At 43.4% G+C, this 210,348-nt stretch overlaps 3 protein-coding genes and 1 long non-coding RNA gene across 5 annotated transcripts; 3 read left to right on the forward strand and 1 right to left on the reverse strand.

Annotated features, from left to right (window-relative positions):
* Window positions 1-40,979: 40,979 nt before the first annotated feature.
* On the forward strand, window positions 40,980-56,845 carry LOC112544775 (uncharacterized). Its single transcript, XR_012903282.2, has 5 exons — window positions 40,980-41,111; window positions 41,918-42,058; window positions 54,506-54,585; window positions 55,386-55,471; window positions 56,546-56,845. It is a non-coding gene; the product is annotated as an uncharacterized LOC112544775 (long non-coding RNA).
* Window positions 41,088-192,877, reverse strand: TDRD9 (tudor domain containing 9). Of its 2 annotated transcripts, XM_075926468.2 has the most exons (37): window positions 192,460-192,599; window positions 174,179-174,388; window positions 170,570-170,676; window positions 159,210-159,310; window positions 157,145-157,366; window positions 153,908-154,030; window positions 152,784-152,864; window positions 148,227-148,391; window positions 129,765-129,868; window positions 125,355-125,413; window positions 124,363-124,417; window positions 124,081-124,165; window positions 121,927-121,984; window positions 120,041-120,145; window positions 116,999-117,096; window positions 116,409-116,540; window positions 109,650-109,815; window positions 109,494-109,557; window positions 108,845-108,908; window positions 102,977-103,021; window positions 102,127-102,180; window positions 85,707-85,823; window positions 82,785-82,892; window positions 81,088-81,188; window positions 80,278-80,451; window positions 76,436-76,547; window positions 67,413-67,625; window positions 65,164-65,253; window positions 64,186-64,443; window positions 63,524-63,673; window positions 51,819-51,889; window positions 51,200-51,309; window positions 50,084-50,180; window positions 48,390-48,528; window positions 47,658-47,776; window positions 44,236-44,308; window positions 41,088-41,945 (listed from the first exon to the last, which is right to left on the reverse strand). In XM_075926468.2, the coding sequence occupies exons 2-37, from the start codon at window positions 174,364-174,366 to the stop codon at window positions 41,847-41,849; spliced, it is 4,107 nt and encodes a 1,368-aa protein (XP_075782583.2). In that variant the 5' UTR covers window positions 174,367-174,388; window positions 192,460-192,599; the 3' UTR covers window positions 41,088-41,846. The 2 variants fall into 2 exon arrangements, with proteins under 2 accessions (XP_075782583.2, XP_075782584.2); XM_075926469.2 differs by lacking the exon at window positions 174,179-174,388 and having other exon boundaries at window positions 192,460-192,877.
* RD3L (RD3 like) lies at window positions 185,151-188,126 on the forward strand. The gene is made up of 3 exons (XM_006116899.5): window positions 185,151-185,405; window positions 186,012-186,315; window positions 187,105-188,126. Exons 2-3 carry the CDS (start codon window positions 186,017-186,019, stop codon window positions 187,400-187,402), a joined length of 597 nt encoding a protein of 198 aa, XP_006116961.1. The 5' UTR covers window positions 185,151-185,405; window positions 186,012-186,016; the 3' UTR covers window positions 187,403-188,126.
* Window positions 192,878-194,811: 1,934 nt separating the features above from the next.
* On the forward strand, window positions 194,812-206,404 carry ATP5MJ (ATP synthase membrane subunit j). The gene is made up of 4 exons (XM_089778340.1): window positions 194,812-194,966; window positions 203,155-203,275; window positions 205,035-205,055; window positions 206,218-206,404. Exons 2-4 carry the CDS (start codon window positions 203,155-203,157, stop codon window positions 206,241-206,243), a joined length of 168 nt encoding a protein of 55 aa, XP_089634466.1. The 5' UTR covers window positions 194,812-194,966; the 3' UTR covers window positions 206,244-206,404.
* Window positions 206,405-210,348: the final 3,944 nt, after the last annotated feature.

Here is a 210,348-nt window from a genome sequence, read left to right on the forward strand (position 1 = left end):
AGACTAGATGATCATAATTGTCCCTTCTGACCCTAAAGTCTATGAGTCTATGAGCCGGGGTTAAGTCCGGGGGGGGGGGGGCAGAGGGGGGAGGCTGACACTACCAGACCCTGGACAAAACCCCAGTTTAGGGAGGGGGAGGGGGGGGGAGCAATTACTCCGCAGTAGGAGGCACCTGATGTCCTTGTAAATATCGGGTTGCAAAGGGTTTTTTCTTTCTCTTCCCTGGACTTTGCATGTCAGCCCCAGAGAGGTGGCAGGCTCCTGGGCTTGAGTTCTTAAAGGCACAGGCCTCCCAATTCCTAGACGTCAATGCTTAGACACAGAGGCAAGAGTGTGTCTAGACTGGCAAGTTTTTCCGGAAAATCAGCAGCTTTTCCGGAAAAACTTGCCAGCTGTCTACACTGGCCACTTGAATTTCCGGAAAAGCACTGACGATCTCATGTAAAATCATCATCAGTGTTTTTCCAGAAAAACTATGCTGCTCCCGTTTGGGCAAAAGTCTTTTTCCGAAAGACTTTTGCCCAAAAGGGCCAGTGTAGACAGCATAGTACCGTTTTCCGCAAAAAAGCCCCGATCGCGAAAATGGCGATCGGGGCTTTTTTGTGGAAAACCACGTGTAGATTGGCCACGGACGCTTTTCCGCAAAAAGTGCTTTTGCGGAAAAGCGTCCTGCCAATCTAGACGCGCTTTTCTGAAAATGCTTTTAACTGAAAATTTTTCTGTTAAAAGCATTTTCAGAAATTCATGCCAGTGTAGATGTAGCCTGAATGTATACAAGTGTGAAATATTGTACAGACAGTTCCTGCCTCAAACTCTGCCTCTCACGTGTGGAGTACTTAAGATTCTTCTCTCAGTTTCTATGTCGATATGAAGTCACTGCAGCTCCTTTCTCTTATGTACTGTGCTGAGGAGCTAAACTCCCTCCCAGAGCCCCCACATCCATACCCCCTCCTGTACAGCAATCCCCTGCCCCAGGGCAGAGCTCGCATCCCATGCCCAAACTCCACCTAGCCTACACCCCTCCTGCACCCAAACTCCATCCCAGAGCCTGCGCCCCAAACAGGTTAACCTTTTGTGGGCCCTCATGGGGGCAATGGGGAAATGGGACAGAGTCCTCAGAGCAAGGGTCTCCAACCTTTTTAAGCACAAGATCACTTTTTGAATTTAAGTGCAATCCAAGATCTACCTCATATATAAACACCCTTGCCCCACTTCCTTCCTACCCCTTCTCCAAGGCTCCGCCCCTGCTCCCTCTATCCTCCCTCTCTTGCCCATCCTCACTCACTTTCATCAGCCTGGGACAGAGGGTTGGGGGCACAGGCTTTGGTCTTGGATTAAGGGATCTGTAGTGTGAGAATGGCTCTGAGCTGCTCTTGGGGCAGGCAGGTGGACATAGGAGGGGGTCCTAGGTGCAGGCTTTGGGAGGGTGTTTGGATGCAGGGGTGCTCAGAGCTAGGATAAGGGCTTGGGTACAGGAGGGGGTTCATGACTAGGGTAGGAGTTTGGGATGTGGGCTCCATTTGGGCACTGCTGGTGGCTCCTGGGTGGTGGTGCAGTGGGGCTAAGGCAGGCTCACCCATGCTCTAGCCCTGAACCACTCCCTAAAGCAGCCAGCAAACTCCATCCCTAGTCTTGTCATGCTCCCTCTCTGCTCTATGGAGAAAGGAGAAAGAATGGGAGAGAAAGCACAGAAAGCAGGAGACTCTCAGAGGGAGGGGCAGCTCCAAGGCAAAGGGTAGGAGATGCGCCTGAGGGGCGGGCGAGCGGGCGATCCGGAAAGGGGCGTGTCCAGTGTGGGGTGTCTATAACTGGTCCCTGGCTCGCTGTGCTACCGGTAACAGTTCTTGACAAGCACGAGGGTCGGGAACTGCTACCGCGAGCTGTTGCCGCCACCGGCTGAGCACCGGTTCCATGTGGCACAGATGGAGGCAGCGTCGCTGGCGGCTAACGGGCTCTCCCTGGCCACAGCCCTCTCCTGCCCCCCGAGCCGAGTGTACAGCAAATAATATTTGCTGGACTCTCTCCAATATGTCCATATCCCTTCTGTAGTGGGTGGGCCCAGAACTGGATGCCATACTCCAGGGCTGTGTCTAGACTGGCCAGTTTTTACGGAAAATCAGCTGCTTTTGCCGAAAAACTTGCCAGCTGTCTACACTGGCCGCTTGAATTTCTGCAAAAGCACTGACTTCCTACTGTAAGAAATCAGTGCTTTTTGCAGAAATACTATGCTGCTCCCATTCGGGAAAAAGGCCCTTTCGTGCAATACTTTTGCGTAAAAGGGCCAGCTGAGAATTGTTTTGTGCAAAAGCGTGTCTAGATTGGCCACGGATGCTTTTCTGCAAAAAGTGCTTTTGCTGAAAAGCGTCCGTGCCAATCTAGACGCTGTTTTATGAAGACCCCTCCCCTGAGTGACGTGAACAATGGAATTATTAGGGAAGGTCTAATGTAAAGATATGGCAGGAAGGACCTGTTGTGGGGCAGTAGCAAGGGGTGGCCTCTTTTGCACTCATCTTGGTGTGGCAGGAGCCAGAGTGACTTGGCAGCCTGCTCCGCTCAATCTGCTGTCCGTCGCCCAGCCTACTCCATTCTGTTTCACTCAGGCGGGCCCCTTGTAGGTAATCTCCCAGACTGCCCTGGGCCCCAGGGATCCTGTCCATAGGATGAGTGAGGTGGCTGCCATGGGGCTCCCCAAAGCACAGGGCTGGGGTGGCCGCTCCGAACAATCCTATGGACAGGATATCTCCTGTGGTCACCAATACAAAATTGAGAAATGGGATACGGTTAATATTATTACATTTGAATACGTGCAGAATTAGGGTACAACATAGAATATTGTGAACATGCACAACAGAAATATTGAATACTGAGAGGAATGTTACTTCAGAAGAGAAGATGCATAAAAAGAAAACAATTGTCAAATGAAGACAAGCGAGAAGTAAACACTTCCAAAATGTACTTAAACGATCCTTTCTTCTCCCTTCAAATTATTCCATTTACAACTTACTTCAGTAGCACAGAATCAGTTGGATAAATTAAATCTGCCAAAATTAATTAAAAATGAACTAGAATGTCTATCCTGGCAAACTAAAAATTAACAGAGAAAATTCGTAAGTATGTTGGATTTTTTGACATTCAAAAGTTAACCAACAAGAAATAGACTGTTAAAATCTGGACAAATTACAACAGGGTAAAGGAAACTTCCATTATTGACCTTTCAATTTTATTCTTTATTGATCTCCTAAATATAGATTTTGTCTAAAACAATACAAAACTCTATGCAGTTTTTTCATAGGTTTCATAATATATTTCATATTGGAGAAATTGCCTTGCTATTCCATTTTCATACATTAGAGGGCAGTAAGAATTTACAGCAGGGATCAAATTGTAAGGAGATTGTCAAAGAAGCATTGCATCTTCATATTATCTCAAGAATATCCACATCAGATTCGCTTAGTTTACTTAATTGCTAGCGCTGAAAAAGATCACCACAGAATCTGAAAATTAAGCTAGGTTTTCACTTTTTTCTGCAAGAAGAATAGTACAGACTGAACTTCTGGGCTGCGTCTAGACTGGCCAGTTTTTCCGGAAAATCAGCCTGTTTTCCGGAAAAACTTGCCAGCTGTCTACACTGGCCGCTTGAATTTCCGCAAAAGCACTGACTTCCTACTGTAAGAAATCAGTGCTTTTTGCGGAAATACTATGCTGCGCCCCTTCGGGCAAAAGTCCCTTTTGCGCAAAAGGACCAGTGTAGACAGCTGAAATTTGTTTTCCGCAAAAAAGCCCCGATCGCGAAAATGGCGATCGGGGCTTTTTCGTGGAAAAGCGCATCTAGGGTACGTCTAGACTACAGGCTTTTGTCGACAGAGTTTTGTCGACAAAGCTTCTGTCGACAAAGCGTCTAGACTACATTCAGTTCTGTCGACAAAGAGCGTCTAGACTACATTCAGTTCTGTCGACAAAGCAAGTTGCTTTGTCGACAAAACCCTGTAGTCTAGACACAACCCTAAATGCAATAACACCTTCTGTCGACAGAACTCTGTCGACAAAAGGCGTTATGCCTCGTAAAAGGAGGTTTACCAGCATCGACAAAACTGCTGAGTTCTGTCCATGTTATGTCGACAGAACTCAGCGGTAGTGTAGACACAGGTATAGTTTTGTCGACAAAAGTCCACGTTTGTCGACAAAACTCTGTAGTCTAGACACACTCCTAGATTGGCCACGGACGCTTTTCCGCAAAAAATGCTTTTGCGGAAAAGCGTCCGTGCCAATCTAGATGCTCTTTTCCAAAAATGCTTTTAACGGAAAACTTTTTCCGGAAAATCATGCTAGTCTAGATGTAGCCCTGTTGTCTGGAAATCCCAATAAGGACAAATGCGAATTCTCCACTTAGAGACAAACAATTAGTTTCACACACACAAAATAGAAAGTGAATGTCTACGAAGGAGTACTGCAGAAAGGGATATAGGGGTCATAGTAGATTACGAGTTAAATGTGAATCAATGGTGTGACACTGTTTCAAAAGAAGCAAACATGATTCTGGGAAGCATTGGGAGGACCGTTGTAATAAATGAGAAGTGATTCTTCCCCCTTACTCTTTGCTGATTAGGCCTCAACTAGGGTACTGTGTCCAGTTCTGAGTGCCACATTTCAGGAAAGATGTGGAGAAAATGGAGAGGATCCACAGAAGAGCAGCAAAAATTATTAGAAGTCTAGAAAATGTGACCTATGCAGATAGACAAAAAGAATTGGGACTTTTAGGGTACGTCTAGACTACATGCCTCTGTCGCCAGAGGCATGTAGATTAGGCTACCAGGCATAGGAAAATGAAGCGGTGATTTAAATAATCGCCGCTTCATTTAAATTTACATAGCTGCCGCGCTGAGCCGATCAGCTGTTTGTCGGCTCAGCGTGGTAGTCTGGACGACATCAAAGGCATTTGTCGACCACCCAGGTATGCCTCCCCACGCCCCTGCCCCTGTTCCACCCAGGTTGGGAGATAAAAACCCTTGCATTACATTATTGGGAGGGGACCCCTAGGTACTGAACCTGGCCCTTGCTGCTATTAACTCGGCCTGGCAGAAGGGTTACAGTAGTATTTCCTATCCGCCACACAGTTTTGGCAGGCTCCATGATAGCTGGATTAATGGGCAAAGCAATCTTGGCCGATGGTGTGGTTTGGAGGATATTGGTAAGATAATGCTGTGTCTCCTGCACCTCCTCCACAGCGATATTCAAGTCAGCTGCAAACCTCTTAAAGAAATCCTGAAAGGGAGTAAAATCATCAGTTGTGGCTGGAGGCGGTGGCATGACTGCATCGTCGGGTGAGGAAGATGAATTTGTATCAGGAGATGTGTTTGAGCCTGACTCATGAGTTTGTGGATCAGTGGTTTCATGATGTTTCCTCTATGGTGACGGAGATTGAGGTGGAGGAGAGGGTGTGGACTGAATATATTTCTTTTTTGAATGTCTTTTTGTAGACATAAGCCCATGCGCTCCAGTATTTCCACTGTGCAGCATAAGCATGGGTGATGGCATCCATGTGTGTGGACCCCAAGGGGGGCATGGTCACTGGATGCATAAAGCTACAATGAGTCAAAGGCACAGATATTTCTGCACCGGGTGATAATTGGAGTGAGAAAAGAACGGTTACTTACCTGTAACTTGTTCTTTGAGATGTGTTGCTCATGTCCATTCGAAGTAGGTGTGCGCACCGCGTCTTCCGGAGCGTTTTCCCTAGCGGTACCCGTAACGCCGGCAGGGCGCCCCCAGAGTGGCGCCGCCATGGCGGGGCATAAGTACCCCTGCCGGCGCTGCCCCACCTCAATTCCTCCTTGCCGGACACTCCGACGAAGGGGAGGTAGGGTGGGAGTAACCGTTCTTTTCTTCTTCTTCGAGTGGTTGCTCATGTCCATTCAAAGTAGGTGACTACCAAGCTAACCCCACGGAGGAGGGGTCGGAGCAGTCAGACCACCAGAGTTATGAAAAAAGGTGAACAGAACAAATTTATTTGAACAAGTCAACACACAGAGGCACGCAATAACAACGACAACTCAACATATTTACATCACAGATTTGAGGACTGCAGAGCCCACACCTGTGTTCTCCCTGGCCTGCTGTGCTAGCGCATAGTGCACCATAAAAGTATGAAGGGACGACCATGTGGCTGCCCTGCAAATTTCCGTAATTGGTACTTGAGCACCAAATGCTACCGAGAACGCCTGCGCCCTGGTAGAGTGCGCTTTTACCCTGGGTGGAGTTTTAAGAGCCAGTTGATAACACTCTTTGATACATTGTGCAACCCAGTTAGACAACCTTTGCGTTGAAATAGGAGACCCTTTTACCCTGTCCCCAAAAGCAATAAACAACTGTTGGGATTTGCGAAAAGGCTTGGACCTCTCAATGTAGAACGCCAGCGCTCACTTAGCGTCCAGGGAGTGAAGCACCCGCTCCTTAGGGGAGGCGTGGGGCTTTGGGAAAAAAACGGGAGATAAATCTCCTAGGACAGGTGGAAAGGTGACACCACCTTTGGGAGGAAAGCTGGGTGATGCCGGAGCCTCACGTTGTTATGAGAAAAAACGAGGTAGGGTGGATCAATGGTCAGGTTAACGCCCTTAGTTCAGAAACTCTTCGAGCAGATGTAATGGCCACGATGAAAGCGACCTTCCACGAGAGGTGCTTCAGGGAACACATAGCCAACGGCTCGAAAGGGGGTGACATAAGCCTGTGCAGGATCACATTGAGGTCCCAGGAGGGAAGCGGGGCTCTCACTGAGGGGTACAGCTTTTCCAGACCGGTAAGAAACCTTTTAACCACCGGCTCAGAAAAAAGGGAAACTCCTGCCGTACCGACATGAAAAGCGGAGAGGGATGCCACATGGACTTTGATAGAAGAAAAGGAAAGGCCACTGGACCGAAGCTGGAAAAGATAGTCTAGGATAGTTGGGATAGGGACCGAAGATGGGTGCACTCCTCTTCGGGATGCCCAAGACGAGAAACGCCGCCACTTGGCAGCGTAAGACCGTCTGGTAGAGAGTTTCCTGCTACTGAGGAGCACCATCTGAACCTCTTGGGAACATTCCCTTTCTGGTTGGTTCAGCCATGGATAAACCAGGCCGTTAGGTGGAGAGATCTGAGATTCGGGTGAATCATGGTCCCCCCATCCCAAGGCTGAGTCAGCAGGTCCCGGACTGGAGGGAGAGCTATTGAGTCTTTGGTGAGCATGTCCACCATGATGGGGAACCAGAATTGTCTGGGCCATCTAGGGGCTATCAGAATGATCGTGGACCGAAAAGTCCGTGCCCTGGTCAAAACCCTGGAAATTAGGGGAAACGGGGGAATAGCATACAGAATGCCCTCTGGCCACATGGCAGTTAGGGCATCCCCCAGGGAAAATTTCCCCAGTCCCAGTAGGGAACAGTAGTTCTGGCACTTTGCATTGTGTTCCGAGGCAAACAGGTCTATGAGGGGATAGCCCCACCTGCGGAAAACCTGATGCAGAACCGAGTCCTTGAGCGACCACTCGTGGGCTCCAAAGGATCTGCTCAGCGTGTCTGCTAACAGATTCTTGCACTCCGGAAGGTACTCCGCCTGTGGCATATCATCGTGTTTCACACACAGGTGCCAGAGTAGCAGAGCCTCTCTGCAGAGAGGAGGTGACCGGGCTCCCCCCGCTTGTTGAGGTAAAACACCGCTGCTGTATTGTACCAACGAACCAGGATTGAGCGGTGGGAGAGTCTCGGCAGGAAGGCTTCGCAGGCTCTCCTCACCGCTCGCAATTCCCGGACTTTTATGTGAAGGGTCCATTCCGAGGGTGAACATGGGATTACCTGAGGCATTTCACACATTTATCACATCCGTTGGAGACAGGTATGGCATCGTTTAAAGACTGGTGACCCTGGCATTGCAGGATTAAATTTGGAGAAAAAAGGAGTGGTTTTTTTTTTTTAAGGTAGATGAACTTGGATAAGGTAACAGAGGGTATGTCTACACTATCCTCCTAGTTCGAACTAACGGGGTAATGTAGGCATACCGCACTTGCAAATGAAGCCCGGGATTTGAATTTCCCGGGCTTCATTTGAATAAGCGGGGAGCCACCATTTTTAAAACCCCGCTGGTTCGAACCCCGTGCAGCACGGCTACACGGGACACGAACTAGGCAGTTTGAACTAGGCTTCCTAGTTCGAACCATCATTACTCCTCGTGAAATGAGGAGTAACGGTAGTTCAAACTAGGAAGCCTAGTTCGAACTACCTAGTTCGTGCCCGGTGTAGCCGCGCTGCACGGGGTTCGAATCAGCGGGGTTTTAAAAATGGCGGCTCCCCGCTTGTGCAAATTAAGCCCGGGAAATTCAAATCCCGGGCTTCATTTGCAAGTGCGGTATGCCTACATTACCCCGCTAGTTCGAACTAGCGGGGTAGTGTAGACATACCCTGAGGAAGAAATAACTGAAAATTTAACTACTTATCTACAGTATTAGTGAAGAGTGAAGAGCCATGCCAAGCATCGTCTGAAGTCAGGGATAGTAAGAAGGAACTGCGGGGAAGGTGGCCGTGCATGCGTGGAAGTCCCAAGTGGCACTGAATTCGGTCTGCAGAACTGGGATGCACTGACATCTGCTGTGGAGCACCAACTGGGACGTCTCTGTCAAAGACCCAAATAATCAAATATTGCAGTGTTGGGATTCAATATTGAGTAGAGCAGCCTCCCCGAGTCTCTGTGGTTCTTGCCACCACAGTGAATGCAGGGGTGGCCGCACCCTGCTGCTGGCCCACATCAGGTCCTTCCTGATCTGTTCTTGCACCAGGCATTCCCTGATCATTCCTTTGCTCATGTCACTCAGCAGAGGGTTCTTCGGGCAACAGGCGGCAAAGCAGGGGCAGAATTTGGGGAAAGGTTGGGAGCACAGCAGAGGCAGAGCGGATGTGGGGCCTGTGGCAGGGAGGATGCCCTGGGCTCTCCACCAAGGGCAGTGGGGGGATTGCCTCAGCCTCCATGACTCCCTTAGGATAGCCCAGATAGTCAGCCAAATGCTCAGGAGTGCCCAATATGAACTGGAAAAAGTCGTTGCTTTCTTTCCACATGAAATGCTGCCATATGCTACCCTGCTTTCCATTTCACAACTGTTCCTAGAATAAGGAACTGACTTTGACTTCCTGAACATAACAAGCTATTTTTGACAGAGCATTCTATAGAAATGAAGCAGAAGGTTAGGGTGTGTCAGGTTCCAACTATTTCAGAAAGATATCTCAGAAGAGATGTCACTTGATGGCCAGAGAGGAAGTTTGCTTTATACACATCTTTGAATGTCACTCAAATTATGAGGCAATGACAGTGAGTGAGATGGGGTCTTGTTTGTGTCTCAGAAAAGTATATTTTAAAAAATAAATAGTTTAAAGTTCACAGCCTTTTTTTTTTTTTTTACAAATCAACAAATATTTAAATGTTTTATTATTAGGGATATTACAGTGTACTATTTTAAACGATTAACCAATAAATCCAGGTGTATCGGTTAATTCTAACGGTTACATACACCCTTTATCAGAGTCAGTGGGAGTGGGGTGGGAGGAGCAGCCAGTGCTCGTGGGAAGCCAGCTTTTAAGCCGGCTCTTCTAGATCCTCCTGCTCCCTCCCCCCACTGCCTCCCACTGAGGCAGCAGAGCTAGGTGGAGTGGGGGGCAGACAGAAACTGGTACATATGGAGAGCAGACTTTTAAGCAGGCTCGTGTTGTGTACTAGCTCCCCTGGAACTGCCTCCCCCACCACTACCTCTGATAGAGTGAAAGGCAGAAGCTCAGGGAGTAGGTGGGAGTCAATATATGCAGGAAGTCGGCTTTCAAGATGGCTCTCTCTGCATGCCAGCTCCTGCAAACCCATCTGCCTCTCTGCATTGTTGCCTATCAGAGTTGGCAAGGGGTGACAGAATAAAGTGGGACCCAGTGCTCACGGAGAGCCAGCTTTTATGCTCCCACCAGCCCTCCTCACGCTACATGTAAATGTATAACAGATAAACGTTTCACAATTTTTAACATCCCTAATTGTGATGAGGCCCTCCTCGCCTCCTGAAGTTGGCTTTTGAATAGGGAGAAAGGAGGGACTAAGTTTGATCTCGTGCCATATCTCTTGGCTGGAGAAAGCCTCGCCTGACTCAAACAGAGGTGCCCTTGCAGAGGGCTCAGCTTGAACTGATTTCCATGATATGCCGGCTGCCTCCTCACAACCTCCTACATTTCCCTGCTATGATACTGGTAACTGGGCATCTGCTGGAGATGCCAGTCCCAGAAACTGCCCACTCAAAGACATGGGGGAGGCTTCCTCTGGTTGGGGGCGAGGGGATGACAGGATCAGCCTTCATACTTCCCGCATCTCCTGCAGCAGGAGAACTCGCCCCTAGTACGGGAGTGAACTGGCCCAGTGGCACTGCTTCCTACCGGGCCGGTGTCTCCTCCCAGGTGGGACTGGCTCTCTCTTTGAGCAGGGTGGAAGGCAGAGTTTGTTAAATTTTTTTGTATTTTGGGGAAACAGTTTAACAATATTATGCACATGATGAAAGGTGTACAGCAAATAATATTTGCTGGACTCTCTCCACTATGTCCATATCCCTTCCGTAGTGGGTGGGCCCAGAACTGGATGCCATACTCCAGGGCTGTGTCTAGACTGGCCAGTTTTTACGGAAAATCAGCTGCTTTTGCCGAAAAACTTGCCAGCTGTCTACACTGGCCGCTTGAATTTCTGCAAAAGCACTGACTTCCTACTGTAAGAAATCAGTGCTTTTTGCAGAAATACTATGCTGCTCCCGTTCGGGAAAAAGGCCCTTTCGTGCAATACTTTTGCGTAAAAGGGCCAGCTGAGAATTGTTTTGTGCAAAAGCGCGTCTAGATTGGCCACGGATGCTTTTCTGCAAAAAGTGCTTTTTCTGAAAAGCGTCCGTGCCAATCTAGACGCTGTTTTCCGAAGACCCCTCCCCTGAGTGATGTGAACAATGGAATTATTAGGGAATGTCTAGTGTAAAGATATGGCAGGAAGGACCTGTTGTGGGGCAGTAGCAAGGGTTGGCCTCTTTTGCACTCATCTTGGTGTGGCAGGAGCCAGAGTGACTTGGCAGCCTGCTCCGCTCAATCTGCTGTCCGTCTCCCAGCCTTCTGCATTCGGTTTCACTCAGGCGGGCCCCTTGTAGGTAATCTCCCAGACTGCTCTGGGCCCCAGGGATCCTGTCCATAGGATGAGTGAGGTGGCTGCCATGGGGCTCCCCAAAGCACAGGGCTGGGGTGGCCGCTCCGAACAATCCCATGGACAGGATATCTCCTGTGGTCACCAATACAAAATTGAGAAATGGGATACGGTTAATATTATTACATTTGAATACGTGCAGAATTAGGGTACAACATAGAATATTGTGAACGTGCACAACAGAAATATTGAATACTGAGAGGAATGTTACTTCAGAAGAGAAGATGCATAAAAAGAAAACAATTGTCAAATGAAGACAAGCGAGAAGTAAACACTTCCAAAATGTACTTAAACGATCCTTTCTTCTCCCTTCAAATTATACCATTTACAACTTACTTCAGTAGCACAGAATCAGTTGGATAAATTAAATCTGCCAAAATTAATTAAAAATGAACTAGAATGTCTATCCTGACAAACTAAAAATTAACAGAGAAAATTCGTAAGTATGTTGGATTTTTTGACCTTCAAAAGTTAACCAACAAGAAATAGACTGTTAAAATCTGGACAAACAACAACAGGGTAAAAGAAACTTCCATTATTGACCTTTCAATTTTATTCTTTATTGATCTCCTAAATATAGATTTTGTCTAAAACAATACAAAACTCTATGCAGTTTTTTCATAGGTTTCATAATATATTTCATATTGGAGAAATTGCCCTGCTATTCCATTTTCATACATTAGAGGACAGTAAGAATTTACAGCAGGGATCAAATTGTAAGGAGATTGTCAAAGAAGCATTGCATCTTAATATTACCTCAAGAATATCCACATCAGATTCGCTTAGTTTACTTAATTGCTAGCGCTGAAAAAGATCACCACAGAATCTGAAAATTAAGCTAGGTTTTCACTTTTTTCTGCAAGAAGAATAGTACAGACTGAACTTCTGGGCTGCGTCTAGACTGGCCAGTTTTTCCGGAAAATCAGCCGCTTTTCCGGAAAAACTTGCCAGCTGTCTACACTGGCCGCTTGAATTTCCGCAAAAGCACTGACTTCCTACTGTAAGAAATCAGTGCTTTTTGCGGAAATACTATGCTGCGCCCCTTCGGGCAAAAGTCCCTTTTGCGCAAAAGGACCAGTGTAGACAGCTGAAATTTGTTTTCCGCAAAAAAGCCCCGATCGCGAAAATGGCGATCGGGGCTTTTTCGTGGAAAAGCGCATTTAGGGTACATCTAGACTACAGGCTTTTGTCGACAGAAGCTTTGTCGACAGATACTGTCGACAAAGCTTCTGTCGACAAAGAGCATCTAGACACAACCTTAGATGCAATAACACCTTCTGTCGACAGAACTCTGTCGACAAAAGGCGTTATGCCTCGTAAAAGGAGGTTTACCAGCATCGACAAAACTGCTGAGTTCTGTCGACGTTATGTCGACAGAACTCAGCGGTAGTGTAGACGCAGGTATAGTTTTGTCGACAAAAATTCACTTTGTCGACAAAAAACTCTGTAGTCTTGACACACTCCTAGATTGGCCACGGACGCTTTTCCGCAAAAAATGCTTTTGCGGAAAAGCGTCCGTGCCAATCTAGATGCTCTTTTCCAAAAATGCTTTTAACGGAAAACTTTTTCCGGAAAATCATGCTAGTCTAGATGTAGCCCTGTTGTCTGGAAATCCCAATAAGTACAAATGCGAATTCTCCACTTAGAGACAAACAATTAGTTTCACACACACAAAATGGAAAGTGAATGTCTACGAAGGAGTACTGCAGAAAGGGATATAGGGGTCATAGTAGATTACGAGTTAAATGTGAATCAATGGTGTGACACTGTTTCAAAAGAAGCAAACATGATTCTGGGAAGCATTGGGAGGACCGTTGTAATAAATGAGAAGTGATTCTTCCCCCTTACTCTTTGCTGATTAGGCCTCAACTAGGGTACGGTGTCCAGTTCTGAGTGCCACATTTCAGGAAAGATGTGGAGAAAATGGAGAGGATCCACAGAAGAGCAGCAAAAATTATTAGAAGTCTAGAAAATGCGACCTATGCAGATAGACAAAAAGAATTGGGACTTTTAGGGTACGTCTAGACTACATGCCTCTGTCGCCAGAGGCATGTAGATTAGGCTACCAGGCATAGGAAAATGAAGCGGTGATTTAAATAATCGCCGCTTCATTTAAATTTACATAGCTGCCGCGCTGAGCCGATCAGCTGTTTGTCGGCTCAGCGCGGTAGTCTGGACGACATCAAAGGCATTTGTCGACCACCCAGGTATGCCTCCCCACGCCCCTGCTCCACCCAAGTTGGGAGATAAAAACCTTGCAGGTAAACTTTTGAACCCTCGGGCGGCACTGACCAGGGACAGAGACTTTTGGAGTGTCAGACTCTGGGTGATTTTGGGCTGCTGGACTCAAGAGATTCTTGGGGTGTTAGAATTTTGGGGACTTCGGGCGATTCTGGGCTGGGGACGGACTTTGCTCATGGTTTGGTCTATGAATCCTAGCTGTGGTGTTTTCCCAATTTAATGCTGATGTCAGTTGCCTCATGTGATTAAAGATTTGCTGCTATACCAAGGCTCTGCTTGCGAGAGGGGAAGAATTGCCTCTTTGAGGTGCCCAGGCGTGTGTGAAAGATTTCCCAGGTCACTGGGTGGGGGCTCAAGCCGGTGTTGCATTACATGATTCGGAGGGGACCCCTAGGTACTGAACCCGGCCCTTGCTGCTATTAACTCGGCCTGGCAGAAGGGTTACAGTAGTATTTCCTATCCGCCACACAGTTTTGGCAGGCTCCATGATAGCTGGATTAATGGGCAAAGCAATCTTGGCCGATGGTGTGGTTTGGAGGATATTGGTAAGATAATGCTGTGTCTCCTGCACCTCCTCCATAGCGATATTCAAGTCAGCTGCAAACCTCTTAAAGAAATCCTGAAAGGGAGTAAAATCATCAGTTGTGGCTGGAGGCGGTGGCATGACTGCATCGTCGGGTGAGGAAGATGAATTTGTATCAGGAGATGTGTTTGAGCCTGACTCATGAGTTTGTGGATCAGTGGTTTCATGATGTTTCCTCTATGGTGACGGAGATTGAGGTGGAGGAGAGGGTGTGGACTGAATATATTTCTTTTTTGAATGTCTCTTTTTGTAGACATAAGCCCATGCGCTCCAGTATTTCCACTGTGCAGCATAAGCATGGGTGATGGCATCCATGTGTGTGGACCCCAAGGGGGGCATGGTCACTGGATGCATAAAGCTACAATGAGTCAAAGGCACAGATATTTCTGCACCGGGTGATAATTGGAGTGAGAAAAGAACGGTTACTTACCTGTAACTGTTGTTCTTTGAGATGTGTTGCTCATGTCCATTCGAAGTAGGTGTGCGCACCGCGTCTTCCAGAGCGTTTTCCCTAGCGGTACCCGTAACGCCGGCAGGGCGCCCCCAGAGTGGCGCCGCCATGGCGGGGCATAAGTACCCCTGCCGGCGCTGCCCCACCTCAGTTCCTCCTTGCCGGACACTCCGACGAAGGGGAGGTAGGTTAGGAGTAACCGTTCATTTCTTCTTCGAGTGGTTGCTCATGTCCATTCGAAGTAGGTGACTACCAAGCTAACCCCACGGAGGAGGGGTCGGAGCAGTCAGACCACCAGAGTTATGAAAAAAGGTGAACAGAACAAATTTATTTGAACAAGTCAACACACAGAGGCACGCAATAACGACGACAACTCAACATATTTACATCACAGATTTGAGGACTGCAGAGCCCACACCTGTGTTCTCCCTGGCCTGCTGTGCTAGCGCATAGTGCGCCATAAAAGTATGAAGGGACGACCATGTGGCTGCCCTGCACATTTTCGTAATTGGTACTTGAGCACCAAGTGCTACCGAGGACGCCTGCGCCCTGGTAGAGTGTGCTTTTACCCTGGGTGGCGTTTTACCAGCCAGTTGATAACACTCTTTGATACATTGTGCAACCCAGTTAGACAACCTTTGCGTTGAAATAGGAGACCCTTTTACCCTGTCCCCAAAAGCAATAAACAACTGTTGGGATTTGCGAAAAGGCTTGGTCCTCTCAATGTAGAACGCCAGCGCTCACTTAGCGTCCAGGGAGTGAAGCACCCGCTCCTTAGGGGAGGCGTGGGGCTTCGGGAAAAAAAACGGGAGATAAATCTCCTAGGACAGGTGGAAAGGTGACACCACCTTTGGGAGGAAAGCTGGGTGACGCCAGAGCCTCACGTTGTTATGAGAAAAAACGAGGTAGGGCGGATCAATGGTTAGGTTAACGCCCTTAGTTCAGAAACCCTTCGAGCAGACGTAATGGCCACGATGAAAGCGACCTTCCACGAGAGGTGCTTCAGGGAACACGTAGCCAACGGCTCGAAAGGGGGTGACATAAGCCTGTGCAGGATCACATTGAGATCCCAGGAGGGAAGCGGGGCTCTCACTGAGGGGTACAGCTTTTCCAGACCGGTAAGAAACCTTTTAACCACCGGCTCAGAAAAAAGGGAAACTCCTGCCGTACCGACATGAAAAGCGGAGAGGGATGCCACATGGACTTTGATAGAAGAAAAGGAAAGGCCACTGGACCGAAGCTGGAAAAGATAGTCTAGGATAGTTGGGATAGGGACCGAAGATGGGTACACTCCTCTTCGGGATGCCCAAGATGAGAAACGCCGCCACTTGGCAGCGTAAGACCGTCTGGTAGAGAGTTTCCTGCTATTGAGGAGCACCATCTGAACCTCTTGGGAACATTCCCTTTCTGGTTGGTTCAGCCATGGATAAACCAGGCCGTTAGGTGGAGAGATCTGAGATTCGGGTGAATCATGGTCCCCCCGTCCCAAGGCTGAGTCAGCAGGTCCCGGACTGGAGGGAGAGCTATTGAGTCTTTGGTGAGCATGTCCACCATGATGGGGAACCAGAATTGTCTGGGCCATCTAGGGGCTATCAGAATGATCGTGGACCGAAAAGTCCGTGCCCTGGTCAAAACCCTGGAAATTAGGGGAAACGGGGGAATAGCATACAGAATGCCCTCTGGCCACATGGCAGTTAGGGCATCCCCCAGGGAAAATTTCCCCAGTCCCAGTAGGGAACAGTAGTTCTGGCACTTTGCATTGTGTTCCGAGGCAAACAGGTCTATGAGGGGATAGCCCCACCTGCGGAAAACCTGATGCAGAACCGAGTCCTTGAGCGACCACTCGTGGGCTCCAAAGGATCTGCTCAGCGTGTCTGCTAACAGATTCTTGCACTCCGGAAGGTACTCCGCCTGTGGCATATCATCGTGTTTCACACACAGGTGCCAGAGTAGCAGAGCCTCTCTGCAGAGAGGAGGTGACCGGGCTCCCCCCTGCTTGTTGAGGTAAAACACCATTGCTGTATTGTCCAAACGAACCAGGATTGAGCGGTGGGAGAGTCTCGGCAGGAAGGCTTCGCAGGCTCTCCTCACCGCTCGCAATTCCCGGACATTTATATGAAGGGTCCATTCCGAGGGGGACCACAGACCCTGAGTCCTGTGCCGCCCCAGGTGTGCTCCCCAGCCTAGGTCGGAGGCATTGGTGACCAGCGTGAGGGAGGGGGAAGGGGCATTGAAAGGTATCCCACTGCACACCACAGTCTCCTGGGTCCACCATTGTAGGGAGGCTAGGATCTCTGGGGGCACTGTTATGACCGAATCCCAAAGACCCCGGGACTGGCTGAAGGCTGTTGCCAACCAAGCCTGCAGAGGCCTCATCCTCATTCTGGCGTGGCGCACCGTGTACGTGCACACCGCCATATGGCCCAGGAGCCTCAAGCAGACCCGAGGGGTCGTGATAGGGGACCAGGTTAACCCTGAAAATCAGCTCCACTATAGAGAGGAACCTGCTCCTGGGGAGGAACGCTCTTGCTACCCTTGCATCGAGGAGGGCCCCCACGAATTCTGTGCGCTGGGAAGGAGTTAAGAGCGACTTCTCGTCGTTTAACATAAGCCCAAGCTTTACAAAGAGGGCCTTCAGGAGTGCCATGTGAGCCTTCACCTGCTCGTACAAGCGACCTCGGATTAGCCAATCGTCGAGGTACGGGAACACGTGCACCCCTCGCTTGCGGAGAGACGCCGCAATCACAGCCATACATTTGGTGAATACCCTTGGTGCTGTAGACAAACCAAAAGGGAGAACCGTAAACTGAAAATGGTGTTGACCCACCATAAACCTGAGGAACCTCCCGTGGCTGGTTCTGATCGCCACGTGGAAGTACGCGTCCTTGAGATCGAGAGTCGCGTACCAGTCTCCTAACTGTAGCACTGGGATGACTGAGGCTAAGGTCACCATTCTGAATTTTTGTTTTATGACCGCCTTGTTCAGATTTCTGAGGTCCAAGACGGGACAGACCCCTCCCTTTGGTTTGGAGACAACAAAATATTGGGAGTAGAATCCCCTTCCCCGCAGGTGTGGGGGAACCTCCTCTATTGCTCCCTTCGCGAGGAGCACGGACACCTCCTGACACATCATGTCTCTGAGGGGGAACGGGGAAGGGAGATTTGAAGGCGGGGGACCCAAGAAGGGGATGGTATAGCCTCGATTTACTATATTTAACACCCAGGCGTCTGATGTGATTAATGCCCATGCACGGGCAAAAAGGGATAGCCTGGCCCCAAACGGGGGGCCAGGGTGGGAGACTGGTGCGTGACCCTCGGAGAGCACGTCAAAATTGTGGCTTGCCCTGATGGGAAGGGCCATGGGGATCTCCCCGCTGGTTATCCACCCTGGGGCAACGATGTCGACCCCTAGTGCCCTGGGGATGTGCAGCCGCCCCGGAACCTCCACCAGAGGCCCAGGAGTGGCGCCTCCAATAATCCCCACGGGGGACCTGGGGCTGCGTTCTCCCCTGCTGTCGATAGGGCAGCTGTCGACACTGCGGGGCAGGCGTGTGGATACCCAAGGATTTCAACGTGGACCTTGTGTCCTTCAGGGTATGGAGCCTAGAGTCAGTGTGCTCCGAGAACAGAGTGTTTCCCTGAAACGGCAAGTCCTGGATTGTATTTTGAACATCAGGGGGAATCCTTGACACCTGCAGCCAGGCTCCACGACGCATGACGACGCCAGTCGCCATAGTGCGGGCTGCTGAGTCAATGGTATCCAAGGACGCCTGGAGAGCAGTTCGTGCGATGACTTTGCCTTCAGAGGCAATGGCTGTGAACTCTTGACAGTCCTCCGCCGGGAGCCTGTCCCTGAACTTTTCAACTGCCTGCCAGGTATTGAAGGCATACCGGCTTAATATCGCCTGCTGGTTAGCGATGCGGAGTTGTAGTGCCTCTGTGGCGTAAACCTTACGGCCCATCAAATCCAGCCGTTTAGGCTCTCTTGCCTTTGGAGATGGGCCAGGCTGAGGGAGCCGTTCCTTTTGGGCCGCGGCCTGCACGACCAAGGATCCTGGGATGGGCTGCGAATACAGATGCTCATGCCCCGAGTGCGGGACGTAATAGCGCCTCTCGACCCCTTTTAAGGTAGGGATCAAGGACGCCGGCGTCTGCCACAGGGCATTAGAAAACTTGGTCACCGTTTTATTGAGCAGTAAGGCCAATCGCGTGGGCATGTTCTCGGTGAGGAGTCCACCACTGGATCCGTGTCCTCGACGACAGGTTCCACTGGGACGGCTAGATTCAAAGCCATGCGCCGGAGTAGTTCCTGGTGCATACGGGCATCCATGATAGGCAGACCGGGTGCCGGGTCTGCTAGAGCCTCGGACGGGGACGACTACAAGGACGATTCCTGAGTTAAGATAGGGCCGGATGGCACCAAGTGCGGTGCCGGTTGGGCATCCTGCATCCCCTGTGGGTTCACCTCCGGTGCAGATGCCTGTGCCACCGGGTCTGGTTGTGGTGCCCCAAGTGGAGAGGAGGGCGCCCGAGAGAGGGACACCGAAGGTTGGGAGCAGTGACCCGAAGCCTCCGACACCGAAGGAGGGGGCACCGCCCCCTGCCACTGGTGGTAGGCCCAGGGAGTCCAAAAGGGCCACTGCGGATGCGGGGGCCAGATTTGCTGAGGGCGGTCATGTCGGCGCCGAGACAGAGACCTGTGGGACGAGGATGCTCCCAAGGACCCTGACCGGACCGAGGTTGCATTGGAATCCGACAAATAATCTGACTCCAGCCAAGGCGGAGCCGAAGACAATTGTGGGGCAAACCTTACCATAGATTCTGGCTTGCCTGCGTGAGTACGGCGGGGCCGGACGGGTTGCAGCACCGGGGTGCCCAGGCCTGGTGTCGGAAGAGTCGCCGGCTGTAGTTGCGGCACCGGGATGCCCAGGCCCGGTGCCGGAAGAGTCGCCGGCTGTAGTTGCGGCACCAGGGTGCCCAGGCCCGGTGTCGGAAGAGTCGCCGGCTGTAGTTGTGGCACCGGGGTGCCCTGGCCCGGTGTCGGAAGAGTCGCCGGCTGTAGTTGTGGCACTGGGGTGCTCTGGCCTGGTGCCGGAAGAGTCGTCGTCGGCAGTTGCGGCACCGGGGTGCCCAGGTCCGGTGCCGGTTGAGTAGTTACTGGTAGTTGCAGCACCGGAGTGCCTAGGCCCGATGCCGGGAAAGACGATGCCGTCGCGCACAGTACCGGGGGACCCAGGTCCGGTACCGAAGGCGGTGCTGTAGGAGCCGCCGACTGCCATCGGGTTGAAGCCGATGCTTGTGAGGGCGCGGAGGCGGACGTCAACTCCAGGAGGCATGGTGCTGTGGAGGAGAGAGATGCCTGAGTGGACGCCACACGGCTGCAGGAATACGGCACCGGTACCGCCAGGCGAGGGGTTGGCAAAGGGTTAAGCTGCGCCAAAGTTCGAGCACAGCCCGAAGCTGACCGGGTCTGGCAAACCGGTGTCGAGAACGGTGCCATGGTAATGATCAGTACTGACCCCACATGGGGTGGTCCCGATGCATGAGTTGCCTTAGTATGCCGACCTGGGCCATGCTTGGGCAAATTTGTAAGCAGCTCAGCCTCTGGCGAGGGGCATCTCGACCCTTCCGTCTCAACTGATGACGGAGGGGAGGTCGGGAGGCTAATGAGGTCCTGCGCCGCTTCAAAAGTTTCCGGCGTGGATGGGCGGTGCGAAGGAAGGCGACCGGGACTATCGGGGTCTCCCCGCCGACTGCGGTGCACCACGGGTGATGTGTGCACCGGTGAGCCGGCACCGCCATACCTGGCCGGGGCCGACTTTTTTGCAGGGGACCTTCCCCGGGACTTCTTCATAGTAAAGTCTCCCTAGTGTAAATAACTGGGTGCCGGCGTGGACGGTACTGAGGCCATAGATACCGTGAACGGTACTGGAGCTGCTGCTGTAGCGGTTGGCATCAGTGCAGGTTTTGGTGCTGAGGGAAATATGGCCTGGGCTCTGCACCAAGGGCAGTGGGGGGATTGCCTCAGCCCCCATTACTCCCTTAGGATAGCCCAGATAGTCAGCCAAATGCTCAGGAGTGCCCAATATGAACTGGAAAAAGTCTACGTGAAATGCTGCCATATGCTACCCTGCTTTCCATTTCACAACTGTTCCTAGAATAAGGAACTGACTTTGACTTCCTGAACATAACAAGCTATTTTTGACAGAGCATTCTATAGAAATGAAGCAGAAGGTTAGGGTGTGTCAGGTTCCAACTATTTCAGAAAGATATCTCAGAAGAGATGTCACTTGATGGCCAGAAAGGAAGTTTGCTTTATACACATCTTTGAATGTCACTCAAATTATGAGGCAATGACAGTGAGTGAGATGGGGTCTTGTTTGTGTCTCAGAAAAGTATATTTTAAAAAATAAATAGTTTAAAGTTCACAGCCTTTTTTTTTTTTTTTTTTACAAATCAACAAATATTTAAATGTTTTGTTATTAGGGATATTACAGTGTACTATTTTAAACGATTAACCAATATATCCAGGTGTATCGGTTAATTCTAACGGTTACATACACTCTTTATCAGAGTCAGTGGGAGTGGGGTGGAAGGAGCAGCCAGTGCTCGTGGGAAGCCAGCTTTTAAGCCAGCTCTTCTGGATCCACTTGCTCCCTCCCCCCACTGCCTCCCACTGAGGCAGCAGAGCTAGGTGGAGTGGGGGGCAGACAGAAACTGGTACATATGGAGAGCAGACTTTTAAGCAGGCTCGTGTTGTGTACAAGCTCCCCTGGAACTGCCTCTGGAACTGCCCCACCACTATCTCTGAAAGAGTGGAAGGCAGAAGCTCAGGGAGTAGGTGGGAGTCAATATATGCAGGAAGTCGTCTTTCAAGATGGCTCTCTGTGCATGCCAGCTCCTGCAAACCCATCTGCCTCTCTGCATTGTTGCTTATCAGAGTTGGCAAGGGGTGACAGAATAAAGTGGGACCCAGTGCTCACGGGGAGCCAGCTTTTATGCTCCCACCAGCCCTCCTCACGCTACATGTAAATGTATAACAGATAAACGTTTCACAATTTTTAACATCCCTAATTGTGATGAGGCCCTCCTCGCCTCCTGAAGTTGGCTTTTGAATAGGGAGAAAGGAGGGACTAAGTTTGATCTCGTGCCATATCTCTTGGCTGGAGAAAGCCTCGCCTGACTCAAACAGAGGTGCCCTTGCAGAGGGCTCAGCTTGAACTGATTTCCATGATATGCCGGCTGCCTCCTCACAACCTCCTACATTTCCCTGCTATGATACTGGTAACTGGGCATCTGCTGGAGATGCCAGTCCCAGAAATTGCCCACTCAAAGACATGGGGGAGGCTTCCTCTGGTTGGGGGCGAGGGGATGACAGGATCAGCCTTCATACTTCCCGCATCTCCTGCAGCAGGAGAACTGGCCCCTAGTACGGGAGTGAACTGGCCCAGTGGCACTGCTTCCTACCGGGCCGGTGTCTCCTCCCAGGTGGGACTGGCTCTCTCTTTGGGCAGGGTGGAAGGCAGAGTTTGTTAAATTTTTTTGTGTTTTGGGGAAACAGTTTAACAATATTATGCACATGATGAAAGGTGTACAGCAAATAATATTTGCTGGACTCTCTCCACTATGTCCATATCCCTTCTGTACTGGGTGGGCCCAGAACTGGATGCCATACTCCAGGGCTGTGTCTAGACTGGCCAGTTTTTACGGAAAATCAGCTGCTTTTGCCGAAAAACTTCCCAGCTGTCTACACTGGCCGCTTGAATTTCTGCAAAAGCACTGACTTCCTACTGTAAGAAATCAGTGCTTTTTGCAGAAATACTATGCTGCTCCCGTTCGGGAAAAAGGCCCTTTCGTGCAATACTGAGATCCAGCAGCAGTGAGCACTACCCAGTTGCTTGCTCTGAATGCAGCATTTGAGATTACCTGCTTATGGACAGGTGGAAAGGAACTGAGGATTACAGTGGATGAGAAGCTGGATAAGAGTCAACACTGTGCCCTTGTAGCCAAGGCTAATGGCATACTGGGGTGCATTAGCAAGAGTATTTCCAGCAGATCTAGAGAAGTTATTATTCCTCTTTATTCAGCACTAGTGAGGCCACATCTGGGCTACATCTAGACTGGCATGATTTTCCGGAAATGCTTTTAACAGAAAAGTTTTCCATTAAAAGCATTTTCGGAAAAGAGCGTCTAGATTGGCACAGACGCTTTTCAGCAAAAGCACTTTTTGCAGAAAAGCATCCTTGGCCAATCTAGATGAACTTTTGTGCAAAAAAAAGCCCCGATCGCCATTTTCGCAATCAGGGCTTTTTTGCGCAAAACAAATCTCAGCTATCTACACTGGCAGGGACCACAATGACTCGGGGAGGCTGCTCCACTCAAGGCAAGTAAAAACCAAACTGGTAAAGAAATTGAGTCTCATACTGACTAAAAGCTTAGTAAACAAATTCCATGTTATTACCTGTCACTGAATCTGTACTGAGACTCTTATTGTTCGAAACAAACTTGTTCAGGGTCTTGTTAACAATATTGAATCCCAACACTGCAATATATGATCATTTGGTTCTTTGATAGATATGTCCTAGTTGGTGCTCCAGAGCCGGTATCAGTGTATCCCGGTGCTGCAGACTGGGTTCTTTACACCAATACACGGGGGAATGCGGCAGGGGAGGTGCATGGGTGCCACTCGGGACTTCCACGCATGCACGACCACCCTCCCCCACAGTTCCTTCTTAATATCCCTGGCTTAAGAAGGTGTTTGGCATTGCTATTCACTCTTCATTAATACTGTAGATAAGTAGTTAACTTTTCAGTTATTTCTTCCTCAGTTACCTTATCTAAGTTCATCTACATTAAAAAAAAACACTCCTTTTTTCCTCCAAATTTAATCCTGCAGTGCCAGAGTCACCAGGCTTTAAACGATGCCACGCCTGTCTCCAACAGATATGCTAAACGTGTGAAAAGCCTCAGGGAGTCCCATGTTCACCCGGACTGCTAGCACTGCACCAAACACAAGGTGTGAACACACAGACTGGGACCGCTGCCTGAAAATGATTATGTTAGAGAAGTTGCAACATCCCTCCTTGGATACTGGCACACAAGGTCCTGACAAGACAAGATCTGAAAATGGGGAAAAAAATTCCCAAACAAATGTGCCTCTTACCTTACAAGGGAAAGTCACCTAAGCAGCGCACAACCAAAAGTTTGGTACCGATGGCTGAGATGCCACTTTGTCTCGGCACTTATGATGCCCTAGGGACTTTTAGCACTGATCAGACTCTAAGCAGGCACAGTGTCCACAGAACTTGTATCAAGGCTACAGGCTCTTCTGTGCCTGCCTCTTGTGTCTCAGCACCCACTATGGCACCAACCAGATTGTTGAACTCTCGGCACTGACACCTATCACCACAGCACCGCAGCAATGAGCCATGCAGCCCATTAGCAGCATCCTACCACCGAACGGCACCATATCTCCCTCAGCACTGAAACCCACATTGGTGCCAACCACAATAGCAGCAGCTCCAGTACTGTTCACAGTACCTATGGCCTCAGTACCGTCCACTCCGGAACCCAGGTTTTTACACTAGGGAGACTTTACTGTGTCGTCTATGTTGAATTCTCCATTCCTCGGTACTGACAAGTCACCACCACCAGTAGAATCCAAACATGTCTCATCACCTAGACTTTTATCCAGTGATGACGATGATGAAGGGGAGTTATCGTTCTCACTCCAGTTATCACCTAGTGCAGAAATATCTGTGTCTTTGACTCATTGTAGCTTTATGCATCCAGTGACCATGCCCCCCTTAGGGTCCACACCCATGGATGCCACCACCTATGCCTTATGCTGCACAGTGGAAATACTTGAGTGCATGGGCTTAAGACTACAAAAAGAGACATTCAAAAAAGAAACATATTCAGTCCACACCCTCTCCTCCACCTCAATCTCTGTCACCATAGAGGAAACAGCATGAAACAAACGGCTGATCCTCAATCTCATGAGTCAGGCCCAAATACATCCCCCGATACAAATTCATCCTCCTCCCCCGACGATGCAGTCATGCCACTGTCTCCAACCACAACTGATGACTTTACTCCCTTTCATGATCTCTTTAAGACAGGGGTGTCCAAACTTTTTTCAAAGAGGGCCAGATTTTATGAAGTGAACATGCGTGAGGGCCGACCATTTTGCCTGACATTCTTTGAACCATTAAAATTAAATGCAAATTAACTATTTTATGCAAAATTTATTGCAAACAGCATACTTTTCATTTCGTCACATGGATGACAAATCTAAACAGGTGTTAAAACACTCTGCCTTTCATATCTGAAGGCCAGATTAAAAATAAAATCCAGGAAGCTGAACTATATGTCAGGAACATTGTAAAGTACATTACATATTATTGGTAATAAAGATTGTCTGTCAACTTTTAAGTTCAAAAAATATGAACAGGAACATAACACCAAGTATACATGTTGTGTCCAAATATATTTATAACTGATTTAGACCAACTGACATTAACTAAGATTTTACAATGTATTCATCTCAATACATATGGATTCGTTGGGGGCCATAAAAGATAGATATTGCCAAATTACCTGTGGGGCCGTATTAAACCGGAACATGGGCCGCAATTGGCCCGCGGGCCAGACTTTGGACATGCCTGCTTTAAGAGGTTTGCAGCTGATCTGAATATCACTATGGAAGAAGTGCAGGAGACACAACATGAGCTCACTAATATCCTCCAAGCCACACCATTGGCCAACATTGCTTTGCCCATTAATCCAGCTATCATGGAGCCTGACAAAAACGTGCAGTGGATAGGAAATACTACATTCCTGCAAGGGTCAGAATTCCTCTTCACCCACCCACTCCGGGTTTAACTCTTCGGCATTTCCTCATGAAATTCAGGCAACTGTGGAGGGCTTACCATCTGAAGGCGAGAAGCTTTTTTCAACTAAGATGAAGGAGGTCCTTCATTCTGTGAAGGATTCCCAGGCAATGCTCCGCTCTCTTATCATCCACACACCTGCTACCAGAAAGAGGCAGTATAGATATAACTGTACCAGAGACCAAGATACCCACCTTACACTTACCAACATCTGAGATTAGGATCATCAACTGCAACAACAATGGGGTCGTGGCAGGCAACAGCATAGATGCAATCAGAGCAGCACTACCAACCAGCCACACCAACCAAATAAGCAAATTTGAGCCAGGCATTGAGAGACTGAAAAGAATTCTACCAGATCCAGAATTGTCAATTAACAACAAACCATGTTACCCATCGTGTTCTGCTCTTTTATACCAACTGGCAGAACATAACATATGATAGATGGGTACTACAAACTATCCTATCAAGATACACCATCCATTTCCTCTCCATCCCTCCCACCCCATCCCTCTTCAGGAACCACTCTCACAAGGCCATCTTGAGACAGGAGGTCGAGCACCTCCTCCAATTGGGCGCTACAGAAGCGGTCTCACAAGAATATCATGGGAGTGGATTTTATTCACATTATTTCCTAACACAGAAAATTTTGGAACTTAGAGCCCTTAATAAATTCGTGAAGAGACAAAAATTCAAGATGGTGACACTGACTACCATTATCCCTTCTCGGGAGCCGGATGATTGTTTTCTGTGTCTCAACTTACAGGACACCTATTTCCATCTTACTATTCATCCTGCTCATAGACAATTTCTCCATTCCATCTTAAGTATTCAACACTACCAAAATACTTTCCTACCCTTTGGACTCTCCATGGCATCAAGAGTTTTTCCAAGATGCTGGTGGTGGTTACGTCCCACCTGAGGAAACAGGCACTATTATCTACCCTTATTTCGATGATTGCCTCATCGAGGCAAGAACCGAGTAGAACTCTCTTCATAGCACTCACTTCGTACAGGAATGTTTTCAATCTTTGGACTTATTAGTGAATGAGACAAAAATCAGTGCTCACACTGACAATCCATACAATTCATTGGAGCACAGCTCAATTCGAGTACTGCCATAGCCTCTCTACCACAGGCAAGTGTTTAAAGATTCACAATCTAGTTCTAAAGCTGCACTTAATGCCACATATCACTGTGTATGACTGTTTTCAGCTTCTAGGCCACACTACATTCTGCAACACTTTTGTTCCAAATGCTCATCTCTTCATGAGAGGCCTTCAGGGCTGGTTCAAGTCAGCCTACATGCCAAATGCCTACCCTCCAACTAAAACCCTGTCTATTCCTCCTACAGTGAAACATGCAATGGACAAAACCAGAGAATCTATGCCTAAGCATCCCCCTTCATGCACATCAAAGATATCACAATTCAGGGCCTACGGACATCAGCAGAACAGGTCCTGCACATCAACATCCTCGAGCTCAGAGCCGATCGGCTTGCCTGTCAACATTTCCTATCTCACATGCTCGGAAAACATGTCTGAATATGTACCAACAACATCACCTACACGTTTTATATAAACAGGCAAGTGGCCCTGCCTTATGCACAGAAACTATTAGCATGGGTAACCAGTTCCACAGGGCATCTCCATAAGCGCATGCCACCTTCCTGGTGCCTTAAGCACCACCGCCAATGCTCTAAGCAGAACCCTACTTCAGGACCACGAGAGGCAGATAGATCAGAGTCCTCACTAAGATGTTCAAACTTTGGGGATGCCCCAGATAGAGCTCTTTGCCACAAAGGCCAACAAAAAGTGTCCCTTGTATTGCTCCAGGGCTAGCTTAGGCAAGGGCCCTCATTCTCAAGTGGACCCATCACCTACTATATGCCCTTCCCTACAATTCCTCTTCTCAATAGGACAATTCTCAAAAGAAGGAGGGACAGGGTGAGGATCATCCTCTTAGCCCCTTGCTGGCCCTGGCAATCATGGTTCCCTTTCCTGAACAGAATGGCTCTGTGTCCTCCAATCACACTTCCATGCAATCCAAAGATTCTTTTCTAACCAGGGCCACAAGTTCCACACCCACAGTTTCTAACACTGCACTTGAAGGCCTGGTACATGTCAGTCCCCGTAATACATGAGGTTCAAAGGGATGCCGGAAAGGATGAGACCACAACTGGGGGTTTCAAAAAGCACAAACTGATTTTATTTTGATGGCGCCAGACAATCATCAGAACAAAAATTAAACAGATTGCCAGACAACACAAAACAATTCCCTGAGGCTTTTCTAAATCACAATAATTCCCAATAACTGCCCAGGGGTTAGGAACAGTTGAATTAACACTGGTATTGTCCATAGGGCTGATTATTTACACAACTTTATACAAGGAAACAGTAAAAAACCTAAACCACAACTATTTATAAACTAACTTAGTAACTTTTTAGCCACTGTCACTTGGCAAGCAATAAAGACAACTAAAAAATCAATTAGGATAGGGATGATGGTGGGGGGGGGGGGGGTGTTATACCAGTTCTGGAGACAGCAGGAACACAAGTACCAGTCACACGCTCATAAACTGTCTCCACTCGGGTCGACCAACTCGGAGTATGCTCAGTAAGACTCGAGAGCGGGGGGTGCAAGGCGTCTGGGTGATCAGGCCAGGCGTTCACTCAATGCGAATCCCCAGTGAGAGAGGGGCTGCCTGCCTGTTTTATTGCCTGTGAACTTATCACCCCATAGGTTGGTTTTTGCTGCAGTGGGTGGAGTAGCAGGCCTGAGCACCAGTCAGCCCACTGGCTGATCTGTTACTGCAATGGGTGGAGCGAGCAGGGGAAGATTATTAATTTACATGCCCTTATATGGAAAACACTCCATCTCACAGACAGAGCCCCCTATACCAGCCTCAGAGGTATTACAGGCTATGGCTCCCTGCAACGGGCAGCCATTTCTGATGTTCTGCCTCGGACAGTACATAGATGGCTCTCCAGGATACAGCTACAGTGCTCAATCCAGGTACAAAACATGCTTCTCCACAGTAGAGCCCCCTCAGCTCGCAAGACATATAGGGACAAATGGTCACAATTGTTCCACTGGGCTACTTCCCACAACACAGGTCTGGAGAGAGCCCCATTACCTATGATTGCACCTTAAAATCTCCCATCTCTTTATCACTTTGATTAAGGTATACTTGGCACCTATTGCAACATTCCATATGAAGACTGATGACACTATGATCTTTGCATATCCTGTGACAAAGTGATTCCTGAAAGACCTACAAGCATTATACCCAGATGTAACCATTCCACACATACCAAGGGACTTACATCTGGTACTAAACACCCTCACAAACCCCTCATTTGAACCCATGGCTACATGCTCGCTTCTTCACTTATCCTTGAAAATAGCATTCCTAGTGGTGATAACATTGGCCCGTCGGGTAGGAGAAATGGCTGCCCTAACGGCAGACCCCCTATACACCATCATCTTCAAAAATAAGGTGCCTCTGAGCATCTATCCCAAGTTCCTCCCCAAGACCCGATTGCCTTTCCTCATCAACCAGACCATCTACTTACTTGTGTTCTTCCCCAAGCCTCATGCCAATGCTTTCAAAGCACAAATGCATACCTCAACATTAGTAGGGCACTTTCCTTCTGCCTCCATAGAACAAGACTTTCACAGTGTCCCCTAAACTCTTCATTTCTATTGCAGAATGAAAGAAGGGACAGCAAGTATTGTCTCACTGGATCGCAGATTGCATACTTCAAGGTCACCATCTTGAGAGCAATGATCAAACATCATTAACATCTGATGGTTGCTCAATAGCTTATGTGAAATAAATTGGCAGTCAGTCAAGTTCATGGTGCAAGGTCACCATTACAAATGACATAACTGCTTTGAAGCATAACAATTGATGGATGAATCAAGTAGCAATTTGAAACACCAGCATCACCCTTGGGCACTCAACAACTGTAGGACACCTAGATAGATGTGGCACCAAAAAGACAACATATTAGTGCATTCATTGGTGCTCCACATCCCTTAAGAGTTTCCCCATAGAGGAAAAAATGGCACATCCATTGCCCCAGTTCCTGCCCACACTATGGGACCTACAAATACTAAGCAGAAGTAAAACAATTATTTGTATATGAATGCCCAATCAGTCAACAGTGTTGATTGTGTTGATTTCAAAGCATGTACATAGATACAAGCAGGCTTATATTAGCAAGGAAAAGACCTACTAAATATTCCCAAAATGAGAACAGAATACAAATATTTCAAGCTTGGCACAGTACAAATTATGCATTGAAATCTATTTTATGGAATATGGAGCCTCTCCATAGTTAACATCATAATATTACAGGTTTTATTTTAGCCCCAGCCATTGTAAGTATTCATTAGCAAATTTTCTTTGGTCTAAAATTTCCTTTTTTGTTTCTGATTATCACTGCTTCTGTACTTCCAGTTCCAAATGAGGGGTGCAGTTGACCAGTCTGTAACTCTAGTATTCATTATTAGACTGGGGTTGTACTGGAGTGCATCTGAAGAGTCTGCCTTTTGGTAGCTGCCTACAGTTTGGAGAGAACATAAGGGCCATTTACTCTACATCTCCAGAGCAGAGATTTTCCCCTTGCTCAAGTGGCAGGTGCCTATGTCTTAGCTAAGTACTTCTCTCCCTCCATGAATGCAGTATATGAATGCCTAATAAACATCAATGAATTTGCTCGTGTCTTGGTGGGCCTTATGGTCAATAGGGGAAGGCCTGGAGGTTGATGCTCCTGCCACTGCCTTATCCGGGGATGAGGCTGATGGGGGAACAGGATCCTCCCAAATGTTCATGGAGCCTGTCTTATGCATGCCCTCCTGGAGGCTGTCGAGCAAATTATGCACTGACAGGGCATCAGTTGTAGGTGGCACCTGCGGAATCCACATATGTCCATACAGTAGGGTGGCTAGGTGATTGTTGCCTCCAGTGGACTAGAAGTGGGTATCATACCCAGTGACTTGGGATGGTGGTCTGCCAAGGTTGCTGACCAGGAAGCCAGCAAAGGGGCACTTTGGGCTTATTGGTACACCCAGGAAGTTAAAAAGGGCCACTGAAGTGGTGGAGGCCATTGGGAATGCCTGCACATGTGGTATTCCCCCGTGTGCTTGCTCGATCTGTTCCTGGTACTTTTAGATGTGACTGATTTGGCCTCTGACATCAACAACTCTGAAGGACAGAACGAGGGTGGCACTGATAAGCCCTGGGCAGGAGGTCAGTGCCATGATGAACAGGACCCAGGCTGAGCGAAGCATGGCAAGGACCAGTGCCTGCTACCGAGGGAGTGGGAAAGCGGTTACTCACCTCCTGTGTAGTAACTGTCGTTCTTCGAGGTGGTGTCCCCGCGGGTGCTCCACTATGGGTGCCGGGCTTGCCCCGGCGCCGCAGACGGAGACTTGTCATTAGCAGTGTCCGGCCGGACCACGCATGTGCCGCAGGCTCGCGGCTTTCGAGCTCTTTCTGTCGCGCGGTCCGGCCCCTCCGCCAGTTCCTCGGAACCGCCTCGGAGTCTGTAAAAGACAAGAGCAGAGAGAGAGAGAGGACTCCGAAGCGGGGAGGAGGGCGGGTAGTGGAGCACCCGCGGGGACACCACTTCGAAGAATGACAGTTACTGCACCGGAGGTGAGTAACTTCGCTTTCTTTTTCGGGGATGTCCCCGCGGGTGCTCCACTATGGGTGACTGCGTAGCGGTAGTCATCAAAAACGGAAGGAGGGCACGGAGACCCTATTTATCCGCCGTGGAGAGCACCGCAGTCACCACTGGCCCATCTGAGTGAGAGATAGAATAATGCTTAGCGAAGGTCCCATGAGAGGACCAAGTCGCCATTCTGCAAATGTCCTTCAGATACACGCCTCTATGGAATGCTGTAGATGTGGCCATGGCTCTAGTGGAATGAGCATGTGGTTGGGACGGAAGGGGTAACCCTCTCGTTGCGTACGATTGCACTATGCATGCAGTCACGAGATTGGAAATTCTTTAGGAAGATAGATGTTGACCGTTAGACTTGTGTGCCAGGGAGACGAATAAATGGTCCGTAAGCCTGAACGATTTAGTGCGATCTATGTAGAATGCTAAGGCCCTGCGGATGTCCAAGGAATGTAGGGCCACGTCTCGTGGCGAGGCATGGGGCTTCGGTAAAAAAGTTGGCAAGATGACTGGTTCATTAATGTGGAAAATTGGAGACAATCTTGGGTAGGAACCTCGGGTGTAATCTCAAGACTACTCCATCGCTACGGAAGATTGTATATGGTGGGATGGCCATCATGGCGGAAAGCTCGCTAACCCTGCGTGCAGAGGTTATTGCGAGCAGGAAAACCATTTTCAGAGTAAGGAATTGTAAGGATACGGTCGCCAGAGGCTCGAACGGTGGCCTCATTAGGGCGTCGAATACCACGTCCAGGCTCCACACAGGAGGGACTGGGTTGCGTGGTGGGTCCATGTTGGTAAGGCCCTTGAGAAATCTTTTAGTCATAGGATGGGCGAAGATAGAAACGTCATCTATAGGTGGTGTGAATGCTGATATTGTTGCGAGGTGCACCCTGATGGAGGCTAACGCAAGACCCTTGTTTTTTAGGTGCAGTGCATAGTCCAGAACGGAGGAAAGTGTCTGCTCAGGAAGTCTGCCATCACGTTTGTGATGCCAGGTAAGTAGGATGCCAAAGGAGTCACCCCGTGGCGAATGCACCAGTTCCAAAAGCGGATAGCTTCCGTGCATAGTGAACGGGAGCGAGTGCCGCCCTGGTGATTTACGTAGTACATGGCTACGATGTTGTCTGTAAGTATCGCCACAGTGGTATTGTGAATGTAGATGAGGAAGGATTTGCATGCGTTGAAAATAGCACGAAGCTCTAGGAGGTTTATGTGTAACCTTGCTTCTTGTGGAGACCATTGGCCTTGTGCCGAGAGGGAGCCCATGTGGGCCTCCCCAGCCTTGTAGGGAGGCATCTGTTGTGATTTGGTGGAGAGGCTGCTGCGGGTGAAATGGTACACCCGAAAGCAGGTTTGTGTGCCTGGTCCACCATCAGAGTGATTGAAGAACGCCAGGTGGCGGTGTAACGGGCCTGTGGATATTGTATCTGGTGTGGTGGTATACAAGGGTCAGCCAGTGCTGAAGGGCACGCAGGCGTAGTCTGGCGTATTTCACTACACACGTTGTGGCGGCAATGTGGCCCATGAGTCTGAGATATGTGATGAGTGGGACAGTGGGGCTCATGGTGATGGTGCAAATGAGGTCCTGGATGGCTTGAAACCTCTGCGAAGGTAGGAATGCTCTGCTGGCGAGTGAGTCCAGACGGGCCCCAATGAACTCGATGTTCTGAGTGGGATGCAAGATGGACTTCTGCTCGTTGAGGAGGAGTCCGAGCGATCGAAAGACTTGCCTCGTGAGGTGAACCATGTGGGAGACCTCGTGTGCTTTGAGCAGGCAGTCGTCCAGATAAGGGAAGATGAGCACCCCTTGGCGTCGGAGAAAGGCCGTGACCACGGATAGGACCGTTGAGAACACCCTGGGGGCTGAGGATAGCCCGAAGGGAGAGGACCTTGTATTGAAAATGGTCCTCCGCCACAACGAAGCACAAAAACCTTCTGTGAGCAGAGTGAATAGGGACGTGGAAATAGGCGTCCTGGAGGTCGAGGGCGGCAAACCAGTCCTGTGGATTTAAAATAGGGATTATGGCAGCTAGTGTTGTCATTTTGAATCATTGTTTCCTGAGATATTTGTTCAGACGACGGAGGTCTAGGATAGGGCGCCAGCCTCCGGACCTTTTCTGGGTGAGGAAATAGTGAGTGTAAAAGCCCGTTCCTGAAGTCCTTCGGAACTGGCTCTATGGCACCCAGAGAGAGAAGGCGGTCGACCTCTAATCTGAGGAGGGTTTCGTGAGAGGGGTCCCTGAAGAGGGACGGGGTGGGGGGGGTGGTTGGTGGGACGGCTATGAGAGGGATAGGATAGCTGAACTGAACAATCTCGAGGACCCATTTGTCCGTGGTGATTTTTGCCCATTGATGTAGAAAGGGTCTTAGACAGTGGTGGAATAGCTGGGTTGAATGATTCACGGTGCTGCCTGTGGCTGTCTGCTCGCCCTCGACCAACACATCAAATCTGTTGCTTGCTGTTGGATGGCATGTTCGGTCTGCCGGTCGGGTTTCGGCGTCGTTGAGGCCTCTGGCGAGAATGCTCATTGTCAAAAGGCCTCTGTTGTTGGTACTGTTGTTGCCACTGGCGTCTAATGTAGGGGTAATCATATCTGCGCTGATAGGGTGAGTATCACCGTCTCTTAAAGGTGAGCGTATACATCCCAAAGTTCGCAGGGTTGTCCGAGAGTCTTTAGAGGAGTGCAGGATTGCATCTGTGGCCTCTGCAAAGAACTTGACCTTGTCGAAGGGTAAGTCCTCGACTTTTGTCTGTAGTTCCTTTGGAACTCCTGCCACTTGGAGGAAAGAGGCTCTAGGCATAACAATAGCCGTAGCGGCAGAACGAGCAGCAGTATCAGCCACGTCCATAGCCATCTGGAGGGACGTTCTCGCTGATGTGTAACCCTCTTGGATGACTGATCTCAGGATCGATCTTTTTGGGTCGGAGATATGATCCATGAAAGGAGTGAGGCGTGAAAATGTATCGAAAGTATGATTAGAGAGATGCGCCAAGTAATTGGCGATTCTGAGGAGTAGAGTCGCTGAGGTGTATACATTCCTGCCCAGAACTTCGAGCCTCCGTATGTCTTTATCAGAGCCCTGGTATTTGAGGTGAGGGGCTCTAGATGTCTGTTGAGCTGCGTCGAATACTAAAGAGTTAGCCTGTGGATGAGTAAAGAGGAATTCCATGCTCTTTGGTGGCATGAAATATTTCTTGTTGGCTCTTTTGTTGGTGGGAAGGGTTGACGCTGGAGCATGACACACCTCGTCAGCCAGTTCCAGGATGCCTTCGTCGAGAGGGATGGCGAGGCATGAACTATGTCACAGTTGGAGATTCCTAAAAAGCTTATGCTGCTTATCTTTGAGCTCTTGTAGCGGGATCTCCTGTGTAATAGCTACCCGCTTAAATAATTCTTGGAATTGACGGAGGTCATCTGGAGGGGAGCTGTCGTCGGGGTTCACTGTGTCCTCCGGAGGAGATGAAACCGGAATGGAAGACCCCGAGGTATGGTGCACGAAGGGAGTATGTTCTGGCTCTGAAGAGTGGTGAGATGGTGATGTCGCGTGATGCGGAGGAGTAAGGGGAGCCTGGGTTGGAGAGCGCCTGTGTGCAGCGTAGTCGGAGACGGATTGGGGTCGGTAAGAATACCGACTATGGGAATGTTGAAAGTCACGGTCGTCGCGATGGTAGGTGCTGTGGCGTGGCGAATGGTCATCATGGAAGCTGGAGCGACTGCCGTACCGATAATGGTACGGGGAGTAGGGCGAGCAGGAGTGGAGGTGTGATGCCCTGGATGAGGCAGGAGAGGCAGAGAGATGTCTGTGCTGGTGCCTGTGATGGGGAGATGCAGCAGCCAGAAACGGGGAGGGCAGTCTGGACGAGCTGCAAGGAGAGCGGCATGGAGATCGCAGTGCCGGCAGAGGAGAGGACGGTGCCGGGGATATGAAGCGGGAGCGGGAGCAGCTGCGGCGTGGGGAATAGAAGGCAGCAGGGCTCCGGAGTGATCGGGTTGCGGCATGCGCTGAAGCACTGGCCGCTGAATCGCTCGGCTCCTGATGCAGCTGGGCAGGAGCGATCGGCACCGCGTGGTGACTCGGGGGCGGTGCGAGGGCCAGTGCCGTGGTCGGGTCCGGGGCTGCTCTCGGCGCCAGCTCAACACTCGGCGCCGGAGGAGGAGGAAGCGGCTGTGCTGATGCCGGCTGGGGAGCCAGTGTCTTTGCAGACTCCCGTGGCCGCTTAGACTTAGAAGCCGCTGAGGCAGGGGGACATGGTTTTGGAATGCCAGTGGTCCCAGGTGTCTTTGCCTGGCTGTCCCTGCCATTAAAGGCAGCTGGCAGGGATCTTGCTGAGGACGGGGTCATTTTCCCCTGAAGTTCCGCAGTAGGGGAGGAAGCCCGGCACTTAGGAGGCTGCTGATTCAAGGCAGCTCGCAGCGGCTGCAGGGCTGTATCAAAGAGGAGCATACGAAGGCTCCTCTCCCTGTCTTTCCTGGCTCTGGAGGCTTTTGGGGGATGTGAGACTCCCCCAGGCAACGAATACATTCGGCATGGTCGCCCGAGGCATTGCCTCACAGCAGAAGCCACATTTTTTTAAAGCCGGTACCTGACATTTACTGGCAGCCCGCTAATTTTTATCTTTTGTTTTCTTGAACAGTAGGTGGTTAAGGACTGATAGCCTGGTAATGGCTCTGCCTAGGTATCTTTTGTTCTTTTTATCTTAACAGTCTGTCTTTTTTTTTTTTAAAGGTGTACGGAGCTATACTGAGAAGCTGGCAGGAGAACACCTGAGAGGCGGGAGGTAAGAGCCGTCTGTGCTTTCCTCCTGATAGTTCTCTTTGTCCTTCCTCTCTTGAAAGAAATTTTTTTTTTAATTTATGGGAAAAGAGAGGGGAGAGGAAAGAAAAGGGAAATTTTTTTACACAAAGGGAGAACTAGAAGCAGTCTAGTTCTTGTGGAGTGAGGAGCGCGGCTACAAGCGTCTGCAGCCTGAGGCGGTAAAGAGGAACTGGCGGAGGGGCCGGACCGCGTGACAGAAAGAGCGCGAAAGCCGCGAGCCTGCGGCACATGCGTGGTCCGGCTGGACACTGCTAATGACAAGTCTCCGTCTGTGGCGCCAGGGCAAGCCCAGCACCCATAGTGGAGCACCCGCGGGAACATCCCCGAAGAAGAACTATGCTTAGCCTGCAGCACCAGGAAAGTCTCTGGAGTCTGGTGCCAGAGAACAGTGTCACCTCTTAGAGCCAGACAAGGCGCGGTGCCAGCCACTTGATGCAGGGTGATTCCTGGCTTGGTGCCAAGTGAGACTGATGCTGTGGGTGCCAGTGAGCAGTGGCCAGGAAGTTGTGGACCTGGAACAGTGCCTGTCTGCAGATGGGAAGCATTGCATCACAGCGGGCTTGACTCAAGATGGCACCTATCTGGGTGGTGCGAGATGCATGGACGTGTCTGCCTGAAAGGGGCTCTGTGAACTCAATCAAATCTCTGACTGACTCAAATGTGTTGGGCGTGGAAGGCTCCACAATCTTCATCAGGTCTTGATCAGTGGGTGAGTCGCCCGGTGCTGGACTCAAGGCTACCTAGGGTCCCGGAGTCAATGGCTCACCAAGAATTGCCTCTTGACATTTGGTGGGCGAACCCTACCTGCTGGTTCTCTGGCCCATAGTAGGTCTAGCCAAACTATGTGGCAAACAACTCCATCTTCCTTCTTATGTCACTTGGGAGGGAGCCGTGCCTCTGACTTGCAGTGTGGTGTTGGAGACTTGCAGTGTTGGGGCTCCTTTACTGAGTCTTTTCCCTGCATCATTTCTTATTCCAACACCAGGGTGCTCTGCACCAACAAACTTGAGCCTGGATGTTCAGGAACCTTGGGTCTAAGTGCAACTTCCATCAGTTGTTTTAATTGAAGTCTCTCTCTTTGGGGATGTGGAGGGGGCAGGGGAGTGAGGATGCAGAAGTCAATGTTGGGGGATGAGGAGGGGCTCAGGGCAGGAGGCTGTGTAGGAAGTGTGTGCAGGGAGGGCAGAGACTTTAATTACTCATGTCTGAAATGAAATTGGAGATGCATTAAATCACAAACTCTTATGCCCTACTGAATAAATTCTACACATCAGAAGCAGTTTATTGGAGTATGTTAAGCTATGCAAATGTAATACACATTCAAAGATCAACCACAAGAGGGAAAGGTTACACACACTGAATAAGTGACATTGTTAGTTTCAACAAAACATAGTTAATATTTTAATGTTTTCCCCCACAAAATGCAAAAACTAAAGAATCTCTGTAAAAAGAAAAAAAAATTTGGAGGCAAAGGGATTTCTAGGATCCCTGATAAGTAGCTGCAGAAAATGCAAAAATATTTGTCCCAGCATTACATTTTACTGATATTATGAAGTACACGGGGCACTTGATTCCTAAACTCTGATTCTGAGGTGAAAGACATCATAAAACTAATTATTTCTACATTTTTCAAATGTGACTTTTAAAAATATTAAAGTAGATTCTGCGTCTTAACAACTCTTGATTGCCAGCAAAAAGTTGACATTATTTAGTAGTTGCTAAAAAGTGGAAGGTCAGTTTTGTGGGGCTGCATCCAAGGAAGGACGTGCTGGAGTGTCGGAGTGCAGATATCAGTTGGAGGATTTCAAGTTAACCAGAGTATACACCATTCAAAGTTTTAAAAGCAGCAGCACAACTTTAATTCAAACAGCATAAAGAATACATAATATAATAACTGGAAATATGCTGTCTCACGCTGTACAAATTACAAGAAATAAATTCTGCTATGATCCCCATTCTATACATGAAGGATCAAGCTTAATGTCACTAGGGCATGCTTTTCTTGGCAAGGTTGCACTTGCACAAAATAAATAAGCATCCAGAGTGCATAACTAAAAAAACCCCCATCTTATTATATACCCTGTTACTTTCCTGGGAATGTCAAGATTAGCACAGTCATTTATTAACAACAAGTGGTCCTGTGGAACCTTAGAGACTAACCAAAATATAAAGAATCAGGCTCTTTCATGGGCAAAACCCATTAGTAATTTATTATTTGTCTTATTCGCTCTAAATGAGTTCCCTCAATAAGCTACCCATAAAACACTATTTGGTTAAAATGCCATAATATCCTCAGGCAGGAGTCTTACAAATCATCCTTCTATGCCCTTTACACTTGCTCAATATATTTTACTGTTATTTCAATAAAATAATATTTGAGAAAGCAATCCCTATATCCCACTAGAAAGATTACTCATTAAAGCACTGTTGGTGAAAAAAATGGAATGTCGTTTAGTACTAGTGGAGAATAGGGTGCAGCTGCGTAACAGAACATCTTATAAATATGAATTAATTATTTATAATGGGGATTATTTCTGGTTTATAACTAACAGAAAATAGAGTATCTCCACCTCTTGATAGTGATAGAAATGTAGCCGTGTTAGTCTGGTGTAGCTGAAACAAAATACAGGACAATGTAGCACTTTAAAGACTAACAAGATGGTTTATTAGATGATGAACTTTCGTGGGCCAAACCCACTTCCTCAGATCAAGTAGTGGAAGAAAATAGTCAAAACCATATATACCAAAGGATACAATTAAAAAAAAGAACACACATGAAAAGGACAAATCAAATTTCAGAACAGAAGGGGGATGTGGGGGGGGGAGGTAAATGTCTGTGAGCTAATGGTATTAGAGGTTATAATTGGGGAAGCTATCTTTGTAATGGGTAAGATAACTTGGGTCTTTGTTGAGACCCACAGGTAGAGTGTTGAATTTTAGCATGAATGACAGTTCAGACGATTCCCTTTCAAGTGCAGATTTAAAAGGCTTCTGAAGCAGGATGCAGGTAATTAAGTCGGTGAAACAGTGTCCTTTCTGGTTGAAATGGCAAGAAACTGTTTTTTCTTTGTGGTCCTGTCTAGTATCTGTTTTGTGGGCATTGATTCTTTGGCAAAGTGTCTGAGATGTTTGTCCAATGTACAAAGCAGACGGACACTTTCGGCACATGATAGCATAAATTATATTTCTGGATGCGCAGGAGTATGTATTCTTGATCTTATAACTCACTTGGTTAGGTCCAATAATGGTATCAGCAGAGTGAATATGTGGACAAAGCTGGCAACGGGATTCGTTGCAAGGGAAGGTGCCAGGGTTGGTATTAGTGTGGTATGTCCTGTGGTTGTTGGTAAGAATCATCTTGAGGTTAGGTGGTTGTCTATAGGAGACATCCCCCTTCTACTGGAAGTGGGTCTGGCCCACGAAAGCTCATCATCTAATAAACCATCTTGTTAGTCTTTAAAGTGCTACATCGTCCTGTATTTTATTCCACCTCTTGATGTCTTCCAATAAAGACCAGATGCCTTTCTGGAGTGTGCTTTGGTCTGAAACTTGCTACTGGCGCCATACATGAGGCCAATGATAGGAGAGGGTCAAATCAGATGCTCTCTCACTTCTGGCTTTAAAATCTACAAATCCAGGCAGAACTGTGTGTGGCACATTGAGCAGCCTCTCATGTTTTCATGTGTAGCTTGCTTGAACTCCAGAACTAAGACTGAGTGAGGTGGGAGGGGGGGTAGAACAGAGGAGAAACAGCTCAAACATCCAAAGGGGCAAGACATTACCTTGCAGGGCAGAGGTGGATATGGCAATGACATCACAAGGCCTTTTGTAATACCTCAGGTAATTGGTCAAAAGAGATCAGGAGGTGATGACCTCACAGAGCATCCATGACAACAGACTGATAAGAGATGTTGAGGGTAGGTGTGAACTCAGAGACCCCCTGTGGCTTTGCTGCAAGGAGTCTCCTTCTTGAAGTCTCTCCTTCAGTATTGAGAGAGAATTCAGGTTCACATACATGAGAATGAGGAGGAGCCTTTTTAAAGTTTTCCCCTTTCCCATTCCTAACTGATGCCCCTGTATAGACCATGAAATCCTGAGGAGTTTGGTTCCTATGCGGCCTGATCCTCTGTGCTGGGTAAATCCAAGGCACAGTTTGGGGAACTTTTTCCCACCTGAGCCTTTGTCCCATCTTGGGACACTGGGGATCATCATTTTTTGTTTCCCTCTTCCTTCCTTCCACTGGTGAGGAGTGGCTGCTCTCCCTTATTGTGGAAGACCCTCCAAAGGGAAGAGACAGGAAGAGTGCTCTAAACCTTCAGTCTCCAGTCTCTCAGAGTCTCCATGCTGATTTGCTGAGCCTGAGGATAAGGCTCTTCCCTTCCTACTCCGTCCATTCATCTGGCAGCTCCAGAAGTTTAACTGGCTGTGGGTCACCCTCAAGATATCACCCCCAGACTGATGAATTAGTGGAGCGGTCTAAAGGGATCCTGAAGGTCTTGAGGATATTTGTGGAGGAGGATCACTAGGACCGGCACAAGTTGCTCCCTGCACTCCTCTTCGCCATGCGAGAAGTCCCACAGACCTCTACTGGATTTTCCATTTGAGCTACTCTATGTCAGCATCCCTGGCAAATCCTAGATCTCTTGAGAGAATCCTGAGAGAACTAGGAAACCTGAGTTGCGGTTCTGTCCAGTATATTTTATGAGTACAGGAATGGCTCCAAGAGCTGGGTACTATGGCATGAGAGAACCTGTTATAAGACCAGCATACTCAGGAAACCCCCTATGAAGATGGGGTGGTGAAGATGAGGATCTTTGAGCCAGGAGACTGTGTCCTGTTGCTACTATCCCCCTCAGAATCCAAGGTGCTGGCCAAATGGCAAGACTCCTTCCAGATAATCAGCCAAGTTGGGCCTGTTGATTATGAGATCTGCATGTCACAGTGGCAGAGGGACACTTACGTCTACTACATAAACCTCCCGAAGGCCTGGAAAGAATGGGAGGGCCTGAGGATTGCCCATACCCACCAGAACCTGAGTTGCGGCCACTAGCTGATAAATCTGCGGAGCCTGGGACAATGGCTGTTGGCCAAGAACTAAGCCCTAGGCAACAGGAACAAGTCCAGTAGTTAATGGCCAGTTTCCCCTCCATCTTAGCATCTCAGTCAGGGAATACTAAACTGATCCATCATTATATCACAAACCAGGTTTGTGACAAAGGAGAAAGACACCATATCTTATTTGCAACTATATGTTTTATTCATATATTTTGTGGTGGTAAAGAGTTTGTGATTTAGGGAAGAATAAAAAAGAATGAAGGAAGGAACAGGGAATTGGAGGTTCAAAAAGATTTTCCCTCAACTTATGAAAAAATATGTATTTCATTACTTATGTATTATTGCGCCAAATGTGGATAGTGCAAGTGATTATATCCAGCATTTGCAATATATACAAATTAGCAAATTTGCTATATGAGTTATTACTCTAACACTTGCAACATATAAATAAGGCATAAATAAAATTCAACATGTAACTCAAAATATTTTATTTCAAAGACAAACAACATTTATCATCAGCTGTTGTGTTCTTTAGGAAAAGAAATAAACCGAGACTATATTTATTTTCTCCCCTTTCATTTATTGAGTGCTTTTTGAAAAATTGTCTCAGACATTATTAAAGAAAAAGAGCCTCTTGATCTAAACAAATCTATTCTATGAATTGTATTTTCAGTATGTGTGTACCTTGATTCTTAATCTTTGAAAGAAAAGGTCACACTACATTTTTTCATCTCATTAAAGCACCCACTAGGACATTCCAAACTGCATCCTCTTTAAAATCAGAGGGATGTGAAGCTAATCTTTAACGATCATTCAGAAAACAGCAGTAAATTAAACTAAAAAAGGGCATTAACAGTTCTTTCTTTTAAGGATTTCTAGAAATATTTAAATATTTAAGACAACCAGTTTATGTAGCTGATAAATAAAAGTGTTCTCTCTTTCATTCTGCCTTTCAGATTGGTTGATGATATGTTTTGAATCCACCTAATAGAAAAAAAAATCAAAATTACAATGTTAGAAAGATGCAAGTTTATACGTTCTTACTTTGCAAACACAAGACATTCTCCTCCACAAGACTGTTCTTTACTTGTTTTCAGGTAACTTTTTGATTGTTCAGACTCTCATAAACTTTGCTCATGTTCTGTATGACATGCTTAAAAATTCGATAAATATTGCTATAAAAACCCCAGCTCACATTATGAATGCTTGTGTCAGAATTCTGTTTCAGGTCCACAGACTTTTCTTATCAAGTAAATAATAATGCAAGCATTTTGTCATTAACATAAAATAAAACTGTTAGATACATCTTCAGATAACGCTCAGACTTCAGATACACTTTCAGATAACATGTTGCTATATAGCTGACACAACAACTTACTTTTACAAAATATTAAAAGCAATGTAGATGAACAAAAGGTTACACTAGCTTACTCATTATCCCACATATTTATGTCCCGCTATTGTTTGTATTATAGTTAAAAAGATCCACGAGTAGCTGTTCTTTGAATTATCAGGTCAAAATGAACCCACTCATATGTATATACATACTGAGAGAGGAATTAATACTGAGAATTGCTTTCCCACTGCTGATCTGTCATATATACTATGAAATAAGTGTCAGCCATATATTTTTCAGTTCTTTAGGCAGTTTAGAAGGAAAAGGAAAATGTGTGACCATTGAAGGTAATGTAGCACTGTGAGGTTCAAGAGCATCTAAAAATATTAAATGAAGCTTTCCCTGAGTGAGAGAGATGGTGAAATAATATATTTTGACATTAAAAAATGGCTACTGACATTTGAAAAATGAGTTGGAAGCATGACTTCTGCTTATGGAAGTATAAAAGGTAGGATGACTACCTGTACTTTGTATTAGAGGATAGGTATTTTCGATTGCCCTTTACACAAAGGGATAGGTGCACCCTCTTTGCTGAGTTTCAGAGTCCGGGTTCCAGCCTGAGCCTCAACAGCTACATTACTATTTTTAACCTTGTAGCATAAGTGAGTTGGCCTGGACAGGTATTTTCTCTCCATTCATACTCCTATAGCAGTGTAGGACAACCTTACAGCACAATTAAGAGAAAATAAACACACTCCTCTCAGTGAAATGCAATGAGTATATTTTCTCTCTGTGCTTATCCCATCTTCTCAATTTCCTTCCCTTCCGAGAAGAGACCTAAATCACTTACCCATCTCAGAAAAGCACCCACTTCCCTTCATCCCCTAAGATGTATGATAACCATTGGCCTCCCTCATTCCTGCTGGTTCACTAACCACTAAGCTCATGAACTAAATGCCGTGGGAATCTGGTTGCATGTGGTGACCCATTTATGAAATTAGGAAAGATTTGGCAGGGTAGACTAACACTCACTCCAAACAAAAACCCTACATCTGAGTTGCAGGAAACCCTTTGAAGTCTCTAGACTACCACCTCCCTTTCTGACCCTAACATCACAGCAGGTTTCCTGAAAGTATAAAAAAGGAAATCCTGTTATAAAACAATAGCCAGCTATAAAATCCAACATATTCTCATGTTCTGTATGACATGCTTAAAAATTCGATAAATATTGCTATAAAAACCCCAGCTCACATTATGAATGCTTGTGTCAGAATTCTGTTTCAGGTCCACAGACTTTTCTTATCAAGTAAATAATAATGCAAGCATTTTGTCATTAACATAAAATAAAACTGTTAGATACATCTTCAGATAACGCTCAGACTTCAGATACACTTTCAGATAACATGTTGCTATATAGCTGACACAACAACTTACTTTTACAAAATATTAAAAGCAATGTAGATGAACAAAAGGTTGAGCTAACAATTCCAAAATAAGTAACATAAATACACATCTTCAATTTAGTTATACTATTTGATGGGAAGTACCAAAATGTTAATTTCTTAGGGGGGATAAAATAGTTCAGACAGTAATCAATCTTCGCTTCAAGTTTCTGAAGCATTTTGTTCCAAAATAATGAATATGAGTGTCCACAAAATTAAAAAAGCATTATAAAATCCAGACTGTGTACACAATCTGTCCATTCACCTCAAATCCCAAACTACACTATCTGTACTGTTATCCAGATCATCTCTGCTTATGAGGTTAACAGGTATCAGCAAAGAAATACATTGGGATAAAAACCATCTTATCTGTGGCCATCAACTCAACCTACTGTAAGTCTTCAGACATAAAGGAATATTGTAATAATCATTCCCATTTACTATATATATATATATATATATATATATATATAAAATTTGAAAATTATAACCTTACCTGATTCCAATCATGTGATTTCCTATACCACTTAGGAGCAATTACTTCTCGAGGTTTTGATTTGCAGATTAAGCTGAAATTTCATAAAAATATCTTTAGAATTAACTATATACCTTTGGGTTTCTTAAACACCTAATGAAATATTTGGACATGTATTACATTAATGTTGCTGGTTTAAATGTTAAAATTTTCATGTTAGTTTAATTTGCTCATTTGCTTCAGTGTGAGAAATCACAAATAAAGTCACGCACTAGCAAAACTGCTTGCTTTAAAACTGTATTGAGAGGAAAAAATATTTTAAGTTATTTATTTGACAAAGTGCTACAGTTTGCAACAGTCATGTATTCTATACATTTATGCATGCTTATTCATTTGAATATATTTTAGCTATTTTAAATTATTCCGTTTTCTGTAACAACTCAATTATTATAGATTGTTTGTCTGCCCCAGTTATTTCCTCAAGCTGTGTTAAGTACAATGATATATTTTAATTAATTCTGTCTAGATGTGTTTTTCAAATACTCATTTTACTCTTAAGTAGTGGTGACATGTTGTAAATACAGTTAATTTAAAAAAACTGTGAAGGGGAAATCCATGAAAGATTTCACCAGACTAGTTTTAGGCATGTAGTGTCTTTTCAAAAAAGCATTTTTTGGCACATTAAACAAAAAATAATAAGAAAAACTGAAATACATATAGGGCGAAATAAGACACATATTACAACATTATGCTAGCAGATAGTCTCTTCCTTCAAAATCAGTATGTGCTCAGTTTCTGATATTTGGGGCGGGGAGGGAATAAGATGTAATTTTACTCCTGAAATTTGATTTCTGGATACCATGATCCACAAATCTTGAAGAACAGGATAACTAAGCTTCTGTATCTTAATGCTATTTGTTGTATGGCAAGAGATTTATCATCAGAACAATTTTCACTGAGATGAAGGAAGTATGAGAAAAGACTCTTATCTTTTACCAAAGAACTTCAGCATTTTGTCTTGTAATTTAATATTTTTTATTCTGTTCCTTTTAACAAAGTAATGTTTATTTTGACAGATTTTTCTTTATGCAATACAAGAATATTTTAAATGAAACATTCATTAATGAACCTCAGGCATAATTAACCAGTGCTACTGAATAGCATGACTTACCCTATTAAGTTTGATTTTTTAAAAGTTTTATAAATAAATGCTGGTGAAAATCACAGACTTCATTTCATAGGGTTTTAGGTAGGCAAAAGAAGGTACAAAAAGGATGGGAATAAGGGAAAGAGATAGAATGAAGGAAGACAGCAAATGGAAGAGTGACATCTATGTGAATGGAAGTAGACAAGTCTGTAGGAGAAGTTTAGAGCTAAGAGGAGATTTGGGGATGAGCCATACATTTTAGTGCTGTTCTATTCTAAAAAGGGAGTTTAATTGTGGTTTAAAGTGTCACAGTCTCTAATTCCATCTCAAATAAGCTCTGTTTAAAAATACAATGCTTATATAAGTGCTAGCCTGGCAAACCTGATAGTAAGCTGGGCTCATCCCTCTGAGTGCCACATTCTGCCCTCTATATATCTATACAACTGGGTTTGCAGTGATAATATATTTATTTTAATGCACGGGAATAAACAAAATCGAGTTTAGTTTCTCTTAGCTATATTCAGCTTTGTAGTATTAACAGGAGTAAAATCCAGTAGCAACTTAAAAGGATTGTTAGAGAAGCTTTTGGTTTTTATAGTGAGGTACTCTGCATATTTAAAATAATACCAGTACAAAGATTAAAATTATTAGTAAAGACTAAATACTAAGATAAGATCTGTGGAGAAAGAAGGTGTCATTTAAAATATTTTTTCAGATTGAAATTACACTTTTAAAAGGAAAAGGACTGGTGAAGACTCAAGTATATTCTATTTATTGTTTATGCTAGGAAGAATAACTTTAGCACCTAAATAAGATTTTACTTGTTTTTGTCTGTAAGTACAAGACTCTTACAAAAAGCATATTGCTCATTCCCATGGGGAAAACAATGTGTTTTTGACAGGTCAGTATACTGTTGTTTCATGCCATTTACTGTGGTAAGCAGAAGCAAGTAGATTTTGTGTTTAAGACATTAATTTTCATGACTTCCGCCAGAATGAGTAAAAGCACCATGCGCTGCGCCCATGTAGGTATAACTGCATTAAAAGCACAAATTATTTCTTTGTATAAGTCCTATCCTAATATAGTATTAACTCACAAGGTGCATTTCTTAGCTAGGTACCTACCAACGCAGCAATTTGCTGCATAAATTATGTCAGTCAAATTTACTCTTGCATTGGAACATATGTCAAATTGTTGCAGGAGCACATCTTTCTAGCCTCTGGAATTTTGCCAATTGTGCTACAGGTCTCAAAATGGGAGGTTGCCCATAAAGTTTTTGCTGGTGTTCCTGCCATGAAGTATACTTGTAAAATATGCCTCAGAAATGTCACAGGTATGAAACTGTAGTTTAGCTGTCTGGCTTGAGACACAAAAGCACTGTGGGATTGGACAGTAAGGGCTGTCATGTCACGGAGACAACAGTGGCTGCATGGTTTTACCAGAAGACAGTGACAGGTGCTGGATGCTACCTATTTAGACAAATATACTTCCAGTATAAACACTGAACTCTGTGCCACAATCAACTGATTGACAGATCCACTGCACAAAACCTCACAACTGGCTACTCCACTGTCTCTCTTCAGCCTCTGGCATGTGCTGATGCCCTAAAGATTTCTTGTTACATGGCCCAGTAGAGCAAAACCCGACCTCCTTTACTCGCTCAAGATGTGGGGAGTGGATTTAAAGTTGGGGTAAATGTGTTAGTGCTCAAATACATCAACCGAGTTGAGATGTAACCACTGACAAATCATATATTTAATTTGAGCAAGCACATCAAAAAAGGGAGTCATATGAACTTCCAATATCAATTTTCTATACACTTTATGTGACAACTGCTACTATTCTCTATTGCACTTTTGCACTGGGGGACTCCACTTAAAGCTACTGTACACTTGAAGCTGCATCATGAAACTGCCCCCAATGTAGTTAATTTAGGATAGCATTTCTTTTTGCCAAAGAACCTAGCATTTCCTAGGCGTAACTATATCAATGGAGGCCTGGGCTGCTCCACCCAGATTGGGGAACCCTCACCCATGGTGGGCCCTGCAGGGATAAAGTATCCCTCTACCAGTGGCAGGTGGGGAGCTGCTCCAACCCCCATCGGTTAACCTGTTAACCATTCACATCCCTATGTTGGACTACAGCGGTTCAATCTGTAGTGGATTTAATGCTTTACAAACAATCAAAGTAAATCAAGATGGCTAGTAAAACACAGAAGCATGAAGACAAATGTGAATTCTAGTTTGCTATCATCTAAGAAAACAAACAAAATTCTTATCAAGAAAAGTAGCCTTACCCTAAAAGTTTCTCACGGGCATTCTCTTGCAGCTGTGCAATCCTCTCTTGCTCAAAATACCTTGGGCCACTTGGGCCATCACAAACCAGTTTGTTAATGGCCATTCTTAGGATGTTTATCTGTAAATGTTTCAGTGATACATGATGAGAAGCCCAAACAATATTTCCAGTTTAAATTTGGATTTTATGTAGGGATGTGTGTGCACCAACACACCTCTGTATGTCTAGAACAGTTAAGTTATCACTGATAGTTCATTTTTGTATCAACATTAGCAAGACTTTATATATAAAATATAAGAATGTCTAATATATTGTAAGCAGATTTTTAAATAGCATAGTTTTATACCAAAAATATAATTAAATTTTTAATATTACACAGAAAAACAAAGCAACCCTTTTTGCATAGGTGTTTGGTTAGCACAAAATAGTATTTGCTTAATTACTGGCTTAATGTATACAATTGTCTAAAAGGATGGTAATTTATTATTTAATATTTGACTTTGTTCAACAAAGTTTAATGAAATCACCTCAAGGTTTTTAAATTTAATTTCTGACACACAAGATCAATTCAAGGTTATAAACAGGCAATTTCACTAAAAAAATTAGACAACTTTAAAACTCTGCCAAAGGTTGCTAGACTTCAAGTAATAAAACTGTAAGAATTAAATTTCTGAAATCTGCTAGGTTCTGGACATGCACTACTACAATGAAAATATCCATGTGCACTTTTTACCTCTACTATGTCACTCACACCAAATTGCACATCAAATGCCAGCTCCATGTCATGTTCTGGAAGCAGTGAGGTTCCAAGAGTCTGATTCCACCCCAAACCACACAGAACACCAGTAAAATTCTTTCCACTTTCATCAACCCTAAACAAAATGTTAGAACAGTGAAATTAAAACAAAAGCAACCACATCTGGAACACTAAGAATCTAATTTACATCTCACATTAATATGAAAATAGATGCTCAGATTATATCTATACTGCAATCACACACCCACACCCATCATCGCTCTTTCTAAATTCAACCATCAAGTATTTTTAGTCTCTCCTCACATGGAATCTGTTCCATAACCCTAATCTATTTGGGGTTTGGCTGGGGAGCATGGCCTAGTGATCAAGGCTGCCACTCACGACTGGTAGGGAAGACGCTGGTAGCGGAGCCTGGGTCCTTCCACTCCACTGGCTCTGATGCAGGGCCCTTTGGGCTACCAGTGGTCTGACAACTGAGGCTGCTTAAGGCTGCCCTCCCTGGGCCACTTCCTATCTCCTCCGAGGTCTGCTGCAGGCAGAGCCATCCCATACATAGGATAGTTTGGGGCAGCCACCCCAGGCCCCACAGGAGGCCCTGCAGCAGCCACCTCAACAGTACTATGGGACCTAGCACAGGGCAGCAGCAGGGGTCAGGGCCTCCCGCACATGCCGTGGCAGGAGCTAAAGTGACCCCTCCTCTACTCTGCTGGCCATCTCCCAGCCTGCTCCACTCCCAACTCTGCTGCTGCCATACACCAGACCCCCTCATAATCCCCTGGACCACATAGCTCAGGGGAGGGGGCTTCAGGGAAAGGTGCAATGGGGGGTAGGAGAGATGGAGCAGGGGAGGGGCAGAGGTGGAGAAGGGCAGGGATGGAATGGAACCTGGGGGTGCCCAAGGTCCCATGCCTGTGGAAAAGGGAGGTTGCCCTGGAGGCCCTGTGCTCTAGGGATGGCCCTGGCTGGAGGAATCCAAGAAAAGAAAATAAGAAGAAATTTCCAATGTTGAGACTCTGTCTGTGGCAAAGAGGGAATTACTTCCTCCTCTGTTTCTGGGGTGGGACCTTTCCCTCAGGAAGGACTCTGTTAGGGCAGTTATTTCTGAAATGTCATCCTTCCCTCTGCTCTGCTGAAACTGTGGGCTGTAGGTCTGTTCTCTTCCTGGTCTGCCCCCAAAAGAGCTGTTTCCCTTTCTTAATTCTTTACCTAGAAGAAGCATTTGCTGAAGGTATGGCAGGGCAGGGATTGCAAGGTCTAAAACAATCCCTCAATCCCTTGTTGCCCAATCATACTGACATAGGTGAAAATAATACATTTAACTGCAACTTAGTCCCTCAACAACCCATAGCCCCTAAAATACACAAAGTTCCCTTTCATCAGCAGAACTAAGACTGGCACAGTTCCTCCTTCTCTTAAACTTACAGCAACATCTCAGGAACTTAATTAACTATTCATAAAGGCAAACTCTAGAATCCCCAAATCACACATACATCCAACATTATAACATACTACTGCTGCTAAGGGATGGAACAAACAAGGGTAGCATAGGAGAAGAATGGTAAAAAACACATCATTCCTTAAGGTGCTGAGAGTCAGTCTGTTCAAATAATCACTCTTTCAAGTTGCTAAATATAATAATTCTGCTATCATACTTAAAAATGCATGTATACCTCAGTTCTATAACGGGAGCAAATATCATACTGAGAAGTGCTGGTAGCCCAGGGATAGAAGGCATCAGAGATGTTTCTCTTAACAATATTGTAGATCCTATTATAAAAAATATAATTTATCATTAACAAAAAGCCTTAAAAGCACAGCCAACCTATAAGCAGTTAGTAGACAATTATATCAGTTGCTTAAAAAGACAGTTACCTGTTTCTATAACTAGGGTTTTTTGAGATGTGTTGCTCATGTTCATTCAATTTAGGTGTGTGTGCTTGCCACATGCACTGGTGCTGGAAGTTCTTTCCTTAGCAGTATCCACAGGGGGACTGGCTGTGGTGCCCCCTAGATTGGCACACAACATTGCACAGAATATGGGGCACCACCATCGTACCCCCATTCTCCGTTCCTTCTCGCTGGAAACTCAGACAGTGGAGGAGGAGGTCAGGACACGGAATGGACATAAGCAACACATCGCACATACCAGCAGGTATGGAAGCAGGTAACTGTTTTTTCTTCAAGTGCTTCTAATGTCCATTCAACGTAGGTGACTCCAACCAGTACCTATGGAGGGTAGGAGTTTATGGACATATAGACTGGAACACAGTTCTGCCAAACTATTATGTGGGTCATTAGTGGGCATGAGCCTCTTACAACAATCAGAAGGCTTAAAGCCTGGGGACTGGGGCATGCCCCATCCTAAGGCACAGTCCTGTATAGGACCTTTTAAGTGTCTAGCTATCCAAGAGGGAAACTAGAACTATACATGAGACAACTAGGGGGAAAGGAGTTGAAAAATGGGAAGCAAGTAACAGTGTTAGCTGAAGCAGTAGACTTTCAGCACTGTTACTATTGGTAAAAAGGAACTGGAGGGGTGGCAGCACCCTATTACTGCACTATGCGTGCACTGCTCCAGAGGGTGCCAGAGCCAGTTCCCCTATGGATATTGTAGAGGGAAAAACTTCCAGCACCAATGCATAGTTCGATCACACGCACCTAAGGACATGAGCAATCACTCAAAAGAACAATTCTTAGTTCTGTGGCTATTCATATAGACAATGCTTAGTAGTTAAAAGAAATGGAAGTGAGAAAAGTAAGAAACATAAAAATATATTTAGAATTACCAGTTGCATTTACTGATACAGAAGCAGCAACCAACATTTTCTGAAATGGATCTTCAGGAGTATTATTGAGAATTACAGAATTTATACTCTCCTTTTCTATGCAGACGCATCTAGGAAAAAAGAGAAGTTAGCTGAAATGCGTATCTGAAAATCCTTTTAAAATTATGAATCAGCCATAAGTGACTCTACTTACTGAGTCAAGTTTTTAATGAATCCAGGTTCTGAGCTTAGCATTCTAGATAAGAACATAAGAGTGGCCATACTAGGTCAGACCAACGGTCCATCTAGCCCAATATCCTGTCTGCCGACAGTGGCCAATACCAGATGCCTCAGAGGGAGGGAACACAACAGGTTATCCTCACGTGATTCCTCCCATCACCCACTTCCAGACAAGATATTAAATACAATTTCTGGGGACATTAAAGCTATAACAATAAATTTTCCCATTCTTCTCAGAACTTTTAATGATATTATCAGAGTTGCAGATGCAATAGTATTGAATCATAATGTGAATTAATAAAATAATTAAAGATGTGAAAATTTGTATTTAAATAACTCTTATCTACCAATGCAATAACCTATGGTTTGTCTACCATTCATGGTGAAAGCTTTATCATACCTGAATCTGGAAATTTGGGTCATGCTGTGACACTTCAGCTCATAAGGATTGAAGGGGCCATGAAGGATTGCCTTTGAAACAAGATAGGTCAAATTTTCAGTTTTTAGATGAAAATAAACAAACACATACATACACACATATAATTGTAATACTTTATCGGCTATATATTAACATCTAATATTTTCAAACTTGGGTGCCTAAAGTTAAGTACCTAAATTTACATCTAGGCCCCTATATAAAAAATACCTCTTTTTTTCAGGAGCTGAGCAATCATAATTTCTCAATAACTTGAATAGGACTTGGGAGTTCCACACCATGTCTAAAAATCAGGCCATTTGTATTTAAGTGTCTAGCTTCCTAATCTTATAAACACTATGCATCTGTTTACGTTTTGGCATGAAAGTAGCCCCACTGAATTTTGGCTATGCATCTTTATGAAATGCGACCAAATCAACAGTTTTGAGTTTGCCTGAGTCATCTAGTGTATCACCAGTTGCACTTAAGAGTGCAGTAGTAACTTTGCATCATCAGATCTCTGTTAGTCTACTTACTATGAAACCAAGGCAGCAATTATTTTTCCATATATATTTACATTCAAGTTATCAGAAATAAATGCACACAACCATAGTGTATGCTTTAGGATGCACCATGTGTGCAAGCTCTCTTGACCAGAAAACATAAAGCAATGTCCATGGGCCTGTTTCTACATAGAGTAGCACCTACTGCCTCCAAACACAGGCATAAAAAGGAGGTGCAGACCCAACACTCCTCAGTTCTCTCTCACTGCAAAGCAGAGTCTCCACAGCTGAAGATAGGAAGGGCAGAAGGTTGAGCACTCATTTGAAAAAAAAAAAAAAAAAGACTTCTTGAAGAACTCAAGTTACACTAAGGGAAGTAACCTTTCCTTACATAAGGACAGCCATCCTGGGTCAGACTAAAGGTCCATCTAGCCTAATATCCTGTTTTCCAACAGTGATCAGTGCCAGGTGTCCCAGAGGGAATAAACAGAACAGCTAATCAAATGATCCATCCCGTTTTGCCAGCTTCTGACACTGATGGACCAATCCTCCATGAATTTATCTAGCTCTTTTTGAGCCCTATTATAGTCTTAGACTTCACAACATCCTTTGGCAAGGAATTCCATGGGTTGATTGTGTGTTGTGTGAAGAAGTACTTCCTTTTGCTTGTTTTAAACTGGCTACCTATTAAATTCATTTGATAACCCTCCAGTTCTTGTGTTATGGGAAAGAGTAAATAACTTCTTTATTCACTTTTCCCACACCAGTCATGATTTTATAGACCTTTATCATATCCCTCCTTAGACATCTATTTCCAAGCTGAAAAGTCCCAATCTTATTAATCTCTCCTCATATGGCAACCTTTCTTTACTCCCAATAATTTTTGTTGCCTTTCTGAACTTTTTCCAATGCCACAATTTTTTATTTTTTTTTAAAGATGAGGTGATCACATCTGCATGCAGTATTCAAGATGTGGGTGTTTCCTGTATGTATATAGAGTCATTAAGATATTCTCTTTCTTATTCTCTATCCCTTTATGATTCCTAAGATTCCGTTTGTTTTCTGACTGCTGCTGCACACTGAGTGGATGTTTCCAAAGAATTGTCCACAATGATTCCAAGATCTCTTTTGAGTAGTAACACCTAATTTCATCCCTATAGAAGTAGTTGGGATTATGTTTATCCAATACTTCTCATTTACTAACATTAAAACTCATCTGCCATTTTGTTGCCCAGTCACCCAGTTTTGTGAGACCCTTTTTTTGAATCTCTTCACAGTCTGCTTTGGACTTCACTATCTTGAGCAGTTTAGTAACATCTGCAAATTTTGCTACCTCACGGTTTACCCATTTCTCAAGATTACTTATGAATGTGTTTAATAAGACTGGTCCCACTGCAGACCCCTGGGTAATGCCACTAGTTACCTCTTTCCATTCTGAAAATTTACCTTTTATTCCTACCCTTTGTTTCCTATCTTTTAACCAGTTATCAATCCCTCTCAGGACCTTTGCCATTATCCCATGACAACTTACTTTTCCTTAAGAACCTTTGGTGCAAGACCTTGTCAAAGGCTTTCTGGAAATCTAAGTACACTATATCCCTGGATTTGCCTTGTCTACATGCTTGTTGACTCCTCAAAGAATTCTAGTAGTCTGGTGAAACATTATTTCCTTTTACAGAAACCATACTGACTTTTCCCCAACAAACTATGTTCCTCTATCTGTCTGGCAATTCTGTTCTTTACTATAGTTTCAACCAATTTGACCAGTATGAAGTTAGATTTACCAGCCTGTAATTGCCAAGACCACCTCTAGAACTTTTTTTAAAAAATTGTCGTCACATGAGCTATCTTCCAGTCATTTAGTAGAGATGATGATAATTTAAAGGATAGATTACAAATCACTGTTAGTAGTTCTGTAATTTCACATCTGAATTCTGAAGGTACTCTTGGGTGAATACTATCTGGTCCTGGTGACATATTACTGTTTACCAATTTGTTCCAAAATTTCCTCTAATGAACCTCAATCTGGGATAGTGACTCAGATTTGTTACCTACAAAGAATGGCTGAATTTTGGGAAACTCCCTCATTCCCCTTAGCCATGAAGACTAATGCAAAGTATTTATTTAGTTTCTCTGCAATGACGTTATTGTCTTTGAGTGCTCCTTTAGCATTTCAAGCATCTAGTGGCTCTGTACTCCCTGCTGACGCTTCACCAAGTTACTGCTTGAGAGTCTCCTACAATGAGGAGGTAAGTCCAAGATGGTTTGGAGTCACAAGTAGTATCATCTTTGGAAGAAAGCATAAGTGACAAAGATAGAAATAGATCATATTGCAATCTTATAAATGTCTGCTTTGGGAACATCTTTTAGTAACGCTCTAGATGTGGACTAAACTCTAGTGGAACATGCCAACACTGTGAGGAGGCTGCATCTCAGCAGTATCACAGCAGGTTAAGACACAACCAGAAACCCATTTATACAGTCTTTGAATGGAAATAGGTTGACCCTTCATCCTCTCTGCAAATTATACATATAGCCTAGGACAGGTCTAGTAAGGTCCTAGTCCTGTCAAAGTAGAATATGAGGGACCTTCTGAAGTCTTGTATATGGACTGGTGTATTCCTTGGAGATATGAAGTTATGGGTAGAACACTGGGAGGCAAATCTCATTATTTATGTGGTATTCCCAAGAGATCTTTGGGAGACAGCAAGAACAAGGATGCAGTGGAACTGGAAGTATATAGGGATCAACCATAACAGCAACAAACTCGCCCATTCATCTAGCTGAAGTGAAGGCTATGAGGAATGGAGTTTTAAGGGAGAGATGGAAGAAAGAACAGTAGCCAGTGTTTCAAATGGAGGTTTCTTCAGATCATGGAGAACCAAACTGAGGGCCTGGTTCCATATGGGGAGGGGGGAAATAAGCTGCATACACCCTTGATAACTCTATTTGTATTACTACGGGCAAAAACTGATAAGCCTTTGATGGCTGTTACTGCAGTTAGACACACTCCAACTGAGTTAATTGAATGACCTTTTATTTTAATCAGAGAATCCAGAATTTTGGGAAGTGGAATGTATGAGGCTTGGGAAGAATGAGAGGAACACCAAGAGTTGAAGAGTTTCCACTTTTGAAGTTAAGTTTTGTGATTACAAAATTTCCTGCTAGATAGGAGAACCCACTGGACTGCATCTGAATAGGTTAGAGTTCCATGCTTAGGAGTCATGCTCAAAGATTCAAAGATGAGGGGCTGGGAGGGATTAGGGTCTCCAAATTCTGTGAAGGAGATCCTTTCTAATACGTAGCTGAAGAGGTGCTGCCACAGAGAAGTGAAGCTGGTTTTAATCACTACACTTGTCTTGATAAGGATGGCAGTATAGGGATCAAAGGTAGAAGTGGATACGTAATACAGTAGGATATGTGGCATTGATATTCTAAGTGATAGAAATGTAGCCGTGTTAGTCTGGAGTAGCTGAAGCAAAATGCAGGACAATGTAGCACCTCCCAGTAGTGTTGCAGATTCGAGTATGATGCAGCTTTAATTGTGAATGCCAGGCAAATCATAGATCATTGTATTAACGAATAGTAAGAGTTACTGGAATACATAGTTTCTCACCTTCAATTTTTTTTATTAATTCACCATTAGTATTACAGCTGTAACTTTGCAGAAGTTAAAAAAACCATCTCAGACATACATAATGTAATTAAAAAATCTGAGATGAGTGGGATAATTTATTGAAGCAGTGCAACACCTGCCTCCTGTGACACATGGCAGATTTGGGGATTCCCAGAAACAGACCTTTGTGCTACTCACTGAAAATGCTGGGGGGATTTTTCAGGGAAGACTAGTGGAATAGGATGGAAATGGATGGAGTATTCCATGCTGATCACCTCCACAAATCCATCTGCAAGAGGTAATTTGTGCCTAGGCAGGTAGGAAGTAGGATATCCAATCTCCAAAGGGGGGGGTTGGATGTAATAATTCAGCACAGGATTCAGTAAGGTAAGCTTCTTGAGGCCCTCAACCAAGATGTCAAAATTATTTTGTAGATGAGATGTTGCTATAGAAGGGGGGGAAGCCCCTTTTCTGAGGTCTAGATCGCCTCCTCTGAAAAGCTCAAAATCTGGGAATGTTCTACTGAGTTTTGTATTGGAAAAGCTTAGTCTGTTGTGATATTTGAGACCTACTAAACTATCTCTTGGTTTTAGCAATGTAAACTCCCAGTGACTGTCAAGTAGCTCTCAAGTCCTTCAGAGTATAGAGGAAGGACTCCATGTCAGAGATGGAAACCTTGGATCTTAAAAGAGAAGGTCTGCAAACATATTCTGCACTTCTCTTGGGAGATGACAACTGGAGTCAAGATGCTCTCCACATAACCATGACTATATCTAGGGAAGTAGAAGCCGTGACTGAAACATCTAAAGCAGCCTGGAAGGAGATTCTGGTTTTCAAATTACTGTCTGAAATGAGAGCCTGAATTTGTTCTCTGATCTGTGGCAGGTGTTCAATAAAATGAATGAACATGCCATATATATTGCAATCCATATTTTACCAACATATTTGTTGCACAAAATTGCAGAGCTGCCAAGAAATAGCTTTTCTTACCAAGGAGGTCTAAATGTTTGGACTCTATTAGAGAGCCTGTCTATTCCTTTTGATAGTCAGGGCTAGCCCAAGAGAGTTGGGGTGGGATAAGGAAAAAAACTCTCCAGTCTCTTGACCAGAATAATACTTTTTAAACTTCCTACTTACAGATGGGTTGGCAAATAGCAAGTATTTGCCAACCTCTGAGCAAATGATAATTGAGTCACATTTATTTGGAGTCCATTTTCCCCTGAGAGGTATTTTAAAATGCCCATCAAGGAATGTTTAAGACTCTTGGACCTTCTCTAGTGGGATCCGGAGAAATTCCACCACACATTTCACAGGCTCTTACACTGACCATTTCTGAGCCTTGCAAGAAGCTGGTGGGGGCACTACTATCTCATCAGGGGATGAAGAGAACTTCAAGCAAACTCACCCCGTCAGCTATCTAGGGATCATTCTTCTCCTTGGTGTCCCCAGGGGCTGAGAGGGCATTAGGTACTGAAGTGCGAATGTGTGGTACCGAAGGGCAATCCTGTGTGTGCACCCGTTGCAAGGAGCTCCTGACCCTCAGAGACCGAGTTCGGGCTTTGGAGGCCAGAGTGGCTGAACTGGAGGAGCTAAGAGAGGTAGAGAGATATGTTGAGGAGACTTTCCGGGACTCTGTAGTACTGTCCCACCTTCAGTCTGAGAGCCCCAGTGCTCTTAAAGAGGATGAAAGTCTCAAGAGAACAGAGCATTCAATGGGAACAGAGGGAAACCATCCCATAGTTGGGACCCTCCTTCCAGAGGATGTTGCGGTATCCTCTCGCACTGAGAATACCTCTGGGGAGGGGGGGGGAATGCCAGTTGTTAAGAAGAGGCAGGTGTTAGTAGTGGGTGATTCGATCGTTAGAAAAATAGATAGTTGAGTTTGTGATGATCTGGAGAACCGTATGGTCACTTGCCTGCCTGGTGCAAAGGTTGCAGATCTCTTGAGGCATCTAGATAGACTTATGTATAGTGCTGGGGAGGAGACGGTGGTCGTGGTACATGTAGGTACCAATGACGTAAGGAAGGGTAGGAGAGATGTCCTGGAGGCCAAATTTAGGTTGCTAGGAAAGAGACTGAAATCCAGGACCTCTATGGTGGCCTTCTTGGAAATGCTTTGAGTTCCACGCGCAGGGCCAGGTAGGCAGGCAGAGCTTCAGAGTCTCAATGCGTGCATGAGACGACGGTGTAGGGAAGAGGGGTTTGGATTTATTAGGAACTAGGGACACTTTTGGGAGAGGAGGAGCATATACAGGAAGGATGGGCTCCACCTAAACCAGGGTGGAACCAGACTGCTGGCACTAAACATTAAAAAGGCCATAGAGCAGTATTTAAACTAAGAGATGGGGGAAAGCTGACTGGTGTGGAGATGTACATAAATCAGATGGAGCCTTCTCTTAGAGGAGAATACACTGACAGAGATTCTCTAAGCTGTAGTCAGAAAGAGAAGAGGGAAGAGGACAAACCAAGGGCCAGAGCAGACAAACAACCGCACATAAAGGAATCCAAAGCATCAGGGAAGGACAGACAAATAAGCAGTGGCAAATTTTTAAAGTGCTTCTACACAAATGCTAGGAGTCTGACTAATAAGATGGGTGAACTAGAGTACCTCGTATTAAAGGAGGAGATTGACATAATAGGCATCACTGAAACCTGGTGGAATGAGGAAAATCTGTGGGACACAATCATACCGGGATCTAAAATATATCGAAAGGATAGAGCAGGCCAGGTGGGTGGCGGGTGGTATGTGAAAGATAATGTAGAATCAAATGAAATAAAAATATTAAATGAATCAACATGTTCAACAGAATCGCTATGGATAGTAATTCCATGCTCCAATAATAAGAAATTAGCAGTAGGGATATATTACCAACCACCTGACCAGGACAGCGATACTGACATTGAAACGCTGAAGGAGATTAGAGAGGCTACCAAAATAAAGAACTCTATAATAATGGGGGATTTTAATTATACCCATATTGACTGGATACATGTCACCTCAGGAAGAGAAGCAGAGATAAAATTTCTCAATGTCTTAAATGACTGCTTCTTGGAGCAGCTGGTACAGGAACCCACAAAGGGAGAGGCAATTCTCGATTTAGTCCTGAGTGGAGCGCAGGATCAGGTCCAGGAGAGAACCGTTACAGGTCCGCTTGGGAATAGTGACCATAATATAATAACATTCAACATTCCTGTGGTGGGAAGAACACCTCAGCAGTCCAGCACTCTGGCATTTAATTTTGAAAAGGGGAATTACACAAAAATGAGGTGGTTAGTTAAACAGAAATTAAAAGGCACAGCGACTAGAGCCAAATCCCTGCAAGCTGCATGGAAACTTTTTAAAGACACCATAATAGAGGCCCAACTTAAATGTATACCCCAAATTAAAAAACATAGCAAGAGACCTAAAAAAGAGAATCACCGTGGCTTAACCACCATGTAAAAGAAGCAGTGAGGGACAAAAAGGCATCTTTTAAGCAGCAGAAGTCCAATCCTAGTGAGATAAATAAAAAGGAACATAAACACTGTCAAACCAAGTGTAAAAATGTATTAAGAGAAGCAAAAAAAGATTTTGAGGAACAGCTAGCCAAAAACTCAAAAAGAAATAACAAAATGTTTTTTAAGTACATCAAAAGCAGGAAGCCTGCTAAAAAACCTGTGGGTCACCTAGACGATCGAGATATAAAAGGAGCAATCAAGGACGATAAAGCCATTGCAGAGAAACTAAATGATTTCTTAACTTCAGTCTTCACGGCTGAGGATGTTAGGGAGATTCCCAAATCTGCACCGTCCTTTGTGGGTGGTAAATCTGAGGATCTGTCCCGGATTGAAGTGTCATTAGAGGAGGTTTTGGAACAAATAGAAAAACTTAATGTTAACTAATATCCGGGACCGGATGGCATTCATCCAAGGGTTCTAAAAGAACACAAATGGGAGATTGCTTAACTATTATCTGTGGTTTGTAACCTATCCTTTAAATCTGCTTCTATACCTAATGACAGGAAGGTAGCCAACGTGACACCAATATTTAAAAAGGGCTCTAGAGGCAATCCTGGCAATTACGGATTGGTAAGTAACTTCAGTACCGGGAAAATTAGTCGAAACAATAGTAAAGAGTAAAATTGTGAGGCATGTAGAAGAACATAATTTGTAGGACAAAAGTCAACATGGTTTCTGTAAAGGGAAATCATATCTTACTAATCTGTTAGAGTTCTTTGAAGGGGTTAACAAACATGCGGACAAGGGGGATCCAGTAGATATAGTATACTTAGATTTTCAGAAAGCCTTTGACAAGGTCCCTCACCAAAGGCTCTTGTGTAAATTACATGACCATGGGATAAGAGAGAAGGTCCTTTCTTGGATTGAGAACTGGTTAAAAGACAGGAAACAAAGGGTAGGAATAAATGGTAAATTTTCAGATTGGAGAGGGGTAACTAGTGGTATCTCCCAAGGGTCAGTCCTGGGACCAATCCCTTTCAACTTATTCATAAATGATCTTGAGAAAGGGGTAAGCAGTGAGGTGGTAAAGTTTGCGGATGATACCAAACTGTTTAGGAAAGTCAAGACAGAAGCAGACAGTGAGGGACTCCAAAAAGATCTCACCAAACTGAGTGACTGGGCAAAAAAATGGCAAATGAAATTTAATGTGGATAAGTGTAAAGTAATGCACATCGGGAAAAATAACCCCAACTATTCATACAGTATGATGGGGGCTAATTTGGCTACAACAAATCAGGAAATAGATCTTGGAGTTATCGTGGACAGTTCTCTGAAAACTTCCACGCAGTGTGCAGCAGCGGTCAAAAAGGCAAATAGGACGCTAGGAATTATTACGAAAGGGATAGAAAATAAGATACAGACTTTCTTACTGCCCCTATGGTACGCCCACATCTTGAATACTGTGTACAGATGGGGTCTCCTCACCTCAAAAAAGATATTTTGGCCTTGGAAAGGGTTCAGAAAAGGGTAACTAAAATGATTAGGGGTTTAGAACGGGTCCCATATGAAGAGAGGTTAAAGCAACTGAGACTTTTCAGTTTAGAAAAGAGGAGACTGAGGGGGGATATGAAAGAGGTACAGGCAGTCCCCGGATTACGTACAAGATAGGGACTGTAGGTTTGTTCTTAAGTTGAATTTGTATGTAAGTCGGAACTGGTACATACTGTAGGAGAAACTCTAGCCAAACATTTCTCCAGAGCTCAGTTTTATTGTCCCACTCCTCACTTCCCTCAGTCCTTTATTCTCAAGCTGAGGTGTCTGCTGAGAAAAAGCTGCTCCGCGTCTCCCTGGTCTGCTGGGGGAGTGGGGGAGCTCTAGCTTCGCGTCTCCCTGGTCTGCTGGGGGGAAGCAGCTAGTGCGGGGTTGCCTCACCCTGTTTGTAAGTAGGGATCCGATGTAAGTCGGAGCCATGTAACCCGGGGACTGCCTGTATATAAAATCATGAGTGGTGTGGAGAGGGCCGATAAAGAAAAGTTATTTATTAGTTCCCATAATAGAAGAACTAGAGGACACCAAATGAAATTAATGGGTAGCAGGTTTAAAACTAATAAAAGAAAGTTCTTCACACAGCTCATAGTCAACCTGTGGAACTCCTTGCCAGAGGAGGCTGTGAAGGCTAGGACTATAATAGAGTTTAAAGAGAAGCTAGATAATCTCATGGAGGTTAGGTCCATAAAAGGCTAATAGCCAGGGGACAGAAATGGTGTCCCTGGCCTCTGTTTGTCATGAGGTTGGAGAGGGATGGCAGGAGACCAATCGCTTGATCATTGTCTTCGGTCCACGCTCTCTGGGGCACCTGGTGCTGGCCACTGTCAGCAGACAGGCTACTGGACTAAATGGACCTTTGGTCTGACCCAGTACGGCCGTTCTTATGTCCCCAGAGATAGTCAGAACAACTGGCTCTACGATGTTGAAAAAGCTTCAGAATACTGGCTCAGAGGGTGTGATAAGGTGCTGAAGATGAGGCCTGTGTTGGGAACTCAGAGAATCTGAAGAAAAAACATTTCCTGAGGAGCCTCATAAATTAGTCCTGCTACCGAAGGCTGGAGGTCTTATCAGGTCCAATCCATCTATGTAATACTGTGAAAGTGGCCCTGGTAGAGGACAGTAGCAGGGGAGACTCTGCTATCTCCAGTATAAACTGGTCTTCCAGAGAACGTAATCTGGAGAGAGCTGGAAGGCTCTGGTATCCATAAGACTGAATTGATGCCTACACCTGATATTTGCTTGAACAGTAACTGCAGTACTGGTGAGACTTGAAGAGGAGCATCTCTAACCTCAGCGTCCTGGAATAAGTGATATGATGGTGCTAGGGTGTGGACAGGAGATCTGGGCATCTCTTAGTACCTTGAAGTGTTGCTCAGTACTGAGGTAAACTGTTCCCTGTGTTGTCTCTCAGACTTGTCCACACACTGCTTCTTGTGCAACACCACTGTCGCTCTGCTGATATGGCACCTCAGCTGTAGCCTTTGAGGGATGTGAGGTCTCGTTATGAGTGGGATTTATGGAGTGACCTATTCCCCCCCCCTCAGGCTCTCTGGAAGGAGAAAGAGGGTTCTTTTTCTTAGAAGTCCTAGCCTCTGAAGGAACTGCTGCCAAGAGAGACGCCTGAAATGTTGAGGCTGACGCACAGCAGAGAAGCAGACTTTACTGGGACTAGTGAACACTTTAGGAGCTTCAGTGTTGCCTCTCTTTCTTTCTAGACCTGCCTTTAAATCCCATACCTACCTTACATTTTAGATGGGACAAATAAAAAATAAAGAATAAATTGTATGAGAGAAAAATGGGAAACAGAATCAATAGACTTGCAATTGCTTTGTCCGGAGCCACAGGTGGTTGAAAATGACTGAGTAGAACAGGTCTAAACTTCTTTGGGGACAGGAAGTTTTACTCTGTGCAGGTGCAGCCTGTAAACACTGCTTTGAATTCTCTAGTTGAGTGCATTGGCCCACATGCATTCTATTGTACAGCACCCCTTCAAGGCAAATACTCAAAGAAGAATTAACAGTTAATTTTGGATTTGCCAAAATCATGAACTCTGGATTCTCTTTGGTTAACACAAAAAAGCCAGGATATGCACAACAATTTAAAAGTAAATTTAAAAGCATCTGTACTGCCTGCTTCCCACAGCCTTAGTATTTGGCGCACAAACCGTACATCAATTTTGAACTCCTTTGCCATGTGTTTTTAAGAATTAAAAGCTGCTTTTAAAATAGAGAAAATGAGGGAAGCACTTATTTCCATTAAAAATACAATGTTGAGGATAGAATTGCTTTTCACGTGCTATACTCCAAGTTTAAGTTACTAATATTTAACACGGAAGTCATAAAACCTCAAAACCAGTTAATTCAGTCTTAGTAATTCTTAGAAAATATTTAATCCAGGTCTCTCATTGCTTCACAAATCTATCCTGAAGAATCCTAAAAATTTATGTCGTCTTTATTCATAGCTGAACATGAAGTTAATATTGTTTCAAGTCAGAAAATCAAATTCTATTGGAAAAATTGCCTTCTAGCTTGGGCACAGATCTAAACCACCAGCTGATAAAGAAATAAAACCATTTCTGAAATTACCTTACAATTTGGTGTACCAAATTTATTGGCCAAAAAGTGATTTAACAACATTTCAATTAGATGTTTTTCCTCCTGTTTTTGTTTTTTTGGAGTTACAGATGCAATCTTATTTTCTACTTGTGAATATAATTCTCTGAGTTCATTGCTTTGCTAAAAAAAAATCCAAAAGAGAACAAATTTGCAAAATGTTCAAACTTTTTAAAACTAAAAGAAACAGTCTATGCAAAAATATTCTAATGTATTTGAGTAGAAAAACAAGTTTCAATATAAAAACAATGATTTGTCTTAATACCTTCCACTAACTCATAAAGCACATAGCAGTATTTCCTGTGCAACACTCATCTAATTGAAGCATTACATCCTTCACTGGGGGACATCACTATGGAAGGGTCTCAGAAACAGTTCCGCCCCTTGCCTCCCATCCACTATGACTAGTTTAGTATATGCAAACTATTTCAAATACCAATTATATTAACAATACTCTTAAGTACACATGCACCTTTTACAATATAAACTCGTATTTAAGTACTAACCACAGTCAACCCAGCTTAGCTTACACAGATCAATATTTCAGCTCAATCTATGAGGCCACAGAGGAGATGAAATAAATCAGCATTAAGAAACTTAATATGGCAAAGCATTGCTTTTTATTTAATGCATACTTTTGATTCATACGATTCTTCAGCTAGCTCAGCATAGCCTTCTTCAATGAGCATGTCTCGAATGTTCACTTCTTTATTTCCAGAATAACGGTAAACATCCACATGCAAAATATTGTGCACAACTGAATACACCTTCACTATCAGTGCACAACCATTCACTAATGAAGCAAATCTTTGGCTAGCACCATAACTCCACTGTTCTCCACATACAAGAGATTTTGCAGACGGGCGCATCTTGCATATTTTGAATTCTAAAGCCTAAAACAAAATATTAAAGAATGCATGATGAGCTCCAGAAGTGACTGACACATTTTAATTTTCTTATCAAAACAATTCAGGTCACTAACAATCAAAATGATAAACCAGCTCAAGCATAACACTTCCTCCATTAGCAGAATTAAATCCATTATTTTACACAATGAGTTTCTAAGATTGCCATAAAACCACTGGTACAAATCCCATTCTACCAATTGCCATGGTATACACATCTACACCAATGGCTCAAAAACTCGGGGGCATATCCCCCCTTTTTAACATGGGCATAGTCTGGTGGGACAGGGCCAGCACTGCTTCCCAAAACTGCAAGCCTCAAATAGATGAGTGGTGGCAGTAGGAGAACTGATCCCTGCTAATAATCAATACAAACATTGTTCACACAATAACCCTTGACGATTACATGATCCCAAAAAAAAAGGCTAGGCACCACCTCTCTACAGTCATATGCAATATGATGCAGGTGCCTGAAACAAGTTGACTTAAATAGGTCTTCTCTTGATGGAACACATTTATTCTTCCAAACATACTTTATATATGACTAGCGATAAAGGCTCTCTCATACATTAGATTAGTAAAATATAGTAGCGAATCTAGGAGCATTATTATTTGGGATAGTTTTGCTGACGTTTAAAAAGCCTGAAGCTTGTTGGACTAAAATATCAATACATTCGTTAAAAAGAAGTAAGTGCTATTAATAATTACCTGAAAAGGAAGCTCTAGAAGATAGTTTGGAATTTCCTTTAAAAGATATAAAGCCACTCTTGATTTATTGCCATAATCTATAAAGAAAACCTTGGCAACAAAGAGAGGAATGAAAATATTAAATCAGTGGATATTCCAAAGCTCTAAATAAAGTGTTTAGCAGTTGTAAGGTAGCAAGCACACAGCTCTCTTATTGCAATATATAAAATTACTGTAATAGTTACAGGTCATCAGCTACAGAAATATTTCAACAGAATACACTACATAACCAACTTCAAGACAAATATTTATAATTATGGAGTCTTGAATAATGGGTTCCTGGAGGTAGAATATGTCAGAAACAAACTGATCAATTTTGTCTTGCTTATTACTCAGTCTTCTCCCTAGGTTACACATCCATCAATCTAAAAACAACTATAAACAGAGACAAGATTAGGCAAACTTCTCTGCAAGGCAACAGTTCTTGGTCCATACCAATTATAGATTAGGGGTTTTTGGATTAGATTTAAATTTGCATAACCTTACCTCAAATCACCAGTAGATAAAGTCAACTACAGGTTAGACCTCTCTGGTCCAGCACCCTCTGGTCCTGGATGTGGAATTTTGCAGGACCAGAGAAGATCATTTCTGTCATTCCGCTGCCAGTCCCACCCCCTGCCCTGTCTGCCCCACTGAGCTGCCTGGCTTCCCCAGGCAGCCCAACTGGGATAGGCACCGGGTTTCCCCCTCCCCAGCCCAGCTGAGCCATGTGTTGAGCTTCCTGGCTCCTGCCCTCCACCCTCCATCCCCGGCAGCCCAGCTGAGCTGCACAGCCAGGCTTGCCACCCCACCCCACACCTATCCATAGCCCAGCTGGGCTGCATGCAGACTTCTACCCCGCCCACACACACACACTGCACCAGGATTCCTCCCCCTGCAGCATGCTGGGACTCTTTGATCCTGGAACATCTGTAGTCCTGCCAGACCTGAGTCCTAGTTTATAGAGGTGTAACCTGTATTTGTGGTCTCTTGATTGTCAGATAGCTGTGTCTTGTAAGGGTGGTTGACAGTCAAGATTACACCCTCACCATCGAGATTAAAAAAAAAAAGTTAGTGGAACAGAGAGGTCCGTCTCAGCTATGCGATCAGCTGTTTTGTCTGTCCATTTGCTGACAGGAAGGGGAAAATGACTGCAAAGATGTGGAGAATAACTGGACAGAAAAAGATCATATTTCATCAACAGATTATGAAATTGCAAGTGGTCTCCTCATTAGTCTATTAAAATCATACTCACTTTAGGATTATCAGGTGATCCTTGCCAAGAATGGAACACCAAAGTCAAGAAAGGGTTGATAGCTTTTCATGAAATTGCCTCTGATGTTGAGGAGTACCATATCTATAATGAGAGCTCATAGCCCCAGTCATCCTATACCTGTGGCTATGCCTACATCTGAAGTAGTCAATGGGCAGATCATTGGACCAACTCCAGACTGCCAGATGCTTTTGAATTGGCCCCAAAATATTAATCATCATTACTGGTTTTTTTTTATTATTTCTCTGGAGTCTGGACCATCACTATGCCTGGACCAAGAAATCTAGACTACCCAATCTACCCTCAGACCTGATTCAAACCTCAAACAAAGCTTTAACACAACTAGGAGTGGTCAGTTGTAGCTCGATACATAGTTTCAAGGTAGTCAATGGTTAGGTGTCACTACCACCATGAAAATCAAGGTTTTGAGAAGGCAAATATTTGGGCACCAGGTATAGCACATCACAGTTCTCAGAAGCCAACTTACAAGGACTACACGCTGGCCACTGTTATACCTACAACTGAGAACACATGATTCCATCAAGTTGTGATTTTGATCACTCTGATGAACACATTTACCTTCTTGGTCATTACATACTGACTTTGATTCATCAAGCTGACTTACAATTAAATTATTTGGAGTATTCTTCCAAACTATAGATATTGTAGTTGGAGCATGTTTTCAGCTTTTCATTTGTTACTTCAACACACATTACTACATCACTCACTTTTCCCTATCAAAATTCTCCTTCAACTTTATAAAGTGACAATTTCTCTGTTGTGTTCTGACATATCATTCATTTACTCCAGGATACTTTTGCTAAGGTTTGGTTTTATACATGTGTTTTCTTTATAAAGATTTTGTAATAGTTACAAAAGTATTTCATTAAAAATACGAAGCTACAAAATTGATAATCTAATTACTTATCATTCAACATAGCATAATAAAGTACTATACCTCAGCATAATCTCCAGAAACATACAAGATCTGAGCTCTATAATATCCTTTGTTTTCGAATTCAGTAAACTGTGCCAGACAAACTAAATCAGGATACGGACGCACTGGCAGAGGCATCAAGTCCAGCTGGTTAATCTCAGCAGTAAGCCTTTTGAGAACAGCCATTTTTTTTTCATCTATTCGATAACCCCAGAAATGTCCAACTTCTACCACCTAAAAACACCAGGATATAACTTCCTACATATTTTGAATTTTAAGTCATTTTTATATTCAAAAATGTATTTCACATAATTGTTATTCTTCAATGCTTAGGATTATACAATACACAAGAAAAAATACATTAAAGTATTCCTAATCCTAAAAAGCATTTACAGTAATAGTTTTTAAACTACTGGTACACTTCTTAAATAATTAAGCATAACTTTCACATCTATATGGTAACAAATACTGTAAACAAGAGATTTACTTCATCATATGAACTTTCGGGTAAGATCTGATGCACCATGAGGGAAAGATCAGGCACACTGAAGATTTAAAAATCAACCTATTATGCCAATTTTCATCTTTTGTATTTCTATTCTTTTTAGTTATTTTCCTAAAGAAAGGTTAACTCTCATTAGTTAGGAGCCCTTAAGATGTGTTTTCTTGCAACTGAATACAGGTTTGACAAGAAATTTGGTACTTACTTTTGTTAACCAAGAGGATACACTATATCCACCCACATTTAAGTAATTATAGAGCTTTAATACATTTATTCAGGTTATTAATCCTTACATTAGAAAATTATGGATGATGTACATTTCTTATTTATTAGATGACAATTTTTGTTATCTTTTAGTTTGAAGTTAAAACCCATTTATTAAACAAAGGCATTATTTGCCAATAGTGAAACTAACTGAGTGCTTGTTTCTGGTCAAGTCCTTCAAAATTTTAGGATTAGTGAATCTCATTTCACACTTTGCTTTGATTCATATACTGGAAAAAGAAAAACAAGCTATCCTGCTTTTTTCAACTCCTAACTGGTTTCTAATCTTTGAATTTACAAATTATTGACCTGAAGTAGTAGAATAAACTAAGAAAGAAATTATTTTCTTTTAACCTACAGAAGAGGTTACTGCTGTCAACAGCTAGGTTAGTACTTCAGCATTCCTTTGTTCCAGGGCTTAGCCAGTGACTTCCAGCAGTTTAGTGGTTTGACTCTCTTTAAAACTTGAGTAGCAAAACATGTACTAATTGAATATTTAAATTACTTGAACCGATTATAGTAATGCTAGGCATTAACACAGGTTTCTCATATTTTCACATTTAAATAAATGTATTTAGTTTAACTTTTTAAAAATCTACTTTTTATTTTAAAAAGTCTTTCAGCCATAGAAGCTGGTCTCTTCAAAAAAAATCTTCAAGGGGTAGCCAACTTAGTCTGTCCAGAAAAAAACAATAAATGCAAAAGGTAGCACTTTATAGACTAACAAAACATGTAGATGGTATTATAAGCTTTCATGGGCACAGCCCACTTCTTCAGATGACCAGAGTTTTGAGTTTAGGATGTGCAGACTCAAAATAAATAGGAGAGAAGGGGGGGGGGGAAGGGAGGGAAAAAAAGAGGGGGTGGGAGACCAGGAGCAAGAGGGAATCATTAAGTATCTGAAGATTGGGTAGTTAAAACAAAGCAGATAAGAATCGAAGTCAATTGAGAGTAGCGTTCCTGAGATAGGCGTCTACACAAAGAACTGTTTGCACCTTAAACAACTATTAAGTTGATAGTGCCCCAATCATCCTTAATCATAACTGAATCCATTAGCATATGAATTGAATTTGCGGATGAACTCTAATTCCAACGTTTCTCTGTGTAACTGGCTAGTAGAACTGGTCTTTGTCTTTATCTTGTCACTGCCTTGTCCAGAATCCTCGCTAGCTTGGTGACAGCACAGTGAGCCATGAACATGTGGATTGACAACCACATTGCAGATCTACAGATATCCTGGATCAGAACACGAGCGAGGAATGTAGCAGGTGATGAATACCATTTTTGTTGAGTATGACGGGCAGCAGTGACATGCCAGGTCATAACAAGCTCTGATGCAAAAGGTGTTTCATTTTCAGATTCTGTGCTTAGATACTGAGAGGCCCTTTATCCTGTCAGCAGTCACAACAAAGAGCTGGCTTGATTTTCTGAGGAGCATGGTGCATTCTAGGTAAAAGTCTAGGGCACTGGACATGAGCCTCCTCTCCTCACTGCTGGCATCTGGCTTAGCATAAGACACCAGAAGGAAAATATCCTTGTGACTTGGAAGGATGACACCACTATTGGCAAAAAGGTCAAGTGGGGTCAGAGCTGAATCTTATAGAATGCATTTATAGAATCTTACAGCATTTATAGAATGCTGTATATGGCAGTTCTGATGTCAAGGCTTTAAGCTCTAACACTCTTTTTTTCTCTTCTGCCCTTCATGGAAGCATTTAAAAACAACCGAGAAATCTCTCTGAAGGAAGGCAGGTATGGATAGTGATAGGTCTGCTGTTGTTACCTGCACTGCCTGTGCCATGTTTGTCTTCCTCTCAGAAGATAGAAGGGATTTCATCTGCACTAAGTGCAAGCTGGTCGCCATTTTGGAAGAAAAAATTAGAGGACTTGCGGCCCAAGTATCCATCAGAGAAGATGAAGATTTTCTCAATAGAAGGCAGCACAGCAATACTTAATACTGCAGGCAAAGCAAGCTGTACAGGACAAGGAAGAAAACTGGCAGCATATAATCTTTAAAAGAAGAAGACCAACTCACGTATCCCCCATTCCTGTACAGGTAAGTAACTGCTTCAGGTTGTCTGCATAGGCACTACGGTGTAGAATGCTTTGACAGGGACCTCTCAGGGAAGAAATCAGAAAAAAACATCATCTACCAGAAGGCACAGGGTGGGGGTTCCACACCCCCCCCCCAAAAAAGAAGACAATGGGTGGTGGTGGTCGGAGACTCCCTCCCAAGAGGGATGGAGTCATCCATCTGCCATCCAGACCTGGAATCTCAAGAAGTGTGCTGCTAACCAGGAGCTCGAATTCAGGATGTGACGGAGAAACTTCCAAACTGATCAAAACTTCGGATCGCTATGCCTTCCTGCTTCTCCTTGTAGGAACTAATGATTTGGCCAAGAATGACCTTGAGTGGGTAACTGCAGATTACGTAGCGCTGGGAAGAAGGATTAAGGCATTTGAAGCTCAAGTGGTGTTCCTGTCCATCCTCCTTGTTGAAGGAAAAGGTACAAGTAGCGATCTCAAATTGTGGAAGTAAATGTGTGGTTGCGCAAGTGGTGTCAGAGAGGGGGCTTTGGTTTCTTCGACCATGGAACTCTGTTCCAGGCACACGGATTGCTAGGAAGAGATGGGATCCACATAACCAAGAGAAGAAAGAGCATCTTCATGCGCAGGCTTGCAAACCTAGTGAGGGTGGCTTTAAACTAGGTTAGTTGGGGGACGGTGACCAAAGCCCTGAGGTAAGTGAGGAAGTTGGATAATAGGAAGAAATATAAGGAGGAAGGAGCAACAAAGGAGTACCCCTGATTCAAATGGAGAAAGTAGGGGAGTCAACTAGTTATCTGAGGTGTTTGTACACAAATTCAAGAAACCTGGGAAACAAACAGGAAGAATTAGAAGCCCTGTCCCAGTCAAAGAACTATGATTTGATTGGAATAACAGAGACTTGGTGGGATGACTTACAAGACTGGAGCACTGTCATGGAAGGGTATAAATTGTTCAGGAAGAACAGGCAGGGGAGAAAAGGAGGAGGAGTTGCTCTGTGTGTAAGAGAGCAGTATGATTGCTCAGAGCTCCAGTATATAGAGGGAGAAGAGTCTGTTGAGAGTTTATGGGTTAAGTTTAAAGGTGAAAGCAACAGGGATGATGTTGTGGTTGGTGTCTGCTTTAGACCTGCGGATCAGGTGGATGAGGTAGACGAAGCTTTCTTCAGACAACTAAGAGAAGCTTCCAGATCAAAGGCCCTGGTTCTCATAGGGGACTTTAATCACCCTGATACCCCTGTTGGGAGACCAATACAGCAGAACACAGACAATCCAGGAAGTTTTTGGAGAGTGCTGGGGATAACTCACTTGATACAAGTGCTGAAGGAAACAACCAGGGGCTATGTGCAGCTTGACCTGCTACTCACAAACAGGGAGGAACGAGTAGGGGAAGTAGAGGTGGTGGGTGGCAACCTGGGAAGCAGTGATCATGAGATGGTAGATTTCAGGATCCTGACAAAAAGGAAGAAGGAGAGTAGGAAAATACACACCATGGACTTCAGAAAAGCAGACTCTGACTCACTCAGGGAATTGATGGGCAGGATTCCCTGGGATACTAACATGAAGGGGAAAGAAGTCCAGGAGAGCTGGCACTATTTTAAAGGAGCCTTATTAAAGGCACAGGAAGAAACCATCCCAATATGAAGTAAGAAAAGCAAATATACTGGGCAACCATATTAGCTCTTTGATGAGCTTAAACACAAAAAGGAAGCTTACAAGAAGTGGAAACATGGAGAGATGACTAGGGAGGAGTATAAATATATTGCTCGAGAATGCAGGGGAGCTATCAGGAAGGCGAAAGTGCTATTGGAATTATAGCTCGCAAGGAATAAGAAGGCTAACAAGAAAGGTTTCTACAGGCATGTTAGCAATAAGAGGGTGATCAGAGAAAGCGTGGAGCCCTTACTGGATGAGGGAGGTAACCTGGTGAGAGATTATGTGGGAAAAGCTGAAGTACTCACTGCTTTCTTTGCTTCTATCTTCACAGATAAGGTCATCTCCCAGACTAATGCACTAGGCAATGCAGTATGGGAAGGAAGTGTACAGCCCTCAGTGGAGAAAGAACAGGTTAAGAACTATTTCGAAAAGCTAGACATACACAAATCCATAGGTCCGGATTTAATGCATCCAAGGATACTCGGAGTTGGCAAATATCATTGCAGTGCCTTTGGCAATTATCTTTGAAAACTTGTGGAAATTGGGAGAGATCCCGGATGATTGGAAAAGGGCAAATGTGCCCATCTTTAAAAAAGGGAAGAAGGGCAATCCAGGGAACTACAGACCACTCAGCCTTAACTCAGTCCCTGAAAGAATCATAGAGGGGATCCTCAAGGAATACATTTTGAAGTACTTGGAAGAGGGGAAAGTGATCAGGAAGAGTCAACATGGATTAAACCAGAGGCAAGTCACGCCCGACCTATCTGATTAGCTTCTATGACAAGGTAACTGGCTCTGTGGATATGGGAAAGTCAGTGAATGTGATATACCTTGACTTTAGCAAAGCTTTTGATATGGTCTCCCACAATATTCTTGCAGCAAGTTAAGGAAGTACGGATTGGATAAGATGGATAGAAAGCTGGCTAGACTGTCGGGCCCAATGGGTAGTGATCAATGGCTTGATGGCAGGATGGCGGTCGGTTTCTAGCTGAGTGCTCCAAAGTCCGGTTCTAGGATCGGTTTTGTTCAACATCTTTATTAATGACCTGGATGAGGTGATGGCTTGCACCCTCAGCAAGGTTGTGGATGACACTAAGCTAGGGGGAGAGGTAGATATGCTGGAGGGCAGGGATAGGGTCCAGAGTGACCTAGACAAATTAGAGGATTGGGCCAAAAGAAATCTGATGAGGTTCATCAAAGACAAGTGCAGAGTCCTGGACTTGGGACAGAAGAATCCCAAGCATTGTTACAGGCTGGGGACAGAATGGCTAAGTAGCAGTTCAGCAGAAAAGGACCTGAGCATTTCAGTGGATGAAAAGCTGGATGTGAGTTAACAATGTGCCCTTGTAGCCAAGAAGGCGAATGGCATATTAGGTTGCATTAGGAAGAGCATTGCCAGCAGGCCTACAGAAGTGATTATTCCCTTTTATTCAGCTCTGGTGAGGCCACATCTGGAGTACTGCATCCAGTTCTGGGCCCCCCACTATAGAAAGGATGTGGACACACTGGAGAGGGTCCAACAGAGGGCAACCAAAATGATTAGAGGGCTGGAGCACATGACCTATGAGAAAAGGCTGAGGGATTTGGGCTGATTTAGTCTGCAGAAGAGAAGAGTGAGGGGGGATTTAATAGCAGCCTTCAGCTTCCTGAAGGGAGGTTCCAAAGAGGACAAAGAAAGGCTGTTCTCAGTCATGATGGATGGCAGAACAAGGAGCAATGGTCCATGTTCTGTTGACAATCATTTTGGTCACCCTCTGCTGGACTCTCTGAAATATTCTTTCTATAGTTGGGGACCCAGAACTGGACATAATACTCCAGATGTGTCCTCACCTTGGCCGAATAAAGGGGAATAATCACTTTTCTAGATCTGCGGATAACGCTCCTCTTAATGCAATCTAATATGCCATTAGCCTTCATAGCTACAAGTGCACACTGTTGACTCATATCCAGCTTTTCATCCACTGTAATCCCCAGGTCCTTTTCTGCTGAACTGCTACTTAGCCATTCAGTCCCCAGCCTGTAACAATGCTTGGGATTCTTCCGTCCCAAGTGCAGGACTCTGCACTTGTCCTTGTTGAACCTCATCAGATTTCTTTTGGCCCAGTCCTGTAATCTGTCTAGGTCATTCTGGACCCTATCCCTGCCCTACAGCATATCTATCTCTCCCTCTAGCTTAGTGTGATCCAAGTGATTAATAAAGATGTTGAACAAAAGCGGTCCTAGAAGCGATCTTTGGGGCACTCTGCTAGAAACCAACTGCCAAAATGACATCGAGCTGTTGATCACTACCTGTTGGACCCAATAGTTTAGCCAGCTTTCTATCCATCTTACAATCCATTTATCCAATCCATAGTCCCTTAACTTGCTGCAAGAATATTGTGGGAGAACGTATCAAAAGCTTTGCTGAAGTCTAGATATATCACATCTACTGACTTTCCCATATCCACAGAGCCAGTTACCTCATCATAGAAGCTAATCAGATTGATCGGACACAACTTGCTAGTGGGGAATCCAGGTTGACTCCTCCTGGTCACTTTCCATATGCCAGTGTCCTGATACCTCAGGTGAAAAGAAATGAACAGAGTCTGATCTCCCTGTGGATTCTGTATATTTGATATCAATCTTTACAGCAACTCTGACACACAAGCTGTGCCATAGCTTCTCAATCAGTATTGTAGCTGTGGAAAAAATGAAGGGAGGACAACCTCCTGTAAGGCACGGTAAGGAGGACTTACCTTGGGCAAAAATGTTTGTGTAGTTCTTACCAGCCTTTGGGTCATCATGGAGCACACAGTAGGGTCTTCCCAGTTCTGAAACTTATCTGATGGACAAGATGCCAACCAGAAAATAGGTTGTGGCACAAAGATAAAACAGTGAGAGAGATGCTAGTGGTTCACAGGGATGAGCTCTTAGGACCTTCCAAACCAATCTTTGGTCCCACTTTGGGAATCTTTGTGAGATATGCATCTGCTAAAAACACTGAGGTTAGCGGAAGTCCCTTTGATACAGGGAAATCACAATCTGGAACTTCATTTTCTTCATGCATTTATTGAATCTTTTCAGATTGAAGATGGCCCTGACTTCACAAAGCACTCGCGAACAATGAAAATGGTGGAATCAGAGCCTGAGAAGCATTATTCTATTGTTCACATGTCCAAGAGATGAGAGATTTCATTCTGGACAAGCTTGCATTAAGGGTGCTGGAGACAGGCAACTAAATGAAGAAGGGATGTGGTAGAGACCTTATCTTGAGGAATATCCATGGCGCACTAACTCATTCATGTCTACAGTAGAAGCAACCGTCCCTCTGAAAAATGGGCAATTGTGCCTCCCAAGCTCAGATCTTCACTCATCATCATAAGGAGCCTCTGAAGGCTGTATGAGTACCTCAAGTTTTTCCACACACACTACTCCAGTGTTCTCCCTAAGCATGTGTGTTACCTTTCCTCTGGAACTTCTGTGAGGAAGAAAATGAAAGGAGCATTTCTGTCTGATTGTGGATTTGGATTTCCTTCTTGCAGCACAAAGTGTGAAGTGAAAGGACTATTTAAGCCTCATTTTCAGCCACTATCTTGTCCAATTTATCTGCAGACAGAAGAGGTTCTGTGAATTTAGTGGAGCACACAACTCGTTTAGAGTATCTACAATCCAGGGACAAAGCCATACATGTCTCTTGCATGCCGAGGTAAATACCATGGCATTAGGAAAACATGAAGTCAGGTGTCTTTTTCCTTCCTAGTTTTGGAGCTCAAAGACTTGCAATTCACACATTTACTGGGAACGTGCATCTCTCCTAAACAACTGAGACACTTCAAGTCGCCATCTGAAGCTGGAATTGCTCTCTCCCATGAGGGGCAGTGTTTAAACCTGGATGAGCCTAGCAATGCCACAACCTATAACTAATAAAGGTTCAAACATGTAAACAAACTAATAGCTATTCAACTAGTAACTAATAATACTGTATTGTAGCTAAGTAGCTAATGCTATTCAGAAGGCTGCCACTTCCTTGGAATTGAATACAAACTTGATCTCCATCTCTAAGCCATGAGGTGATGAGATGAGTTGAATGGTACTGGGTGTCCTGCCCTTATATGCCCCTCATAGTATAGGATGAGGACTGGGGAGTACATGCATGCCCTGCAGACATGGATGGCCAAAAATACACTGATCTCTAACCTGAAAAGCATGTGCACCGTCAGTAAGATGGGCAAATGGACAATCACACAAATGAAAATGTAAGGTTACATAAAAATTGTTTGACAAATTCTATCTAGTTAAAAATGTATTAGCTTCTTTAATTTCACTTCCTGTTTGTTTCCACTAGCTTTCAAAATGTACTAGTGGCTGTAAAAACACACAAGAAGGCATAACCCATGCCTTATAATTTCAAGACTATTATTTGTGGTCAAATATTTTAAATATGAGATAAGTTTCTTATTTCCCTAAATTATCCTTCTCCATGAAAAATGCTGCAAACCCCTCCTCCACTATTTTCAATGTTTAGCAGTGCATGTGTGGAGGAATCTTTAAAAGACTTATTAGATATAGTCAGCATTTTAATGACAGAACTTTCGTACCTCTGTGACACAGATGGACAAAGGAAGGCTTGCCACTGTTTGTGACTGTTCTAAAGCACCAAACGAGGTTTGCATAGGCTCTATAGTCTGCTTCTGAAAATCCACATTTACTCTAAAAAACATAATTGAATACAAAGTGAATCCTTCAAGCACTATGTGATGGTTCCCCCTCTCCCCCAACCCCTGCTTTATGAAACTGACTTATGGACACAAATGTTCATAACTCGAAGATGCTTTGGATAAAATATCTCATGTAACCTATCAATTTTAATGTCACAATCTGCTGGATCTGTAGATCTTATTTTGGTGCATGTATCACTCTTGTAAGTAAAATTAGGGTACGTCTACACTGCATCCCTAGTTCAGACTAGGGATGCAAACGGAGACAACCGAAGTAGTTAATGAAGCGGGGATTTAAATATCCCACGCTTCATTAACGTGATCTCGCCAGCGTGCAAAAAATGAGGAGTAATGTTAGTTTGGACTAAGGGCTTTAGTCCAAACTAACGTGTCCCGGCGCGCACTTCCTGGTTCGAATCAGCTGTGATTCGAACTAGTGCGCCGGCGAGATCACGTTAATGAAGCGCGGGATATTTAAATCCCCGCTTCATTAACTACTTCGGTCGTCTCCATTTGCATCCCTAGTCCGAACTAGGGATGCAGTGTAGACGTACCCTCAGATATGTGGTGTATGGAGTGGTTTATGGTTTTAAATGTGCAAATGAAAGCCATCAAGGGTGTTTCCCTCAATGTCTGGGTGATCATCTGTAAACAGCCCTTTTGTCCTTTAAGTCTTAGCAGTGGTTGGTCTTAGGAAGTCATGTAACCTCCCTAACTGGCAGGGGCTGACCAAGTAATCGACCATGGAAGGGGAGAATGTGAAATAGAAAATTTCTTTCTGAAAGAGAGGCTATTTAAGCTTCGAAGTTTTTTAGTTCTTTGTCTCTGGGTGGCATGACACTCTCAAGAGAATGAACCAAAGACACCAGGGAAAAAAAAGGAACTTCCCTGGTTTGGAGGCTTAGCTGGAATAAGAATAGTTTTAAAGTGTTAGCACTAGCTATGCATTTTTTGTTATTCTGAAGTTGTAATCTACTTTGCTCTGCCCCTTTCCCTTGCAACTACTTAAATCCTAACGCTTATACAGGCAGATACGAACGGGGATTTTCTCGCCCCGGACGACGGGAGTGGCGGACGCCCGGTCCCGCCGCCCCTGTCCTCCGGGGCGAGAAAAGCTGCTCTGCCTCTCCCTGGTCTGCTGGGGGGGGGGGGGGGGGGGGAGGAAGAGGAGCCAGATCAGTGCCGCGTCCCGCCCGGGTCCTCCTCGCTTTACTCAGCGTCTCCCTGGTCTGCAGACCAGAGAGATGCTGAACAAAGCCATGGAGGACCCGGGCAGGATCGCGGCGCTGATCTGGAAGCGCCGCGATCCCGCCCGGGTCCTCCGCGGCTTTGCTCAGCGTCTCCCTGGTCTGCTGGGGGGGGACGCAGCTAGTGCGCCCCCCCCCCCCCCAGCAGACTAGGGAGACATGGAGAAAAGCCCCGGGCCTGTGGTAGAGCAGAATCTGGACGCCAGTTCCGACTTACATACAGATTCAACTTAAGAACAAACCTACAGTCCCTATCTTGTACGTAACCCGGGGACTGCATGTACTTAATAAAGTTAATTTTATTTACTATCAAGCCCATTGTAAATAACTCTTACTTGGGGGAGCAATCAGTGTGTACATCCTCCTTTCATAGTTAAAGGAGGCTTACATGAATAATTTATTTGGAGTTCTGATCCCATTTGGGGAGTGGTTTGCCTGGAAGCTGGGTCCAAAACGGTATTTTCCTTGGACTTGAAGAGTTTCAATGTCTATATTGCTCCTCAGGGTGGGGGAGTGGTGATCTCAGCTCTGTGCCTTGTCTGGGGAAGATCAGGAGACCTGGCCCAGCAGGACAGGGTGGTGAGAAGCCCCAGAGAGCAAAGAGGCGAGTGTGTCAGTGGCTGTGTCACACTCAGGGAATCAAGGAGTCTGCCGTGACCGCACCCCATCACACACTATATTCTGGGATTTTCTGAAGTGAGCATTAAAAGTTTGGTTTAATAAAAATGAACCTGATTAACTTTACACATCTGGGTCTAAACCAAGTTGAGGCACTCATATCTAGCAAGAAAGATATGGGCCCTAAAATGCATATGCTACAGCAGGGGTGGGGAAACCCTGGCTCTGGTGGGCAAGGGGAATGTGAGGAGTGTCTTTCTCCTCAGTTGGGGGCCACCCTTCTGCCACCCACCCACAGGGCTGGAGCACACAATCTACTAGGCTCTGGTGTGCCAGAGGAATGCGAGGAGAGTCTTTTTCCCCCTCTCAGTTGGGGGTTTCTCACTTGTGATTTTTCTGCGGGTGGGCAGCCTCAGACCTAAAAAAGTTTCCTCACCCCTGTGCTACAGTATGGTCTGTGCCAAAAATAAATACAGATAGAGTGGGGAAGGACTATGACAATCCGACAGACCACTGAGAAATTGTTTTATGTGCCTGCAAGTAACACACAACGATACATGCAAAGTAGCAGCTGCCCTACCAAATTCTTACAGAATTCACAAAAGCCTAGATTTAACAAGCGGGATTTCCACTATGCCATCTCTTTTAAGATTAAGTTATGAAAAAATATGTAATTGATTCTATGAAGGATAAATTCCAAATGATTCTCTTTTTAGAACATCAAAGTTGCTAGTAATTGACAAGAGTTAAGAAATTCAACATTAATCCCCATGGATAGGCTGCCTATGTTTCTTAAGATGCCTTGATTATTAATATGCATCTTACCAATAATATTATGGGCTACATAAGCTTTGTTTAAAAAAGTCAGTATGACCAGTCAATGTATATGCACTCTAAACTTATTAAGGCCATAATTCTCCCTTCAGCCATTTTAATATTTTAAAATATTATATCCAAAGTTTATGGACTAATTTCAGAGTTACGGCTGAACAGGAACATTTGGCAGAGAGCTGTTTCAGCAAGCTGTATATAAGAATAGGCATAGAGAACCCAATTATTTGTACAGGGCAAACCACAGTAACAGAGTCCTCTGACAGAATCTTTCCCTGGGACTACTGGATACAGATTACTAAAGTCACCTACATTTTCAGTCTGAAGGTTTCTCCAAAGGAGAATAAAAGATGTTAGCCCAGAAATTTTATGAAGGTTTGTTCACTTTTTCTTAAGAACCCCTAAAGAGGACCCAAGAGGTGAAAGGACACTGAGTTTGCAAGCAAGTCAGGGATGAGTGCCACCTCTTCCTCAGCTGCATCTCCAGCTGAAAGGTCCCTTCCTATAGTATCCCCAATACACTGCTACTCTTCCCTATTGATCTTCAAGTACCTGCTCAGGTACCACCACACACATATGTCCACCTGCTGCTCATACAACCTAAACTCTATATGGCAAGGCAGATTGTATTTTCACAACCTGGAGAGTTTTTAACTAACTGCTTTTAACCAACAAAATATTCCCAAAATAGTCCCCAAACTAGTCAAAGACACCAGTCCCCCTTAGGAAGAAATACAAATTTCAGGTTTCTAGGCCAAGCCATTTTTGAGTGATAAATAGTACCCTCCTCCCCTCAAAAAAGTATGGCTAGTAATTTTACCACAATTTCTCTATTTAACATTCTGTCCAAGTTATCAAAACCCTCTAGAATAATTCTGCCCTGTGACAAGATTATATCTTTGATATTTGAAATGTACTGTTTTAGTTTTTGTGACGACAGAGGCAGTTCACACTTGATCTTCAAATGAAATAGAGGTTTTGTTCCAATCTAAGACTATGAAGAAATTAGTCTCCATAATGCAGTACCTTGCATTCCTCAATCCTATATATTTCTCTCCTTCCATTTTTCCTTCAATCATTTCGGGAGTATAAACATTGAGTTCAAGTGGAATTCTTAGCTGTGACATTTTGAGTGCCATATACACAGCAGGAAGAGTTTTAAACCGCTCTGCTGGATTGCGAGAGAACTCCACGAAGGCTCTGTTTCAAAAAACAAAACAAATAAATTCTCTGCAGTAAGTACTTTATTCAAGGAAAAACGGGATCAGTTCTTCTCCTGGCCCACTTCTGAGAAGGTAAGTGAAATGCAAAAATGTTTTGCAGTCCCACAGCCACTGCTTAATCTATGTACCTTTAGCATATTTTTAAATAAATTATGGAAATAATGAAAATATTCTAGCATGTTCAAGATGATTGCCTACATGTAACTATAGGAAGAGTTTTGGAAGGACGTAACAGAATTAATCATGAAGTTTTTGAAATCTGAACAACAGAGAGAAATGCAATGCTACCAAGGTTCCCAAACACTGGCACCCTTATTAGGAGGCTACTTTTACACAAAAAAGAAAATGACAACAAACAGGTAAAAAAGCTGGTTTCTCTACTACTAGCTGAAGAACACACGCCCAGTCTCTAGCCTGTTTCTCTCACTCTGCCCAACACGTGATTTTCAATATACACATCTCCTCAACTACTTACACTAATCACAACACAAAAGAGATCACCAAACGCTGCAGATAGATCACAGGGTAACAAAAGCAGTTACATGAATTTTACATTAGTCTCCACTAATTACTACATAATTATGAAATATGTAAAATGATATATTTTACTTACTTTGTTCCATCATATGCAATAGATTTCACTTGACCACACTCCCTAAAGAGTGACTGCAACTGTTTATAGAATAGGAAGCCATAGGGAGGAATGTTCTTCAACTGTCATGAAAAATAAAGTTAATATTTGCAGTTTTAAAATTTTAATGGATTATGCATTTAATCAAAGCCTTGAAGTATTACACAAGAGACATAATATTTATATACGTAGTAAATGCCAGCAAAATTCTGAAGTTATCTGAATAAAGGCAGATTTTCTATTTAGTATTTTATTTTAAAAAATAGGTACTGCAAAGTTTCAAGAATTTGTGATTAAATGCCCTGTTTTCTCCAAGATAATGCTCAGCTTATTCAAGACTATAATGTAAGTATTCTAAATATATTTAACTACAAACAAAAAACAGACTAGTTGAACTCCAGCGTAAAGTGTGTTAGACACACAAGTACTTCTGCATCAAGTTAAGACTAATTCCTGAAAGTTTTAAATTTTGCATATTTAAAAAATTTATAATGAACGCTTCTTTGCAAAATATATACGTAAGTATTTCAATGACCTTCCCTCACAAAAAGTAGGAGATCAAGTTTAATCAGGAAACTTAACTTAGACTCATTTCTACAGAGCACTAATATTACTACAGCCAAGATATTTAACATTAATTCAATCCTTTCCACTTGTATTCAAAGAAATATGGAATTCATGGCTTTCTACTCTCCTTCTGACTGTGCCCCAGTGTGCAGGCTACCATAAACTGAGAATATCAAAGGAATTCCACTACCTCCCAAGATTTTCCATTTGGGTTATGATTCCTGATAAATCGGACTAGCCCATGAATATAATTATCGTAAGTGACCAAGGTAGTACAAGCTCCAAGCTGACAAAAATTTGGGTTATGAAATCAGAGAAGTTTTATAAATATATACAGAGAGAGAGAGAGAGATACACACACACTCTCTCTCTCTCTCTCCCCCTCTCCCTCTCTCCCTCTCCCTCCCCCTCTCCCTCCCCCTCCCATGAATTTGCTGCTTAGGTCAATTCATCTGTGACTAAACAGCAAAGGATGTGGAAATACTTCCATATCTTACACATTCCTCAATCTAGTCTGTGCCTCACATGTAGCTTTGTTTATCCTTTGATTGAGAAAGTTACATTTGTATTCTTTGAGGCACATCAGGCTGCATGTCTGTGTTCTTTGTGTGCTTACTTTTGCTTTATTTTTATAGTTTCACTTTTTTATTAAGATAATAGCAGTGCATGGTGACAAAACCATGAAACTTCCTACCTAGATATGCATCCCAGCATATATGTATTTATGTACTATTTTTAAAGTTTATTGCAGTCATTTCATATTTACATTTGTTTTCAACAATGACAACAAGATTTAGATCATAAATATGCCTGGAGTAAAGCACTTACAAGTCATACTTAAGTTTATAGGCAATTTAAAGCAAATGATAGCTGTGCGGTGTGTGAGGAAAGATTACTGAACAGTAATATTTAAATGACATACCACGCTCCAAGGGTTTATTCTATAAATACCTACCAAGTACTCTGGACAGTCATAATACGTATTTTAAACCTGTGTCAGATTGAGTGCTGGTTGGTCACAGGAGACCCAACATTCAAATGTTTAGAACAAGCCCTTAACAGGAATATTTTCAAAACAGTCCACCCACACAGCAGGTATTAAATCAACATACCATTACAATGGTTTTAGAATCTCTTCCAGCCAACTCCCTTACAGCAATTTCTTCATCACATTGTCCAAAAGTAAAGTAGTTTGGGTAGAAAGCACCAGCCATTACAACCTGAAATAAAGCCAATACTTTACTAAAATGCAAAACAATTGTATTTAGTTCCTCTCAATGAGCTATAAATGTCCTTCAATGCAAATGTAGAACAATGACATTAATGACATTCTGTAGGTGGCTAGACCTTCTCTACGGGAACAACAGTAAAATATACATTTTGTTTAAAATGACAAGTCACCGATTCCTAAAGAATAGTCTCATAAAAAGGGATTCCCTTCTAGAACAATTTCAATATTTTTGTACTTATATAGGTAGATATGATCTGTTCAAATTATGAAAATCTACTCACATTGTGAAAAAGCCTTGTGTCTAAATCATCACATAGAACAGTTTTTATTTTCACATGAAATAACTACATAAACAAGGTTCTGTAAAGTACATAAGGCACAACTGCTTCGCCACTAACAATATTCACATTAATCAAAGCATCTGATGGCACAGACCTTAACTGAAATTTCACTGAAGACTCAGAAATGGGCTGTCTTACATGTACACATCACCAATCCCTATCTGAAAATAAGCTAACACCCTGTTAGCCCAGCGCCAGTTTCATTTGACAGACAACTGGAGAGGTTATTTCCACAAAATTTGGAAGGGATTCAAATTTTTAAGTAACTGGAGAGCCTATGAAGGTCTAAAATGTGGTATCCCACACAGGAGTAATGCAGCTCGCTCCTGGACCTTTTAGTTTGCTACAATTTTAAATTTCTAACCCCCAGAGTACCTTTCTTCCAAACCAGTTTATGACTTAAAGATTAATATTGTCAGTCACAGAAAAATGACATCTCATCCTGGTTTGGTTTTATTTTAATAAGCTGTTAGAAGTGAAGGGATGACCACTGTTAAATATAAACTGTGATCCATAAATAACAATAACATGAATTGTATCTCCATTTTCTACACTAACAAACTAAAAAATGTTTGATAATGACACATGAATTATGATTTAAGGGAGAAAAACTGATTTAAAACAAATGATGGGCATCCATTTGCACTTAAGTGTAAAAAACTTGCTCCAAAGAGCATAAAAACAAGTACACTATATTCTCCTTAATAGCAATATTGATATTAGCCATTTCCAATTAATGGCAATATGTAGCTGAGAACCAATCTCCATTAACATCAACATTAACAAGATTAAGATATTAGCAATGGCATAGTTATTATTTGCAACTTTTACTCTTGGGGGAATTCTGTGGGACTGCACAGCCACAGAAAACATCCCCTCCCCCAAATTCCTGTGCTTCCTTGCATAAGATGACAGGGAATCAAAGGGAAGCCACATGGTGGGGAGGCAGACTAGGGGCACAGTTTTACACAGGTGAGGCATCTGAAAGCACTTGGGATTATCCCCTCCCCGTTTCTGCAAGAGCAGAGGTGGCCAGCTGATGCTGCAGCTAAACACCATTTTCAGGTCTTAGTGCCTCGTGTGCTGAACTCCTTCCTGTTTGCTGCAGAATAGTAAGTACCCACTCACTCAGCAGGCCAATCGAACCCTAACCCAACAAGCCCTACCTCCCTACACCTGGACCCCACTGACAAGCCCCCCACATTCCCATCCCACTGAGCCCCAACCAGTAGCACCTGGGCTCCACCCATCAAACTCTACTTCCTCAGTGCCTGTACCTCCCACTGAGTTCCCAGCCCTTCCAGAGCCAGATCTCTTCTGCTGAGCCCTAACCACCTTCACTCGGATCCCCTGCAGAGTCCCATTGTCGCTGCACCCCAACCTCCACAAGCCCTGTGCATCCTTCATCCAGATTCCCCACTCAGAAAAGTCTCACCCCACACCTGGATCTCCTACACTAAGCCCCTCCACAATTGGACACGGATAGGCTGAGCTTGCCCACGCACACTAGTGCACCAGCTGCATTGCGTCAGGGTGGGAAGCAGCCTCATTGCTAAGTCCTTGTATCAGGGGAGATGAAGGCACCAGGGTGATCTCTCAGCTCAATGTAATCAGAAGCCTGCATTGCTACAGTCAATTTAGTGACCAAAATATTAGTAGAATTTTAAAATACCGTGTACTTTTTGGGGGGGGGGGGGGGCACAGCATTTTTATTTTTTTTTGCCACAATGGGGTGTTTTTTTTGGCACAAAATTTCCTCGGGACTAAATTTTTTTTTTTTTTTGAGAAAGGCACCAGCTGCAGGCACAGAAGGAAGCAATGAGATGGCTGAGGCCTCTTGCAAGCAAGTTTGAAAAGCTGCAGCCAGGGAAGGAAATGCTGGGACAGTGCCTTCTTTGTCTGCATCCCTGAAAAACTTGTCTGCAGTTACCTGGCCTGACCTTTTCTTCTGGGGCTGCAAACCAATAATGCTGCCTGCATACATGAAGAACATGGGAGAGAAGAGGCTATGGGCTGGGAGGGCAGAGCAATAGCATGGAGAAGGGTTGGGGTTGAAGCCCAGATGTGGAAGCTGCACCATAGCTTACCTTACAGCTTCCACACTGTGTCCTGTGATGGGATAATATGCATGGAATGAAGCACAGGGAAAAAGCATGCAGCTCTGTGGGACCCACTGTCCTTGCTTCCTACAGAAAGCCCCAGAATCTGCCCCACAGATCAGGTGCTGCCCTCCCTGCAGGTATGATTGCAGGCTGCAGCCAGGGAAGGAACCTGTAGTGCTTCCTTCCTGGGCTGCAGCCTCACAAAACTAACATGCACTTTTTAACAGCTGTCAGATAATGGCAGGTTTTTTTTTCTGGCAACTGAGGCAATGCTAATAAGCATAAACTACTGTACTGTAAATTTCATTATTGCCACTTAAAACAAAAACAAAACATGGCTCTGTACATTAATCCTTCTACCTGCAAAATGAAGCGCTGTTTGTATATGTACTCCCGATCCATAACAGGTGGTTGAGTATTAATATACATGTTGAAGGACTTAATTCGATTCTTCAGCTCTTCAAATAATTCAGCCACCTGAAATTTTAATTCTAAGTAAGGCTAACCAGATTAAAACCATTTACAAACAAAAAGAAGAAATATATAAGCCTGCAACAGAAATTATTATTTAAAATGGGAACATTCCTATCCATTTTTGTTGGAACCAAAAGCATTGATTTCATGCAATATATTATTGTTGACATGTAAAGAGAAGTGTAATCTCTAAAATCTACTATCTATTCAGAGTGTTTGTGAGCGAATAAGTCTGTCTGTCCATCTGTTCAACACCACCTCCTAAACTGTAGAAGCTAGGACCACCAAAATTGGTATGCAGCTTCCTTTTACCATAACTTAAAGAAAGGTAAGTGTTTGATTGTGCCAGGAATGCAATTGTTTTTGATAACATGAAAAAGAAGGGGTCTGCTAGCAGGGACAGTTATACTGTGTAGTGAACAAAGGGGGGCAAGCAAGGGGTCAGAGATGGGGAGCAGGACAGCTATAACCTCAATGAACCAGTGAAGATGCAGATGTGGAAATAAGCTTTCCACCCACTGCCCGGGCAGCACAGCCCCTACCGCAGCCAGACCCAGGGAGCTGATGCCTGGGCAGTATAGTGCCTGCTATCGCCAAGCCTAGGGAATTGCCAGCCAGGTAGCGTGACCCCACTGGCTCCTGCATACACCCATAGCCTCATGCTCTAAGCCCCTTGTTGCCCCCAACCCTGACTTCTGCACCCTCCCCATCCCCCAGAATCCTGCCCTGAGCCCCTTCTTACCTCCAATCTTGACTCCTGCACCCCCCTACATCCTAGCTCCCTGCCCTGAATCACTCAAGCAATGCCAGATAAATCTTCTAGTCATTATATTAATATCACCATCTGAAAATGTGTACTTTGGGAAGCACACGTTCTGCATAAAGTAAATAGGACTGCTCTTCGAAGACTGGAATTGTATGGAATTTTTTTCCAATACCATATTACTGAACCTGACTGAGACTGGTTGTTTGATCTCTTGAATATATTTCATAACGACCCAAACTATGATCAAGCAATTGACTATACTTTATCAACACTATTCTATAAAAGAAACATTTCTTCATACCTTCTTAATAAAAAAGGATGCCCAGCTATCCCTAAGAAGAGACCTGACATTCTGGTCCCAGAGTCAAAGGCATACAATTGCATCCTTCAAGACAGATCCCTATAGTACAAGAACTCCCTAGCTGAAAAGTATATCAGATATATAGCACAGAAATAGAGGAAGAAGGGTGGAAATAACCTTTGACGTGAAGGTTTTCGTGCTCTCTGAAGAAATGTTTTAATACAAAGGCGAGAGGCCAGCCTGAATTTCCTGCTATTATTCAATTAAACCTGTGCATCTTCAGGGAGCTGTGGCAGAGATCAAATTCACAGCATCCTGAACTTAGCCAAGAACCTCATCTAGCTTTGCCCTGAGGGATAACCTGGCTCTGTAGCTGTAACAGCTGGCTAACTTTCAGTATTAAACAGTATTTAGTATGCTTGTTAAGCCTTCTGTGAAGTTAGAAGATTGTTCATCTCTTTCTTGTAGCTCCTGCAATTCTAAGTGGGTTTCAGTCCACCAAACAAGAGGCATGAGAAAATGGATACTTAATGTCTTTCCCATCGAGTTGCTTTTTGAGGGAAGGAAGTGTGGAAATGCTGTCCAGCAGGACAATAATATACTAGCCAATCAGGCATTCCTTCTGAACTAACATTGCCCATCACACAACATGAAGTTTCCAGGAAACTGATATGCCTTTTTTCCCCTTGGACAACCACCCTGATCTAGAAGCCCAGTCAAGATGACTGCCTTGATAACCCACATTCATAGAAACATAAGAAGGGCCATACTGGGTCAAAGGAAAGGTCCATCTAGCCCAGTATCCTGTCTTCTGACAGTGGCCAATACCAGGTGCCCCAGAGGGAGTGAACAGAACAGGCAATCATCAAATGATCCCTCTCCTGTCATCCATTTCCAGCCTCTGACAAACAGAAGTTAGAGACACCATTCCTATCCATCCTGGCTAATAGTCATTGATAGATCTAACCTCCATGAATTTATCTAATTCTTTTTTAAACCTTATTCACATCCTGGTCTTCACAACATCCTCTGACAAAGAATTCAGCAGGTTGACTGTGTAGTACCTGAAGAAAAATTTCCTTTTGTTCGTTTTGAACCTGCTACCTATTAATTTCATTTGGGGACTCCTACTTCTTATGTTTGGGAACAAGTAAATAACTTTTCCTTATATACTTTTTCCACACCAGTCATGATTTTTATAGACCTCTATCACATCCTCACTTAATCTCCTTTTTTCTAAGATGAAATATCCTGTTCTTTTTTAACTCTCTTCATATGGCACAAGTTCCAAACTCTTAACCCTTTTTGTTGCCATTTTCTGAACCTTTTCCACTGACAATATATCTATTTTGAGATGAGACAATTACATGTGTACACAGTATTCAAGATGTGGGCGTACCATAGTTTTATATAGAGGTAATAAGATATCCTCTGTCTTATTCTCTATCCTTTTTTTAATTATTCCTAATATTCTGTTTGCTTTTTTGACTGCTGCTGCACTTTGAGTGGATGTTTTCAGATAATTATCCACAATGACTCTAAGATCACTCTCTTGAGTAGTTATAGCTAAATTAGTCCCCATCATTTTAGATGTATAGTTAGGATTATTTTTTTTCCAATGAGCATTACTTTGCATTTATCAACATTAAAATTCATTTGCAATTTTGTTGCCCAATCACCTAGTTTTGTGAGATCTTTTTGAAGCTCTTCACAGTCTGCTTTGGTCTTAAATATCTTGAGTAGTTTAGTTTTATCTGCAAATTTTGCCACCTCACTGTTTATCCCTTTTCTCTAGAACATTTATAAACAAACTGAATAGGATTGATTGCAGTACGGACTCTCGGGGGACACCACTAGTTTCGTCTTTCCATTCTGAAAACTTGCCATTTATTCCTACCCTTTGTTTCATGTCTTTTAACCACTCTTTTCCTGGATAGGACCATTAAAAGTTGCAATCTGAAGTTAGCCAATTTATTTTTGAATGTACAATAGCATGAGTGGGAGTATGCTGAGCAAACTGGACTAGTTAACCATTATGTCAACATGAACTTCTCTACGGCTCATATGCTGTCTGGCTAAAAGGATGATAGTAAGCCATCTTTCCCAGAAGACATTTTTTAGCAAGACAGAAGCTCTTTCTGCTCTTCAGCTGAAGATAATCTGTTGTCTCATCACACATTGTAGGCTCTTCCTCTTGACACTGTGTTCATTATATAATTAACATTTGCTAAAGTGTTTAGTATCATTTCCCATCCTGTTAATTCTTTAAACACATTTTTCCCCCTTCACACAATTTTATCCAGGTGGATTCCTTATTTTTTGTTTAGTATTTCCACAATTTCTACCATTAAATATAGAGTCACTCAGATGTCATCTCCAATATAGGTAGGGCTGGCAGTATTGCTTACAATTAAGATTGCCTAACACTTTACACCAGGGGTGTCCAAACTTTTTTCAAAGAGGGCCAGATTTGATGAAGTGAACATGCGTGAGGGCCGACCATTTTGCCTGACATTCTTTGAACCATTAAAATTAAATGCAAATTAACTATTTTATGCAAAGTTTATTGCAAACGGCATACTTTTCATTTTGTCACATGGATGACAAATCTAAACAGGTGTTAAATCACTCTGCCTTTCATATCTGAAGGCCAGATGAAAAAAAAATCCAGGAAGCTGAAATATATGTCAGGAACATTGTAAAGCACATTACATATTATTGGTAATAAAGGTTGTCTGTCAACTTTTAAGTTCAAAAAATATGAACAGGAACATAACACCAAGTATACATGTTGTGTCCAAATATATTTATAACTGATTTAGACCAACTGACATTAACTGAGATTTTACAATGTATTCATCTCAATATATATGGATTCGTTGGGGGCCATAAAAGATAGATATTGCCAAATTACCTGTGGGGCCGTATTAAACCGGAACACGGGCCGCAATTGGCCCGCGGGCCGGACTTTGGACATGCCTGCTTTACACTCTGAGGCCCTGTTTTCAGTCACTTACTTAGGCACATACATAATTATTCGGGCTGAAAATTTCCATGCTGGGTATATCTCTGCCTGAATTTTTTTTATATAAAATGTCTACAAAGATAGTTCAATCAGGAACACGGTTATTGGGGAAAATGTACTTTAGACAATTAATTAAAAAAATCTTCTAATCGTTTTAATGAGAAGCTCTAGTGACTCCAGACTACAGAAAAGGAACTTGAATATTGGTAGGTGAAAATCCACTCACATACGGCTCAATTATAAGCCTTTAAAAATTACCATTTGCACAAGCCAGCAAAATTCCCTAAAGATTCCACTAGCATTTATGTTGGAGTAGCTGAGCAGGACTTGCACTTACTCCTTCAAGCTCCTGAGAGTTCCTGCAGCACTGGATATTAGAAATGAAAGAAAGGAGAAAGCATCCTGACTAAAACAGAGGGGGACACAGACAGGAACTGAGAAGAAGGAAGTGAGGAAGAATAGGGCAGGTGCCGGGGAAAAAAACAAGAGTAAAGGGGGACAATGACTGCATTGTCAATATTGACTAGAGAGAACTCCCTTCCAGAACCAGGAATTTAATCCAGAATTCTATAGTCTTGTATTCCTCTGGTATCTAAAAACGGCTATGAAATCTATTGACAAACTGTGTCATCTAGCTCCAGTTGCTGATCTACATAGAACAGAAGCGGGCAATAATTTTTGATGGGGGAGCCACACCAAGTTTTTGATAAGTGGTCAAGGATCACACTTTTCTATGAGGAGAGTGCAGGGTATGGGAGAGAGGATAGGTGTAACTCAGGGTAGGAGACTGGAGTTCAGGAGAGGGTGTGAGGTCTGAGGAGTTTGGATAAAGGAGGGAACTGTGAGCTGGAGCAGGAGATTGGAGTGCAGGGTCCAGGAGAGATAGGGGCGCAGGAGAGAATTCTAGTCTGGGAAAGTGGGATAGAAGGATATACATGGTCTGGGAGGGAGTTGTGACCGGGGCTGGGGGAGGATAACAAGGAAATTACTCACCTTTAGCAGTAACGGCTGTTCTTCGAGATGAACATCTCTGTGGGTGCTCCACAGCAAGGGTTGATGCATCCTAATGCCACAGACCGGATTCTTCACAGCAGTGCCTGGGGGGCTATGCACGTGTGACAACAAGGCACACGGGCGCTATGTGGCCCAATCGCACATGAACACCCCTCGCCTTCAGTTCCTTCTCCACTTGGAAACTCACCCTGATAAAAGTTCCCCAAAGTAGGAGAGGAGAGGAAAGGAGGATAGTGGAGTACCCACAGGGACACTTATCTTGAACGTCAGTTACTGCTAAAGGTGAGTAACCTCCTCTTCAAGAGAGACATCCCTGCGGATGCTCCACAGCAGGTTACTGAAGTGCAATATGCTCTGTAGAGGCAGGGACTTCAGATCTGGTAAGGGTGCCATAAATAATATGGCCTTGGCAAATCTGTTTGACGGGAGAGGCCCCTGAGAAAGTGCACAATGTTTGGCAAACATTTGGTCATAAGTCTATGTGGCTGCAGCACATGTGTCTTCAATAGGAACTTTCCAGAGGTAAGCTACTGACATGGCTACAGCCCTGGTGGAACAGGCACATACTGAGGTAGGCGGCAATAACTGGTTGTGTTGGTAACAAGTTATGATGCAGTTGGAAATCCAATGTGCTAATCTCTGAGATAATATCTGGTGACCTTTGTTACGTTCTGCTAGATAAATAAACAGAGATCTGAAAGGCTTTGTTCTATGGACGTAATAGGAAAGTGCCCTGCATATGCTGAAGGTATGCACCTTTGCTTCGAAAGTATTGGAATGAGGTTTGGGAAAGAATACAGGTAAGGTGAATAGTCTGATTGATGTGGAAGGAAGAGTGTACCTTGGGGAGGAACTCGGGATGAGTTTGTAAAGATACTTTATCCTTGAAGAAGGTAGTATATTGGGGGAGGGGTCTGTTATTAGAGCAGCCATCTCTCCTACCCAACGGGCTGATGTTATAGCCACTAGGAATGCAGTTTTCATTGATAAATGAAGGAGTGTGGATGTGGCCATCAGTCCTAATGGAGGTTTCGCCAAGGCTTATGTGGAAGAGTTACATCAGGGTATAATGCCTGCAGGCCTTTCATGAACCATTTCGTCATTGGATATGCGAAGACTGTAGTATCACCAATTTGTGTGTGAAAGTCATAATAGTTACCAAGTGCACCTTAATGGAGCTGACAAAAAGAGGTGACTGTTTAAGGTTCAATAATTAGTCCGGTTACAGGTAATGGAGCCATCTCTGGAGAAATGTTGCGGGGAGCAGCCCAGTGAATAAATCATGACTATTTGTCATTATATGTGTTCTGAGTTGAGGAAGCCCTACTATGTAGGAGAATGTTCTGTACCTGACCACTATACCTCTTTCCCTGAGAGCCATCTAGGTACCAGGCTTTTAGATGAAGTCTGAGAAATCATGGATGTTGAGTCTGGAGCCCTGGTGGATCCAACAGTTTTGGGTTGCATAAAAGCATGACTGGGGGAAACAGCCATTCTGTTCAGGAAGAGAAACCACAACTGCCAGCACCAGCATGGAGGTACAAGAATAATCCTTGCTTAGTCCCAACTTATCTTGAGAATTGTCCTACTGACAAGAGAAATTGGAGGGAAGGAATTTAGTAGGTGATGGTTCCACTTGTTGATTAGGGCATCTCTGAGAGAGCCCTTGTCAATGTCGGCTCTGGAGCAGTACGGGGAATACTTTGTTTGCCTTTTTTGCGAAAGGTCTATCAGAGGATATCCCCATTGCTCTAAGATTGGTGCAAGAACTCTGTGATCTATCTGCCATTCGTGCTCCTGAGGCAGGTGTCTGCTTAGTGCAGCAGCGGTGGTATTTAAGGTGCCAGGAAGGTGACATGCACTTACGGTGATGTTGTGGATGAGATACCAGTTCCATAGGGCAAAAACCTCCATAAAGAGGTTAGGCACTGTCATGAATCATGGGCAGTGTGAATGGTTGGCATGAGTGAATTAATAGTAAGTGAGCTGAAGAGAAGCCATACCAGGGTCTGAGTCAGTGCCCGGGTGGATTATGGCTTTGCTTATCACTAAGAAAAAGGACTGTGTGAAAAAAGACTGTGCTCTGAAAGAAGCAAAACTGCACAAAGGAGGCAAAGTTCCCAAATTAGAGGACTCAGCGAGGGAAGAACTCGACCAAGGACATTCTGTTGCTTATCACTTGTGGCTAGGCAAGCAGAATTGGGTGTTGTAAGCAGAATGTTCCAAGATTGGTTGTAAGCACACCAGCAGGTGATATCATCGGACATCATCCCCACTCAAACTGTCCCTTGCCGAGGGGATATATACCACACCATTTTGCCAAACGGGTAACGTGTACGTCCGACTCTCGCCTCAACCAAATTAACCAACGTTGCCTGGAGTTTGGTCAGCTCCAGAGGTTGAGTGGTATGTGCGAACGTGTTTGTGAGAGTGTGTGTTACAATTGGATTAAGAATTAGGCTGCTACGTTGGGTTAAGAATTAGACTGTTAACTATTCAACTTAAATTCAATTTTTTTTTAACCTGCCTTTTAAATTGCTAATTACTAGATATAAATATTGCTTTTAAAACTGCTCCTGAACAATTGCTGGCAATAAAACTTGTTAAAGTTATATTTGATACTATGGATCTTTGTTCTGTGAAGCTGATTAAACGCCTGGTGTGTGGCCTGATCAACCATACAACAGCACCCTCTTGTGACAGCACAACTTTGCCTCTTTATATAAAACATGCAGGCAATGTTGTCAGTATATATTCCGACTTGTTTGCCAGCTATTGCTGGTAAGAAGTGTTGGTAGGCAAGTTGTACAGCTCTGAACTCCAGAATGTTTTTATAAAGGGCTTTTTCTACAGGTGTCCATAGACCCTGAATTGTTGTCCTTTTCATGTGCGCCCCCGTACCATGAGGGAAGCATCTGTGGTGATGACCACTGGGGGTTCTGGTGTTAGGAAAGGGATACCTGTATACAGATTCTCTGCTTTTTTCCCACCATAGTACACCTTTTACTGCTGGAGGAATGGAGAGAGTTTTGGTGAGGGGGTGGTGATTTAGCTTGTAGACTATCCTGATCCAGCTTTGTAGGCATCACATAAACAGACATGCGTTTGGTACTGCAGGGTTGCATGATGCCATGTGGCCGAGTAGTTGGAGATAGTCATGCGCTATGACTCGCGGCATGAAGTGCAATTTGAGACCCAAGTTGTGGCTTTTTAGGAATCTGGGAATCTGTCTTGTGGCAGAGAGGCTACGGCACTTATTGACTCGAGCTGTGCTCCTATAAAGTATATGGATTTGGTTGGTGTGACCACTGTCTGTTTCATTTATGAACAGGCCCAAAGAAAGGAAACATGCCATAATCAGGTAATTGCTGCAGCAAGAATTAAATTCTGATTTTGCCTTGATAAGGCAATCATTGAGGTAAGGGAAGATTAATGATGTCTAGTTTCCTCAGGTGGGAAGTGACCACCACATTTTTGAAAAAACTTTCAGTGCCATGGAGAATCCAAAAGGTAGGACGATATATTGGTAGTGATGGGTACCTAGGATGAAGTGAAGAAAACACCTATCAACAGGATGAATTGTAACATGGAAGTAGGCATCATGTAAGTTGAGAGATGAAAACCAATCACCAAGCTCCAGAAATGGAACAACGGTGGTCAACATTGCCTTTTTACGAATATGTTGGGACCCTATGATCTAAAATTGGGTGCCATCCTCTGTTCTTTTTCTGCATGAATAGTGTGAGTAAAAACCACTCCTTTCATATCCATGTAGGACCAGTTCTATTGCGCCCAATCAAAGGAAATGGTCGACTTCCTGTCTGAAGATGGCTTTGTGAGCATGGTCCTTAAAGAGAGACAGGGTAGGAGGATAAGAGGGAGGGATAGAGACAAAGAAGATGGTGTATCCTGAAAGGATTGTTTGTAGCACTGTAAGTGGTGGGTGGCTGGGGGGCGCACAGGTCTGCTCACTCCACTGTGTCCCAGCTCAGGGCCCTAGAGGCAGCAGTTTACTGCTGCTGGATCAGCAGGGGCTCCAGCCTGAAACATGCTGATCCAGACATGTCTATGTCCATGCTGTCCCCGGGCCACTGCCCTCCTCCCCCTCAGCACGTACCTGGCAGTCGCGTAGGTCTCCTGCGGAGTCACAGGGATCCAGGTCCATGGGCCACTCCTCAGCGGCTTGCAGGCTGTTCAGGAAGTCTGGGGAAGTCTGTTGTTCCTCCGGGCAACTGTGCAGTAGGGGCTCCAGTGGTCCACACCAGCTCCCCACTTCCCCAGGCATTTACTCTGCTCCACGGTGTGCAGGGGAGCCCTCTGGTCCTCGCCAGCTCTCCACCTCCCCACGCCTTAGCTCCCTTCCTCAAGGTGTAAGGGAGTCCTCTGGTCTCTTCAGTGGTCAGCACCTCACTAGCCTGGCTGGCAGGCTTTTTACCTCTCTGGCCCTGCATCTCATTAGGGCCAGGTGTAGCCCACCATGGCTCTGGGAGGGGCGTCTTCCTTTCAGGGTCAGTGGGTGGCCACTCCAACCCACTACAAGCACCATCTGTCAGATGTTTTGCCATGCCAGTTGGTATAAAAGGGTAGAAGGTGATGGTTAAATGTCTTAGAATCATAGGACTGGAAGGGACCTCGAGAGGTGGAGTCCAGCCCCCCGCCCTCAAGGCAGGACCAAGCTCCGTCTACACCATCCCTGACAGATGTCTATCTAACCTGTTCTTAAATCTCCAGAGAGGGAGATTCCACCACCTCCCTTGGCAATTTATTCCAATATTTGACCACCCAGACAGTTAGGAATTTTTTCCTAATGTCCAATCTAAACCTCCATTGTTGCACTTTAAGCCCATTACTCCTTGTCCTGTCCTCAGAAACCAAGAGGAACAAATTTTCTCCTTCCTCCTTGTGACACCCTTATAGATATTTGAAAACCGCTATCATGTCCCCCCTTAATCTTCTTTTTTCCAAACTAAACAAGCCCAGTTCATGAAGCCTGGCTTAATAGGTCATATTCTCTAGACCTTTAATCATTCTTGTCGCTCTTCTCTGTACCCTTTCCAATTTCTCCACATCTTTCTTGAAATGTGGCGCCCAGAACTGGACACAGTACTCCAGCTGAGGCCTAACTAGTGCAGAGTAGAGCGGCAGAATGACTTCACGAGTTTTGCTTACAACCCACCTGTTGATACAACCTAGAATCATATTTGCTTTTTTTGCAACAGCATCACACTGTTGACTCATATTCAACTTGTGGTCCACTATGACCCCTAGATCCCTTTCCGCCATGCTCCTTTCCTAGACAGTCGCTTCCCATCTTGTATGCATGGAACTGATTGTTCCTTCCTAAGTGGAGCACTTTGCATTTCTCTTTATTAAACTTCATCCTGTTTACCTCTGACCATTTCTCTAACTTGCTAAGGTCATTGTGAATTATGTCCCTATCCTCCAAAGAAGTTGCAACCCCACCCAGTTTGGTATCATCTGCAAACTTAATAAGCATACTCTCTATCCCAATATCTACATCATTGATGAAGATATTGAACAGTACGGGTCCCAAAACAGACCCTTGCGGAACTCCACTTGTTATCCCTTTCCAGCAGGATTTAGCACCGTTAACAACTCTCTGACTACGGTTATCCAGCCAATTATGCACCCACCTTATCGTGGCCCTATCCAAGTTATATTTGGCTAGTTTATCAATAAGAATATCATGCGAGACCGTATCAAATGCCTTACTAGAGTCTAGGTATATGACATCCACCGCTTCTCCCTTATCCACAAGGCTCATTATCCTATCAAAGAAAGCTATCAGATTAGTTTGGCATGACTTGTTCTTCACAAACCCATGCTGGCTTTTCCCTATCACTTTATTTCCTTCCAAGTGTTTGCATATGATTTCCTTAATTACCTGCTCCATTATCTTCCCTGGGACAGACGTTAAACTGACCGATCTGTAGTTTCCTGGGTTGTTCTTATTCCCCTTTTTATAGTTGGGCACAATATTTGCCCTTTTCCAGTCTTCTGGTATCTCCCCTGTCTTCCATGATTTTTCAAAGATCATAGCTAAAGGCTCAGATACCTCCTCTATCAGCTCCTTGAGTATCCTGGAATGCATTTCATCAGGACCTGGTGACTTGCTGACATCTAACTTTCCTAAGTGATTTTTAACTTGTTCTTTGTGTATCCTATCTTCTAAACTTACCCTCTCTCTGCTTCTATTCACTACGTTAGGCACACCTCCAGACTTCTCGGTGAAGACCGAAACAAAGAAGTCATTGAGCATCTCCGCCATTTCCAAGTTTCCTGTTACTGCTTCTCCCTCCTCACTAAGCAGTGGGCCTACCCTGTCCTTGGTCTTCCTCTTGCTCTTAATGTATTTATAAAAGGTCTTCTTGTTTCCCTTTATGCCTGTAGCTAGTTTGATCTCATTTTGTGCCTTTGCCTTTCTAATCTTGCCCCTGCATTCCCGTGTTGCTTGCCTATATTCATCCTTTGTTAGTTGTCCTAGTTTCCATTTTTTATATGACTCCTTTTTTATTTTGAGATCATGCAAGATCTCCTTGTTAAGCCAAGCTGGTCTTTTGCCATATTTTCTATCTTTCCTACACAGCAGAATTGTTTGCTTTTGGGCCCTTAACAACGTCTCTTTGAAATACTTCCAACTCGCCTCAGTTGATTTTCCCTTCAGTCTTGCTTCCCATGGGACCTTACTTACAAGTTCTCTGAGCTTATCAAAATCTGCCTTCCTGAAATCCATTACCTCAATTGTGCTGGTCTCCCTTCTACCTTTCCTTAAGATCATGAACTCTATTATTTCATTATCACTGTCCCCCATACTGTCTTCCACTTTCAAGTTCTCAACTAGTTCCTCCCTATTTGTTAAAATCAAATCCAGAATAGCTTCTCCTCTGGTAGCTTTTTCAACCTTCTGAAACAGAAAGTTGTCTCCAATGCAGTCCAGTAACTTACTGGATAGCCTGTGCCCCGCTGTGTTAGTTTCCCAATATATGTCTGGATAGTTGAAGTCCCCCATCACCACCAAATCTTGGGCTTTGGATAGTTTTGTTAATTGTTTAAAAAAGGCCTCATCCACCTGGCTAGGTGGCCTGTAGTAGACTCCTAGCATGCCATCACCCTCATTTTTTACCCCTTTTAGCTTAACCCAGAGACTCTCTACACAGCTATCTCCTACTTTCATCTCCACTTCAGTCCAAGTGTGTACATTTTTAATATACAAGGCAACCCCTCCTCCCTCTTTTCCCTGTCTGTCCTTCCTGAGCAAGCCGTACCCTTCCATACCAACATTCATTAGCAACTGTGGAGTGGGTGGAATTGTTTTCAATCCCTTGATGGACACCTCAAATTTGCTTATTTTGTTGCTGTGGCTGGTTCATAGCATTGTTTTGATTGTGTCTACACTGTTGCCTGCCACAACCTCACTGATGTCGTGGTTGGTAGTCCTGTCTTTGCTGCTGGTATGTCTACGTAGGATACTTTGGTTTAGGGCAGTGCTACTCAACACGTGGCCAATGGGTTTGTTTGCAGCCCACAGTGTGATCTGGGTTTAAGTGGGGCTCAATACGCAGCCCGCGGGTAGGATCCTTTGAACATGGACTTCTCTGGGAACACATTTCACAACTGTGAAGTATCTCCAAGGCAGGGTGAGCACTGAAATATGCAAGCAGGCGGGCTGGCTGGAACAGATGGGTACAGGGTGTCGGTATTTCGAGCCCCCCAGGGAGGAAGTGCTGGAAGCGCCGGGGCATTGTGGGAAGTGCTGGCTGCTTAGCCTTGTGGGCAGAGCTTGAGAGGTGATGACTGGCTCACACTGCCCACGTTTGGGTCCAGCGCCATGGCCGGGCAGCCCTGCCTCCGTCCTGTATGGAGTGACAGACTCCCGTGTGGGGACATCAGCCCTGCTGGAAATCCAGGACAGAGCTCCTGGGCACCTTTACTTTTTTGCCTTTTGTGTCCAACTTGACTCACTCAGCTCCTTGCCCACCACAGGCTGGAGTGCTCTGGCTTGGAAACTTTTCTTTTTATAGTAAAATCAATCCAAGAAATGCACAACGTGAAGCTTTAAGTTAAACACCCAAAACATTGGTATACAGATTTCTTTTTAATAAGAAACATTAAAAATGGCAACAAAGAAGAGATGCTTCCTAAACGAACACAGGGTTTTCAACCCTGTTTGGGAGATGGAATTCACTTTTGCAGAGATAAATGGAAAACCAATGTGTCTTCTTTGTCAAAAGACTATTGCTGCGTTAAAGAAAACAAACCTGCAACTGCACCATGATTCTTGTCACCTTGAATTCAAAGACTTGTATCCACCTGACAGCCATTTAAGAAAAACCAAGATACGTTCCTTACTGGAAGGTTACCATACTTATCAAGATATGTTCCATTCTCAAGTTAAAGATAGTGATGCTGTTACAAAAGCCTCCTTCAAAATGGCTTGGCACATAGCTAAAATCAAACAGACCTTTTACTGAAGATGAACTCATGAAGCAGTGCTTCTTGGACTGCTTCAATCGTGCTGTTCGGCACCCTCGCACCCTGCTCGTTGCACATGCATGCCCCCCCAGGCACTGCTCTGAGGAATCCAGTCAGAGATACTGAGATGCACCAGCACCTGCTGTGGAGCACCCACAGGGACGTCTCTTGAAGAACAACAGAGGGTTTTGGTGGTGACCTGGGGGAGGGATGGTGGTGACCTAGGTCAGGGGACCAGGAGGGGGTGAGGTTCCAGAGATAGGCTCTTACCTAGGTGGCTCCTAATCAGCAGCCCTGCAGGATCCTGATGCAGTCTCCCTGCTTGCCACTCCCTCAGACTGCTCAAAACGGCTGGCTGCTCCCTATGGTCCTCTGCTCTGGAGGAAGGGAGAAGCTTTGCACACTACCTCCACCCCCAGCAAAAATTCTCAGCTCCTATTGGCTGGAAACTGGCCAATAGGAGCTGATAAATTGTGCTGGTGGCGGGAGCAGTGCATAAAGCCTTCTCCAGCAGAGTCACAAGGAGCAGCCACCTTAAAACGTCATGGGGCTGCTCTGTGCTTGAGTGTCCCAGCGGAGCAGTGCCTGGTCTAGATCTGGCAGCTTGGCAGGCTGCCCAATACAAAAGATAATAATTGAAATAAAATAGGGTATTAAAACTCTCTCACATGATAGAAGTTTATGGTGTGGATTTAAAAATTCAAACCCTGTCAATTACCCAAGAATGAGAGTGGGGGGAGTCAATACAACTTCTCACAGTGAAAGCTCAGTTTTTTCAGTTTGTAGGTTTTTTCAAAAAGCAAAATTACATCCAAAAACTAAGCAACAGGAAAGCAGAGGTTGCCAAGTACTCAATATCAGAAAGGTCATCAGTGCAACCTTTGTATGCGTGTCATAGTTTTTACCTGCATGTTCACTTACTATCTTTCCCCACAGGGTCCTTGCCTAATTCATAGCACAGGATGGACTGTGCCCTGAGAACAAATTGGGGTTTTGCAAGGAACAAGGCTGCTGCCTGTAGGACTGAACCTGGTTTTCTGAAGAAAGCAGAGGATAGCAGAAAAAGAAAGAACAATCTTGTGACTAAGACAGGTGAATGCAACCCTAGAGAACTGGATTGTATCCATGCCAAAGTTCCCATGTGACACTAAGCACCTCACAAAAAAACAATTTCTTCCACAGGAAACCACTAATTCTTAATTTCTTATTTTCTGGGTGCTTACCTGGATACATAAAAGCCCAAATCTGGACATGCATTCAAGACTCACTAAAAGCAAACTAAACTCAATGGGTACTGTGATGTGAACATAGTATGTGCCAGAAAAATGCTAAGCAGACTGAAAAAAAACAGGCTCCAGTCATCTCAATTTAGGCCCCCAAATTTAAAGCACACTTGACAATTGTCTTAATCTCTGTGCCTCAGTTTTCAAGCTGGGGATGGGTGACATCACCACACGTCACATTGATGTTGTAAAGATAATAAAGATTTTTGAAGCTCTCAGCTATTGTGGTGATGAAAGCCCCAGAAAAACCTATGAGGATGTTATTTCTATTTTCAGGACAGGTTTTAGATAGTGTGTGAACTAAGGTTTGGGGCTACTCACTGAAAGAGGATAAAAATACTGAATTTATTCAGTGAGCAGCCTCCACCCTATACACTGAAGAAGACAGGAATTTTATGTAAAGAATAGCATTTGATCATGTATTTAAAGGATAACATACAAGTATAATAAAACCAAAGTAAAGGTTGCATAGGCAGCCTGAATAGCTTTTTTTTTTTAACCTAAACTTCCTTTTTGTTTTGTAAAAATCTATTTTTTCTTGGTTAATTTGCAGGCATTTTTGTCAGTAAGCTTTATTTTTTGAAGCTCATTTTGTAAGATTTTGTAATTCAGTAGTTTATAACAAAGAGTGATGGACATGCAAATATTCACCTATGTATAATGTACTTTCACTTAGCATTCACCGCTACTCCTCATGGGATGGCTTACAATGGGACTTTCCCTTTTTACATGTTTTTTGAAGCCTATAATAATTCACAAGTGTACTTTGAATGCTGCTCTCAAACAGTATTCCTGTTATGAGCATGCTGCAATGGAACCATGGTTGGATTATATTAGAATGTGTATGAGAGAGAGAGAGAGAGGAAAAAAAGAGAGAAAGAAAATCAACCAGTTGCCTAATTAGGAACCTAACTAGCTGGTTCAGCTAATCAAGGCTATTCAGGAGTTCTAATTATTTTTCACTCAGCATGCACATTAAGCTTAAAATTTCTATGAGGAGTTTTCAATATTCACTGTAGTAACTTTAGTAACACAAAGCCATATAACATACGCATTTTAATTCCCATTTATCCTAATAATGGTTTTAAACTGCTCTAACTATAGAGCCAAACATTTTATAGCATTAAAAAGGAGTACCCACAAAACTCCATCCAATATATTTCAGGTACCTCTATAAGAAGTACATCTTGGAGAAAAGGGTTAAGAACTATATATCTGAGGACCTTCAAATACTTATGAGTTTTACTTTACTTGACAGGCAGCTCCTTCTTCCAAAGATGCTCTTTTTATTGGTGTACATACAGTATCTCAATTCTTTAAAAAATGTAAGAGCAGCAGAGCAGATTCATCCAGAAACCTAATATATTCAGGAAATTAGGAAAGTGATATATTTAAATATCACAGTGTTACCCATTTCAACTCACCTCTCTGATTCTCTTGATCTGAATATAATTTGATCGACCCCAATCAAGTTCATCCTGAAGGACAACAGAGAAAATTTAAGATATAATGCAAACATGGAATGTTTATTTCCATATTGGTTCCTAACTGCCCCCTCAAACTATCCTTAGTGGGTTCAAATACTCTCTATGTAGATACTGAAAACAGTTTGAACTCACAATAAGTAGTATAAGAAGGCCACACCATTCACATACCTATGTGCTCATCTATCATATATCTCTGAAACATAACATAACCTATACCATAGCAATTGTGGCCACTTAAGTACCTTAAATAAACTTACCAGTCCAAACCTTCCATATAACCTACTATAGGATACAGACTGTCCTGGGAAAATAGGATTTTGCTTTTTCTGGATGTACAGTTTTAACAGACATCAGACAGATAGGTCCTGTGGATAATTTGTCTCGGCTATGCACTGGAACTTCAGTAAAATGTACATAGGTGTTCATAATAAACTTAAGAAAAAACAAATAGTCTGGTAGCACATTAAAGACTAACAAAACATGTAGATGGTATCATGAGCTTTCATGGACATTGTCCACTTCTTCAGAAGACCAGCTGTTCATGACCAGTTGTTCATGTTCATATTACAATCAGAAGGGTACTGAGTACAGCAAAAATGGCCTCAATCTTGACAAACAGCACTCTGTTTTTTAATGAGGTCATTTATTGACCTCTGTGGCTCTCACTGACTCTTCTCATAGGGCAAAAAATTTGAAAATTAATGTAGTGACTTCAAGGTTTGCTTCCTGTGCTCGGAATATAACATTCCACTGACAGAGTCTTCTACCATATATGAAAAAAACTAACCTTGGGATGCCTCAGTTCTCCTCTTTCTCTGCAGGCTTGCCATGCCTAAAATAACAATAGCTTTTTATAGTTCTCAAGAACATATTACATTGCCTATTACAATAAATGAATTTATTGTATTGAAAAGCAAAAATATATTTTCCAAAACTATGCGTGGCTAACTGGGGTAGGAATTAGGGATGTTAAATTTAGTTTAATCAACTAATCGACAAGCAGGGGAGCCATAGTGGTGTTAGCTCTCAGCCCCCAGGAGTGAGGGCGTGAGCCGGGAATCAGCTGTCCTCATTTGTACAGGGTCTCCCCTGCTGTACACCAGACTTTTAAAGGTATTAAGAGCTGAAAGGTATTAATACCTTTAAAAGGCTGGTGAGCTACGCTGGGGACCCGACTCTAGATGAGACAGCTGATTTCCGGCTCATACTGGTCCCTCAGCTGTACTTCTGCTTTTTAAATGTATTAAGAGCTCTTAATAAATTAAAAAATCAGAGGCACAGCATTTGAGATTGGGCGCGAGCCGGGAGTCATCTGATTTCCAGCTTGTGCGCAGTCCCCGCTAGCCCCTGCCTCCTCTGCCCCCCACAGAAACGGTGCTGGGAGAGAACCAGCTTTTAAGTCAGCGCACACACCCATTAGGGCGTGAGAAGCAACTAGTCAAGGAACTAGTTGACTAATAAGCTTATCCTTATTCAGCAACAACAAGTGAAAACTACTAGCAAAAGACACAACCCTGCTTCCCGGCGGCCGGTTTCCCCAGCTATCCAGAGGAGATTGGGGGGGGGGGGGGGGGAGGGCCAGGCGGGCAGCCAGCAGAAGCAGGGCTAGACTGGGGATGGGGGGGGGGGGGAGGGACTGGATGGGGGAGATCAGGAGGAGGAGGATGGGAGAACCAGCCTCCGGAAGCAGGGCTGGACGGGGGCAGCGGTACTGGCCAGGGGAGATCGGGGGAGAATCGGCCGGCTGGGAGGGGGGACCGGCTGGTGGAAGCAGGGCTGGCCTGGGGACGGGGGGAGGGAGAGGGATACTGGAACTAGCCACCGGAAGCAGGGCTGGCCAGGGGAGATCGGGAGGAGAAGCGAGGGAGAATCGGCCGGCTGGGAGAGGGTGGGAGGAGTGGGGCTGGTCGGGGGGTGGGTCATCGGGGGGAGTGGGGCTGGCCGGGGGAGATTGGTGGGGAGCGGGGAGGAACCAGTCGCCAGAAGCAGGGCTGGACAGGGGAGATCGGGAGGAGAAGGGGGGGGGGGGGGGGGAGAGCAAATCAGCCAGCGGGAAGCAGGACTGACCTGGGCACATGCAGACTCAGGCACACGAGTGAGTCCAGCCCCAGGGATTCCATTTTGCCGCCCCCCCCATACCCTTCCTTGAGTAGTTGCCAACTGCCTGGTTCGTAGACACATTCATGCAGCATGAGCACATCTACCAGCCAGGCAGTTCGCAGCTACGGACTGTTACACCTAATAATAATAAAACTTACCTAATTAGAAAACACCGGACATTTTATATGTCCAGTATTTTCTCAATTGTTTCCCAGACAGAACCGTCAAATATCGGACTGTCTGGTACAAAACTGGACAGCTGGCAACCCTACCCCTCCTTGCACCCTCTCTCCTAGCCAGATACCCTACCCGCGATCTGCTCCTGCTCGCACATCCTGGAGTGCCCATGCGGTGCCAAGTCCCCCAAGCCCTGGCCCAGGTTGGGCGGAGGATACAGCCAGGTGAAACATTGAAAATGTATTCGTTTTTAATTCTTTTTTTGTATGTTCTAGATTTGATAGGGAGGAACAGGTTGAGAATTTGAAAGTGGAAGGCAGCTTGGTGAAAGTAATCATGAAATCATAGAGTTCACAATTCTAAGGAAAGGTAGAAGGGAGAACAGAAAAACAGAGAAAATGGATTTCAGAAAGGCAGATTTTGGTAAGCTCAGACAGCTGATAGGTAAGGTCCCATGGGAATCAAGACTGAAGGGAAAAACAACTGAGGAGAGTTGGCAATTTTTCAAAGGGACATTGTTAAGGGCCCAAAAGGAAGGTATTCCGCTGCACAGGAAAATAGAAAATATGGTAAAAGACCACCTTGGCTTAACCACGAGATCTTGCATGATATAAAAATAAAAAAGGAGTCATATAAAAAATGGAAACTAGGACAAATTACAGAGGATGAATATAGGCAAACAACACAGGAATGCAGGGGCAAGATTAGAAAGGCAAAGGCACAAAATGAGCTCAAACTAGCCAGGGGAAAAAAGGGAAACAAGAAGACTTTTTATAAATACATTAGAAGTAAGAGGAAGACCAAGGACAGGCCCACTGGTCAGTGAGGAGGGAGAAACAGCAGCAGGAAACTTGGAAACGGCAGAGATGCTTAATGACTTCTTTGTTTCCATCTTCACCAAAAAGTCTGAAGGAATGCCTAACATGAATGCTAGTGGGAAGGGGGTAGGTTTAGAAGGTAAAATAAAAAAAGAACAAGTTAAAAATCACCTAGAAAAGTTAGATGCCCACAAGTCACCAGGGCCTGATGAAATGCATCCTAGAGTACTCTAGGAGCTGATAGAGGAGGTATCTGAGCCTCTAGCTGTCATCTTTGGAAAATCATGGGAGACAGGAGAGATTCCAGAAGACTGGCAAAGTGCTAATATAGTGCCCATCTATAAAAGGGAAACAAGAACAACCCAGGAAACTATAGCCCAGTTAGTTTAACTTCTGTGCCAGGGAAGATAATGGAGCAAGTAATTAAGGAAATCATCAGTAAACACTTGGAAGGTGGCAAGGTGATAGGAAACAGCCAGCATGGATTTGTAAAGAACAAATTATGTCAAACCAATCAAATAGCTCTCTTTGATAGGATAACGAGTCTTGTGGATAAGGAAGAAGCGGTGGATGTGGTATACCTAGACTTTAGTAAGGCGTTTGATACAGTCTCGCATGATACTCTTATCGAGAAACTAGGCAAATATAACTTAGATGGGGCTACTATAAGGTGGGTGCATAACTGGCTGGATGACTGTACTCAGAGAGTAGTTATTAATGGCTCACAATCCTGCTGGAAAGGCATAACAAGTGGGGTTCTGCAGGGGTCTGTTTTGGGACCGGCTCTGTTCAACATCTTCATGAATGATTTAGATAATAAGCGTACTTTCTATGCCAATAAGTTTGCAGATGATACCAAACTGGGAGGGGTTGTGACTGCTCTGGAGGACAGGGTCATAATTCAAAATGATCTGGACAAATTGGAGAAATGGTCTGAGGTAAACAGAATGAAGTTTAATAAAGACAAATGCAAAGTGCTCCACTTAGGAAGGAACAATCACACATCCAGAATGGGAAGCGACTGTCTAGGAAGGAGTACAGCAGAAAGGGATCTAGGGGTTATAGTAGACCACAAGCTGAATGAGTCAGCAGTGTGATGCTGTTGCAAAAAAAGCAAACATGATTCCGGGATGCATTAACAGGTGTGTTGTGAGCAAGACACGAGAAGTCATTCTTCCGCTCTACTCTGTGCTGGTTAGGCCTCAGTTGGACTATTGTTGCCAGTTCTGGGCACCGCATTTCAAGAAAGATGGAGACATTGGAGAGGGCCCAGAGAAGAGCAACAAGAATGATTAAAAGACTAGAGAACATGACCTATGAAAGAAGGCTGAAAGAATTGGGTTTGTTTATTTTAGAAGAGAGAAGATTGAAGGGGAACATGATAGCCATTTTCAGGTATCTAAAACGGTGTCATAAGGAGGAGGGAGAAAACTTGTTCATCTTGGCCTCTGAGGCTAGAACAAGCAGCAATGGACTTAAACTGCAGCAAGGGAGGTTTAGGTTGGACATTAGGAAAAAGTTCCTAACTGTCAGGGTAGTCAAACACTGGAATAAACTGCCCAGGGAGGTTGTGGAACCTCCGTCTCTGGGATATTTAAGAGTAGGTTAGATAAATGTCTATCAGGGATGGTCTAGACAGTATTTGGTCCTGCCATGAGGGCAGGGGACTGGACTCGATGACCTCTTGAGGTCCCTTCCAGTCCTAGTATTCTATGATTCTATGTGTTTATATTTTTGGGCCGCAAAAAAAAGTACTGAAAAAAACGTGTTCCAACTAAAGTAAGAAGTTTGGGAAACCGTGGTCTAGCCAGCTTTCTATCCATCTTATAGTCCATTTCTCCAATCCATATTCCCTTAACTTGCTGGCAAGAATATTGTGGGTGGCCATATCAAAAGCTTTGCTAAAGCTGGCACTGGAGGCTTTGGGGGGGGACCAGAAACAACTTATTTGAATATTCAGCATTTGCTTAATGAATATGCAAATATATGAATGAATGTTCCCAGTCCTCCAAAAGATCGTGAATGGATTTACTGGTCCTTGTGTCAAATAGTTTGGAAACCCCTGCTCTATTCTATTCTGTGCTGATTAGGCCTCAACTGGAGTACTGTGTCAAGTTTTGTGAAATATACTAGAGAACATACATCCTGGATGCATGTGCACTGTGGAATTCTGCAGAAAAGGTAAGAATGTCCCACATGCTAGCCTGATGACTTTCTGTTCCAAGACATGTAAAGTCTGAGTGTAGAACCCCTTGTATCTGTAAAATGGTTAAGACTGGCTCCTGACACATACCGGATTAATGTAATTGTTGGAGAGGGAGTAAGAACAGCATCATTCCTCATACGTTCTTGGGTTCTAGCCACCACACAGAATCACATTATGCCAAAGCCAGAAGAGACTACTGTGATTTTCTCATCTTGACTTCTTGTACCACATGTGCCATAGAATTTTCCCAAAATAATCTCTAGGGGTACATCTAGACTACAGGCTTCTGTCGACAAAGAGCATCTAGACTACAGCCAGTTCGATCGACAAACAAGCCGCTTTTTTGACAGAGTCTAGACGCTCTCTTTTGAAAAAGCAGTGTGAATGCAATAGCGCCTTTTGTTAACAAAACTCTGTCAACAAAAGGCATTATTCCTCGTAGAATGAGGTTTATCGCTGTCAACAAAACTGCCACGTTCTGTCGATGGCAGTAGTGTAGACGCAGATATAGTTTTGTCAACTAAAGTCCACTTTTGTTGACAAAACGCTGTAGTCTAGACACACCCTAGAGGACTGAGCATATCTTTTAGAAAAATATCCTATCTTGATATAAAAATTCAAGAGTCCACCAAACTTTGGTAAATTGTTTCAATTATTAATTAGTCTCAATTAAAAATGTACACCTTATTTCCATTCTGAAATTGTCTAGCTTCATCTTCCAAAATTCATCTGGACCATGTTATACCCATCTCTGCTAGATAGAAGAGTCCATTATTAAATATCTTTTCCCCATGCAGGTACTTGTAGACTATTATCAAATCCCCCCAAAACCATCTTTTTGTTAAACTTAACAGATTGTGCTCCTTAAGTCTGTTACTAAGGCATCTTTTCTAACCCATTAATCATTAGTGTGTCTTTTCTACAAATCCTTGCTGGATTCCATCGTGCCATGGCAGGTAAGAGGGTGCTGAGGAGGGGCCATTTGTCCTTTTTTACCATCACACAGGAGCATGATGTAGCACAGTATGCGCACATATCTCCACAAGAAACTGCTATTCCAAAGCCTCTTACATTCATGAAGCCAAGTGTGCAGCTGCAGCAGGTCCACACTGATACATACTTGAAAATGAAACAAGGTTTAGGATAGAAATATTTTCAGAAAACCATCTAAAGAAGAAATGAATAATAGAATAAGGAGCACAAACTAATGTTGTAGAGATTATATTTTAAGCTGCTAATATTAGTCCAATTAACAGTGCAGAGGCTCTACAAAGCTAAGCAAATACATCTTTATGTTTGTTAAATTTCATTGGAAGATCAGCCCTTTCATTAGAATGCTAGAAAACATGATTACCTTAAATGCATTCACAAGTGCAATGCAGTCACTCTTACTATTGCCAGAAAAACTCATTTTGTTCCTGGGAATGCAAACAGAATGGTATCACAAGATAAACAATGAATACGTTTAAGGCTATTCTATAAGATTCCTACATCACCCTCATCACGGTAGCATCTCAGTGGCCTCCAGCACAGCATTAGGCAATTGTCATGTGTGGTTTGTTCTCGCTCATATCCTCACCCATTGGGTCACTATGCAGCACAGTGTTTGATAGGGCTTTGATTTTTTTTATAATGTGCACACTGATATGTATTTATTTGAGAGATGGCAAAGATAAAAACATGGCTTGCACTTAGAGCAGATGGTAGTGGGTTGGGAGTGGTAGTATTTAGTTCATATGGGAATCCATTCCAGTGTTTCATTCTGGTGCTGAGAAAGCATGGTGCTCTCTACAGACTAGCTTTATTCTTATAGTAGAAAAGCACAGTAATATATTCTCAGCATAGTGACTGACAAGTAGATGACAAAAAGAGATCAACCCCTGCCTTTCCAAAGAGCTTACAGTCATGAAAACAAAACCCTAGGCCTCCTTGGAGAAGCAGCATGGCTGGCTGGCTATTTGTTTTAAAAACAAAAAAAGTTAAATATCATGAAATTTAAATACCTGAATCCATCAAGATGCTGCCTGAAAGGCACTGCAAAAATGTTCTTCAAAGAGAGTGCTGCAGCTGTAGCAAAAACAGATGGAAATGATGAGCTGCAATACATCTGGCTGTAGTTTTATGAAGACTTCATAAATGTTTTTTCTTCTCTCACCTACCTATAATAAGGCACTCTTCTAAACATCCAAAGACGTGGCCAAGTACAATTAGCTTTCCGAGCTGCTGGTCCACAGGTAATTGTGCCAACACTCTTCCTAAGAAGGTCAGCTCACCATCATAAGGATTTTCTTCTTTGGTGTGTGCACTAATTGTAAGTGCTCCCATCTTTATAAAATTAATTATTTAGTTAATACTACATGACTCAATCAGCCAATAAGCAAGATCTTTGCATAAAAAAAGTGTCCTAGAATTCAAGACATCATTGAAACTAGAGGCAGAAACCACTATAGGTGATTGGTGGAATAAAAAGGTTGAGGAGATTGAACCAATTGAAAATGCTCACTTTTTTGCAGCTGAAACTTGTGTGGTCAAGACTGAAGATGCAAATGAACTGCACTACTTTTAAATTGTTATGCATATGCTTGGGGAAAGCAGGATATGTTTCATATCATTAATGCTCCTCCCTATGTTTATGATTAGGAAGCCCAGGTCCTGTGCAGAGTTATGCAATATCAGAAACATCCCCCCCCCCATCCAGCATCATCTGAGTGGGGAACAGGTGGATAAAAGTTTGGAATGTATTTATTAAATAATTCTCATGGTGCATGATTTCTCTACTATTTCTTTCAGTCCTGGTCTACACTGAGAGTTTAGGCTGAACTTAGCTGCATTAGGTCGATTTTCTACACAATGAGACCACACCACCAAGCCCCTTCTATCTACTTCAAGAGCCAATAAGGTTGATTTTGGTACTCTTGCTTGGAAAGGACCAGGTTTAGGTCCCACTGGGGAATGGATTGTTTGACATGTGGGTAGAGCCTGTCCATACCTTTCAAGAACCTGTTAACCATCGGGTTAGCAAACAACGTTTTGCCCCCTTCCCCTGGGTGGAAGGCCGAGATGGCTGCCAGGTGGACCTTAATGGAGGAGGAAGAGAGATGCTGGAACCTAAGGTCCAGCAGGTAATCCAGGACCAAGGGGACTGAGGTCCATCTCAGGTGTACCCCCTTCCGGGACGCCCAAGAGTAGAATCGCTTCCACTTAGCCAGGTACGTGGATCTAGCGGAGGGTTTCCTGCTACCCAGTAGGACTTCTTGGAGTCATTGAGAGCACTGGAGCTCCTGAGCCATTAGCCGTGGAGCTTCCATGCTGTCAGGTGGAGGGACTGAAGGTCTGGGTCGTGAAGTCTGTCCGAGTCTTGGTATATGAGGTCCCGTACTAAGGGGACGGCTATGGGCCTTTTGCACGAGAAGCTGAGGAGCATCAAGAACCAACGTTGCCGGGGCCACGCTGGAGCGATTAGGATTAATAATGCTCTGAATTCCCGCACTTCCAACAGGACCCAGTGGACTAGTGAGAAAGGCAGGAAAGCATATAGGAGGCCATAAGGCCAGCAAAGGAGGAGAGCATCCCACAGGAAACCCTGGCCCTGACCCATGAGGGAGCAGTAGTGGGGCACTTGGTGTTCTGCCCCATGGTGAACAGGTCCAGGTGGGGAAAGCCCCAGGCGTGGAAAATGGATTGAGCGACATCCCCGCACAGAGACCATTCATGGCTCACAAATGACCTGCTCAGTCTGTCTGACAAGACGTTCTGCAAGCCCGGGAGGTACGAGGCCATCGGGTGGATATCTGCCCCGATACAGAGCTCCTATAGGTGGACCGCCTCGGAGCACAGGCAGGCGGCCATTAGGCCATAAGTGCAGGCAGCCATTAGGCCCAACAGGCGCATACAAGTCCGGGAGGTGGTCACCGGAACGCTCTAAAGTGACTTGACCACTGACTGCAGCGTGAGAAAACGGGAGCTCGGTAGAGAGACTTTCTGGGACCCACAAATTCTATTGTCTGGGTGGGAGTTAAGGTGGATTTGTCCAGGTTCAGGAGGAGATCAAGTTCTTGAAAGAGCTCGCAAACTATGATGATGTGGTCTCTCACCTGGGTATCCAACTCCCTCCCTCCCCCGAGGAGCCAATCGTCCAGATAAGGGAAAACTTGGACTCCCCTTTTTCTGAGCTTGGCGGCCACTACCACCATGCATTTGGTGAAGACCCAGGGAGCCACAGAAATGCCAAAAGAAAGGGCCGTGAATTGGCAGTGGTCCTGACCCACGGTGAAACGTAGAAACCTGCAGTGGAAGGACGCAATCGAAATGTGAAAGTAAGCATCCTCCAAATCGAGGGCAGTGTGCCAATCTCCGGGTGCTAGGGAGGGGATAATGGACGCTAGAATCACCATTTTGAATTTTTTCTTGATGATGAAGAGGCTTAGGGCTCTGAGGTCCAGGATAGGGCGGAGGCCCCCTTTTGCTTTTGGGACCAGGAAGTAGCAGGAATAAAAGCCCCTGTTCTGAAACTTTGGGACGGCTGGGGGAGGGAGGGGGGGGGAAGAGACGCATTCCACCAGCCCTAATGAGAGGAGGTGAATTACTTCCTCGTGTACCAGAGGCTCTTGAGATGGGTCCCTGAAAGGGGATGGGGTAGTGGGCTGGGAAGGTGGGGATGAGAGGAAGGGAATAGCCTAGCCCAATTCCACTATTTCCAGGACCCATCGGTCTGATGTAACCGACTGCCAGGCCTGGAGGAAGAGGGAAAAAGCAGTCCCGGAAGGGGAATGGGGAGACTGGTACAAGGCCCTCAGGGGTCCCATCAAAATCCATTGGGGTCCAGGAGGTTTGTTGGGGGGCCCCTGGTTGGGATCCTGGGCCGGGCGGGAGCGGCATTGGTTGTTCCTGCCATTATTACCCCTTCCCCTTTGTTGGGTGTAATCAGGGAGTAAGCCCTGTGGGGGCATTCTAGGAGTGTTCCTGTTAACATACAAACGCCTCTGAGTGGCAGGAGTATGTAGGCCTAAGGACTTCAATGTGGCTCTCATGTCCTTCAGGCCATGTAGCTGCTGGTCCAAGAAGAGCAAGGTGCCTTCAAAGGGAAGGTCCTGGAGTGTATTTTGGACCTACAGCAGCACCCCTGAACTCTGGAGCCATGAGTTGCAGCATAGGACTACCCCAGTGGCCATGACCTGGGAAGCCGCAACAGTCACATCTAGCGCTGCTTGCAATGCTGCTTGAGAAACTGCCCTCCCCTCTTCTTGAAGGGCCTTATATTCTGCCCAGGAGTCCCGGGGAAGTAAATCCATGAATTTGGCCATCGATGTTCTAGCCATATCTGGACAGAAGGACCTTCTGGTTGGCAATTCGGTACTGGATGCCCCCGGAGGCGTAGACCTTTCTGCCCAATAAGTCTGTCTTCTTGGCCTCTTTGTTTTTTGGGGTAGCCGCGGGTTGCCCCTGCCTCTCTCTCTGGTTAACCACCTGTAAGACCAGAAAGCCAGGGGGAGGGTGGGAGAAGAGGTGCTCGTTACCCTCCTGAGGGACGAAGTACCTCCGCTCTGCATGCTTAGGCGGGATGGAAGCTGGGGTCTGCCACAGGGCTGCTGAAATTTTGGCGTCCATCTTGTTGATAGGCAACACCACTCTGGATGGGGTATCGGCGTACAAGATGTCGACAGTTGGATCCGAGTCCTCAGCAATCTTGTCCGCCTGGACCCCCAGACTCTGAGCCAGGTGGCGGAGTAGGTCCTGATGGGCCCTTGTGTCCATCGATGGCATGGGGGCTAGCACTTTGTCCGGGGAAGAGGACAATGACCCCTTTTCTGTGTCACCCACCGGGGCATCCATACGTCCTGAGCCCTCTGAAGTGGCTCCAGAGGGAGAAGGGGGAGGTTAGTTTAAAGAGGCCATACTCCCCCCAGACCCAGGGATGACTGGCCTGGAGGCAATGAGTGCATTGAGGTGGGAGATCAGACCAGAAGAGTAGCCGATGGAGGGACCTGCAGGCCTGAAGTGACCGAGGCCGGTCTGGGAGGATTGGAGCCCTGGCTCTAATGGTAGGCCCAGCGAGTCCAAAAAGGCCACTGCCCAGGTGGTTGGGGAAGCCAAGTCTGTTGCAGCATCGGAATTGGGATCGGCTGGCCCCACTGCTGTTGGAAGTGCTGCCGAGAAGGGCGGTGCCGGGACCGGTGCTGAGAGCGGGACCTGAAGGCCCTTGATGACCATGATGATTCCACTTAAGATTCGGAAGAATAGTCCAATGCAGCCCATGGTGGTGTAGATGCTGAATGTGCTGCAGCATGCTGCGACATAGCTTCAGGACTGCCACGGTGCCGGGGGGTGGAGGGGTGGGGAGGGAGCACGGCTATGGCAGGGTCACCGGGCGGACCAGGGGCCACAGTTCCAGGGGGTTGGTGCGGGCGTCAGGTGGGTAACGCGGGCTGCATCCAGTGCTGGTGCCTGTGCTTCTGTGTGCGGTGCCAAGAACAGTGCCGCATGGGGCACGTGGCTTTGCACCTCGTGCGCCGACTCTCGTGGTGCCCTGGAGGAAGAGTGGTGCCGAGCGTCCCCATGCCGTCTAGAAGGTGCTGAGGTAGCTGGAGGGAGATGACTCGCTCCCTCCAGAGCCCCCGGGGTAGACGGGTCTGGGAAGTCGTCTGGGGAGCTGGCGTCTCGTCAACGAGAAAGATAGTTGCCCAACCTAGAAGGTCCGGGTTGTGGAGTGACTGGCGCCACGTGCCCCACTGTAGAGCACACGGAGGGCACGTGCCTGAGCGGGGACCAATCCCCATCAGGCTGCCTCTTCCTGGGTGGTGCTGGCGAGTGGGAGCGGCGCCTGGTCCTATGTGGTGCCAGGGAGATGCGGTGTGCCAAGTGTCATGCACTGAGGCCGGTGCGCTGCTGGGTGCCGGTGCCGGCTGAAGTGCTGCCTCCATTAGAAACACCTTGAGCTTGCGTTTGGTCCTGGGATTGAACACTTTGCAAATCTTGCATGCGGCTGTTTATGTGAGTCCCCCAGGCACTTCAAACACGAGTAGCGTGTGTCACTACATGGCACAGACTTGCTGCACCTCCTACAGGGCTTGAAGCCTTGCGGGACAGGCATGCCCTGCCACGGGCACACGGCGCACAGCAGCGGGGTGAAAGAGTAAACACAAAGGAAAATCTTTTCAAATGGATTTACGGGTACTTAACTGAAGAATGTTGATAACAAAGAAGAGGAATTAGCAAGGAAAACAACTTGAGGGAAAGCTGAGGGTTGTTCCAATGACTGTCACAGTGGTAAGAGAGAACTGAGTGGGTGAGGGGACCAGCAGGGGTAGATATATGCGCTGATATACCGGCAGGGGGCTCCCTTCTGGCCCTAAGGATACTGCTGAGGGAAAAACTTCCGATGACACATGCACACTACGCGCACACACATATATTGGAATGCATGTGAGCAATCACTCAAAGAAGAATTTAATTTCCTGTGTGCCAGCATGGCAAGCAGACAGCATACCTAACCATAAGTTCTCAAGGTTGAAGATGAGCACCAGTATGGAGCGTGCAAGAGATTGTTGACCTACTGCTATGTGGGGAGAGGAATCTGTTCTCGCAGAATTAGGAACCAGCCAAAGAAATGCAGGGATGTCCAGCAGTGTTGAATGAAAATAAAGGAACTGAGGCAGTAATATCAAAAGATAGAGGAGGCAAACTGACAGTCTGGACCACTGCCACAAATACGCCACTTCTAAGGAGCAGCTGCATGCAATCCTTGGGGGGAGCCAACCAACTTCCCCAGCCAGTCCATGCATTCCTCCCAAGATACTCCCTCAAGCAGCCTTGGGCAGCAGCATGGAGAACAGCATGAATGAGGAAGAGGGAAAGGAGGAGAATGGTCAGCAGGAAAACTGATGTCACCAAGAGGCAAGAACTTTTTATAGCTTTGGAGATGATCCCCTCCCTCAGGACATCTCACAGTCAGGCATGCGTCCCACGAAGGACACTCTGCTGAGTTCACATTGTTTATCTTGTTAAAAGTGAGTTAAGGCAATTGGGTGTGATGTGTGGTGCAGTCTGTGACTAAACAGCACAGGGTCCCCAGAACAGTTTATTAACCTGGAGACGGAGCAGGAATCCTTCCTGCTCATTTCTCAGACTAGGGATGTGAACAAGTAGTGCTGGGGGGAGCCAGCTTAAAAGCCGATTCAGCCCAGCACTGGTTCCGCAGTGCCCACCCCCACGGTGCTGTCTCTATCACAGGCACCATGGGAGGGGGGCAGGGGAGACTTCTGCAAAACAGCCTCTGTCCATGGCGAGCCTGGCCCAGTCACAGGCAGAGGCTGCTTCGCGGCAGCAGGTCTGAGCTCCCTGAGGACAGAGGCCGCTTCGTGTCAGCAGCCCCTTTCCACTCGGACCCCTCATGGACAGGGGCTGCTGCTGAACCAGCCTCTGTCTGCAGTGGACTCAGGCTCACCATGGACAGAGGCTGCTCCATGGGAGGCGTAGCAGCCTCTGTCTGAGGGGAGCTCAGACTACAACCCCTAAACACCCGCAGACAGGGGCTGCTGCCAGACCAGCCTCTGTCCACGGCCAGCCTGGGCCGCGACTGATCCCTGCCTCTCCCACTGCCCCCACAGCAGCCTTTATCTGCGGGGGCGCTCAGACCCACCCACCCCAGACAGGAGTTGCTGCCACCCCATGCTGCTGCCAATGTATCACAAGCAGCAGCGCAAGGTAGCAAGAAGCTCCCCAGGAGTGGGGCCAGAGCACAACGGCTGCCAGCCCCACTCCTGGGGACTACAGAATTGTGGAGTAACCAATAAGAATTCATGCAGCTACTCAACTATTCAATTACCCAAAATCTATCATTCCTAGTTCAGACTACTGATCAATTTAATGTATATTTAGAATCACTGGACTTTAGCAAAACAATTAGGAGACACGCCTACCTCCTTAAGTTGAAGGATGGTGCGCTCAATGTCATTTATAGTGGGAGGAGAGAGAGCTGTTGCCAATAAGGCTCTTGGCTCCCCCATGTCAAGCAATTTAACCTTTAAGACTGTACTTCCTAATGGGCATCGCTGAAAGGAAAAATAAATTGGGAAATGTTATCTTTTCACAAATAGCAGATATTAGCTCAATTAACTCACTAACTGTATGAAATGCATCCTTTTATAAAAGCCACATTTTAGACAGACAGCCACAAACTCCACTGTATTTCTCACTGTTAAGGACAGATTCTACTCTTGTCTTATTACATTTAACATAATGTAGTTTTATTAACCTGATATGCATTCCTCTACAAAGAGAAAATTGTTGCCATAATATATCTATTTTTTAAATAGAAGTGTTATTATACCAGCTTAATTCTATATTACTAAATATTAGTCAAATTACTAGCTACTACTCCAAAACATCAGTAATTTTCACACTCTTTGAACACGTGAATAACTTTCATAATCACGTATTACCTTTACAAATAATATAGCCACACTTATAACTTGTATCACTAAATATAGACACAATCATATTTTCTCACCAGGATCTCAGGTATTGCATTCTCCGGTATATAGTTTGTCCAGAAATCCTTGTATATGAGCCTATAGCAGTATCCTTTGGAAACACGCCCAGCTCGGCCTTTAAATAATACAGCGGATTTAGGAATGCTTTGGCAATGATTTATAAAGTAACTAAACCTCAGACTAAGACTATGTTTTACTAATTAAAAGGTTTATTCACACACACAAAATATTTCACTACAAGATAATGTAGCCAAGCTAAGACTCAAAAAAGGAAATTCAAGGTGAAAATCCCATCTTAAGTTTAATTCCTCAGTTTATGCATCAACTGTAGAATGAACCCTATAATGGGGATCCAAAGTCAGGGTCTGGAAGATAGGGTTAAGGACAACTAGTGATAACACAGGATATTTGCACTGAATTTTTTGTTCGGTCACAGACTCGTGGAATATGGGCAAATCACTTAAGTCTCTATGCTTTAGCGCTCCTACCCATAAAATGGGATTAAATACACTTCTCTGCCTCGCTAGGGCATTGCCAGGATAAATACATTAAAGAGTGTGTGGCTCTCAGATGGTTCCTAAAAATACCAAAGAAAGATAGGATTATCCCAGAACTCACCTAATCCATGAAGTGTACAAGTCGTACTGAGTACATCTGTTTGTTTTGTATAGCAATCTCTCACTTTATTTAATATTACTTTTTGACAAAATGTGCACAAGCCCTGATCCTACATTGTGCACCCTGCAAAGATCACTGCAGGATCATTACCTTAGACTAAGTTCTATGGAACTGGGACTTCTCAGGCACACTTCTGCTATTGTACAGTACCTAGAACTCTGATAATTTATGGATTTCATATAATGCTTGCAGGGTGCACATAATTTAAAAGAAGACAAGCAGCATATTAAGTTTCCAAATTTATAAACAAACAGATCAGGGAATCAAGTGTTTCAATGAGAAGGATGCTCCTAAATCATTTCTGAAAAGGGGAATTCAGCTCCACAGTCACATAAGCACTTTTGAAAATGTCACTTTAGAATTTATCATCCTCTTATCAAAAAAATCTTAAGAAAAAAAAGAAACTAGGGACTTTATTACATTCTCCTCTTTGAAAGGAAAAAGATGCTTTGTCCCAATGCAAGGTCAGAAGATACAGTCTGTAAATGCCAAATGAAGTGTACATCATGTTTGAGAAAGAAAAGTACATTTGCCCAGATCAGAAGCTATCGTGCACGGAGCTGGCCTTCTTTCTGGATATACCAAAACCTTATATTCCTTGGCAATGTGGTTCTCATGAGCCTTGCTGCCATTGATTCTCCCCTTCCTAGAGCACAAAGGATAAGGTAGCTATGATTGCAGCAGCTTTAATTCCCAGTATGACCTTTCTATAGGAAATCTGCAAGATTCTGAGCAATATGTCTGACTAATCCTTAAGCTTCCTACCCTCTCCTGACCAGTATAATATCAATCATGAAATATACTCAGAAAGGGGTTTGCTGAAAGCCTGAAGGGAGGGAGAATGGTTCAAAGTTCTCTTTTTTAATTATTTCATTAAAGCATTCCTGTTAATATCTGATTTTGTAAACTGTAAGACCTAAAACCCAAATGTAGTGCTTAAACTATCTGACAACATCCCTATATATTTTATTTTTGCAAGCTACAATTAAAAGCCTTGTCTTCATTTGCATATTTTGGCAAGTTTTCTACCAGTGCAGCACCAGCAACAGTACACCACCATTGTTGAGAGTACTAGGTTTAGGCATTGGTTGAGCACTTTTAATCCCTACACAAGCTAAAGCTTCTTAAAAGCAATATTGGAAGATTTTATGCAAAAAAAAAAAAAAGTGATATGGTGGTTACACTTTCTGATTTTTTAATAAGAGTGACCCATGCATTTCTAATTTTTCCATTATACATGGCAATGACAGGATCAAGATTCTCATGCCGAAAGTTATGCCAAGATAGTAATGTTGTTTTGGTCAGCTAGACAAAATAGTATTGTTCTTCTATTCAGCAATGCTGCTATTTTTGCAAGCAGAGCAAAATTCTAGTACATTTCATTGACGTTCCTGTTTACAGGAATAGAACTGGTGGGCAAAGCAGAGGGACAGTGCAAAACGCACATAACTACATCACAAAAATCCAAGGCCCTGGGGCTTTGTTACAGCATCTGAGCAGAATATTTCTAACAATATCCATGCTGTTAGCCTTTGTTTTCAAGAATGTATCCATTGTCCAGGATCAGTATGGAAATACATATTTTAAGTAAGTTTAACAGTGTTTAATTTAAATAACTCTTTGTCCATTTTCGTAATATACAGCATCACACTTTTGGTGCAAATAAATTTTGCTAAAAAGCAAGCCAGTCATTTTAAATTTATCCAGAGAACACAGTGTATGAGTTATGAAATTGATAAATAGCTTACTTTAAAAAACAGAATTCTGCATTTAAAACCAAGCACCATTTAAACCTATCTTATTCTAAGGCTATGTCTAGACTACATCCCTCTTTCGAAAGAAGGGTGTAAATTAGACAGATCGAAATTGCAAATGAAGCCGGGATTTGAATTTCCCACTCTTCATTTGCATAATGGCAGCCACACATTCTTTTGAAAACGGGTATTTCGAAAGTGAAAGCACTGTCTAGATGTGGTTCTTTCAAATCAAACCTCTTTTTCAAAAGATCCTGTACTCCTAATTTATTTCGAAAGAGGGAGGTAGTTTAGACATGTACATTCAATAAGCATCCAATGTACAATAAGCATCCTTCCAAGTTGTATAGTGTTATACAAGCCTTCCATATCAAAAGTACTTTTATACAAGAAAAACATTATGTAGGTAGAATGTATCAACACATTTACAAAATCACATTTGAATATCCTGGAACAGTGAAAAAATCAAAAAAACCAAAAGCTACAACAGACTTGCAACAAACCAAAGATTATGTGAAACAGCATTTTCACTTAATATTAATGCTACTAAAAGCTAAGGCACAACTCTTATGTCATACCTCACATGTATCTCTAAAGCTTCTTTACATAACACTGCTGCTGACTTACCTTTCCTCTGATTACAACTAGTCTTAGAAGCCCAACAAAGTCTCAGGCTCTGAAAATTTGTGTCTTCATCGCAAACCAGAGTTCTAGTCAAACAGAAATCAATGACTGAAATTTAAAAAAAACAACAAGGTAATTCAAGTATTGCACTGAAACATTTTTGCAATACAACAGCCTATACCAACCTTTACCCCAATAAACGAGCCTATGCCAAACTTTATCCCAATAAATAAAGGATAGCTTAAGATGTCAGGAGATAGCTTCTTCTTCTATCAGCAAAGTATGAATCCAGAAGTTTTGTTATTTTCCAAATATTCTGCTATGATTTATCTATGGAGTGTGTTCTGATTGGAATATATATTTCCATTCCTACCTCAGAGCTACTACTAACAGTACCACAACGTGTCTGGATACTCTAGGGTAGCTGTGAGTCCAAGAATAAGGAGTGGTAATCAAGTTTTGGACTCATAAGCTCTATGAAATATACACCTGTAAGTTGCTAAGAAGGGGTATGAAGATATGCTTCTTTCAAATCTATGAGGGATAGGGAGTCCTCTTTGTTGATAGTTGCTCATGTTGATCTGAAAACCTCAATCATAAATGTTTGTGTTCACATATCAGCTCAAATGGTTCATGTTTAATTACTGTCTACCATATGTATGCATTTTTCCACAAGATAGAGATTCCTGTAAAAGAGTTACAGGCAGTCTCCGGGTTACGTACAAGATAGGGACTGTAGGTTTGTTCTTAAGTTGAATCTGTATGTAAGTCGGAACTGGCGTCCAGATTCAGACACTGCTGAAACTGACCGCCAGTTCTGACTTACATACAGAATCAACTTAAGAACCCCAGGCGTCCCCAAGTCAGCTGCTGCTGAAACTGATCAGCAGCTGATTCCAGGAAGCCCGGGGCAGAGCAACTCTGCCTCGGGCTTCCTGTAGTCAGCGCTGGTCAGTTTCAGCAGAAGCTGACTTGGGGACGCCTGGGGCAGAGCAGCTGGGGTGCTACTGGACCAACCCAGCAGCACCCCATCTGCTCTGCCCCAGACGTCCTGATTCAGCCGCTGCTGAAACTGACCAGCAGCGGCTGAATCAGGACCTGGGGCAGAGCAGCTGGGGTGCTGCCAGGTTGGTCCAGTAGTGCCCACGGGCGCTGCAGGACCAATCGGCAGCGCCCCAGCTGCTCTGCCCCAGAGTCCAAAACAAAAGCCTGGTCTGCTGGGGGGGGGGGGGAGCACAGTAGCTGCGCCCCCCCCCCCCCCCCCAGCAGACCAGGGACACGGGGAGCAGAGCCGCAGCGGCTTCAGTCCGGGTGCCTGTGGTCTGCTGGGGACCGTCCCCAGCAGACCACAGGCACCGGGTCTCAAGGGGCAGCAGCTCTGGCAAAGCCTCAGAAGCGCAGGAACCCGCCCGGTGCCCCTGGTCTGCTGGAGACGGTCTCCAGCAGACCAGGAGCACCGGAGCAGCTTACGAACGGGGCTTTCTCGCCCCGACTTCCGGGGCGAGAAAGCTCCGTTCGTAAGTGCGGATCCGACATAAGTCGGATCCGCGTAAGTCGGGGACTGCCTGTACTTAAATTTCTGTGCCTTACAAAGACAAACCAGCATCAGACATGCTTAATCACCACCACCTAATATTATATAACACACTAAGGAAATCTTAATTTTCTCTCTTTTTTTGTTGTTACCTTTAAAGAAAGTCTGCAAGAGATTTCCCCGTTGTAAGGGGATTTGAAAGGAATAGAAATCTCACTATCAAAGTTATTATAAAGTAAAGGCAGGGATAAAGGTGCCACTTTTTCAGAAGGTGATGTGAAGGACCAAAGTAAGGAAATGCAAGTGCAGAACTTATAGGATGTAAACATTCCTAATTACAATATAGAATACTCACTATATTTTACATCTGGAACTGTCACAGAGCTCTCAGCCATGTTTGTAGACAGAATAATCTAGTTCAAGTCCAAAAAGAGAAAAAATATGCAAAAAAGTTATGCAAAAAATATGCAAAAAAAATATGCAAAAAAGTATCTATATTAATATACGTATTTAAATAACTTTCCTTGTTATATAGAAAAAATGTGAATAAACAAGAAATATTATATTTGTGTTTTGCGCACTCTGCCATTTCAAAGTGATTTTCATCAGAATTGTGTCTAGACAAAAACTGTCACAACTTGGATTTTATTTTTCTAGTGTGTAGTTTAAAAAAAAAAAGGCAGAACAAAGAGCTCTATAATAAAAACTATTTGGAAATGGATGCTGTAACTTCATAATGCACTTTTAATTGTAACATTTCAATAATCTTACTAGCACTACAAATTGACAAGCTAATAAACATAAGGCATAGAGAATGATTGCACCCAGGAGCAAGACTCCACATCTACAGTTTTCTTTGCAGTAACAAGGCAATATACAATAATTTAATTATAACTTCATTAAATCTATTGGAGCACTAAGTCCTTTTTTTAAGCTGTGGCCAAGAGTAACAGCCAATATTATAAATTAGTTGAAAAAAGCTTTTCTGAGCTAAAGTGATCGGAAAAGGAAGTGACCAGTTTTTTTCTTGAACAAGGCTGGATTGCCTTTATATAATTGTAGGAGAAGATAAAATTAAAGGATTAAAAAGGACGTAAATTTAGTTAAGGTCATATCCATAGTGTAAAGAAGGCCCCAATTAGTTAATCAAAGAATGCCATAAGAATAATTACCATTGCTTGCATTGTGGGAAGGATGTATGCCTTCCACAATAACTAATAAAATAAAGAGCTGCAGTAACTATACAAAGGAAAATTATCTTAAAAGGAACAATCCTGACCCTTCCCACTGTTTCCTGATAAGCAAGGAGTAGGTGAGAAAATAAGAAAGGAAAGGCCTTAGGAAGAAGAGAGGCTGTAAATCCTTTCTGGATTAACACTGGAAATAGGGATGAATTGTTTCAAGTTGTTTTTTTTAGCTGAAATCAGTAACCAACAATAACATCAGTGGTTTCTTAAAGGATATAAAATATATAAAGAATTTCATTGCTAATATCTGCCTAACCACACTGGAGCTGACAAATATGGTCTAAATACTCCTGTGTTTATCCCATTTGTAAGTATTTTAATTAAATGTTTAGTTCCTGATTGGATATAAGTAAACTGCTCACTATTTAGGCTTTTCATGCATAGCTAGAGCATTTGTATACATACCATTTGGCTTTTGGATTTAACAAAGTAATTTATGCTGAAATTACAAATTTGGTGTTTTTATATCAATTTTATGAATTTCATATATTAACAACTAGCAAATTTACCTGGCATTGCTCATGTCCCTAAGGAGAGGCTCAGAGCAGGGGGCTAAGCGCAATAGGGGTGAAGGAGTTAGAGTGGGGGGGGCAAAGAGGGGCTCAGGAATCAGGGTTAAGAGTGAGAAGGATCTTGGAGCAAGGGATGAAGGCTGGGAGAGGTTTGGGGGCTCAGGGAAAGAGGTGTAGGAGGCTGGCTGATCCCAAGGTCTTGCCAGGGCAGCAGGGACCACACAGCCTGGGCAATGGCTCCCCAGGCAGGCCAGGGTGGTGGGGGCTACACTCCCCAGGTGCCAGATCCCCAGGACTGGTCAGGGCAAGGGGAGCTGCACTGCCCAGTCAGCAACTCACCAGCATGGAAACCTTACTCATGTACGGTGGCCAGCAGCATCCAGAGCCTCCCTCCGAGCTGGACTCTCTTACTGAAGTGCCCACCCCATGTGGTCATTCTGCAGTATAACTGTTCCAGCTAGCAGATTCCTCCCTTTGCCTTTTATGAGAAAATCATATTCCAAACAAATCCCATTGTCCTGCCCCAACCTAACCCTTATCTTGTTATGGTAAGTGGCAGCTGAATACCAAATTTGGGGGTCCTACCTCTTACCGTTTAGGAGTTCTTGGACAAACAGACTCACAGATGGACAGACAGATTAAACTCTCTCAAATATACAGGAAATAATTCTACTAACAGTGATCTTAGCCTTGGCAGTTAATGTTGCCCATGGCCAAAACTATCCACTTCTTTTGTAAAAATGTGCTTACCTTTCTGTAACCAGGAACTGGAGTCAAAAACACATTATTCTGTTCTTCTAAAGTCACACTTGAATGGAGTGGATATACTTGCAACCTAGAGGGAACATATCACTGAAATATCTATACAGTGATTCACAGTAGCTAGGGACATATTTACCCCAAAATGTCTTTTAGGACTACAATTCATATAGCTGAAGGAGTAATGTTAAACACTCAACAGGAATTTAATTACATTGAAATAGAACTCTACATATGTGAATGTTTTACCACGTGTTACTCATTTTAACTTACCTTTTGTGAATCATGCTTGTGAGAAGCTCATGCATGCAATTAATTTCAGCCAAACCTATGTTGTAAATAAGAAGTGGTTATCATTATCTCCTGGAAATGTAAACAAATTTGTCTCAGCAATTGGCTGAACCAGAAGTAGGGCTCAGTGGACTTGAGTGAAGTTATGTAAAAATATATATATATATTACATTTGCAAGTTGCACTTTCATGATAAATGAATTGCAATACAGTACTTGAATGAGGTGAATGGAAAATAGTTAATTTTTTTACAGTGCAAATATTTGTAATAATATAATATAAAATGAGCAATGTACACTTTGGATTGTTTTATAAGTGAAATAAATATACTTGAAAATGTAGAAAACACCCACAAATTAAATAATACATGGTCATCTATTGTTTAACATCATGATTAAAACTGTAATTAATTGTGATTAACCACAAGTAATATTTTTAATCATTTGATGGCCCTACATGAATTACTTGACATGTGGCTTTTGTTTGGTAGTGGTTACACAACTTGACTAGTGGTTTTGGAAAGGTTATTGGCAAGTTTAAGATTTTCGAACTTGAACTGGTTCTTAAAAAAAAACAGTACAACTTCTTATTCATTCATGAAATGCTGTGTGGTCTTTTTCATATTATTAATTGAATGCTTACAATATGCCATGCGACATTACAAATAACTCCAACTTCAAGGATCTTGGTGAAAACTAGAATATGAGTAACTACTCACCATACAGTCATATGAAGGAGCTACGTATCCACATAGAATGGAGAAAATGTACACAGAATTTCAAGTATGATATAATTCAATACTTAACCCAGTAGCTGAAAATTTGGGAGGGAGGATTGGTATCTTTTGTTAGAGGTTACTTTTTATTTGACAACATAGTCATACAGGTTTCGGCTAAAATGGAAGACTGATAAATGTACTAATGTTCACATGGCATTGTGTCATCAAAAGCACAACAAAAAATATCAGTACCCACCTGGAAGAAACACTAACACACTGCCACGCTCTGACAAAAGGCCATCATTTTTGTTCTCCCTAATATTAAATATATATTTTAATTAATTTACACTCTTTACTGACCTCAATGTATTACATTTCAGTTCCCTAAAAACCAGTTCATCTTGTAAGATTAACAAAAGTTCACTTTTCCTATAGGCTGTGCTATTTAAATTCACTGAAGAGACAAGATACAAAACATTACCTAAAGCTATATTTTCCATAAAACATGTACATAAATAATGAAAGCACATCTGCTCCTTGACCTTTAGAAATGTGTCACATGTAGAAGTACTGTATGAGTATCACTATTTGAGAATTAATACAGTATTAACTTCATTTAGTTAAAATTTGTGAAGCACAAACAATCCTTCCTGTACAAAAAATGTTATGTTAGCTATAACAGAAGCTTTTCCTATGTGGTAAGGAAAATTGCAAAGCTCATTATGATAAGCTAGGCCATCACATGAACTGCTAGAGGCATCATTCCAGTTAAATCTGTGGGTCACTACGTCCAGAGACTACTATCAGTTTAACATAATACAAAATTCTTACAGTTGATAGCAGTAACTTCATACTGTTATGTTAATTTAATAGTTAAGTATTCAATGGAATTTCCATCGACTACTCGACTAGTCAATAGGCACTTCCGCACTCCTACTTAGAAATATACAAGAGCCCCCGCTGGGGCTCTTGTACATTTCAAAGAAGGAATGCGGAACTCTGCGGGCAGCCTGGGCCGATGGGAAGATCCCCTGACTCCGGGCTGTACAGTGTGCCAGCTTTGAAATGTATAAGAGTCTCCAATGGGGGCTCTTCTGCATTTCAAAGCAGAAGCGCAGCATGGAGTCTGAGTTCCCCGCTGAGTCCCCTGCTGACCCAGGGCTCCATGCTGTGCTGCCACTTTGAAATGCTACACGGAGCCAGGGTAAGCTGGGGACTTCCCAGCAGGACCCAGGATTAGCTGGGGATTCCCCAGTTGACCGGGGGTCCAAAACCCGGGGTCAGCTGGGGACTACTTAGCTGATACCGGGTTCCACGGAAATGCCGTGCTGGAGCCTGGGATCGGCAGAGGAATCCCCAGCTGACCTTGGGCTCCACGTACAGCAGCGCCACATAGCAGATCCCCAGGATCAGCTGTGTGGCACTGTCCTTTTCAAATGCCAAAGTGGCGATTCAAAGCAGTAGCACTGCACAGCTGATCCCGGGCTCAGCTGTGCGGCACTGCCACTTCGAAATACCCCTTCTTCCCCCTCTTCCCCCCCCCCCACTTTGCTGCCTCTGATAGACGCAGCAGGGAGGGAGGGTAGTAATCGATTGTAAGGGTCAATTATGGAAGAACGCTATACGTCTGAAGGATAGGGGTGGTGCGGCCTGCATTCCCCCCTTTCCCATCTCCTCCTCCCTCTTCCCTACTACTGATGAATTAGAAGCAAGCCTCTAGGAACATACGCCATTGTAGCAAGAACGAATTGTAGATAAGGGCGGGTACATAATCTTATTTACCTAAATGTACTGATCATGTAAACAAAGTCAAAGGACAAGCAGTACAGCTGAGCCATACTGTAACAAGCAATGAGTAATCCCCAGAAATTTCCAGACTGCCACAAACAAGGTAGAGACATTGTATTTAAAGCTACACCAGAGCACAGCAATTTGGACCTCACTGATAGGCTTTGGGTACTGGCGCCTCAGAAGCTGAGACAGTCTCCCACTTAGTCCGCAGCCGAAACAGGGTTCCCTGTCTTGCAGAAGGGATGTAAGAATGCCTCTTTTCCTATCATGTTGTTCTTTTAGTTAAGGGGCACAGCTGATAGCTGTCAGAAAATAAACTGCTTGTGTTTGATAGATACCTGTGTAGCATGTTTTTGTACTTTGAGAACTCAGTGTCGGACCTGAGACTTACTCTTGCCAGTAACATTTTGGCACAGCGAGCAGGGTTCTCTTGGTACAAATCGCTCAGCATGTGGAAGAACGGGAAGCAGACGGGCGAGGGACACAATAGCGTAGAGCACCAAATTCCAGGCTGGCTGTACACATCAGCCTGGGGTTCGGTTGCTCAAATCAGGTATGATGTAACTCCTGCCATGCAGTTTGAGGGGGAGCTAGCTGATGGGATCAGTCCCACTGGTATCCAAAAGGTGCTGGAGGAATTGGAAGTGCATAAGAAGGATAAGGAGGTGCGTCAGCCCGGATGGCTATTCCTAAGTGCACTCCACAGCATATGTGAAGAGGAAAAGGAGTAAACTATGTTTTTAAAGCAAGTATTGCAAAAGTTTAGGCATGGCCCATGGTCTGACAGTACTTTAGATTGTTTATATTATGCAGACCTTGAAAGCAAATTGGCAAACATTTACAAACTCTTAATCTCACTCAAAAGATACTGCTGAGGTCTGGCTGTTATGAAAAATCCTGCACTGAGGAGTTTTAAAAAAAATTAACTGACTGCAAAAATGAATATTTGGATTTACCCAAGTAAAGGAATCAGAAGGTATGATGGCTAATCAAGGAACCCATCCTTCTTACTAAATTAGTAATGGACAAAACCTGTGTCCCTGGAAAGGAGCCACTTAGCAGAAAAGCAGAATCAGGTACAGACCATAAGAAGGAAATAAGCATGTGAAAGAGGGTAAGAGGTTTGGGGCCCTGTGTGGGCAAAGTAGAAGGAATAAGGAAAGCAGCAGAAAAGGCATTGGAAAGTTAAATTACTGGGAAAGAGGAAAAGTTTTCATTGGAGGGACAACGCAAGTGATTAAGGGTATGAGAAAGTGAGAAGTTGACTCCATGGGAGTGTGGAAGGAATTAAGCAATTGTTATAATGTATCAGAAGAAAACCTGCTATGAAAGACTCCTTGTTTCTTTGTGGCCTCTTTCCTAAGCAATGTGTAAATAATCCAGGCAAAGAAACAATCTAATTTAAATAGTTGTCTATGGACACTTTTTTAAAATGTGCTAAAAGAAAATGAGGGAAATTGAGGCATACCACCTTTAACTTAATAATAGAGCAGTGAAGCACTTTACCCAAACCTTCAAAAGCTGGTTTACAAAATGAAAGCATATTATTGGGTAACAGCAGGCCGATCAAGAAGTCAGCAAGAATACTTGTAAAGTAAAGGAGTATTACAAAATATGATGTGCTACCCCCACAGGGGTAGAAAATTTTTCTTTTGTCTTTTAGAACATGAGAAAGAGCTGGTACCAGCTGAAGAGCAACTGAAAAAAAAACCATGGTTCTACTGTCCTTAACATCCCTAGTTATAACATATTTTGTAAATGTAAAATGAAAATCAACATTCCCATATTGTACATGTAATGCACATTTTAATTATATCAATACCAGAAATATTAATTTTCACTGTAAAGTACTAATGTCTTTTCCTACGATGAGCACTTTTCCTTTCTGAAATTAAAAACTACAATAATAGTAATATGGGGAATGAGAACGTTGTATATGGTACTTTCAACTAGTATTTTAAAACAGTCAACAAAGCAGCACTATAGAAAGTACACAGTTTGAGGGGGGAAAAAAGAGAAAGCTCAAAAATTCCTCAATAAGTATGCTACTCATTTATCACATTAATATCCACATCAACACTTATATTCTATAGTGAAATTTGGTACAGTTTAAACTGCATGATTTTTTTAAAATGTTAAATCGTACATAATATTCAAGAAAAGCTTTTAGTCTAAAAAGTAAAGCTGTTTTTTCTTCAGTATATATTTATAAATTAGTAAAAAAAAATCAAAGAATGATTGAAAAATGTAATTTTAAGTTGCTATTCAGCACTAGATCAAGTTCTAGTAGCTTTAGGATTTCCTTTACCACATTCTTACAGATACTGAATACCAATTTACAAAATGCTAAAAGCAAGACAAATGAAATGGCCTTAATGTGTTCTATCCTCTAATATGTACATTAAGCATGAAAGTCTGAAAAATATAAACAAGATGACATCAGTCTTCATTGCTTCTTATATGTAATGCTTTCCTTAATTCTTTTGTTAATAAAACAAAGATTCAAATTCTGCTTCTTTGCTTCATATAAAGAACATTCAATTCCAGCCTGCAGCAAAAAGTCTAAAGTTTTCAGCTGACATAGCTTTAATGGTCACTTACGCATTGTGCCCTGGAGTATATTTTTAAAATTCAAGAAACTCAATAAAAGCTAGAAGGAATCTAAATACAATTAATATGATCAGAAATCAAGCCAATAAGTCATCGTTCAAGATAAAAAGAGAGGAAAAAGGTGCAAACAAAATTAAGTTCATGTCAAAATTATAATATAGGTACTGCAAAGAATCATATTCCCTAATTCTAGGGGAATTTTAACTTAGTTTACATTTTAACTTAGTTACAAATTCTTTACCAATAGACCTGAAGTATATCTTACCCACTTTCCTTCATTTCCATCTCATCAAACAATTGAATCAGAGAGACTGCAACTTCGTACATTTCTTTAGCAATCACTGGTTCCTCAAAGATTTGAGGAGAAAGCTGAGAGGGGGGAAAATGATGTTAAAATATCAACATTTAACACTAATACATTCAAGCCTATGTATTTTGAGTACAGTGCCAGCTAATTTTTCAGTACAAAAATAAATCTAGCACCTGACCTGAATTTTTTCAAGTTTTCTTGACCATATTAAAACCATTCCAATAGAGAAGACACGGAAGTCAGCCTGAAGATTTAAAAGGCTGGCTACTCAGAAGGGATGAACTTGTGACCCTCACAACTGATCTTACTACATTATTTCTTCAGACATTTTTGCAGATACTACAGCATTGCTCAACACCTATTCAGAAACATCTATTTTAAAAAATACTAAGATGTTGCTTGTAACAGTTATCTAAATAGAATAAGCACTATCAATTCCCAGTTTCCAGCAAAGTTTCCAGGTAATGACAGAAAAGGCTGCAGGATCCAAAACAATAATAGAAGTGTGGATTCATCCTTCTACGAGGATAAGAATGATCCCTCTCAGAATTCCCATAAGAAGTGCAATGCAGTGTTATGTTGTGATGACACAATCTGGCACTTAAAGCTATACTTCTTTTTACAGGAGTATTAGTGATCAGAACTTTTTTTAATCTCCCACTTTTTTTTCCTGTTTTCTGATGCAAAGCCCAAATTATAGTTATTCTAAAAAAATTAAGAATTATGATTTTATAAGTTAATACATTACTTTGCTTTGCAGAGTCCTCTGAAATACCTGTTCAAGTGGTAAGTAAAAATGATCAGGTAAGTAGACTGAGATTTATGTTAGATTCTCAAGAGATCATCATCTTCAGCCAAAGCTTTGTTGGCTCACCTTCATGAAGACAGAGTGCTTTCCTTGCTGTTCTGTGTCTGCTGATTTCATCATGACACTCCTAACTGTTTCAGAGGTGTAGCCAAGTTAGTCTGTAACTGGAAAAACTTAAAAAAACAACTAATAGTCTAGCAGCATCTTAAAGACTAACAAAACATGTAGATGGTAACACAAGCTTGAAGAGGGCTGTGCTCAAGAAAGTTCATGATACCATCTACATGTTTTACTAGTCTTTAAGGTGCTGCTAGACTATTCGTTGTTTTTTAAGTTACTCCTAATGGGATATGCCTTCTAAAACCTGAATGCCAAGCCACTCCCTTCTCCTTATTTAAATCCACTATTAATCTTACTGAATTACTGTTTACAATCTTTAGTCCATAGTCCTCCGGGGGTGCGCAGATTATGTCTAAGATTTCAAAAAGTGTCTGTACCTCCATTTGAAATTTTTTAAGATTCCACAAATGAAAAAAAGACTGAAAAACACTGATCTACAAGAACTAGGATAATTTAAAAAGTTACCAAAAAGCTACGATTGCACTGCATATCGGTACAAATACATATGCCAGAACTGAGACTCTACAGGATCCTATTAGTTTTCTTCTTCACTTTCCACTATCTGTTACCCATCCAATGCTGCTCATCTTAAAAAACAAACACAACCCCCTCCCCGCTCCCCCCATAAAACAACAAACAAAAACCCAAAGGAAGCTTTTTTTAAAAAAAAAAAATATGTATTGTAAGCAACTAGCATGTCTTGGTGTTGTGAAATAAGTCAATCTCATGGAGAGTCTCTGGTATCCCATACTTCTCATCATAGCCACTGGGTTCTTTTATCTTCTCTACGCTACTTTCCCAAACTAATTAAATGTACCCTCAGCCTTTTCATTGGCCACATGTAATCATACACCTTAGCCTGGTAGAGCATTTGCCACATAATTCTGCTTTTAAAACACGTTTGCTCAATCTTGAACTTCCACAAATTAACCATTTCTGTCTGGCTCATTCATGGCTTTTCTGACTGAAATGCTGCATTAGACTTTTTTCCAAATTTTTAGTATTTTCAAAGTCACTTAACACACACCCTTGAACTTCTCTGATTGTTGTTCCCACCAGTTCAGCTATTCCAGTATTAGTAGATCAGAGAAAAAGCAAGAGAAGGCAAGGAACTTGTGTTTTAAGAATTGCATCCTCTAAACTAGGATTACATGACACTGATTAAAACACAGGATACTTGAGTATCTCTTTTCCATAGCTTCTTCCTTCTCATGAACTTTATATATCCTGAAACTCATGCTCCAAGGCACACTACAAACTCAATCCACTTACCAGACCCACCTAGTTTCAATTATTTGGTCAGCAAATATTTCTCGTCTCTCTTCAACTTCCCTCACCAACGGCTTAATGCTCTCAAGCAGTGTTTTGTCATTATAGGGGTGTGCTGTTCATGTAAGCATACCCATAGCGACAAAGCACTGGTAAGAATGTTAAGCAGTTGTCAAAGGAAGTTGACTAGTGAAGAGGAATAGTTGCTGACCATGTAAACAATGGAGAAAGAACAATGTGCCTTAATATGTGAGCACGTAGGCATTCCTGAGCCAGTTTTGATCTAGTGCAGTGGTTCTCAAACTGTGGGTCAGGACCACAAAATGGGTTGTGACTCCACTTTAATGGGCTCATCAGGGCTGGTGATAAACTTGCTGGGGCCCAAAGCTAAAGTTGAAGCCTGAGATTCTCACCTGGGACTGAAGATGAGGCTTGGGCTTCAGTCCCCCATATCAGGGTCATGTAATAATTTTTGTTGTCAGAAGGGGCTCATGCTCCAAAGAACTGTGAAAACCACTGATTTAGCTAGATCACAACTGGCTTAATTAACAACAGCAGGGTAGTCACAGCAGCAGCTGGCCACTCAAGTCTTGAGAAGGGTTATATTCAAGAGGCTGGTTCATTCATTTCTGTCCCTGCTGCCAACTACTACTGTCACTCAAGTTAGCTATGATCTAGCCAGATGAAATCCATCTTGGGCATCCCAACAGGGCTGAAATTCCATCTCCTGACCTCAAAGTGCACACATCCTGAATTACACCTCATGTGTGCTTGAACGTCTCTACTTGCTGTTCCCACCAGTTCAGCTATTCTAGTATTAGTATTAGTGAGAAAGCAAGAGAGGGCAAGGATTGTGTTTTAAGCATTGCATCCTCTAAACCGGGATTCCATGACACTGATTAAAATGCAGTGTTCATCTGGAAACCTCCTATATAAAACACACCCACTGTGGCTGCCACCGGGAAAGAAAGACCAATTGTAGCCATGGTGAGCTAAGTTAGGGAAAATAGTGTTAAATGGAGCCAAAATGCAGTAAAAAGGCACTGCTGCAAAGTGTTAAGAAGGTAGAAGTTGAGAAGCTGAGAAGAATATTTGGTGAGCATATAAACAAAACTTGGATAGCTTTGGTGTAGATGGAGAACAGAGTAAGGACATATTCAAAACCCGTTCACACTGTATTTAATTTCTACCAGGCATAAAACTAACCTAATTTTTGTTTAAAAAATCCTGAACGGTCACATCAGAACAGCACAAATGCTGTATGAACTTGCTATTACTGAACAAGTTCACTTCATGCGAATGCTGAAACTAAAACTTGAAGAATTTAACTTTTCCACTGAAGGTTATTTATCTTTTCAAAATGAGGGAGTATAATAATTTTTAATCAACTTAATTTTAATGGCTTGGGTACAAAGTTGTACTTTTTTTAGTGTACTTGATGTTCTATGAGGAACTGCCTTCTCCTGGCTGCCAGAGTCTAACATGCTGCTTTTTAAATTATGTCTGCTTGAATAACTTTCAAATTTGTCTTTTCACTTTACTAGAGCTACTGGACCTCTCTGTTATTCCTCAACATGACAAGGCTAATGCACAACACATAAAGGTAATGATGTGACAATGAATAAAGTTCATAAATGCTAGCAGTTGTCTGAGGAGACCCATCAAAAAACAGACCTGATTTTGATGTATGCACTTCACTAACTTGCTTCTGGATTCCAAAAACTCAATCCAAAAGAAGCAAAAGAGTCACCCCAATAAAATGAGGAGAGACCTTATTATTTAATTTTTGCCAAATATAGTTTCTCAAACAAAACTTCAAGTGACAAAGCTTTCACTCCAAATAACATACACAATATTTTTCCAAGGGAACATACTTATTCTTAAAAGTTACTCATTAGGAACAAGAAAGATCAAAGGTGCAGGCTTTGTTGTGTCCCAGATTAAATATACAGCTGCTTACAAAAGGCTCTGCAACACTCCAGCTAACACCTCGGAATAAAATTAATAGCAATATAATCTAGACTGAACGAGGCCACTGTGTGTCACTGATGTGACATGAAAGCTGCATGTCTACACTTGGGCTAAAAAGTGGAAAAGCGTCCGTGGCCAATCTAGACGCGCTTTTCTGCAAAAAAGCCCCGATCGCCATTTTCGCGATCAGGGCTTTTTTTTGCGGAAAACAACTCTCTGCTATCTACACTGGCCCTTTTGCGCAAAAGGTTTTCGGAAAAAGACTTTTGCCCGAACGGGAGCAGCATAGTATTTCCGCAAAAGCACTGACAATCTTACATGAGATCGTCAGTGCTTTTGCGGAAATTCAAGCAGCCAGTGGTGACAGCTGGCAAGTTTTTCCACAAAAGCAGATGATTTTGCGGAAAAACTTGCCAGTCTAGATACAGCCTTGGAGTTAGGGATGTAATTCCCAGTTCTTGAAGACATGCTCATGCTAGCTCTCAGTTCACACACTAAAGGTGATAGCAGAGCTGGAACAGCAAGTGTCAGAATAGGCTAGTTGCATTGAGTATGTATCAATAGGGTCCAGGTGATAAGGGCTATTTTCAAAAGAGGACATACAAATTCCCTAGGAATTTGCATCTTCTTCCGATCTCACTTTTGAAAGCAGATCTTTTGAAAGTGAAAGTAGTCCAGACGCGTTCTTCCCCCCGGGGGGGAAAAAAACCCTCTCTCGAAAAAAAACGCTCTTCCTTAAAAAATTAGGTTTACGCATTTTTTTAAAAAAAGGCTTTTCCCCTCTTCCCCCCCCCCCAAAAAAAAACACGTCCCGACTACTTTCACTTTTGAAAGATCCGCTTTTGAAAGTGAGGTCAGAAGAAGATCGGGAATTTGCATATCTTCCGATCTCACTTTTGAAAGAGGATCTTTCGAAAACTAAAGTAGTTTGGACGCAGTTTTTTTCTGGAATTTGCATATCCAATGGAATTTGCATATCCTCTTTCAAAAATAGAACATAGTGTTCAGGCCAGTTAGCCCTGCCACAGCTTACCACTGCCTATGTTACCATGGCTACACTAGTTCAACGAGAGCAGTGTGTAGGGTTGTTAACTAGTTGACTATCTAATAAGCAAATGCTTACCAGATAGTCAACACACTAGTTGCTCCCCCCCCCCGCCGCTCCCACCCCGCTGCCTCGATCGGAAAGAGACAGCAGGGGAGGGGGAGAAACGGGGTGCTTCAAAGCAGCAGTGCCACATGGAGCCAGGCCAGACCCTGAGCTTCACACAGTGTTTCAAAGTGGCAGCACAGTGTGGAGCCCCAGGTCAGCTGGGGACTCCCCCACTGACCAAGGGCTCCATGCAGCTCTGCTGCTTTGAAATGCCACAGAGAGCACAGGGCTAGTGGGGAACTGCTTGAGTCCCACGCTGGCCCCGTGTTCCCTGCAACACTTTTCACCTCAAAGGTTGAGGCACCCTTATCGATTAACTGAATAAACGATGCAATTGCATAGACTATTTGATTAGCCAATTAATCTAAATGTATTATCCTAAGTAGTGTGAGCATGTCTACATTAGCCAGGAATCACAACCCTAGTTCCAAATAGTGATGTAAATTACTGTTAAAAAACTAGACTGCCATAATCACAGGCAGGGAGCAGCTGGAGCAGCCCCTGACGCATGACACACTGTGGTGGACCTGGTCAAATCACACATGGGGGACTGCTCCATCCTGGCCGGGCAGCACCCACTGCACCGTGTTGCTTATGGGATGCTGCTCCTCCGGCTGGATCAGGCACTGGTTAACCAGTTACCCCAGTAAGTATGCTGGTAAGGTAAATGCTTACCATGTAACCAGTTAACCCTTTACATCACTATTTCCAAATGTACCCTTAGATCATCAGGAGGAGTCTGAGAAACAGATGTGAACCGACAGAGAGCACCTTCACTCATCATGTTTAAAAAAAGGAACTATTTGGTACATTTAGAGGGCAGTGTTTACGCTGTGCATGGGCACTGGCTTATTTATTGTCCATTGCCATCAAAGGTAAAAAAAAATCTTTGCAAGAAGGCATTCCACTGGCCTACCAACAACCTACCACCCAGGAGCAAAATTTCTGGCAGAGTCAATCTTTGGAAAAACTTATTTTATATGACAATGAAACTTGGTTCTTCTCTTTGATAAACTGTACGATTTGATGGGGACTCTCCTGACACTGTTATGCAAGCACATATTATCAATAATGTCATGGTCCAATTAAATATACAGTAAATATCTAATAAATGTATTTATAGAATACCTAAACATGCCAACAGAATGGGAAAATACTGCCCTTAGGAAATTAAGCCAAACCGTGCCTTTTGCCTTCCTACAGTACAGAATGACCAGCATCACCTCTGTGTGACCTCTCACAACTGGGAAGCACAAGTACATATTATGAACAAGTGACTACCCATTCTCTCACTTAACACTTTCCTTCCCTCCTCTAGAAGAAAAGTGACAGGAGGGAATGATGTGTACATCAGATTCACCAGCATACGCCTATCCATAACGTAAGAGCTATTATAATCAGGGACAGGATAAAGGTACACAAAATACTGAACAATATAATGGTCATCTGGGTGTGCCTATTTATCTCCCATAATACAAGGACAAAGGAATAGTTAATTAATTTGAAAAGGTGTTTAAGCTGAATTTGATTAAAGAAAATCTATTTTAAAAACCAAATACAAAGTAACCTGTGGGACTCATTGTCAAACTGTCATTCAAAACAAGAATTTAGCAGGATTCAAATAAGACATTTTTCTAAACAACAGCAGCCACTTTTACATTAGGCTTTTACAGTAACTCCTATATAATGCAGTAGTTACCTTCCCAGAAAACTGTAAGGTATATAAAAACATGTTATATAAAGACTAAAAGGGAAATATAGATTAAATTCCCAGACATGACAAAGTTATACATGCTGCAGACATGGGCATGGAGGGAGTTTGGGTGCAAGAGGGTGCTCAGGGAAGAGGACTGGGGCATGGGAAAAGGCGCAGGGTGCCGGATCTGGGGGGCGCTCACCTCAGGCGACTCCCCATGACTGCTGTTCCTCACAGAGCCATGGCTAGACAGCTCTGCATGCTGCCCCAGTATCTCCTCAAGCGCTGACCGTGAGGGTGGCCCTTGAGGAAGGAGGCAGTGTACAAAACTGCCTGGCTATGTCTGCCTGGCTATGTCTCCTACTCCAGCAGGGCAGCAAGCAAGGGAGCTGCTTGCAAGGAGCGGCCCAAAGTGAGCACCCTTCCTTCCCCCATCCCGATCTGGTATCCCAAGCCCCTTCCTGCGAGCACCCTCGTGCATCCAAATTTTCTCTCGTAAGTGTGCACTATTTTAAAATAGCACATGCAACATAAAAATGGGTCACTAAATGAAAACTTCATTATATCAAAAACACACTATATAAACATGCATTATATTAGGGTTTACTTAATGTATTTTTTAAAACAAAGGACTATCAAGTATTATATTTCAGGGCACATGCAAACAAGCAATAGATGGTTTGAAAAAAATCAAGGAGATGTAAGACATGATTTAAGTCATCTTATTTTTTTAATTATTGATTATACATCAGATTAAGGCTTTGTAAAATTAATTTGAAGATTTGTGCTACTGCAATCTTATAATTTAATTTGTTGTAAATTTTAATCTAAGTGCTATGTTGATAAATGCAATATTCATGGGTTTAATGTGAAGAGGTGTAGCATTAGGAGCTAAAATTGTATTTATTAAAATCATAAATTGTGCCACTTCAAAAGAGAATTGCTTTATATTATTTGGCTTTCAATCCATTACTGAAATTACCACACATTTTATACACTCAAGCAATTTACAAAAATAGGAGTCATAGGCTCCTAGGTCCAAATTCAGGCATGTATAGATGATATTTTCAGAAGTAACTCACAATTTCTCTTTCGTATCTATTCCTATCTGGTCCTTACCACTGTCATAAGTACAATTATGTAACAGATGGATGTCTGATCTGGTATGGCAATACTAATGTTACCTTATGTCCTGTTGATCTCTCAAAACATACATTTCCATATTTATTTGGCTACCAAAGCTTCCAGTTCCCTTTTCTCCATAAGCCTTTCTTTTGCCCATCCTCTTAATAAACATTGCTACCTATAACCTGAAGATAGTTTCCAAGCCTGTATTTCTTACCAAGCTGTACAATGAGGCCAGTAAACTAAAGCTTCACAATTCATTTCCTATTTTTCTCCAGCTTGTATAAAAACCAAGAGGTTGTATGTGTGCTTTTGAGTAGCCCTAAGGTACAAATACAACTTGAACCATCATGTTTGTTCCTCCCTACTAAGCAAATGGTTGTAGCCAAGAGGGAAAAAGAGATGAATAGTAAGAAATAAAGAAAGTCAGGAGAATTAAAGCTGAAAGGCCATTTCTAATACCTAGAGTAATCAAAACACTTTAAAAAGCCCACCCATCTTAAGTAGCTGCCCCCTAGTCATGATCTTTGAGTTGAAAGATGTGGCAACTGACTTGTAAGCTGTCACAATTTTGATAAATGCAACTTGATAGACAGACTTCCCTGTGAACTTCCCAGTTATCTTTTTGTGTCATCTATCATCAAGAATATTTCAAAGACATCAGAAATTACATAATCTCCTCCATGCTGTCCATTTGAGCCAACATGTCACTGCTAAATATATGGATGCTGACAGGACATTGTTATACTAAGTTTCTTGCAGGCTTTTTCTGATGCATCAGAATTTTGATGGCTGCAGGAACCTATTAGTTTCTTTGGTAGTCACTGTGCTGAAGAGAAAGAAACATCTGACTACTGTAGTCAATTAAATCTCTCTTAACTCTCTTACAAATTGTCTTGTCTTTTCCTTTTTCTATAGGCTTTATCCTTTGACATGGTAGAAACTGTAATGAAATTAGATATACTGTAATTTCATTAATTCATCAATTTTTGCATTGTGTGTCAGTTAATCAAATTTAATTGATTGTTTCCACATCCTAGTTATTTTTAGAATGGATATACCTGTAGTAAGGATCCAAACTTGGGTGGCTAGACTGTCTTGAGAGCTGCATGTGGCTCTTTTACAGTTCAAAAGCAGCTTGCAGAGCCCCACCCCCCCATTCAAACTTGGAGAGAGAGCTTGAGAGCAGCAGAGTGGGGGGCAGGGACTTCTGCCCTGTTGGGAGGAGGGGTCTCAAAGTTGTCAGCTCCACAGGGTGTACTGGGACTTGGAACTTCAGCCTTGAGCCCTGGCAGGTGCCTCTCCTGAAGCATAAGCCCTGAGCCCCAGTAGGCTCATGCCAGCTCTCAAACTTCTGTAAACTGTTGTATGCTGCTTGGAAGATCATTAAGTTTGGCCACCTCTAGTCTAGGCCAGTGTTTTTCAACCAGTGGTACGAGTACCCTGAGAGGTACTTGAGAGAAGTCTGGGGAGTACTTCAACACAACTGAAATTTGGAGAAAACTGAATTTTTGTTGTAAGCTTTACAGCGCTTTATTATTTTTGTACTTTTTATCCCCAAAAATGTCAGCACCTGCCCGGCTACAATGAAATTGTTTAAACAAATGTGTTGCAATGGTCAAAAAAAAATTGTGTCTGAAAACTGTAGGTATTAGGGGTACTTCTAATTTCATTTTTTTAAAGGGGTATTTTATAAAAAAAAGGTTGAGAAAAACTGGTCTAGACTATCACTGTACTGAGGTCAGAAACAAGCTTTCCATTTTATCCCAAATAGCTTGTTAACCTTCAATGTTCCTTAATCTCATCTCACAATATGCCACTATAAATTAATGTAACAGAGTTAAACAGGACACTCAAGTGTGAGTCTCCCCACAACTGTTTCAACCAAGCCTCATATCACAATGCTGCTGCTCCCAAAATAATCCCAATTTGTGTCCAATATCATCTCTTTTCTGCCACTCAGATTCACAAGCAGACCTGGTTAGAGCCCAGAGGTTTCACTAGGACTGTTATTGATCATGTCCTAATTGACAATCATTGGCAGTCAATAGTCATGGATGTATGACTTTGCAGAGGTACCTAACTTGACACTAACCATCGGCTTCTGCTGAAAGACGCTCTCCTTGCACTTCGATGACAGCTAGCCAATTAGTCCAATTCAGTCAAAAGCTGTTATTAGACCTGAGCTCTCAGACAGCTTTCCATTCTGGACTGCTGAAGGCTGCTAAAGTATTAGAGACTTAAGCCTCACCCCCTCTGGTATCTGATGAAGAATAGCATTACTTCAGGGGGTAGCCGAGTTAGTCTGTACAGGATAAACTAAGAAAACAAAAAATGGTCTGATAGCTCTTTATAGACTAACAAAACATGTAGATGGTATCATGAGCTTTCATGGGCATAGCCCGCTTCTGCACACGGAAGCTCATGATACCATCTAAATGTTTTGTTAGTCTATAAAGAGCTACCAGACCATTTTTTGTTTTTTAAGTTAATAGCATTACTGTAATTCAAGTCATCAGTGCTGACTGCTGCTAAATTCATGCCAGGGTCTCAGCCCTTCAAATACTAATGGATTACTAAGGATAGAGACATGCAATGCAATTGGAGGTAAGAAAAAAGGAAAGGCTACAATTTGAGTCTTCAAAGATGCATCTGCTAGGAGTAAAAGCGAAGGCCAAATGGCTTCTACTTTGAAATGCCATCATGTCATTGTTTAGGAAAATACATGGAATCCTGGTAGTAGACTCAAAAAGCCAGTTTAGAACATGCTGCTGCCAGGCACAAATCTCTTCAGTCCCTAGTCTATGTTTAGGAATCTGCAAGCACAGACAGCACTAACTTATCAGTAAAGAACTGGGATGGCAGCATCAGCCAAATCCTACAAGAACAGTTGCACAGATGGGAAGATCATTTAAAAAAAAAAAAAACAAAACTTTTCTGAACGGTCTGTCACTGCAGACCCTCATCCATGTGAAGCAAGTTCCAGCAAACACACCTTCCTTCAACCAAGTGGATCATACTCCATAAGCTGAAGTCTGGGAAGACACTAGGGATTTATCACTACTATAGCCTGGTTGAAAAGAATTTGTTATTGTGCCTCTTTTCAAAAAGGGTGATAAGCCAAATATAGCAACTATGGTGGTTACACTGTTAGTTCCACAGAAGCTCTTTGGCTTTTGTATTAATAGCATGACTCAATGATGCACCTCATGGTGAAGGCTAGGATATTCAGTGCAGCTTTAGATCTCATTCCACAGATCTTTACCTTAAGACAGTTTTTTTTGAGAAGATGGATTAAATAAATCTTGCATAGCACTTTTTTAGAGCCTTCCATCAGGCCTTTCATTCAGTTCATTGAGCAAGTTGCAGGATCTAATGAGGTGACTCCATGTCCCTCAGTATCACTGACAGAAGAGCTCTATAGTGGAACCAAAAACTGTATTCAATTCAATTGCTGGTCTAGAGCACTGTTTTTCATTTCCACATGAGTTCAGGAAGGCTATGTTCTAGAAGCCATGGTTCTCTGTTCCAGGTCAGTGAAAGCTGTGGGAGTGATGCCCACAGGTGAAGGGGCCATTGCAGGTTGCCCACCACCAGTCTAGAATATTGCTACACATTTTCTGGATATGAACACAAACTCTCTATAAATATTTAATGAGAAAGGTAAACAAAGGGCTCTAACTCTGAATTAAAGGTTATATAACCAAACTCAAGCCTTCCAGCTTTCTCAGCGAGTTTGTTGTTCCAGGTAAGTAGGTTACAATACCTTGCATAATTTTAAGATAGAAAAGTTAGCACCAGTAAGTGCTCATTTCACATAAGTACTGCTCCGTATGGTCACATGTCTAAAATGACCCTAGAAGAGTCTTCCTTCTGACCCCACTGAAAGAAGCAAGAACTGCTCCAAATCAAGTTATAAACAAGTTCAACACACAAAAAGTTTTAAAATGAGCCACAAATACTGTCACAAATGCTGTGCTGCTGTAGTGCGCTGGGAAGCAGAATGCAATTCAGTCACTCCCTGACCTGGATGGAAAGTATTATCCACCAGCCTTATATTGAGCAGTATGTCACCTTGTGCAACACCACAGCTGTGCTGGCCAGCATGCAGGATGGGCCACAATCTGATCCAAAGTAAGGATCTATTTGTAAATGTATTATTCATATCCTTTTACAAGAACCAATAATTCTTATGAAAGTCATGGAATAGTATAGCATTGAACTTCTAGTTAATTTGCTATAACTGCTTTTACCATAACATACTGTTTTGTTCACGGTGATAGCAGTAAACAGAATAAAAAGTTACTCTTACACATTTAATCTGGATTAGTTTCAAACAGTGTCTCATTGCAACTATGCTTATTCAAGCCCAGCTAGTGGTGAGTCTGTGACAAGTAAGTCAACTTTATAGTAATCATTGTGTAAAACTATATAGCTTTTAAATGACGCAGTTACTCACAGATACTTGTTTTCCTTAATCTTCTCACCTCACATCCTGCCCAGAAAAATCCTTTGTAGAGAGCATGATTGCTCCACCAATTAGAAAGCAGGAAGCAAAAAATCCACCATAGGTGGCATATAAACCGTAGACCAGAGCTTCTCAATACGTGGCCCGTGGGCTGCCTGCAGCCCATTTGTTTGCGGCCTGCAGTGGGGTTGGGGTATACATTCAACATACGGCCAGCATGTGGGATCCTTTGAACATGGCCTTCACTGGGAACATGTTCCACAACAGCGAGGTGTCTCCCAGGTGGGGTGAGCATTGAAAGATGGAAGCGAACTGGGTGGCTGTAAAAGATGGGTAAAGAGTGTCAGAGTTTCTAGCCCCCAGGGAGGTGGTGGCAGGAGTGCTAAGGCATTGTGGGAAGTAATGGTTGCTTAGCCTAGTGGGCAGAGCCTGACAGGTGCTGACTGGCTCGCACTGGCTACGTTTGGATCCAGCACCAGGCTTAATCTTTGTATTCATGCCAATCACTGTGAAAAACGGTTTACATATATTTGCATGTATATGCAACTACACTTAAGTTGCGGCCCTCGGCATGTGCTGTATCATTGTGGCCCCCGGGGCTTCCGAGATTGAGTAGCCCTGCCACAGACCATCCATTTTCTCAGTAAGAAAGCTTCCAAAGCAGGAAAATAAATAAAAACTTAGAATAAAATATTTCAAGCAACAATCGCTGAGGGAAGACAAAAAAGATGAAAGAAGAAACTATCACAACAAACAAGATCAGTAAGTCTTCCTTCCTTCTCCCAGCACATTCAGGAAAATCTATTCCAGGAAAGACATAGAGAATGCAGAAGTAATTCAAAGGAGGATTTACCTATAGTGGAACTTGCACAACCAACTAGCGCCAGACACAACCAGCTCATAGTGGCAGATTCAAATATGTTATGATCACCAAGTCGCCTTACAAACATAAGAGGCACCTTGATTCTTCTACACCGAAAGTAACACCATGTCCTAAGAAAACCTATGCTTATGGTACAAGTGTGAGGTTTCATCGTTTTGAAGACACAATATTTCCACAAGAAGATAGTAAATTTTATCATTGGCAGTGCCTTCACTAACGCTCTTAAAAATAAAGTATTTACCATTTCTGAAACTTTATCCAAATGAAATCAAAGAAAAGATGAAGCACATCACGTACAGAAGGCAAAGAAGACTGAATGCAACCAGATGTGCAGGGAAAGAGAACCTAATAAACTCAATTCTCTGTATCTGGGAAGAGAAGTTGATGGCAATTAAGTGTGTCTCAGTGATAGAAAACAATTTCAGAAATACTTAAATGCACTTGAGAGGGAGATCTATATGCATTTGCAAAACTAACAACGCTCAACTGAAAAAGAGAAGGTCCGTGTCCTTTTCAGAGGGGAGTAAAACAGACTCTTTGCCTGGGAATGTCAACTAACGTCCCTTCTCTGAGTGGATCTACGGCAGGCAATAAGAAGGGAATTAGAAGAATCAAAATGAGGTTTTCACAGTAAATAGCTTAAAGGAGTAAAAAATAAATGACTGTGAAAGGCTCAAAGGCTAGATCACCATGGGGGTTAAAAACAGAGAATTAAGGAAAATAAGGACATTGCTGAAAAGCTACTTGATTTCTTTGCAACTGTCTTCACCACCAAGCCTGCTGGGGAGGCACTACATGAACATACTCTTTCCTGGTTAAAAAAAAAAAAACATGTTACTATGAGACAATGGAAGCATCAGAGGAAGAAGTGACAGAGCAAACTGATAATCAGTACATCACCAGGTTCAGACAGTGTACACATTTAACAGTTCTGAAGGAGTGAAGTATCAGAAGCAAGCTGATAATAGCATGCACTTATAACAAAATGAAAATTAAGCCCCTGTTCTAGAGGACTGGAAAGCAACTAACGTAGTCCCAATATTTTAAGGTGTCTGTAGGACTATTCTGAGGAATTACAGAAGAGTAAACTGGTAAACTGGTTAAAATGAAAATTTTAATAAAAGAACAAAATATTTTAGAAGATGATGATATATGGTCTAAACCATCAGTTTCCACAAAAGAAATGGCATTTCACTTATCTTAGATTTTATTGAATATATCAATAAGGCAGTGAATAAAGAATTGATTAGCTTCTGTAGTCTTTTTTTTGTGGAACCTTTTAGATAGACTTTTGAAAGGCTAAATAAGTTAGTTATTCATTGGGCAAGAGGCAAAGTTTTGTCAAGAATCAAAAATACGACACGGGACAGAAAGTAAAAGGTAGGATTAAGTGGTCAATTTTCATCCTGCCAAAAGATTAACAGTGGGGTGCTGCAAGATTCCACATTGATTCCCATGTTTATCTGTTAATTGTGTGAAAGAGAGGATGAGCAGTAAGGTAGTAAAAATTCCAGATGACAAAGTTATTGGGGTAAGTCAGGGACCAGGAAGGATAGAGAAATTACAGAAAGACCTTGCAAAGGCAGGTGAATGGACAACAAGCTGATAAACTAAAGTTGGTGTCAATAAATGCAAAATAATCCACATTGGAAGTAAAAATTAAGTCACTTGAAGAACAAAATGCTTGAACAATATGGATAAAGTCTGCCTTTTGTATGAATCAATATTTAGCCACATCTGAAATACTGTGTGCAATACTAGCCAGCTTTCCTCAAAAAGGATATTGCAGAACAAAAGTGGGGGAAGAGGAGGTCAGAAAAGAACAAGAATGATCAAAGGCATGGGAAAACTCGTTGAGAGATTCAAAATCTTGAGACTTCTTACCCTAGAAAGGAAATAAATAAGAAGGGACATGAAAAAAACCCAGAGAAGATAAAGTGAGAGCTTCTGTCCTCCCTTTCTCTCTCCCCCTCTCAAACTCAGGAATTGTGATGTGAGAAGCCCTTAATGCCAACTGGCCAGGGGGCTCCAGGAATGTCCTCATTCTGATGTGTCTCAGAGGGTAGCTGTGTTAATCTGTATCTGCAGAAAACAATGAGGAGTCCTGTGACACCTTAGAGATTAGCGGATTTATTAGGGCATAAGCTTTCGCAAACACTTATGCCCTATTAAATCTTTTAGTCTCTAAAATGCCACAGGACTCCTAGATGCTCAATCTGGGTAGTTATAATGTCTAAATAGAAACCATAAGGTTTGGGAAGATAAGCAGAAAGCAATGAAGATAACCTAATTATCCTGCACCTAGGAAGTAAATGGGCAAAGCACTTACATTAAAAAAAAATGGAATCTCAACCAACTTTAATTGAAATGCCTCAAAGAACTTGGGGGGGGGGGATGGGAAACTTCTTTAGACAGGAGGCTAACCTGTTATTTAAGTTTTGTCTCTAGAAAGCAAGACTGTTTGCTTATACTTTGCACTATTACTTATACCTTGACTTTATGATAAACTTATTATTGTTTTCACTATCAATATCTATATGCTGAGATGGTGCTGATGAGTTCAGTCATACAATCTGACATGGACACTGTGTTCACTGGATAATGGGCTGAATACTTCAGAGATACTCGGGCACGAAGGTGCGTCTACTGCTAATCTGTAAAGCTAAGTAAGGTTGGCATACTTCAGAAGAGAGTGCTTGAATGACTAAAAGGTGGGTGACGTCAGAGAGAGGACACCCAATTAATTGCACATAAGACTTCCTCGTGCTGAAGTCAGGAAGGTAAACAAAGTGATCCAAAGCCCTGGGTACCCTGAGAACTGTCACAAAAACAAGGGAACATTAAATCTAAAAGTTGAGGAACACAAGACTGATAAAAGAAAATACATTTTCAAGCACTGGGCCACTGGATTCTGGAACTCATGGCCATAGCCACTGAGGCCAAGAACTTAGCAACATTCCAAGAAGGACTGAAAATTTATAAGGATATCAAGAAAATCCAGAGTTATCACAGATAGTAACACCACATTTTTTAAGGGATATCAAACCTAGATCTTCAAGGTTTAAACCTATCTCTACCTATCAGAGATTAGGATGAGACACTAATATGAAAGGAACAGGATTAGTAGGGGAAAATTACCAAAAATCTTCCTAGAGTAATATTCTTACATTTTCCTCTAAAGCATCACAATGAAGTCTGATCAAATACAGCAATTCCTATGTCCTTATATATTGCAGGGAATTCACCTTGAGTCCCAAATTTAAGCTAATAGTATTCTGGAGGAGAGAATGACTGTTTATCCTATTATTTATAGCACCAAAAAGGGGAAGTTGCTTTATTAAAGAGCATTCATTTGAAATGGATTGTATGTTTGACTTCAGGTTGGGCAATCAGAAACTTCTTAAGAAACTTAGGTTAAAATTACACCTCTGATCAACCTCAGGCAGTCAAGCCCAAGAATCCTGGGCTGGAGAAAACCACCAGACTTTGCGACCAGAGTTCCAGCCTGAAAGGCTGTTTCCAGAGCACAGAATAAGTGATGCTCCCGAAGTTAGAGAACCAGGAGTGATGGGGCCACATGCCAAACAAGCAGCAGTTGTTTCTAAAAGCTCTCAAAAATCTTGGATAAACTTGCTTCCAGGAGCTGATAGGTCAGGGCTTCTTGCTGGAGATAAATGTGTCCGCTATTGTAGATCTCAAATGCTTATTGTAGATCTCAAATGCTGACAAACTAAAAGAAAACATGAAAGTAAAGGCCCAGTCCTGCAAAGTTTTCCTTGCCTAGAGGCATTAAGGAATAGAGGCACCCTCTGAAGTTGATAACGCCAACTTATCTAAATGTTCTCTCTCCTATCCCACAAAAAAAAAAAAAAACCCACACACATACACGCACCACAACACCAACACACACGCGCGCACTCGCACACACACACACACACACACACACACACACACACACACTTAACAAATAGTCAACCAACCAGAGTTTTTACCCCAAAAGAGAGGAGACTCTGACTACGGAAGCCGCACTAGGAATTGCACCATTACTACTGATTTTAGCTGAAAAGTGTTAGGATGCTATGGTGAGGGAAGAATTATGAAACTAAGTAGATGGCGTGATGTGGGAAGCAGGAGATTGGGAGGTCCAAGTTACCTAGTCTGGAAGTCACACTAGACTAGGACATGTGGAAGACAACATTTACTGGGACTATAAATATAAACAGGTCATCTAAGACTCCAGCGCAATGATGCTGAGGCTATGAGAAATGTGAAGCTGTGTTCCTAAAAATGAAAGGTGCCTAAGTACAACAGGCACACTTCCTTATGATGCACACCAGACTGGGGAGATAGGAGAGAAGCTCCCACCCATGGCAACTCTAGGGGCACAGCATAGCATAAGACTAATGGAGACCCTCTACTGAAAAAGTGCACTACTAAACAAAATCTTTCATTTTTTTGTGCTATAAAGGGGAAAACAAGGCAGATTTCGGGAGTGGGGGGCATAAGGAATGAAGTACCCACTATTCTACATTCTCAGAACACAGGAAGCAAAGAAAAAAAAGTAGGTGGTATGGATGGTTATATACTAATTTACACGTCTTCTCATTCGGCTTCCTGATTGGTGGAGGCATTAAGCCACTGGTGAAATCTGTTGTTGGTTAGAATGTTTAAACTCCTGAAACACTAATAGGTATCTAGACTTTCAGAACTAGTTTAATAATGTATATGCTTCAGAGGAGTAGCCGAGTTAGTCTGTAACAGGAAAAACTTAAAAAACAACAACCTCAAGGTACTAGTAGACTATTTGTTGTTTTTTAAGTTTTTTAAATAATTTATCTAGAACATAAAGGCATCATATCTTTGAAGAGTCCATCCCAAATGCTACTATGTTATAACAAAGGAAACAAAATATTGTTAACTGTACCCTGAGATGACTAATGTGCTTCAATTCATTAAGATAGTATTCCTCAATGTCATGGGGTTTGCCTTCCACCTCAAACACGTAGGCTGGATTCAGTTTGTTACGAATAGGAACGGCAAAGTAGTCAGCAAATTCTTTACAGTTGATTGTAGCAGACATCAGAATAACCTGTTAAAAGAAATCTGTATAATTTACACATCAGCAGCAATCCACATCATGTCACACTGAGCTTCAAGAGTCAAAGTTATTGCTAAGAATACAAACCTAACAGAATATTTAAGTCTTCATTATCTTATCATTCCTACATAATCCTTAACAGGAGAAAAGTTTATGGCAGATATTTTGTGCATTCTTAGGGAAATTTAAATGTAAGAGACAAAGGGCACTTAGACTTCCAACCCAGAAGGGCAAGACTACTTCCTCTGATTCATTTAATAAGATAGTTTTAAACATCTCAAGTGATGAGACTTATCACTTTCTTTGGAAAATTATACCCCAGTTTAATATCTTCCTAAAATACTTATAAATAACGACGTCATTTTAAGTCTACACTGTGGGTGCTACAGCAGCTATGCCACTGAAAGTCCATAACAGATGCAAACAGCAAGGGCATGGGATTTTCTGTTTGTATAGAAACACTGCCTTCCTGAATAGGAGCAGGGAATAGGATGGCATAATATGGCACTCAGGGTTGTAGATTTTTCAAACCCCCTGAACTTGATCAATTGAAGTATTAAGTAAAGACTTCAGTCTCCTCTCGATTTCCTCTCCTTAATGGTATCACACTAAATTCTTCTCTTGATTTCTGTATCCTTCAGAATATTTGTAAACCATTTCCACCTCAAATATATTTTTAGACAACAGGCCATGGAATCAATAGTGTCATGTTCCATACTGTCCTGCTTAGCAGCACAGAAGAGGCAGAAATCACCCACAGGTCGCCTGTTGGCAATTTTCCTGGCATGAACGTCATCAATAGGCATACAGCCAGCATAGTCAACCTAGATACGTTCCTCCCATGAGGGAGGAAGCTCATTGGGGCAAGCCAAGCAAGCGACTGGAATGCACAATCCTATAGTTATCTTTCGCTGTTATACAGATGGCCTGAATTAGCTCAAAAGTTGTACCAACTTAGGCTAGCACAGAGAATTAGTGAAATACAAATGGCTGTTAATTCTCAGATTTTTTTTCTCCTTCTCCTGTGAGTCCCTAAGCAGCTATAGTAGATGGAAGCCAACTTTTGCTAGATGATCCCCTATACTTGGACAAGAACAGTTAAAGCTCACTATAACCAAGAATAGAAACAGAGTAACAGACCTATTCCCTTTAGAAATGTTATTTAGTGTGTAATTGAACAGTGGTGTAACCATGTCAAATTTGAGCAGTTAGATGACACTTCAATAGTCCCCGGAAGTGGGGCTGGCAGCCAGTGCGTTCCTGAACCACACGTAGGGAGAGCCCTGCCACTCCATGTTGTTTCCTGTGTCTCAGATTCTCCCCCTCCCCCCTCCTCCCATGGACAGGGGCTGCTTCATGGGATGCTAGAGCAGCCTCTGTCTGTGGGGAATTCAATACCCCACCATGGAAAGGGGCTGCTGCTGAGGAGCAGCCTGTCTGAGGTGAACCTGGGCCTCCTGCGGACAAAGGCTGCTTCGCAGCAGCCTACGCACCCCTCATCCCCGCTGCTTCCTCTATCTGATAGAGGCAGCAGTGTGGGGGTGCAGGGGGCACCATAAAGCAGGTGCTTGGGGGAGCCAGGTTTTAAACAAGCTCTCCCCAGCACCGGCTCCTGCCTGTCCTTGTCACACACCCCCCACTGCCTCTGTAGGAGGGGGCCAGACGGATATGTGGAGCTGGCAAACACAGAGAGCTGGCTTAAAAATTGGCTTCCCATGCGTATCAGCTCCTGCCAGCTCCTCTCAGAGGCCACAAGGCTGGGGTGTTGGGAGGGATGGCAGACCCAGTGCTCATGCTCAACTGGCTTTTAAGCTAGCTCCCCACAGGCACCGGCTCCCACCTCTCTCCTGCAGCCCACCCCCCGTATCAGAGGCAGCAAGGGGGGGGAATGCATGTAGTCAACGGGGTTATCAGTTAATCGTGTAGTCATCTACACATTGACATCCCTAATTCTCATTGCACTGTACTGAATGAGGCTGGCCTTGGAGCTGCTGAAGCAGGAATGATATAGCAGCTGCTCACAGAACTGGCAGCTCACAACACAGATTCTTCTGGGGTTGCACACACTGGCAGCCAATTGAGAAGCTGGTTCTCTCCACCTTCAAGGCTGATTTATGCAGTTCTGTTTAAAACCCACGGGGTGCACCTCAAGGAATCTATTTTTATTTCACAAACAAGCAATCTTTTTAACAGTTACCCAAGGAGCCATAAGTGACACTTGATCCAAAAGTTGAAAAACACTGCCATACACTTGTTTCTCCATTGCCCCACCAGTTGCTGAGCCAAGCTACATTCTCTCTCACTATCTTCAATACCCTAAATCATGTTTGCTGCTATTGCCCAACCTCCTTCCCATTTAGCATATCTTTCTTTTAGCATAATGCTGATAGTAAGTGCAGTACCACAGCTGATGTCTCTGAAAGCTATCCAGAGAGTAACTACTGCCTCGTGCTTTGTGACATGATGCCTCTGCAATTCAAAATTAAGTTAACTTTGTTTCCAACTCTCATTTCAAACTCATCTGCTATCCAGTATTATTTCTACTTCAGCATTTGTGCTATTGAGCCATCTAATCTCATTGAACTTGTCCTATATTATTTTTCCCAGCTGTTTTAATCTGTGTTTTTCCAAACTGAATTTCATTGTTACTTTCTGCCTATAATTCTAATTGCTCAAGGCCCCTTTGCAATATTTCTCTGTTCATGGATGTTTGCAACTCCTTCCAGTACAGTAATTCAGAATTACACTAACTTCTTTATTTCCCTTCTAGTTTGTTAATGGATACATTTAATAAGACCATACATAGACATGATTGTTATTCACTACAAACAAAAGTTTTCCAACTATATTGCCTCTGTAGCGCCACAGTACTTATGTGGCATACCATGCTCCGGGAACTAGAGAGCCAGTTTGTAAAATCATTAGGAGCATTCACACATTAATTATGGACCCAAATTTTTTAGAACCTACCATTAAACTGCACTTTAAATGTTTTGGGTTGGCAGCGTTAGCCTATGATCTCAATCCACTATGCAATTCATTTAAGTCACTTTTAAGACAAACAGCAAAGATCTGATTGAACATTATCCATATTAAGACTCTGCACTCTGTATTTGCACAAAGGAGAAGACTAACATTTTTTTCTTAATATGTGCATAGAAAATCTCAACCATAATATTATATTGGCAGATTTGTAAATACACTGTAATATAGTATTTGTATTTGTCATTTTCTCAAGAACTTTGCTCCATTTAAAAATATGCATAACAAATGAGCTTGAGTGTGTAAAAATATCACATTTAATCAAGCGGAAGCACTGCCCTTGACATCCAAAGTTTAATTCCGGTCAAACATTCATCTTATATTTTCTGCAGCCCTAAGCGCATTTTAGAAATTAATGCATCCTAACATTAAGAAAAAAAACGTAGACTACATTATATTGGCTAAAGAAGAATGCATGCTAGCTTATTAACATGCTAGAAAACTTACCTAGTGTTGCTCGGGTCCTCCAGAACAGGGTGCTGGCAGTGTGGGGGATGCAAGTGTCACAGCAAGGCCTTCGGGATGTGAGGACCTCACAGCAGGAGGCCAGGGGCATGGGAGGGTGCAGGAATAAGGACAGAAGATGAGGAAGGACTCAAGGCAAGGGATGGGGGTGGCCACTGGCTTCTCCCTAGAGGCAGCCCAGGACAGTGAGGACTATGTCACCGGCTTGTCCCTGGGAAAAATGGGGGCTCTCCCTCTCTTTCCTCTGTTACAGCCTGGGGCAAGGGAGTTTACTCCCTTTCCCTCCCTCACTCCTTCTGCCTGGCACCTCCAGAGGGATGGGGGAATCAGTGGAAGATGTCTTCCAAGCAGAGGGGCCTGACTTACCTGGTCTGCGGACAGGCAAATGGCGAAGCCCCAGCCCTGCTTGCTACTTCCCTGTTGCCATGGCTGCCCCCAATGCTCTACCTTGCAGGCCTGCTGCCCCCAATGGACACTCTCATTTTGTGTCCCTTAGAACAGCAGCCCTCCCTTTGCATTTTATTCAAAACTGCCCTTTTCCCCAGAGATTCCAGTTCTCCTGGCACAACCAAACCTTGACCTTGCCTTAAATTAGGAGTACAGGAAGCTGCATACCAAATTTGGTGGTTATAACTCTTACAATTTAGGAGTAGTTCTTGAAGAGACAGACTTGCAGACAGACACACAAGACCAACTCACTACAAATAATATATTACACGCACGCGCGCACACACATACACACACACACAAGGGTATTAGATAATATTTTAACTTCACGTGAGTCACTATTTTCAGCTCTTCAAAAACTATACTCAGTGGAGAATGAAAAGTGAATGTTATTTTATAAAAAGAGAGTGGAAAATAATTGAAACTTGCTTTCACAAATCGGGAATTTGTACGCAACAGTTTACGGACTACCAACAGCAGAAAATCCATTTCTTCAGTACGTTCATGCACCTACAAAAAGAAATAGTATGATTCCGGTACATTTGTTTTCACCTCAATTCCTCCTTTTAACAAACCTCTTTTTTTACTAGTTAATGTCACGCTGTACATTTTTCTAATTTAGACTAAGATTTTCATGGTAGGAAGTGTGTCTCAAAGAATCTGCAAATCACAAAAGTCAACACGCTTTGTAACTCAGCAGAGCAGTTTTGACAAACTAAAAATTCTTGTTAAAGATTTTTTCCAGGACCGACCTTTTCAGGGTCACTGCATTCCAGGATTCATTCCTCTGTCTTGTAAATATGACCTACATTCTTTGTTTCCAGATATGAGAACTTGTATTTGGCTGTACAAGAATGGCCAGGTATTTACTTTAGAATAGAGGAGGATATATAGGAACATTATAAAAAGTATTCAAAATAACGAATCACATTCTTGAGAAGATATTTGTGTCCAAACTAATCCAACTGTTCCAGGACAGCAATAGAGAAAAGTCTTATCGGTGAATAAACCAAGCACAAAAAGGATACCTTATTCTACCAGATCTAATAACATGCAGAGAACAGCAAAGCAAGCCTAACCACTCTTTCTTGCTCATACTCCTGGCCCATAGGAGGGCCATTTTCCCCCCTCCAATGCACTCTCTAAGTTATACTGAGGACATCTCTGAAGACTGAGGATCCTTGTTTAAGGCAGCAACAATCACAAAGTAATCCCCTCTGCATAGGCAAAGAGATGCCTGGCTAGCAATGAGCCACCTCAGCAGAAAGACTCATCTTAGATTTCACACACCTCTTTAAATGACTGATGTCTGAAGAGTCAGAAGACACCTCAGAAACATTTCAATTCAAGATATTTCCTTAAGCTTTTAACTTCCCTATCCAAAGGACCACTCTGGAACTGAATTAAGTCAGTCCCAGAACAATCATATAAGTTTCTTCATAAAATGTGTCAGAGGGATCTTCATAACTAAACTCAATTTAATTCTCTAAATCAGAAACAACAACAAAAACAGCAAGAGTTACTCTTTCAAATTAATTTTACTTTCAACTTACTTCATCTATGAAGATGTGTGTAAACTCTACAAGGCTCTTGGCACCAACTATTTTCTGAAGGAGCACTCCAGTTGTCACGTACATTAATTTTGTGTCCTTTGTTGCTACTTTCTCTAACCCAACCTGAAACACGAGGGGGAGGAAGATTTCATAATTCCAAATACATTTCATACATGATATACTATTGGACAATTCAAAATTCAAAGCAAAAGCAACGGTGTGTGATGCTTCCTATAAATATATAGCTAAAGCATCAAGATTGAGATGCAATATAAATCAGTTATGATAGTCCATTTAAACTCATAAAAGCAACTACAGAAGTATCCTTACTATGCATCATAACTTTAGAGCCCACAAACAATTAATTAAGGTGAAATGGAACAATATCTCCTTGGCAAATCTCAGAGCCACAATCAAATTTATATAAACAATGGCATTTGAGGCTAGTTTGAAACTAGTTGTTTTTACCATAGCGCCAACCTGAAAGAGTGTGAGGGGGGGAAAAAATTGCATCTTCATTCAAAATAGCCAAAGGAGGTGTTCTCAAAACTAAACAAAAAAAATGAACCAAGGAGAAGGTGTATAGGAGACCATTTTCAGGAAGAAACCAAATATGGGTTGCATAATCACAAAGAAATGAAGGTTCTGGACAGCTATGTTAAAAGGAGGTTTAATCATTTTAAAAGTTATGTAACCTTAATTATTTTGGGTGCTATCATGCCTCAACTACAGTTTGTCAGTGCAATATCATCCTTCTTGTTTTCTAATTCTTTGGATTGTGCTCAGCACACACAAATCTTAGGAAAAATATACATTAAAAATCCTGACAACAGGACAAATGCAACCATTTTATACATTTACGCCTTTTCCCTCCCTATGGGTATGTCTACACTACAAAGTTAATTAGAACTAACAGCCGTTAGTTCGAATTAACTTTGATAGGCGCTACACAGGCAAACCGCTTAATTCGAACTAGGTAAACCTCATTCTACGAGGACTAACGCCTAGTTCGAATTAAGTAGTTTGAATTAAGGGCTGTGTAGCCACTTAATTCGAACTAGTGGGAGGCTAGCCCTCCCCAGCTTGCCCTGGTGGCCACTCTGGGCACCACCAGGGAAACTCGTCTGCCCCACACCCGGCCCCGGAATCCTTAAAGGGGCACGGTCTTGCTACGGTGCCCTTGCCAGGTGCAAGCCTGCCAGCACCCAGCCAGCAGACCCTGCACCTGCCACAACACGAGCCAGCCACCCGCTGCCACCCAGCCCTCCACCTCTTCCCAGGACCAGGCTGGCGGCTCCCAGGATCCTGCCCGGGGCCGCAAGAGGCGGGCGCCCGCCTGGTCTAGTGCGGACATTGTGGACCTCATCGAGGTTTGGGGGAAGCCTCCAACGTCCACGACCTCCGCACTAGGCACAGGAAAGTGGCCGTCTAGGGCAGGATAACTGCCAGACTGGCCACCCAGGAGCAGGTTTGCATGAAAATCAAGGTGGGCCAGTGAGACCCCGACCCTGAGCCCTGAGCTTAGAACATAAAAACATAATGGCCGTACTGGGTCAGACCAAAGGTCCATCTAGCCCAGTAGCCTGTCTGCCGACAGCGGCCAACACTAGGTACCCTGGAGGGAGGGGATGGACTGAAAACAATGACCAAGCCATTTGGCTCGTGCCATCCATCTCCAGCCTTCCACAAACAGAGGCCAGGGACACCATTTTACCCCCTGGCTAATAGCACTCCATGGACCCAACCTCCATGAATTTATCTAACTTCTCTATTCTAGCCTTCACAGCCTCCTGCAGCAAGGAGTTCCACAGGTTGACTATTTGCTTTGTGAAGAAGAACTTTCTGTTATTAGTTTGAAGCCTGCTACCCATTCATTTCATTTGGTGTCCTCTAGTCCTTCTATTATGGGAACTAATGAAGAACTTTTCTTTATGCACCCTCTCCACACCACTCATGCTTTTATAGACCTCTAGAATATCCCCCCTCAGTCTCCTCTTTTCTAAGCTGAAAAGTCCCAGTCTCTTTAGCCTCTCTTCATATGGGACCTGTTCCAAACCCCTGATCATTTTAGTTGCCCTCCACTCTCCCACCCTCTCTCTTCCCCTCTCCCACCTCCTTTTCCCAGTCCCCCCGAGTTTTGTTAAATAAAGAGAGTTTCTATTTTTGACCACACGTGTCCTTTATTTTGTACATCAGGAAGGGGGCTAGAGACGAGTAAGTGGAAGGAGGTGAGGGAAGAATGGGGTACAAGCCCCCGATGCGGAGGACTGGGATGGCTCTGTGGGCTCCTCGGGGTGGAAACTCTCCTGCAGCCCCCCGATTGACCCCCCCTGGATGGCAGCCTGCGGCAAGTGCAGCCCGGCTGATGGCCGAGTGCTGTGATGTGCCAAGTGTGGGCACTCAGGGCACTCCAAGCCAGGACTGCTTTGCAAGCGGGGAACCTCTGAGAATTGTCTGTCCGGGGTGGGGGTCGGGACCCTTTAAGCACAGTCCTCGGCTAGCCTGAGACAGCAGCTCCACGCTCTAAGTCCTAATCTGATGCCCTGCCAGCACTGCTTCCGGCCATCCTTAACCTCGGTTCAGGGTCCACTCAATGTGGACATGCTAGTTCGAATTAGCAAAATGCTAATTCGAACTAGTTTTTAGGTCTAGATGCACTAGTTCAAATTATCTTAGTTCGAATTAACTAATTCAAATTAAGTTAGTTCGAATTAGTGCTGTAGTGTAGACATACCCATAGTGAATCAACTAGCAATAGTACAATTTACAGTTCAGAATCTAAACATTAAATAAAGGATCCCATCTAGAAAAAAACTGGAATGATGTATTTGTTCCACCAAATTATAACCGGGAGGCAACAGTGTCCATTTTTCCTGAAGTGATAAAACAGTTTTCAATTATACGCTCATTTTTAAATAAATATTTGAAATTTCCACCTTTGGAAGTGGATTTTTCAATACTACCTCCCGGTCTCCACTGTGGGAGGTCAACATAAGAAACTCTCCCATCAACTTCCCTTATTTTTCTCAATCCAATGGAGTACTGGAGTCGACGGGAGTGCAATTGACCCTAGGGATGTTAGCAGCGAGCTATTAACCATCCACTTCTGCCATAGTTCTGTTTTAAAAGCCATTTATGATTCTCTAGAATTACTTATAGAGCATTAAAGTAAGGTAGAGGAAGAATTTTTCTCATTTCTAAATTATATACTTTATACAGTTTGAAACATCATCATACCTGATAGCCTACAAATCCACCTAATACCCATGACCGCTCCCTGCTAATCCATCTTGCTATGCTGCTGGCACCAATTTTTCGAGGCTGGGTAACAACAATGTTGCAGTAGGCAGACCGCCGTGAGTAGTCATCCAAAATATACTGCGGAATTTGTGTACTTTTACCACTACCAGTCGCTCCACGTACAATTACAACTGAATTGCTTTCTACCAAAGAAACTACCTGAAATTACATTTTTTAAAAGAATGCTCATAAGACCATAAAATATGTTAGTATAGAATTTGAAACAGTACTTAACAATTTACTTCTTTATCTCCATATTATTTTTTAAAACTCATTTAAGGTAATAAAAGGAGATGAATGCTGATATACAGGTGAATATTTCTAATTAGAAAGTATGCAAATACAACTTAGATGGGGCTACTATACGGTGGATGCATAACTGGCTGGATGACCGTACTCAGAGAGTAGTTATTAATGGTTCACAATCCTGCTGGAAAGGTATAACAAGTGGGGTTCCACAGTGGTATATTTTGGGACCGGCTCTCTTCAATATCTTCATCAATGATTTAGATACAGACATAGAAAGTACGCTTATTAAGTTTGCAGATGATACCAAGCTGGGAGAGGTTGCAACTAACCCGGAGGATAGGGTCATAATTCAAAATGATCTGGACAAATTGGGAGAAATGGTCTAAGGTAAACAGGATGAAGTTTAATAAAGACAAATGTAAAATGCTCCACTTAGGAAAGAACAATCAGTTTCACACATCCAGAAAGGGAAGCGACTGTCTAGGAAGGAGTACGGCAGAAAGGGATCTAGGGGGTATAGTGGACCACAAGCTGAATGAGTCAGCAGTGTGATGCTGTTGCAAAAAAAGCAAACATGATTCTGGGGTGCATTAACAGGTGTGAGTGAGCAAGACATGAGAAGTCATTCTTCTTCTCTACTCTGTGCTGGTTAGGCCTCAGTTGGAGTACTGTGTCCAGTTCTGGGCACCGCATTTCAAGAAAGATGTGGAGAAATTGGAGAGGGTCCAGAAAAGAGCAACAAGAATGATTAACGGTCTGGAGAACATGACCTATGAAGGAAGGCTGAAATAATTGGTTTGTTTAGTTTAGAAAAGAGAAGACTGAGGGGGGACACGATAGCAGTTTTCAGGTATCTAAAAGGATGTCATAAGGAAGAGGGAGAAAACTTGTTCATCTTGGCCCCTGAGGATAGAACAAGAAGCAATGGGCTTAAACTGCAGCAAGGGTGGTTTAGGTTGGACATTAGGAAAAAGTTCCTAACTGTCAGGGTAGTCAAACACTGCAATAAATTGCCCAGGAAAGTTTGTCGAATCCCCACCTCTGGAGATATTTAAGAGTAGGTTAGATAAATGTCTATAAGGGATGGTCTAGACCAGTGGTCCCCAACCTTTAGAGGCTCTCGGGCGCCCGGGGACAGGGCCACATGTCCTGGGTCATGCCAGGGGCGGAGCCGCACATCCTGGGGCACGCCGGGGGTGGGGATGCCCTTGCACCCGGCACCAGCATATGTCCCAGGGCCGGGGCCGCCCAAGCGCCTTGTGCTGTGGGCCCGGGGCCGGCGCCGCCATCCGAGCCGCGCACCTGGGGCCAGCACTGGCACCGCGTGCCCGCATATGCTCCAGAGCTGGGGCCGCCCGAGCGCCGCGCCCCAGTGCACCGGGGGTGGGGCCAGCCCAGGTTGTCGGCGGGCGCACAGAAATGCCCCAGCGGGCGCCATGGCGCCCGCGGGCACTGCGTTGGGGACCACTGGTCTAGACAGTATTTGGTTCTGCCATGAGGGCAGGGGACTAGAATGACCTCTTGAGGTCCCTTCCAGTCCTAGTATTCTATGAAACGGTAACTGAAATGTTTTAATTATGAAAATATGTTGTTAAAATTGGGTTTGTACCACAAATAGAGCCTTTCAATGAAACAACATTTCATCTGGGATTAATTTAATAGCAGAATCTTCCTTCTGAAAAATTTCAGTGTAGATTTGCATTTTTATTCCATCAATAGCAAAATATCAATTACATCAATAACTTTAGTTTACCTCTTCCTTATATCTGGTTATAGGCAAATCAGGGTATTTATAGTTAGTTACTGGTATACATGTCACATCATGTGATTCACATGGAAATGGTGATGGAGAAGCTGGAAAAAAAGACAAAAGGATCAAAGGCAAGTTGCTATAATTACAACAAAAATGTGAGCTACTGAATATATTCACTGTATCTGAAATGTAAACTTCAAAGGACACTATATCAAGGTTTAACTTATTATTTACTTACTAATACTCAAAGTAATTCTGTGAACAAACTAAAGGTATCTATTCACTATATATGCAACTGTCAGGTGGTTTTGGTAATTACTTTAGAAGACATTTGTTTATCTCGTTTTTGTACACTAATATCATACTCATACACTACTCTCCAATCTAACATGCTATTGGAACTACTTTTTAAATAAAACTTTCTTTACTTTGCTCTTTTTATCACAGCAAGCCAAAGATCCTGCACAGTCCTCACAACTATTACTTCTATCCCAATTCCTAGGAATCATAGCCTGTTTTTCAGAGAAACTACCAATTTATCCATCTGTTCCAAACAACTGGATAAATAGAAAGACCACCAATTACTACATGCTTGTACCATTTGTTTCCTTTCATCACCCCATCCTCGAATTGAAATCCTTTTCCTTAAACTACAAATAAAGCCATATTTTGACATGAAACCCAGATATTAAACAGTGTCATCTTCATTTAACATCTGATCATTAATTTATCTCCTAAATAAATTCTACAGTCTTGTTGCCAGGACACTAAGCTAAGAGAATTTCCAAATTAATTTATGGACACAGCAACTAGAGGATATATGAAAGAAATCCAAAAATATTTTAATGCTAATGTTATCAAGGCACATGTATAGCAAGAGAGTAAATGCTAGCTCCAGAACAAGTGGAAAAAACACAAGCGCACAAAATCTGTAGGCAAATGCTTTTATGCAAGTGCAATTAGACATCACAGGTGAAAACCCAGCCCTACTGAAATCAATGGTAGAGCTCCCGTTGACTTCAGGATTTCACTCCAAGTCATGAAATATACTGATATGAACAGGTACAAAGTAACTTTAAAGTTACTAAATGACATAAAAGCAAAGTTTTATTTTTTTAAATCAAATTGGGAAACATAGGAAGATTCCTTAATTCAAAAAATAAAATAATCTATGAATAAACTCTGTACCCAGCTAGAGATGTGAACTACTAGTCGACTCCCCCATCTTGCTGACTATCAGAAAGAGGCAGCAGGGGGAAGAGGAAAGGGTGCTTCAAAGTCCCGGGTCTCCCTGCAGCACTGCCACTTTGAAATGCCATGTGCAGCCTGGACCAACTGGACTCCCAGGGTGCATCTAGACTGCATTCCTCTTTCAAAAGAGGAATGTAAATGAAGGGAATCGAAAATGCAAACGAAGCGCAGATTTACAGATCTCATGCTTCATTTGCATAATCGCGTCCAATCGCTTTTTTGAAAAAGGGATTTTTTTCCAAAAGAACCGCATCTACACTGCTTTTTTTTTTTTTAAAAAAAAAGAACCTTCTTCAAAAGAAACCTTATTCCTGAAAAAATTAGGTTTACAGGGTTTTTCGAAAAAGGGTTTTTTTCCCCAAAAAGAACCGCTAGTCTGTTTTTTAAAAAAAAACACAAAAAAAACAAAACAAAAACAAAAAAAACACTTTCGAAAAAGCGATTGGACACATTATATGCAAATGAAGTGTGAGATTTGTCAATCTACTCTTCATTTGCATTTCCGATTTCCTTCATTTACATTCCTCTTTCAAAAGAGGAATGTACTCTAGACACACCCCCAGCTAGCCGGGCTGCATGTGGCGTTTCAAAGCAGCAGCGCTGACCCCGGGCTCCATGTGGCTCTGCTTCTTCGAAACACCGCAGGGAGTATGGGGCCAGAGGCGTGCTTATCGACTAATTGAATAGTCGATGCAAATTGCGTCAACTATTCAATTAGCCAGTACATCTAAATTTAATATCCCTATTTCCAGCATAGGCTTTTCTAAGGAATAATGACAACGAATGTTTTCACAGAACATTCACAGATTACAAACTCTGAGGCAGAGATTGTCTTCCTATGCATTTGTAACATATCCGTATTATTATACTGCTAACATCAACCCTATTAGGCTTTGGTGCTAAACCACACAAATAATTGTACATGAAGCAGCACTGAGGTTGCTAGGCATTTCTAAAAGAGTTTCCACTGTCAACAGGCACCCTCCACAAACAACCCTTCCCATAATATCAGAAGTATTTAGCGAAGCCTAGATTCTATACAACATAAGAGAGCAAAAGGTTCAAATAACTGCTACACACTGGATCAGCTGGCATCAACAAAATATGGAGAAGACAGAGATTTGTATCAAAACAACAGTCCCTAACGAATATTAATATTGTCTTTTTCCAAAAGACTTTTTGAACAGGATTATAAATATATTCCCCAGGAATATTCACATATAGCATTCTGTCACAACAACATGATGCAAAAGAATAACTGACTGCCCTCTGGCACGTTCAAAGATGTCACTATTCAGACATCAGAAGCTCTGCATGATATGACCAACACTGGAATGAGTCTCAATTTGTTAGGAAAATGCTTCTGGTATCAGTGTATTTTAACCATTGTTCCTAAAAATGTCACTTTTAAAATTATTTAAGATATTTCTATGTAATAATTGTATTACACTCAATACTATAAAACAAAACAAAAAAAACCCCAGCATGGTTAAAATATAAAGGACATAAATGAAAGCCCAATTCCAAAAGTGAAGGAGGGAATTAAAGGAGAAGATAATAAAAATAGATGTCATAGTAGCTTTCAGGACAAGTTTTAAAAAGCTTTATGGCCAGGGGCTGTTCCAGATGGGTAGGTTCCTCTGGACCACCCTGCACCGTGGGTGGGGGGCTTCTCTTGCTGGGCATCAATTAACAGTAAGCATCACCCGGTAACATTAATTGGTTACCCATTTACATCCCTAATTGTCAGAGGGGGCTTGTTGGGAGACTTATAGGTAGTGCTAAAGCAACAGAGGGTGGTTAGGAGGAAGACTCCCCTCTGGAGAGGTTATTCCTAATTGCTTGTGGCAAGGTTTCTTGAACCTTCCTCTGGATCACTAAACTGGACTAGATGAATCACCAGTCTTGATCCACTAGGAAAATTCCCATGCCCCTACATGAAGTAAAATAAGTACCACAAAACAAAACAAAAACAGAAACTGCTGTTAGTTATAAGTGTCCTAGCACACCTAAAATCTGTGATCATTAACATTTTACTACTAGTACTAAGATTTCCTGTAAGATAAATGCTTTGCTTTTTGGAGAAAAAAAAAAACTTTTATGCCTAAGGGTACATCTAGACTACATGCCTCTGTCACCAGAGGCATGTAGATTAAGCTACCAGGCATAGGAAAATGAAGCGGCGATTTAAATAATCGCCGCTTCATTTAAATTTACATGGCTGCCGCGCTGAGCCGATCAGCTGTTTGTCGGCTCAGCGCGGCAGTCTGGACTTGCAGGTGTCGACATCAAAGGCATTTGTCGACCACCAAGGTAAACCCATCCCAGGAGGCATACCTGGGTGGTCGACAAATGCCTTTGATGTCGACACCCGCGCATCCAGACTACCGCGCTGAGCCAACCAACAGTTGATGGGCTCAGCGCGGCAGCCATGTAAATTTAAATGAAGTGACGATTATTTAATGAAGTGGCGATCCTATGCCTGGTAGCCTAATCTACATGCCTCTGGCGACAGAGGCATGTAGTCTAGACGTACCCTAAGGTTATACATTTATGCAATAGGAATCTTGCTTATTTGGAAGAAAAGTTAGCAACCATAGATTTCAAATGTCTTAAATGTTTTGTGATACTGAGTCTTGCTAGGTTTTTGCAGCTTTGTCCCAGAATGCCTAGGGTCACCTTCTAGTCCCATTATGATCCAGTCTGCTTAGTTTCCCCTCAACTGATACTGTTCAGGTGGGAGCAGAGCACCTATTAGAAGAGATAGATTGCAATACAGTAATCTACATGAACTGAGCTCCCACATCATGACAACACAGAACAGGAGGAAGAGAAAAAGGAATAGAAGGAAGCAAACAAGAGAAATAACAAGAGAACATCTATATCGAGGTGGGCAATAATTTTTTGCCAGGGGCCACTTCACTGCTTCTCTACCCACAGACCATGATTGCTCTGGGGATGGGGAAGTGCCTTTTCCCCGCCAAGAGGATCCCCATAGGCACCCATGCCCCTGACAGTGGAAGGAGAATTTGTGAGCTCCCCCTTCTGGCCTCAGGCCAATCAGGGCCAGGGGAGTACGCAAAGTCTCCTCCCGCCCTGCCAGGAGCATGTGGTGTTTCTAAGTGCCACATGCTCCTCGCAGGGTGGGGGCAGGGCGGAGGAAACTTTGTGCACTTCCCCCGCCCCCAGGCTCTAATTGGCTTGGGGGTGCGGGAACAGTAGGGCCTCTGCAAGCCAGATCTGACCCATGGAAGCCCTTTTGCCCACCCCAATCTATATGGTATTCCATGAATTTATTTACAGTGAATGAAGTAATTAATAAATGCGGTTTCATTAAATGACAACTTAAAGGAGGGATGTTACTATCTGTATTATACTGACTGTATAAATATGATGAAGTTTAACGACAGGCCAAGAAAACAGAAAAAGGAGAAATAAAAGGGTATCAGGAAAAGAAAATTAGCAATCAGAAGTTCAGCAAAAATTTCCCAGCTATTTCTTTCATAAAAAGTATTGCAAGCACCGATCTCATTTAACATTAAACAAACCAAAGCACTAGAAAATGTACGTTAGGTAAAAAACTTGTTTTAGCAAGGGAAAAGGTGCACAAATGGCATTTTCCCATTATCACTCAATGGATAATTGCATAACGAGCTGTTACTCAATTCAATAACTAGTTAGCTCATTTATTTTACGAAACTTCACACGCAGAGCAAATCTGATGCCCTCTCACCTAGTCACGGAAAGACATGAAAATACTAGTGCATACACTGTATCTCTATCTAAAAAGGACTGTCCTACATTACCATACTACTTTGCCTCAAAATAAGTTAATCATTTGAAGCTGAACTGTCTTGACATCCTAGTCAGTTTCACACTCCTTCTACCAAAGCTGCTGGGAAAGTGGTGCAGTCAAATTTCTCTCTACTAAAGGCATTTTGAAAGGGGAGACACATATACACAGAAATAAATTGGAGTGGATGACAGCAGTGCAGGAAAAAAGGCCAAGAGAAATGACAATCAATTGGACTGGTAACTGGAACAATAAAGAATGTTGTTGATGCATCTGACCAAGTGGGCTCCAACCCATGAAAGCGTATGCCCAAATACATTTGTTAGTCTTTAAGGTGCCACAGGACTTCTCGTTGTTTTTACAGAATACAGACAATAAGGTCACCCATTATGTTAATTTTGACTGACTGAATGGACACAAAGTCAAAGGTGTTAGAGATCCAGTCACTGTACAACACTAAATAGTCCTGATTCAAAGATTTAAGCACAGAGACTTTAACCAACTTAGTCCCATGGCAAAGCTAGATCTTAAAAAATTAAGGGTTCTACTAAAAAGACACAGGAAAAAACCATGTTTGGAATACAAATCTAGTAAGACTTATTCCTTTTTGCTTTAGCTGTAGTTTTTAAGAGGAAAAAAATTCTTCTTGAATAGTTTTCCAGATATTATTAAAAAGGGTAATAACTGTCCTTTTAGAAAAAAGTGAGAAGTGGGGAAGGAAAAGTCAGATGAAATGGTCTGGAGCTTTTTTTAAAGTCCAAATCCTGTTTCCTAGAAAACAAACATAAAAGGAAAAAGCAAAGAACAAAGATAGAAAATGAAGCTTCTGTCTCTGGTGATGACTCCTATTTGCACACTAACTGCTAGGTTGCTATAGCTGAACCAACGACAGCGATGATGAAGTGAAAGATCTCTTTTATGAGCAGCTAGAGGTAGAAGTCAAGTCATCACCTCGACATGATGTGATGATTATCATGGGTGATTTAAATGCAAAAGTTGGGAGCGACAACACCAACAAAAAGCGTGCAATGGGAATACATGGATGCGGGATAAAGAATGAGAATGGAGAAAGGCTGGTTGAGTTCTGTGACACCAACAACTTGGTTGTTGAAGGTACTTTGTTCCCACACCGTGACATCCATAAATTGACATGGTATTTGCCCAATGATAGAGACAAAAACAAGATAGATCATCTGCTCATTAATGGAATGTGGAGAAGATCATTGCTGGATGTGAGAGTGAAACGTGGGGCTGATTCTGGAAGTGACCATCAATTGGTAATTGCAATGGTGAGACTTGAACTCCGGAAGGCACAGAACAAACCTCATATACAACCAAGATTTGATATCCAAAAATTACAGGACCCACGCATAAAATACAGCTTTGTCACACAAGTAAAAAATTGATTTCAAGTGCTGCAGGATTTAGTTACAGAAAGTAATGTTGGTAACATCAATACAGTCTATAATAATATAAAGACTGCATACCATCAGAGTGCTGAAGAATGCTTGGGCTATAAGGAGAAGAGAAAATCTAAGCAATGGATCCAACCAGATACTTGGAAGTTACAGAGGAGACGTAAATTGAAGAGTCAGATGATTAGCACTCGATCAGCAAGATTACAAGAACGTTATAAACAACAGTATAATGAGGCCAATAAGATAGTTAAGAGAATGGTACGTGCTGATCGCTGTGCTTTTGTCGACGACCTCACAAAAGAGGCAGAAAGTGCTGTGGCTCGAGGAGAACAAGGACAACTGTATAGAATTACTAAGCAACTGTGTGGTAAGTACCATTCCATAGTCAGCCCACCTATTAAGGATAAGCAAGGAAAATTGCTCACAACACAAGCGGAACAAGACGCATGCTGGGCTGAACACTTCAAAGAAATATTTAACAGAGAATCATCGGAAGAAGGTGTTAATATATGTGGAAGGGAGACAGATTTAGATATTAACATCGATCTACCTACCAAAGAAGCAATTATATCAGCAATCAAGAAACTGAAGAACAACAAAACCCCAGGAAAGGACAACTTGAATGCAGAACTTTTCAAAATAGACCCAGAGACAGCAGCTGGAATACTGGAACCACTTTTCAGAACAGTTTGGACAGAAGCCTAAGTACTGGAGGATTGGACTAAAGGGGTGATTATCAAGATCCCAAAGAAGGGCACACTCAGCGATTGTAACAACTGGCGCGGAATTACCCTTCTGTCAATACCCAGCAAGATCCTCGCTAAAATCATCATAGGTAGAATATCAACAGCAGTTAATGAAACGCTGAGGAAGGAACAGGCAGGTTTTAGAAAAGGTAGGCGTTGTATAGAACAGATCTTTGCTCTTCGTAACATCATAGAACAGAGTGCAGAATGGCAATGACAACTTCACGTGAACTTTGTAGACTTTCGATAGTGTAGACAGAGACAGATTATGGCAGATTTTGAGGGCCTATGGAATACCGTATCATATGGTGAAGCTCATTAGCAGCTTCTACAAAAATTATAGCTGTTGTGTTGGAGGAAGCGATATATGGTTTGAAGTCAAGACCGGAGTTCGTCAAGGTTGCGTAATGTCGCCACTGCTCTTCAATCTTGTTATTGACTGGGTGATGCAACGTATGACTGAGGAGGGGCATACCCGCATTAGATGGATGCTTTTCTCTACACTTGAAGATCTGGATTTTGCCAATGACTTGGCACTTCTCTCTCACACTCATCGGCATATGCAAGATAAAACAGATAAATTAAATAAGTATAGTTCACAAGTTGGCCTTAAGATAAACCAGAAGAAGTCAGAAGTCATGACATAACACAAACCCCCATCAAGATCAATAACAACGATCTTCCTTTTACTGATAGATTTGTATATTTGGGTAGTATCATCACCCCAGATGGTGGAAGTAAGCAAGACATTCAGAATAGACTGAGTAAAGCACGAAATACCTTTATCAGTATGAATAACATCTGGAAATCCTCAAAGTATAGCGTGCGCACCAAGCTGAAACTATACAATAGCTGTGTTCTCCCAGTGTTTCTCCATGGAGCAGAATGTTGGCGCATGATACAACGAGACCTTACTAAATTGCCTACATTCCATACCAAGAATCTTAGAAGAATAATCAGGATATTTTGGCCAAATAAAATTTCCAACGAAGACCTATTGTCTCAGTGTAAACAAGAAGACATGGTCACTATAATTATGAAAAGACGCTGGCGATGGATAGGTCATGTGTTACGAAGAGAAGACGGATCTATTAAGAAAATTGCACTCCACTGGAAACCAGATGGGAAGAGAAAGAGAGGAAGACCAAAAACAACCTGGTGCCGAACGGTAGAACAAGAATTAAAAGACCATCATCACACTTGAGGAACAATAGGCGCTTTGGCCTGCGACCGACAGAAGTGGAAGGACTTTGTTGCTGCCCTATGCGCCATTGGCGTAACGGGCAGTAAGTAAGTAAATAAGTGCTAGAGAAAGACAACTCAGAATACAGTCTCATGGCCGCTACAAAACATGACAAACTTTTACCAGTATCAAGGATATTTAGAGGATAGCCTTAGCTCAGGGGTGGGCAATAATTTTTTGCCAGGAGCCACTTCAGAAATTTTTGAAGTGACCCTGGGTTCCACCAGAAGGGGCGGGGCCTCAAGCAGAAGGGGCAGGGAGAGGATGCTTCCCTGATTCTCCACCCACAGATGATGACTGGTCTGAGGATGGGGGAGTGCGTGAAGTCTTTGCCCCCCCCCCCCCCCAGAGGTTCCCCCTAGGTAGCCATGTCTCTGGCGGTGGGAGGAGACTTTGCATGCTCCCCCCTTCTGCCACCAGGCCAATCAGGACTTGGGGGTGTGGGAGCGCACAAAGTCTCCTCCTGCCCTGCCGTGAACCTGAGGTGTTTGTAAGTGCTGCGCGCTCCTTGCAGGGTGGGGTCAGAGCAGAGGAAACTGTGTGTGCTCCCCCGCCTCCAAGCCATGAATGGCCTGGGGGCGGGGGAGCGTGAAAAGTCTCCTCCCCTGCCAGCAGGATGTTGTGCTTCTAAGCGCCAAGTGATCTTTGCAGGGTGGAGGAAACTGTGCACGCTTTCCCCCACCCACAGGCCTTAATTGGCCTGGGGGCAGGGGAGTGGCAGAGCCTTCTCAGGCCAGATCTAGCCCACGGAAGCCCTTTTGTCCACGTCTGCCTTAGCTGCTTCTTTGGTCTTAAAGCTTTCATCAGTGTTGCAAAAGATACTGTCTTGTGCGGCTAAGCTAGACTCGTATTACAGAGAGTACAAAAAGATATTAAATTTAAAATATGGTAGATGAGAGAAGGAAAACAGGGAGATGGCCAGTCTCACATTTCAGGTGATGTTCTGGATTTATCCAAAGCCAGTGGAGGTGATAATGTCACCTGGGTCTCTCTCTCTGACCTGTATATTTCTCAGGCCCAGGATAGAGAAGGCTCAACAGTCTGATGGTGAACCCCAAAATTGCAGGCCACATTGGGAGCAGCAGCCATCAGTCTCCAGCCTAGTCTACTTGAGTCTCTCCCTAATGACTACTTTTTAAGGACCCCAAAAGGGAGTGGTGGGATTACAGGCAGTCCCCGGGTTACGTACAAGATAGGGACTGTAGGTTTGTTCTTAAGTTGAATCTGTATGTAAGTCGGAACTGGCGTCCAGATTCAGCCGCTGCTGAAACTGACCGCCAGTTCTGACTTACATACAGAATCAACTTAAGAACCCCAAGCATCCCCAAGTCAGCTGCTGCTGAAACAGATCAGCAGCTGATTCCAGGAAGCCCGGGGCAGAGCAACTCTGCCTCAGGCTTCCTGTAGTCACCGAAGGTCAGTTTCAGCAGCGGCTAAATCAGGACGCCTGGGGCAGAGCAGCTGGGGTGCTGCTGGGTTGCTCCAGTAGCACCGCTCCTCGGCACTACTGGACCAACCCAGCAGCACCCCATCTGATTCAGCCGCTGCTGAAACTGACCAGCAGCGGCTGAATCAGGACTAGAGCAGCTGGGGTGCTGCTGGGTTGGACCAGTAGCGCCCAGAGCGGCGCTGGGGGACCAACCGGCAGCACCCCAGCTGCTCTGCCACAGGCGTCTGGCGAAAAGCCTAGTCTGCTGGGGGGGGGGGGGGGGCGTACTAGCTTCGCGCCCCCCCACCCCCCACCCCAGCAGACCAGGAAGACACGGGCGGCGGACCGAGACGCACCGCGGTCCCGCCGCCTAGGTCCTCCGCAGCTTTGCTCCCAGTCTCCCTGGTCTGCTGGAGACCAGCAGACCAGGGAGATGAGGAGCAAAACCTCTGAGGATGCCGGCAGCAGGACAGCCGCGGGGCGTCTGGGCTGCCTCGCTGCCCGAGCCCCCCGCGGCTTTGCAAAGCCGCAGGGAAGCCGGCAGCGGAGCAGTCCAGGCGCGCCTGGGCTTCCTCGCTGCCCGAGCCCCCCCCTCGGCTTTGCAAATCCGCGCGGGGGGGGGCTCGGGCAGCGAGGCAGCCCAGGCGCGCCTGGACTGCTCCGCTGCAGGCTTCCCCGTAGCTTTGCAAAGCCGCAGGGGGGGGGCTCGGGCAGCGAGGCAGCCCAAGCCCCTCCGCGGCTTTGCTCTGCATCTTCCTGGTCTGCAGACCAGGGAGACGCAGAGAAAGCCCCAGAGTACACGGGCGGCAGGACCGCGAGGTTCCACAGTCCGTGTACTCTGGGGCAGCCCCGTTCGTAACTGTGGATCCGACATAAGTTGGATCCTCGTAAGTCGGGGACTGCCTGTATAGCCTGTTCTCTCATTTTATCTTTATTTACAACACATCATTTTTGGGCCATTAGTTTCCAATCCCACACTCCTTTTGTTTACCAGGCATGACATCTCAATGTAGAGCTTGTGCTATATCAGTAGACCTTTTTGTTTGGACTACTTTAGTTCATCTCCCATTCATATCCTTTTTCCATCAACATTTATTATTATAGATTACTGAAATATTTTATACATTTTTGTCTATTTTCCCACAGTTCGATTAACAATTGGGAAGGCTTACTAGGCCCATATTACCACAAACAATGTCTTAAAGTATACATGGAGAAACCTTCTTACAGAATTAAATATCTGCATATATTGTAATCCTAAATTAAGCGTGTATAATTTTATTAAAGTGCATTGCATCTGTGTATGTGAGCCTGCACACACCCCACTTATACATATGAGTCAACTATTCACTTAATACCAGCCTATCCTTACACAAAATAGAATAAAGCCATAATATTCCACAAACAGACCCCCCACAGTTTAAGCTTTTTGGTTTTTTACTTTATGATCGGGAGAAGGAAAAGACCATTCATTATTCACCTGCTCCACATGTAAAGTGAACACTATCAAATTTGTCCAATTCTTGAGTCTCCAGTTGTCTGTATTTTTCAATATATTCATCTCCAGCATTCTCTATGTTATGTTCCCTGAAGAAGAAATGAAAATAAGTTAGTACATGCTTTCTAGCCTAAGGAAAAAGGTAAACAAATCTCTTGGGATAACAGGATTATTCAGTAACTTCAAGACTTCCACATCATGCCACAGCAGGATCTACCCTACAGAATGCACACCCCATGCCCCAGTGTTGTCCTTTGCATCCCAATGCTATCCCGAGAAAGGCAACACACTACCGGAACATCTTTATGTTCTGAATTTGAGGCCCGAGTGACCAATAATGAAAAACACATGATAATTTAGCACCTAATTTTTCCATCAGAATAGAAATTAAGATTTTTTTTTACAAAATACCCAGATAATTCTGCTAAGAAAGGATTGTACAGAACCCTATAATTTTTTAATATCTATTTTGCATGACTCTCTGGAGGTAGAATAGCAACATGAAAAAATATGATCATATTTGCTGTTTTAAGGAAATGTATCAAGATGAAAAAGGGCAGGGTTTTTTTGGAGGGGGAGCGTTACTGGGAGAGGGGAGGCCCTCACCCGGGGGTCCATAGTACTCCCCCCTCCTCCCAACTGCCTGCCTGTCCGAGTGCCTCTGCATTCACAGTCTTTATTGGCGTCTGCAATCCGGCAACCAGAATGTCAGCCTCATCTCTCCTCTGGGCTGGCTGCTAGGAACGCTGCTGGAGAATGTAGGGGGGCTTGGGCCCGCCCTCACTCCAAGCCCCGACCCAGGGCCCTAAGGACTGGGAATTAGTTCCCAGTTCCGGGTGGTGGGGTTTGAGACCCGAAACTCACCAACCCCCCGGGTTCCAAAACCCTGCCCTGGGTCGCTTCCTACCTCCCTTTGCCTTCGCCTTCTCAGGGTCACCTCTCCTCCCTCCTCTGGGCGATCTCCGTGGTTCATGGCAGTACCGCTTTTAAACGTCCCATGGCGGTGTCCGCCGACATGGCAAGTGTCATGATGTCACCGATGGCCCCTCCCCCCTGTCTTGCGGGCGCCTGCCCAGGCATCATTCGCCCAGACCCCACTGTACAGCGCCCTCTAGAGAAGGGGGCAGATGGCTGCCCGGTCTGCCTCCCCAAGCACCTGGGTAGGCGTCGCCGATTGGGGGGAAGCCAGTCCGATCACCTCCCTCCCCCTGGCAGCAGCGGCACAAGCCCCGCAGCAGCACGACCAGGGCTGTGTGGCTGTCTCTCCCCAGAATTCCGGGCATGGTGCGGCCAGTGTGGGGATTGCTGACACGCTCGCGACACTTCCCCCAGGGACCAGGAACAGCACGGGCAGCCGGCAGGTTGCTGGCCCGACCCAGTCATCCCCCCAAACTGCCGGGGACGACGTAGATGGCATGCGGGTTGCCAGCACTACCCCACCACAGAGGGGCAGAGGAAGGGAATAAAACTATTAACTAGCATTAGATCAACAGCCTCACTTGAAATCCTCAAAAATTATATTATTCATATGATGCATCCTGCCATTTCATAAAAGTATGATTTGTAATCACGATTCCTTTCTAATAATGGCTGTTTGCTTTCTTCGATTACTAAAATAATTAGTCGGTCGCCAGTTTCAATCATTCTGCTCCCTTGCCAGTCTAACATTTCAGTCTCTCCACTCCCTCAGAAAAACAACACAAACCCATAAATCAAAACATTATGGCAATCAGGTACTATTGCAAGTGCATTGCACCTACTGCTATGTCTGTTTAATCCATTGATAATCTTAGTCCAAATCATACTCTAATGACACTGTCACAGAAATAACTTACTGTAGGAACATCTAATTTATACATTTCCTTGACCCAAACAATCAAGCAACTGAAAACAGTGTCTTACACAGGAAGTGCAAACAACCTTAATGATAGGGACTACTAATGCCCCCACCTATAATACAAACCACTGTGTAGATGTTCAGCCTTCTCCAGCTTTAGGATCCTGTAAGGTTGGACTGTCCCTGAGCTCTAGCTGCAGCCAGAGCCTGAACATCTACACTGCAATTAAACAGCCCCTTAGCCCCACGAGCCTAAGTCAGGGGCCCGCTGCAGAGATCTAAATGAAGTGAAGACTTGGGATGTAAAATTCCATTTAATTGGGTAACCTTATCTGAAGCACCCCCACCTCTGCTGCAGCCAGACTGGAGCAACCCCTAGTCACAGATAAGGGCAGCTCCAACCCAGCTGGAGCAGCCCCTGCCTGCAATGCTCCCAGGCCACCATGGACAGTGGCAGCTCCAGATGCCCAAAGCAGCCCCTATCCACGGCAGGCCCTGCAGAGCTGGAGCAACCACGGGTGGCGGGGAGCTGTTCCAGCCCCCACCAGTTAATTGGAACAGATAAGTATCACCTGTTAAGGTGATATTTACTTGTTAACCAATTAACTTTTCACATCTCTAATGTAGACATACCCAAAAAGAAGTTTGGCTGGCAATGCTCCTGGTTGTTGTATAAGGGGAAATATTTACAGAAGGTGAGCTACTTTTTTTCCCCATTTACCTCTTCTTATATGATTTCACTGCTGTCATTTTTGCTAAGCTATTACTGATTTTATTTCTTTCATATCAACTGTTTTTAAATAATTTATTGGCACTTGTTAGGAACAGACACCACTGTGGTAGTGTTACAAATCTAAACAATATAAAAAAATTAATGTCAAATGAAATGAATAAAATACAACTGTCATTTCAGGAGAATTACTGGAAGGGAAATATAGTTTCACACCAGAAATTGTTGGCACATTCAGCTATAAATGCTCTCAGTGCACTGAGGGCGCCTTGCTTTAAATAAATTCAGCAAGAGAAAGGTCTTCTTGTACTTGAAGCTATAAAATGACCTCAAATAGGTCAACCAGGCAAACATTACAAAAGGAAAATACTGAGTAAATTTTAAATCAGAACACTCTTTGAAATATCAGAAAACAGACTTTTTTGAACAGTTTTCACAACAGAAAAAAGCTCAGACAATATTGCACACAAACACATCAGGCCCAAATAAATATTTTAGCATTTTTCTTTATATTTACTAAATATAGTGCATTTTAGGCTCCAATGTTTTAAAAATTGTTCAATACAAAGATGCGTATATAATGATGTTCCTGAAAATAACTTTGATTCCTGCAGCAAATGCTTGACCTATGAAGAGAAAGTTAAGTGTTTAATAGCAAGCTAAAATGATTAAGACTCTGTCCTTTTAAGGAAGATGCTGCTTACAACTTCTTTTTCCTTCTCCCCAGAGTTGTATTAAGTGGAAAAATACATAATTCCATTCTATTCTAGTCTCAGATCTGCCATTAAATTTCATTTGAGAAGGATGTGAATACACCCAAATTGGGTGGCATGCATAAGCTTAATCAAAATAATCAATGAACGGTCACAAACGCAGCATTCTTTGGTGCAAGTTTACAAAAACATTTAATTGTCATGTTTCCGATATATTTATTTTTCCCGCTTTTATTTCCATATCTCATTCACCATAACACAGCTATTGGTATGGAATTAGAAGTTGCACTCAAAAAAGCGAAGTTACTCACCTTGGTGCAGTAACTGTCATTCTTCGAGATGTGTCTCCCCGTGTGTGCTCCACTGTAGGTGCTGGGCTTGCCCCGGCGCCACAGATTGGAGACTTTTTGCAGAAGTAGCCGGCCAGATCACACATGCACAGAGGCGTCGCGCAGCGTTCATGCCCTTTTATACACGCACGAGATCTGGCTCTCGCCATTTCCTCGAATCTGCCTCAGAATCTGAAAAACATAAGAAGAGACTCTGAAGCACGGAGGAGGGGAGATAGTGGAGAAACCACGGCAACACACGTCTCGAAGAACAACAGTTACTGCACCAAGATGAGTACTTTCATTTTCTTCTTTGAGTGATGTCCCCGTGGGTTCTCCATTGTAGGTGGCAACTGCAGTACTTTCAATTAGACAAATAGGGGCTCTGAATCCCACCTTCCTTTGCACTTGAGAGGACTACTACCAAACTGTCGGGCAGCCATCTGTGCTGGATTGAGTAGTACTTTACAAATGTGTGATGTGACACCCAGGTGGCCACTCTACAGATGTCACTGAAAGGGATGCCTCTAAGAGATGCTGTTGAGGCTACCATTGCTCTGGTAGAGTGAGCTGTAGGTCATTCTAAAATTGGAACATTGCATATGGTGTAACACTGGGTTATGCAGGCGATGACAGTGTTCACCATTCTCAGAGATGATAATGAGTGACCTTTAGACCTCTCAGCGAGGGAAATTATAAGTTAGTCGGTCTTCCTGAACGGCTTTTTTCGTTCTATGTATAACATGAGGGCTCTGCGTACATCCAGAGTATGGAGGACAGCTTCACATGGTGAGGTGTGCAGTTTAGAGTAGAAGAACGGTAAAATTATTGGTTCATTACTATGAAAATCCGAACACACCTTCGGAATAAAGGCTGGGGGGGGGGGGGTGTCTGAGAATGACACTATCTTTGCTAAAAATGGTGTAAAGCGGTACCACCATTAGTGCTGACATCTTGCTAGTTCTGCGTGCTGATGTAATAGCTCTGAGAAAAAATAAATTCATAGTTAGCATCTTTAAAAGGGATTGTAGCTAACAGTTTGGAAGGAGGTGCAGTCAAAGTTGTGAGTAGTAGGTCCAAACTCCATAGTGGGGGAGGGGGTCAGAGAGGAAGATTGAGGTTCATGAGACCCTTTAGGAATCTTTTTGTAAGACGGTGAACAAAGACTGAGGTACCGTCAATGGGTCTGCGAAAGGCAGCAATTGTCACGAGGTGTACTTTGATGGAGGCTAACGCTATAGTTGCTTGTTTCAGGTGCATCACATAATCAAGAATGCCATGAAGAGGAATTGTGTGCAGGTCCATGGGGTGGTCCGAACACCATAAGACCATTCTATGCCATTTTGCTAGGTAAGCAGTACGTGCAGTATGTTTTCTGTTATGAATCAATACGTCCTTGACCCGTGTGGAACAGAGGTTTTCAGATGCATTGAGCCAACTAGGTACCATGCAGTCAGCTGCAACATATGTATTTGCGGGTGAAGGAGGCAGCCCTGGTTCTGTGTGAGTAGGTCCAGAAGTAACGGAAGTGAGTACAGTTGGTAAGGTGACAGGCAGGGAAGAAGGGGAAACCAGTGCTGACGTGCCCATGCCAGTGCCACCAAGAATTACCGTTGCCCTGTCTGCCATGATTTTCTGGAGAACCCTGGGATAAAGGGTGTAGGTGGAAAAGCGTATAGGAGGGTACCTTCCCAACTGCAGATAAATGCGTCTCCCAGAGAGCGTCGACCTAGTCCTGCTCTAGAGCAGTAATAGCGACACTTGCTGTTGTTGTAGGTGGTAAAGAGGTCTATGAGTGGTGTCCCACACCAGTGAAAAAGGGATTGGACGACTACTTGTCTGGTGCAAAATTCCTGCTGAGGGAATCTGCCATAGTGTTGGTGGTGCCAGGTAAGTGGGATGCCACAAACGCGATGGCATTGGTTATGCACCAATTCCACAGTTGGACTGCTTCTGCACACAGATATAGGGAGTGTGGTGGTTTATGTAGTACATTGTCGCTACATTGTCTGTAAGGATCTTGATTGTGGTGTTGCGAATGCGATTGCAAAAATATTTGCAAGTACTGGCAACTGCCCTCAGTTCTAGAAGATTTATATGGATTAATGTTTCCTGGGGTGACTATCGTCCTTGGATGGAGCTGGTACCTATATGTGCCCCCAGCCGATGAGGGAGGCGTCAGTAGTAATATGGTTGCAGCTGGTAAAAAGGGACTCCTAAAAGGATGTTCTTTTCCCTGGTCCAACACTCGAGAAAAGTTCTGACTCATGGTGGTGGAGCCACCTTTCTACGTACATCATGTTTCTGGAAATGGTAAACTGTTTGTTACCAATGTTGGAGTGTATAGAAATGTAGTCTGGCATGAGGCCCATCAACTTCAGGCATATAATAAAGCAGTGGGTTCATAGAGAAGAACGTCTATTAACTCCTGCATTGCTCGAAACCTGTGGAGGGGCAAATAAGCCCTTGCAGTAATGGCATCGAGATGGGCTCCAATAAATTCCAACTCCTGAGTGGGTTGGAATGTTGACTTTTGTTGGTTGATGAAGAGCCCAAGCATTTGCAGTGTTTCTATGGTGACTGTCAACATCTGGGAAACCTCTGCTGACGATTTGCCCTTTATGAGACAGTCGTCGAGATAAGGGAATATTATTACCCCTTTTCTTCGCAAATGAGTGGCAACTACTGCCAGTGTTTTGGTAAACACCCTGGGGGAGACAGACAGTCTGAACAGCAGGACTTGGTATTGGAAATGATCTGTGCCAATTGTAAAACAGAGAAACCTCCTGTGCACATGATGCATGGTGACTTGAGAGTATGCATCCTGGAGGCTGAGAGCAGCAAACCAGTCGCCTAAATCCAAAGAAGGTATTATGAACAATAGAGCTACCATCTTGAATCTGTGTTTTCTGACAATTGTTTACTCTCCTCAGATCAATACGGGTCTCCGTCCTCCCATCTTCTTTTGTACTAGGAAATCATGAGAGTATAATCCTCTCCCTCTGAATTCCTGTGGTATTCTTTATACTGCACCTATAAATAGGAGATGGTTGACCTTGGTGTGTAGCAGGTTCTTGTGAGAGAGGTTCCTGAAGGACGGGGTTGGAGGAGTTGTGGGGGGGATGGAGAGAAAAGGGATAGTGTATCCATGCTATCTTATTTCCAACACCAACTTGTCAGTCGTGATGGCAGCCCAGTGGTGATAGAATGATGGACAGATAATGATGGAATAAGTGGGTAGGAGACTGGGATGGACAAATGTGTGCAACTGTTTGCATGCCCTTGACAGAGGAGTCAAGCCTGATGCTTGTTATTAGGCTGGCCCTAGGTACAGTTAGTTTGATTTCGACACCTCTGAGGTCTCGGACATGAGCGGGATTGGTCAAACATGCATTCAAGTTGTCCTTTGGAAGGGGGCATATCGTATCCTTTTATATGGTGGGGAATACATCCCCAAGGTACACAGTGTTGTTCTGGAGTCCTTGCTGGAGTGGAAGATGGTGTCTGTCTTCTCTGCGAATAGTTTATCTTTACTGAAGGGTAAATCCTCCACTTTATTTTGTAAATCTTTAGGAACTCCTGGGGATTGGGGGTAAGACGTCTGTCTCATGGTAGCTGTTGCTGCCATGTCTGCAACATCCATCACTATCTGCAGACCAGCCCTAGTGGAAACGTACCCTTCTTGTACAACTGCCCTCAAAATAGATCTCTTGGACTCCAGGAGTGATTCTATTAGTGGTGTCAACTTGGTATAATTGTCAAAATTGTGATTTGACAGATGTACTAAATAATTTGCTATGCGAAGGAGGAGTGTGGATGATATGTAAACCTTCCTGCCAAATAAATCAAATCTTTTGGAATCTTTGTATAATGTGTAGTTCCTATTCGGCGGTGTTTTTACCCTTTGTTGTGCTGCATCTACTACGAAGGAGTTGGGTTGAGGGGGACTGAATAAAAACCTCAGACCCTTTGGGTGACAAAATACTTTTTATCCACCCTCTGGATGGTAGGTAAGGCGGCTGCTGGAGTTTGCCAGCTCTCATCTGCAACTTCCAATATAGCTTCATGAAGCGGGATAGCCAGCTTAGAAGATTGGGAAGTTTGGAAATTCTTAAGGAGGCCACGTTGTTTTTCTTTAATCTCTGACAACTCTCTCTTGACTAACTGCCACCCTCTTGAACAACTCCTGAAATTGTTTTAAATCGTCGGGGGTGAGGCATCTCCCGGGATAACTGCTTCGTCAGGTGACGAAGAGTACTGATCAGTAGGAGATATATCAGGTGGTTGTGCTTCCACTGTAGTGGTCTGCTCTTGGTTACGGTCGAAGGAAGGAGGTTGAGGAGACACTGGGTTCTGTTCTAGGACCGATGAAGGTGGAGCAGGGGAATGGTCAGGGGATACACTCCCATATGAGAGAGAGAGAGATCTGGATCTATAATGAGAGGAGTGTCTACATGGCAAACAATGTCTGTGTCAGTCGTAATAATAGTGGTGGTCATCATGGTGCTAATAATCACTATAAGAGGGAGAACACCTGTATGTGCGAGGTCTTCTGTATTCCCTCCAGTAATTGGATCGTGGAGAAGGGGAGGGAGTATAAGATCTCCTTGAAGGAGGTGACGGAGAGGCTGAGAATTGCCGCTGGGGGTAATAAAAGGGCTCTCTAGGTGGAGTGAGAAACAGCGATGGTAGCCTGTGTGAAGAGCGGTGCCGATCATCTCGAATGGGCAGAGGCAAGGGGGATGTCGGTGCCATTGGCAGTGGTAAGGGTGCTGGCGAGAAAGTCGGTGATGAAGAGCATGGAGAAAGACTTCAGCGCTAATAAGTCTTTGCCACTGCCTTCCTCAGCACCGCAGAGTCCGGTGCCGAAGTCGGTGCCAGTAGTTGTGGCTCAGCACTTATCTTTGCTGGCTACGTTTGCAGCACCAGTGAGGATGCCAGTGCTTTCAGTGCTGGGACTGCTGGCGCCGGTGCCAATGGCTTCGGTGCTGGGACTACCGGTGTCGATGTCGGTGCTGGTTGAGAAGTCAGTGCCAATGTCATAGACTTCTTTGAAATGGAAGTCGACGCTGAGACTGAATGGGAAACGGGCGCCTCAGATGTGCCTGGCTTACTGCCCACGCTCACTCTACCCTGGGAAACATCGGGGAGAGACCTTGCCGGGGAGGGCTTCTTTTTGTATGTCGGAGCCAGAGTTGGAGAAGAGGCCCATTGTTTTTGAGCCTGTTGGGGCATAAGAGGCCGATCCATCAGGCCGAAGGGCCTTGTCAAATAAAATCATACGAAGTCTCATCTCTCTGTCGCGGCAGGCTCGGGCCATTAACTTGTTGCAGTGGGGGCACTTTTGCGGCACATGAGCTTCCCCCAAGCAGCGCATACAGGTGGAATGTCCGTCTGAGGCCAGCATGGCCTCCCAACATGCCTCACACTTTAAAACCTGGAGACCCGGCCAATTTTTTGTTTTATTATGGAATATGTACTATATACAAAGGGATAAACTTGAAAGTATATTTACAATGGTGGGAGGGGGGGAATCTAGTAACTGTAGGATAGTAACGTATAACTACAATTTTTTTTTCTTTAAAACGAGTTGAAAAACTAATTAAGAAGAAATATAAGGGAAGAATAAGAGGAAAGGGTAAGTAACTGGGACTCTCTCTCAACGTAACTCGAGGAGAAGCGGTTCACTCTGTCTGCAGCCTGAGGCGGTTGAGAGAAACTGGCGGGAGCTGGATTGTGCGCGTGTACAAAAGGGCGCAAATGCCGCAGGACACCTCCACGTATGCACGATCTGGCCAGCTACTGCTGCAAGAAGTCTCCAATATGCGGTGCCAGGGCAAGCCCAGCACCTATAGTGGAGCACCCACAGGGACATCACTCGAAGAAGAATATGACTTAATTTACAGATCAATATAGAAATGGTCTGAACTAAGCTGCTGCTATCCTATACATTTACTCTTCCCCTTCTATCCTAGTAGTATAACTTTCTCTTTTCTCCTTTTCACACAAAGTTCAGGAAAAGGAATAGAAAGCTAAAGCTGCAAAGAAATTGTGGTGTAGGAGGCAGTACTTCTACTATACAATTTTAGTATAATATACATGGTAGACTATTTCATGGGCTCTTTACTGAAACTAAAATAACGTGACACTTTACATAACTGAACATTTGCTATAACAATGAATAACCTTCAACTAGCGTTTGCTGAAGGTCAAAATAAAAGTGACTTTCCTTTTACTGTCAGTTGGCATTCAATACTTTAAATCTGTAGTCGTAACTACAAAGATATGTTAACTTAAAAAGAAAATATACAGCTAGTCAAAAACACTATTATTCAATCCTATAAAGCATTCAGGATGGTTTTAAGAAATTCAGCTTCAGGGCTTTATATCATACTATATATTTTGGAAATGTCTGTTTGGTCCATCCACCCAAGAACTCTTCCTAAACAATAAGAGATAGGACCACCAAACTCAGCCTGCATCTTCTTCCTATCCTAACTTAAAGCAAGGTTAGGGTTTGATTGTGCCAGGATAATGGGGTGTGCATGGAATTAGACTGTTTATCATAAAATGGAAAGGGAGAGGTCTGGTAGGAGGGAGTTACACTGCAGAATAGCCATGGGGGGGGGGAGGAGGAAGGTGGTAGAGATGGGGATTGAGTCAGCTATAACCCCATTGGGCCAACAGGGGAAGAGAAAAGAACAGCTATCTACTATATATTTCAGAGAGTTTGTCTATCTCTCTGTCTGCCCCCCAGCTGGGGAACATGCACCCCCCTCCCAGCTGTGCCTGCTGGAGCTGTAGCAGCCATTGACAGGAGCTTCTCCCCTGACTTCAAACTGCTGCGGTGAGAGAAGCCTGAGGTAGTCCTCTCTCCCCAGGACAGCCTGCGTATTGAACCCTTCATCCTCAGCCCCACCCCAGAACAATATTTAAATAAAGAAAACCAAAACTTATTTGAGTTAAAGCCCTGAGCAACACCAGGTAAATCTTCTCTCTCTCATGCTTGTTACTCAATTTTTCTCCTCTTGGGAAACTACTAGTACCGCAGGAACAATTAAGTTTTGGCTGAAGACAAAACATCAAAACTCAAACCCCACCATAACATTCATTATTGTTTCGGGCTCTCCGCAGAAGTCTCTAGTGGCTATCCACTGTTCATCTTTACAAGATCTTCTTCGCAGCCATAATGGCTGTAAACATTCATTAAAAAAAAATCTGAGAGAACAAAGTATCTTATTTAAATCAGCTCCTGCACCAAAGGACTGCAGTAGATCTAATGTGACACCATTTTTTTAAAAAAGGCTACAAAGGAAATCCTAGCAGTTACAGGCTGTTAGGCTTAACTTTGGTAACACAAAATCAGCTGAAGCTATAGTAAAGAACAGAATTACCAAACACACAGATGAATAGGATTTGTTGGGGGAAGAGGAAACAAGTTTTTTGAAAAAGCGAAATCATGCCTCACCAATCTACTTAGAATTCCTTGAGGAAGTCAACAACATGTGGACAAGGATGATCCAGTGGGGATAGAGTATTTGAACTTTTAGAAAGCCTTTGACAAGGCCCCTCAGCAAAGGCTCTTAAGCATAGTAAGCTAACTTGGGATAAAAAAAGACGGTCCTCTAATGGATCAGCAACCAGTTAAAAATAGAAGACAACAGGTAGGAATAAATGGCCAGTTTTCAGAGTGGGGAGAGATAAATAGCAGTATTCCCCAGTGATACGTACTGGAAATAATTCTGTTCTGATGAAGGATCTTATCAAAAGTGAAGAGATTCAAGAAAATAGTTCACTATGGCACTTGCACTTCTTGTTGTTTCCGCACAGTAGTTTTGAGTATTGACAGCAAAGTGCAAAGTATGCTACGGACAAAGGACTGCAAGACAGAGAGAAAAAGAATAATTGCCCTGCTAAACAAGTCAGAAGGAAGTCTAAAAAATGGAGATGGGAGAAGAGAAGTCTAGGGGGTCCAAAAGGTGATTCTGACCTAATCTGTGAAAACAGGAGGCACCACTCCTCAAGTTCAGAAAGGGCTAGTATTAGTTAAAATGGAGAAGCAACAAAGGATGTGCACATAGCCAACTCACCATATGAACAATGGACACCCCAAGAATACTTGAAATAGCATTCATACATTTACCATAAGCCAGAAAAGGAGCTGAATGGGGAGGTAGCAATTTGATGACAAAATTAAAATTTGTAAATATATAGGAAGGATTGTAATCAATTCCTGAAGAACCTAAGGAAATTAGGTAACTGAACAACACAATGGGCAGATTAAGAGAGAACCGTGAGGTAAGACTACACAAGATTTTTCTGTATTTTGATTAATTTAGTTATCTCAGGAAAAAGAGCTAAAAATATTGTGGAAAACTAATTCAAGATATCTGCTCAATCTGAAGCAGCAAAATATGTTGTTCTGTACTGAGTAAAAGACCAGAAAAATATAAAGAATTCTATCAACTGATGGTATGGCTTCTCCTAAGTATTGCACAAAGGTTAGTCATTATATTTTTTAAATGACCAAGAAAGATTCAGAGGGTGTTAAATAACTAGGAGTACAATTTTCAGAAGCACTTAAGTCTCATTTTCAAAAGTGACTTAGAGCCTAAGTCTTAAAGTCAATGAGATATATGCTCCTAAGGGTACGGCTACACTGGGGGAGGGGGGGGGCAGAAGAGGGTTGAAGAAGGTATGCAAAATGCACTCACATTTGCATATCTTCTGGGAAAAAAAGGAAGACGATACACAAATGTGAGTACAATTTGCATACCTTTTTCGAAAACTCCCCCCCCCACACACAGTGTAGCTGTACCGTGACTAAACCACTTTTGAAAATCTGATGTGTTTTTTTCCCTAGATCTATCAAATGAGGAAGAAAAAACAAGAGTGAGGATAATAGACTGCTAACATAATCAGTGATCTTAAAAAAAGTTAGATGCACATATCCAATAAGATAAGAAACAGAAAGCATTCACAATTAAAAGATCACAAATTTAATGTTAAGACGGAAATACTTTGTGCCATGTGTAATTTAACTATGGAACTACATGATCATTGATGCAAACAGATTGTAATTTTTAAAAGAATGTATGTAAGTAATAATAACAGCTGTAATAACTAATTAGGATAAAATTATTTAATACTTCAGGGTATAAGTCAATTTACCAGCTGAAGCCAAGCAGAAATGTCTGCCAAATGGTACTGTATTGCAAATGCATTGGTATATTTGAGATAAGAGAAAGAAATTATACCTCCCAAGGAAGCATCCAGGATTGGCCACTTTATATCAGACAATTAACTATTGATCTTGTTTGAATCATCCCTAATTTCTCCATCAATAAGGATCTGAATTTACAAGACATACACAGTATGGATGCGGAGTTCCACTGTTATGGTCAATGGAATCTTGAACAGCATTTTCAATTTACATCTCCATAAAATACATTACAGTAACAAGCAAAGCACTGTAGGTATATCTTCTTCAACAATGGTTTGCTATATTTTTAAAGTTATGTTCCTTCCAGTATTCACCTTCTTGCTTTTTAAAATGTATATTATCCATGTATTCTACAAGAGTTAATTTTCTGATACAATTTTGTATACTTTTTGAAAAAAGAGGTGACACTATCTGTATTGGAAGAGAGCTGGCAGGAAACATTTTAATTTCATTCGAAAATTTGTGACGACAGTTCTGTCATTATAAGCCCAGCTCTTTTCCTTTTTCATAGTACCATATACAATGTAATGTGAAAACCTTCCAGTTGAAGCTGATTAATACTGACATCTGAATTTTTCCAATGTATAAGTAGTATCAGCTTTAATAACAGCCACACACGTCATGCTTTATGTTGCAGGACATTTGGAACAGATTTACACAACCCCTGTTCTTCCAACAGTTCAACAAAACAGTGGAGAAGTAAAAGTAGGAGAGAACAATACTTAAAGCAGAAGAAAGAGTCACTAAAACAATACAGAGAACAGAACAGAAGGCGTTTTATATATCATGCCTGCTGTTTAGATTAATACGAACAGACCTGATAACTGGGACGGAAAATGGCTGCTTCAGCGACCTTTAGCATGTACAATTATCATCCCTGAAAATGAATCTTGAAGTGGATATTTCCCAATATAATCAACAAGAAAAAAAGAACAAGAGATTCACATTCAGTTAAGGAAGCAAAAAAAAGTCTATGGTAAGACTTAAAATTCTGTTTTAACTTCAGTCTGAGTTTAATGTATGCCATTGTGCTAACCCTTTATCCATTATAATTAATGTCTCTTCCATAAGCTACTATAGGTGTTGCAAATTTGATCCTTTAATTATATTTGAAACAATTTGATCCTTTAATTATATTTGAAACAATAATTAAGAAATGCTAACAGATTAACATTGTAATTAAAAATAATTTTAATACCACAAGATGAAATTAATCAGAAAACAGGGTATTACCACAGCTTAAAAATCTCTGAGCAACTACCTTTTTAGTCGCTGTTCGCTGACAGTGCTCACTTAAAAGGAGTTTTCAAAAGATCTCACCAGAAAAGTATTATTATTATTACACATTTACAACTGTAAACATAAACAGCCTGATATATTTTCCCCACACTAACAAAAGAAGAAAAATGTTAGTATCTAAATGATGCAAAAGTTTAGACAGACAATAAAAGGAACAGTTATTTTTAGAGCTCTAAAGGCATAAAAATACAGCATCAAATTGTGACCTACAGCTATGCACAGTCAAGCATCACATCATGCGACAGTCTTAACTTTAGCTAGAGGCACATCTGTAGTTGCTTCAGATATCATTATTCATCTGACTACCAACAATACCTTTGGATGTATTTAGCAACAAGCATCTGAATCGCTGCCATCTTTTTTTAAATTGCTGCCATAGGCAGAACTCAATTCAAAGGTAGGAGACTTTAATGGACTCAGTGGAAAGTACTTGGTTGTCAATGCTAGGTCAACTGGATTTCTCTCCACTTTAAAAGATGAAGTAATCTTAAAAGCAGAAGGAATAGAAATCTCATGCTCAGTCCAGATAGTTACTCTTCTAAGCACAGTTTAAGTGAGTAAAAGGGAAAAATTATTTTTCTTTCAATAGTGGCGACAGCCTGGAAACAGAATATGCTAGAATAAGAAGAGATCTCAATTCAAACAAAATCAACTGCAACGACTTGTTCATAAACAAGTGTATCCAAGGTACAGTATGTTTTTTACTCAAGTTAGTTTACTGTTTTGCAATAAAGGTGACTACAAGTTACACCTATGTAATAACATTCATAATTTAATCCATTTCTATTACAGTTTTCCAGATGTTAATGAGTAAATAAGAAAATGTATTTAAAATAAAATACAGGTGTAAAATTTTAAAAGTAACAAATGCATGTTACTTATCTCTAAAAATTGATCAAAAACTGTTTAAGAATTGCTTAAATGGAACGTTTAGCATTTTGAATATCATATACCAAAGGCATTTTAGTATGACCTTTTATCAACTGATATTTTCTACATAAGATGACAATTTAGTTTCAAAGTCCAGTAAATTTTACTGATTTAACAGTGCAGATTAAACAGTCAAATGAGATTAATTGCTGCAACAGTCTCTTTCAATCTTTGTAAAAATAGTGATGTGTCAGATTTAATTTGCGTTTTGAGACTTTGAGCAACTACTTAAAGTGTATTACAAAATATTTTAACATTGAGCATATGCACAGTTTTATCAAATGCACCACAGAAAGCATTCTGAATTTTCTATCAATCTTTTTCATGGAAAATAAAGCACTATAATGTTCAATCTTTTCATAGCTAAAATGCCATTCTTTGGTTGGATGAAATGGCCAAAAAATGATTCCTACAAATCTGCAAAAAATCCTGGATCAGAATTAGTGACCAAGACCCTGCTTAGGGAATTAAAATGGCACCTGAAAGAACGTGAAAGATTAATAGAAGAGATTGAAAATGAACAACAAATCCAGAAAAATGGTGTGGATTACAACTGGTTGAAGAGCTACCAAAATCCTCAAGCCACAATCCCAGCTACTGAACAAAAGCAGCTTGAACTCCTTTGTTCACAAATTCAACCTTGCCAAACTGGAACTGTTCTCAGCAGGTAACACTCTCTCTCTTATTACTGTAATTGTCACTTTCTAGGCAACAATTAATTTCCCCCTTATTTTAATTCAGCATTCCAGTTCAAAATTGTTGAAATTTGGTTGTGAAGTAACAATGATTAGGAATTTAAATTAAGACTTATTGTATAGCTTCCTATAGCTTTTCTAAAAATAAAACTCAAATCTCAACACAGTGCACTGATTGAAGGTCTTCTGTAATGCACTTTTATTGCATAATCTCCAAAGTACCATAGAGGTCAAGAATGCCTAGACACTCATTTACCAATCACAAAATTGAGTTAGAGTATTAACACAGAAACATTTTACATACTAGGCCTCTAGTGTCTTCACATTTTAAAGAGACTCTAGTTAAGCAGATCTCAACATCTAGTTAAAACATATGTCAATAATTAATTTTTTCATTTGATATTGTATATATAAGTTCCCCCAATGAAGTATTTTTATATATTTTCCAGGGCTGTATGGTAAGAATAGAACAAACCTATGCTCCCTTTAAAGCCCAGAAAATACTTGAGGGCAAAGTCAGTTTAAATCAACTGACTAAAATGGCTTAATACAAAAAAAATAGTTTCCACTGATCTTAACAGTTGTACTGCATCCAAATGCATTCTAGAAGCTTTTTATTTTTCTCCTCTTTTTTTGGAAGAAAAGAAACAAGAGAGGCCAGAAAGTATTGTTTTCCCTTAAAAAAAGGAAGAGAGAAAGAAAAATGGTTTGGGAAGTTTTCAGCACTGACAAAGTACACGTTAATTCTTTTTTGTTTCTAGATTTCGTGAAGTTTTGGCAGAAAATGATGTTTTACCTTGGGAAATAGTCTACATATTCAAGCAAGTTTTAAAAGATTTTCTAACTACTACTGAGAAGGAAAACCAACAAGACCAACTAGTAGATGTATGGAATACAAATTGCTCTGTACACTTCACAGTGCCTGGTGACAACTCTAACAAATCGGACAAAGATGAAATTCCCACAGTTTCAAGTTACGTCGACAAAAATACACAGAGCATGTTTCCCACTTTTTCTCACCGAATATGGAATCTTCCATACTACTATCCATCAAGTTAAATTTTTTTCTTCAGTTATCTGAATTCACTGGGTATCATTCAATCCAGAGATGTAAAAACATTAGGAATGAGAAATGACATGTCCCCCTTTGTTGCACGCTCATAATTTTAAATCCCTAATTATAGTCTCAATATATTTTACAAATTTTAATTAGAATCATTACCATCTTTTTACCATTATTATTCCAAGAAGGTTGTGTTTAAAGGCATTGTTTAATATAAAAGGTATACAAATAACTGTACATCTTTCAAAAAATGTTGAAATTATCCTGTTTGTAATATACCTATCTTCTGTAACAAACTAGAGACATTTTCCATATTTCAAAATCCCATCACTTTGTAAAGTGTAGCGACTTCTGTTCAGTAAACTACATGTTTTTCCCCCCTCTGGGATTCTTCTAGGGAAACAATATACAGTGTGAGAGCTATGCTATAAAATAGTAATCCATTTATTCAGCGTAACTGAGGAGACGTTCTGATGATGAAAATTATTTCACGATTCCAATAAGAACTTGTAAAGGAAAATTAATCAAAATGTGTAACATTGTCTGAACTATATATGGTTAGTTTTCTGAATGGTATTCTGCATAAGTTGCAAAAACAGCAAAGCTACTCAAATAAAAAGAAATAATCTGGATATTTAACTAGCTTTAGTGGCTGGTTCTCGCTCCTTTAAGAGATTTAGAAATACCTTTTTATTTCAAAATAAAAGCAGTTTTACTTCATGCCTTTGCTTTTCTTGGAAAAAAGTTATTCTGTAACCCTGATTAAGAATTAACTTTCAATGATTTGGTCTTACAACATCAGTTTTCTGTAATGGTGAAGGAGTATAAAAACCTGTTCCAAAGGGTATACATTACCAGAGCATTTGAAATTAAAACACAAAAAAACAGACATTAAAGTTTCAATCTTAGCGGTTACCCCATTATGGGGTCATAACAGAGTTGTATTAGACTCAACTGACATATAGTAACTGTTGCCACAACTGACACAATTAGAACAGAAAACCAATGAAAATTATGCCAAAACACACTTTTGCTGAAATTGTGAAAGGACTAGATTTAACTCCCACCATCAAAGAACAATGCTTTCTGCACACTTTTATTACACAAAAAAGCATCTTTTTCTTTCCTTTTGTTAGTCCATCACATCATTAAAAAAAGAAAAACTGGCCCAATTCTAAGTGTATTTTCACAAAGGCATTATAGAGAAACATTTCCTTTGCTTATATTCCTACTCCAGCATACCAGTAAAACATTCTGGTAAAATTGCTCAACACACAAAGGACACCTGAAGCTTTGAGAGATATTCATTGATACATTTCCAATTTTTTAAGGGGGGGGGCTTAAAAGGTGGAGTTAAGTTTGAGTAAACAATTATAGGCTCTCTGAAAACTTACAAGAACACATTCGAATTTTTTAAATACTAAATGTTGAAAAGCTTGGAAATACAAAGTACATTCCATGTAGAAAATAATTGGAAAACAGACTTATGAGATGAAGGTCACTATATTCTGCCTTAATTAAACTCTTGCAAAGCACTAAATGAAGGTAAGCAAGAATTTGTTTTCCTAAGAGCTCATACTCTTAAAATTGCCTATAACTTTGGACATGGAATAGTTTTCCACACCCATAGGCACAGGCCTTCACTTACCTCCTGAGCTTTAGAATATTTACTTGTTGGAGAGTCTATGACAAACACTGGGAAATAAGAGTGAATCCTCACAAGTATCCTAAGGCTCAGAGAGTATATCTACACTATGACCAGTGGCAAGTCAGAAATGCAGGCTCACAATATAGCACTAAAAACAGCTATGCAGACTTGGCAGCTTAGGCTGCACCTGGGATTCAGAGACTGAGCTGAAAGTTTTACACATCTGTTTTTAGCATCATAGCACAAGCCCAGTCTGTCAACCCAGGCTCTGAGACTTGCTGCCACTGACTATATAGACATACTCAGAGCTGGGATGAGCTTAAATTGCACAGTGGCAGCAGTTAGCCACTAATGATCATATTAACTTGTCCCACAAGAAGGTAGTATACGCCCTCCTGATCATTTACTCCTCATCATCATGCAACAGTCAGGACTGCAGAGGCAGAGCTCCTTTCCTACAATTCTCAGGAGGTGTAGGCAGAGAGCAATGATTACATGGGTATGTCTAGACTACATGCCTCTGCCAACAGAGGCATGTATATTAGACATACCGACATAGTCAATGAAGAGGGGATTTAAATATCCCCCGCTTCATTAGAATAAAAATGGCCACCGCGTTGTGCTGGCTCAGCTGTTTGTCCGCACAAACCAGCAGTCAAGATGGGGATCGGTCGACAAAGAAAGACTTTGCCGACCGATCCTGTAAACCTCGTTTTACGAAGCATAAGGGATCGGTCAGCAAAGGCTTTCCTTGTCAACCGATCCCCGTCTTGACTGCCGGTTTGTGCCGACAAACAGCTGAGCCAGCACAACGCGGCGGCCATTTTTATTCTAATGAAGCGGGGGATATTTAAATCCCCTCTTCATTGACTATGTCGGTATGTATAATTTACATGCCTCTGTTGGCACAGGCATGTAGTCTAGACATACCCTGTGAGAACAGGAAGACTTTGGTGGAAAGACGGGCATATCCAATGATTCCTGAGATCTAAAAGAGGGGAAATGTCTTTCATTGTCAAGTGTACCAGAAGACCAAGAAATTATACTTTGAGCTCTCTCTCAAGGGAAAAATAATTGAATGTTTACAATTCCAGACTCTGACATGCTATACTAAGCATTCCAGAGTTGATATTCACCCTTGATGCTCCAAAAAACAAAGCTTTTTGAAAAAATAAAATTAAAATGTTGGTCATATGCATTAGAGCTCTGCTATGGGAGTTTGGGATATAAAACCCCATTTAAAATGTTAACTGGTTAAACTGAGTTAGAGGGAGCTGCGGCTGTTGCTGAGGGAGAAGAGCCCCAGCAAGGCAGCTCCCTGAGCAGCAGCCCTGAGCCCCTGTTTGGGGCTTATCAAACAGCTGCCCGGGCCATGCTGCCACACAGCTTGGAGGGAACCTTGCTTCCAACTAGCATAGGCAGGGACAGATTTTATTCAGACAATTGAGAGTATGGATAAGTACGGGAGTGCCTGCAAGCACTCTGCAGCTCCACTGTCATGGCCATGTTCATTCCCTCCTGCAGCAGCAGGGCTGCAGATGCTGCTACTCCTGTCCTCTCGATCATTATAAGTGCGAAGTATGGGAGCGAATCTGCTGTTGTGAAGAAGCAGAGCAACGACACTGCCCACCCTCAAGCCAGGATTCTTCTCTACCCCACCAAGTTCACAGCATTTTCTGAACCTTGAGTGATTGGGTGTGACCAGCACTGTGACAGCACAGAAAGCTCTCTGCAACTCCACTGTCACAGCCCTGCTCACTCCCACCCAGGACATCAGGGCTGCAAAGGACTTCCTGTGATGCTGCAGAATCCATTCAGTTTCAGAATGGCTTACCTCAAAACCAGGGAAATTGGGTCACCTTCCTCACAATCCTGCCCAGGGATATCTACTCTATAGCCAAACCCCCATGTGAACTGTATCCCTTCTTTGTCCTCTAATCTCCACAACATTAGCCATATGAGGGTAAAGGAAGGGACTGGATAACACAGATGCTCAAGTTACATCATTTTAGATAAAAAGGAGGATACCGAATTGCTGAAAACAGCTAGTAGTGCTAACAAACCTGTTACTCACCTCCAAATTAAATATGCATACCATAACCATAACCTCACTCTTGTAACTAACAGCTCAAGAATTTATCTTAGCCCCCTCCCACCTTGTGGTTACGTTTCCCATGTGTGCCTGTCTTGTCTGATGATAGTTTTGGTCTTTGTACTAGCCACCCTTGACAAGGCACTAGGTAGAGTCACCAGATGTCCAGTTTTCAACCTCCCCAGCCCAGTGAAAATGAGGGAGTGAGTAAAGGTTGGGGAAGAGTGAATGACAGAGAGAAGGGGCATGGAGTGAACACAGTGATACAACTATCCAGTTCATTGGATGGTTCAGGGCAACCCTGCATTTTGGGAAGGCGGGGGCGGGGAGGGGGAGTCCAACAAGGCCAAGGGCAGCTAGGGGACTAGCAAGGGACCTAGTGCCAGGAATAGTGGTTTGGCCTGCTCCCCACCCCCACACATCAGGAGTGGAAATCAGAGACACCCTGGCCACAGCCCACTCCATTCCCCACTACATCTCGATGGGAAGTAGCACTGCCATGGAACCCTACATCCTTAGGGAACTGCCTACTGTGCACATTCACCAGCAGCAGTGTGAAGCAGAACTACCCAGCTGGGAGCTGGTGGAACAGGCTGGGGCAAGCTACTCCACTTTCTGCCACTACTGCTGGTGAATGCAAGGATGGTCCCGACCCCTGCTGCCAGCACAAGGCCTCCCACTAACCCTTGGGCCATGCTGCTGGGGGGGGGGGGGGAGGAGAGGGAAGAAGAGATTAGAATCACCCTCACCAGCCCAAATAAGAAGCGAAGCAAGGTGGCTGGGAGTACACTGGGGCCAGGTTGTCCTGCTTCCTGCCACTGTGCTGAGTGCAGGGGCAGACTCAACCCCTCCTGCCATTCCCAGGCCCCCTGCTTTAATACTCCTGGCTTGTCAGTTGATGGTGGAAGCTTGTGGAAAGGGGCGCAAAGGGGGTGTAGCTAGAGCTAGGATGAAATGGGGGTGAGGGCAGAACTTGGTGCAGAGGGGTTGTCCCAAACCCCAGAGCCCTCTCTAGGGACAGCCCTGCATGGCACAGCTTCGAGAAAGGGCAGGACAGGGGTAGTGGGTTTTCTTCAGCCATGAAGTGATCAACCATAAGGCAAGGCTCTCCAGTGTACACCCCACAGTGGGGCCGGGCTTCCCTTCGGCGGCAGCTCAGGGGCCTCCCCCGCTCCTCCCTCGCACCCAAGGGAAGAGCCGCGGCACATGGAGTCCCGCACGGGATCCATACTACAGGCAGGGGGAACACTCCGGCCCGGCGGCGGGGTCAAGCCACCGCTCGGCTCCCGTCCCCGAGCGGCTCCTATACTCACCTGGCGGCGGGCCTGGCACTGCGGGCGGCGGGCGCGGCGGCCGGAGAGTCGCCGCCGCCCAGTAACTCGACGTTGGTGACGGTCTTGCCGATAGTGAACCAGTCATTGATCTGATCGAGCGTGAGCTTCCGCAGCATGGCCGGGCCGAGCTGAAACCGTCCTCCGAGCGCACGACACACAGACGGGCCGCAAAGCTCGCCTCGCGCCGCCACGTGCACCCCGCGCGCTCGAGTGGCGCCGCCCCCTGCAGCGCAGCCGTCCGGCCACGTGTCCTCACGGCTCACTTTACTGCCTGCGCCGGTGCAGGCGAAGATCCTTTAATAACTTTTCTGGTTCTTTCCGAATCCCTTTTGCAGTGCCACGGATAACCCCTCACTACAGCTTCCTGCCGTCCCGCATCTAGTAGGGCACCAACCGCACCTTTGCCTCCCTCCATCCCATCCAAACTCTCCCGCACCCTCCAGGGTAATGTACCCCTCCCTTCCTTAATCCCAGCCACTGACAGCAAATCCTTTTTGCATCCCTTCCACAATGGTGTCCACATGTAAATACCTCATAAGTTACGCACACACACCATAATCAGTAAGGGTCCCACCTAGCACACACACCGTTTTCTGCCTCTAAGACAAATCATCCTCACGAGACAGCATGCGCACTAGAGATGTTAGAAATAGTTTATTTCAGTAATTGCGTAACCGTAAAAATTCTTAGTGGTTATAGGTGCTTCCCCAGTGCCCTCGCTCGCTGTGGACAAGGGCTGCTCCGTGGGATGCTGGAGCAGCTTCTGTCAGACCCGCTCTCACTGTGGACAGGGGTTGCTGCTGCCCCCACAGAGGTAGCAGCACAGAGTGGCAGGTGGCTCCTCTGCCTGCTCTTCCAGTTTTAAATGCAGAGTACATGAGGAAAGGGAGATATTGAGGTTAACCAGGACTGTTACCCATAAGCAATCGCTTATCAGTTAACCAGTTAACAGCTACTCAGTTGACATTCCTAATAGGCATGGGGAGGGAAGGCCTTGCAGAATGCATATTGTGCTCCTTCCCGCAGGACGTGCTCCTGTACACCAAGACAGTAGGGGCGGGATATGGCACTAGGTGAAGCCACACTGAAGGGACAGCTGTGTGAGCCCCCTTGCAACAAAGAGCTTTGGGGGAAAGAGAGGCTCTGCTCTGACCTATCTCCTCCCTTGTTCCTCATCAAGGGTGACAGAGAAAAGATCGCTGAGTGGGCTCTTCCGCAGTCGCACATCAAGCGGACTGTTTGGCTAGGGGCTGAGCGGGTTTCTCTCAGCAGGGACTGCTATAGGGAGTTGGTAATGCTGCTCCTGGCCGGGGAGGGGGGGGGGGGCTATAACAAGTCCAGAAGGCTGCTCTCAGAGGGGCTGCTATAGGGAGTTGAGAAGGCAGCTTGCAGCCACGGACACTAACGTGTACAGTAATTCCTCATTTAACACGTGCCCGCTTAACACGTTTTCTTGATAGCATGAATTTTTTTTTTAGGGAACATTTTTTTAATTACACGACCATCCCCGGAATAACAGGATTTCCCCAGCCAGTCCATTGCCAGCAGCTGTGTGGGGCTTCCCCCTCCTCCCTGCAAAGCAGCAAAAGGTTCACCGCTTGCCGTGCCATTCCCTGCTGACTCCCCCTCACCGGACACCTTGCCCCCTCTCCTCTGCCACTGCTTGCAGGCCAGCGGCGGGGTTTCCCCAGCTGACCCCTCTCCAGCGGCTGCATGGGGCTTCCCCTTCCTCCCTGCAAAGTGGTGGAGGGTTCAACACTCGTCGCGCCAATCCCCGGTGACGCCCCCCTCGCCAGACATAGTGCGGTCCCAGCAAACCCATCACAGATGCATACTCCCAACCCAATCCCCCTCCCCTCTCCTCTCCTTCCCTTCCCCAGAGTCAAACACCTCCCCTACCTGCTGTAACCCAGTCCCCTTTCTCCCCCAACCTTATTTCCTGGTCTCAACAGACACCACTGCTTGAAACACAACCTCCACCTTTTCCATTATTTTCAATGGGAAAATCGACCCCAGGTAACACGTTTTCACTTAACACGATCATTTTCTGAAACATCTCTCTAGTGTTAAATGAGGAATTACTGTATCGAGAGGGCCGCTCCTAGCTGGGGACTCTAAAGGGAGCTGGGAGGCCTGCTCCCAGCAGGGGGCGCTATAGGGTCCCAAGCTGCCTCCTTCCAAGGGCGAGAGAAACGCGGATTCCCATGCAGCGGTTGCCATGAGGGAGGCAGGTCGCTGAGCGGGCTGTTTGTCTCGGGGCGTTGTGGGGAAGGGGCGCTGTCCGGAGACACTACAGCGGGGCCAGCCGGCATGCAGGGGTAGGTGCGCCGCTCTCGCTCCTCTCGGGAGACGTGGGAGAGTCGCTTCCGGAGACGTTCTAGCCTCTCCTCTCGTTGGACGTTCTTTTCCCAGCATACCCCGCGCAGCGGCAGTGGCCGTTGAGTTCTGTGACCTTCGCCAACTGCTCCTGGTTTACCGGCTCCAAGGTGGGTTCGGCCCGGCCTGGCCCGCTCCCGTCCCTGCAGCGCGCGCAGCCGTGGCGTCCCTCAGGGGCTGTAGGAGACAGGCCCTGCGGCTAAGAACACGGGGGCAAGGGGAGCAGAGCAAGCTGGAGTATGGGAAGGAGGCGGGAGCGGCGCAGGAAGGCAGCGGAGGGAGGGCGCGGAGATTCCTCCCTCCCTCCTGAACCTTTTCTTGCAGGGGGTGTTTCCAAGTGCGCTGCTAGGCGCCCTGCAGCCTCGGGGTCCCCTCCGCGATGGCGCAATTTCCCTTTCCAAGGCGGGTGCGTGGGGCGGCAGCACTTGGTGATGGGTGGGTCTCTTGGGTGAGCTCTTTAAGGCAAAGACTTTGCCTGTACGACAGAAACGTTGTTGCTCCCGATGCACTTCTCGAAAGAATAGAGCAGGGCGAGGCAGCTGTACTAGGAACATAGTAACCAGAAGCTGATGTAGAAGATGGGCCAGTACCTTGTAAGATGCCCGGATATCCGCCTCTTAGTAGCTGCTGGGTGCTGGGATTTTTAGTAGGTGTATATAAAGTGGAGATTTCATTTTAGCCTATTGCTAAATGGCTGCAAGACAAATGTGAAGTTGGGCACCTTGCTTTTATTTGGTTGCTAATAAAAAACATTTTGTCTGTATATTTTCCTTCTATCCTTCCCTCCTCCCCCCTTACATCAGAGCCTCTTGTTGCTTTGGTAGGTATATGTGTCTGTTAGTATGTATTTCTTCCTAATCCCTTTTCTACGTAGAAGCAATTTGAAATGTATTAAGTCTAATACATTGCTCTGAATAGCAACAGTGAAAACACAATACTAGTTTTTTTTTTTCATTCTGCTTCATTTGAGGAAAACTATGAAAGGAAATGTATAACAGTTTTCTCTAAAGTCTGGGGAAGACAGTGTGTTGCTCTGTATTCAGAATTTTTCACAACAGTAAAGAATAAATGTCCTTTTAAATTAATGATCATGTATTGACAGTTTGAGTTAGCATAGTATAGCTTTGGAGCCCTTGTAGTGGACCAGGACAACGTTTTGGTTAGCACTGTAAGCAAAGAGGAGAAGAAAGAAAGATGGTCTGTGCTTCATAGCATACATTTTACCTCTATTCCCTTTCTCCCACTCTTTCCACATCCATGTGGCAGTAAGAATCTCCTATTTACTATTAGCAAATAGGTCAGTGGGACCTGAACCTGAAGTCTCTTGCAAACTCTGTCCTTCTTTCTTACAGTTTTGCAGTGTCCTTTGCTGTCCTTTATCCACGTGCAGTTGGTTTAGATGTACTGTGTGTATAATTAATTGCTTTAAGCTTCTCAAGGCAAAAGGTAATGGAAATGAGGTATTCAGAGTGGTGCTCTTACATATACTTCCATGTCTTTTGGAATGATAGGAAGAAGTTATATAATATCTCTAAATTTTTCACAAAATACTTGTAGGCTGCTTGATGCTTGGCTATGTTTCAAAGATCGTGTACTTGGAGTAATAGTGTTAATTTCAGTCCTCTCAGAACTTGTCTGTTTGCCAAATGGTATTTTAGCAGCATTGTTCTGTTTTTCTGAGTAAATACATTTTAATTAAATGAAGCTCAGTAAAACAGCATGGGCATTTGTTGTTCTGGAACATGTTCTTATTCTCTCCCCCTTAACTATTTTAAATGAATCTAGGTAAGACAATTTGCTTTTTCACTTTGGCTTGGGGACAAGGGGATCCTTTTCCCTGTGAAAAGATGGTAGTGACATAAGATAGCTATTAGGTGGCCTGTGCAAAATCTTGGGTCTCAATTTCATTTCCGGTGATAAGTTTATGTTGCAAATACTGCCACAGCATAGAGTGAATTTTCGATACATAAGAACAGCCATTCTGGATCAGACCAAAGGTCCATCTAGCCCAGTATCCTGTCTTCTGGCAGTGGCCAATGCTAGATGCCCCAGAGGGAGTGAACAGAACAGGTAATCAGCAAGCGATCCCGCTTCTGTCATCCATTTCCAGCCTCTGACAGAGGTGAGGGACACCATTCCTACTCGTGTTGGCCAATAGTCATTGATGAACCTAACCTCCATGAATTTATCTAGTTCTTTTTTAAATTCTGTTAAAGTCCTGGTCTTCACAACATCCTCCGGCAAGGAGTTCCACAGATTGAATATGCACTGCATGAAGAAAAACTTCCTTTTGTTTGTTTTAAACCTGCTCCTTATTAATTTCATTTGGTGACCCCTAGTTCTTATTTACAAGTAAATAACTTAACCTTACTCATTTTCTCCATATGGGTCATGATTTTATAGACCTCTTATATCCCCCCTTAGTCTCCTCTTTTCTAAGCTGAAAAGTTCCAGTGTTTTTAATCTCTCTTCATATAGCACCCATTCCAAACCTCTAATCATTTTTGTTGCCCTTTTCTGAACCTTTTCTAATGCCAATATTATCTTTTTTGAGATGAGGTGACCACATCTGTACACAATATTCAAGATGTGGGCATACTATGGTTTTATATAGAAGCAATAAGGTATTATCTGTCTTATTCTGTATATCTTTTTTTTTAATGATTCCCAAAATTCTGTTTGTTTTCTTGACTGCTGCTGCACATAAAGTGGATGTTTTCAGAGACCTATCAGCAGTGACTACAAGATCTCTCTCAAGTGGTTAGCTAAAGTAATCCCCATCTTTTTGTATGTATCATTCGAATTATTTTTCCAATAAACATTATAGGATAGTATAGATAGGATACACAAAGAACAAGTTAAAAATCACTTAGGAAAGTTAGATGTCAGCAAGTCACCAGATCCTGATGAAATGCATCCCAGGATACTCAAGGAGCTGATAGAGGAGGTATCTGAGCCTTTAGCTATGATCTTTGAAAAATCATGGCAGACAGGGGAGATTCCAGAAGACTGGAAAAGGGCAAATATTGTGCCCATCTATAAAAAGGGGAATAAGAACAACCCAGGAAACTATAGACCAGTCAGTTTAACGTCTGTCCCAGGGAAGCTAATGGAGCAGGTAATTAAGGAAATCGTATGCAAACACTTGGAAGGTAATAAAGTGATAGGGAATAGCCAGCATGGGTTTGTGAAGAACAAGTCATGCCAAACTAATCTGATAGCTTTCTTTGATAAGATAACGAGCCTTGTGGATAAGGGAGAAGCGGTGGATGTCATATACCTAGACTTTAGTAAGGCATTTGATACGGTCTCGCATGATATTCTTATTGATAAACTAGGCAAATATAACTTAGATAGGGCCACGATAAGGTGGGTGCATAATTGGCTGGATAACCGTAGTCAGAGAGTTGTTGTTAACGGTGCTAAATCCTGCTGGAAAGGGATAACAAGTGGAGTTCCTCAAGGGTCTGTTTTGGGACCCGTACTGTTCAATATCTTCATCAATGATGTAGATATTGGGATAGAGAGTACGCTTATTAAGTTTGCAGATGATACCAAACTGGGTGGGGTTGCGACTTCTTTGGAGGATAGGGACATAATTCAAAATGACCTTAGCAAGTTAGAGAAATGGTCAGAGGTAAACAGGATGAGGTTTAATAAAGAGAAATGCAAAGTGCTCCACTTAGGAAGGAACAATCAGTTCCATACATACAAGATGGGAAGCGACTGTCTAGGAAGGAGTATGGCAGAAAGGGATCTAGGGGTCATAGTGGACCACAAGTTGAATATGAGTCAACAGTGTGATGCTGTTGCAAAAAAAGCAAATATGATTCTAGGTTGTATCAACAGGTGTGTTGTAAGCAAAACTCGTGAAGTCATTCTGCCGCTCTACTCTGCACTAGTTAGGCCTCAGCTGGAGTACTGTGTCCAGTTCTGGGCGCCACATTTCAAGAAAGATGTGGAGAAATTGGAAAGGGTACAGAGAAGAGCGACAAGAATGATTAAAGGTCTAGAGAACATGACCTATGAAGCCAGGCTTCATGAACTGGGCTTGTTTAGTTTGGAAAAAAGAAGATTAAGGGGGGACATGATAGCGGTTTTCAAATATCTAAAAGGGTGTCACAAGGAGGAAGGAGAAAATTTGTTCCTCTTGGTTTCTGAGGACAGGACAAGGAGTAATGGGCTTAAAGTGCAGCAGGAGAGGTTTAGATTGGACATTAGGAAAAAATTCCTAACTGTCAGGGTGGTCAAATATTGGAATAAATTACCAAGGGAGGTGGTGGAATCTCCCTCTCTGGAGATATTTAAGAACAGGTTAGATAGACATCTGTCAGGGATGGTGTAGATGGAGCTTGGTCCTGCCTTGAGGGCGGGGGGCTGGACTCGATGACCTCTCAAGGTCCCTTCCAGTTCTATGATTCTATGATTACTTTGCATTTATCAATGTTAAAATTCATTTGCCATTTTGTTATCAGTCACCTAGTTTTGTGAGATCCTTTTGAAGCTCTTCAGTCTGCTTTTGTCTTAACTATCTTAAGTAGTTGAGTATCATCTGCAAATTTTGCCACTTCACTGTTTACCAGATCATTTATAAATATGTTGAATAGGACTGGACCTAGTATGGACCTCTGGGGGATGCCACTAGTTACCTCTCTCCATTCTGAAAACTGACCATTTAGTCCTACCCATTGTTTTCTGTCTTCTAACCAGTTATCAATCCATGAGAGGATCTTCCCTCTTATCCCATGCAGCTTACTTCACTTAAGAGCCTTTGGCGAGGAACATTGTCAAAGACTTTCTGGAAATCTAAGTACACTATATCCACTGGATCCCTTGTCCACATGCTTGTTGTCCCCCCTCAAAGAACTCTAGTAGATTAGTAAGACAGAGCTTCCCTTTACAGAGACCATATTGACTTTTCCCCAACAAATCATGTTCATCTATGTGACTGACAAGTCTATTCTTTACTTAGTTTCAACTAATTTGCCTGATACTGAAGTTAGACTTACTGGTCTGTAATTGCAAAGATCACCTCTAGAGCCCTTCTTAAATATTGATGTCGCATTAGCTATTTTCCAGTCATTAGGCACAGAAGATGATTTACAGGATAGATTACAAACCACACACTTACAATTCTACAAACTTACTAATTATTTTAAAATTAATTTGAACAGTTTCCTATAAAACTCAGTATGTTAGTCTTTTCTTTGTTCTAAATGAGTTTGGTCTGAATAAAGGAATAAAATTGATTGGAATTTGTACATAGGTTATATCTGAAGATACTAGGCTGTAAACAAGATACGTTATTAGCAACTATTGTACCTAGTTATGATTACATAGGCTATTAACAGCATCAGATCAAAAGTTCAGGTAACTTTTCTCTTAAATGGTATTGTGCTATCAGAGGAAACAATGAATCACCAACCTTCATCTAATTTGTATGCAACATTTCTGGTGGTTGCAATGAATTGTGAGTGGTCTAAGGATAGGTGGGTATGTGTTAAGAGCTCTTGGTGGTAGGTTACTTGACCCATAATTGATTAGAGCACAGAGTAGGCCCCAACTGGAGTATTGTGTCAAATTCTAGGTGTCACATTTCAGGAAAGATGCCAACAAATTGAAAAAAGTCTAGAGAAGAGCAACAAAAAAAAGTCTAGAAACCATGACTTATGAGGGAATACTGAAAGACTGGGAGAGGATATAATAGTTTTCAAGCACCTAAAAAATATTTGAAAGTGGGGAGGGAGAAAAATTATTCTCCTTTACCTTTGATAGGACAAGAAGCAATGGGCAATTACAGCATGGTAGGTTTAGGATGGACATTAGGGGGAACTTTCTAACTGTCGGGGTGGTTAAACACTGGAATTGGTTGCCTAGTAGGGGTTATGGAATCTCTATCATGGGAGATTTTAAGTGCAGAGATGGGATGGTGAGTGTCAGAGATGTTCTAGATCAGTGGTCCCCAATGTGGTGCCCGTGGGCACCATGGCACCTGCCAGACCATTTATGTGCGCCCGTGGAGCAATCTGGGCTGGCTCCGGCCCCGCCCCCGGGCGTGCGGCAGGTGCCAGCCCCGGGCGCATGGGCAGCCCCTGCCCCGTAGTCACGGCGCGTGCCAGTGCTGGCACCGGGCGCGTGGGGCCTGGGCGGCCCCTGCCCAGGGTCGCAGCGCGTACCGGTGCTGGCCCCGGGTGTGCAGCGCATGCTTGGCCCCACCCCCAGTCACGTGGCCTGTGAGCGGCCCCGCCCCCGTACGTCCAGCGCGTGAGTGGCCCCGCCCCCAGGTGCCCGGCAGCCCCAAAACGTTGGGGACCACTGTTCTAGATTAATGGTTCTCAAACTTTTTGGCCCATGGCTATGCCAACCCTATGTCCTGGATATTCTGAGACGGTCTCAAATTTAAATACTGTGTCCCCATTAAGTAGGAAAATGTCCCAGAGAGCCTTGACAGATCTGGCTAGAAATGGCATTGCCATTTCACTCCCCTCCTGGGACAGCCTCGCAGACACTCATCACTAGCATGACGCAGCAGCAACACATCTCTGCCCCGCCCCCCAGAGTACATAGGCAGTTCCCCAGTGGGCAGCCAGGGCCAATTCCAGTGGTGCATGGTTTCCGGAGCAGATCAGAAGCTAGAAACTGGAGCATTCTCCAAGCTCCAGCATCGTATGTGCCACTTCCCAGCAAGTTCAAGTCACTCAACACTCCACCACCACACAGTCCATCTTCTCCTCCCCACCTTGTTCCCCGTGGGACCATCTCTCTTGTGCAGGGCCCCCGGTCCTGCTGCATCGTGCCTCCTCCTCCATCTCCAGGCGGCACTACAGAGGTCACTGACGGGGGTGGGAGTGCACTGGGTGGGTCTAAGGAAAAACCCAGCGGAGCCACTCCTTGAAGCTGCCTCTTGAGCCCTGATAGGGACCATGTGGAGCCTGGCTCAGGCACTGCGAGGCAGAGCACACTAGGACTTGGCATGTGCACTCCATATGCTGCCACACTCTCTCCCTCCGCCCCTCCCCACCCTGCTGGGGGAATGGCAGCGCACAGAACCACTCACTCTGCTACTCTCCGCAAGCTGGCTCTGGCGGAATAGGGGCTTTCTTCACCTTCCCCTACCCCTCACATGTGAGCAGGAAGCTGGTGCTGCAGCTGTGCAGGCTCCCCACTGCATGTGGGAGGAGGGAGGCTGAGGTCCCACCCTGCTGGGAGAAGGGCAGCACACTGTCCAGAAGCTTTCCTTGCTGCAAGGGGGCATGAAGCCAGGTAAGCATTCCCCCTCATGCCCAAAACCCCACAGTCCCCCCTCTTCCTGCCAAGACCACGCACCCCCAGCTTGCTCTGATACCCTCCCTCCTAGCCAGACACCCAACCCCGAGGCTGCTCCTGCACCCTCTCTCTGTCAAACACCTACCCTCACCCTGCTCCTGTATCTACCATTGCTCTTGAACTCTCCTTCCTGGGCACACACTGCATCCTCCCTTGCTTCTGCTCCCTTCACCTAGCCAGACACTTTACTCCCAGCCTGCTTTTGCACCCTACCTCCCACCCAGACCTCGCAACCTCTTCCCCCTTCTGCACCCCACCTCCCGCCCAGATCCTGCACCCCATCCCTATCCCACTCACTGGCAGTCCTGACCCATACATTGAACCACTCATTTTTGTCCCTACCCTAGAGCCTAAGGGGGATCCATAAAATCTACTAACTCCAGAACACGAGAAAAGTAAATCTGGCCTATGAGAAGCCCTGAACTTCAGTCCTCCTTGTCCCTTCCCCTCGTGCCCTAGGGCTGGAGCTCCAGGAGAGTGAGGTGTCTCAGTTGAGGGTTTGGGGAGTTTTTTTGCTTCTCACCTGTGATCCCCAACTGATTTTTTTTCTGTGGGTCAGTAGCCTCCAACCCAAAAAAGTTTCCCCGTCTCTGCCATAAATAAAGAAAACACCACAGTTTGAAAACCACTGGTCTAGATGGTGCTTGGTCTTGCCATCAGTGCAGGGGACTGGACTTGACCTCTCAAGGTTCCTTCCAGTTATACTATTCTTATTATTCGTTATTATTTTTATTGTGGTAGCACCAAGCAGTCTTTTGCAACATTAATGCTGAATTATCTGGACATGTAATGTTTGAGTTTGGGGATAATTTACCAAATCATTGTACTGCTTTTACCTCTCTTGTTGATGTGTACTCTTAACTTTGATTCTATCTAACACCATTTTTTGGTTTAGCAATAGAGAATTATTTCCCAGGGGTGTGGATATAATAGCAAAATTCATTATAATGACAATTTTTGTATAATTTTCAGATGTTACAGTATTTTACTAGAACATGGCGCAACATGAAGCTATACTACACTACGGTTTACCAGGAAATATGGGTTGGATTGGCCTTAACTACATATGTCTATTACAAAATTTCCTATGGTGGTAAGTTACATTTTTTTCAATCTTAGCTTTAATGTGCTTTTTTTGAAACCCTTGTTGTAAATAAACAGGGCTTGACAAACGGCGGCAAAGCCGCTCACCAGCCCCGCACTGCGCATGTGCAAGAGCCGCATTGCATGTGCGCGCTGTTGGTAAATGGGGCGTGCGACTGAAATTTACTCGCCACAGGCGAGTAGATTCTATAGTTTGTCGAGCCCTCTAAATAAAATTGTTGAATTGTCTGGAAATGCCTAAATATTTATTGAAAATGATCGGCAGTCGCTTTATCACTTCACTAAGGTCAGGACTACACTACAAACGGTTTACTGGGAAAGCTATATCAGCAAACCCCCCTCATGTAGACAATGCTTACTTTTTTTTTTTTTTTTTTTTCGCTTATGTATTTTTACCATTATGATTTATACTGGTTCCCAAAGTGAAATAAACCATACTGGCAAAAGCACTTCTGTACACTTGAATCTATAATAAAGTTTTTGATTATATGGAAATTAGGGATGTTAAAATCTGTTTAATCAAGTAAACATGTACAGCAGTTACACATGGAGGGGAGGTGTACGCAAGTATCGGGCCACCAACCTCCCCACTCCCATACTGCTGTCTTGCTCCCTGGAAATCAGTGTGCATAGGGAGTCAGCTGCCCCTTTTCTCCCCCTGTGCTCCTGCCTCTGAAGCGGCGCTGGGGGTATAGGCGGGTCTCCGTGCATACTGAAAGCCTGCATGTACCCCATGAAGGCCTGCGTGTAATCACACTCAGGCTCATCACTTAACCGTGTACACATTTGGGCTTTCACATCCCTAGTACCTGGTTACATTTTAGGGATGTTAAATATCAGTTAATTGATAGTCGATTGACCTCATGATTTCTTATCTGTTACTCGACTATTCTGTAGTCCCCGGGAGTGGGGCCGGTAGCCAGTGCACTCTGGCCCCACTCCTGAGGAGCCTCTTGCCACTCTGTGCTGCTGCCTCTGTATCTGTATCAGAAGCAGCAGGGCAGAGTAGCAGCAGCCCCTGTCCAGGGGGAGGTTAAGTCAGAATCGATTTAGTCCTGCAAGGTCTTGAATGGCAACTGTCTTGAAGGTTATTATTTTATTTTTTTTTAATAATAGATTTAGTAGTTTGACTCTTTTTTTTAATTCTGAAAACCAATGGAATTTCTGGAGGGTACTAATGAATTTGGTATATCTCGGGCCAGGAGTATTCACTTCTATGAATACTTCTGGCCCAATGCTATGAATACTGTAAGGTCTTTTAACACTTTACTACAGTTATAAAAAAATTACAGTGTACAGGCTGTCTTCACTATAAATCCAAGGTACATTCCAAAAACTTGGACTTACAGCAAAACAACTTAAAGCAGGGAATCTTTTTCCCATGGATGACTTCCATTTTCACAATTTTTTTTGTGTGCAGCTTAAGAGTGGAGAATGAGGGGACTTGCAATGAATCTGTTCCTACAAGCGTCAGTGACTTTAGTGCGGAACGGATGTACGTGAGGGTGACTTATAGCTAGGATGCCCTGTATGCTGATTTTTTTTTTTTTAAGCAGCTTGATTTGATCACTACTTTAACAAAATATATTTTTCAGTATCTTTCACTTTTCAGATCTTGTATATTCCCTGTCGTCATCTCAAATTGTGCTCCAAGTTTGATTACACAGTAGTTTTTCTGCATCTTAAAACTTGAAAGTGAAAAATGTAAAGCTACACTTTGTACAATTCAATTTTTCTTCTGTTTCTAGGTAAAAAAGCAGTGGCAGATAGTAAGTATTTGTGTTATCCAGCAGAGTATTCTATGGCTAGTTTTAACTATGAATAGGATTTAAAGCAAATAGACCCAACATATTAATTTTAAATTAAATTTAGTTTTGTTTTTATATTGTGGATGTTGCAAAATGACCTTAAAGGGAATCTTCAGGTTTTGTTATAGTTCTCTAATATTCTGATGATCTCATTGTCAGAATATTTGCAGTCTGGGTAATGTTTATAAAATGTTGCACTTTCCATTCATGCTTTTTTTGGTATAACAAACTAAATTAATCTCTGGCACAGTACAGTGATGGGAGTTTAGGAGAGTAACTTTTAAAAAAACTTCTATAAAACGGTTAAGCTCATTGAATATACATTTTAGAACAGTGGTTCCCAAACTTTTCGGCATCACGCCCCCCTTTCTGATTTTTGAGAAACCATCACGCCCCCCTCTCCCTCCCAAAAAAAAGCAGCAAAACTTGGGGTGGGATTGACGGGGGGGAGGGGTGTGGCTGGGTTGCCTTGCGCCTCCCCCCGGAATTTCTTCACGACCCCCCCCCCCCCCCGGCCTTTTGGGAACCTATGTTTTAGAATGTTGATAGCTAAAAATGATTAAACTTAAGGTCTATCTGATTAGATTAAAAAAAGTAATTCATTTTAATTTACTTTATTTTTATAAACATTTAGTATGCAATCCTTGAGTTTTTTTAGTATATCATTGCTTGTGACAAAAATGTCAATTTTCTTATTTCTCCTTTACTAATGCAAGTGTCCTATTTCACTTCTGATTACAAAGATTAGACAATTCACTTGTTCCAAATAAAGTACATTTTGTACACAAAAATGTTAACCAACCTTCCAGTTAAAATCAAAATAGCTCCCATTATAGCATACAACGATAACTATTTACCCTACATCAATTTATCCTGAATTTAGAGGTAAGCTCCATGAAATCCCCCATGAAATCATATTTAACAAATAACATTGATAATGTAAATGTTAAAACACTAGACTACACTTCTAGATATATGAAGAATTTTCAAATATTTTGATACAGTTAAGTATGCTTAACTATGAATATTCAAAAAAGTAAATAAATCCATGTATCTGTCCTGAATTATAGACTTAATATATATTACTTTAATTTTTGAACAATATAAATTGTGTTTGTTTCAGAATCCTCTGCTCCTGGCCATCATTAATGGCTCTTTGTTGAAAATGCATTCCATGATTTGTCATCTCTGCTACACATGAAGCAAGCTACCATCATAGAGAAGTTAATTGGACCTCATAAGCATTGTACAGTCTTTCAACTGTATATAATCCACTGTACTAAATAGGAGGAATAAATGTGTTGAGCAGGCAGCATTCTGGAGTGTATTTTTATACTGAATTTTAAGAACATTGTCAACATTTTTTTTTCTCTCTACTGGTTCATAAGCTCATATTTCCATAAAATGTTTCAAAAGAGCACACTGGAGTAAAGAATATATTGCTAAACTAAATATATCCTAGTAGAACAGGATGGAACTTAAAAACAGACACTTTGGTTGAACTTTTGACTTTTGGAGATATTTTGACAATTTTAATATTCAAAATTTTCCATTTCTTTTTAAAATCAGTGATTTTTTATTGCTACTGTGAAACCTCTTGTTAGCTTAGGTATAAGTCAGAATGCAACTTTTTTCAAAAAATACAATTTTAATGTTTTTATAATTCTGCAGGAAAGATTAGACATCAAAAGCTGTACCATTACAAAAATGTCACAGAAAGTGCCCTTGAAATATCTGCATAATTTTTCACCCTTTTTTGCCTCTATTCAAAAGATAACACAAAGTTAATTTGTAGCAACCCAGTTTTGTTCAAAATAGAAAACTTTTACTAGAACTGATCAATTATCGCAGTTAAGACATCATTCTGTTTTTATTAGGAGCAATTGCAAGGTGCTACACTGAACAGGATTACAAAGTGAATACTGTTTCCGTTAAAGAATAATACTTCTTATTTACATCAAATAAGAAATTTGGTTTTTTTCAAGATGTACTCTGTATTATTCTCACTTGTGGATATTATAGGAGTTCGACATTTCTAGAAAAGGGGTGCCATAGGAGTTTCATCTCTCAGCAATGAACATTTGGGACACATTAGATAAGAGAGGTATAGCCATTGACTGCCCCTATACTTCCTGCTAAGCCTCCAAGTCTGAGGGGGTGACTTTCAGAAGAACAAAGAGCAACTAGATGACTGATTCCCATTGGGAATTAATGCAAACTGGGTACCCAACTGCGCTTGTGCCTCTGAGATCACCTCTGGATTACATCAGAATTCTGAGAAAAACGAGAATGTGAGCTGTTAGTGTCAAATTTGTGTATTGCTCAGCTTTGTATTCATTGTATCTTCAAACAAGATGATATATTTTATTTGAATACAAACTTGAATATCTACAAGCATTATAGATGAAATATGCATTTAACTGATTTCTAACATAGAAACCCTAGAACTATAGCCCTCATGATTGTAAAAATGCATTCATTTCATTATGGAAGGTTAAATCAACTTGGTATCAAAGTTGAGACTGCAGGCTGTTTCTGGTAGTTTTGCCAACTAAAATTAACAAAACTCCAGACACTTTATTGCTGTTTTTTTGCTCTCTGGGAAGTAGCAAAACTGACAAGATCCATGCCATTTTCATGTTGATGCTGTTTTAAAAACTGACTAATAGCAGAAGCAGGTACTGTAATTATTCAGTGTATTGGACATGAAAATAGAGTAGGTAAATAGGTAAAGTAGTGAATATCTTTCTCTGTGCTCCTGGTATTTCTTCTTTCCACTCCAGTGCCCTGTCTCACTGTTTCCCACAAGCCATGTGATATGTTTTGAGAGGGATGTGAGGAGGAGGGACCTGATTGCTGAAGGTTTGATATAAGCTGAGTGAGGGACAGGGACCTGAGTTCCCAAGATTCTTGCACTTCTCAGTTCAGGTCTCCCTGGTATGTGTTTTTTGAGGGGGACATAATTGAGAATTTCAGGTGTCTTCGGGGGTCTTACTTTGTACTCATCTCAGCAGTTCAAAATCTTTAATAGGGAGCAAATGGGATAGAAGAGGAGAATGTAAATCCAAGTAACCAGGTATCTACTAGTCTTAGGCTGATTAAGGGAGAAGAGTGCTATCTGCACCATTGTTAAGCGTTTCCATGCCAAACACATGGATTATGCCAGCAGAGGCTTTGTGGTGCAAATGTAGCTAAAGGGTTCATGAGGAAGGTGCCTCATGCACAAATGACTTGCTTGTAAAACTTTCTGGTTCTTGTTTTTGCATAGAGCTGGAGCAAATACATGTAACAGCCTAAAAGATGTTATTGGAGGCCTTCAATCATAGTTACTTTCCAATACTAAAAGTCAGTTTTAAGACCCAATAAGAGGTAAGGATGCTGTTCCGTACATGGAAGTTAGCCACATTTTGTAAACACCATTCTCTAGTGAGCAACTATCCACAATTCTGCCAGAACTGCCGTTGCCAGATACCTTCTCTTTCCCTGCCCCATCGTCCTATTTGGGAAGATGGAGAGAGTTGGTGATAAAGTTGTTTCTGGAGCACAGTTATCAGCTCTGCTTCCCCAGCAGTTGCAGTTGCAGCTGCTTGACAGTACATCAGAAACCATCTGCTGCTGTTCTAATGCCTTAGGCTCTTCTACCTATTTTGGAGGAAAGGAAGAAAGGGCCAATTCAATTGTGGAACTCAACAAGCTCCTCAAGGAGTATTCTTACCCTCGCAACTACCTCTTTTTGCTCTAGATTTCCCCAGCTACTTATTCTGCAGTCTTTCCCTCTATCCCCTTAAATATGCCATTCCTTTGCATATGATTTCAGCATGAACACCCATGCACTGTCTCTGGAGAGAAGAGCTGGTTCTCCCACTCCTTTTTACTTCCTAATGCAGCTGATGCATAATGAAGAAACCTTTGTTTTATAGTCCTACAGCAGTCAGTACTGGGTCTGTCTCTGCCCCCAAAATGCCAAGATGCATGGAGAGGAGCAAATGGGGAAAGAACTAAGAACTGCAAGCAAATCAGGCTCACATTCTCCAAGGTACTTCAGTAACTATCTGCTGCTTTAGGTACCAAAATCCACTGATTAGCTGTGACCTAATACTGTATGCATCAAGTTTGTCAGGTAGCATTTGCAAACCTGCAGAAGTGCTGCTACTACCTCACTGCTTAGAGCCATAGTTCAAGTCAAAGCAAGATCCTCAAACCAGGCAGGGGAGCTATTTTGCCAGTGGGGCCCAATCCTACAGGTATTCTCACAGGCCACCTAACACCTGATACCAATCTAAATGAAGCTGGAGATGGGCCACCTGCAGGTGAGGCAGATTGCAGCACCCTGTGGGACAGCTGGGGTTAGGGCCTCAGTCAGAGCAGGAATTTTAACCTGGGTTCCCCCCTTTCCCCCCCCCTCCCCCCGCCACATCCTAGCTGCAGGCCCAAATTACTATTTTTTTTTAACTATTGTAGGATAGAACTCTACTGCTGGAAGTAGTCCATTTTGTATAAACTATTCAGTGGACCAGAGCAAACTGATTCTATAGCTCACTGACTAGATGTACAGGTAGATGTGGATCCTTGTTCCAAAGCAGACAGAGTAGGGACCCTTGCCGAGTATCCAAACTGAAATATTTTGAAAATTCTCCCATCTATCCCCAGTGAGTAAAAGACCGTCTTGGCTACTAGGAAATGGGCTCTCTGAGCATCTGAATAGGCTTAGGTGCTTTATTCCAGGACAGTTGGTGGATGCCAAGTGGATGAAGCTGCCTCTCTCTCTCTCTCTCATCTCCCTTCCCCTTTCTGCTGCATTTCACACCTGACTTGTTTAGATGGCTCCCTCCTCAGCTTGCTGCCTTCTGAGAATCTCTTCCTTAGGTGTCTTCCTCTCCTTATGCCTTATACTAGGAGTCTGAGCACATAATTTAGCCCTGAGGATCTCAGGAGGAATTGTATCAGAGTTGTACAGTGCAGAGTGGACTAATGACTAGGACCTGGGGACTAGAACTCTGAGGACCTAGATCTCCACTCCAGATTACAGTCCTTCAGCTCCCACTTCCTTTTCCTCATCTCCCATTAATGCATATTAAGCTCTATTGAGGAGCTGAGGGGGAAAGTAGCTGCAGAAGTGTCAAGAGTACAGGTTGGGCCCAGACCACATTCCTACTGCAGAGGAACTAGATCTGAGTTACCTCAGAAGTTGTACTGGCATGTAGGCTCCGGAGACAGCTTTATCAACAAGTCTCACTTCTGCCTCATCCTAGCT

This window comes from Pelodiscus sinensis, chromosome 5, assembly GCF_052426305.1.
Source record: "Pelodiscus sinensis isolate ZL-2025 chromosome 5, ASM5242630v1, whole genome shotgun sequence".
NCBI classification, from domain to species: domain Eukaryota; kingdom Metazoa; phylum Chordata; order Testudines; family Trionychidae; genus Pelodiscus; species Pelodiscus sinensis.

Bases quoted from the DNA above. Each gene is read 5' to 3' on its own strand.
- TDRD9 (XM_075926468.2), bottom strand. From the start codon at position 174,366: ATGGCGAGAGCCAGATCTCGTGCGTGTATAAAAGGGCATGAACGCTGC. The intron at 157,367-159,209 runs GTAAACTAAAGT...ATGTAATTTCAG, and splicing joins TAACCAGATATAAGGAAGAG to GTAGTTTCTTTGGTAGAAAG. The intron at 102,181-102,976 runs GTTAGTTTTTTT...GTTGTCCTTCAG, and splicing joins GAGAACTGAGGCATCCCAAG to GATGAACTTGATTGGGGTCG.
- RD3L (XM_006116899.5), top strand. From the start codon at position 186,017: ATGCCATTCTTTGGTTGGATGAAATGGCCAAAAAATGATTCCTACAAA. The intron at 186,316-187,104 runs GTAACACTCTCT...TTTTGTTTCTAG, and splicing joins ACTGGAACTGTTCTCAGCAG to ATTTCGTGAAGTTTTGGCAG.
- ATP5MJ (XM_089778340.1), top strand. From the start codon at position 203,155: ATGTTACAGTATTTTACTAGAACATGGCGCAACATGAAGCTATACTAC. The intron at 203,276-205,034 runs GTAAGTTACATT...TTCTGTTTCTAG, and splicing joins TTACAAAATTTCCTATGGTG to GTAAAAAAGCAGTGGCAGAT. The intron at 205,056-206,217 runs GTAAGTATTTGT...TGTTTGTTTCAG, and splicing joins TAAAAAAGCAGTGGCAGATA to AATCCTCTGCTCCTGGCCAT.